At 43.8% G+C, this 288,358-nt stretch overlaps 4 protein-coding genes and 1 long non-coding RNA gene across 9 annotated transcripts; 4 read left to right on the top strand and 1 right to left on the bottom strand.

The window, feature by feature from the left end:
- Positions 1–27,547: 27,547 nt before the first annotated feature.
- IFT74 (intraflagellar transport 74) lies at positions 27,548–149,600 on the bottom strand. Of its 5 annotated transcripts, XM_075931465.2 has the most exons (21): positions 149,152–149,177; positions 144,586–145,514; positions 138,208–138,346; positions 137,078–137,213; positions 130,302–130,350; positions 129,548–129,646; positions 128,481–128,541; positions 121,013–121,072; positions 118,619–118,680; positions 106,371–106,509; positions 105,301–105,363; positions 103,462–103,605; positions 102,571–102,611; positions 90,192–90,271; positions 76,418–76,471; positions 68,990–69,087; positions 63,194–63,320; positions 50,295–50,458; positions 47,954–48,079; positions 38,330–38,390; positions 27,548–28,357 (listed from the first exon to the last, which is right to left on the bottom strand). In XM_075931465.2, the coding sequence occupies exons 2-21, from the start codon at positions 144,600–144,602 to the stop codon at positions 28,242–28,244; spliced, it is 1,836 nt and encodes a 611-aa protein (XP_075787580.2). In that variant the 5' UTR covers positions 144,603–145,514; positions 149,152–149,177; the 3' UTR covers positions 27,548–28,241. The 5 variants fall into 5 exon arrangements, with proteins under 5 accessions (XP_075787580.2, XP_006127308.2, XP_006127307.2 ...); XM_006127246.5 differs by lacking the exons at positions 144,586–145,514; positions 149,152–149,177 and adding an exon at positions 149,475–149,600; XM_006127245.5 differs by lacking the exons at positions 144,586–145,514; positions 149,152–149,177 and adding an exon at positions 149,390–149,484.
- Positions 107,676–117,141, top strand: LRRC19 (leucine rich repeat containing 19). The gene is made up of 5 exons (XM_006127243.5): positions 107,676–107,776; positions 109,040–109,132; positions 112,596–113,103; positions 113,359–113,574; positions 116,587–117,141. The coding sequence occupies exons 1-5, from the start codon at positions 107,726–107,728 to the stop codon at positions 116,913–116,915; spliced, it is 1,197 nt and encodes a 398-aa protein (XP_006127305.1). The 5' UTR covers positions 107,676–107,725; the 3' UTR covers positions 116,916–117,141.
- Positions 149,601–149,691: 91 nt separating the features above from the next.
- Positions 149,692–190,142, top strand: PLAA (phospholipase A2 activating protein). Its single transcript, XM_075931461.2, has 14 exons — positions 149,692–149,877; positions 154,807–155,000; positions 157,263–157,363; positions 157,455–157,575; positions 160,257–160,424; positions 164,326–164,461; positions 164,938–165,107; positions 168,025–168,182; positions 174,913–175,132; positions 180,271–180,339; positions 182,361–182,432; positions 183,904–184,005; positions 186,016–186,180; positions 189,401–190,142. The coding sequence occupies exons 1-14, from the start codon at positions 149,729–149,731 to the stop codon at positions 189,964–189,966; spliced, it is 2,391 nt and encodes a 796-aa protein (XP_075787576.2). The 5' UTR covers positions 149,692–149,728; the 3' UTR covers positions 189,967–190,142.
- A 7,517-nt stretch (positions 190,143–197,659) lies between these two features.
- CAAP1 (caspase activity and apoptosis inhibitor 1) lies at positions 197,660–235,724 on the top strand. The gene is made up of 6 exons (XM_075931466.2): positions 197,660–198,275; positions 200,094–200,294; positions 204,468–204,552; positions 207,923–208,001; positions 226,972–227,045; positions 234,217–235,724. Exons 1-6 carry the CDS (start codon positions 198,144–198,146, stop codon positions 234,552–234,554), a joined length of 909 nt encoding a protein of 302 aa, XP_075787581.2. The 5' UTR covers positions 197,660–198,143; the 3' UTR covers positions 234,555–235,724.
- LOC149524121 (uncharacterized) lies at positions 220,253–223,981 on the top strand. Its single transcript, XR_016349844.1, has 2 exons — positions 220,253–221,513; positions 222,095–223,981. It is a non-coding gene; the product is annotated as an uncharacterized LOC149524121 (long non-coding RNA).
- Positions 235,725–288,358: the final 52,634 nt, after the last annotated feature.

Raw genomic sequence — 288,358 nt, forward strand, 5'->3', positions numbered from 1 at the left:
GAGAGGCAACACTCAGACAAATCAATACAACTGTAAATAGAGGGGATTTCCTACTTATAACTACTTGACAAAAAATAAACCCAAGTATTAGAAAACAGTGTAGTCTTACCGAGATGTTTAACACCCAGAATGACACTTCAGCAAAACACAGAAATCAGATCTTAGTCGCTAATGGAAAGTGGGTTATGGGACTGATTCTGCTTCAATTTGAAGACAATAGGAAAATTCTTGCTGACTTGAATGGGAGTAGGAATAGGTCCCGGTATGGGGTTTCAACAAGGTTCCCGGATGCCTAGAAACATAAACAGTTTGTGTATGTCACAGGGGGTATGTCTAAACTACATCCCTCTGTCGAAAGAGGGACATAAACTAGGCAGATCAAAAGTGCAAATGAAGCAGGGATTTAAATATCCTGCACTTCATTTGCATAATAGCGTCACAGTGTTCTTTCGAAAAAGGGTATTTCAAAAGTGAAACCTCAGTCTTGACGCAGTTCTTTAAAAAAAAAAACCCTTTTTCTAAAGTTCCCATACTCCTCATTTTTTAAGGTGTATAGGATCTTTCGAAAAAGAGGGTTTTTTTTTCGAAAGAACCGCATCTAGACTGCGGTTTCACTTTCGAAATACCTTTTTCGAAAGAATGCTGTGACGTTATTATGCAAATAAAGTGCAGGATATTTAAATCCCTGCTTCATTTGCACTTTTGATTTGCCTAATTGTGACAGACCACAGCCTGCAAACTGCAAAACTCTTAGAGAAGGCAGCCATATAGGGAGGTGGGTTAATGCTTTTTTGTTTCCAAATTAGCCTCACCTGAACACAGCCTAGCAGCCAGAGTAGAAAATAGAGTCCTAATTAGGAGGCAGCTTGCAGCTGGGGTTAATTAAGCACCGGCTGCCAATTAAGGCCTCCAGTGTTCCTATAAAATGATTCCTCCCAGGCAGCAGAGGGGGAGTTTTTTGGAAGGCGCACAGAGCAGAGCAGAGCAAAGCAAAGCAAAGCAAGGAAATACTGAACCCCAAGGACTGGCCTGTGATGAGAATGACTCAGTAAGCGGGGACCCTTGCCTCTAGGGAAATCCCAGGGCAACAAAAGGGGCTCCATGAGTCTCTGAGGTGCTCACGTAACTGCCAAGAAGCATAGAACCCCCAGGGAGCTACCAAGGGACTTTGTCAGAGTGGTGTCAGGAGTGGGATAGTCTTTACTGCGCAGCGGCAAAAAGGAAAAAACCAACCAGCCAAACAATATATATATATATATATATATATATATATATATATATATATATATATATACACACACACACACACAGAAAGAGAGAGAGAGAGAGCACTTGGGTGTGGATCTGGAGATTTGTCTTCACTTCCCTCCCCCCCGTTACCCAGGTAATTCCCTCTCATCACCTCTTGTGTGGGGGGTTTGGAACGAGGGGGTCTCCCAAAATGGAGGATGTTGTGAAGGCATTGGTGCAAGCTATGGCAGCCCAACAGGAAGCCATGTGGGTGCAGCAAGAAACAAACAAACTCATAATGCAGCAGGCTGCTGAAGATCGTGTCCACCTTGCGGAAGTGTTTGACCAGTTGTGGGGGTGGGTAGGTCAAGCGCCCAGCAGTGAGGGTGCGAGAGCCCTGAGGGCATCAACTTGCCTTCCCAAGATGTCACCAAAGGATGACGTAGAGGCTTACCTCCTTGCATTCGAGAGGACCGCGCAGCGGGAGGCCTGGCCTGAGAAACTATGGGCCAGCATCTTTGCCCTGTTCCTTTGTGGAGAAGCTCAGCAAGCCTATTACAACTTACCGATGGAACACGCAAATGTTTACCCCCGACTCAAAGAAGAAATACTTCTTGGTATTTCCATGTGCAATACCATGGCTGCCCGGGCCCAGAAATATTGCACATGAAAATACCAAGAAGGGAGGCCTCCAAGAGCCCAGCTGTTCAAATTAATCCACATTGCTTGGAAGTGGCTGCGCCCCAATGTCTGCAATGCAGAGGATATCATGGAGACCCTGGTTATTGACCAGTTTGTGCAGAAACTGCCACCTGACCTTTGGGCGTGTGTGGTCCAGCATGACACCACCACCTATGAAATAGTTGCACTGGTGGAGCGATGGCTAGTGGCAAGTTTTTCCCCCAACGGAGGAGAGGTCTGGCCGCAGAAGGAGGCTGCCAAACCCCAACCAACAGGGTCAAGAATCTAAGGGCCTGGGGAGCCCCAGAAAGGAAGTAGGGAGGAGAGAAGCTTCATAAGGGTCACAAATTGAAGGGAATGAGCCAGGAAAAATAACCCATGACAGTAGGTCCTTTTTCCCCTGGGGCCTCAGAAAAAACTACCGGTGCTATGGATGTGGTGAGCTGGGCCACATAGCAGCCCAGTGCTCCAACCAAGAGGAACCAATGCAGTGCAATTTCAGGGAATGGGGTGACCTATGCACCCTGCTTAATCTGGTGGGAGTGGTGGTTGCCCCCCACAACTACTCCTGAGCAGTGCATGGAGTGGAGACCCTGGTACTAGTACATTCAGGGTGTGCCATCACCCTAATTTCAAGGAAGCTGGTGAGGCCAAATCAGCTGATACCGGAAAAACGCACAGGGGTTACGTGCGTCCATGGGACAGTGAACATTACCCTCCAGTGTAAGGGTAAGGGTGGAAATCCAAGGGACCAGCACCAAGGTCCTAGTTGGGGTGGTCCCACACCTCCCCTACCCAGTACTCATCAGAAGAGATTTTCCAGGATTTGGAATCCTGCTCCCTCCTGAACAACAGGAACCAGGGAAGCCCCCCGGCCCTAGGGGAACAGATGCCACAGGGTAGCATACTCCACTATTCCTACAGATGGCCCAAGATTTGTTCTCCACCCCCGGGGAGGGCAGAAAGCCAAAGAGGCAGAGGAGGGCAGCTAAGGCATTGGGCACACGGATCCTGATGCAGGCCCAAGGAATTACCTGTGTAACTAGACGTCTCTGGGACTCATGAAGGGAAAGTGGTGGCCTGCAGGATGGAGAGGATCCTGAATCAGTAACAGGAGAGGGACCAGAGACCCTGGGGGAGGCGGAGGCTAGTGCCGGTCACAGCACCATAGGAGTAATGCAGGGGCTGGAGGGAACCCCCTTAGGGTTCGAATTGGCCAGCCCAGAGAGAGCGACCTTTAGGTGGGACCAAGCAGAGGATCCCTGGGATGAGAATGCCAGGAAAGAGGTGGCAGAGGTAGATGGGGGTACCTGTAAAAGGCAAGACCCGTGGGCCTGATCCCTACTTTATTCTCAAGAGGGATCTCCTGTACTGTGTGGTGCATACGCGAGAAGAGGAAATACACCAACTCTTGGCACCCCGAAAACACCAACGGGCCTGTTAGGAGCACACCTAGGAGTAGAAAAGATCCAGGCCCAGATCCTATGCCATTTCTATTGGCCAGGAGTGAATGAGGACATCCGCCAATACTGTGCTTTCTGCCCAGAGTGCCAACTACACAACCCTCACCCTCATCTGAGGGCCCCCCTAGTGCCACTGCCAATCATTGAAGTCCCGTTTGACTGGGTTGCGATGGACTTGGTGGGTCCCCTGGAAAGGACAACCCAAGGACATCAGTATATACAGGTGGTCCTGGATTACGCTATGCGATACCCTGAAGCCATTCCCCTTCGGAATACAGCCTCCAAGAGCATAGCCACGGCCTTGGTGGAACTATATGCCCAAGTGGGCCTTCCAAAGGAGTTTTTAACTGACCAGGGCACCCCATTCATGTCCCAGTTGATGAAGGACCTCTGCACACTACTCCGGGTGCAAACCTTGCGGACCTCGGTCTATCACCCTGAGACTGATGGCCTCATTGAGAGGTTCAGTTGTACCCTCAAGGCTACGATCAAGAAGGTTGTGAGCAGAGACAGAAAGGACTGGGACATGCTGCTGCCTTATCTCATGTTTGCCATCTGGGAGCCCCAGTCATGCATGGGCTTTTCCCCCTTTGAATTGCTGTATGGACGTCACCCTCGAGGCATCCTGGATATAGCCAAAGAAGGCTGGGAGGAAGAGACAAAGGGAGGGAGAAGTATTGTGGAATATGTGACACAGATGAGGGACCAGATAGCCCAGGTTACCCCCATAGTGAGGAAGCACATGAAAGAGGCACAAGAAGACAGCGGGCCTTTTATAATCACCAGGCCAAGATATGGTGATTCCAGCCTGGGGACTGCGTCATGATACTCATGCCCACCAGTGAAAGTAAACTGCTGGCCCAGTGGCAGGGCCCCTACGAAGTCATCAAGCCGGTTGGGGAAGTAAACCATAGGATACGTCAAATGGGGTGTCGAAAGCAAGAGCAGATCTATCATATCAACCTCTTGAAATCTTGGCAGGAGAGGGATGCCTGTGTGGTTACCTCTAGGGAGGAGCTTGATTCCCCGACCAAACCCCCAGTACCAGTCAAAGTGGACCCCGAGTTAACGCTGGCCCAAAGGAAAGAGGTTTCTAACGTGATTACCTAGAACAGGGATGTGTTTTCGGAAAAGCCTGGCTGAACGGCGGCGGCCACCCACCAAATTATTACCAATCTGGGAGCCCGAGTGATGATGAGGCCCTACCGGGTCCCGGCAGCTAAAAGAGAGAAGATAAGCGTGGAGGTACACAAGATGCTAAAGACGGGTATCATCGAAGAATCCCATAGCCAGTGGTCCAGTCCCATAGAACTGGTGCTGAAACCTGATGGCACCACCCGTTTTTGTAACTATTTCTGATGGTTGAATGAGAACTCCCAGTTCGATGCATATCCCATACCACGCATCGATGAGCTGGTAGACTGCCTGGGCTGAGCAAGATACCTGACGACCCTGGACTTAACAAAAGGCTACTGGCAGATCCCATTGGCTGAAGACGCCAAGGAGAAGAAGAAGGAGAAGGCCTTCGCTACCCCAGAGGGACTGTTTCAGTACATAGTCCTCCCGTTCGGCCTCCATGGGGCACCAGCCACTTTTTAGCACCTCATGGACAAGCTGCTGTGGCTTCAAGCCGCCTATGCTGCCGCTTACTTAGATGACATCATCATCCACACAGTGGATTGGGAGACCTACCTGAAGAGAGTACAGGCTGTTTTAGACTCTTTTAGGTGGGCCGGCCTCACGGCAAATCCAGCCAAATTTGCCATGGGGTTCAGGGAGGCTAACTACCTTGGATATGTGGTAGGAAAAGGGGCGGTAAAACCCCAGTTTAATAAATTAGAGGCCATTCAACAGTGGCCCCGGCCTTAACGAAAGAAACAAGTTCGAGCTTTTTTAGGAGTAGTGGACTATTATCAATGATTTATTTTCCATTTTGCAACACGGGCCATACCCCTGACAGAGTTAGTGAAAGCCTGGGGGCCTGATCCGGTTAAATGGTCCAAGGCAGCAGAGAACACATTTGAGAACCTACAGACTGTTCTTTGTAGCAACCTGGTATTGGTATCCCCAGTCTTTTCTAAAGAGTTTATCCTACAAACTGATGCATCAGATGTGGGGTTGGAGGCAGTACTATCACAAACATTGGGGAAGAAGAACACCCAGGCTATGTGTACACTGGCAGCTTCTTGTGCAAGAACAGCCGTTCTTGTGCAAAAATTTGCCTGCTGTCTACACTGCACGCGTGTTCTTGCGCAAGTAAATTTACAGTATAGCGTTGTAAAACAGGGCTTCTTCCAGAAGAGTTATTCCTCTCCGCATGAGGAATAAGCCCTCTTGCACAAGAGCTCTTCCACAAGAGGGCAGTGTAGACAAGCAACATGAATTTCTTGCGCAAGAAGTCCCTATGGTTAAAATGGCCATCAGAGCTTTCTTGAGCAAGAGAGTATCCACACTGCCACGGATGCTCTTGCGCAAAAGCACATGCCAGTGTAGACGCCCTCTTGTGGAAGACATTTTGCGCAAAAACTCTTCCACAAAACAGTTCTTGCACAAGAAGCTGCCAGTATAGACGTGTTGTATCTTAGCAGGAAACTGCTTCCAAGGGATCGCAAGTACGCGGTAGTTGAGAGGTAGTGCCTCGCCATAAAATGGGCCATGGAGGAACTATGTTATTACCTCCTTGGGTGACATTTTGTATTGGTGACGGACCATGCCCCACTGCAGAGGAATAGGGTCACCTGGTGTTTCGTATCCCTACAACCTTTCCAATTTAGGGTGCAGCACAGGGCCAGAACCCAACACAGGAAAGTGGATGGACTATCCCGCATGCACTGTTTGGCATCCCAAGTTGCCCACTCCCTGGTGTTGAGCAGGAGGAGAGGATGTTTGACAGACCACAGCCTGCAAAACTCTTATAGAATGCAGCCATATAGGGAGGTGGGTTAATGCTTTCTTGTTTCCAAATTAGCCTCACCTGAACACAGCCCAGCAGCCAGGGTAGAAAATAGAGGCCTATTTAGGAGGCAGCTTGCAGCTGGAGTTAATTAAGCACCTACCGCCAATTAAGGCCTCCAGGGTTCCTATAAAAGGATTCCTTCCAAACAGCAGGGGGAATTTTTTGGAAGGTGCACAGAGGAGAGTTGGATAGCAGAGTAAGGAAATGCTGAACCCCAAGGACTGGCCTGTGATGAGAATGACTTGGTAAGCGAGGACCCTTGCCTCTAGGGAAATCCCAGGGCAACAAAGGAGGCTCCGTGAGTCTCTGAGGCGTGCCCAAGTAACTGCCAAGAAGCGCAGAACACCCAGGGAGCTACCAAGGAATTTTTTCACATAACTGACATCCCTCTTTTGAAAGAGGGATGTAGTCTAGACATGCCCAGGTTTAGCTTGCACCAGACTGCTCAGAAGTTGTTCTTTATTTATGTTCCCCGTCAAAACAACAAATACAGACATAAGCTGCAATGTCCTGTGTGCACAGACTCAGCACTAGGCTTGTGTACCACTGAAGTCCATCTGTGAGGGGCTTCAGTGCTGCATGTTGGCGGTACGGATTCCCGTGGGCACAGAGGTCATGGTTTCATCCCTTTAATTCACAAACAGGACATGCATCCCTTTTAGTCACATGCAGACTCCAGTTGTTTGTCAGACTTTACACAAGTACCAATGCCTCAATCTTTGAGTTCCTAGCTTGAATATCCCCAATGTAAGGTGGCCCCAAAAGTTATCTTTAATTATTTATTTTCTTTTTCTTTACAATAATAAAAAATGCCCAGGACAGGCACTGAACAACTGTAGGTTATTTAACATTACATTATGCAATAGAATCAGCTCACCTCTTCCATCAAGAAGCAGCGTATACACTAATGCCAACGACTCCATACACTGGCATATACCTTGGTCCCTATTCCACCTCCATGTTTGGCCCACCCTGAAAAAGAGGGTGGTATTAAAATTCATCCTTCTTCATCAGGATAAAATTCCTTATTAAAGAAGGAAAAAATTGCACCAAAACTCAAACTCACCATTTATAATGAACCAAAATCTAAACTCTAAACACCCTCAATCTCAAGGTTTTAGAGTCTGCTTGCAAGTCAAAATGCTGTGTCTTGAACCCATCTCCAGCAGGAACTCTGCCTAATCTATTGTCTTATGGTTTTTTTATATGTCCCTGTCTGTCTGGCATCTATTACCTCTTGGCTTATATTACCTCTTACATTGTAAACCCTTTTTGGTGCACACAATTTTTTGTTCTTGGTATAGCATTTAGAACAGTGGGATCATGGTCCATAAGTATGGCTACTAGGAGCTATGGTAATATGATAATAAATAATCTTTCTTTTCTCTGTCCACTTCAATTTACTTTGTATTTTAACCCATTTCACCTGACTCCTGAAGGAGTTTGCTATTCGTCCGTAGCCAAGATAACCAAATTTCATTCTTCAGGGCAGAAACTGATCACTGCAGAAATCAGGAGAGAATTCCATTCTCTCCCCATTTGTAAGGCACTTAGTAGATATAAAGTACTACATAAGGGCTAAGTAAGATTATAACATAACATGCATAATAGGATAGATCCATTATGAGGGCAATTCACTTTCCTCCAAAGCATTAGGTAGTACCCACTGATCATTCTATCACTGAAATATAACCATCTCTGGGGAGAAGCATGTCAAATACTTAACAGCACACAGCAAAAGTATACAGTAGTTTAGAACTACAAGCGAAGAATCATATATCCAACTGAAACACCAGGGAAGAATGTAATTAGCCAAGTTAGACTCTAACCAGATACTGCTACTAACATTCTGAGCTGTAAATCTAATAGATTTCAGTTTAATTTTTTTAAATTCCAGAATAGCTATTGTGAAATACTTGCAGATATAAGTCATGATTCAGCACAGAACTTATGCATATGCTTGAGTTCATAGTTAAGTTCATCCCTATTCAGAGAAGCTCTTAAACATCCTGTCTGCTGATGTGCTCAAGTTCCACTGAAATCAAAGTTAAGCATGCACTTAAGTGCTTAGCTGAATTGGGGCATTAAAGATATTGCATTATACATGTTTATCGCTATGGATTCATCAAAATAACCATTGTATGTTTTTATCCCCAAATCTCATTTATTACTCACATTAGCTTTCAAAAATGTCTACATAACTAAAAGCATGTCACCTTATCCCTCATTATTAACTGATTTATCAAAGATCGTGCTCTGAGGCCAAGTCCTCACTGGTACTTTACAGTGCTATAACTTTCTGGCTCAGGGGTGTGAAAAAACACCCCTGCCCCCGCAGTGTTCCCTCTAAGCTTTGTGGCAGCACCGCTTCACAGATGATTCATAGAATCATAGGACTGAGAAAGACCTCAGTAGGTCATTGAGTCCAGCCCCCTGCCCAAAGCAGGACCAATCCCAACTAAATCATCCCAAGCAGGGCTTTGTCAAACCAAGACTTAAAAACCTCTATGGATGGAGATTCCACCACCTCCCTAGGTAACTCATTCCAGAGCTTCACCAGCCTCCTAGTGAAACAGTTTTCCTAATATCCAACCTAGACCTCCCCCTCTGTAACTTGAGACCGTTGCTCCTTGTACTGCCATCCGTCACTACTGTGAACAGCCTTTCTCCATCCTCTTTGGAACCTCCCTTTCAGGAAGTTGAAGGCTGCTATCAAATTACAATTCTCTCTTCTCTTCTGCAGATGAAATAAGCACAAATCCTTCAGCCTCTCCTCGTAGGTAAAGTGCTCCAGCCCCCTGATCATTTTGATTGTCCTCCACTGGACCCTCTCCAAAGCCTCTACATCCTTTCTATAGTGAGGAGAGAGGGAAGCCCCAGAACTGGATGAAGTACTCCAGATATGGCCTCACCAGTGCAGAATAAAGGGGAATCATCACTTCTCTAGATCTGCTGGCAATGCTCCTTCTAATGCAACCTAATATGCCATTAGCCTTCTTGGCTACAAAGGCACAGTGTTGACTCATATCCAGCTTCTCATCCACTGTAATCCCCAGGTCATTTTCTGCCAAACTGCTACCTAGCCAGTCAGTCCCCAGCCTATAACAATACTTGGGATTCTTCCATCACAAGTGAAGGACTCTGCACTTGTCCTTGTTGAACCTCATCAGATTTCTTGTGGCCCAATCCTCCAATTTTTCTAAGTCACTCTGGACTGTATCCCTTCCCTCCAGTGTGTCTACCTCTCCCCCAACTTAGTATCATCCCCAAATTTGCTGAGGGTGCAATCCATCCCCTCATCCAGGTCATTAATAAAGATGTTGAACAAAACCGGCCCTAGAACCAATCCTTGGGGCACTCCGTTAGAAACTGACTGCCAATGTGACATCAAGCCATTGATCACTACCCGTTGGGCCTGGCTATCTAGGCAACTTTCTATCCATCTTACAGTCCATTTATCCAATTAATACTCCCTTAACTTGCTAGCAAGAATATTGTGGGAGACTGTATCAAAAGCTTTTCTAAAATCAAGGTATATCACATCCACTGATTTCCCCATGTCCACAGAGCCAGTTACTTTATCATAGAAGCTAATCAGCTTGGTCGGGCATGACTTGCCCTTTGTGAATCCATGTTGACTATGCCTGATCACATTCCCCTCTTCCTCTTCCAAGTGCTTCAAAATGGATTCCTTGAGGATCCCCTCCATGATTTTTCTGGGGACTAAGGTAAGGCTGACTGGTCTGTAGTTCCCTGGATTGTCCTTCTTCCCTTTTTTAAAGATGGGCACTTCATTTGCCTTTTTCCAGTCATCCGGGATCTCTCCCGAGCTCCATAAGCTTTCAAACATAATGGCCAAAGTCTCTGCAATGCAACTCCCTCAGTACCCTGAGATGCATTAAATCCGGACCCATGGATTTGTGTGTGTTTAACTTTTCTAAATAGTTCCTAACCTGTTCTTTCCCTACCGAGGGCTCCCACCTCCTTCCCATACAGCTTGCCTAGTGCAGTAGTCCAGGAGCTGACTTTGTGAAGAGAGATGCAAAAAAAAAAAAAAAAGCATTGATTAATCAGCTCTGCCCCATCAGTCGGAGCTTAGAGGGAACACTGAGCCCCAGCACAGCAAGTTACAAAGCTGCAAGTGCCAGTGCGAACAAGGCTCTAGCACTGGGAGCCATACACCTAGTTCTGTTAGCTACTCCCTTTTCAGAGGTGGTTTACATAGTGTGCTGTGGCCACATTTTCAGTTTAAAGCGTTGCCGCAGCTGCGCTTTCAAGTATTAAATGCAGACAAAGCCTGAGTGGGATGGCCATGTCTTTCCAGTTGAAAGCTGTTTTCAGTAATCAGTCTTCCACCTAAAATCTGAAAGAAATTGCTTTGGTGCCAAGCTGTACTTCCCCCTTTATGCCTGCATATAGAGTCAAGGTAGTTCTGTTTCCCAGTCAAGATGCAGTAAAATCCTGCTCTCCTGTGATGTGACAAGCTATTTGCAACTGAACCCATGTGGTTTGTGTGTGCAGTGGGTGATGCTGTTGATGTGCTGAGGGTGAAGATTGTTTATTGGCAGCCATAGCTCAGCTCTGATTCCTGGCTGTGGCCACTTTCACTTGTGGAATTTTTACATATAAAATTCAGTTAAGTGGGCTAGGGAGAAGACTTTGCTCTTCCTTTTCAGCCTGAAGAAGGAACGTCTTCTTTCAAAATGGGGTTATAACAAATGCTAGCTTGTTTTGAGACTTTACAAAGCTTTCTGCTGCCACAAATTGTCTGCTCCCAAATTTTTTGCAGGAAAAACTATCACCCTAGAAAGGAAAAATTCTGTCTTCTCTATTTGACCCTCAGGGGTGTCCGTTGCCTTGAAATTTGAGTTCAATGTAAAGATGTGATATGTTTCTTTAAAAGAGTGAAAGCCCAACAGTTAAGAACAGATGTAGAGAGGAAGTCATTTGCACTGCACAAGTTTTATTGGCCCTGTGCAACCGAGGAAGTATACTACATATTCTTGAATGTCATCTACTGACACTCTATCTCTTAAGTATTTACATATGTACATGGAGCACTCGCATAACTTCAATCACATAAATAGTGGGTTGGCCACTGAAATGGTCAAATGGTCTAGATACACTTAAACCCTAAACTTGGCCCCTCTAATTTTGAGTCTTTTAGTTTAGTGAACTTTAGGAAAAGGATCAAGTTAGGTCTAATTTGAATGATTTGGGGTCATATTTTCACCCAGCTTTAAAAAACAGTCATTCCCCTTCTCGTAACTGTTGTGCTTTAAGAGGGATTGTTCATGTCAATTTCAATCAGGCATGTGCACATGCATGTACACAGTAGGTGGAAGATTTTCCCAAGAAGCTCCCCGGATAGGTGCCTCCATGGTGCTCAATATAGGGCCTTGCCAACCCGCCCCTTCCTCAGTTCCTTCTTGTGGCTACTCCAAGAGAGGGAAGGGGCACAGGCAGTGGAATGGACATGAACAGCACATCAAGAAGAACAAAAATTATGAGAAGGTGAGTAATTGATTTTTCTTCAAGTGCATGTTCATGTGCATTCCAATCAGGTAACTCAGAAGCCAAAGTTCAGGAGGCAGGGTTGGAGTCTTGCACTGACTGGAGCACTGCATGCCCAATTCCTGCATCATTCCTACCACGATGGGTGACTGTGTAGTGTGCAGCAAAAGTATGGATGGAAGACCAGGTCACTGCTCTCTAGATTTCCTGGATGGGGATATGAGTCACGAACCCTGTGAATGAGACCTGCACCCTGGTGCAAGCGAGCTGTAAGTAGAGTTGGAGGCGCTCCTGCTAGGCTGTAGCATTCACAGATACACATTACTATCCACAATGAAATGTGTTGGGTGGATACCGGCTGACTTTTCATTCTGCCACAAATAACTGTACCGACTTTCTGAATGGTTTTGTCCTCTCAGTGTAAAAACCCAGAGCCCTACACTCATCCAGAGAGTGTAGTCTCTGTTCCTGGGTGCTAGTGTGTGTCTTGGGATAGAACACTGAGAGAATGATATCTTGGTCCATATGGCATTGTGACACCACCTTGGTGGTGGATATATATAGTATCATGAACTTTCATGGGCAAAACCTACATTCTTGGATGAGCAGAGTGAAGAGAAAAGAGGGGACCCTCACAATTTATAACAGAAAAAGAAGGGAGAGAAAAAAGTATTTGTCAATTTTAGTGCTGGTGCTAAAGAAGCTAATTGAGTGGGCTGGAAGTCTACCATACTTATCTTTTGATGTCAACTGGGTGTTGAATATAAGGAAAGCAGGTTTTATAATGCCCCTTCCAGGTCAGGTCTTTGTTCAAACCATGAGAAATATTGTCAAATTTGCATTTGAAGGCCAGTTCTCTCTAGCTGGTTTTTGAAATTCCTTTGTAAAAAAATGGCTACTTTGAGATCTATTAATGAATGCCCAGATAGGTTAAAATGTGCTCCTACAGGTTGTGTGCATCACCATTTCTGATATCTGACTTGTCCATTTATCCTCTGTCATAGAGACTGTCCAATCTGGCAATATATATGGCAGAGGGGCATTGCTGGCATTGATCACATTAAAGGATGTGCAGTTGTATGAGCCTCTGATGTTGTTGCTTATGTAGTTAGGTGCTGTGATGTGTTGCTTGTATAGATGTGTGGACAGAGTTGGAACAGGGTTTATTGCATGGGTAGGCTCCTGGGTGATTTTGTCTGAGGTATGATTTGTGGCTTCTGGAATTAATTTGCTTCATTTTAGGGGACTGACTGTGGACAAAGATTGGACTCTTCCCCAAAGCCTGTGAGAGGGAGGGATCATTTTCCAGGATAGGTTGTAGATTGTCAATGATGTGCTGGAGGGGGCTGTAGGTGATGAAAATCTCTTCCATTTGGTGAGGAAGGTGACTCTCATGGGGAGTTTCCTGCTGCCAAGGAGGACTTATCTAACTTTGTCAGAGCAGGAGCGCTCAAAGGGGTTCAGCCATGGAGTTTCCATAGCATGAGGTGGAGGAAATCGAGGTTTGGCTACTGTAGGTGACTGTGATCTTATATGACCAAGTCTAGGAACAGCAGGACCAAGCTCTCTACTGGTATGTCCAGCAGGAAGGTGGACCAGTGTTGGCTGGACAATGGTGACCATTCATATGACCTCAGCTCAATACCTCCAAATCGTGAGGACGACCTTGTAGATAAGTGTAATGATGGAAAGGTGTATATGAGACAGTCTCTCAATGGGAGAAGAAACGCATTCATGCTGGAATTCATGCCGGGCTGTAGTTTAGGAAGGAGAAAAATTGCTGGCACTTCCTGTTGTGTCATGGGGCAAATAGGTCTATCTGGGGAAGGCTCTGAAAGACTGAATGTGTAACGTCCAGGTGGAGAAACCACTCGGGCATGTTAAAGGAGCTGCAGAGCTGATTCACCATCTTGTTCTGCACTCCTGGGAAGTACAAGGTATGCTGAGTCTGGCTGTGGGTGGGAATAAAGATGCTCATAGCCCTTTCAGGGCACGAAGTATCTGTGCTCATTGTGCTTAGCAATGGGGGTGGGGCAGAGAGGTCAGGATCTGCTAGATGGTCCTTGTCATGTCCAATATCATTGTGATAAGCAGCAGGACAATGTGTGAGAGGCCTGAAGACGACAACATGTTGAACATAGGGTCAACCTCATCAGTCACCTCCTCGGCATTGATGCTCAAACCTTGTGCCATCCTACACAATTGCTGTAGAACTGTAGGGTCTTCTAGGGCTGGGACAGCTGTGGACACTGCTAATACTTCATCATGTGAAGATGAGGATGAGGCCAAGCATAATGGGGGGTTCTTCTCTCCCATCCCCACCGGTTGGGTAATGTGGTTCAGCAATTACTGACAGAGGACATGGTGCTGAAGCATACGTCAGCACCAATCCCCATGGCAGGGCCTGAGGTGACATGTTTTGAGGCAGCTGTGTTGAGGCTGTCTGCACCTGTGTACACACCGGTGTCAGCATTGTGGTAGGTGTTGTAAGATGCTTCAAAGCAGGAGGTGGTGTTGGCGGAATCCAGGAGGTTAAGACTTTGGTTCCTCTTGGCCTTCTTTTACTTTTCTTAGACCCTGCTTCTGCTCCCCTAACCCAGTAGTCCAGCACATTTGCATGGGGGGGGGGGGGGGGGGAGGGAGGGGAGGGGAACAAGACTAAACAACATTTTTGTATTTTTCATAAAATCATAGAATCATAGGGTTGGAAGAGACCACAGGAAAGTCATAGAGTCCAACCTCCTGCCCAAAGCAGGACCAACCCCACTTAAATCATCCCAGCCAGGCCTTTGTCAAGCCAGGACTTAAAAACCTCTAGGGATGGAGATTCCACCACCTCCCTAGGTAACCCATTCCAGTACTTCACCACCCTTATAATGAAATAGTTTTTCCTAACATCCAACCTAGATCTCCCCCACTGTAACTTGAGACCACTGCTCCTTGTTCTGCCATCTGTTACTACTGAGAATAGCCTCTCTCCAGCCTCTTTGGAACCTCCTTTCACATAGTTGAGGGCTGCTATCAAATCCCCCCTTACTCTTCTCTTCTGTAGACTAAATAAGTTCCAAATCTATCAGTCTCTCCTTGTAAGTCAAGTGCTCCAGCCTCCTAATCATTCTGGTTGCCCTCTGCTGGACTTTCTCCAGAGTATCCACATGCTTTCTATAGTGGGGGCCCCCCAGAACTGGAAACAATACTCCAGATGTGGCCTCACCAGTGCCAAATAAAGGGGAATACTCACTTCTCTAGATCTACTGGCAAAGCTCCTCCTAATGCACCCTAATATGCTATAAGCCTTCTTGGCTACAAGGGCACACTGTTGACTCATAACCAGCTTCTTATCCACTCTAATCCCCAGGTCTTTTTCTGCTGAACTGCTGCTTAGGTAGTTGGTCATCAGCCTGTAACAATGCTTGGGATTCTTCCATCCCAAGTGAAGGACTCTGCATTTGTCCTTGTTGAACCTCGTCAGATTTCTTTTGGCCCAAACCTCCAATTTGTTTAGGTCACTCTGGACCCTATCCTTACCCTATCTACTTCCCCCCTAGCTTCTACTAAATATCTACTTCCCCCCTAGCTTAGTGTCATCTGCGGACTTGCTGCTGGTACAATCCATCTCCTCATCCAAGTTATTAATAAAGATGTTGAACAAAACTGGCCCCAAGTACTCAGCTTGATACCGACTGCCAGCCAGACATTGAGCCTTTGATCACGACTCATTGAGCCCGACAAGCTAGCCAGCTTTCTATCTATCTTACAGTTCCTGCATATGTTTTTATGACAAAGAGGAACATCTGTGATTCAAAAACTTTACCGACAATCTAAAACTTGAATATCTAACAAATGTATGACTAACTTTTGTTCCCTTGTAGTTCTGGTGTTTTGATGATGGAGAGAAGTTTGTTTTGAATTCAGATTTAAACCTGAAACTACTGTTTGAGTTTGGAGCACTTTTTATTCGTCTTTTAAAATTTTTTTCCAAACTTCCTTTTCCCTTACTGTAATGCCTAGATTCAATGATAGTTTAGTGATGCAAAGCAGCCATAAATCTATTTAGGTAGATGGATACACTGTTTTATTGAGGCTTTGTGTCACTAGTCTGGCACAAAGCAGCCAGAATGTTTCAGTGAATCTGGTCTTGAATATGCAAACTGGTGGAGGAAATGGAGCCAAACTGGTTAGTGCACTGATCTCTACCATGGCTGTTGCACTTGCTGATAGATTTCAATTGGTCTCAGGACCTGTTAAATTCAAGAGTCAGTAAAATGTAAAATAACTCTATTACATCCTCTTCCATACCTGCTGGGAGAGACTCTTTCCTCTGTCCTCAACAGGGAGCTGCTGCTGTCCCTGAAGGAGAAGTGCCCCTCCCAGGCAGGCAACTCCATGCATGAGTACTGAGCCCCTGGCTGGGTGGGGCTCATTAAGAAGTTGTGGGGTCCTGCTACCATGCAGCTTAGAGGGAACCTTAACTGTAACTAAAGCTGAAACCTAGGGAAGCAATTCTCTGTGGTTTAATCTGTTTTCTTTTCAGTTGCTTAATAGCACCTAGGTACCAAGTAATGCTTTACCACATACATCTTTTTGTTTTGTTAATAAAATCACCTTGTTTTATAAAAAAAAAAACAGCAAGCAAATGGTCTGGTAGCACTTTATAGACTAACAAAACATGTAGATGGTATCATAATTATGGAACATGGACATAGCCTTTAAAGACATTCTATTAATTAAATGTAATTAACTGTTTCATTTTATTTTAACAATTCATTTAATTCTGGAGGAGGTAGAGGAAGTAGACAAATGTGCACAAAATGTTTAATGGTCTTATTCTGAATGCTGTCGCTCTTAATAATATGAATCTAGAAGGTTCAGATAAGTAAGTCATAGTAACCAGGTGAAAACTGGGATGAATGTAGACCTTCCTTTTATAGGACATAGTGGACCTAATTTTCATAGATGCTGAACACTCAAACCTACAGTTGAAGTACCTGCAGGTAGCAAGGCTCATGCTATATCTTGAAGGGAATGCATGTTTGTAAATAACTCTTACACTTTCTTCTCTCTTGTCCATATTGCAGGGACATGGGGCCTGACCAGGCTCATACATTTTAGTAAATAAAAATTTCAGGGATTTAGCACTATGGGTAGTGATCTTGATGTCTAGTTGGTGGTCAGTATCAAACAGAATGCTCCAGGGGATAGTCCTGGAACCAGTTTCATTCAACTCTTCATTAATTATCTGGATGACAGGGTGGTTTGCACTCTCAGCAAGAGTGCAGATGACACAAAACTGGTAGGAAAAGTAGATTGGACAGTAGGGACAGGGTCCAGAGTGACCTAGCTAAGTTGGAGGATTGAACCAAAAAAAATCTGACTAGGTTTTACAAGGACAAGTGCAGCATTCTGCACTTAGGACGGAAGAATCCTAAGCACTGCTACAGCCTGGGGACCTACTGGCTAAGCAGCAGTTTGGTAGAAAAGGATCCGGAGGTTACAGTGGACAAGAAACTGAATTCAGAGAGGTAGCCAAGTTAGTCTGTAACTGGAAAATCTTAAATAACAAATAGTCTAGTAGCACCTTAAAGACTAACAAAACTTGTAGATGGTATCATGAGCTTCCATGGGCAAAAGTCACTTCTTCAGATGACTGGAGTATTAATAGTTCAGATCCAAGAATAAATAAGGGGAGGAGGAGGAAAGGAGAGGGGAAAAAAGACAGTGAATAGATTGGTCAAGTTATAAGAGGCTGATAAGAACAATTAGTCCCTCCATTGGTTGGTTGGTTAAGTCATTAGGATGTGGAAGGTAGTGTGCGAGCCAGCCAATGTCTCTGTTCATTCCATTCTGATAATTTCATTTACAAGTTTAATTCTTAATTTCCAACCTTCCCTGTGTACTTGGCTGGTGGAATTGACCTGAAACAACATGATGACTTGGAAATCCATTAATGAGTGCCCAGGCATGTAAGTGTTCTCCAACAGGTTTCTGTGTGTTGCCTTTTCAGATACCTGATTTGTGTCCTTTAATTCTTTCCCATAGAGACTGTCCAGTTTGGCCAATATACATGTCAGTGGGACATTGCTGGCATTTGATGGCATAGACCACATTAGTGGACGTGCAGTTAAATGAGCCCCTGATGTAATGGCTGATGTTGTTGGGTTCAGTAGTGAAATCACTTGTGTAGATGTGTGGGCAGAGTTGGCACTGGGGCTCAGTGCAGGGGTAGATTCCTGGATGATTATGCTGGAGGTGTGTTGCACGGTTACTGGAAAGAATTTGTTTGAGGTTAGGGGGTTGTCTGTAGGCGAGGATTGGCCTTTCCTACAAGGCCTGTGAGAGTGAGGGGTCATTTTCCTGGGTAGGTTGTAGATTATTGATAATGCGTTCGAGGGGTTTAAGTTGTGGGCTGTAGGTGAATTCTGTACGTGGAATTCTATTTTCTCTTTTTGGCCTGTAGTAGTTCATGTCTATTAGTCAACAGTGTGCCTTTGTGGCCAAAAAGGCCAATGGTATATAGGGCTGCACTAGAAGCATTGTCAGTAGACTGAGGAAAGTGATTATTTCCCTCTATTCAGCACTGGTGAGGCCACTTCTGGAGTATCACATCCAGTTTTTGGCCCCCCATTATAGAAAGGATATGGAGAAACTGGAGATTCCAGCAGAGGGCAATGAAAATGATTAGGGGGCAGGAGCACATGACTTATGAGGTGAGACTGAGGGATTGGATTTATTTAGTCTACAGAAGAGTGAGGGGTGATTTGATAGAAACCGTCAACTAACTGAACAGTGGGGCTCCAAAGAGGATGGAGAGAGGCTGTTCTTAGTAGTGGCAGATGACAGAAGCATCAGCAGTGATCTCAAGTTTCAGAAAAGGTAGATTTAGGTTGGATATAAGGAAAAAAATTTTCAGTAGGCGGGTGGTAAAGCACTGGAATGAGTTACCTAGGGAGGCAGTGGAAGCTCCAACCTTCGAGATTTTTAAGGCTTGACAAAGCCTTGGTTGATACCAGTTAGTTGGGATTGGTCCTGATTTGGGAAGGGGGTTGGACTAACTAGATGATCTCTTCAGGTCACTTCCAACGTTAAACTTTCATGAAAAGGAAATTCAGCTCAAATCTTATTTTTAAATGTGGGATCTTCCTTCATTTCAGATATTTTTCATATTATCTAGCTCATGCCCCTTTACAAAATAACAGACCTCACAATCCAGGCCCTAAGTAAGTGCGAGGAACCTTTTTTTCCTCTTGAATCTATTCCTTCAGGTCCAAGGAATGAAAGATCAAGGTTGGGATTTGAAGTCAGATCCTCTCTCCCAGAGCAGGAGAGAGGTTGGTTTGGGGAAAACCATTTTTAAAAAAAGGTTGGTTTGGGAAAAATTCAGTTCCATTCTGCTGTACCGCAGAGATTTATGGATTTTTTCAGTGTTGTTCTAAATGCAGTTGCCACCTATTGTATGCAGTAATCAGTTAACACACAGTTTTAATGGGTGTACTCAAGTCCATTCTGGTTTGTTGATTTCTGAATCCAACTATTTCTACCCATTGCAACAGTCACACTAGTCCTAACAGCTTACCAGTGAGAAGTAAGCATATTTCCAAGGACTCCACTCATAGCAGATTCTTACAAAGGGATCTCCAATTTTATTTGTGTGGTTTTGTTGTTGTTGCTAGTTTAAGTGACCACCTCATTCTTCTCTTCCACAGATTAAATAAAGCCACTTGTCTTCCCTCCATGAACTAATAAGAAAAAATGGTTACTCACCTTCTCGTAACTATCATAGAATCATAGAATCATAGAATAATAGGACTGGAAGGGACCTCAAGAGGTCATCGAGTCCAGCCCCCCGCCCTCAAGGCAGGACCACGCTCCGTCTACACCATCCCTGACAGATGTCTATCTAACCTGTTCTTAAATATCTCCAGAGAGGGAGATTCCACCACCTCCCTTGGCAATTTATTCCAATATTTGACCACCCTGACAGTTAGGAATTTTTTCCTAATGTCCAATCTAAACCTCCCCTGCTGCACTTTAAGCCCATTACTCCTTGTCCTGTCCTCAGAAACCAAGAGGAACAAATTTTCTCCTTCCTCCTTGTGACACCCTTTTAGATATTTGAAAACCGCTATCATGTCCCCCCTTAATCTTCTTTTTTCCAAACTAAACAAGCCCAGTTCATGAAGCCTGGCTTCATAGGTCATGTTCTCTAAACCTTTAATCATTCTTGTCGCTCTTCTCTGTACCCTTTCCAATTTCTCCACATCTTTCTTGAAATGTGGCGCCCAGAACTGGACACAGTACTCCAGCTGAGGCCTAACTAGTGCAGAGTAGAGCGGCAGAATGACTTCACGAGTTTTGCTTACAACACACCTGTTCTTCGAGCTGTGTTGTTCATGTCCATTCCAATCAGATGTCTCTGTGCACACCTGCGCCTTAGCTGGAAGAATTTTCCCCAAGCAGCTAGGTGTAGGGTCAGCTTGGGCGCCCCCTGCAGATGTGCCCTGCGGGCACCCAACATAGCACTCTGCCGATCCTCCCCCTCAGTTCCTTATTGATGTTTGCAACAACGGAAAGGCAGAAGGGTGGGTTTTGGAATGGTCATGAAGAACCCATCTTGAAGAATAACAGTTATGAGAAGGTGCATAATATGTTTTTCTTTGAGTGTTTGTTCATGTGCATTCCAGTCAGGTGATTCCCAAGTCAGAGGCAGGGTCGGAGACTTGCACTGATTGGATCACTGCTTTCCCAAAGGCCACATCATGGGTGATTGCATAGTGAGTTGTAAAAGTGCAGACTGAGGACCATGTTAATGCTCAGCAGTTTTCTCGAGTGGGAATCTGAGTCAAGAAAGCCACTGATATGGCTTGCATCCTGGTAGTGTGCACCAAGAGTGGTGGTGGCAGGACTCCCCACTAAGCTACAGCACTCTTTGATACAGGATAGTATTCCAGATGACATGTGCTGACATGGTTCAGGCTGTCCCTTCATTCTATCAGCCTCTGCTATGAACAGTTGGGGCGATTTTTTGAATGGTTTAATTCTGTCAATATAGAAGGCTAGTGCCCTGCCGCTGGAAGAGTAGCCGCTGTTCATGGAAGTAGAAAGCAGTTTAGGATAAAAAACAGAAGGAAGATGTCCTGATTCATGTGGAATTGAGAGACCACTTTCGGTAGAAACACTGGATGGAGCTGGAGCTGCACTTTGTCCTTATAGAAAACTGGGGAGGGCGGGGGGGAAGAAACACCAATGTGAGAGCCCTGAGCTTGAACACCCTCCTGGAAGAAGTTATAGTTACCAAGAACACCATCTTAAAGGACAGATACAACACTGAACATGTGACAAGTGGTTTGAATGGTGGCCCCCTGAGTTTATACGGGTCTAGGTTGAAATCCCAGTGAGGGACCACCTTGCTGGACCTGAGGATAAAATCTGTCCTCACCCTTTAAGAAATGGCTGATCAGAGGATTCATGAACATAGAACGGCTTTGTGCCCCAGGGTGGCTAAGCGAACTCTTATAGAGGAGATTGAAAGTCTGTGTTTGAGGTGGAAGATACATTCTAAAATCAAGGGTTTTGAGGCCTCTGTTGGGGGTGAACCGTGGTGAGTGGACCAAATTGAATATTTCTTCCACATGGTAAGGTAGGTGGCTCTCGTGGAGCATTTCCTGCTGCTCAGGAAGACTTGTCAGTCTTGGTCCAAGCAGGTGAGCTAGAAGGATTCAGCCATGAAGCTTCCATGCTGTGAGGTACTTCTGGTGGGGTTGGTAGTTTGAGATGTGGAAGTACGCATCCCTCAGAGGGAATTATGAATGCCCTTGTGGAACTTGAGTTTCTTTAGGAATTTGTTGAGTTCCCACAGGTCCAGAATGGGATGAAGTCCGCCTTTGGCTTTTGGTATTAAATGACGAAAGTAAAACCCCTCTCCTCTGCTTTCAGTGAGTCCTCCTCTACTGCCTCTAGAGATAGGAGTGCCTGTACCTCTTGAATTAGGAGTTGCTCATGAGAAGTCCCTGAAGAGGGACAAGGATTGGGGGCTGGAGGGTGGGATGTGGGGGTAGAAACCTGGATGGAGTATCCCCTCAATATTGTGTGGAGTATGCATCTATCTGACATAATTTGGGACCAAGCACGGCAGAAAGAAGATAGTCAGGACAAGGTGGTAAGGTGGATTGAATCTGGAAGGATGACTGGTACACCATCCTTGACTATACCCTCAAAATGGCTGCTTATGGCCTGTTGAAGATTTGTGTTGGTCTGAGTCTTGCCCTGACAATGGGGGTGGCATCTTCTGTCACTCATGTTTCTCCTTTTAGAGCCGTTGTGGTGGCCCTGAGGTTGGTATGGACAGGAAAAGGTATGAGGCATAAAATGCCTATGCTTTGTGGTAGGGCTGTGGAGTTCTTGTGACATGAAGGTGGCTCTTGAGTCCTTAAGGCGATGTAGCCTCTAGTCAGTCTTCTCCAAGAAGAGAGACATGCCCTCAAAGCAGAGGTCCTGAATGGTCTGTTGGACCTTGTAAGACAGACATGAAACTTGCAGCCAAGCTCCTCTGCACATGGCCATGCCAGTGGCAAAACCCCTGTAGCTGCATTAGCACCATAGAATCATAGAATACTAGGACTGGAAGGGACCTCGAGAGGTAACTGAGTCCAGTCCCTGCCCTCATGGCAGGACTAAATACAGTCCAGACCATCTCTGATAGACATTTATCTAACTAACTTTTAAATATCTCCAGATATGGAGATTCCACAACCTCCCTGGGCAATTTATTCCAGTGTTTGACTACCCTGACAGTTAGGAACTTTTTCCTAATGTCCAACCTAAACCTCCCTTGCTGCAGTTTAAGCCCATTGCTTCTTGTTATATCCTCAGAGGCCAAGATGAACAAGTTTTCTCCCTCCTCCTTATGACACCCTTTTAAATACCTGAAAACGGCTATCATGTCCCCCCTCAATCTTCTCTTTTCTAAAATAAACAAACCCAATTCTTTCAGCCTTCCGTCATAGGTCATGTTTTCTAGACCTTTAATCATTCTTGTTGCTCTTCTCTGGACCCTCTCCAATTTTTCCACATCTTTCTTGAAATGCAGTGCCCAGAACGGGACACAATACTCCAACTGAGGCTCCAACCAGCGCAGGGCAGAGTGGAAGAATGACTTCTCATGTCTTGCTCACAACACACCTGTTAATGCATCCCAGAATCATGTGTGCTTTTTTTTTTTTTTTTTTTTTTTTTTTTTGCAACAGCATCACACTGCTGACTCATATTCAGCTTGTGGTCCACTATAACTCCTAGATCACTTTCTGCCATACTCCTTCCTATACAGTCTCTTCCCATTCTGCATATGTGAAACTGATTGTTCCTTCCTAAGTAGAGCACTTTGCATTTGTCTTTATTAAACTTCATCCTATTTACCTCAGACCATTTCTCCAATTTGTCCAGATCATTTTGAATTATGACCCTATCCTCCAGAGCAGTCGCAACCCCTCTCAGCTTGGTATCATCTGCAAACTTAAGTGTACTTTCTATGCCAATATCTAAATCATTGATGAAGATATTGAACAGAACAGGTCCCAAGACAGACCCCTGTAGAACCCCACTTGTTATACCTTTCCAGCAGGATTGTGAACCATTAATAACTACTCTCTGAGTACAGTTATCCAGTTACAGTTATGCACCCACCCTATAGTAGGTATACATCTAAGTTGTATTTGCCTAGTTTATTGATAAGAATATCATGTGAGACCCGTATTAAACCATCAACGGATGCAGTCTGCAGGGATGCTCTCAAAATAAGTCTGCCCTCCTCTAAGAGGGCAGAAAACTCAGTGCAGGAGTCCTGGCAAAGCAACTTTGTGAATTTTGTCATTGCACTGAGAGTACTGAAATACCTGCTGACCAAAGCCTGCTGGTTAGAGATATGGAGTTGCAGTCCACCCATCGAGTAGACCTTTCTACCATACAGGTCCAATTACTTTGCCTCTCTGTTCTTAGAGGATGGGCCCTGGAACCCAACTGCTCATGCTGGTTGACTGCATCTATCATCAATGAATTGGGTGCAGGATGCGTATAGAGTTGTTCATATCCTCTAGATGGAACAAAGTAAAGTCTCTCAATGCCCTTAGCTGTGGATGGCAATGAGTCAAGGTGTCACACGACCTTGTCCAGGATGGGTGTGTGTCTGTGTCTGCCTTGCCCCTGTCACACCGGCATTTGCCCATTTCTCCTCCAGCCAGTGCCTCCAATCTTGCACGCCCAAGTTGGATTACTCCTGTCCTCCAGCCCCTGGGTCCTAAGCTATAGCTCACCCTTAGCAGCGGGACAGCACAAGTCCATAGTCCTAATATGACCCAATGGTCAAAGTCTGTTTTAAAGGATAATAAATAGGGGAAAGCTTTACATCCCTCGATAGAGGGGGTGCAGGTCCTCCCACTCCACTGGACCCCAGCCCAGGGCCCTGTTAGTAGCTCACTCTAGCCACTGAGTCAGTGGGGAAATTCCTGCCGCAATATGCTGACACTCCAATGGCGGCTCACTCACTCTGTAGCCATTGCCGTTCCTGGGCTGCTTCCAATGTCTCAGTGCACTGGTGGATCTCTTTCCCCCCATCTTCCTCTGGGATCTGGCTACTCTCACCTGCTTTTGAATCCTGCATGATCTCTAGATGCGTCGGGTCTCTGACCTGCGTGGTAGTGTCTTGGCATTTGGACTGTCATTGAGGCTTGCAGGGAGCTGGCCACGCATGTCCTCTACCTTCAGCTGCCAGCCCATACTGAGCAGAGCTGCTCTCTTTTATAACAGTGCAGCCCGAGCATGACCAGTAAGGTAAAGGAGGTGTGGCCTCTTCCGCTCTCACGACAGAGTAAATCCCCTCCTACTCAGTGCGAGGAGAGTACGCCCCATCAGATGGTGTCTGAAATTTTTCTGAAAGGCAAAACAAAATGATCCGGGGTAGAGGAGGAAAGAGTGTCATGACAGGGTCAGAGTCCTCTTCCATCTCTTCTGTTTGGATGCTGAGACCTTGGGCAACCCTCCTGGGGAGCTGTTACAGAACCTTATTATCTTTCAGGCCTGTGATAGGGGTTGTACTTGCCAGTGCCTCATCTCAGTAGATGATGAGGAGGTGCCTACAAGGGGCAGATGCTCCTCAACATCCAGCACCTGAGCCTCTGGCATGGTCCCTGCATTGAGGACATTTTGAGTCCCCCGGACATACACACTTTTGGTACCAAAGAGGAGACTAGGGTTGGTGCCAAAAGTCCAAGCAGTCCAGTGCTGATGCCAGAGTCAAAGTCAACATCAGTGCCGGTGCCAATAGAAGCACTGTGGAGGCAGACTGCTTTGGGACTGAGGAGGTCAAGGAGCAAGTATATCAGTGCAGGTGATTGCTAGCCATCATGGCTGGTTTGCCTCTAGAAGATGCCCTACGTGGGGCCTGTGTCAGTAAGAAGGGTGCCGAGCTCTGCATTAGGGTCCTGGGCTGCTTGAAAAGCCTCAGGGGTTGGGCAAGCAGAGTTTTCTTGGTGGCTCTGGAGAAGAGGCTAGAGTTGGGGTTTGCAGCTTTTGGGCTCGTTCCATAGGCTTAGCCACTGAGGCTGAAGTCCCATGGCCCCATTCTGGTCTCATTCTGGGCTGTCTCTCATTTTACTTGTGGTAGACCTCTCATTCTCTGACCTCTGGTTCTTTCGCAGCACTTGCGATTGTGATCAGTGACTACAGTGCATACCAAGAGAAGAGCCATGAGCCAGTGCCTGAGCACATGGTTCGCAATTGGTGTATTTTTTTCCAGAAAAGAACGCAGTGTAGACAGCCCCAGAGCAAAAGGTATCCAGCATTGACAGACACTGAGGGAAGAGCAAGAACCCATCTAAACAAGCACAGAATAGTTGCCAAGAGGAGGCCTATCAGCTTCATTTCCAAACAGCATCAATCAAGAGGCCAGAATCACAGTTATGGTACCACAATAGTGGCAAAGTCATCAAAGCCTGTTTCCTTTGAGCAGCACATTTTAAAATCTGAGCTCCCCATGCTTCTTCAGAATGCCATAGTCTATCTTTTGGAGAAGCAGAAAAGGTTTAAAATGCCAATTCCCATAACTTTTTATCTGCTGGTACCTCCCATGCTCTCACAGTGAAAGCTTCACATAAAGATACCTTTGAACTTTGTACCAGACAAGTACGGACATACCGGCTGAGATCCCTGTCCTGGTGATATTGCATTTTGATGGTTTAAATGGGATTGCTTGGGTATGCTGTTTGCTCATCTCTTGTACATTTGATATTTTGTCTAAACTCATTTTGGAAAAATAAAAAAACTATGACATCATGACCTGGTGACCTAATGGTTAGTGTTCTGCTCCTGGATACAGGAGCTACAGGTTCAATTCTTTTCCCTTTCAGTCGTTAGGGGTCAGTAATGGAAGTAATGTGCCAAAAATAAGGATGTTGGGGCCTGAAGGATAAGGTATTAAAAGAAGGTATGAAGGGGACATCCTCAGGAGATGACAAGTAATCCCATAATTTTGTTTATGGGAAACAAAATAAGAATATGCTCCCTGAGCCAGTGTTTATTTATGATAGAAGTCATGTGAAGGGCAAAACAAAGGCCAAAATAAACTTTCCTAACCTATTTAACAAAAAACGTATCATGGCATAAGAAGGATCCTCAGGCAGAGAGTGAAAGGGAAATTCAGGCAGCATGTTTACTCAGTTTATGGCTTCTTCCCATTGTTAATTAAAATGTGTTATTGTAGCATGAGAGGAATTCAGTAGGCAGTGTGACTAGCTAAGGAAGATCTGACCTCCCAGGATATTTGACTCCAACTTTATCTCAGCAAATAATGGGCTTATTGGAATAGCTGAAACTCTGAGAGGAAGGAAGAGACATTAGTAGGAATTTCCCCTAGATAACAGAGTCTGGTTTATAGAAATCCTGTTCCATCATGTTGTCTAAATATTAAATATAATAAATAGAGAGAGCAGGAGGATTTACTGAACTGACTTTGGAAATCATGGTCCTTCCAAGAATTTTCAACATGAATTTTTTCCTTTTGTGTAACTTTCCTTCATTTTCAGGATGACATTTTTAGGTCTTTTCCATTTCATAATGTCTCTGAACCTGTGACTAATCAGATCATGCCATGCCCATGGCATATTTCCTAATTCTCTGTCCAGTGTAGCATAATAAGGTGCAATTGATCTTTTACCTCTTCCTTTGGAAGGTTATGTGATAGCACAATAATTAGCAACCTAGCCTCTATTGTTTTGTTTTTGATAAAAGATCAGCGAAATCTGGCCAGGAACACTGTCTACATTTAGCTGTCTGTAGGCTACAGTACCTCCTTTTGGCTGGCCAGGAAGCTACACAACTAACTTAATCTCCCTGGTGGAGGAAAGATAATAGGAAGTAGCTAATTATACTGTAGGTATGAAAGGAAGAAAATAACTATGGCATTTGGTTATTACTTTGAGTCCCTGGAATGCCTTCAGTCCAAACCATAGAGAATATAAAAAAAAAAAAAAAAAAAGTATAAGCAGGATTCAAAAAGTACTGACATTGACATAGCCACATAGAATTTTTACCATTTAGAATTTTTACAAATTCTTCTGATCACATTTGCCCTGCTTGTTTCTGTGACATATGGGAGCATGAAACTTGAGACAGAACGCTACAAGAGGATATCTTCAGAAAAAGAATTATGAATAACTTTCCTTTTAATTTCTTTATTGGTGAAAAACATAAAACTACACAATCAGGATGGAGAAAAACCTTTACGTTTTATTAGAATCTCCTGTTATTATATTGTCCTTTACAAAAAATAAAATACACTGAAAGAACCTTCTTACTGTTAGTCCTACATTTGTTTTCCTGCTCTGAAAGTTTTTATATAAAAAGAGCTTCTGATCAGAAGAGACACTGGACTGTATACTCTGGTGCTATGAGAGAGCTATGCTGATTCACATCAGCTGATGATCTTATCTATCTATTTTAATAAGGTTTAAGATAATTGTTTACCAACAACAAAGGACCAGATGTTCAGTCCTGACTCAGTATTGCCTGAGAGGAATACTGTACTGAGCCCAAATCATTTTTGCTTGAGTAAGAACTGCAGGATTGGGGCCCAAATAGTTAACTATGTAGAGCAAACTATATTTTCATATCCAGAGTGTGTATCCAGTAGGCTCCCTTCGAATATCCCCTCTGGCTTTAAAGCTTTCAGGGATATTCACTATATTTAAAATAAAGACAACTGTGGAAAACTCATCTGTCTGTAACTGGAAGAGGTTTTTTTAAATGCACCTACTGTGCTACTGTTAGCTTTTAGCTCAGCAGTCCAGGTTTCTTCTGTGCTTGTGCACACCTATTGTTGGGCCACTGGAGCAGGAAGGAAGTGCCTGGGTTCAGTTCCTGGTGTTCTGTAAAGACTCTATGAGAGTTTTGTTATATTCTGCAATCTGCTTACTCACATTCTTCATTATTGGCTGGTAGTCACTTTCCTGACTTTTTGTTGCAATGACTAATTAAAAGAGTTAAGGAACTTAGCTGCGAAGAAAAATACTAAATTAGAGATCATAAGGAAATTAGATAAGAGGTCTTCTAAAAAACTTGTCAAGGCTTGCAGATGAAAAAGCACTAATTTTATCTAGCGAGAACTACACCATTTCAACAGGTTTTCCATTGTATCACACTAAAGACTTGTTTATGAGGTGTGTTAGTCATACCAGAGGAGTATAAACTCCAGTGCCTGCTAGTATACTGAGCATTGAGGGTACATTTATGCAACGAGCAGCCTCAAGGCTCTAGTGTTTCAAACATTACTTCATTAAAGCACACTAGAGGACTTTCAGTGTGTGCCAGAATTGGCCACATGAACTAGTTAGGGTGCATTTAACACAGTGAGAGGCAGCAAGTCTTAACGCCCAGGACGACTGACTTGGGCTCACACTGTGGTGCTAACCCAGCTGTGTAGACAACGCAGCTCAAGTTGGAAAGCTCTGAACCCATCTCTCTCCATCCTTTCAGTTCAAGCCTGGATGTCTACATAGCCCTTTGTTCTCTATATCTATTGCTTCTGCAGGTCCACACTGGGAGAAATGAAATCAATCCATTTCAACGTAGTACACTGTTGTGAAAGAGTATGTTCCTGCATGGCAGCATTCTAGAACTAAGGACATAAAAACCCCTATCCTGACAACTGTCCCTTCTTTTTCAGTCAGGCTCAGCAGACATGACACTCAATCCCTCTTTGTTCGGGATCCATGCTTGGACACTTAGTATACTGTCTTAGACATAGTTTATAGCAATAAGGTTATAGTTAGGGATTTGTTGTTTTTTTAAAAAGTGTCTTTGGACTTTTCCTGATAGTGAGATTCTTTCTTCAATGGGAGATCGTTAAAGAGATCAGGGTCTAAAATGTCTTGTCTTGAAAAAATATTCCAGTGGAGGAAAGGATCCCAAACCCAAAACAAAATGCCAGGAGGTTCTTCTGGGTCTTAGCCTAAGAAGTCCCAGGATCTGATCAGAAATGACCCAGCCATATGCTTCTGAGAGGCTCTTCTGGGTCTGAGCCCATCAGCAGGAGTTCTCACTTGCCAGTATAGGAGGTCATAACTTAGATCCTTTGCCCATGAGCAGAGTAGGCACATTGCTTTGAGTTTGGGAGTTTCTTGGTTCTACCCTAAGAATAACAGGAAGCATAGGGACAAACAAAAATAGGTCCCATTATCATGTGGTAGGGCACAATCTCACAGGTGTCTGCAGTGGTAATGTCATCAGTAAGAATGCTTAATTCTTGTATATGAAGGAGAATCAGACTTTATTTGAAAACTAACCCTTTACTGATTGCATGCAAGAACAGAAAACAATCACAGGGTTCACTGAGGTTCATATTTTAATGAATGTCAGGTTTGTTTTCTTTTAATTAGATTTAATGGTAATCACAGTTTTTTCCACATAATTTGGAACTGGTAAGAATTTAAAAAAATATTACAATCAATTTGTGGTATTCAGTGTCCCCAAGAGTAATTGTGATCATCATCTTAGAAGAAATTACATAAAAGGACTAGACACTTAGATTATTAAAGAGAACTGTCACAATAGATAAAAGGGATATAAACTCATGCAATGGGGCATAAGTCAACTATAAAGGGCTGGTCACACTACAAAGTTAGATTGGCCTACCTATGTTCTTCAGGGCTGTGAAAAATGTCATGCCTTGTACAATAGAATTAGATCAGCCTAAGTATAGGCCAACTAGGGTGACAGAAGAACTCTTCCATTAACTTATTTACCACCTCTCAGAGAACTGGATTTATTACAACAATGGAAGAACCCCTTCCATTGCTGTAGTATCAGAAGGTTACACATCTCGAAGAACTTCAGTTACTGCACTAGGTGAGTAACCTCTTCTTCAAGTGCTGTCCCCATGGGTGCTCCATTTCAGGTGAATGTAGACTAGTACCCTCGTGAGGATGGAAGGAACTTCGGAATGGAGTTCTTTGCTGAAGTTAACACAGTGAGGCCTAGTTGTGTATGCAAGCTAGAACCAGTAGTGATTTCATAGTAGTTCTTCAATGTGTATTTAGAGGCCCAGCTGGCCACCCTACAACTGTTGAGAATTGGAACATTGTGTAAAAATGCTATGGAGGTAGTTACAGTTCTTGTTGAGTGGGCTCTGATGCTTGGACGGGGTATCATGTTACAAGTGCATAGCTTGTATGGATACAGCTGGATATCCATTTGAATAATCCTGAAGTCGATATAGCAGAACCTTTTAGTCATTCTGTTGTCAACCCAAAGAGTCTAGAAGATTTACATACATGTTTCGGTCTGTTTAGGACTGAAATCTAATATGTGCAGGATCACTTCTTGAGTATTATTGTGTGGTTTTAGGAGGAATATAGGTGAGAGAGTGAATTGGTTGCAACAGGATGTGTTCTAAGTGTGACTTTATCCTCAAAGGCTGTGTCTACACTGGGTCACTTATTCTGGAAAAGCAGCTGCTTTTCCGGAATAACTTGCCAACTGTCTACATTGGCTGCTTGCTTTTCCGGAAAAGCAATGATGATCTACTGTAAAATTGTCAGAGTTTTTCTGGAAAAACTATGCTGCTCCCGTTCGGGCAAAAGTCCTTTTCCGGAAAAACTGTTCCGGAAAAGGGCCAATGTAGACAGCACAGTAGTCTTTTCCGCAAAAAAGCCCCAATCGTGAAAATGACGATCGGGGCTTTTTTCCGGAAAAGCGCGTCTACATTGGCCACGGACGCTTTTCCGGAAAAAGTGCTTTTCCGGAAAAGCATCCTGCCAATGTAGACGCGCTTTTTCCGGAAATACTTATTATGGAAAACTGTTCCGTTTTAAGCATTTCCGGAAAAGGGTGCCAGTGCAGACGAAGCCAAAGAATATTGTGTATAGGGGGTGAATCATAAGAGCTCATTAACTCTCTGAGCTGATGTAATGGTGACCAGAAATGCCACTTTCATAGATAAGTGAAATAATGAGCATGGGGCTAAGGTTTCGAAAGGGGATCAGGTTAGACTTTTGAGAACCAGATTTATGTCCCACCTGGGTTCTTGGATGTCACATGTATTTGAGTTGACAGAAAGCTGTGCTGGCTTCAAGGTGAACTCTAAGGGCACGTCTACATAGTGTTAACTGACATTATTCCAAAATAACATAGTCTGTTTCTACACTACCAGCAGTTATTTTGACAGTGTCAAAATAATGTTGAGCTGGAGGACTTCTTACTCCGACTCCTGTAACCCTTATTTTATGAGGAGTAAGGGAAGTTGGAGGAAGAGTGCTCTAACTTGGACTTCCTGCTGTGTTGACAGCACCAAAAGCTGAAATAAGGTATTTCGACTTAAGCTACACAATTGACATAGCTCAAGTTGTGTAGCTTATTTCAGCTTTAGCCCTGCTGTGTAGACGTGTAAGAGAGCTCTGTAGCAAGGCCTCAGGTCTTTAGGAATAATAAATATTCTATCATTAGTGGAAATGGTGCTCAACTTGCAACTACAGTAATTCCTCATTTAACACGTGCCCGCTTAACACGTTTTCATGATAGCACGGGTATTTTTGGGAACGTTTTTTGAATTACATGACCATCCCCAGAATAACACGATTTCCCCCGTCGGCCCATTGCCGGCGGCTGCGTGGGGCTTCCCCCGCCTCCCTGCAAAGTGGCCGAGAGTTCGCCACTTGCCGTGCCATTCCCTGGCAACCCCCCCTCACCGGACGCAGTGTGGGTCCCAGCAGACCCATCAAAGGGGCATACTCCCAACCCAATCCTCCTCCCCTTTCCTCCCCTCCCTGCTGTAACCCAGTCCCCTTTCTCCCCGAACCTTGTGTCTCGGTCCCAACAGACACCACTGCTTGAAACGCAACCTCCACCTTTTCCATTATTTTCAATGGGAAAACTGACCCCGCAAAACACGTTTTCACTTAACACCATCATTTTCTGAAACATATCTATAGTGTTAAATGAAAAATTACTTTATCTGTTTGTTTTAACACCACAGGCAGGAGTGGGAGGAAGAGGGCAACTGCACCAAAGCCCAATGATTCAAAAGGGCCCAGGACTGCTGCATTTCAGCAGGGATGGTACCTGAAGCCTTGGGCCCTTTAAATCACAACTTGAGCACTGGGCAGCATACTCTGGGCAGTACCAAGGAGAGGAGGGGGACACTACAGTCCAGGTGGTGCTGAGGTCTGGCTGCCCCCAGCCCTGCCTCTCCCAAGAGTGCAGAGCTGGCCTCCTTCACCTTACCCTAGGGCCTGGCAAGGCTGCTGGCTCCCAGACCATAGGACTCTTTTCCAGTTTTAGAGGTAGATAGGGTCTATGGTGTGTTTCCTGCTGTTTATGAATACGTGTTTTACTTATTCTGAGCATGTTAGTTCATTGGGGTGGAGCCATGAAGGAGCCTGCCTATAGGTGAAGTCTCTCCTGATCCAGATGGAAGAGCTGACTATTGGCCTGAGACAGAAGATTATATAGGCAAGGGAGAGTGAATGGTTTGAGGCGCCTGGCACTATTAATACTATTTTGACTCTGTTCATATTTTGTTTATCATTCTGGAAAGGTGGGAATATATATAGGAGAAAAGCATCCCTCTAGGGATTTTAAAACTGAGTCCTGCTTGTGAGCAAATTTGGGCATTTCTTGTTTACTGATGTCATGAACAAATCTATGTTGGGTGATCCCCACATGTGAAGTATGTGTTGTGCTGCTTCATCATTCAGTTTCCATTTGTTTTCTTGGAAAAACTGTCTGTTTAATGTGTCTACCATCAGGTTCAGTTGGCCTGGGAAGTATGCTGCTGCAATAGAGATGTTGTATATTATGCATCAGTTCCATAGTTTTAAGGCGTCCGGACATAACGAATGGGAACATATCCCACCTGACCAGTTTATATAAAACATACATTCAAAGTTGTCTGTCAGGATCCTTATAGTTTTGCCTCGTATAATAGGAAGAAGATGTAGGTATGAATGGAAGCCTGTGCATAATTTGAGTGGATTGGTGTGTAAGTTATTTCCATCAGGGACCACTTGGCTTGAGTTACGTGTTGGCTTAGGTGAGCTCCCCATCTGATCAGTGAGACATTTGTTGTGATATATATTGATGATGGATCATGCTAAAATGTGATGCCCGAGCACATGTTTATTAGGTTTGTCCACCACTGTAGTGAATGGAGGACCCCCGGGATTGATTTGAGTCTTTTTTTTTCTGGACTGTGCTTTCTTGGAATATATACCCAGTTTAGCTATCCTTGAAAGCAGAGTAGGTGTAGTTAGGCATGTTTTACTATGAAAATGGTGGGGCAAATTTATTTTCTGAGATCTACTACAAGTCTCTAACTTCCGCTGTTATTCTGAGTCAGGAAATAATGTGAGTAAACCCCCTTCCCTCTGTGTGGTGTTGGGATCTTATTCCATGACCCCTAATAACAGGTGGTCTACTTCTTGACTTTATAGGGGCTCATGAGAAGGGTCCATGAAGACGGATGGAGAAAGGAGATGGGTAGGTGGGATGAAGGTAAAGGGGTGGTAAAACCACCTTGAATGAACTCAAAAACCCAGTGATTTGTGGTGATGGTGGCCCATGTATGGTAAAATGGTCGGTGTCATTAACCAAAAACTTGGGTTATTTGTTCAATTGGCCCCAGTGATTGATATTACATGTCCGACAAGGGTATGGATTTCCTTTTTTGACAGCCTCAGCCAAACTCCTTTATGGTGGAGGTGGTGAACCAATGGGCACCATAAATTCACCCTTCAAGATGCTTCAATGTTTGACCAATGCTTCAAAATTGGAACTTATTTGTAGGTGCTAGTGACATTGCAGTTTGATTGGCTAAGGCAGGGCTACTCGACATGTGGCCCGTGGGCAGCCCATGGCCCATTTTTTTTGCAGCCCACAGTGCAATTTGGGTTTACGCAGGACTCAAAACATGGCCCGAGGGTTGGATCCTTTGAATATGACCCTAACTGGGAACAAGCTCCACAATGGTGAGGTGTCTCCCAGGCGGGGTGAGCACTGAAAGATGCAAATGGACTGGATGGCTGGAACAGTTTCTAGCCCCCAGGCAGGAGGTGCCTGGAGCACTGGGGCATTGTGGGAAGTGCTTTGTATTCATGCCCGTTGGTGTGAAAGAAGATATTTGCATATATATTCGCATGTATATGCAACCACACTTAAGCTGATGCCCTTAGCATGTGCTGTGAGTATCATTGTGGCCCCCTGGGCTTCCAAAGTTGAGTAGCCCTGGGCCAAGGCAATGTCTCTGTGGTCTGTGCCTTTGTTTTTGATTATCAAAAGGCTTCTGTTATCACTGTTCAGTTCTCTCTATGGTGTTGGCAAGTTTGGTATTATATGCCTGCTAGGGAGCATATAGATGCCCAGAGTTCAATCTAGAGGTCCTTTGAAATCCCAGGATTGTAGCATCGGGGCCCTCTTCATAACTATCACTGTAGCTGTTGTATGAGTGACTGTGTCTGTCATGTCAAAAGACACTTGTAAAACCATCTTCACCATGAGCTGACCTTCAATTATGGCAGTTTGGAATGGATGTCTTCAATCTTTCTGAAAGTCTGCTACGAATTCACTGAGCTTTTATAATGATTATGGCCGTATTTTGCTAGTACTGCTGTGTAGTTGGCCATGTGGAATTAGAGGACTGTTGATGAGTACTTTTCACCCAAACAAATCCAATTTCTGAGAGTCCTTGTCCTGTGGTGTGGATTTATAATGGGATTGTTTCCCCTGTTGGTTCACCATCTCTACCACCAAGGAGTTTGGCTGAAAGTGTGAAAATAGTAAGTCCATATCCTTGTTGGGCACCTGGCACTTCCTGTCTGCTCTTTTGTATGTCGGAGGTATGGTTGCTTGCGTTTGCCATACTAATTCCATTGGGGCACTATTAATTGGTAGCACAATCTTAGTCGAGGATTCTGAATGTAGTATTTTGAGGAGCTGATGTTAGTTTTCAGTCACCTCTTCTAGCTATATGTTCTAGCTTTGTGCTATCTATCTGACTAACTCTTGAAATTGTTTTGAGCCATCTGCAATAGTGCGAGAAGGGGTAGGATGATTGCTGAAGTGGGAGCTTTTCTGAGGAATGTGCTCCTCTCCGAAGCAGTGGACATGCTGTGATTGTCCATCAGAGATACATATTGTGTCCTTACAAGAAGGGCATCTTTTAAACACAGGCAAGGCTGGCATTTTCAGATTCCAATTTTGGTTTTGGGACAACTAAAGGAAACAATGGGGAAACCACTAGAGGTAGGTGTGTGTGTGTGTGTGTGTGTGTGTGTGTGTGTTTTTTTTTTTTTTTTCAAATTTTAACTGGCAAGAAGAAAAAGAAACAGAAACCTAGCTCCACAAAGACTAACTATTGAGGGCTAGCTTACCTATTTTTCTATGGCTACATCTAAACTACACCCCTCTGTCAGCAGAGGGATGTAAATGAAGCACGTCAAAAATGCAAATGCAGCGGGGATTTAAATATCCTGCGCTTCATTTGCATAATCGTGTCATGGCACTGTTTTGAACAAGCGCCATTTCAAAACTGAAACCACAGTTTAGAAGTTTTTCAACAAGGGGGTGCCTTTTCGAAAGATGGAAAGTACAGGATCTTTTGAAAAGGCACCCTGTTGTCGAAAAAAAAGCGTCTAAACTGCGGTTTCAGTTTCGAAATGGCGCTTGTTCAAAACAGTGCCATGACGCGATTATGCAAATGAAGTGCGGGATATTTAAATCCCCGCTTCATTTGCGCTTTCAAAGTGCTTCATTTACATCCCTCTGCCGACAGAAGGGTGTAGTTTAGACGCACCCTAAGCGATTTTGGGACATGGTCATTGAAGCTCCATCTGCATCTGAAAAGGAACAGAGCAGGTTAGGATGTGCTGAATTAATTGCCAACTGCACCACAAGACTGCTACCCTGAAAGTGTCCCCCAAATAGTTACTGCTACCAAAAATCTCTGAACAGCGTTGCTGAGAAGCACTGACAAGTGAAATGGAGAACCACCAGGGACAGCATGTAGAGAAAAACTACACTACAGTGTTATAGCAGTGCTGCTTGAGCTGTAGCATTTCCAGTGTAGACATACCCTAACTCAGTAGTTCCCAACTGCCAGTCAACAGGCCATAGACCTCTGGCTGCCGGGCTGCAGCAACTCTGGGGGCTGGGGCTGGGATACACCACCCAGCGCCTCCCCTCCCTCTGCAACTGCTTGGAAGGCATGTCCTGCCCTGCCTCTCAGCCAATCAGCGCTGACTGAAACATGGAAGAGAGCTTTGCTGCATGGTGGGAACGCCGTTCAGAGCCCAGCATGGCAGCCTTAGACCAACTGTGATCGGGGCAGCAGTGCTCAGCTGGTGACTGGGAGGCAGCGCAGGGCTAGGTGAGGGGGGTGGGAAAGGCTCTGGGAATGGAACTAGAGACGGGGGGCTCTTGGAGTGGAGGGCTCACACTGAGGGGCACTGGGGAGTCCAGGTTGGGGAGCTGGCACTGGGGGGGGGGGCTCTAGGAATGGGGCTAATATTGGGGACTGGCATTGGGAAAACTCTGGGGCATTGGGCCTCTGGAAACAGGAGGCTGGCACTGGTGGGATCTGGTGGTAGGGGGCTGGCACTGAGGCATTTGGGATGGGGAACTGGCATTGGGGGGCCCTGAGGGCAGGAGGCTGGCACGGGGGGGGTGTTAGGATGCAGGTGACTCTGGGGTCAGTGGCTGGCACTGGGGGGTAGTGGCGGGGTAAGGAGCTCTAGGGATTAGGGCTGGCACTGAGAGGGGCTCAGAGGACCGGGCCTTTTGGTGGGACCAGTAACATTTCTTTGCATATATGAATGTGCAAATATGCAAATAAAATGTTACCGGTCTCCCAAAAGTTTGTGAATGGGTTTGCTGGTCCCTGGTATAATAAAAGGTTGGGAATCCACTGCCCTAACTGATTGTGGGTAAGTTACTACATAATTTTTCATTACAGATCTTTTTGTGCTGTCTCCTGAAAGCACCTTCTGAGACAGGATACTGAAGTAGATAACCATTGGCCTGATCTGGTAATGAAGTTTCTATCTAAGATATTTTTAGCTGTAATGATATAACAGCTTTGCAACGTCTATTAACTGTTAGGTATAGTCTCAGAGGGGTCGCCAAGTTAGTCTGTAACTTTAAAAACAACAACTAGTCCTGTGGCTAGTCACTGTATATTTGATTCTTCAATGCTACTGTTTTTAGGTCATTTTTATAAGAAGAGAGTTTACTTCAGTAACTTTATAGTTCCTGGATAAGAAAATTAATGTGAGATTATGTACTGTTTAGATATCTGCAATAGCCAAGGACATTGGTGCTAGTTAAGAACAAAATGTACTCTCATCTAGAATGTCTATGCTTTTGTTAGTTTGAAAACCTATCTAGAACTATTCTATGACTGCACTTTGCAATGAATGTTCTTTGAAAATGTCATCACTACTAGCTTTTGAAAAGTTTCATTTCAATATGTGGGGGTCCAATTCTGTCCTCACAAACAACTTCCATTGTGTTTAATGAGACAAAAATTTGTTTGCTGTATTTTATATATTGTAAAATATCATGCATAGTAATGGAACTATATGGATTTTTTTAAAAAAATCATTGCCTTTGCTGAAAATCAAAATATAATAACGGAAGAAAATCTACAAGTCAAAAGTATGCCCTAGGATAAACTCAAGAGAACAGGAGAAAGAATGTGCCTTGTGTAGCTTGTTTTTCGGTCATGAAGTCAATACCGGAAGCTTGCAATACTATAAGGAGATGCTTAATACTGGAGGTTGCCTAATGAGCTGCAGTTTCATTGTATATCAAACAAACATTTGTAAGTTCCCATTATCCTTCTTCTCCCACCCTGTAAAAATGTCCTGACTGACTTGGCTTTTGGGAGGAAAAGCCTTCGTTAGTCAACTACTAGCTTGTATTAATTTTCATAATTATCTAAAAAAAAGGATACATTCTTTCATCACAAAGTTATTTTGCTCGTGGTGCTGCCACTTCCTTTCCAAATTTGTAAGCTGAAAACACAAAGAAAATATTATGAACAGCCAATAATGAAAAAAAGATGTATATCCATTTATATGAAAAAGTTCCCCAAGCTGTCTTATCTATATCTTACATTCTATCAAACTGATAAGATCATGGTGACAACACAAGAAAATCAGAAGATAAGCAATTGGAAAGGATTTTTAAAATATCCCATAATATAAATATGTAGGTAAATCTAGCCCTGATCTAGCTGCTGTTCCACTGTTTACACAAAAATGAAAATAATCAATATTACTGGCATGGAGTATGAAAAACTGGATGATTATTTGAGATGAACATAGGAGAAAGATAAGAATTCTTATATTTTCATATCACTGAAAGATATGTTCACAAAAACAGCACTGATACAATATATCCTGACACTGTCTCGGACCCAACAGCAGTACAGAAGAAACTTCCTTATTTCCATAGCTGAGTTTCCTGTCCGATGCCAGAAGCTGTGATAAGAGCAGAGCTGTAGCGAGAAGATTGTAAGACTGTGGGTTATATGTTGGCACTTCTTCAATACTTTCAGCATCAACAGGAAGCTAATGTGGGTATATTATTATTATATCTCTCCATTCAATTTTATATTAAATTGTTTTTCTGATGCTACTGTTCAAGATTTTTAATTTCATGATATACAGACCCTTTTAATGGTATTTTTAAAAATAAAGGTTGAAAAATCATCATTCTTAAACCAAGTGTTAAAAGGAAAGCTACCACTATTGACATGTCTGAAGATCAAAATCAGTTCTTAAGCTTAATGACTGAGAATAGATGCTGTGTTACAGCTTTCCCAATCCAATATCAAAATTATCTTTATAATGAAAAATCTTTCCATATACCACATCCTTTTTATCCCTAGTTCAAAGGATTCATACATAAATTCTGTTTGTGTAAGTTATAAAATAAGATATTTGTGATCGATTACATATTACATCCATGATGGTTGCTGCTAAATGCAATATACCTGATAAAGGGAATTGAATTTAAATATTGTAGAAAAGAGATTGAAAAAAATTATCAGCACTTTTAATATAGCTTCTTGTATACTGCACTCCACATAGTATAACACTTTTAAAGCTACTGTTTCCAATCTTATCAAGGATAAGCTTTCAAGTCATACAAAGCCCGTCTAAACAGGATGTATACTGTACATAAATAGCTTTACAGACTGGCAAAATGGATAATCAGCTACCTTTGGATCTTACTTTCCCTCAAGCCAATTCCTTTTTTGAATATACTAATTATGTTGAAGGAGAAATTCTTATTTATAGAAGAGAACATAAGCACTATTATAAAATGCTGAAATAGAAGAGTTGCAGCTAATCAGACTGCAGGGATGCTGTGTATAGTTATTGACAGCTGCACATTTTTATCTCAACAGCTGTCTGAACTCTGACTGGTTGCAAGTGGGCAAATTACATAATCAGTATGGACAAGATCAGTAGCCTTATTCAACAGCAGCCAGGACTAGTAGTAGTGACGTGGCTCAGTTTTAATATTGCCCAGTGCTCTGACTAGTTGGCAGGGACTAGACAGAATTTGTAGATTTGCATAATAATTGAATAGTTACTTCTATTTAATGTATTCAAATAACTCTATTGTTGGGAAACAATTTAAGTTCTGAGTATACAAATTCATCAGAATAAAGATGATACCTCAGCTTCTTACTCCCTGAAGCTAAAATAGGAAAAAATCCAAAATGTATAAGGAAATGAAAAAGAAAAAACCGAACAACCCGAAAACACAGTAAGAATGTAGCTGGAAAAGAAATCAGTTCCCATCCTCCCCCTCAATTTCCTAAAGCCAATCCATTTTCCTTCTTCCTCTCATCTCTATAATCACTAAGCGCTTGGTGCCAAAATAATAGTAATCTATTTTTATGTATATTGGAAGACTCCAAGTTGGTGGAGAACTTAAAAGCCTCTTCCTTCCTGATTCACTTTTGAAACACTGTAAATAAAAATGAAAGTTATTTTGAGTGAGACAAGCTTTGCTGATCTGTAGGAAGGGAAAGGAAAAATAAAAAAAGAAAGAAAAGAGTTAGGAGAGGAGGGGAAAAAAGGATTTACCAACTGTATTTAAAACCAAAAATATTACCTTTTGCCAGTTTGGTTTCAGTAGTTTTTCGCTTTAATTTAAAAACAATGTTTCACAAATTCTGAATGATTATGCTGATAGTTTAAAACATTCTTCTGAACACAGTAATAACCCTATTTTATTCTACTCAACATTTGAGCTTATTCAGCCTAGTATATAGATAATAATCCTTAAATGAGAATGACCCACAAGTGATAGTTATGCCTGTATTTATTAGGTTTTAAGTCAGAAGGTAAATGCCAGTTATGATACCTATACATACAATATTGCACTGAAACATAAATCAGAAGAATCACAAGACTTAAAAAAAATAACATTGTATGTCTCTAATTTCAGAGTACTCTGCGAAGGCAGGAACACCACACTCCAAAAGAACCAAAAAGACATGAGAACATTTAAGAAATGTAAACTATTTTAATGCACTATCCTTTTCTGTTTATAATACTGGTTTCAAATTTGGCTTTAATTACAGTATTTTTAATACTGTTATTCACTCAGGCAAGACCTAAATAAGAACGATAGGATTTGATCCAATATTTGTGCCAAATAAAAATCTCTATTTGGAATGCCGGAAAGAGAGGGAATCCATTTACAACTGTCTCCTGTATCTGAATTGGCTCTACAAAGCTAGCAGAAGAAAACAGAATAATAAATTGTGAGTAACTACAGGTGAAGAGAATATCTACTGAGTAAAACAGTTCTTTTTTTAGTGATGTTTCTGATCATCATCACATTTTAAATGTTGCCTACCTACAAAACATAGAAGTTACTCCCCATGGGGGAACATCTCAAAGAACCATAGTTATTGCACCAAGCTGAGTAACAACTTCTTCAAGAAGTGTCCCCGTGGGTGCTCCACTGTAGGTAACTCCAGAGCCGTATCCAGCCTTGGTGGAATCATGGTCTGTTCTGGCCTGAAAGAACAGCAGGGGGTACAGAGGAGTCTGTCACAAGGTGCTGTACAATTGCATAGTGCTTCATGAACATAGTGCTGGAAGACCATGTGGCTGCTCGACAAATATCGTGGAGGGGTACTCCTCGTAGGAAGGCAGTAGATGTGGCTATCGCTCTAGTGGAATGAGCCTTTGGTTGGGAAGGTAGTATTTTGTTGTGAATAGAACATCATGTGGTGATACATGAAACTATGTCTAGCAATGCGTTGGGAAGATAGTGCTTGACCTCTAGATTATTCAGCGAGGGAAATTAATAAGCAGTTGGTTTTCCGCCAGCTGCGTGTCCTTTCAATGTAAAAGCCTAATGCTCGACAGACATCGAGGGCGTACAGAGATGCCTCATGGTGTGACTGATGTTGTTTGGGATAGAAAGTTGGAAGGACAATTGGCTTGTTAATATGAAAGTCCGTAGAGACTTTAGGGATAAACGCTGGGTGGGAAGTAACGACACTGATTCTGCGGTGAACCTGTGTACGGTGGTTCAGACATAAGAGCTGCCTGCTCACTGACCCTACGAGCTGAAGTTACGGCTAACAAAAATACCAATTTAAGTGTAAGCCTATCGAGTGGGATGGTAGCCAGAGGCTCAAAAGGGGAACGTGTGAAGGTGTCCAGCACCAAGTCTAAGTTCCAACTTGGAGGTGGAAGCCTGTGAGGGGTATTGAGTTTTGAGAGCCCTTTTAGAAACCTTTTTGTCATTGGATGGGCCAACGCCAATGTGCCATCTATCGAGCTGTGGAAGGCCATAATTGCCGCAAGATGCACCCATAGTGACCCGACCGACAGGCCTGACTGTTTGAGATGGAGATCATAGTCGAGAATATGATGTAGCCTCAACGTGAATGGATCAATATGGTTGCCCGAGCACCAAGTTGAAAATCTGTGCCATTTTTCCATGTAAATAGTTCTGGTAGCTTTTCTCCTACTGTGAATTAGCACCTGCTTCACCTGTTCCGAACATAGATTCTCGGCTTCGTTGAACCAGATAGAAACCAGGCGGTCAGGTGTAACGACTCGGGGTTCAGATGAACGAGAGAGCCATTGTTCTGAGTGAGCAGGCCTGATAGAGACAAAGCGTATGAATGTTGCAGAGACATTCGATGGAGGAAGGGATACCATGAGTGACGTGGCCAGGAAGGGGCTATGAGTATGGCCTTGGCTCCATCAGCCTTGATCTTCTCAAAGACCCTGGTTATTAATATGACTGGGAGGAACATGTAGAATAGAGAGTTCCTCCAGTGGCGGAGAAAGGCATCCCCCCCCAAGGACACTTGACTGATGTCGACCCTGGAACAATAAAGTTGACATTTTGCATTCTTGTGTGTGGCAAAGTGATCTATTGATGGAAACCCCCAATGATGGAAGACCCTGTACAGAGTGTTGCTGCGTATTTCCCACTTGTGGTCATGGGGAAAACGTCTGCTCAACGAATCCGTTATGGTGTTGCTGGTACCAGATAAGTAAGACACTACTAGTATGATGTTGTGGCAGGTGCACCAGTTCCATTTGTGCAGAGTGATCAGGACTGAGCACCACCATGGCAATTCACATAAAACAGTTGCAATATTGTCGGTAAGAATTCTGACGATTGTGTTGGATATGTAGTTCTGAAAGTAGAAGCAAGCATTGCAAACTGCTCTGAGTTCAAGGAGACTTATATGTAGGGCCGCCTCCGAAGTGGACCAGCGGCCTTGCACCGTCATACCGTTTATGTGGGCACCCTAGCCTGTAAGGGAGGCATCTATAGTTATCTGCTTTGATAGTTGAGGTCGGTGGAAGGGTACGCCCAGAAGGAGGTTGTGTGGTTTGGTCCACCATAAAAAGGACATGCAGATGTGGGCCGGAGAGTTCACAAGCTTGTGAATAGTGTGTCTTGTGGGGACATATGCTGTTGCCAGCCAGTGTTGTAGGCAGTGAAAATGCAGTCGTGTGTGGCTGACCACAAGGGTGGTAGCGGCCATATGACCTATTACTTGCGAACAGGAGAGAACCGAAACAGTTGGGGCATGCAGTAGGACGTGCAATAGGTCTTGCATGGTCTAGAACCGTTCCATGGGCAGGTAGGCCCATGCCGAAGCAGAGTCTACACGGGCATCTATAAAGTTCAGAGTTTGAGATGGCCTGATGGTAGACTTCTGTTTGTTTATGATTACTCCAAGTAAGTCAAAAGTCTGTCTCACTATTGTGACCATGTGGCTTGTTTCGATGTATGAATGCCCCCTTTTGAAGCAAAAGACAGGACTATGCAGCACTTTAAAGACTAAAACACGACTACATCTCTATTACTTTCCTTTATGAGGCAGTCATTTAAGTAGGGAAAGATTATAGCTTCCTGCCAACGCAGGTGGGCTGCCACTACCACCAGGATTTTTGAGACTACCCTGGGGGCAGATGCAAGTCCGAAGGGTAGGACTCGATATTGGAAATGCTCATTGGCAACTGTGAAGAGCAGGAAGTGTCTGTGCGCTGGATGAATGGTGATGTGGAAGTAAGCATCCTGCAGGTCGAGGGCCGCAAACCAATCTCCGTTGTCTAAAGAAGGAATTATAGTAGCTAGGGTCACCATCTTGAATCATTTTTTCCGTAGATAAGAGACTGAGCCTGCGAAGGTCGAGTATTGGTTTCCAGCCTCCTGTATTTTTCTCTTTGAGGAAATAGTGAGAATAAAACCCTTTTCCCGTGAACGCTGTCAGTACCCTCTCCACAGTGGCGATATGCAAAAAGCGATGGACCTCCTGTTTCAAGTAAGTCCTCATGAGAAGAGGTCCCTGAAGAAGGACAGGGTGGGTGGGGAGGAAGGAGGAAGAGCTTGGAAAGGGATGGTGAAGCCTTGCGATACAATCTCCAACACCCAATGGTCTGAAGTAATCCCGGCCCATTGGCAATAAAATGGCCACAGGCAGTGATGGAAAATATGAAACCCTTGGTGTTGTGGGTCGACAACGTGTAATGTTTGAGTGCCCTTGATTGAGGAGTCAAATTTGTTGTCTGGGGGCTGCCTGAGTGGATGTATGGGTGGTGTGCTTGCGTCTGCATTGAGGATGCTGTTTCATGCGCAGCTGGTCGAAAGTGCAATGCTGTTGCTGTTGTCGGAAGTACGGTTGATCATACCTTCTTTGAGGGGTATAGCGCCTGTGTCTACATGGGGGCGTGTACATCCCCAATGTTTGCAGTGTGGTCCTGGTATCCTTTCCTGAGTGGAGAACCTCATCTGTCTTTTCTGTGAACAGCATTTGCATTTCTAATGGGAGGTCCTCCACCTTGCCCTGGAGTTCCTTTGGTACCCCAGCAGACGCCAGCCATGAAGATCTCCTCATGGCTACAGCTGTGGCCATGGAACAGGCCGCTGTGTCAGCCACAGAGAGCAATTTGCAGACCTGCTCTTGCTAAGCAATAGCCCTTTTGGCCTCCAATAGGCATTGCATCAACTCAGTCAACTTTGTATAGTTATTGAAGTTGTGGTTTGACAACAGAGTGGCGTAGTTTGAAATCCTGAGGAGCCAGTGGCTGAGGAATATATTTTCCTGCCAAAGATATCCAATTTTTTGCTCTCTTTGTCGGACGGTGTGTTCCTATATCATGGCACCTTAGCCCTCTGTTGTGCTGCATCCACAACTAGGGAATTTGCCTGTAGGTGGTTGAACAAGAATTCTAGTCCCTTGGATGGCACAAAATATTTTTTGTCGGCCCACTTACTGGTTGGTGGGATGGAAGATGGGGTTTGCCAGATTTCTTCTGCAGCCTCCATGATCGATTGGCAGTGCTGCCTTTGACCGATGTTGAGGGTGAAGGTTCTTAAGACGGTACTGCTTGCCCTGAATTTCCTGTAGTTGAACCTCTTGACCATCTGCAACCCGCTTGAACAATTTTTGGAATTGTCTGATATCATCTGGTGGTGTGACATCCCCTGGTATTACTGCATCATCAGGGGATGACAATGAGAGGTTGGTAGGAGACGTGTCAGTCTGGGGATCTTCAGCATCTGTCAGCTGACCCTCTTCGGGTTCTGACTGGTGTGATTGTTGCATCAGGCGGGGGGGGGGGCATAGTTGGAATTTGTTGTTCCCCATGTCATTGTTGGGGGGGGGGGGGGAGAACGATGTCTGCGTGATCGATGACAACACAGGGATCGCCTATGGGAGCAAGACCGGTGGTGATAATAAAATGGTCTGGAATGCCAATAATAATGATCAGATGGTGCTGGTGAGGACCGCCTGGAAGACAAAACACTCCTGCACTGGCTGTAGTGCAACGACCGTGGAGACAGCATAGGAGAATGGAGGTAGCTTAGTGATCATGGTGGCAAAAGGGAGTATCGTCTCCCATATCCTGCCTCATGTCTATGCATTGTTGAATGGTATGGAGAGGGAGACCTCCGTCAGGGAGAATATGAGCATGCTGAAGGATGTTCAAGGTACATACTCGGTACCGGGGAACTCCAGTGGAGGAGACAAGGATGGTGCCGGTGAAAAGGTAAGTGAAGGAGAGGCAGAGAAAGGGTTGCTGTCAGACTTTGCCGCTACTTTTCTCAGTGCTGCTCCCATCCCAGAATGGATCGGTGAGGACAAGGTCGGTGTTGGTTCTGGAGACGTCAGTGCCAGTCGTGTTGGTGCCAGTGTCAGCACGGAGCTATGCCCATCCGATGTCTCCAACGCCATTGATGCAGTTTCTGGTTGGTGGTTTTCTCGTTGGTACCGTGGTTGGCGCCTTTGCTATCAGCGCTGTTTGCTGTGTTGTCACCAGTGTTGGTGCCTTTTTCTGTTTAGTAGCCAGTGCTTTTGTGCTGAGGGCGGTGCTGGATATTCCGGCTTGTCCCTTGTGCTCACCCTGCTAGTAGGAACAGCAGGCAAAGAGCGAGTTGGAGAAGCCCTTATTGTCTTGGTGGGGGCTGGCGCTGTGCCTGGCGATGATGCTCTCCACTTCTGAGGCGCCGCTGATTCTGAGACGGGCGCAGTCGAGGAATCTGACGGTTAGAGCACCTTATGAAACAATCATTCTTAGGCACATTTCCCTATCTCTGCGGGCTCTGGACATGAGCTCTGAGCAATGGACTCACTTTTGTGGATTGTGCGCCTCCGCTAAGCAATGAATACATGATGTATGTCTATCCGAGGCCAACATGGCTTCACGGCAGATACCACACTTTTTAAAACCTGGTGAACCAGGCATTTTGCACTCAGACTCTTCTTCTCCTTGTCTCTCTCCCCTCCCTCCCTCTCTGTTTAAAAAAAAAAAAAAAAAAGTCCAAGAGGGACAACGGAATCCAAGAAGTTTTTTTTTTTTAAATAACAGAGTAACTAACTAGACTAAGATTAAAATTAACTATTTACAAGATAACTATAACAAACTAATCTTATAATTGAATCTCTCTGACAGGATGGGAGAAAGGAAGAGCTCCCTCTGCACCCGAAGACAGTTGAGAGGAACAAGCGGCAGCCGGACTGCGCGACGATCAAAGGGTGAGAACAGCGCAAGACGCTGGACGTGCATGCTTGGTGCGGCTGACTACGGCTCTTGAAAATCTCCAACCTGCGGCACTCGGATGAGCCTGACACCTACAGTAGAGCACCCATGTGGACACTACTTGAAGAAGCAGCCATGTTCTCTGATGCAAAAGCTTACATTCTAATTGGGCAGAATACACAATACTAGGACTATTAAAACTGTTATTTGTTTAATTGCTTATATTCTGGGCTTGTTGCCCAGCCTGCTACCTTGTCCTGCTGCAGCCATGGCTGTCCTGCCTGCAGTCCTGCTGCAACCTCCGGGTCCTGGGGCTGCTCCAGCTCAGCACAGAGATAATTTCTGTTAATCTCAGAGGTGTGACAGGACTACTTGTTTTTAAAGTTACAGACTAATGGCTACTTCTCTGAAACTTTTTATTTTTATTTTTAAAACACAGGAGTAGTTGGTCATAAGAGGGATTTGACTGAAGACACACAAACTGGGGAAGTTTCAACTTAGGTCCAAACACAAACTACATACTCATTACAAAATCAACTTCCTGGAGTCTATTTTTATTAACTAAAAATACTAAATAAACCTGAGTAGGGATGCAAAATCCCAGTTGAGTGCCTCTGGCCTGTCCCCCTCCTTGCCCCACTTTAATTGGTTAACTAGTTAAACAATATGGCAGTCTGACTGGAAAGTCCCGAATCCCCCCAGGCAGGGGTTGCTCTAGCCTGGTCAGAACAGCTCCTACCTGCAGGATGCCCAGGCCCAATGTAGAGAGAGGCTGGTCCTCACGATGCTTGAAACTGTCAACTTTCAATAAACTGATTGGGGGGAGGGAGGAAGGAAATGCTAATATCCAGCAGAAGAAATTAGAGGATTTAGCTATGGAATTGCACTCCACAGCTTTGAGAACTTATTCCAAAGTCTATGCATTCCTCTTAAAAAACCCTAACTGATTCATTCAAATAAAGGTTGACGTATTTGAGAAACTCAAGACCTGGAATAAAACAATGGAAGAGATACCCAATTTTTAACTATACCTGGGAATGTGTTTCATTCTCCTGAAGCTGTGTCTTTAATGTTTCATACTCTGCATTCAGTTGTTCCATTATTTTCTTGAAGGCATCTCTACGTTTTAACAATCTTTCTTTTTCCTCATGAAGTTTCTAGAGAAAGAAGAATAAAATGGTTTAAGGAAAATGCAGGACTATGTAGCACTTTAAAGACTAACAAGATGGTTTATTAGACGATGAGCTTTCGTGGGCCAGACCCACTTCCTCAGATCAAATAGTGGAAGAAAATAGTCACAACCATATATACCAAAGGATACAATTAAAAAAAATGAACACATATGAAAAGGACAAATCACATTTCAGAACTGAAGGGGGATACGGGGGGGGAAGGAAGGTAAATGTCTGTGAGTTAATGATATTAGAGGTGGGGAAAGGGAGATGTCTGTGAGCTAATGGTATTAGAGGTGATAATTGGGGAAGCTATCTTTGTAATGGGTAAGGTAGTTGGGGTCTCTGTTCAATCCCCCCCAGAGAGTGTCGAATTTCAGCATGTCATTCATGCTAAAATTCGACATTCTCCGGAGGGGGGGAATGGACAAAGACACCACCTACCTTACCCATTACAAAGATAGCTTCCCCAATTATCACCTCTAATACCGTTAGCTCACAGACATCTCCCTTTCCCCACCTCTAATATCATTAACTCACAGACATTTACCTTCTCTTCCCCCCCCCCCCCCCCGTATCCCCCTTCTGTTCTGAAATGTGATTTGTCCTTTTCAAGTGTTCATTTTTTTTAATTGTATCCTTTGGTATATATGGTTGTGACTTCCATTATTTGATCTGAGGAAGTGGGTCTGGCCCACGAAAGCTCATCATCTAATAAACCATCTTGTTAGTCTTTAAAGTGCTACATAGTCCTGCATTTTGCTTCAGCTACACCAGACTAACACGGCTACATTTCTATTAAAATGGTTTAAATGCTTTTTAAGGTATTGATCGTCTATTAAAACTGCCAAGTCCTTTGAATCTAAGAATTTCTAATATATTTATCACCAGAGTGTCTATTTCAGGAATTCAATCAAATTTAATGTGGAAAGGTGGCCCAACAAGTGTTCCCTTTAAGCTGCATGCAGCACAGCTTTACAGGTCATTAATCAGCTCTGCCCAGTCTGTACACAGAGGGTATGGCTAGATTGCGAGGACCTATCGGAAAAAGATATGCAAAATGCACCCCGGATTTTGCGTATCTTTTTCCGATACTTTTGTTGGAAGAGGCTTTTCCAAAATTTGGCCCATCTAGACTGGGCCAAATTTCGGAACCCACCCCCTTTGAAAGCCCCCTTCTTCCTCATGGAACAAGGAATACAGGAGCTTCCAAAAGAGTGCATTTGCTCTTCCGCAAAAAAAATGGAAGAACAACCGTGTTCCCTGGACGCGGCGGAGTTTTTTTGGATACTGGAGGTATCCCAACCCCTCGTCCCCGCAGTTTAGCCATACTCACTGGGTGGGGCTGATTAATCACCTGTGAAGCTGTGCTGTTGTGCAGCTTAGAGGGAACACTGGTCCTTACTGTTCAACTGTTTTCAATTTAACCTTCTAAGAGCTATTTTTTTTTTAACTCCCCAGCCAAGAAGGTATACACAAAGAATTCAAAATGTGTCCTACAAATATTTCATAAGCTACATTAACACTTAGCATGAGAAGTTGCATTTAATACCTATGAACAAGATATAGCTATTAAAAATGCACACCTGGTGACGTGAAATGAGGCACAAATGTCCAGGGTCTCCTTCATGTTAATTCTAGAAATGCGGTCATGACAGCATGCAATAGTACAAGGCTGCATTGTATACTGGATAGAGCATTGGCCTGAGGTTGGGCTCTCTCTTCCTGATCCTACCACTGGCCTTCTAAGTGATTTTGAACTAGTCACTTCAACACTGTTTCACTATTTGTCAATTGAGAATAAAGATGCTGACCGCCTTTGCAAAGCAATTTAAGATCTGTTGATGAAAGGAGCTATATAAGAACTAGGTGATATTCTTGTTATTACTGTGTGAAACATAGCAGAGGTAGATTTGATGTCATTTACTTCAAACCTTTAAACAAATTACTTCCCAACATGTTTTTATAAACACATAAAACCAGACTCTGTCTGAACACAGTATGACAAATATAAGTTTCAAAATATTAGTTGCTGAACTCTGAACACAGGCAATGTTTTTATTATTTGTACTGTGGTAGCAACTAACAGCCTCAGTCATGGACCAGAGCTATATGGTTCCTGTACAAAGATGGAACAGAAAGATGTTCTCTTCCCCAAAGAATTTACAATGTAGATAAATCCAAATACAACTGTTGCTACCTTTTTCTTCTCTTCTCCTGATGCTTTCAGAGCTGGCAAATTATTGTACATTTCCAAGTCCTTTGTCATCTGTTCAATTTTTTCTTTGAGAGAAGCCTGTTCATCAACCATCTTACCCTCCAACAATTCCATTTTCTGCAAGTCCATTCGCAGTCTTTGACTGTCTGAAATGAAAGTCGGTGAGACTATTCATGAGAATATAAGCAGCAGGATTTGGCCCAATGTACAAGTGACATTTGTCAAATGATACCATGCAATTATTACAGCTACTGAAGACTAGGAAGTCTAAGTGTCAGGAAAGTCAGTTGTGACCTGAGATACTACAGGATGGTAATTTCATTCTGATTTTGTTAATATTTATTTTATTTTCAATTTTAGGTTTTACTGTGCCAGAACATTAGCACAAAACATTGATTGCAAATTATGGATGTTAGCATATAGACGTTTAAACTATTAACTGATACGCGTGGTTTATTGGTTAATCCTAATGACTGTACCCTCCCCCACCCTCTGTAGCCACTGCAGCTAGGTGGGGAAGGCAGTCCTGGTGCCCTTGGGGAACCAGCTTTTAAGGAAATGTTTATTTTTAAATTATTTCCACTGAATTTTTTAAAAAATAATATAAATATTTCTGTTTTCATTTTTGAAAATCTTGTTTTTATAATACCACATTCAGGGTTAAATTTGCCCTGGTCACTAACTTTACAAATGAGCAACTAGTACCAAACGTTAGCATAATAAGAATTGGTACTAGGGATGTGAAGGTTTAACCAGTTAACAGTAAACTTCACCCCTAATGCATGAGATTTAGGCTACGTCTAAACTACACCCCTCTATCGGCAGAGAGATGTAAATTAGACATTTCAAAAGTGCAAATGAAGTGGGTATTTAAATATCCCGTGCTTCACTTGCATAATTGCATCATGGCGCTGTTTCGAAGAAGCATCATGTCGAAAGTGAAAGAAGAAGTTACTCTCCCTGTGAAGTAACGATTGTTCTTCGAGATGTGCCTGGTGGGTGCTCCACTCCAGGTGTCGGGTCTCATCCCAGTGCTGCGAATCGGAGAGCTATCAGAGCCGTGGTCCACTGGACCACGCATGCGTGGCTGCCAGAGGCAGCGTTCATGCCTTTGATGTGTTGCGTGCGGTCCGGCTTGCTCAATTCCTCTCAGCTGTTCCCTGAAACGAGAAAAATGAAAAATTCCGGAGCGGGGAGAAAGGGCGGGTTGTGGAGCACCCACGGGGCACATCTCGAAGAACAATAGTTACTTCACAGGGTGAGTAACAACTTCTTCTTCGAGTGGCCCCATGGGTGCTCCACTCCAGGTACTTCGGAGCAGTACTCGAACACTTGAGCGCTCCGGAATTAAGGTTTTTGAATATGGGAAAGAACTGCTGTAGCCACTGAGGAATTGGCAGCACATTAGTTTACTACAGCGTAATGCCTCATAAACGTAGAATGAGAGGACCATGTTGCTGCTCGACAAATGTCTCGAAATGGAACACCTCTGAGAAAAGCTGTAGTCGTGGCTACTGCTCTCGTAGAATGGGCCTTAGGAGAACACACAAGAGGTTTGTTACATATGGAGTAACAGGTTGTAATACACGACACTATTAATCTCGCAATCCGTTGGGAAGTGATGGGTTGTCCCTTGGTTCGATCTGCTAACGACACTATTAGGAGATCCGATTTCCTAAAGCGTTGCGTTCTTTCGATATAAAAAGCTAATGCGCTCCTCACATCGAGTGTGTGCAGCACTGCGTCTTCCCTTGAAGCATGAGGCTTGGGATAGAAACAGGGAAGAACTCTCATTCGTGTGGAAATCATTCGTGTGGAAATCCGAACAAACTTTCAGAACAAATGCTGGATGAGATCTCAAAGTCACCGACTCCTTAGTAAAAATCGTGTAAGGAGGTGACGACATGAACGCAGCTATTTCGCTCATGCTGCGGGTCGATGTAATGGCAAGCAGAAAAAGCAGTTTTGTGGTCAGAAGCTATAATGGTATCGTAACTAAGGGTTCAAAAGGGGGCGTGTCAGGGAATCCAGAACGAAGTCCAAATTCCAGGTGGTGGTCGTAGTGGTGGGTTGAGGTTCTTAAGTCCTTTTAGGAACCTCTTTGTGATGGGATGAGCAAATATAGAAAACCCCCATCCTGACCCCGATGAAAAGCACTAATTGCTGCTAAATGCACTCTCAGCGAGGCTATTGCAAGGCCCGTGTCGTGGAGGTGCAAAATATAATCAAGTATCTGAGATATTCTTGCCACGTGAGTGTCCTTGACATCACTGCCACACCACGCTTCAAATCTGGTCCACTTGGCAAGGTAGGTCTTTCGAGAAGAATCCTTTCTGCTATCTACTAATACTTGCTTGACTCTCTGTGAGCATGAGCGTTCGACCGGGTTGAAACAGCAAGCATCCACGCCGTGAGGTGTAAGGTCTTGGGTTTCGGATGACACAGGGAGCTGTTGTCTTGAGTCAAGAGGTTCGGAAGCAGAGAAAGGGTGTACGGTGTCCTGATGGACATCTGGTGGAGTATTGAATACCAAGGCTGCCGTGGCCAAGCTGGGGCTATGAGGATTACTCGAGCCCTTTCCATAGTGATCTTTTCCAGGATTCTGGGAACTAGGACAATCGGGGGAAAGGCGTATAGTAATGACGTTCCCCAATTGCGAAGAAAAGCATCTCCTAAGGAGTGGCGTCTGATCCCTGCCCTGGAGCAATAATTGGGGCACTTGGCGTTGGCTGCCGTAGTGAACAGGTCTATTGAGGGGAACCCCCATTGGATAAAAATACAATGCAGAATGTCCATGTGAAGTTCCCACTCGTGGTCGTGGAAACAGCCTGCTGAGTGAGTCTGCAATAGTATTCTGGACGCCCGGCAAGTAGGTGGCTGTCAGAATGGTATTGATGCGGATACACCATTTCCACAAGCGCATCACTTCTATACAGAGGGATTGGGATTGAGCCCCTCCCTGTCTGTTTACATAGTACATGGTGGCAATATTGTCCGTAATATTTAGTCTGCAGAAGCGAAGAGTGAGGGGGGACTTGATAGCAGCCTTCAACTTCCTGAAGGGAGGTTCCAAAGAGGATGGAGAGAGGCTGTTCTCAGTAGTGACAGATGGCAGAACAAGGAGCAATGGTCTCAAGTTGTGGTGGGAGAGGTCCAGATTGGATATTAGGAAAAACTATTTTACTAGGAGGGTAGTGAAGCATTGGAATGGGTTACCTAGGGAAGTAGTGGAGTCTCCATCCCTAGAGGTGTTTAAGTCTCGGCTTGACAAAGCCCTGGCCGGGTTGATTTAGATGGGATTGGTCCTGCCTAGAGCGGAGGGCTGGACTTGACGACCTTCTGAGGTCTCTTCCAGTTCTATGATTCTATGATAAGGGGATGGTTGGATGAAATAACATGATCTTGGTAACTAATTGACCATTCATTATCAGTTGGAAATAGGTCAATGGAGGGATGATAGGAGTTGCTATAGGGAACTTTCTGGGTGTCTGGCTGGTGAGTCTTGCCCACATGCTCAGGGTTTAGCTGATCACCATATTTGGGGTCAGGAAGGAATTTTCCTCCAGGGTAGATTGGCACAGGCCCTGGAGGTTTTTCGCCTTCCTCTGTAGCATTGGGCACAGATCACAGCTGAAGGACTCTCTGCATGTTGGGGCCTTCAAAGTATTTGAAGGCTTCAATATCTGAGACATAGGTGAGAGGATTATTCTAAGAGGGGTGGGCGAGATTCTGTGGCCTGCACTGTGCAGGGGGTCAGACTAGATGATCATAATGGTCCCTTCTGACCTTAAAGTCTATGAGTCTATGAGTCTATGAGTAAGGAGTCTATGGTCGTATTCCTTATATGGGACTGAAAATGCTGACATGCATGATGCACTGCTCTTAACTCGAGAACGTTGATGTGTAAAAGCATCTCCTGCGTAGACCAGCGACCTTGAACTGTCATATTGTCCATATGCGCTCCCCAGCCAGTAAGGGATGCATCCGTTGTTATTTGCTTCAACAGTTGTGGGCGGTGAAAGGGAATACCCACCGTAAGATTGGTCGGCTTGGTCCACCATTGCAGGGATTGTTGTACATGTGGTGGTATCATCACCACCTTGTGAATGCTGTCCCTTACTGGAGTATATACTGCAGCCAGTGTTGGAGGCAGCGAAAATGTAACCTTGCGTTTTGAACAACAGTTGTTGAGGCAGCCATGTGTCCCAGTAGTTGTAACGACACTGACAGGAATCATCGGGGCATGCGTCAGCGTGTGAACAAGATCTTGAATGGCGGCAAAACATTTGGCAGGTAAGTAAGCGCGCGCTGTTTTCGAGTCAAGCCTCGCCCCTATGAAAATCAGATCTTGTGTAGGTTCTGGCGAGGATTTCTGCATGTTTATGAGAGGCTGTTGTCACCATGTGTTTGGCCTCTGAATACGTTAGGCCTCTTATGAGGCAATCGTCCAAGTATGGGAAAATTGTCATTCCCAGTCTGAACAAGTGGGCAGCCACTAAGGTTTTCGTGAAAACTCTGGGTGCGCATGCCAACCCGAAAGGTAGTACTCTGTACTGGAAATGTTCTTGGCCTAGCTGGAAATGGAGAAAATGCCTGTGTGCCACATGGATTGCTATGTGAAAGTAGGTGTCTTGCAGGTCGAGGACTGCAAACCAGTCCCCCTTGTTCAACGATCGAATGATGGCATTTAGGATCACTATCTTGAAACAGTGTTTCCTGAGATAGCGGTTTAACCTGCGTAGGTCCAAAATGGGTCTCTATCCTCCTGTCTTCTTCGGGGTAAGGAAGTACTGGGAATAAAATCCTTTCCCCCCAAAACTGACTTGGTACCCTCTCTATTGCACTGATATTCAGAAGATGCTGAACTTCTTGCTTCAGCAAATGCTCATGAGAGGGGTCCCTGAAAAGGGACGGAGTAGGAAGAGTGATAGGGGGAAATGGAGAGAAAGGGGATGGAGAGACCAGATTGTACCACTTCCAGTACCCACTTGTCCGCGGTGATAATGGACCAGTGATGATGGTACTGTTTTAAGCGATGGTGAAACAGTGTAAAGAATTTTGTGGTATGCTGAACGTGGGAGTCGCGCTTGCATCTTCGACGGAAAAGTCAAATTTGCTGCTTTGGAGCAGGTTGATTGGATGAACGGTTCAGTTGAGATCTCCTATGTTGAGGACCCTGTCAGAAGCGCTGATTGTCTTGGGTACGCGGTTGATTCTTATGGAACGCATAATCATACCTTCGTTGGTAAGGGTAGGGTTAGGGTTAGGGTTACGCTTATAGGGAGGTGTGTACATTCCCAAGGTACATAAAGTGGTACGGGAGTCTTTGCCAGAATGGAGAACTTCGTCGGTGCTTATCAAAGGGTAGGTCTTCAACTTTATTTTGAAGCTCCCACGGGGTCCTGCAGATGACTTGGTACCAGGAAGACCGTCTCATTGCGACCCCCGTAGCCATGGTCCGTGCAGCCGTGTCGGCAACATCCATGGCCATCTGCAAAGTAGTATTACAGGCTATATATCCCTCTTGGACTATGGCCTTCAGCAAGGGTTTCTTGGCATCAGGGAGATACTGTATTAGCTCTGTAAACTTCGAGTAATTATCAAAATTGTGGTTAGAAAGGTGGGCCATATAGTTTGCGATTCGTAACAATAACGTAGCCAAAGAGTAAACCTTTCTTCCAAAAACATCCAATTTTTGTATTATCCTTGTCTTGGAATGTATTTTTATATTGGGGAGCTTTCGCTCTACGTTGTACCACATCAACAACAAGGGAATTGGGTTGAGGGTGACTGAAAAGGAAATCCAGTCCTTTAGCGGGTACAAAATGCTTCCTATCAATCCTCTTACTAGTTGGGGCAGCCGATGTAGGGGTCTGCCATATTTCGTCTGCCACTTCCATGATGGCTCATCAATAGGAAGGGCGATCTTAGCCCGCTGTTGTTGCCGTAGATTCTTCAAAAGACGATGTTTCTTTACTGCTACGTCTGTTAATTGTATCTCCTGTGTGTTTGCAACTCTCTTGAACAGATCCTGGAACTGCTTCAGGTCATCCAAGGGAGGGGTGTCTTCTGGAATCACTGCCTCATCCGGAGAAGAGGAGGAACAGTCGGCTGGGGGAATGTGTGGTTGAGGATTTTCTGTATCGGACAATTGGCCCTCTTCTGGTTCCGAATGATCCTGATGGATGGTTAAATTTTCCGATGGAGGCGGAGAAAACAATTGCTGTAGATGGTCAGGTAAGTGTTGCACACTGGGTAATGGACGAGTACATGAAGAGCCTCTATAGGATAGGGTAGCATGGCCAGGGGGCGGTCATAATCATCCCTGTGGTAGCGGCCATAGTAGTGGTCTGACTGCGCTGGCGAAGAATATCTGGAAGATCTTGAACTGCGGATGTAGTAGACCTGACATGGCGACCATCTCGGTGATCTGCACCTTGGTGACCTCCTGGGGAAGCGAGAACGCGATAGAGAGCATCTTGATTCTATATAAACTGTGTCCCCCTCGTTAGGGTCTTTTAAGTAGCTGGTAAGAAGGCGAGAGGCAATAGTCCCGGTGCCATTGGTATCTGGGTGGAGAAGGAGACGGTCCCGAGGAGAAGGTAGGCGATGGGGATAATGTGCTGTAGATTTCTTTCCCCACAGCTTTACAAGGCAATGAAGCCTTGTCAATTTCAGCTGTTGGTGGAGAGCTCGGGGCTGAACCCGGCTGCGGTGCCGATGGAGTCCCACATGGGTGCGGTGTTGGCGGTGCCGAGGAGAAGCCCGGTGCCGGCAGATCAGAGTTTGCCTGTGGTGCCGCTTGGGACGTTTGCCGGCTCGGCACCGGGGGGGTTTAAAAGCGCCCCAGCCGGTGCCGCTAGAGCAGCCGTTGGCGGTGTCGGCTTGCGCACTCCCGCTGATGCCGGCTTCTGAGCTATTGCTGGAGCCGGTGCTGCTTGTAGTCCTGGCTCAGGCGATCTCCTCACCCTAGGAGCACGTTGATGCCCTGGGGCAGGTGCCCCTGATGATTTGTCAGGGCATTTGACTTTGGTGGTAGCAGGCAGGGATCGCGGTGGGGACGTCTTAGATTTCTTATTAACGGTTGTCCCAGGAGACGTTGCCTGCCGTTTCTGGGCTGCTATGCCAGAGGCAGGTACGGCATCGGACTCCAGCGCCTTGCCATAAAGGATGAGTTTGAGGCGCAAGTCTTGATCCCTACGAGCCCTCGCCATTAACTTGCTGCAGTGAGTGCACTTCTGGGGGACATGCGTCTCACCCAGGCGCCCTCACACAAGAATCATGTCCGTCCGACAACGGCATAGGCTCCCGGCAGACGGAGCATTTTTTTAAAACCGGGGGATGCTGAATTAGGGAGGAGGGAGAAATGGAGTAATCTCTCCTCTGCTTGTCCCCTTAACTCGTTGTGAGATTCAGTCTGTTCCCCCCCCCCCCTTTTTTTTTTTTTTTACAGATAGTCGCAGTCAGAGGGAAACTTTCCTTTAACTAGAAATCAACAAGAACTAAACTAATCAGGCTCTGAACTATTTACAAATGTGAAGATTTCTTCGAAAAAGTCGTTGCAAAGTGAAACTGACAAGCAGGAGCTCTCGTCCGCGACCAACGGCGGCTGAGAGGAACTGAGCAAGCCAGACCACGCGCAACACATCAAAGGCGTGAACACCACCTCTGGCAGCCACGCACGCGCGTTCCAGTGGACCATGGCTCTGAGAGCTCTCCGATTCACGTCACCGGGACAGGACCCGACACTTGGAGTGGAGCACCCACAGGGCCACTCGAAGAAGAACCGCGATTTAGATGCGTTTTTTTCAACAACGGGGTGCTTTTTCGAAAGATCCTGTGCTCCTCATTTAAATCCCCGCTTCATTTGCAGTTTCAAAACATCTAATTTACAGCCTTCTGCTGACAGAGGGGTGTAGTTTAGAACTAGCCTTACTGGTTAAGGTTAACCAGTGGGGCTGGCACAGCCCTGCATGGGGCCCGTCATGGACAGGGGTTGCTCCAGCATAGCTTCTGTCTGTGGTGGGCACAGGAAGGGGCTGCTCCAGGTGTGACACCAGAGTAGCCCCTGCCTGTAGAGCACCCTGGCCCACTACAGGCAGGGGCTGCTTTGGCTGGAGGAGGAGCATTCCAGCCCAACAGGGTGAGGGGGCCACTCCAGCCCAGCTGCAACAGCTCCCCACTTGCTCCCCTTTAATAAGTTAGCCAGTTAAACATATTGTTTAACCAGTTAGCCAGTTAAACAGGATTTTATATCCCTGATTGGTATATGTCACAGCTGAAAAGATCATAATGCACTGGAATACTGTGGACAATTCTGATTATCTCATGTCAAAAAAGATAAAACAGAATTAGACTGGATTCAAATATGGGTAATCAGAAGGACCAGAGCCATGGAAAAAGTCTCATATGAAGAGAATTGTAAGGGACTATTTACTTTAGAGCAAGATTAAATGATTTAAATCAAGGTGATTTAAAGACTAACAAAACATGTAGACGGTATCATGAGCTTTCGTGGGTACAACCCACTTCTTCAGATGACTACTGTTTTTACAAACCCCGAACTCCCCCCCTGACGCGGGGTATACTCGGGTGTGGGGTATACAACCTTTTTTTTTTTACACACCGCCCAGTTCCTGTGCAGCCTCCAGCCTCCGGGCTGGGGAGTGCTCACCGTCCGGTTCCTCCGCAGGCGTAGGAAGGGAGAGGGGGAGCGCTCATCTGGCTGCACAGGAACCGGGCAGTGAGTGCTCCCCCGCCTGGAGGCTGGCGGCTGTGCAGGAATTGGGCAGAGAGTGGCTTGCTAATCCCTCCCTTTCCCCCACCACCGCACACCATAAATATATCCCTAGCACAGCCTTGTATACCCGTGGGTTATACTCGTGTGCGAGATATACAAGATTTTTTTAACTCAAAAAGAAAAAACTGTGGGGTATATTTGGGGGCAGGGTATATATTTGGGGTACATTCACTAAAAGACAGAACTTTGTTTTTGAGTAAGTCCCATTGGACTCATTGGCATTTCTGTTTTTTGAGAATGCAAGTATAGAATGGGGTTCCCTTGGAAAAGCTGGGTTATGTTGAAGTAAAATGAAGAATAGACTTGTGGCATCACCATTATGGTGTATGGCCATGATGTTCCAAAATAAGGAGAATGTATTATGTAATATAAAATCTAGGTTTCTCTTACTGTAGCCATCTGCGCTGTGTACCTGAGTGAGATACTAAACCTCATTAACTAATTAAACAAACTGTAAGGATTAGCTAAGAAACTTTTTTTTTCCTAGCAACATCCAACATAGCAAACGGCGTGGGAATTTATTTGTTAAATTACACTTATAGTAAAAGGCATAGAGTCTCAAAGAATAATGCATTGGTTTTTTTACACAAAAAAGCTTATGCCCAAATAAATCTGTTAGTTGTTAAGGTGCCACAGAACTTGTTTTAAAAAATTATTTAAGTTACTAACCAGCTGATCCACTCAGCCTATTCACAGCTTCATCTGCATAATTTTCTCCCAATAAGTAGTTTCCTTATGATTCATTCTTGCAACTAGGTGCTGAATCTTCTTGCACTGTTTACACTTGACATGCCCCAAAGAATTCATTTCTTTATAATATTCCCAGATAGGGTGTCTTTTATGCCCAGAAGCCATGATAGTTTTTCAGTGTCAAAATGTGGGGCAATATAGAAAGCTGTGTGCATGCTGAATGTCTTCCCTTTTCCACTCCAGTCTTCCTTACTATGCTGCCTCTGTCCTTTACTATATACTGTGTTTCAGTCTTTAAGACGATGTCTTAACTAACTCCTCTGACATGCTTGGCCAAGGTCCACAAGAACAAAGCATGGAACAAAAACAATCCTATGCAGTTTGTGTCATTTTTGGCACGTTTTTTTTTTAGTCTGCTGAGAAACAGAAATTGAAAGCCCAGAACTTTCAAGAAGCAAGAGCTAATAGTTAGGCTGGACAGACTAGAGTCATTAATTCATTTTTATGATACTAAGTGTGGGTGTAGCATGTTTGTGATAAGATTTACTTGTAACTGTTGTTTGTTAAATGAAAAATTTAGTATTTTATTGATGATTTAAAAAAATAGAAAAACCTTAAAAATGTGAACTGCTTATAATCATTAAATGACAATATCTGTAGAAGTAGTTTGCATTTTCTCAAAATTAAAATGCATACCTAAGATTTTTGGACGCTTCAGGGGGTAGCCGAGTTAGTCTGTACAGGATAAATTACAAAAAAACAACAAATGGTCTGGTAGCATTTTATAGACTAACAAAACATATAGATGATATCATAAGCTTTCGTGGGCACAGCCCATTTCTTCAGATGACTGGAGTCTTTTAAAGATTTTTGCTTTTAATTAAAAATAAGACAGACTAAAGATCAAATAAAATTCACTTTTGGTGGATAAAAGTGATACATTCTAAAAATGTGAGAAAAAGATTCATCTAATGCAATATCATGTAAGATTCATATAATGCAATATCTGTATGCTGATAATGCTGGAGTAGACAGTTAAGGAATATTCCTACCCAAGCAAACTTTTTAGAGAAAAAGGAAGAAGCTGTTTGGAAAAGGTGAAGTTTATCTTAATCCAAAAACAATCAATCAATCGCTCTTGCTCATATATATATATATATATATAAGAAACTAAAAACTTCTCTAGGGGAAAAGACAGGAAGAGGATGCGGCCTAGTTCCTTCTGATATGCCATGAAGTTGCACAGTTTAGCAGGTAGTGTGTATACAGTAGCAAAGTCCGAGACAAAACTGCTTTGACCCAAGCAAACATTTCTGGGAAACTATGCCATCAGTACATTTGTTTACTCTCTGCAACTTCCTATATTTTAAAAGGACTCTGCTGATGGCTGTTATACGTTTGAGGAGGCAAGAAAATCTGGAAAATGACATTTTAATTACAATCAAAGAATTTTTCAGGTGACTGTACTATGAAGGTTTGGGAAGCACTGCAGCTGGGAGTACAATCATTATAATTTAAAAAGTTCTGATAATATTTATTATGGAACCTTTTTATGGTCCCCAATTCTAGGAAATTTCTTTATGAACAGTTAACATTATTAGATTAAATTATTGACTTTTTCAGGAAAAGAACTTTGTTTTTATACAATGTCCCTGTATCTAGCAGCTTTCAGGGTGTTACTGCAATATAAAATAAAAATAACTATAAATATGATTAGCTAAAATGCTGATAGGAAAACATATTTCATATGTTGCTCTATAGTGCAAGGGCTAATTTTTTAAAAATGGATGCCTATTTTGACACTGAAAAATATGTATTTGCAAGTAAATGTGTTTTAAATATCCAGAGACACTTAGCAAACAGATAATTAGCTTCATATTTTGTGCACTGCAATTACTTTTGATATATATATTTTGCAGTCATAACACAGAAGCCTGTTTTGAAAACTGGTTCTTAGTACAGATGTAGCAGCCACTAAACAAAATGTTTTATAATGACTGCAGTTTTCTTTCAGAAATTAAACAAGGAAAACCTTGCTGAATCAGCAATGATAATGGCAAAGTTTTAGATTAGGAGAATAATTCTACTATATAATAGCACAAATAAAAATAATTAAATAGAGAGCTTTCTCACAACTAAAAGAAAAAAAAACCCTCTGCTTTTAGACAACATAGGCCTGATTTCTGCAAACTTTAACTCACATGCCTAATGTTAATGCAGTTGTAACTTCATGCATATGATTAGTCCCATCAAAGTCAACAAGAATATCGATGTTAAGAATGTGCATGTTTTCAGAATTGGGTCCTGAGAATTTGATCATGATAATTTACAAGGCAAGGTTGGGCCATCTACATCATAGCTGCCAGGAATCCTCTTGGGGATATGTTTACACACCAACCTGCAGCTAGCCCGTGCTAACTAACTTGAACTCTCAGGGCTTTGGTTGTGGAGCTGTTTCACAGCTGCATAGATACTGTGCTTGCACTGGAGCCTGGCTCTAGGACTTGCATAGTGGGAGGATCACAGCACTCAGATTCCAGCTTGAAACATCCCCTTAAGCCAAGTCCCATGAACCCAAATCAGCGAGTACAGGCCAGCCATAGGTTTTTCTTTGTGCTTTTCTAAGGCCATGTCTATGCAGCAAACAAAACATTAAGTATCAGTGACATTATGGGGTACATTTTCATGGTTATTTCACTGCACAATGCTCTACTACTTCCTATTACATGTTATTTTAAAAAAGTTATGAAGAGCCTAAATAAATAAAGCAAACTCCTACTAATGCAATGGAAAGTGCTATACATGATATTAAAATGCACTCTTAATATGACCTAAACCAAGTAAGCAAGAAAATCTGATATTACTAATAGAGAAATAGTATCCCTATGATGAATTACAAACTATTTGTGCTAGCACTTATAGCAGTTATATAAAGCTATATATAAAAACCAAGACCAACAACACTGTATGTAAGACCACTAACCCTGTACTCTATAATACAGTCTATGTAGGGATGGAAGCCTCATCCTTAAGGGTGAGGCTTACTGGTCCCAGTTAACTGGTAGGTGCTGAAACAGCTACTCACCCACCCCCATCCAGCCCTGTGGGACCTAACGCAAGCAGGAGCCAGTCCGGCCATCTGGAGCAGCCCCTAACCATGGCAGGACCACCACAGGCTACCCAGGAGTGGGAGGCTTTGCTGTGAGCTCTGCAACATAAAGCTTTATATATAAGCTTTATACTGCAGAGCCCCACAGCACATATGACTGCTAGGATTTTTAGTGGTTACATGGTTACATTTTTAAATGACTTTTTACATCCCTAAGTCTATGACTCTTATTTCATTTTTAAAAAGGAAGGAATTTGCATATTTATACATTATTTGCCTCACCTGTACTTAAATTTTTAGCAGTGCTCTGTGACTTTTGCATTTCATTTGATTTGAAAGTGAGGTCTTCCTGCATAATCTTCAGCTCTTGATTTGTGACAGAGGAGATCTGTTTCATACGATTGACATTCTGTACATTTACGGAAATGGGAACAGGAAATCAGAACATTTTATATCTTTGAAGAAAAAAGCTGTTAATACATCATTTATGACAAACTCTTAACATTCTCTTGGGTAAAATATTTTTAAATAGTTTTAGAGCATTTAAATAGAATGATGTTCCATTTCAGTTCTGCCAACCTGGACTGTCCCCCTTTTATAACTGATGTACTGAAAAAACAATTGAGGATAAAACAGGGATACCTATGTCATTGGCTTAGATACATCACTTGTGGAAGAGTCATTATACATCACTTGTGGAAGAGTCATTATACTAGAAGTAAGGCCCTTCTTCACTTACAATATTGAGAAAATTGTGGCAGATGCAAATTAGGCTTCCCTCACAATTTTGATTTGAATTCACTTACAGTCCATATTTTACATATATTTTGAATGTGCAATTAGTTATGCTCTAACATTAAATTCCTGTAAAATGTAAAAGGCTAAAGTGACTTGATTTCTTTAGCAGTTGTGTTAAGACTTTTATTCTTCTGAATTTTATATTGTAATCAGTCACGTTTTTAAGGGAATGTAATATAGTTCCAGCAAAATGTCTGGTTACCAAAAAATTGGCAGGCATAACATAATACTGTTCCAGCAAATATTTATTAAACAAGTAGCAGTATTCTGGCTTTTCCAAATTATGGCTATTAATAAAGGTCAGTGATTACTTCCATGATTTTCCAGACACAATTATTTGAAGATCATTCCGTGATTCAAGTAGGTCCTTAACTTTGAGGAAAATTTCATACCTCTGTGTCACGGGCCTTGCAACACATCAACTCTTAAGCAACCTTTTGAGTTAAATAATTTGAAGGCATGTGGCATCACATTGAAGAAGAGTTTCAAGGAGCTGTTAAAACACTGTTTATTCAAAACAGACCATTACTGGTGTTGTTCATATCCATTCCAATTCAGGTGTACACATGCCGTGTGCATGAACGTAGGAAACATTTCCCCTAGTAGCTCCCGTAGGGTCAGCCTGTGGAGAACCCTAGAGTGGTGCTGCTATATCAAGACATATATACCACTGCTGACCGTACCCACCCTCGGTTCATTCTTGCCAGCTACTCTGACAGAGGGGAAGGAGGATGGGTATTGGAATGGACAACACATTTCGAAGAACACCAGTTACGAGAACAGGAAACTGTCTTTTCTTCTTAGAGTGATTGTTCATGTCAATTCCAATTCAGGTGACTCCCAAGCTGCTACCCCATTGAGGTGGGATTGAAGTTCGGAATCACAGATTGCAGGACTGCCCTGCCAACTGCTGAGTCCTCCCTGGAGGATTTATCAATAACATAACGGGCCATGAATGTGTGAATCGAAGATCAAGTAGCTGCCCTACAGATTTCTTGTAAGTGGACCTGTGCCCAAAGGCTGCAGGAAAAGCCTAGGCCCTGGTTGACTGGCCTGTAACTGGCAGGGGAGGGACACCAGCTAGGTCATGGCAGGTGCATATGCATCGCACTATGCAGGAAGAGATGCACTGCATGGAGACTGGATCTCCCCTCATCAGTTCTGCTATAGCCACAAACAGCTGTGTGGATTTTCTAAAGGGCCTAGTGCGATCTATGTAGAAAGCTAAGGCCCTCCTTATGTCTAGTGTATGCAATACCCTCTGCCTATCACTAATATGAGGCTTAGGATAAAAAACCGGAAGGAAGACCTCTTGCAACAAATGGAAATTGGACCACTTTTGTCAGGAAAGCAGGGTGTAGTCTAAGCTGTACTTTGTTCTTGTGGAAGATTATGTACGGCGGATCTGAGGATAGGTCCCCTGACTCAGACACTCGTCTTGCTGATGTGATAGCTACTCATAGACGGATTAGGGATATTAAATTTCAATTAATTAACTAATCGAACAGTCAATGGGATTTCCATCGACTATTCGATTAGTAAATAAGAACTTCTGTGTTCCACCTCTGAAATGTACAAGAGCCCCAGCAGAGGCTCTTATGCATTTCAAAGGGAAAGCACCCGCATGGAGCCCAGGGTCAGCGGGACTCCCTGCTGGCCCCGGGCTCCATGTGACATTTCAATTTTGAAATGTACAAGAGTCCCTGTAGGGAACTGGCTTTTAATCTGGCTCACTCCAACACCCCCACCACTTCCCCTCCCTTGCTGCCGCTTTGTGATAGAGGCAGCAAAGGGGTGGAGCAACTAATCGACTAGTGTGTCGACTATCTGATAAGCTCACATCCCTAAGACACATATAGGAAAGAACACTGGGCCATCGGTTCAAAAGGCAGACCCAAAAGTTTATTGAGCACCAGATTTAAGTCCCAAGCAGGTACAGGTGGATGACAATACAGGTACAACCTGTCCAACCCCTTCCTGAATCGCATCACTGTGGGGTGGCCAAGCAAGGAGTGCTGGGAACAACCTGGGCCGCTTCCCTCCTCCCCCTCAGCAGGTACCTGGATGTCTGGCAGGTCACTTGGGGAGTCAAGGGTGGTTGTGTCAAGCTGGGGTTTAGACGGTCCAGGCCAGTCCTCAGCCGCTGGCAGGTCTAGCGGTCTCAGTCGGTGCTCTGGTAACAACTGGAGGAGGCGTTCCGGCTGATCCTCTGGGTCAGGCTGGTCCTTGGGGTCAGGCCTGGCTGGCGGTCCAGGCCAGTCCTTGGGTCCTTGCAGGTCCGGTGGCCCCAAATGGTTGCTGGGTACAGGCTGGTGGCAGGCACTCACACAGGTCCTTCGGGTCAGCCGCGGTTGGAGGTCCGGGCCAGGCCTTGGCCTCCTCCTAGGCAGGGAGCTCTGAGCAGGCCTCTGGTTCCTCTGGAGGCTGGGCCCACACTGAGCTCCCAGGCTGGGCTTTTATAGCCCTGACCATGCCTCCTAGCTTCTGGTCAGGTGACTGGGAGGGGTAGGTTGTGCCTAAAATAGCTGCCGGAGGGATTCCCCTGCCTCTGGGTCAGTGGGCGGCCATTCTGCCCCACTACAATGCCCTGTGGTCCATTGGTGGGGGCCCCAGCATGGAGGTGCCTGCCACTGCTTCGTCCGGGAAGGATGAGGAATAGGCCTGGGCCTGAGTAGTGTCCTCCACTGGTAACTGGGCTCTGTCCTTGGGGTCCACCCTAAGGCCTTTCTCTGGAGGTTGTTCCCTAGCTCCAGGAGGTGGGCTGTGCACTCTAGGGGGACTGAACTCCGCCCTGGACAGTGTCCTGGAGTGGTACCTGTCATGAGTGGATTGAGATGTATGACTCATGGACACCAACGACCGAGGGGCTCTCTGAGACTGATGCAAGGCCAAGGGGATCCAGAAGGGCCATTGCACTGGCAGTGGCCAATGCTGTCGTACTACACTGGCTGGTCTCTTGTACTGTGTTGAGACTGCCTGCACTGAGGCCTGCCTGACACCACATTCGATTCCAATTCCAACTGAGATGACCACGATGGTGCCAATGATGCCGGTGCCAGAGCTGAGTGTTGGGATGATGTCCAGGTCCCCGACTGGTGCCCAGGAGGCCTGGAAAGGAAGCAGTGCCTTGGACTTCTAGCTCATGACCTCAACCTAGAGACTGATCTCTGTGTCAAATCCGATCCCTCAGTCCTGGACTCTCAGTGCTCGAGCCCTCAACCTCTGGTTCCGGAGGCATGTAACTTAACCACTGTGCCACTGGAGGAGCCCCCCAACCTTCAGGGCCATTCTTATCTTTCCAGTGTTCCAATGGGTGCCAGCTCCATCCCTTGGGAAGCTGGACTTTCTTGCTGTGCTGGTAACAAGGAACGTTGTGCGGGCAATGGAAGACCCTCCAAGGAGGAAGACCCATCCCAATATCACGCTGTGGATTGTGGTTGAGGGAGCATAGCTGGCTTTCCCCTTGAGAGGTGTGGTCCCGGTGGTGCTAGTGGTTTACCTTGGCCTCTGAGATTTGTATCAGGTCTCTCGCTGCTGAAAAGGTGCCCGGCATTGAAAGGGAATTTAAGACCTGCCCCAGGCTCATGTCCCTCGGTTGATGGTCATATGCCGGACTCAACGGCACCGGTCTGGGGCCGGAGTCGATGGCAGGTTCTGCATCTCCCGCACCGGGGATTTCCTCCAGACAGGGTCCTGTCTTTGTCTGGGGCCTATGGAGGCACCTATCTCTGTCCTCTCTCTTGCCCCGCAGTGCTGGCGAGGTAGATTTATGTCTCGGCACAGTCATCTATGGTGCCAGGGAACCCCAGCGCCTAGAGTCTTTTGCTGTGCCCGGCTTCTGAACTGTCTCACGGAGGCTGGGGCGCTGCACACCAAACTGACTCCCGGGACTGATTTTTCAGCCTGAGGGGGTTTTAATCCCGCCTCCATCAGGAGCTGTTGAAGCCTGTGCTCCCTGCCTTTTCTGGTGTGGGGCATAAAACTTTGACAGATCTTGCACTTTTCAGTGTGATGTTCTTCACCCAGGCAGCGAAGGCACATATCATGTGGGTCACTGTTGGGCATATGGTATTTGCAAGCTGTGCACGCTTTAAAGTCTGGGGTGTCAGGCATGCCCTGGCGCTCCAGGGGGCTAAAACACTTGGGCACTGGCCCACTGTCCTTTTATTTGCTTGAAGATCTTTATCATGAGCAGGAGCAGCCCGAGGCCAGCTGCAGCAGCTGGTGCCCCAGGCGGGCAGCGCAATTGGCCCCCCCCCACAGCACGGCCATCAATGGCCGTGACGTCAACATTGGGCGCCCGGTCCGGCGGCACTCTAGGCAACTGCCTAGTTCACCTAAACTGACGGGTTGCCCCTGATCATGAGAAACAAAATTGAAGACTAGCGAAAACAAGAGCTACTACTAGGGACTAGGCACTTTCTAAGCAAAAGCTAATTACAGTTTCAACGTCACCATGGATGCTAAGAAGGAACTGAGGAAGGGTAGGATCAGCAGTGGTATATATGCACTGATATCGCGACACAACTATAGGAGTCTCCACAGCCAACCCTACAGGTGCTGCTAGGGGAAAAGTTTCCGATGTTTGTACGCATGGCGCATATATACCTGAATTGTAATCAACATGAACAATCACTCAAAGAAGAAAAATACTTTGCTAAAAGATGACTATAGCAATCCTTTACAGACAGTACAAGGCAAACAAAATCAAAGAAAAGGAAGAGTTGTTTTGGTGAGAATTGGCAAAAAAATTATGATATTGATAATGGGAAACTTCTATCAGGACTCCAGGAACATAGGAACATAGAATGTAGAATCCACATGGAGAGAAACATTGCAAAAATTTGGTAGAAGAAATTTCCCCAGAATAACAAAATTGGAATATGGAAAATAAGGAAAATGATTGAATCCCGCCTTTATTTATGATTTTCAGAGTTGGTTTAGATAAACTAGCAAACAATGAAATTTCTTAGTTTTAGTATTATTTTAATTTAGTATTTATTGTGTGTTTCATAGCTCTGGTCAAAAATAATAGTTCTTTTGTTCTGGTAACAAATATTTTCTGATTTATTCATTGTAAAATTTCCTTCAAAATAGTGACAGAGAATACAATAGTAATTATATAGATTCTACTCTGGTATCAGTATATTATCTGGAAGTTAATTACACCCATAACAGGGCTGACTAGTATTTAATCAAAACAGTTCTATTTAATTTTACTTAATGTCTTTTATGAGGTTATGATGGACTAATTTATCAGCAACCGAGAAAGGCACTTACCCTACTTGAATGCTCTAACAGTGCAACAATGTTGGCCTCTATCTGTGCCTTCCGTTCCAGTTCCTGTGTCTTCATCTCTTCAAAAGTCTCAAGAAAGTCTATGGATCAAAAAACAAGATAAGGGAGGCTGGTATTTACATTAATGTTGTGAGTTGTTCATTATAATTACACTCTGAATTTAACAGCAAATATGCACGTACTTCAATGTAGTTTTTCAGAATTGTATATTATAAAAATAAGATTTAAATATACATACTTTAATTTAAATACAATTTAAATTCTGGAGTCTAAAAAAACTTTGCAGTTTTATTTTTTGAATCTGTATTTTACTATTTAACATTTTGTTAAAATTTTAAAGATGGAAACAAGAGAGAAATAATCACATTTTTAAATAAAATCAATCACAGCTTGCTTGTTTAAGACATTTATTCGCTACATTAAATGGAAGAGATTTTTTTTTTCCAGTTTTCCACTTTCAGTTTTTTAGAATGAAGTTTTTGGCATTTTTTATACTTAAAAAATTATTCACTCAAGATGCATGCTTCTGGCTAACAGTGAATCAGATTAAAGAGGAACAACACAAGGATGACAATGGAAGGACGGAAACTGAGAAAACACAACTAACTTTAGAGCAGGGACAGAGAATCTGCAGTCCATGGGCCAAAAACCCTCCCCCAGGGGTCAGAACGCTGTGCTTCTTGAAAGCCAAATCAGTGAGGGTTTTATTTTGCTTGTTGTGGCCCCGACTGATTTTTCTTTGGTTCTGGGGCTCCTAACTGAAAAAGGGACCCCTCCCCACCGCTATAGAGAATTTCCATTAAGTGTATCAATCCATCTAAAACTATATCTGCAAATCAAACACATTAGCTTTATATTCAACACAGAATCAGAATCATTGTACAAAAGAACAAAAAGGGACCTCGAGAGGTCATCAAGTCCAGTCCCCTTCCCTCATGGCAGAACCAAGCACCATCTAGATCATTCCTGATAGACGTCTATCTAACCTGCTCTTAAACATATTACAAGTCTAGTACTTATACAGTGCAATGAAAGTTCACTGGAAAAACTTTAAGGAAAGAGAGATGCAAAGAGGAAAGGCTTTTAGTACTCTCATTTCCTCAATTGCCATTTAACTTCCCTACAACCATTTCAGAATGCAGCAGCAAAATTCTCCTTTGCCTACTGCTCAGACCATGTTGTACCCCCTCATATCAAGCCCCTCTGTGCCTCTCCTATGCCTTTCCCATCAAATTTAATTTTTTGTTCTCACCACTGTCCCCACTTACATCTCAGTTTTTTTAATTTTCCTAAGGCCATTGCATGAAGCCTGTCTCACCATTCTTTTCCCACTGTAATCTCTGGGCTTATGTCCATACTGCTTCACCATCTACAGCGCCCTCCATAGGCATTCTAGGTGTAGGGACATACATCTACAAATACTTTTTGTAAACTCACTTCTTCTATAAGACCATGCTAACATATAACAAAAATAGAATAATATAGCTATACGATAAAACACATCATTAACAAATGATAACGCCACACTCTGTTATGCAATAATTCCGAAAGAATGCCAATAAATGCTTCCCTGACCTCCCATTGTTCTCCCAACAAGGGAGTTTACAAAGAAGAGTTAAAATAGGCTTACAGCTTGTCAAGTAGGGATAGGGACAGGGGCACTGACATTCTCTTTTTCCTCCTAACGCCATTCAAGTTACAATTCCCAAGGGGTGCTGTTTCAAGATGTACTATGTGGAAGCCTAACATCTAAACTGTGCAAGGTATAGAAGTCCAGCTCAGCAAGTTATATAACTCTTTACAGATGTCAGCAAAAGTTGGAGACAAATAATTGAGTGTATACCAACAATCTGTGATAAAGGGTCTTTGAGATTCCTTGTAAAGTCACTGATAAGACAATAAGCTGAAAAATTGTATAAAAGAGAAATATTTAATATTTAAAACCACTGAAATTGTCTCGACTGGTTAATGATAATGGCCACCCCTTCTTGGACATTATTTACCTGGGGTTTATTCAATGGGAGGAGGGGAATGGATGGCTTGAAAGAAGCAAGCACACCTTCACCATCTTCTGAAACCCTGAAATCTACTTTGATAAAGCCACTTCCACTGGCTTTGGCTAAATTCTGAATACTCCTTGCAATATAAGACACGGGTTCCTGTTTTCACCCAATCCCTCTAGTGTCATTTCTATTCTTCCCTACCTTTCTCCTTTTGCCTACTTTCTAGTAAGAGTCTAGTTGGGCAGGCCACAAAAACACCAAAGCAAGGCTGCAGGTCAAAGTGAAAACCAGAAACAGAAATCCTTTGTTTTTCCTTTGCATGAGGAAATAAGTAAAATAGGATCAGAGTTTAACCACAATTTAAACTATTTAAACTAACCTTTCCTCGTTCCCCCCAAAATGACAGTATTGTATTTTATACCATCAATAAGACTGCTAAACAGGGTTTCCCCAATAAAAATATCTTCAAACTGTAAAATTATGAAAAAGGATATAAAGTGAATTATTACTTAATACTTGACATTTCAAATGCTTGGATTACTTTTTCCTTTTTCTGTGCCTTTAAAGATTTAACTGATTTTTAATGGTGGGTGTGACAATGAAAATTGCCAGAGATAACTTGACAGAAACCCTGAATCATATTAAATCATAGAAACATAGAATAATGGAGCTGGAAGAGACCTCACGAGGTCATCAAGTCCAGCCCCCTGCCCAAGGCAGGACCAATACCAACGAAATCAACCCACCCAGGGCTTTGTCAAGCCAAGACTTAAAAACCTCTAGGGATGGAGATTCCACCACTTCCCTAGGTAACCCATTCCAGTGCTTCACCACCCTCCTAGTGAAATAGTTTTTCCTAATATCCAACCTACACCTCCCCCCCTGTAACTTGAGACCATTGCTCCTTGTTCTGCCATCCATCACTACCGTGAACAGCCTCTCTCCATCCTCATTGCAATCTCCCTTCAGGAAGCTGAAGGCTGCTATCATATACTCCCCTCACTCTTCTCTTCTGCAGACTAAACAAACCCAAATCCCTCAGTCTCTTCTCATAGGTCATGAGCTCCAGCCCCCGAATCATTTTGGTTGCCTTCTGCTGAACCCTCTTCAATGCGTCCACATCCTTTCTATAGTGGGGGGCCCAGAACTGGACATAATACTCCAGATGTGGCCTCACGAGAGACAAATAAAGGGGAATAATCACTTCTCTAGATCTGCTGGCAATGCTCATCCTAATGCAACCTAATATGCCATTAGCCTTCTTGGCTATAAGAGCACACTGTTGACTCATATCCAGCTTCTCATCCACTGTAATCCCCATGTCCTTTTCTGCAGAACTGCTACTTAGCCAGTCAGTCCCCAGCTTGTAACAATGCTTGGGATTCTTCCATCCCAAGTGCAGATCTCTGCACTTGTCCTTGTTGAACCTCATCAGATTTCTTTTGGCCCAATCCTCTAATCTGTCTAGGTCACACTGGACCCTATACCTACCCTCCAGCGTACCTCTTCCCTTAGCTTAGTGTCTTCAGTAAACTTGCTGAGGGTGCAATCCATCCCCTCATCCAGATCATTAATAAAGATGTTGAACAAAACCGGTCCTAGAACAGATCCTTGGGGCACTCTGCTAGAAACTGACTGCCAACCTGACATCGAGCCGTTGATCACAAACCACTGGGCCCGACATTCTAGCCAGCTTTCTATCCATTTTACAGTCCATTTATCCAATCCATACTCCCTTAACTTAATGGCAAGAATATTGTGGGAGATAATATCAAAAGCTTTGCTAAAGTCAAAGTATATCACATCCACTGACTTCCCCATGTCCACAGAGCCAGCTACCTCATCGTAGAAACTAATCAGATTGGTCAGGCACGACTTGCCCTTTGTGAATCCATGTTTACTATTCCTGATCACTTTCCCTTCTTCCAAGAGCTTTAAAATGTATTCTTTGAGGATCCCTTCCATGATTTTTCCAGGGGCTGAGAAAAGGTTGACTGGTCTGTAGTTCCTTGGATTGTCCTTCTTCCCTTTCTTTAAAGATGGGCACTACATTTGCCTTTTTCCAATCATCCGGGATCTCTTCTGATCTCGACAAGTTTTCCAAGATAATGTCCAAAGGGTCAGCAATGACATTTGCCAACTCCTTCAGAACCTTCAGATGCATTCAATTCAGACCCATGGTTTTGTGTATGTTTAGTTTTTCTAAATAGTTCCTAACCTGTTCTTTCCCCACCAAAGGCTGTCCACCTTCTTCCTATACTGCATTGCCTAGTGCATTTGTCTGGGAGATGACCTTGTCTGTGAAGACAGAGGCAAAGAAAGCATTACATACTTCAGCTTTTCCCACATCATTTGTCACTAAGTTACCTCCCTCATACAGTAAGGGCCCCACATCCTCTCTGATCACCCTTTTATTGCTAACATGCCTGTAGAAACCTTTCCTATTATCCTTCACATCCCTTTCTAGCTGCAATTCCCATTGCACTTTCGCCTTCCTGATAACTCCTCTGCATTCTCGAGCAATATATTTATACTCCTCCCTAGTCATCTGTCCAAGCTTCCACTTTTTGTAAGCTTCCTTTTTTCGTTTAAGCTCACCAAGGATTACCCAGGTAAGCCAATCTGGTGGCCAACCGTATTTGCTTTTCTTGCTGAGCATCGGGATGGTTTCTTCCTATGCCTTCAATAAGGCTTCTTTAAAATAATGCCAGCTCTCCCGGACTCCTTTCCCTTTCATGTAAGCATCCGAGGGAATCATGCCCATCAATTCTCTGAGGGAGTCAAAGTCTGCTTTCTGAAGTCCAGGGTGCGTATTTTGCTACACTCCTTTCTTCCTTTGGTCAGGATCCTGAAGTCTACCATCTCATGATCACTGCTTCCCAGATTGTCACTCACCTCTACTTCCCCAACTAGTTCCTCCCTGTTTGTGAGCAGCAGGTCAAGCTGCGCATGGCCCCAGGTCGGTTCCTTCAGCACTTGTACCAAGAAGTTATCCCTAACATTCTTCAAAAACTTCCTGGGTTGTCTGTGTACTGCAGTATTGGTCTGCCATCAGATGTCAGGGTGATCAAAGTCCCCCATGAGAATCAGGGCCTGTGACCTGGAAGCTTTCCTCAGTTATCTGAAGAAAGCGTCATCTACCTCATCCACCTGATCTTGTGGTCTACAGAAGACACCAACCACAACATCACCCCTGTTGCTTCCACCTCTAAGCTTAACCCATAGACTCTCAACAGTCTTTTCTCCCTCTCTATACTGGAGCTCTGAGCAATCATACTGCTCTCTTACATACAATGCAACTGCTCCCCCTTTTCTCCCCCGCCTGTTCTTCCTGAACAGTTTATACCCTTTCATGACAGTGCTCCAGTCATGCAAGTCATCCCACCAAGTCTCCATTATTCCAATCAAATCTTAGTTCTTAGACTGGGCCAGGGCTTCTAATTCTTCCTGTTTGTTTCTGAGGCTTCTTGCATTTGTGTACAAACACCTTAGATAACCAGTTGATTGCCCTACCTTCTTCATTCGAATCAGGGGTCCTCCTTTGTTGCTCATTCCTCCTTGTGTTTCTTCCCTGTATCCGACTTCCCCACTTATCTAAGAGTTTTGGTCACCATCCCCCAAAGAACCTAGTGTAAAACCCTCATCAGGTTTGCAAGCCTGCCTGTGAAGATGCTCTTTCCTCTCTTGGTTAGGTGGATCCCCTCTCTTCCTAACAATCCTTGTTCCTGGAGCAGAGTCCCATGGTGAAAGAATCCAAAGCCCTCTGTTCAACACCACCTGTGCAACCACGCATTTACTTCCTCAATTTGACAACCCCTACCTGGACCTTTTCCTTCAACAGGGTGGATGGATGAGAACACCACTTGTGCTTCAAATTCCTTGATCCTTCTTCCCTGCACTACATAATCTGCAGTGATCCACTCAAGGTCATTCTTGGCTGTATCGTTAGTTCCCACATGGAGAAGCAGGAAGGGGTAGCGATCCGAAGGTTTGATAATTTTTGGAAGAGTCTCGGTCACATCCTGAATGCAAGTTCCTGGTAAGCAGCACACTTCTCGAGATTCCAGGTCTGGACAGCAGATGGATGACTCAGTCCCTTTTAGGAGGGAATCTCTGTCTACCACTACCCGTTGTCTTCTTTTGTTGTTAATGTTTCAACAGCAAACTGGGTTTTGTTAATATTTTAACTACAGGTTGAACCTCTTCAGTCTAGCACTCTCTGGTCCAGCATGATTTTAGTTAGTTGGATATCCACTTATCATGGGTGACACTGAGTGTCCTATGGTCCCGTAAGGTTTGTTTACAGCTGCCAGTCCTGGCTCTCAGTGTTCTGTGCTGTTATTTAGCTCTAATTTATCCCTACATTTTAAATGGGTTACCAGAGAGCATTACAACACAAAGACATATACAGTATACCTTTTCAGTACTAATTCTATAAAGGAAATAAATCTGAGCTATCAATGGATATCCATGTATGTATGGATATATAAAATGTATGTAAAATATTGTATAAATATGTACAATATTTAAAATATTGTCTGTATAAAACATGTAAAATATTTTACAATATTTTGGGGATTTAATAGAGAATTATCACCTCAAACTAAACAGTAATTCACAACTCCACAACTTTGTCAAATAGACAGTGCTTTCTCCTAAAAGTTTTTAAAAAAATCTAACGTGCTATAGAATACTCTTCGTTTACTGTGTGTACCCATCCTGTTCTCCTTCTAAACCTTCCTTAAATATTGTTTTTCTTTCAGCAAAGTTGCTGATTTCACCAATAGTTTCTTCTTTCATCCAAACGATATAGCACATGTCTAAATCTGTTGGTAAGCTCTTGGCAGTGCTTGGTTTGGGTTTTGTAAAGAGCTGTACATATTTAGAATGCTCTATAAACATTCTAACAATAGAATACTGTTTAAAATATGTTTTTATCCCAAACGTTTTACATCCTCACTTAGCCTCTGCTGAAGCTTCTCTGTCATGAGACTTCATTTGTAAGCCAGAAATATTTTGTAGTATTCATCTTAGATAAATAAACAGAAATGTCCTAAAGTCAAAGATTCTGATTCTCAGAGCAACTTTATAATTTTGCTTATTCCAAACACTTATGGGTGCACTCTAACATTTTTATTTAACTTTCACTTAATACATTTAAAAAAATATTTTTATTCCAGCTTTTGTCTCAAAAACGTGTTCCTGAAATTTTAATGCCAGACGATGAGTCAGGAAAGGTGGGAAAGCATCAGTAACCATGTGCTGCGGCATCTCTGAAGTAGGTCACAGACTCGTAAGACAAGTGGTCAGGAGTCAATAGTTTTTGGTTAAATACAGTGTGCTTTGACAATCCCAAAAGCCTTGTGCTTTGGCAGTCTATCAATCTAATCCCTATTAGACAACTTACTGTCCATGCTTTCCTCCCTCTTCTTCAGCTCCTTGTATTTCATATTTTTCTCCCCTATAAGAGATGTAACATTGATTTAATGACAAAAGATCAACTGCTCCAAACTCTACATTTTGTTTTTATAGGCCTTTTTTTAATTAATTCAATCCTATAGCCCTGAGGTAGGCAAAACTTCTATCATCAAAAATGCAAATTCTACATAGGACTGTATATGTTATTTACATGTCTCACTATAATTGCAAATCAAAGCAAATTATACACATTTATAAAAATAATCAGAATAACTATGTCATTGGCGTAATCTTAATAAACGTTTTTTCTAAATATAGTTGGAGAGAGATCACATACCTCAAAAATTTAAAGTGCCCCAAATATATTTTTTAAATTGTATTAGTTGGCAGATATTTTTTTAAATGAAAGGCAAATAAATTTTAGGACATTAGTCTGTTACACTTTCTACTGTTGGAAAATCACATTTGTGCAACTGGGATATGTTGATGACTAGAACACTAAATCATTCCATCATTTTTTTTATGATTTGGGAGTTGATGCCAGTTTCTTTGGCTTTCTGCAGTCTAAATTACTTTGTGATATGCTTTGTGTATTAGGATAGTAATCTTCAATAAAATATGATAAAACAATAAAGAAACATACCATCTATATTACTATGCAGTAGGATGGTCTTAAATAGTTCATGCTTCTGTTTCATCCTTAACTTAGACTTCATTTGCATTAGTCACATGAAAGTAAATGTCTATTCAGTAGAAAGCATACTAGCATTTAGCTTTCTACAGTGTAGCAATTTAGTGGACTTGGTGATGAGGAAAGCTATGTTAAAACAAGACACAGAATTTGAATGCATAAGTCAGGAAATGATCTCTTCCTAACACATTTGTGTACAATAATTAAGCTTTTATTTTAAAAGATATTTAAACTTGTTCTAGACCATATAAATATTTATTCAGAGGGTAAAATTGAATGTGTGCACCTATTATTTACAAGATTTGGACTACATTGTAACTTTTACTATTAACTTGTATAGGACAGCAAGAAAGCACTCCTTGCATTCACTACCCACATCACAAGAAGTCAAACAGGGGAAAAAGCAGCCTTTATCAGGCCAACTTCTCTTGCTCAAGTAGGCTGAGTAAACAAGCAATTTAGTGGAAGCTTTGGCTCCACACTCAATGTGCCAGCCACAATAGCTATGCTGGCAATAATTCAAATAAATAATAACAATAGCAAAGTTTAGGGCTGGTGCAGACTACTCTTTCTTGCTGGATAAAGAGGAAATTGGAGATCAGATTGTGACTCTCAATCACAGACTAGTTGATGGTCTGTTCTTAAAGTAGTTCAGCTACATGTTTCCCTTCATTCAGGGCTTGTGGCAAGACATAATTTAGTCCAGTGTTAACAGGACTAAATACCACAATTAGATACAGTACCACAATTCACTTCAGCATGGGAACAAAAATCTAAAGAAAATTTTGTTTAAAATTATGTTAATATTTAGAATGTTTTTAAACAGTGATGATATCAGTAGATATTCCATAATGTAATTAATTCATGCTACCTTTTGACATAAATACTAAGGTACAAGAAGTCTTCAATTAAGGAGTCTCAGAACTGGGGCAGTCTCTTACTATATATGCTGCATAATTTCAAAAGATGGGGCAAGTTCATCATTTTGTGGCAGCCTTAACTTAATAAGTGCCTGGTTTTACATTCAGTCTTATCACTATTTCAGCATATGTCTGAGAATTTATGAAGTGCAGAAGGAAAGGAAAAGCTGGATATAAATTTAACTGAGCAAGCACATTTTCCCCCAGGGCTTTTACATCTACATCCTCACTGCTTTCCTTTTTATCTAGTGAATATAAACAATAAGCATTATCAGTGTCCTCTGAGAAACAGTGATTTTGCTTGAGTTTCCTTCCAGCTGTGACCTTGTTTCTTGCTGATTCTCCCTTTTCATGATATAGGGTAAATCAGTAGCATAAAGTCCATTCCACTTGCAAGACGACTATGAATGACTCTACATCAGTGGTTCTCAAACTTTTTGGCCTGTGATCCACACCCCATTCAATGCAGACCTTTCCATGGACCATAAGCCAATGACCCTTGATGACAAAAGGAGGATAGGGTACAGGCTCTGGGCATGAGGAGAAGTGGCACTTTTACCTGGCTCCATGCCTCTCACCTGTCCCAGCACCACACCCCATTGGCTATGATTCTGGCCAATGGGAGCAGCAAAATCCTCCAGACGAGTGACTTACTGCACTGCCATTCCCACAGCTAGGGGAAGGGAAAACAGCAGCACATGGAGCCACTTCCTCATCCCGAAAGCTGGATCTGACCAGCGAGGCTCATCCCCCCCACTCTGCAGCAGGAAGTTGGCACTGGTGTTCCAATCTCATGAGGGGGAGAAGGAGCCCCGAGCTCATGGCCCACCTGCAGTAGTGGTCCATGGATCACACTTCGAAAACCACTGCTTTACATGGTTAGATGTTAAGGATCCCTGTAAACAACCTAATGAAGCTTAAAACATTATAGCACAAGTTTTAAAATGCCTATAGTGTATTAATAAGTTTAGCTCAAATATTTCAATTATTTTAGCAATAACATACTTTAAACTACATTTGTAGACTACATTCCATAGGTCTGATTTATCAGGGGTTTGTGAAAGGTGCCTTGAATGTCACTGCTAACTTAAAAGTCATGTATAGTAAGTGGACTTACTTTAGATTATTAAAAGATAATTTTTTAAAAATCCCAATTACTTGCTTCTCTGCTTAAACAATAAAAATCAATGCAGGCAGTTTTCCTTCAACGTTTTAGTAATAAAATACTGGGATTTCAAATGCTGTAAAGGAATTTTTAGTTGCATTTAAAAACTGTTTCTCCTTGACATTTTAATTTTTGAAATATTTCTATTGAACTGCAGCTTTATAAAAAACTTATTTACATAACATTTAAATTTGGGGCCAAATATAAGTTAATGTAGTTCCAGTTGCAATGATTGTGTACTGAGCACCAATAACAGAAGTACATTGAAAAAAAGTACATCTTAGACTTCTTCCTATTGTGTATGAATCAGTCTGAGAAGTGTTCTAATTCACTACAGGTTGCACCTCTAAAAATCCGAGATTCTCTGATCTGGCAACATCCGAGGTCTGGCATGAGCATGGATGTTCCAGGATCAAAAAGTCCTGGCACTATAGGGGGTTAGAGGCCTGGGAGCTGGGGTGTGGCTCAGTTGCTCTGTGAGTCGGGGCCGGGAGCCAGTGTGCAGCTCAGTTGAGCTAGGAGGTGGGGAACAGGAGCCAGCATGTGGCTCATCTAGGCTGAGGGGAGTTGGGTGAGAGGCGGCATGAGGCGCAGCTGGGCTGTGGGGGGGAGCCATGAAGCCCGTTGGAGGAGGAGAGTGAGTGACTGAGTGAGAGTGAGTGTGTGTGTCTGTCTGTCTGTCTCTCTGGCAGGAGGGGGTCTGAATTGACCTCCCTTGCTCTGGAAAAATCCCTCATCAAGGACCAATCAGGTCCTCAGGAATCCAGACCAGGGAGGTCGAACCTGTTTTGATCAACTCTCCCACACACGTCATCTACCTCTGGAAAGCACTGATTCACTGTTTAAATCCATTCTAGGTCCCATTAAAAGCCTCTAATAAGCAGCTTTTACATTCACACAAGAGATGGACAGGAGAAGCCAGAAGTGGTCCAGAGCACAATGAGAGAGAATGATTATTTCAGCTACTGTTTGGGAAATCCCTGATGCACCAAAGAATTTAAGCACACACAAGTTCATGATTATTAAGCAAAGCACATATGCATGTGCGTAACTTCAAATAGTATAAGCCTAGTTTATCTTGTAAAAGTGTGGGTGACAAAAGGTTCAAATGAGTATAACTTACGGGCAAGAACCAGGACAGATTGTGAGGACAAGTTATGCAATCACTACTTTTCCAGTTAAAAATACAGTAGTCATGAACTGATGTTTTGCACAGATAAAAGACTGATAAAGGAAAAATATGGTAAATAAATTTCATGAGGCAGATTCTCAGCTGGTGTAAATGGTCAGATCTCCATGAAGCAATGATAATTTAGACCAGGGGGCTCTGCTCTCACAGTGCATGAACATGGTCAGTGCCCAATGCATTCCTGATTCAACATAGATTATAGGAAACATTATAGACCATCGGATAAATATACAAGGTAGTCTCATGTTGAAAGAGACTGACCACTCCAGATATTAGGGTACCAGCAGTTCTACTAACTGTACTTCTCATACTACATTAAACATAATTTGGAAAACATGATGACAACATAGCAAGTTCAAGGGAGGACTAGCAGCAAAAGGACTGGTTGCTATGCAGCTGTTGCTAAACTATAAACTAAGAAGCAACACACTTCTTACCTTCTGCACTCATCCAAGGATACAAAGATAACAGTATTGAAAACAAAATAAAAGATAAACAAAAGAAAAACAGTAAAGCTCTTACTGCTATCTAGAAAAAGGAAATAAATCATAAATAGTTTCAACCACCAGCTATTTCTCTGGGTCACAATGAAAATGCTACATTTCTGTAATAAAAAGTGAAATGTCATATAAAAGATACAAAAAAGAAACAGCAAATATGCAATTGTTTAAGCTCAGTATCAGAGTAGTTACTGCCATTTTGAAGCAGCCAGAGGTCAGATTGTTTGCCAAGCCCTCTCAAAGGAGAAAATACTCAGGAGAGTTAAAAATATTATATTCACATTCACATTCACACACACACACTTACTTTAAGGTAAAGGTTTCAGAGGAATGAAAATAACTTGTTATGGAGATTCCCACACAAGCATCCTTGCACCTCCCAATCAAAATAAGAGCCACTGGAATTGCAACAAGCCTTTGACTGGCCTGAGTTTCCAGGATTAAAAGAAATTAGGGGTGTTATAGGCATCTGTATACACTAAGACTATATCTACACTGGCATGAATTTCCAAAAATGCTTTTAACGGAAAAGTTTTCCGTTAAAAGCATTTTCGGAAAAGCACGTCTAGATTGGCAGGATGCTTTTCTGCAAAAGCACTTTTTGCAGAAAAGCGTCCGTGGCCAATCTAGACGCGGTTTTCCACAAAAAAGCCCCAATCGCCTTTTTCGCGATGTGGCTTTTTTGCGGAAAACAGTACTATGCTATCTACAATGGCCCTTTTGTGCAAAAGTCTTTCGGAAAAAGACTTTTGCCCAAACGGGAGCAGCATATTTTTTCCGGAAAAGCACTGATGATTTTACATGAGATCGTCAGTGCTCTTCTGGAAATTCAAGCGGCCAGTGTAGACAGCTGGCAAGTTTTTCCGCAAAAGCAGATGATTTTGCGGAAAAACTTGCCAGTCTATACACAGCCTAAGGTTCCACAGCTGGAATAAGAAACAGAAAGCTACTGCTTGGGTTAGACTGCCAGGCTAAACTAAATCTCTCATAATCGTAACAGAACTCTGACAAAGCCAGGTTCTCAGGCCAATTTCAGTCCTATGTCAAGTCTTCCAAAGCTAGAACGGGTGTCTGACAAAATCAGGCTAGGCATACATTTAAATTGCGGTCAGCTTTATATCTCCTTAAGTGTACTACCACTCAGTTCCAGTCACAGAATTATAGAATCATAAAAGATTAGGGTTGAAAGAGATCTCAGGAGGTCATTGAGTCCAGCCCCCTGCTAAAAGCAGGACCAATCCCAACTAAATCATTCTAGACAGGGCTTTGAACCTCTAGGGATGGATATTCCACCACCTCTGTAGGTAACCTGTTCCAGTGTTTCACCACCCTCCTTGCAACATAGTTTTTCCTAATATCTAAACTAGACCTCCACACTGCAACTGGAGACTATTGCTCCTCATTCTTTCATCTTTCACCACTGAGTACAGCCTCTTTCAAGCCTCTTTGGAACCTCTCCTTATGGCAACTGAAGGCTGCTATCAAATTCCCCCTCACTCTTCTCTTCTGTAGACTAAATAAGATCAATTTCCTCAGCTTCTCCTCAAAGTCATGTGCTTCAGCCCCCTAATGATTTTTGCTGCCCTCCACTGGACTTTCTCCAATGCGACCACATCCTTTCTGTAGTGGTGGTGGTGGTGGGAGGGACATTGGATGCAATAATCCAATGCTGTGCTGAATAGAAAACAATAATCACTTCTGTAGGTCTGCCTACAATGCTCCTACTAATGCTCCCCAATATGCCATTAGAATTCTTGGCTACAAAGGCACACTACTGACTCATATCCAACTTTTCATTCGCTGTAAGCCCCGGAACCATTTCTACAGAACTGCTGCTTAGCCAGTACTTTTGGTCAAATCCTCCAATTGGTTTAAGTCACTCCAGTGTATCTACCTTCCCCCCTAGCTTAGTGTCATCTGCGAACTTGCTGAAAGTGCAATTCATGCCCTCATCTAGGTCATTAATAAAGATGTTGAAGCAAACTGTCCCCAGATCTGACCCTTGGGGTACTCTACTTGGTACCAACCACGAACCGGACATTGAGCCATTGATCACTACCCATTCAGCTCAACAATCTAGCCAGCTCTCTGTCTACCTTACAGCCCATGTATCCAATCCATACTTACCTTGCTGGCTAGAATACTGTGGGAGACTGTATCAAAAGCTTTGCTAAAATCAAGGAATATCACATCCACCACCTTTCCCATATCCACAGAGCCAGTTACCTTGTCATAGAAGGCAATCAGGTTGGTCAGGCATGAATTGCTTTTGGTGAATCCATGTTGACTATTCCTGATCACTTTCCTCTCTTCCAAGTGTTTCAAAATGGATTCCTTGAGGATCCCCTCCATGATTTTTCAGGGGGTTGAGTAGAAACTGACCAGACTGTGGTTTCCAAGATTGATCTTCTTCCCCTTTTTAAAGATGGACATATTTGCCTTTTTCCAGTTGTTCAGGACCACCCCCGATCACCACACGTTTTCAAAGATAACAGACAATGGCTCTGCAATCACATCAGTCAACTCCCTCAGCACCCTTGGATGCATTAGATCTGGCCACATGGATTTGTATATGTTCAGCTTTTCTCAATACTTCTTAATCTGTTTTCTCTCCTCTGAGGGCTGCCCACCTCCCCCCCCCCCCATACTGTGCTGTCCGATGCAAGTCTGAGAGCTGACCTTGTCTGTGAAGACAGGCAAAAGCATTGAATATTTCAGCTTTTTCTACATCATCTATCACTAAGGGCTATGTCTAGACTGCAGGCTTCTTTCGAAAGAGGCTCTTTCGAAAGCATCTTTCGAAAGAACCTCTTTCAAAAGATCGCGTCTAGACTGCAGGCGGATCTTTCGAAAGAGAAATCCGCTTTTTCGAAAGAGAGCACCCAGTGAGTCTGGATGCTCTCTTTCGAAGACGGCCTCTTTACATTGAAGAACGCCTTCTTTCGAAAGAGGAACTTTCGAAAGAAGGCGTTCTTCCTCATGAAATGAGGTTTACCGCCATCGAAAGAAAAGCCGCGTTCTTTCGAAATAATTTCAAAAGAACGCGGCTTGAGTCTGGACGCAGGGGAAGTTTTTTCGGGAAAAGGCTACTTTTCCCGAAAAAAACCCTGAGTCTAGACACGGCCTAGGTTACCTCCCCCATTCAATAAGGGTCTCTCACCTTCCCTGACTACCTTCTTATTGCTAACGTGCCTGTAGAAACCTTTCATTGAATCATAAGGCTGGAAGAAACCTCAGGAGGTCATCGAGTCCAGCCCCCTGCCCAAAGCAGGACCAACTCCAACTAAATTATCCCAGCCAAGGCTTTGTCAAGCCAAGACTTAAAAAGCTCTAGGGATGGAGATTCCACCACCTCCCTAGGTAACCCATTCCAGTACTTTCTTGTTACCTTTCACATCCCTTGCTAGCTGCAGTTCCAATTGTGCTTTGGCCTTCCTGATTTCACTCCTGCATGCGCGAGCAATGTGTTTATACTCCTCCCTAGTAGTTTGTCCAAGCTTCCACTTCTTGTAAGCTTCCTTTTTGTCTTTAAGCCCACCAAAGATTTCACTGTTAAGCTAAGCTGGTTGCCTACCATATTTGCTTTTCTTACTGTACATTGTGATGGTTTGTTCCCGTGGCTTCAATAAGACTTTTTAAAAATACAGCCAGCTCTACTGGCCTCCAAAAAAGCCTTAGAGACAAGTGCCATTGGAGTATTGTCTCTAGGCATGGTCCTTTCTGAAAACCACTGTCCTGGAAACCTGTGGTGAAACCCTGGGATACACCAAGTGAAGGAACCAGGATTGGTTTGATACTAATGGTAAGGAGATCCAGGACCTTACTGATGTTAAACACAGAGCATTTGAAGCCTGGAATAGCAACTCCTTGTCTCAGCAGAAGAAACACGATAAGATTGCCAAGGCCAAAGTCCAACGAAGAATTAGAGTCCTTAAAAACAACTGGTGGAGAGACAAAGCAAAGGAAATACAGGCCTATGCTGACTTCAACAATAGTCATGAGTTCTTCAATGTTGTTAGAGCAATTTATTGACTGTCAAAACAGGGTGTCAGTTTTTTGTGATCAGCAGATGGGACATTGCTTATTAAGACCAAAGATGGCATCAACTGCTGGTGGCTGGAACACTTCAGCCACCTGTTCAACCGTGACACAACTGTCGATGACAGCATTTTCAATGTGATCACCAGTCTAGCTGTCCGTGTCAATATGGATTGTGAACCTTTCATCTGTGAGATCCAAGCAGCCACTCAAAAAAATTAGAGACAACAAGACAACAGGCACCGATGGAATTCCCGCTGAGATATTCAAGGAGGGAGGATCATCCCTGTTATCATGCCTATACTCCCTCATTCTGATGATCTGGAGAGAGGAAACCATACCAAGTGAGCTCAAGGATGCCATCATAGTGACCATCTTTAAGAACAGTGACAGGATGGTCTGCAAAAGCTACCGAGGGATCTCTTTGCTCTCAACTGCAGATAAAATTCTTGCCTGAGTCCTTCTGAACCAACTTCTTCCTCTGGCTGAATAAGTCTTTCCGGAATCACAATGCGGCTTCCGGCCAGGGCAAGGAGAAAGCCAATGGGTGTGGAAGAGCACATGGCCCGGACAGAGACATCTCTTAGAGGAAGGTCTATTAATAGAGATGCTCTATGTTCTAGTCAGGAGGAGAGGATGGAAGTATGGGTCAGATCAGGTGAGACACAATCAAATGAAAAAGAATCTAACACATCAGGAAATAGCAGACAGATACTGACAAATTTTTAAAGTGCTTATACAAAATGCTAGAAGTCTAAATGATAAGATGGGTGAACTAGAGTGCCTAGTTTTAAAGGAGGATATTGATATAATAGGTATCACAAAAACTTGGTGGAATGAGGACAATCAGTGGGACACAGTCATACCAGGATATAAAGTATATTAGAAGTACAGAACAGTTAGTTCTGGTGGGTGAATTACATGATATGTGAAAGAAAATGAAGAATCAAATGAAATAAAAATCATAAATGAATCAAACTGTTCTATAGAATCGTTATGGACAGTAATTCCATGCTGTAATATGAAGATAGCAGTATGGATATATTACCGCCCACTTGGTCAGGATAGCGATAGTGACTGTGAAATACTAAGGGAGATTAGCAAGGCTATACAAATTTTAAAAAAAATCAATAATAATAGTGAGATTTCGGCTTCCCACATTCTGACTGGGTACACGTCACTTCAGGACGGGATGCAAAGATAAAGTTTTTTGACACTGCTTCTTGGAGCAGCTGATTCCAGAACCCACAAGAGGAGAGGCAATACTTGATTTAGTCCAAAGCGGAGTGAAGGTCTGGTCCAAGAGGTGAAGATAGCTGAACCACTTGGAAATAGTGACCATAAGGGATATAAAATCTAATTTAATTGGTTAAACTTAGTGCTAACACCATGATTAACTGATTAAAGGGAAAGTGTGAGGGAGGGGCAAATCCAGTGGAGGCAGGAGTGGCTCCTTCATCCACTAGGGTCAGGTTAGAGAAGCTCCTGCCACCGGCAGAGGCTGCTCCATGATTTTCCCGGCTACTGCATGGTAGCTGCCCCAGCCAGCCCCCGTATGGACTGGGAGCCAGCAGAAAACATGAGGGGCCTGGCAGAGTTGGAGTAGCCCTCTGCCTACGGCTGGGCCATGGGCGGTGATGGGAGAGGTACTACTTCTGGCTACTGGTTAATTGTTACGTGGCAAGCATTACCCATTAACGTTGATGCTTACCTGGTAACTTTTTAACCTATTACCTGTTAACATCCCTAGTAACCATACTATAATCATATGTAACTTCCCTGTGGTCGGAAAAACAGCATAGCAGCCCAATACTATGGCATTTAATGTCAGAAACGTGAACTACACAAATATGAGGTTAAACAGAAATTTAAAAAGGAACACTGCCAAAAGTAAAAGCTTTCCACTGGGTGTGGTCCTGCTTATACGGTTTGTTGGAGGAGGCTTTAGAGGCTCAGAAAGACCATTAAAGGGGGACCCAGAAAAAGGTGGTCTCTGGTATTTTCAGCACCTCAGTTGGTAAGCCAGAGGGTCCCAAGTTGTCACAAACACACAAAAGACCAAATTTCAAGGGGGGAGATCAGAATTCATAGTCCATGACTTATTTGTTATAGCTGTGAATTTGGTAAGGCCCTATGAATCTGACATTCTTAATCAAAGCGTTGGTCAATCAAGTTATTCTGCTAATTAGCAGGGTCTACAACATCTGATTTTTCAAAGGAATAATTCAGCTTCATTTTGTGTTTCACTGTCTCATTATTGATTACAAGTAATATAGATATAGATAAATACATACATACATAAATACTCTCTTTGCTTCAGTTTTCATGGCTGAGGATTTTAGGGAGATTTCCAAATCTGAGCCATTATTTTTAGGTGACAAATCTAAAGAATTGTCCCAGATTAAGGTGTCGTTAAAGGAAGTTTTGGAACAAATTGATAAACTTCATAGTAACAAGTCACCAGGGACCAAAGGGCATTTACCCAAGAGTTCTGAAAGAACTCAACTGTGAAATTGCGGAACTATTAACTGTGGTTTGTAACCTATCCTTTAAATCATCTCCTGTACCTAATGACTGGAAGACAGCTAATGTTCCACCAGTATTTAAAAGGTGATCCTGGCAATTATAGACCAGTAAGTCTAACATTACCAGGCAAATTAGTTGAAATTATAGTAAAGAATAGACTTGTCAGACACATAGATGAACATATTTTGTTGGGGAAAAGTCAACATGGTTTCTGTAAAGGGAAGTCATGTCTTAATAATTTACTAGAGTTCTTTGAGGGGGTCAACAAGCATGTGGACAAGGATGGATAACGTGTACTTAGATTTCCAGAAAGCCTCTGACAAGGTCCCTCACCAAAGGCTCTTAAGTAGAGTAAGTTGTCATTGGATGAGAGGAAAGGTCTTCTCATGGACTGACAACCAGTTAAAAGACAGGAAACAAAAGGTAGGAATAAATGGTCAGTTTTCAGAATGGAGAGAGGTAACTAGTGGTGTCCCCCAAGGGTTCATATTGGGACCAATACTATTCAACATATTTATAAATGATCTGGAGAAAGAGGTAAACAGTAAGGTGGCAAAATCTGCAGATGATCCTAAACTGCTCAAGATAGTTAAGACCAAAGAAGAGCATGAAGACCTTCAAAAGGATCTCACAAAACTAGGTGGTTGGGCAACAAAATGGCAAATTAATTTTAATGTTGACAAATACAAAGTAATGCACATTGGAAAAAATAATCCCAACTATACATACAAAATGATGGGGACCAATTTAGCTATAACCACTCAAGAAAGAGATCTTGGAGTCACTGTGGATAGTTCTCTGAAAACATCTACTCAATGTGCAGTGGCAGTCAAAAAAGCAAACAAAATGTTAGGAATCATTAAAAAAGGATAGGGAATAAGACAGAGAATGTCTTATTGTAGAAGTACAAATCCATGGTATAGCCACATCTTGAACACTGTGTACAGATGTGGTTGTCTCATCCCAAAAAAGATATATCGGCATTGGAAAAAGTTCAGAAAAGGGCAACAAAAATTATTACGGGTTTGGAACAGGTCCCATATGAAGAGAGATTAAAAAGACTGAGACTTTCATCTTAGAAAAGAGGAGACAAAGGGAGGATATGATAGAGGTCTATAAAATCATGCATGGTGTAGAAAAAGTGAATAAGGAAAAGTTATTTACTTATTCCCATTACTTAAGAACTAGGGGTTACAAAATGAAATTAATAGATAGCAAGTTTAAAACAAACAAAAAGGAAGATTTTCTTCATGAAGCACAGAGTCAACCTATGGAACTTCTTGCCAGAGGATGTTGTGAAGACCAGGACTTTAACAGGTTTCAAAAAATAATTAGACAAATTCATGGAGGTTAGGTCTATCAGTACTTATCAGGTAGGATGTATAGGAATGGTGTTCCTAGCTGAGCTAGGTGGACCATTAGTTTGAACCAGTGTGGCTGTTCTTATGTTCTTAAGATTCAAATTAACTGACAATATTTTGTTAGAAAAAAAACTGTCCCCCCGGTACAAAAGTTTGGCCAGGCCGCTCTTGCTATTGTGGGCTGCAGTACTCCTTGGGAGAAACCAGCTGCACCCTTCCTGCATACCATTGCCTTTAGAAAAAGGGAAGGTGTGAAAAGTGGAAAATAGCCTTAGACTCTCCCACCCATCACCTTGGCATGAGAACTGTGGGGCTTACCTGGTCGCATAAACCTGCACAGTTTCGGCCCAACCCCTGGGACACAGACCCCCACTTGGTGACCGTTGGGCCATATGTGGTAATATGCAAACGCAGGAAAGCAATGTGCAGACCTCGAGGAGGTCTTCGCAACACACGTACCACTGTGCGTGTGCCTTCCTATATACTTCAAAGCACTGACGGCCTGATCAACTGACCAGACACCTCCCCCGATTCTCGGGCGTAACCAAGGCCTTCGCAACCGAACCGATGTCTTTGACATGTTCCGTGTGCTGTGTAAGTTGGTATGTATAATTTGATTTTATTTGTTGTAAATGCTTGGTGTTGTAGTTGTTTTTGGTAGTACATAGAGTTTGTTATCACTTATTTAATTAGTGTAGCTGGATATCTTTAGAATAGAGACTATTCCCCTTGCCATTCCCATCCTTATATTTCTGACACATTTAACTAGAAATCGTAGAATAAATATAATAAATACTGTAAATTCATTATTAACATGGTCTATTAAAAATGTTAGAATAAATACTATAAATTCATCACTGTCATAAATAAATATCTTTTATTTGCTAAAACGGTCCACCTGGTTCTGTCCTTCCCCCCTTGGGTATGCATCATCGGACCTGTGGTTCTCACAACATATTTCAGACACCAAAGACAAAAAATACAGTATTTTGTTTTTCTGGTGATTTACACTTTTTACAGTGGTGCCAATAAAAAAGGCTTTTTTTTCCTTCCTCAACAAGCCACGAAGACATAATTGAAACAACACAGAAAAAGAAAAGATAGGCATCCTATTTTTTATACAGTCATTTTACTGATCAGAAACACACTTCCAGCCTGAAGCAAGTTTAAAGAACTCACAATTTTGGATATCTAAAAATTGGAATTTGTGCATATCCTGATCAGGGTTTACAAAAGTTATTTGCAGATGCAAATCACAGAATTTTGCATATCCCAAATGGCAAACCGCAAAAACATGCCAACTTCATACAAACTTAAATACAGATTTTATAAATATAGCTCTTTATATTCTGTGGTGAATTTGGTGATATTACCTTGCTGTTCCTCCAGATCCATGTCAAGTCGTCGAATAACCTCATTAAAATGATTGATTTTTTCTTTTATTTCTGTCAGCCTAATGATAAATAATAAAATTTGGAGTTAAAAATGAGCTATTAAATAGGTTAAATATTAAACAGGTTTTAAGAAACACTATGAAGAAAAGGATCAGAATACAGGCAGTCCCCGGGTTACGTACAAGATAGGGACTGTAGGTTTGTTCTTAAGCTGAATTTGTATGTAAGTTGGAACTGGTACATATTGTAGGGGAAACTCTAGCCAAACATTTCTCCAGAGCTCAGTTTTATTCTCCCACACCTCACTTCCTTCAGTCCTTTATTCTCAAGCTGAGGTGTCTGCTGAGAAAAGCTGCTCCACATCTCCCTGGTCTGCTGGGGAGGGGGCGCTAGCTTCGCATCTCCCTGGTCTGCTGGGGGGAAGCAGCTAGTGTGGGGTTGCCTCACCCCGTTTGTAAGTAGGGATCCGATGTAAGTCGGATCCATGTAACCCGGGGACTGCCTGTACAAATAAACAATGTATTACTAACAAAAATAATATAATAATGTTATTGTCATTTTAACACTAATTTGTATGGCATCTCTCAGTGTACAAAATGCATTGTTTCCGACTTGTTTTGAATTAATTTTTTGTCTCTTTGTGAGAAATATAATCACTACATTGAAACCTAATCAGTGTTGTGTTACTATAAGGTTCCCTCTACTGGTTGTTATACAGCTTTAGAGATACAATGTAAATGGCATAATGTATTTTTATTTAAATAAAATTCTCTGTATAGTAATAATGAAGACACAGAAAACATGGTAAAGTGTGTCAGAATAAGAAATTAAATTACATTCAGAAGTTCTTCTGTAATTCTCAATTACAATTTTTTTAGCTACCAAGAATTCTATTTAAGCAACTTATCAATGTTTAAAAATAAACCCACAAAAAGCATGTCACTGTGAACCGTATAAAAAATTGTACACCATAGTTTCCATAAGATTTAAAGAGTAAAACATTTTCTAATCTTTCATACCTATTGTTTGTTGAGATGTGTTGCACATGTCTGTTCCACTTTTGGTGTGCACATATACGATGCAGTCTCCAGAATTGTTTTCCCTTTGGTGTTACCTGTCAGTGTTGCTCGACTGCCCTCTGCTGCTAGACCCAACCAACCCTAAGTACTCTGTTCTTTCCTTCCAGAAACTCTGATGCATAGTGGTAAAAGGGTAGGTCATGGAAAGGATATGTGCAACACATCTCTAAGAATAACAGTTACTAAAGGTTAGTATCATTTTTTTCAAGTGATTGCATATGTGCATTCTACGCTTGTTTATTTCCAAGCTATTAAATAGGCAAAGGGACCAGAATTCACCTAGGCATAGGCTGTAGTACAGAGCGACCAAATTTGGGTGATGATGTAAGGAGACAAGAAAATTTGCACTGATCACCAGATTGGTACTATGCAAATGTCCAGGATAACAATGTGCACCAGGAATGTCATTGAAGAGATCTTAGTTTAGGGTACAATCTTTCCAGGCCTTTAAGGAATTTGTCATATCACTAAAAAAAACCAGAAGTGTTATCCATCTGAGGGAGGAATGAAGATATTGCTGCCAGGTGAACCTTGCTAAGGAAATCACTAAGCCTTCCTGTTCCTGATTCTGGTGTAGTTAAGTGTTTGTTGGATAGATGAATAAATCAATGAGACTCCAGTTTAACATGCCAAGAGAGAGAAATAGAGAAATTAGTCACTCTGTGCAGTACGGATTGTTCTTCAAGATGTGTGTCCCCATGGGTGCTTCACTGTTGGTGTTGGGCTCATCCCAGCACCATGGATCGGAGATTTTTACAGCAGTGTCCAGTTGGGCTGTGCATGCGCAAGAGGCACTTGGAGTTCCCACCTTTGAAGTTAGCGCACGCAGACCAACTCCCCTCTGTTTCTTCTTTGATGCCCTCCTTGCAATTTATTAATGGTCAAAGAAGCAGGGAAGAGGGTGGGTAGTGGAGCACCCCAGGGGATACACATCTTGAAGAACCTTACAGCACAAAGTGAGTAACTTCTCTTTCTTCTTGGAATGGTGTCCATGTTGTTGCTCCACAGTTGATGACTGTGGAGCAATTCCCATTTAGATGGTAGGTGGGCTATGACTAGTTATTGTGGGCTGTGGAGAGCCGCAGTAGCCACTGTGGGCATCCATTGTTGAGCATGGTGGAAATGTGTAGTGCTTCATAAAGGTGTGATTAGATGACCATGTGGCTGCTTGACGTATTTCCTGGAGTGGGACTCTGCTGAGGAAGGCAGTTGATGTTGCCATCACTCTGGTGGAATGAGCTTTGGGAGTTGTCAGTAATGCTCTATTCTGGAGTGAGTAGCAAGTGGTAATACAGGATGTTATCAGTTTTGATATAGGTTGGGAAGAAAGTGGATTTCCTTTGGACCTTTCAGCTAGGGATACAAGCAATCTCTGTGATAGTGAAAAAGGATTGAGTCCTGTGCCCGTCTCACATCAAGGGTACGTCTAGACTACAGGCTTCTGTCGACAAAGCGCGTCCAGACTACATTGAGTTCTGTCGACAAAGCAAGCTGCTTTTGTCGACATGGTAGTCTGGACACAAAGGACAGTTTCCATTCAATAACACCTTCTGTCGACAGAAACTCTGTCGACAGAAGGTGTTATTCCTCGTAAAATGAGGTTTACATACGTTGACAAAACTGCTGAGTTCTGTCGACGTTATGTCGACAGAACTCAGCGGTAGTGTGGACGCAGGTATAGTTTTGTCGACAAAAGTCCACTTTTGTCGACAAAACTCTGTAGTCTAGACACACCCCAACAGTCTGCAATATGGCCTTGGTCTAGGAGTGATGTGGTTTCGGATAGAAGATGGAAAGGACTATTGGGTCTCTGATATGAAATTCGGAACCAACTTTGGGTAAGGAGGAGTGGTGAGGTCCTAGAATGACTTTATGTTTGCAGAAAGTGGTGTATGGAGGCGAGGCCATGAGAAATGCCAGTTTGCTAATCCGCCTTGAAGATGTGATTCCAACAGGAAGAGCTTTTTAATGGTGAGAAAGTTAAGTGATGAAGTTGCCATTGGCTCGAAGGGTGGTTTTGTGAGTTCAAGTTCTAAATCCCATGTGAGAGGTATGGGTGTCCACAATGGGTGAAAGTTCTATAGGCCCTTCCAAAACCTCTTGGAGTTGGGGTGGGCAAATATGAAGAATCCATCTACAGGGGAGTGAAAGGCCATGATCACGGCCAGACAAAGTCGGAGTGATGACAGAGATAAATGCTGATGTTTCAGGTGCATGATGTATTCCAGGATCAAATGGAGCGGAGCCATAGCTGGTTGAACTCCTTTCTGGGTACACCACTATGTGAACTGTTGCCATTTGCGAGGGTGGTTTGTATTTCGTGCAGCAGCACAATTCTTACTTATTGCAAGCACTGTTGCTCTGATTCCAAAAACCAGGTAGATACCATGCTGTCAGGTGAAATGCTTGCAGCTGGGGATGAAGTATTTGCTCTGGGAGAGGAGGTCTGGGCAGGACAGAAGTGGGCAGAGAAGTCATAGAAAAAGTTGATAAAGACATGGAAACCATGTCTGCCAAGGCCAAGCTGCAGCTATTAGAATTACATGGGCCCCATTGTCTATCTTTTCTGAGAACTCTGGGAATCAGAGGGATAGGAGGGAAGGAATTTAACTGGTGAGTATTCCATGGAAAGAGCATTGCGTCCCCCATGGAGTTGTGCCCTGTGCCCACTCTGGAACAGTACTAGGGGAATTTGGAATTGTGGCTGGTTGCAGAGGTCTGTTTGTGGTCAACCCCAGAATTGGAATAAATCATGGAGACCTGATTGTGCAGCTCCCATTTGTGCTCTGTGACAAAGTGGAGGCTGAGGATATCCGTCATGGTATTCTTTTCCCCAGGTAAGTATTCTGCCATGATGGTTATATTGTGTTGGATACACCAATTCTAGAGCTGAATCGCCTCTCCACATAGAGAATGGCATCTGGTGCCCCCCTGGTGGCTGACGTAGAACATCATGGTCATATTGTCAGTGAGGATACGCACCGAAGAGCCCTGAATATGTGAGAGGAAATATTTGCACACGCTGTGAACTGCTCGAAGCTCGAGCAGGTTAATGTGGAGCCCAGACATATTGTTGGTCCATTTTCCTTGTGTATACTATTGTTGGAAGTGGGCATCCGAACCTAGAAGTGAGGCATTTGTGGTGATTTGTTTGGATGGTTGCTCTTAGTGGAAGGGCACCCCAGTGTAGAGGTTCTGTGCCTGGATCTACCATAGCAAGGAAGTAAGAACTTTCGGCGGAGGCAAAACGTATCTGTGGATGTGGTGCTTGGTTGGTGTATACACTATGGCATCCAGTGTTGGAACCATCGAAAGAGCAGTCTGGTATGTCAGATGACATATGTAGTGACTGCCATATGCCCCATGAGTTTGAGACGGGTTAGAATGGGAATGGTTGGGCTGGTGGTCATGAATGTCACCAGGCTTTTTATATTGTTGAAACATTAATTGGGGAGACAGGCTTGTGCTGTCGTAGAATCTATGTGAGCCCCTATGAACTATAGGGATTATGAGGGGGCGTAGAGTGGAAATTGGTCATTGATAATGAACCCTCTAGACTAAAGGAAAGTCTTTGTGAATCTGATCATGTCCCTTGTGATCTGTTTGGAGGGATGTTGGATGAGGCAATCATCCAAATAAGGGAAGATTGTGATGCCTTTTCAACAGAGATGCGCCACTGCAACTGCGAGGGTCTTGGTGAAGACTCTGTGGGCAGAGTGGAGTCTGAATGGGAGGACTCTATATTGAAAATGGTCAGATGCTACTGTAAATTACAGAAAACTTCTGTGTGTAGGGGGTATTGTGATATAGAAGTATGCATCTTAGAGGTCGAGGGCTGCAAACCAGTCTCCCTTGTCCAGTGCGGAAATAATCATAGTGAATGTGACCATTTTGAAATGCTGCTTGCGAAGGTGTGTGTTTAGTTGATGGAGGTCTAAGAGAGGTCTCCAACACCCCTTCTCTTTCCGGTGAGAAAGTAAAATAAGTTTGAATAAAAACCTCTCCCTTGCTATTGTTTGGGGACTCGTTCTACGGCTCCTATGTTGAGATGGTGTTGGACTTCTTGGCGGAGCAATTTGTCTTTATCAAATGGCAGGTCTTCTTCCTTAGCCTGGAAGTCCTTATAAACTCCAGCTGTTTGAAGCCAGGATGAGTGTGTCATTACTATGGAAGGCCCTTGCTGTGGTGTCAGCAGCATCAAGGGCCATCTGTAGAGCTGTTCGAGATATAGTATACCCCTCTTTAATGACGGCTTTGAGGATAGGTCTCCTATCTGCTGGGAGATGTTGCAGGAATTCTATTAGTTTTGCATAGTTGTCAAAGTCGTGATTCACAAGTAGGCCTATGTAGTTAGCTATGTAGTTTAAGGGTTAAGGAGCAGTACATTTTCCTCCCAAACACATCAAAGCATTTGTAGTCTTTGTCTTGTAGTATATTTGTTTTATATTGAGGATTTTTAGACCTTTGATTTGTAGCATCTAGCACTAAAGAATTGGGTTGAGGGTGTAAGACTAAAAAGTCAATGCCTTTGGGTGGAACAAAGTATTTCCTATCAGCCATTTTGTTGGGTAGGGGGACTGTGGCTGGCATTTGCTATACTTCATCTACTGGTTCAAGTATCACCTTGTCTAGAGGCAGCGCAATTTTGGTTTTTGTAAAGGGATGGAGGTTCTTTAAAAGCTTGTGCTGCTTTTCCTGCACTTCGATAACACAACCTCCTGATTGGCGGCCACCCTTTTGAATAAATCTTGAAATTGTTTCAGATCGTCACTAGGTGAGGGATCGTCTGGGATAACTGTTTCATCAGGTACAAAAGACAAATTATCGTTTGGTGGCATCTCTGATAGTTGGATGGCCAGATCATCCTCAATCTGCCTTTCCTTGAGGTCTCTGCTCTTTGATGGAGAGTGTGATGGATCAGAGTGTTTAGACAGCAGTGATCTCTGAATGGGTGTGGAAGGGGCAGTGGAGCTGTGCCATAGTGCCCAATAACCAGGGCTCACCGAGCCGCGGCCAGCCCCACTCACCAGCCGTGCGGTTCAGCGCGCTGCACATGCGCTGATCATGCTGCGGCACCGTGCCAGGCTATAATCTACTCACCTATGGCAGGGCTCGACAATTAAGGTCGACAATTAAGGTATAGGGGGACTATCCGCTATGATGCCGAGGGTAGTACTGCCAATTGGGGTGCCATGGGGGTATTGGTAGTGCCATAGCCTGTGTGCCCCGTATGATGCATGCGTTTCTGTCTGTGTTGTGAAGAGAAAACACTCCTTGTATCACACTGACTGAAGTGCGATAATATAGATGAGCATGGCGAGGGCAGAGAGCCTCTGCTTGATAAGGGGCAGTGAGAATGGTGCTGTGCTGAAGACTTGGTTCCTGTTTTTCTGTCATTCATTGGCAGAGTGTGTGTTTTGCATGGTAGGGTTGCTGGTTTATGTTGTGGTGTGGAGTCCACTGGTAAAGACATCAATGCTGTTGGAACCCCGGGAGATGTGGGATTACTGTGAATTGTGAAAGGGCACGGGAGACAGCGCTGGTGTCGTCGGCGCCACGGGTGCTGGCAGTGCTGGGGGTGCCTGTGTTGTTTCGGGGCCCGTGGTAGATGCCCTTTTAGATGGCTGAGGAGCCAGTTTTGCAGCCTATTAGTGAAGAGACTCAAGATTTTTCAATGCCTGACATGCCTGGTTCATCTCCCTTACTTATTCATGACGGGAGGGAGAGGGCTGGTATGGGCTTTGATTTTGAACATACTTTCTGCAGTGAAGGGCTTGAGAAGTTCTTCTGAGGGGATGTCGTCCCCGAGCCCTTCTACAGATGGGGGTGTAGGGCTTTATCTGTGGATAGCATATGTATTCTGAGTTCTCTATCCTTGTGAGCTCTGGCTGTCAGACTGCGACAATGGATGCATTTTTGTGAAACACGCCTCTCTCTCAAAGTGTATGCATACACAATGGCCATCAGAGGCTGGCATGGAGTCCTGGCATTTCTCGCATGTTTAGAAGCCGGGAGAGGCCGGCATGTCATCTGGTGGCAGACTATGCACTTGTAGCTGAGAGTGTTATTTATGAGTAAAGCTGCCTCTCTTTATATAATTAATTATTAATTATTATTATTATTTGTGGTTTATAGTTTTCTGTGGCTTGTTGCTGTGTGGCGGTAAACTGTTGTTCTGACTAACTATATGCAAGCTGAAGTAAAAAAAACCGTGGCTTTTGTTCTTTGTTTTTTTGTAATTATTAACTAACAGAAAAAGATAGATCAGGAACAGGTACGTCTATACTATCTAGCTAAAAAAATTGTTTTTCTCCCGCAGAGACTGTCCAGTTTGTCCAATATATATAGCAGTGGGGAATCACTGGCATAGATCAAATTACTGGATGTGCAGTCAAATGACCTTTTGATTTGGTAGCTTATGTTTTTGGCTTCAGTGATGAATTTGCTTGTATAGATATGTGGGCAGTGTTGGCATTGCGTTTGGTTGCAGGGTTGGGTTTCTGGTTATGATGTGGTCATGTGGCATGGTTACCGGAGAGAATTTGTTTCAGGTTGTCTGTAAGCGAGAATAGGCTTTTCTCCCAAGGTTTCGGAAAGTGAGGGATCATTTTCCAAGATGGGTTGTAGACTGTGTATAATGCACTGGAGGGGTCTGCCTATAATCCACAACTCAGACTTCTCCAGTGAATTATGCAGAAAAATTTATAGTCTCTTAATTCATTGCACAGTAACTGCATGCATCATTCTGGGTTACTATTTCATCCAGCATTTCCTAAATTTTAGGGTATATCCACAAAGGAGTGCAGAACAAAAAGAGCTAGGTAAGGGGGCATGGACAGGTGTCACAGTTATTTTCAAGAAGCTTAGCTTTCACTTTTTAAAAAATTAATCTCTAGCTGTTATGGCTAGGTGAAAACCCAAGAAACTCTTTCAAAATGTGACCCAAGTGCAAAGGATACAGCGATGTCTGCCTGAGTTTGCACAGAACTCAAAACAATTGTTCTGAGATGTCCACCGCCCCCATTCTTTTCAGTGAGTGCTAAATCAAATGCCAATGATGATACTTATAGGCCAACTTTGTTAAATTCACTACCCATGAAAACATGTAAGAAAGGAGAAACAGTATAATATGAAGATCTAAAGAATCTAATCTGAGTGACCATTCTTATGGAGGCCTATAACATGGGAAGGTTAAACAAGGTGGCATTACTGTTTTCATTTTCCTACATTGGGGGCTCAGCTTTCAAATGTTTGGGAAATGTTAATATAATCCCATACCAAAAAAATACATGAAGAGAATTTAGATAAGCATGCTCACCTTTAGCTCTGACTTTGTGTGTATTCTTTAGGATATGCTGCTTGGTTGTATGATCACATAGAATTTCTCAAATATAATAAAACAGATTTTTAAAATATCCTTTAGCCTCATGTTACAGCCAAGATCTGCTCCATTCGTTTACACATGCACACATTGTGGCTTTTTGTTACAGTAAATCAGAAACTGCTGGACTAAAGTAGCATAACAGTCTCCCTTAAAATCTACAAATAAAATCTACAAATTTTTAAAAATCTACAAGTGAAATAAACCTCAAGGCTATAATATTGTTCCTAATTTATTTTCTTGTCTCTTAATTGTCCTCTTACACTGCTCTACAGCCAAAATGCTTCTGAAATAAATGTAGTCAAACTTTACTAACTCTGGGTCACTGAGAACGAAAATGATGCTTAAAATTGTTGATTGGCTCTAGTTTTCAAGATATGCTATTGGGTCAGTATATACGACCCTTGACTTGCGAATGGCGGAGGATAAGTGAGTTATAAAGGGAGGGGATCTCAATTTAAACCAGAAATGACTAAAATACATCTTTGACTGGATCTATGAATAAATCTATGACTAGGTTTGGACAGTACTTGCTTTTTAGGCAAAACAATGAATGATGCAATCTGAAGCTGGTATTGCGTCATACATGATATGAATTGCATCGTGTTATTCCTAGAAGTCATGGATGATGCAATCATAACGAAGCTTACATCGCTCTGCTGAACAAATTGCCCTATATCAGCTCTAGAAATCATACAGTGTCGTGCTCTCTTATTTGTCAGTGTTTGATTTTGCAAAGGGACACATTTCTGTTTAGCCAAAGTGAGCAGAGTTGCCTCGTACTTGTGTCAACAGTGCAAATAACTTCTGCTATGTTTGTGGTGAAGTGACTTTTGCATCACAAAAGCGCAGTATAACCACTATGGTTAAGAAAGCCTATCACCTTTATTTTGGCTGCAAAATTGGAGATCAGGACAAGAGGTGGGCCCCACACATATGCTGCAACACCTGTGCAACAAATCTTCTCCAGTGGTTGAACAGGAAAAGGAAATCTATGCCTTTTGCAGTGCCAATGATTTGAGAGAGCCAACAGATCATACCAGCAATTGTTACTTCTGCATGGTGCCTCCAGTTGGGAAAGGTGTGTCAAAGAAGAAAAAGTGGACTGTGCATTATCCAAACATTCCATCAGCTATACGCCCAGTACCCCACGGAGAAGGACTGCCGGTTCCTGATGCACCAGAAGCATTCTCACTTGAGTCAGACGAGGAAGAGGAAGAGGATGAAACTTCTGGTCCTGAACCATCAATGTCACAGGACCCACATTTTCTCCCATCCTCCTCCTTTGAACCACACCTCATAACACAAGGTGAACTGAATGACTTTGTCAGGGATTTGGAACTACCCAAGAGTAAGGCAGAGCTGTTGGGCTCCAGACTACAGCAGTGGAATCTCCTGGCAGGTGATGTTAGGGTTTCCATGTTCCGTGACCGTCAAAAGGATCTTGTCCCATTCTTCTTCATGGAAAGTGATCTTGTAGCCTGCAACAACATCGACGGTGTGATGGCAGCCCTCAACATCCTTCACGATCCAGATGAGTGGAGACTGTTCATTGATTCGTCGAAGACGAGTCTTAAAGCTGTTTTGCTGCATAATGGCAATGTTTTGCCATCAATTCCAGTTGGTCATGCAGTCCATATGAAGGAAACCTATGACAACATGAAACAACTTTTGAGGTACATAAACTATGACCAACATCAGTGGCTGCTTTGTGGCGATTTGAAGGTTGTTGCTCTCTTGCTTGGTCTGCAGACTGGATACACAAAGTACTGCTGTTTTTTCTGCGAATGGGATAGTCGTGCAAGAGATTCCCACTACATCAAGATAGATTGGCTACTCCGACAGTCACTGGAGCCTGGGAGGAAAAGTGTTCAGCATCCATCACTTGTTGAATCAAGGAAGATTTTGTTACCACCCTTACACATCAAGCTGGGTCTGAGAAAGAACTTTGTCAAGGCCATGGACAAAACACAAGCAGCTTTCAAGTACCTCCGTGGAAAATTTCCAAGGTTAAGTGAAGCTAAGATAAAGGAAGGTGTCTTTGTTGGTCCTCAGATTTGTGAACCTCTTCGAGATGATGCATTTGACCATGCACTTCGTGGCAAGGAAAAGACGGCATGGAAAGCCTTCCAGTTAGTAGTAATAAATTTTCTCAGAAACAACAAGGCAGACAACTACAGGTTGTTGGTGGAAAACCTTCTCAAGGCATACAAAAGCCTTGGTTGCAACATGTCACTAAAGATACATTTTTTTGCACTCTCATCTAGATTTTTTTCCACCAAACTCCATTGCAACAATGGAGAAATGCTATCAGGGCAAATGGAGCTCATCAGTGCTTGCAGACTATTGCTGGACAGTGACAAAAGATGCTCCATTTAATGAATACAAGAGACAAGCCAAGAAGCGCCAAGTAGACACTGAATAGGACTAAACTATGTACATAATAGTTTTTTGCCTTTTGCTTCATAATAAATTTTATTTATATAACCCTCTTGCTGATTTTTAAAGTGTTACATAAACAGGATAGGTGAAATATTATCATGTAAAGCAACCATAAACACATGAAAAGACCTAGGTTTACAATTTATGATTAAAACTCTATCATCTACACAATATACATAGACGTAAAATGTAAAAACTTAAATATCTTGGAAGCAGTAGCCAATCAGTTGTTTTAATTGTCATATTTGAATTCAGCACATCAAAATACATAATAAATAGCACATTTTATCTCTGAAGCAGACAACTTGTAAAAAATTGTAGACCAGTGTTATCTGTGTCTAGATATTACACCATGGCATGACTATCCTAATGCTATAATGTACATTGCAATATCTATCCACGGATAAAAGTTCACTGTTATCTTTAAACAGTTTACTATTACATAAATATGTATTAGACAATATTTAACTTGTAATGTAGTAACAGGGCTGAACTGTATCCATAAATACTTGTATTAAAATAAGTTGTGTTAATTTTAATGAAGGATGCATATATTTTTATTGATTTATGACTCATGGGTATTTTATTTACACAGCACTTAACACAGCAGTGAGCCAGTCAAATTTTTTAAGCTTTAGAAAACCTTTTCTCTCTCTCTACATATAAAAAAACATTTCCGGTGAGACAACAGAGTGATGTCATCACATCATTCTGCATCCCACAGCCCCTCCCTCCACCGTCAATCACCTTGCTTCCTCCCTCCCTCCCCAGTGGCCTGGCAGGCCGGAGCCAGGCAGCCTCACCCTTCTCTCCTTGCCGCACCAGCAGCCCCATCACACTCCCCCTTGGCCAAGACTCTGCACCCCCAGTGCCTTCACAGTGTGGTGAGTGGAGACCTTTCACCCCCAGCCTGCTCCTGCCCCCTCCCTCCTGGCCAGACACCTACCCGCAGCTGGCTCCTGCAACCTCCCCTGCTCTTCCACCCTCCCCCCGCCCCGGCCACACATCTACCCCAAGAGAGGGGCGGGGGTTGGCGAGTGTAGCGAGCAGGAGGTGCAGCCCCCTCCTAAAAATAACAAATTTTAAAAGGTCTCCAGGTTGAGAATGCTAGCTAAACATATTACACTCAGATTACAAAAAAAAAAAAAAAAAAAAAAAAAAGGCAGCACGCAGCTGAGTTTTTAAAGTTAACAGCAAGAGACTCTCAAATACAGTAGCTTTTGTGATAATAAGCACAGTACATATAAAGAATGTTACAAGCAACACATCTATTTCTTTATATATATTAACTAATTCTCACAACAGGATAACAGAGGACAAATGACTTGCTCAACCTCACAGAGAATGTTGGTGTGAGATCAAAAAGCAATGCTTGACACCTAATCCTATGCTCAGACACGTCTCTTATAATGTGCCAGAACAGGGCCAATAAGAACAATATAACAGAAATACTCACTGTCTTTCCATACTTGCTATTTCCTGGTTATCTTCTTTAACCTATACAAACGAATATCAAATGTTTCAAAGGCAAAAAAGAGATACAATCGAAAAGATACACAAAACCAAATGATTAATTCATTCATTCTAGGAATTAAGTGTCAGCCTGCAAAAGAGCTGGTTGTAAATAATTCTTCTACAGCCATTGCTTTGCTGAATAAAAGATGGAATATCATCATTTAGTGGTGTCACCTTTACAGCTACCTCCCAATGGTACCCCTCTCTTTTCTTTCTCCAATATTTTCAACTTTAATGCAATATTTTACAGTCTAGTCCTGCAACACTTACTCTCATGAATACAATCATGCAAACAGCTTCATTTAAAGTAATCAGATTACTTACGTTAGTAGGAATTACTTACACCAGAAAAAGTTTGCAGGACTGGGTCCTTAATTAACCAGATGACTCATCTTTCCCAAACATTTTAGACTTGAGCTAGAAAGATGTTCAATAAAATGAATCCAATTTTCCCACCCCCAAATGCTCCCTTCCTACACTGAGCGTGAAAGTGATTAGAACAGGAGCTATTTCAGTCAGTTTTATATTCGCTGAAAACTCCACCCCCTCCCGGTAATTTTAATTGGATAGATTCCAGCCCCTTTGTGTTGCTAAAAGGAAAAAGGGCCAGAACCAAGACAGAGAATCTAACTCCATGTTTTTACATTGTCATTTAAAAAAACCCACAGCATTAAAAAATGTAAATAAAAGACGTAATAAAATATTTTTTCCTGCCTCTTTCAGTAATCTCTCTCTTTCTTCCTGTGGAGATCCCATACTCGTGTCATTTAAAAAAACCCACAGCATTAAAAAATGTAAATAAAAGATGTAATAAATTATTTTTTTTCCCTGCCTGTTTCAGTAATCTCTCTCTTTCTTCCTGTGGAGATCCCATACTCTTGTCCTCAGCAATCATTTGATCTCGATGTTCCTCAAGGCCATGAAGTTTTTCATACAGCTGCACAGCCTCTTGTTTTACCTGGGAGTGCGCTATTTCCTGAGTAGAACAAGTAAACACTGGTTAGATTTCCAGTGGACAATACATTGTTGAAATGCTTGTGTTTTTATTTAGCAAAAGTTTATGTATATAATAAAACTAGTTTATTTGCAATTTACAGTGAAGTCTGTACAAAAGATTGGCATATAATCTAGCTGTCTAGGTTCTAAGCATTTCAGTGCTATCTGAGTACTTTATTAGGCAGTGTCTTGCTTTTACAGTCTAACCTAATGGAACTCCAAAGATAAGGTCTAATAAGGAAGCTATACAGAAGAGGAGGCAGAAAGTTGTTGCATGCTCAAGACATTTTCACTGTGATATCAAGCCCCATACATACATCAAAATGTCTAAAATGTGAAGGAGTTGTCAAAATAGCAATGCCACTAAACTGAAAGTAAGACAAGATCACTGTAACTGTTGTTTTCTGAAGACATACATCATGTTCACACTCTAGGGTACATATTCCTCTGAGAGACCAATGCAGGCAATCTTTAGTTTCAGTGGTTATACCCCTGGAGGGGAGGGGGAGGGGGGGGGGGGGGAAAGGGAGAGAGAGGGGGAGAGAGAGAGAGAGAGAGTGTGTGTGTGTGTGTGTGTGACAACTCCTGCTACAGAATTTAGACCTGTTCTTCCAAAGTGGGAGGTGAAGGCACTCACACATATATACTAAAGACGACTGAGTCATAAGGAGAAATTGCAAATCTCTCAACTCTTTGGGGAGAAGAATTTGTGAGTGATCTGCTTTACGTATTCAGAGAACATTTTACATGTAATTTTCTGATTTCTAATGTTCCAAAAGAATACATCTGACAATGTTAAGGGAAAATGAAAAATAGAGTTTAGAAAGGAACCCTCATCAGACCTATACAAGTCCTCTATACTGAATGCTAGAGTTCTAGTGATACATTATGTTCTGATTTCTTTCTGAGGAGTGAATCGAAGGCAGTGGAAAACTTGGGGAAAGCCACAGGCCCATGAGAGCACAGTAAAATTTAGCTCAGGCTAGGGAGTACAAGCAAGCCCCTTCATGTTATTTAAGCACTATATTGCCTCTGCAGGGATGGGAGAAATTAACATGCAGAATGACCTTCAATGAAGCATCCATACTGCATCAAGATACTGACACTGATTTGGGCTCATACACCTATGTACAATAAAAAGGAGCCCTTGTATTATGGTTTGGAAGGACTGCATTTGCTATTCCAGCATATAGGCTAGAAAAGTGGCCACAGGTCAATGTTACAGTCCTGATCTTGTTTGTTGACGGAATTCAATTTTCCCAGACATTTATTTAGATCCATAGACAAAATAGTTTACTCTATTAGAATAAAAAGAGTGATTTTCTTAACAATTTCAAAAGTGATAATTTACATCTATCATGTAATCACTGAGCTATAGTTCACATGTATGACATACCAGCTGTAAAATACCTGATTACTTGACATCTAGCAAAAATAAATTATGAAACATAATTGGTGGGTTTGACCCTATCCGATAAAAATAAAATTACAGTATATGCATTAATGGCCTGAGGCTGTACCACTGAAATGGATGGGAGCTTTGCCCTGATCTTTAAGAGTGCATGTTTATGCTATTAAAGAGTTACAGAAAAACTACACTGTGGTACTTTGCTGATGTACAAATTCTTTTTGCATTTACAATATAAATAGATCAGTTATTTATCTTCATACATACAGCTCTTAGAGTGTCTTCCTTTACATTCAATGCATCCAACTCCTGCTGCTGAGCATCTAATTCCTAGAGGAAATGAACATGAATAGTTTAGGTAAAAATTACCATTGGAGGAGGACTTTCTTCCCTATTCTGCACATTTGATTCCAGCAAATGCCATAGAACATTCAGTCCTTCTTGTTAAGTGTATTTGTGAATAGGATAAGACCCCTTCCTCCAATCTGTGCCTGGCAGAGCTTTGCTAGCTTTGCAGGATTGCAGTTTTGTGATTAAGCTTCATATTACTGTTACTTATATCTTGGCTGTAATTATGAACCATTATACCCTTTCACCAACTTTTTCTTTGAAGGGAAGATGTTCATTGAAAAAATAATATTTTTAAAAATTATTTTCATCTCTTTTGTTAATCTTTAAATAACTGAAACAAAGAACTTCAAATACATCGATGTTTAATTTTCTTATGTAAATGGCAGGCAATTATTGTAGTGGATAAGGAATCAGAAATCTTGGGTTCTGCTCTCTGCTCTGTCACTGATTTACGAACATAAGAACAGCCATATCGGGTCAGACCAAAGGTCCATCTAGCCCAGTATCCTGTCTGCTGACAGTAGCTAATACCAGATGACCCAGAGAGAGGGAATACAACTTGAAGTGTGACCTTTTACAGGTTATTCAGATCTAGAACCTGCAAAGTTTATACATGTATTTTTTACGCATGCATTTACTGCTAAGCATCTGAGCATTTGCAGGATTCATTCAAGGCCTTAATTTCCACACCTTAATATCCCCATCTGTAAAATAACAGTAATGATGGAGGAGAATGAAAATAATTTATTTATTTTAAACCATGTTGAGATCTACAGATAGAAAATGCTTGGTATTATTTTGTTTCTAATCAATTTCATTTCCTGGTTTTCATGCACTAGCACAAAGTTGAAATGTTGGGGATAATGCTATCTGAAAGTTTCCCTTTAATTTAATAAGATTAAATTCTTTAGTATTCCAAACTATATTGTGGAATTCATGGAACTAATTTTACATATATCTTAGACTAACAATATGAGAAATCCCACCTGTAACAGTTTTTCATTGGTATCCTTCATCTCCACATATTTAGCTTGATTCTCCTGAGACATATTTTTTATTATGTCATCAGCTACTTGTTTTTCACGTTCAATATCTTCTTCCACTGCTTGAATTAACTTTTCTTTGCTGTAATAACAGAGGAAAGTGAAAGTAATGTTATAACTCACTATACTGTTTATTTATAAAAACAAAGAGATGCTCATTCCTGGTTTTAACCACCTAAAACAATCTAATATCACAAATATAATACATAACCAACCACCTTCCTCAGAATGAAATATAGTCCATCTGATAAAATAAGTGCATCATTACTATAGATTTTTTGCTTGAAATATATATGAAACACTTTGTATAATTGTGGACCTGATTCTTCTGTCTTAACATTTAACTCACTGAAGTCAACTGCAATTTTGAACACAAAACAACTATAGCAGCCGTGGCCAACCTGCGGCTCACGAGCAGCAAGCGGCCCTTCCCCCCCCAGGGTGCAGCTTGTGAAGCCTCCCCACCATGGCTCAAAGTCACTCCCACACCCCTGAAACCGCCCTTTCCTCCCGGCTCCCTGGGCTCACTGGGGCAGGGGAGCTGTCCAGTGCGGCCATTAAATATGGAGCATGAAAGATGGCATCGGCTGGCGGGAGCCTGATGTGGCCAAAAAGCTTCTGAATGCATTTTCTTAATGACTTTTTTTGTTTTGTTTTACTCGACAACTTTGCCCCGGTTCTTCGCACTGGATCCACGGATATCTTGGCTCTTTGCCTGGAATGGGTTGGCCACCCCTGAACTATAGGATCAGACCTATCAAAGTAACTTTTTGAACACTGATATACCATGCAATGGTTCCTCCTAAATAAAGATGGATTATGTGTCAGATTTAAGATACTACTAAAGATAAGTGCTTGAATTATATCACCTTTACAATACAACAAACTAAAAAAATGTGAGGCTTGCAAACCATGAATTTTCATTTAAAATTTTCCACATATGTAAAGATCTGCAGATTTTAATTCTGATTACTAGCCTCACTTATAAAATAAGCCTTTTCTCTTAAACATTCTTCAGTTAACCACAACTCATCCTTTGTGTAAGCTCCTGCGATGTTTTAACTTGATTTTTCCTATGTGATCTGAAATTAAGAGGCCTAAGCATATTACCACCAGACTTCCTTAGTGACTATAGATCCAAATAACTAAGATGACTATAAGAAATTGCTCAACCTAGTCAATCTTTTGCTAAGGAAGTTCTAGCCTTTTATTTATTTATTTTTAGCTACCTGCCTGGTCACAGAGTACAAAGGTTAAAAACAAAGTAAAATGCTGTGGCAACATCTTTCCTCTTTTTAATGCACAGGAAACACACAACTATACATATTCTCTCTTTAAAAATAAAAAAGGTAAGATACTTTATAGATTTTTTTTTCAAAGCCAGCTTAATAGTCTTAAATGTGTGGGAAAATAATTTTGTTTATATAATTTGATTGTCAGACTGGAAATAGATCTCATATTAAAGACACCCTGGGCTCCTCAATCAATATGAGCTCTTCACGAGCCAAACTACTGCATTATACTTTGTTAAAAGATTAGAAAGCAGCCCGAGTCTTTTGGAAAGGAAAATGTTTCTGATTTTACAAGCTACACTTCTTCCTAATTTACTCTTGAAAATTGCATTTTGTATTTGTTTTTTAACTAATGTAGGAATTGTAGAGGACATCACTATGAAATGAAAACTCCTAAGAAGCCATTTTTGAAACATATTCAAAGAAAGCATGTATGGGCTCAGATCATGGGAGAATGTTAAGATATTAATGATGTCTGTCTGCCTGATTTTTTTTCCAAATGACTAATTTTTTAAAAAACATCTATTTTAATAGATCATTCTTCAATAGTATGCCTTGATTATTTTATAATAATTTAAAATCATGAACATATTTTGGCTTGTATGCTGATGGGTCTTTTCACAGTGAAAGAAACTGACTGATTTACATAAGAAAAAATGTAGACAGAATTGTTTTTTTTTTTAAACAGTTTCACCATTTAACAACTTGTAAAGATTTGTTTCCCTTATACAAATTGCAATAATATTCAACAGAGGGATATAAATTAGACACTTTGAAATTGCAAATGAAGACGGGATTTGAATTTCCCACTCTTCATTTGCATAATCACATTATGGTGCTCTTTCGAAAAAGCACTATTTCGAAAGTGAAATCGCAATCTAGATGCAGTTCTTTCGAAAATGGAAGCCTCGGATTACAGGATCTTTTGGAAAAGGCTTCTATTTTCAAAAGAACCATGTCTAGATTGTGGTTTCACTTTTGAAATAGCACTTTTTCAAAAGAGCACTATGATGCGATTATGCAAACAAAGCGCAGGAAATTCAAATCCTGGCTTCATTTGCAATTTTGAAGTGTCTAATTTATATTCCTCTTTCGAAAGAGGGACATAGTCTAGACACACCTTTGACAGAGGGATGTAGTCTTATTTAGGTTCTTAGCAATATTTACATAACACAAAAACACAAGAAGTTATGATGAATCATTTCTTTCAACTATAAATCAACTTTTGTTTACATGACTAAAACCAGGAGCATGCCTTTAAACTAATAATAAAGCAATATAAATGTTGGTCCTAACATACAAAAATATTCTCTTTTCTAGACTTTGAAGATGAAAATCACTTGGCTAATGATCTGGATTGGAGCAGTATTTTCAAATCCAGTCACGGGTGAATGCACTATTACTTCTCAATCTGTAAGTTTTAAACCAAACTGTTTTAATTTTTTATCATTTTCTTAGATACTCCACAGAGAGGTGATTCCTTTACATTACGGCTACTCAACACATGGCCCGTGGGCCGCATGCAGCCTATGACCTATTTGTTTGAGGCCCACGGTGCAGTTTGGGTTTACACAGGGCTCAACATGCAGCCCGTGGTAGGAGCCAAAACAAAACAAACAAAAAAATCAATAATGGTCCTTTGTTGATATGTGTTTTAGTAGTTAAATTCCTGGATTGTCATTGCTCATTAAAAGTGCTGTCATATGGGTGGAAATCAGGTAAATATTCATCATCATCATCATCAACCATGGACTCAACACCCATTGGTGTTTGATGCCGCCCTCACTATTTCCTTCCATCTTTCCCTGTCCAGTTCAGAGAGGCTTAGTTTCTGTAGACTAGTTCCACACCAATCTGCTATATCATCTACATATTCTCTGTAGGGTCTGCCTCTCCTATTCGGACCATCCATTATGCCGAATACCAGGGTCTTTACTTTTTGCTCGTCGTTCGTTCTGCAGATATGCCCGAATAGCTGTAACTTCCATTGTATAATCTTCTTCTGCTCTTTCAGCTGTATCTTCCTATATAATTCCTCATTGGTGACCTTCTGCACCCATGCTATTCTCAGGATCTTTCTATAACAACTTCTCTCGATTGCATTTTATTAATATCAGCAGAACTGACTTAACTGGGGCCTATGCATTGTGTAGTCTTGCCTTAATCTTTATATTCACGCTCATTAGTGTGAAAAAGATGTTTGCATCTATTTGCTTATATATTTGCATGTATATGCAACCACACTTAAGTTGTGAACCTCGGCATGTGCTGAGAATATCACTGTGACTCCTGGGGCTTTCAAAGTCAAATAGCCCTGTTTTAGATCAAAGACTTGTATTTTAACAATAGCCTCATCTTCAGCCTCCTCAATATATTACAGTATACCTATAGCTAGATAGATATCCATCAACCTAATGGTAGAAGACCATGTAGAAAAGGAACAAAAATGACTCTCTCTTACTTGGACAATGCAAATAATTATGACAAAGCTCCATTTTGTATTTTATTGAATTGAAAAAAATCTATTTGATATGGTTACATTCTCAGATTTCAATCCAAATTCCACTGAAGTCAACTGTCTTTCGCCCTGACTCCAATTAGTTTTGGAACAGACTCAAAAAACTAAGAGACTGAGCACTTTCAAATACCACTAAAGACAAGAGAGTTGATGGGGTTCAGCTATTCACAGTCAGCCTCACAGCTTTTGAAAATAATAACAATAATATGAATCACATGAAGCAAAATGCAGGACAATGTAGCACTTTAAAGACTAACAAGATGGTTTATTAGATGATGAGCTTTCGTGGGCCAGACCCACTTCCTCAGATCAAATAGTGGAAGAAAGTAGTCACAACCATATATACCAAAGGATACAATTTAAAAAAATGAACAAATATGAAAAGGACAAATCACATTGCAGAACAGAAGGGGAATGCGGGGGGGTGGGAAGGGGGAGGAAGGAAGGTAAGTGTCTGTGAATTGCTGATACCTTCCCTTGCAACAAACCCCGTTGCCAGCTTTGTCCACATATTCATTCTGCTGATACCATTATTGGACCTAACCAAGTGAGTTATAAGATCAAGAACACATATTCCTGCGCATCCAGAAATATAATCTACGCTATCATGTGCCGAAAGTGTCCGTCTGCTATGTACATTGGACAAACATCTCAGACACTTCGCCAAAGGATTAATGCCCACAAAACAGATATCAGACAAGATCACAAAGAGAAAACAGTTTCTTGCCACTTTAACCAGAAAGGACACTCTCTAAATGACTTAGCCACCTGCATTCTGCTACAAAGACCTTTTACATCTGCACTTGAAAGGGAATCCTCTGAACTGTCATTCATGTTAAAATTCGACACTTACCAACAAGGACTTAACAAGTCTTTGAACTTTCTCACCCATTACCAAGACAGTTTCCCCAATTATCACCTGTAATACCATTAACTCACAAACATCCCACTCTCCCTACCTTTAATATCAGCAATTCACAGACACTTACCTTCCTTCCTCCCCCTTCCCACCCCCCCGCATCCCCCTTCTGTTCTGCAATGTGATTTGTCCTTTTCATATTTGTTCATTTTTTTAAATTGTATCCTTTGGTATATATGGTTGTGACTACTTTCTTCCACTATTTGATCTGAGGAAGTGGGTCTGGCCCACGAAAGCTCATCATCTAATAAACCATCTTGTTAGTCTTTAAAGTGCTACATTGTCCTGCATTTTGCTTCAACTACCCCAGACTAACACGGCTACATTTCTATCACTATGAATCACATGGGTAGCCATGTTAGCCTCTTACATCTGATGAAGTGCGTTTTTGCCCATGAAAGCTTATGCCCAAATAAATCCATTAGTTTTTGAAGTGCCACAGGACTCCTTATTGTTTTTAAGTAATGAGATAATAGAATTTCATTTTTCACCTCACTCTTTCCAAAGAGAATTTTAGTTTAATCGGTCCCTCCTTCTTGTACTTATAGTTTGGGTGTCACGATTCACAACTGGGTAACTAAACTGCTGTTATATTGATTACACTGCTTACATTAAGGTAGTAACTTGCTGCCCACTTGTCTAAAACTAACTTTACTATTTATCTTTGCACTAACTTGTCAAAGAGCAAACTGCACACACACTAAAAGAGAAATCCACCCTTTTGTAAAAATAAAACAGGTTTCAGTGTACTCATTGGCATGAAGAATAAAATCAGAGTAGACAATAGACTCTCAAAGTAGAGATGACTGCAGGTAGGTTAGTTTCAACCCAGAAAACCAAATTAGTTTAAGTACTTTGGTTGCAATAAAAAATTAATTTTTAGTGAACTCAATCCTTCTCCACAAATGAAAATCTTATTAAAACTAGCATCTTTAGAGATGAAACAAAAAATAAAGAAAAAACAAAAATTAGTTCTCTCTCCAACTCTTGCCCACTTCCTTTCATTCAGGCATAGCTTATCTTCAGGGATCTCCCTGTTATGTAGGAAGATACTTCTTTTTATACTAAGCCCCTCTTCCTAGTAGGCCTGGCCAAACCTTCACATTACATTTCTAATTGCCTTGGGCCATTAACTCCCAGGTTAATCCCCTCACAAGGGATGGAGCTGGTGGTGCTTTGTCACCTTTCCTTCCTGTTGGAATTCCAAAATTGCTTCCATTAGATGATATTCACCACCCCAGTGACCATGAACCTTATCCCACAAGTATATTTTAAAGAAAATCAGAACAGAATAGTATGGGTCCAGGGCTTTCTCTCTGGATCTCAAAGAGATGGCATGCTTGGTTACAAGGGGTTTTTGCACTGCAAGAGCCCACATCAATCCTTTCTATTAGAAAATATTTTGTAATTTATATTGTTTTTCTCTCTCCCTTCAACAGGTCATTTGTGAGGAATCTGCAAAGAATTACTCTTCTATTCCTACCTTAAGTAAAAATGTTACTAAATTGTATCTAAGTAACAACAGCATTCTTTTAAACAGAACTGACAAAAAGGTTCTTCAGCTATTTATTAACTTGACTGAATTGTATCTCAATGAAAATGCCATTACTGTGCTATATAATAATACCTTCTACAAGCTGTCAAAACTCACAATTCTAGATATAAGTCATAATTGTATCAATACAATTGAACAGGCTGCATTTGCAGGTCTAAATCAACTATCCACATTGTATCTAAATCATAATAAAATATTCCAGATGGATTCTTACATATTTACAATGCTGAAAAACCTGATGGTTTTGAGTCTACAGGGCAATTTGTTGGAGCACTTGGATATAAAAGCACCATTTAAACCATTTAGAATTAACTTAAAAAGAAATCCATGGAATTGTTCCTGTGGCCTGCTCCATTTACAGAAATGGTTGAATCTCTCATATGTGAAGCTAGGTAAGTTTTGACAACAGCAGCAATGAGTCCATTACAATACTTACAAAAGTAACGCCTCTACAGTATTTATTCCTCTCCAATCAACCATCATTATCCTGATCTTACATGAGTTAAGCCTCATCAGGCTTGTCATCAAGAATGAAATACAATTTAATATTGTAAATTAATAAGAAAACTCACTTATATACTATAATTTCTCACACTGCAGAACAGATCCTATCATCTCTCATGACCCTTTATTATTCATACTTTCAGAACATGAAAATGACACTTTGTGTGAATATCCAAATGCCTGGAACAAATTTTCCATCAAGACGGCACCTATCCAAAAATCTGATTGTGACTCAGGAAGAGGCTCTCTCACAAAGGCTGCACTTTCTAAATCTACCATTAGTCCTAAAACCATTGTCATTTTAACATCTTCTCTCGACTCTTCAAACAACAGTATTAGGAGCAATGCATCACATCCAGGTGATATACTGATGTTTCATTTCACTACTTCATAATAGCACTGTCCAGTACTACTTCTATGGGGCGCATCTCAAAAATAAGCCAGTGATATGGGAAATGCCATGCACTTAGGCACAGAAATATTGTGTTCACATTATGTGGAATTTATGTCATGCTTAACTTTATCAAGAGCTCAAAACTGACCTGAATTACAATTCCATTATGGAATATTATAAAATAATATACATAAACTAATGATGTGAGGAGATCTGAGGTTCAAATAATGAGCTAAGTGTTTGTATTCTAAACCAGTGTTTCTCAACCAGTGGTACGAGTACCCTTGGGGTACTCGAGAGAAGTCTGAGGAGTACGTCGACACAACTTGAAAAATTTATATAGAAAGGCGGGGTAGAAATATTTAAATAATAAATAAATAATTAAATAACTGAAATTTGGAGAAAATTGAATTTTTGTTTTAAGTTTTATAGCGCTTTATTATTTTTGTACTTTTTACAACCAAAAATTTCATCACCTGCCCGGCTACAATTAAATTGTCTAAACAAATGTGTAGGAAAAAAAAATTGTGTGTGTGAAAATTTTAGGTACTGGGAGTACTTATAATTTTCTTTTAAATGGGTACTTTTTTGGGGAGGGGGGAGAAAGGGGACTTATTAAAAAAAAGTTTTAGAATCACTGTTCTAAATGAACTACAATTCAGTCACCCAGTTATACTGCTCACAATCTTCTATCTGTGAAAGGCTCCTTTCCATTTTTAGTTTTGTTCTTGGCATGCAAACACGGTCTATTGATTTACACATCCCTGATCACTGGTGTTCATTTTGGACTTCCCCTCCCCTTTGATATCTTACCTCCCCATTTTTCTAGGGATGTTAAAAATCATTTATTATGGTAACCCTGTAACTGCTAAAAATCTTAGCAGTTACAGACGCTTAGCTTTATACTGCAGAGCCCGCAGCAAAGCCTCCCCATGAGTGGAATGGGCATTTCTTGCCCACTCAGCTCCCGGGGAGGTGACCTCCTCCCTGGGAGAATGGGCAACCCTAGTCCGCTGGACTCCAGAGGAGAAGGCTTCTCTGTGGCAGTGCCACTTCCGTGGGAGTGAAGCGGCATTCCTTCCCATTCAGTTCCCGGGGAGGAGGCTTTGCTGCCCTGCCACAGTGAAGCCACTTCCCCAGGAGTTGGTTGAATTTAACTGATACCATTAACTGATCAGCGTGAGCGTAACAGTTAAATGGTTAATAGGTTAAACTCTAACATCCCTACTTTTTACCCACAATTAATTCTCTCTCTCATCCACCTCTCAGAGTACCAGCTTCACAGCCTTCTCCTGAGCCCATGTCACCATTGCATAGAGAGACCAATAGAACAAAAGTGAAAGAAGTGGGAAGAAGGGACACTAATTTCTGGATAGATTTATACCTATGAGGCTATCACAACCTCAAAATCCTTTAGGATGCATTAGCTGCCATAATTCATCGGGCACTGTGAACACACATGGTAGATTTGCGAGTAGATATTTTTGGCAGTTATGGTCTCTTGGGATTTTCAACATAAAGAAAATGAATCTGGTGGGGGGAGGGGAACGTACAAAATGAATGAAAGTTAAAAAGTGACTGATGTAGATGTTCTAGACTGCAATCACGTTCAGCTTGAAATTTGAAAATGAAAATCAATTTCATGTTCTATTGTCCTATCCTAGAAATGAACCTAAAGTTCACTTCAGATCTGAATAATGATTCATGGACTGTGCCCAGAACATTTAATCAGACCTTCAGTTCTGAAAGAAAGTTACTTAGTTAAACTTGGCCACACAGAACATTCTGAGTATCCTGAGGGTGAAAATATGGACGTAGGCACCCATATGTAGAAAAAGTGTCCCCAGTGCAGATTTTGGTTGCTCAAACATGGTATACAGGCAGTCCCCGCCTTACACGGATCCGACTTATGTCGGATCCGCACTTACGAACGGGGCTTTTCTCGCCCCGGAGCTTACGGGCGGCGGGTCACCACTCGTGTCCTCCGGGGCGAGAAAAGCTTCTCCCGGTCTCCCTGGTCTGCTGGGGCGGTCCAGCAAAGCCGCTGAACCTCCCCAGCAGACCAGGAACACCTGAGCAAAGCCGCCGCCTGGGCGGCTTTGCTCATTTGCCCGGGAGCAAAGCTGCCCAGGAGCAAAGCCGCCCAGGCAGCGGGACCCCCGCCGCCTGGGCAGCTTTGCTCCTGTCCCCCTGGTCTGCTGGGGGGGGTCCAGCAAAGCCGCTGGGGGGGTCCAGGCGGCGGCTTTGCTCGGGTGTCCCTGGTCTGCTGGGGGGGTCCAGCAGCTTTGCTGGACCCCCCCAGCAGACCAGGGAGACAGGAGCAAAGCCACACAGGCGGCATCCCGCCGCCTGTGCGGCTTTGCTCAGGGGCAAAGGAGCAAAGCCGCATGGGCAGCGGGGTCCCTCCGCCTGTGCGGCTTTGCTCGGGTCTCCCTGGTCTGCTGGGGGGGAGGGGGCGCAGCTAGTGCGCCCCCCCCCCCCAGCAGACCAGGCTTTTGTTGCAGGACGCCTCGGGTAGAGCAGCTGGGGTGCTGCTGGGTTGGTCCTGTGGGAACCTACCGGGCAGCGCCCCAGCTGTTCTGTCCCAGGCTCCAGATTCAGCAGCTGTTGAAACTGATCAGGCTGATTCCAGGAAACTGGGCGCAGAGCAACTCTGCCTCCGGCTTCCTGTAGTCAGCCCCTGGTCAGTTTCAGTGGCAGCAGCTGAATCTGGAGCCAGTTCCGACTTACATACAAATTCAACTTAAGAACAAACCTATAGTCCCTATCTTGTACGTAACCCGGGGACTGCCTGTACTATTAATAAAATACGAAAGAGTCAAGAATTCCTCTAGTAGTTTGTTTCCAAAAGTCCCTTATCTGTCCATAAAGCAATTAGTATTACAGGGTTTTTTTGGGTATTATGCAAGGAGAGTTGGTTGTTTTGGTTTAAGATATTTTATTTAATGTGATTTTACTTTCCTTTGTATTCTTAAAGGTTCTCCACCTCTTGGCAAAACTTGGGCCTTTCTGCTGGGTGTTGTGGTTTTTGTCCTAAGCACTTCATTACTGATTCTTATTGCCATAAAATTCCCAATGTGGTACCGCTACTTGATCAGCTACAATCACCATCGTCTGGAAGAGCAGGAACCAGAAATGTTTGAAAAGGAGTTTACAACTGATCTGGGCACTCCTCCATCAGTATTAAACATCAGTGAGCAATATCCCACTGTAATATTTGAACAAACTCATATATTCACACTTGATGAGGATGGTTTTATTGAGGACAAATATATAGATGACCCTGGATTAACTGAAAAGGTTTAAATTCGTATATAATGGATGATATTTTGACTTTTCAAGAGCTGATTATATAGGATCAATACATTCAAAATATTTTAAATAAATATTTCTAGTATATATTATAGATTGAAAACAAAGCTTTTGGACAAATGTGTGCTACATATTGTATTAAATGAATAGGTAAGAAATTTGGTGATGTGCATGCATTACCACAGTAACAAATATTTTAAAATATATAAGCATAGTCCGACACTAAAAATCTCACTGTGTAATTATAATAGGGAAAAATTACACCAAGTTCTTATATATTATTTTTTCATCAGTAGATTTCAAAACACTTTACAATGATAGCATCATTACTTCTGTTTTACAGCCAGGAACTGAGACAAAGTGTGGTGAAATGACATGTCCCAGCAGGCCACTGGCAGCAGTAACACTTGATCCCAGGTCTTCCGAGTCCCAATTCAATCTCTAGCCATTAGGCAAAACTAAGAACATTGAATAGAGCAACTAGGATTTTCTAGCTAAGCCACATTCAGTTTTATTTATTCATAAACAAAAAATAGTTGTTTGAGTAAGCAAAACAAAAGGCTGTTTCACCATGTCCCCCACATCACTTACATCCATCCATGAACAAAATACCATTATCACATACTGAATACTTTTTTATTTTATTCCACTGTTGACTGATGTCTTTTTAATGTTATGAAAACTGCCAATGTAGAACATATTTTTAACCATGTAAAGAAAAGATTGAGGCATTTCAGTTTTTAAACTGCAAATAGATGAATCTCCTCAAGATTTTCAAATATTCTTAAAATCAAGTTGTTGAGATATAGGGAAACATTTCATTTAAGGAATAATGTATAGTAAATGAGAAAATGGACAGTTTTTAATATTAAAAGAAAATATATTTCTTATTATTTCACAAAAGGGTTCATAAAATACAATGGATAGCAATGTCCTTACCATTTCACTGTTTTTTTATTGAAGTCATAAAATCTTTAGATTGTGTAAAAAAACAAGACTGGAAACATTAATGGCCCAAATCTACCTTCAAACAGACCCACTGGAATATATGCTATTGTTTCAGGAATTTATGGGGGTAGAACTGGCGCCAATTGTAAAAGCAAATTATAGAAAATTATATAAAACAGTTGGCAGGGATGTGACCATTTTTAGAATAATCAGAAATCACAAAACAACTCATTTTAATTATGTTATGATGGCTATGACAATATTTACTTGTTTCAGTCAGGAAATCAAACTTTAAAACAATCTTGATGAGAGACTAAATGCTGTCAAAGAACAAATTGTTTTTTTTAAAGGTGACACTGATTCTTACATAATTTTTTTATATAGCTTCATTTACTTGATGAACATAAATGCTGTAGTGACAGTACACCTTGTATGATTGACCTGATAAATTCTGATTGACTTATGAGAACAAATCCATTATATATTTTAAGTTATTTAGAAATCAATTTCTTTATTAAAATGTATTGAAAATATTTTAAATATACTTTAAACACTAAGTTGACTGAGGGACTGAAGTTTTAATCCTTACGAACCTTATTCAGTGACACTTGTAGAGAATACAACCAACTCTTAGGGAATATTTTTTGAGTTAAAAATTGTCTGACCAGTTAAATCATTTCTTCATCCTGACTCATTTTAATAAGCTATTTTATACTAAAATTCAATTTTCTGATATCTGATGTACTTACGCTTGTCTCTCTGTAAAAATTATATCAATACTTTGAGCTTCTCGGTCATTTTGAGTTTTTAGCTGTTAAAAAATGAATAATTAGTGAGTTACATTTCTGCATGAAAAGATCTTTGCCACTAATGAAAATATAAACACTAAAAATTCATAGAAAGTTATACATGCATTTGAATGAACAAGCGGAATGGAAGACCAAAATGGAAGTGGGAAGGAATAGCAGTGGCCTCTTAATCCAAAAGCATATCTGATCCTGCATATATGTATTCTGTAACTGTAATTCCCACTGAAAGCCGGCATTTGAATGGGTACTATAATCACAGAAACTGCACATCAATGTTTTTATTAATCATCAAGTTGGATTACTTGGGGTAAAAGCTATCCTCACTGGCTTCTCAGGCTACTTTACAAAGAAAAGTTCTTCCCAGCTATGAACAAAGTGAGCACTGGCACAGTCTTGGTGCTTGGAATAGTGATAGAAATGTAGCCGGGTTAGTCTGGTGTAGCTGAAGCAAAAAACAGGACTATGTAGCACTTTAAAGACTAACAAGATGGTTTATTAGGTGATGAGCTTTCGTGGGCCAGATCCACTTCCTCAGATCAAATAGTGGAAGAAAATTGGCGCAACCATATATACCAAAGGATACAATCAAAAAAATGAACACATATGCCAATTTTCCTCCACTATTTGATCTGAGGAAGTGGGTCTGGCCCACGAAAGCTCATCACCTAATAAACCATCTTGTTAGTCTTTAAAGTGCTACATAGTCCTGTTTTTTAGTGCTTGGAGGAACCCTTCGGTAGACTTATGAAATCAAGAAAGAACTTCTAGGGAAAGCACAGGTGATACGTATTTACTTCTGAACACACCATAGACCCATTATTGCAATGGAATCTCTTGAAGAACAGAGTATGGAGGAGAATGAAGAACAAGTAAAAAGTATGTGGAATTTTACAAGGAAGACTGGTGCCTCGGATAGCCTCTCAAATGGATTAGTTTTCTGTGCCTTCCATCAAAATAATGTGCGATATGTGTATGTACTTGAACATAAGCCCATTCGTTCATAAGCCAACCCTCCAAACTTACAGAAAAAAAATGTTAAAAGTCAATGACCTGTTTATAACCCAACATAGTCCCAGCTCCTCAGCGTCAGCGTGGGCTGAGGGACATGGTAGCTATAGGCGGACCCTTTCAGCTCCCATTAGATGCTGTTTGCTGTTCCCAGCCAGTGGAAGCTGAGAGACTCCATGCCTATAGCCAGCACATCCCTCAGCCTACACTGCTTCCTGTGGCTCCCACTGGCTAATGAGTCCCTGCCCACTGGTCTTCTATCTTGGCTGCATGTAGATCAGCCATACGGCCCGCCTTGCCCACCTGCCACTGCAACCCTAGTGGTGGCTGCAGGTACAGAGCCTATCAGCTCCCAAGGCTCAGGAAGCAGCATGGTCTGAGGGATATGTTGGCTACAGCACGAAGCTTCTCAGCTCCCAGCCAATAGGTTCTTTAGGTCACATTGCTTCCATCGGTTTGGGAAGTACTCTCATTCATAAGCCAACCCCTGCTCTTTACAGCAGGATTTTTTTTCCAAAAAAAGTTAGTTTATGAACGAGTATATATAGTATGTGAATACTGGTATTTTGGATGGGGAGACATCTTATCTTATGTCTCTTATCTTATAGAAACATCACAGGGTTTGAGTGTGATTCTAAGAGCAATTGAGTCACTGGCCAATATAGATATCCCAGCATTAGGATCAGAACAGCTGGATGAAAAGGTTTAAGTCAATCTTTTCAAAAGCTTTCAATAACTGTGGCTCAAAAGATGTTGGCTTAGGATGTCAACCACAGTATTTTAACAAAATGGATCTGGGATGCCAGGATACTACATTTAATATGCAGCATTTTCAGGGGATAGTCAAGATCTAAGTTTTATAAATGTACTTCCTTGGAAAGCAAGAAATAGGACTGGATTCACTGAAAACATATAAGAAACTCGAGATATTTCTTACATCAGAAACTTTTAATGTATTTATTTTTTTAAAAACTATGAATCCTATTTATGGAAAACAATTATAAAGTGTTTGCTAAACTTTGAGACAACACAGAGTTTTTTTTGCTTTCATAAATCTATAACTAAGGCCTCAGTCCTCTAAACATTTATGTGCATGCTTAACATGCAGAAGCTGCTCCACTGACATTGTATGGGTCATAAACCTGCAAACTCTAGCATTACTCTAACATTACTCACGTGAACAACCCCATTACAGTAAAGAGGACTGTTTAGGTCAACAAAATCATGCGCATGTATAAATATTTGAAGGACTGAAACTGTTTTTTTTATATATATATTAGTTTTGACTGTGTGTTTTATTAACATGGCAAATACTTATACTCTTACCATATTATAATCACTTATCACTTCTTCCATATCTGTATTGGTATTAAGTTTATCCACTAGCTGAAAAAATAAAAAAGCTCAGTTAATGCTCTGTTCTTTTTAATAACATTAAAGAGACATTATACAGAAATTTAGAAAACTCGTGGTTCACTCTTTGATAATGTTATAAAAGAGATGACTGATATTGTACTGAAAACAAAAATACCAGAAATGTTAATATACTACATGTAAACTTCATATTTAATAATTCTTACCTGTTTTGTATAACTGCAGAAAATAAACAATGTTAATATTACAGAATTGATACTGATTTCTCACATCCAAAATATATTTTCTTTTTTTTAATATTCTCTTTGGTTGTCCTCTCCTTTTAATAAAATTCTAAATATTGTGTTTCTAATGATTTTGTCATTTACTATGACAGAGAAAGAAATGCTAATTTTCAACTCCACTTCAAATTTGAAACAAAAAGTATCAGTCCAGTTAGCTTAATAATTTAACTATGACTATGAACACACTTCAGAATAATGCTTGTTAGTCAGTCAACTACTACTGCACAGCCAATATAAATGCTGTTTTTATGATTCTATGCAAACATAGGTTATTATTTGGGACATTTAAAAACAGTAAACTGGAGTATTAAATATAAAATTTGTCAAAACACATACTCTTTGCCCCACACAGAACAGCTATAAGGATTGCGACCTTAAAATATAAAAGGCATTGTAAATCCCATTGGAAAGATTTTCAAGTAACTAACATTTAAGATATGGGCAACTTGACATACTCCTTTTAAAGTTAAAATATTGTGATGCACATGTACAATAAACCTATAGATATATAAATGTACTGAAAGATAAAAAAATAACTTTTTCAGTTGGAAATATCAGTGTAGAGGTGATCAGATGTACAGAAGCAGAGTGCTGGCATGTAAACTTGAACAGGTTTAGAGGGGTTTGTTTTTGTTTTTTGGATAAAGGCTAGGGGAAAGCTGACAGGTACAGAGGAACACACAGTTTGGATAAAGACATCCCTTAAGGATGAATTCATTGAAAGTAGAACTCTACATCCAAGTAAACAGGATAGGAAAGAAGTTGATAAAGTATAGGTGGAATCTAGTCAGGAACAGTAAAATGTAAGAGTCTTCCATTTAAATACAACACTTAAAAGTAAGCAACTCAATACAGGCAGTCCCCGGGTTACGCGGATCCAACTTACGTCGGATCTCTACTTAAGAACGGGGCTTTTCTCGCCGCGGAGGACGCAGGTGGTGGGACTGCCAAGATATGCCGCGGTCCCGCCGCCCGCGTCCTCCGCGTCGAGAGAAACCGCTCCGCGTCGGATGCGGGCGGCGGGACCGCGACGCGTATCGGCGGTCCCGCCACCCGCGTCTCCCTGGTCTGCTGGGGGGGGGGAGCGCATCTAGTGTACCCCCCCAGCAGACAAGGCTTTTCTCGCCGCGGAGGATGCGGGCGGCGGGACTGCCGAGACCCACCGCGGTCCCACCGCCCCTGTCCTCCGCGGCCAGAAAAGCCTGGTCTGCTGGGGGGGGGACCACAGCTAGTGCGCTCCCCACCCCAGGAGACCAGGCTTTTCTCGCCGCTGGTCAGTTTCAGCAGCGGCTGAATCAGGGCGCCTGGGGTAGAGCAGCTGGGGGGCTGCCGAGTTGGTCCTACCACGCCAAGGGACGGCGCTACCAGACCAACCCAGCAGCACTCCCGCTGCTCTGCCCCAGGCGTGTCCGATTCAGCCACTGCTGGTCAGTTTCAACAGCGGCTGAATCTGGACGCCTGGGACAGAGCAGCTGGGGCGCTGCCGGGTTGGTCCCTGCAGCGCCGCACCTCGGCGCCGCCGGGACCAACTTGGCAGCACCCAAGCTGTTCTACCCCAGGTGTCCCCAAGTCAGCTGCTGCTGAAACTGATCAGCGGCTGATTTCAGGAAGCCCGGGGCAAAGCAGCTCTGCCTCAGGCTTCCTGTAGTCAGCCGCTGGTCAGTTTCAGCAGCGGCTGAATCAGGGACACCTGGGGTACAATATGTACCAGTTCCGACTTACATACAAATTCAACTTAAGAACAAACCTCCAGTCCCTATCTTGTACGTAACCCGGGGACTGCCTGTACTGACAAAGTGCAAGTACTTATACACAAATGTGAGATGTCTAAATACTAAGATGGGTAAAGAAGAGTGCCTGGCATTAAATGAGGCAAATGATATAATAAACATCACAGGAATTTGGTGGAATGAACAGAACACAGTAAGACCAGGGTACAAAAGGTATAGAAATGACAGAGCAAGTATTGGGGAATGGTGCTACAGGTGAAAAAGCCAGAGCCATAAATAACAAAAACCTTAAATTACCCAAAAACTTTAAAATACCCAAATTCTTATTGGGCAGTTGAGTCGGAACTTGACTAGTCACGTCTCTGCTTGCTGCCCCTATCAGAGTGAGGCAACAAGTGGTGGTTTGGGGGAAGCAGGCGCGAGCAGGTGCTGGGAGAGAGCCAGCTTTTAAGCCAGCTCACCCCAACACTGTCTCCCCGGGCACAGGGAAGGCAGAGGGCAGCAGGGAAACGGCACAAGCAAGGATTGAAACAGTCCCGCTTGCACCGGTCCAACTGCTGTTCCTCTCCCATTGAAATGTACAAGAGCTGCCTGCGGCTCTTGTACATTTCAAAAGAAGAGAGGCAGAGGGAACCCACTGGCCTCTCCCTTTGAAACATACAGGAGCTGCCTGTGGCTCATGTATAACATGAACCCACCTTATCAACTAATTGAGTAGTTGATGGAGATTCCATCGACTACTCAATTATCTGATTAATCAAAATTTAATATCACTGCCTTAAATGAATCAAACTATACCACGGAACCTTGAAGGATAGAAAATCCATGCTTGAATTATAAGGGTATAGCAGTAGGAACATATTACCAGCTATGTGGCCAGGACAGTGATAGGGACTGTAAAATGCTCAGGGACATCAGAGAGGCTACCAAGGCAGAAAACAACAACGGGGGATTTTGACTATCTCCATAATAACTGGGAACATGTCACCTCAGGGATGCAGAGATTTCTAGAGATTATAAATGACTGTTTCTCAGAGCAGCATGGCCTGGATCTCATAAGACAAGAAGCAATTTGTGATTTAGACTTCAAAGTGACTGTGACGGGGAAGAAATCTCCCCGCATCCTTGACCCGCCGATCGCCGCCTGGTTGGCGGCGCCGGGGGTGGAATACCGGTGTTGTGGCGGTTGCTCCTTCGCTGCTGCGCAGGCTCACCTCAGGGCGTGCCCCGACAGCCGGAGCTGATCGTGGGTGGGGCGACATGTGGCTGGGGCAGGCTCCGGCGGCCCGGACATGAGCACGCCAAAAAGGGGCGGAGCCCCAGGAGGACGACGCCGGCGGGGGGATTTAAACCTGGCACTGGCAGAGAGGAGGGGGGAGAAGGGCTCTCCCCAGGGAGAGAGTTGCGGATGTGTCCCGGCGAGGGTAGGTGAGAGAGGGGGTCATCTCGTGAGGCAGAGCCCCAGCGGGTACGCCTGCTGCGGGGAGAGGAATTAGCCCAGGGAGGGCAAAGAGAGCCCATGGGCTGGCGCGTTACAGCAGGACGCCCGCCAGCTGGACCGGATCACAACTGAATCTGTGTCTCTAGGGCCCTGGGCTGGGGCCTGTGAGAGGGGGTGGGCCCAGACCCTCCTTTCCCCGCAGGACAAACTGGCAGCCGCATTACCCTACGTGAATAACGCCGTCGCGAGGCGTTCTGTAGGCAGAAGTCCGATGAGAGAGAGAGAGAGAGAGAGGACTCAGGGTGTGGTGGAGGGCACGGGAGTGCGGTGTAGAGAGGGACGTCTGAGGCGCCACGCCTGTTAGATGTTTACAGTGACGTACAGTATCTGGTGCAACAGTGGGAATATTGTTGCACTGTTTGATAAAAGCAACCATAATGTAATGAAATTTAACATCCTTGTTTGGCATAAAAGCCAAAGAAACCTACCTAAGTAGCACATACCTTCAAAAAGAGGAACTATACAAAAATGAAGGAAATTAAAACAAACACACACAAAGGTGAATGCCTGCAAATTGCAGATCCTATTTTAAAACACAATAATAGAAGCTCAAACTCAATATATATGCCAATTTTTTTAAAAAAAAAAAGCACCAAAAAGAGCAGCATAAAAAAGGTGTGTAGAGGCATATAGGACAATAAATGCTGCAAGTCAAGTGTATAAAAGTACATGTTAGACCAAGAAAGAATGTGATGAGAAACTCAAAAAATAACAGCAATTTAAAAACAGATCACTAGAAGCAGGAAGGTTGCCAAACAATCAGTGGGGTCTCTGGATGAATAAAGTACAGAAGAAAAACTCAAGGAAAAAAGCATGGTCATGCAGAGAGGCTAAATGAATTCTTTCCATCAGTCTTCATTGCAGAGGAGAGTCCCATAACTGAGCTATTCAAATGACAAATATGAGGAACTATCTATTGACTGAGGTGCCAAAAAAGGGCATTTTAGAACAAACTGATAAATTAAACAGTAAAAAGTCATGAAACTCAGCTGGAATTCACCCAAGAATTTGAGTTCCTAAGGAACTCAAATATACAACTGCAGAATTACTAACAGTATGTAATCTCTCTCAGAAATTAGACTCTGAACCAGATGACTGGAGAGTAGCTAATCATGCCAATTTTTAAAGAAGGCTCCAGAGATGATCCTGACAATTACAGGTTAGCAAGCCTATCTTCTGTACCAGGTAAACTACACTGAAGATCAGAATCATCACACACAAAAATAAGCATGCTGTGGAAGAACCGTCATGGCTCTTGTAAAGGAAATCATGCCTCAGAAATCTAATAGAAGTTCTATGGACCTCAATGAGAATGTGGACAAAGATTTAATTAGACTTTCAAAAAGCCTGTAAAAAAGTCCCTCACCAAAGTCTTTTTTACTAAAATAAGCAAGCATGGGAGAAGAGCATTGGTTCTCTCATGGACCAATACATAATTAAAAGACAGGAAACAAAGGGTCAAATAAATGGTTAATTATCACAATAGAAAGAGGTAAACACCAGTGTCCACAAATGATGTGTTGAACACCAGTACTGTTCAACATATTCATAAATAATCTGGAAAATGGGGTGAACAGTGAGATGGAACGATATACAGATGATTTCTTGCTGGTCTGGCACCACTGGGACCTGACTGGTCCCAAACGAGGGGATTTGCCAGACCAGGGAAGGTCCCTCCCTTTGTGGCTATGCTACTACCGGGCTAGGGCTCCAGCCGGTCCCCGCTGCTGCTGGGGCTCTCCCTGGTACTCTGGGGCTGGAGCGTCACAGCCAGAATTCTGTGGCAGGAGCGGAGGGATGGGGCTGGAGGTCCATGGCTTAGACCAGAGCTCTTTGGCTGCCACTAGAGTTCCCTGGCTAGTAGAACCAAAATGTGGCTGGAGTTCCGCAGCCAGGGACAGAACCAGAGCTGGGGCTTGAATTCCATGGCCATGGCAAGTCTAGAGCTCCGCACCATACCCCCCAACCTCCTTCCACCCACACACTCTGGGCTTCTGGCTGAGCTGCTGGTGCTCGTTACAGCGGTCCTGCTTCACTGCCAGTCCTCCTTCTACCTGGGCTCTGTGGTCCAGGAACATCCATGGTTCATGCTGGACCATGGATATTACCGTATCAGGAAGCCCCAATTAAGGGAAGTACAACCTGTACAAAATTACTCAAGACAATTAAGTCCAAATTAGATTGTGAAGAGTTACAAAGGGATCTCACAAAACTGAGTGACTGTGCAACAAAATGGCAGTTGAAATTTAATCTTGAAAAATGCTAAGTGCTAGACATTGGAAAACACAAAACAAAACTATACATACAAAATGAAGGGCTCCAAAGTAGCCGTTACCACTCAAGAAAGATTGTGGGTCATCAAGAACAGTTCTATGGAAATATTTGCTTAATGTGAAGCTGTAGCCAGAAAAAGCTAACAGAATGTTAGGAACCATTAGGAAAGAGATAGATAACATGTAAAATATCATAATGCCACTGTATAAATCCACGGTACTCCTGCACATTAAATACTGTTTGTAGTCCTGGTCACTCCATCTCAAAAAAGGTATACAGGCAGTCCCCGGGTTACGTACAAGATAGGGACTGTAGGTTTGTTCTTAAGTTGAATTTGTATGTAAGTCGGAACTGGTACATATTTTGGGGGGACGGGGAACTGGAGTTAGGTGGAAAAGACCCTGATTCTCATACAACTTCCTTATTCTAAGAAAAACACGTACTGTTTTGATATGAAGGTTTTTTTGGTTGATATTTTAATTAAAAATTGATCATATGTTTCAGTGTTTCATGCTATATCCAAATCTTCCTTTTGGGGTACCTGAAAGATCCCAGTTATTCATTTAATAGTCAGAATCTTTGTTTTTTATAACTAAAAAAAGTTTATTCAATGCATATTACTGTTCCAAATAGAATTTGCTACAGATGGTTCAGTGAAATGGGTATTAAGTGTAATCAATAGTCATTGGAGAGTACAGTGAAATATTGATACAATCAAAGCTGTTGTTGTATTCTGCTGAGCAGAAAATGGAAATCCCTTCCTGTGAAGTGTGTGTGTGAATTTATCCACAGGATTAATTTTAAAGAAAAATTCTGTGTTGGGAACAGGAGTTTAGCCACAGGTGGGTCCTCATTGTCCACTCACCCACTTTGCAACCAGACCCATCCCCTCAGGGCTTACCCTGCTCCGCTCCAGCCAGGGTGTGGGGTTGGGGCTTATCCCCTCTTCCCTTCTGTCCTGCTCCTCCCCATTCTTGCCCAGAGGCGGCGACAGTGGGGGAAGCACCCTGCACTAGCTGTGCTCCCCCCCCCGTTTGTAACTAGGGATCCAACGTAAGTCGGATTGATGTAACCCGGGGACTGCCTGTATTGGAATTAGAAAAGGTACAAAGCAGCCAAACAAAAATGATGAGAGGCACTGAAAAGCTGCCATATGAGGAGAGATTAAAAAGAATGGAACTATTAAACTTAGAAAACGGATGATTAAGGGGAGATTTGATAGAGGTCTATAAAATAATGAATACTCTGGAGAAAATGAATAGGGAAATATTATTCACCCCTTCACGAAACACAAGAAGTAAGGGTCACCCAATGAAATGAATCTGCAGCAGATTTAAAACAAACAAAAGGAAGTATTTCTTTAAACAGTCAACTTGTGAAACTTGTTACCAGGCAACATTGTGAAAACTAAAATTGTAACTGGGTTAAAAACATGCAAGTTAATGGAAGTTAGGCACATCAATGGCTATTAGCCAAGATAGAAACAACTAGCCAAGCATTTGTATTCACTTAAATAAGTGGATTAAAGCAATTTTAAACGGTAAATCTTTTAAATGGAGAAATGTCATTAAAATATACTGCAAGTATGTCCGCCATGCAAAAGAAATGGGGGAAAGCCAAGAATAGCATACCATATTGTAGTCTGCTAGTTGACCTTGAAATTCTTTGATTTCACCAGCTAAAATCTCTGCCCTATGTAAAAACAAAAATTCAAATTTATGAGATCGTTATACATAAAGCAAAATCAGAACAAGTATCCATTTTTAGTGTTCTGTAGGTTGCACAGTATTGACAGTCTAATATGATGTCTTGACAAGATATTTGGCTATGCCAGGGTTACTCAACACATAGCCACATGTGGCCTGCAGCCCATTTATTTGCGGCCCACGGTGTCGTTTGGGTTTACGTGGGACTCAACATGCGGCTCGCGGGTGGGATCCTTTGAACATGGCCTCCACAGGGAATACGCTCCACAACAGTGAGGCATCTCCCAGGCAGGGTGAGCACTGAAAGACACAAGTGGATGGGCTGGCTGGAACAGACAGATACAGGCTGTCAGTGTCTCTAGCTCCTAGGGAGGAGGTGCGGGAGCACCGGGGCATTGTGGGAAGTGCTGGCTGCTTAACCTCGTGGGCAGAACCTGGAGTGGTGCTGACTGGCTGACACTGGCCATGTTTGGGTCTGGCACTGAGGCCGGCCAGCCCCACCTCCATCCCGTACGGAGCAATGGACTCCCATGTGAGGATGTCAGCCCTGCTGGGAATCCAGACACCTGTCTTTTTTTGCCTCTTGCATCTGGCCTGACTAGCCCAGCTCCTGGCCTGCCGCAGGTTGGAGTGCTCTGGCTTGGAAACTTTTCTTTTTACAGTAAAATCACTCCAGGAAACACACACCCTGAAGCTTCAAGCTGGTATGCAATTTTCTTTTTAATAAGAAGCATTAAAAATGGCAACAAAGACGACATGCTTGTTGGATAAACACAGGGTTTTCAACCTTGTTTGGGAGATGGAATTCGCTTTTGCAGAGATAAATGGAAATGGAGATAAGTGTGAAAGACACTATTTGCATATATATTTGCACATATATGCAACCACACTTAAGCTGTGGCCCTCGGCATGTGCTGAGAGTATCATTGTGGCCCCTGAAGTTGAGGAGCCCTGGGCTATGCTAACATTGCATTAACTGCAATATGACTCACCTCTTTTCATATGAAAGATAGACAGAATTCTCCTGGTTATACATTTCTATTTCTTTTTGAAGCTTATTTATTTCTGTTGTGAGTTCACTTATTTTGCTTCTACAGAAAAGAAAATTAAAAAGTTACTTGTATGTTTAAAATTTACTAAAATACTGTAGGATACAGTTTATACTATATCATAAATGTGTATGTATTCAAGGTATCTCTCGTATTACAGGATGTCTCAAAAAACTCTAACAGCAGCTGAAGCAATAAAAATGGGGTTCTTTAAAAAAACCTCTTAAAAAGTTATAAAGCATTGTACTAGGATAGCGTAACTTTTTTTATTTCAATTTTCTCCCCTTTTATGTAACTGCAAAGTAGAGTTGTTCCAACAGAACAATCCTACTTCATAACATGGGCTCACTCAATATGTAAGAGGATAGGATTTAGAAGTGTCCAACCAACACAGAAATTGGACTAAACATGACAAAGTGTTATATAAGATACATAGGGGAATAGTGAAAAATAATGTTAATTTAGCAAATTTATTCCTGGAAATATAGTTGAAAGATACACCAGGACAGAGTATCCAGAGGCGACCCTGTACAGCTTTATAATGGGGAGAATTTCTCATAAGTGAACAGCCAACCTAATCCACACTAATGAACATGGCTACTCCTAGATTTATGCTGTTATATTTTATCACTTGGTATGGGTGTAGGGAGGGAGAAAACAACCATGCTACAATTGAAAAGTGCTGTCGTTTACATACCTAAGAAGTCCAAGATAATAGGATTTATCCATAATCTGTCTCTGAGGACCTAACAAAGGACAAGTAACATTTTATCATAAGAGAATGTTTTAATGAGACAAACTAAGTTCACAAAAGGACCAGCTGAAGTAATACTCCAAAAACAGAACCAACACCCTCAGAATGTCCTCATAGAGCTTTTATACAATAAATACAACTGAAAGCGGAGATGTATTTTACTTTTGGTGGAGATTTAGATTACCTAAGCAATGGACAGTTTCTGAGATTAACGTTCATAAAGGGTGAAATCATCCAAAAATGAGACAGGATTCAGAAATCTAGCCTTTAGATTTGGTTCCTCAGTGCTGCTCCAGCCTCCCAAGCTCTGACTGACTTTCCCAGCAAGTTTATATTGGCCCAGCCACGTCATCAGGTTGAATGAGTCCTTCAGAAACGAAAACCAAACAACTCCCCACCCCACAGAATATCCCCGCCCTGAGCTGCATCTCTTTTCACTCTTTGTATGAAGCTGAAAGTCACCATGAGATGCATCACATTCATTCTCCCAGTTCTACTGGATAAACATCATAGCACATAAAGAAACAGATTCGCTGCACAGCCTAAACAAGAGATTGCATATGAATTAGCAGGATCTCTGTCAAACAATTTACTGTAAGACTAGATTCTATTTACCTTCTCTTTCTTTTACACCTGTGCCATGATGATTCTAGGATAGGGGTGGGCAATAATTTTTGATGGGGGGCCACTCCAAGAATTTGGAAAGTGGTCAAGGGCTGCACTCTTTCATATTAATGGAGAAGGTAAACGATCTGGCATGGAGATTGGGTGCAGAAAGGAGCTGGGGGGTAAAGAATTGGGGTGCAGGAGGGAGTCTGGTAGGGAGTTTGGGTACACAGATTTGGGTACTGACATACAGCGGGAAGGAGTTGTGATCTGGAGGAGAGTATTGAGTGCAGAGTCTGGGAGGCGGTATGGGTGCAGGAGGAGGGCAGAGGTTTGGTTTATGTGGGGTAGGAGAGCAGGAGTGGGGGGGCAAAGGGTTGGTGGGAGGGAGGAGCTGGGGTGTCACAGGCACAGGCTCTGGTCTGGAGACTTACCTGGGTGACTCTGCCAGCAGCCCAGCCCAGCCCAGCCCAGCCCAGCCTGCAGGGGCCATGTGTTTCTCTGAATAGCTATGAGCCTGAAGGGAGAAGTGATAATTCGATGGCTGCTGTGCTTCAAACAAGCAGCTCCCATTGGCCAGCAACTGGCCAGTGGGATTTTGCTGGGGGCAGAAGCACAATTTGATTACAATTATATAAACATTTCTTGTAAAGTATTTAAATGGTGTTCTACAGTGCTAGAAAGAGGCTCAATCTATGTTTTCTTTTAACATTAATTTTTCAAATTTCTCCCAAGATCGTGAACACTATAAGGAATTCTTTAGTGAGATCAGGGGAGAGAAGCTTGTAGAAACTGGTGTTAGTGAGTTGCCTTCTGTTCATAATCTGTTCTTTCATGATGACTACAGTGCCCCCTTTGTCAGTCTTTTTGATTGTTAGAATTGTTTTTGAGACTGCAAATAGCATTACGTTCTGCATGACTGAGGTTATATTCTATTGTTAGCCCATGCACGTTTGCAGAAGCAATCAATGTAGAAGTCAAGACTCTTGTTGCGACCATTAGTAGGGGTCCACATAGAAGACTTTCTCTTGTGGGATTGGCGGGAGGAGGAAGGAAGGGAGAGGAGGTATAGAATCATAGAGCTGGAAGGAGGTCATCAAGAATCATAAAGCTGGAAAGAGGTCAGAAGGTCATCAAGTCCAGCCTCCTGCCCAAGGCTAGACCAATCCCAACTAAATCAACCCATCCAGGGCTTTGTCAAGCCAAGACTTAAAAAGCTCTAGGGATGGAGATTCCACCACCTCCCTAGGTAACCCATTCCAATGCTTCACCACCCTCCTAGTGAAATAGCCTTTCCTAATATCCAACCTAGACTTCTTCCACTGTAACTTGAGACCATTGCTCCTTGTTCTGCCATCTGTCACTATTGTGAACAGCCTTTCTCCATCCTTTCTGGATACTCCCTTCAGGAAGCTGAAGGCTGCTATCAAATCCCCCCTCATTCTTCTCTTCTGCAGACTAAACAAACCCAAATCCACCAGTCTCTCCTCATAGGTCATATGCTCCAGCACCCTAATCATTTTGGTCGCCCTCCGCTGGACCCTCTCCAATGCATCCACATGCTTCCTGTAATTGGGGGCCCAGAACTGGACACAATACTCCAGATGTGGCCTCACCAGAGTCGAGTAAAGAGGAATAATCACATCTCTGGATCGACTAGCAATGCTCCTCTTAATGCAACCGAGTATGCCATTAGCCTTGCTGGCGACAAGGGCACACTGTTAACTCATGTCCAGCTTCTCATCTCCTGTAACCTCCAGATCCTGTTCTGCTGAACTCCTACTTAGCCATTCGGTCCCCAGCCTGTAACAGTGCTTGGGATTCTTCCGTCCCAAGTGCAGGACTCTACACTTGTCCTTGTTGAACCTCATCAGATTTCTTGTGGCCCAATCTTCTAATCTGTCCAGGTCACTCTGGACCCTATCCCTGCCCTCCACTGTATCTACCTTTCCCCCTAGCTTAGTGTCATCTGCAAACTTGCTGAGGGTGCAATCCATCCTCTCATCCAGGTTATTAATAAAGATGCTGAACAAAACCAGTCCAAGAACAGATCCTTGGGGCACTCTACTAGAAACCAACCGCTGACATGACATCGAGCCGTTGATCACTACCCGTTGGGTCCAATAGTCTAGCCAGGTTTCTATCCATCTTACGGTACATTTATCCCGTCCATATTCCCTTAACTTGCTGGCAAGAATATCGTAGGAGATCGTATCAAAAGCTTTTCTAAACTCAAGGTATATCACATCCACTGACTTTCCCATACTTACAGAGCCAGTTACCTCATCATAGAAGCTAATCAGATTGGTCAGGCACGACTTCCCTTGGTGAATCCATATTGACTATTCTGGATCACTTTCCCCTCTTCCAAGTGCTTCAAAATGGATTCCTTGAGGATGCCCTCCATGATTTTTCTGGGGACTGAGGTAAGGCTGACTGGTCTGTAGTTCCCTGGATTGTCCTCCTTTCCTTTTTTAAAGATGGGGACTACATTTGCCTTTTCCCAATCATCTAGGATCGCTCCCAATCTCCATGAGTTTTCCAAGATAATGGCTAAAGGTTCCGCAATGATATTTGCAAACTCCCTCAGTACCCTCGGATGCATTAAATCCGGGCCCATGGATTTGTGTATGTTTAGTTTTTCTAAATAATTCCCAACTTGTTCTTTTCCCACCAAGGGCTATCTACTTCATTTGTCTGGGAGCTGACCTTGTCCATGAAGTCAGAGGCAAAGAAAGCATTGAGTAATTCAGCGTTTCCCACATCATCTGTCACTAGGTCACCTCCGTCATCCAGTAAGGGCCCCACACCCTCTCCGATGACCCTTTTATTGCTAATATGCCCGTAGAAATCTTTCTTGTTATTCTTCACATCCCTTTGCAAGCTGCAATTCCAATTGTGCTTTTGCCTTCCTGATAACTCCCCTGCATTCTCGAGCAGTATATTTATACTCCTCCCTAGTCATCTGTCCCAGTTTCCACTTCTTGTAAGCTTCCTTTTTGTGTTTAAGCTCACCAAGGATATCCCCAGGCTACCATCTTTCTAACTGTACAAGCCCAAACACCCTTGCCCTGCCTCCTGCCCTTAACCGTTACCTGAGGCTCTGCCCCTTTACCTTTTCTAAGCCCCACCACAGCTCACGCTATCTCCTCTCCCTCCATTGCTCACTCTCCCCAAACCTCATTCACTTTCAGCAGTCTGGTCATTGGGCTGGGATGGGGGAAGGGCTGAAGACTCCATTTGGGAGCGTGTGCTCTAGCATGGGTCCAAAGAACAGAGGTTTCGATTCAGGAGGGGGCTACAGGCTGGAGCTGAGGGGTCTAGAGTGCAGAAGGAGGCTCAGAGCTGGGGCAGGAGTCTGAAGTGTAGGGAGTTGAAAGGTGTGGGCTCCAGCCAGGTGGTACTTATTTTGAGCAGTTCTCAGAAGCATCTGGCATGTCTGATTCCTAGGATCAAGGGTAGCCAGGTAGCTCTGAAGGTTGCTCCTGCCTGCAGACAATGTCCCCACAGCTTCTGCTGACGACAGTCCCAGCCAATGGCAGTAGTGTAATCAGTGCTCAGGGTGGGGGCAGCACATGGAAAGCGCCCCCCATCCCTACTGGAACATTGCTGGCTGTTCCCCTTCATCATGGAGTGAGGGGAAAGGGAACAGTTTACTGTATTCCTCACTCTGGCTGGGGAGTGCAGGAAGCAAATAAACCTGATCCTGCTCCAGCTAGGGGACATGTACTTCTCCCCTGGATGTGCCTGCTAGAGCTGCAGTGGCCATGGACAGATGCTTCTCACCTGGCCCCAAGCTGCTATCATGACAGAGGGCTGGGGTTGTCCTCTATCCCCAGGCAGCCTGCATACTGAACCCCTTATCCCACCCCAGAACAATGACTTAAATAGAAACAAAACTTATTTGAGCTAAGATCCCCAAGCAATATCAGTTAAATCTTCTAGTAAGGAAGTCTAAGATACAATATATATATTTTCTAAGTCCTCATATCATGTCCTTAATTGTTATGTGGTATTCATCCTGTAGCTGATGGACAAAACTTATCAATTACAGCAGTGTAAATTCAGAGTGCATAAAGAACAGCCATACTGGGTCAGACCAAAGGTCCATCTAGCCCAGTGTCCTGTCTGCTGACAGTGGCCAATACCAGATGCACCAGAGGAAAGGAATACAATAGGTAATCTTCATTTGATGCCCCTCCTGTCACCCATTTACAGATAAACAGAAGCTAGGGACACCATTCCTACTCATCTTGGCTAACTGATGGACCTATGTAGCTCTTTTCTGAACCCTCTTAAAGTCCCTGTCTTCAATGTATCCTATAGCAAGGAGTTCTAGAGGTTGACTGTGTGCTGAGCAAAGAAAAAGCTTCTTTTGTTTGTTTTAAACTTGCTGCCTATTAATTTCATTTGAGGACCTCTCATTCTTATATTGTGGGACTAAGTAAATAACTTTTCTTTATTCACTTTTTCCACACCAGTCATGATTTTATAGACTTCTACCATATTCCCCCTTAGTCTCCTCTTTTCTAAGCTAAAAAGTCCAAGTCTTTTAAACCTCTTTTCATATGGGACCCGTTCCAAACCCCCAATAATTTTTGTTGCCCCTTCCTGAACTTTTTCCAATGCTAATATATCTTTTTTGAGATGAGGTGACCACATTTGTACGCAGTATTCAAAATGTCAGCATGCCATTATTTTATATAGAGGCAATAAGATATTCTCTGTCTTATTCTCTATCCCTTTTTAAATTATTCTTAACATTCTATTTGCTTTTTTGACTGCTGCTGCACACTGAGTGGATGTTTTCAGAGAACCATCCACGGTGATTCCAAGATCTCTCTCTCGAGTAGTTATAGCTAAATTAGTCCCCATCATATTGTATATACAGTTGGGATTATTTTTTCCAATGGGCATTACTTTACATTTATCAACATTAAATTTGATTTGCCATTTTGTAGGCCAATCACTTAGTTTGGTGAGATCTTTTTGAAGCTCTTCAAAGTCTGCTTTGGTCTTAACTACCTTGAATAGTTTGGTATCATCTGCAAATTTTGCCACCTCACTGTTTACCTCTTTCTCTAGATCCATAAGCCTAACTGATTCACTTTGAAATTTCACCAAGTTAACTGAAAAAAGAATTTGTCTAAAAGGAGTGATGAAAGCACATGGCAACTCATTAATTCACTATGTAATCCTGTCTCATTTAATACAGAAAACCAAAGTGGCTGGCTGACATGATTGCTGGGCCTTTGGACAATGTGGGGGGTGCGGCTCTTGCTCCTGGATAAGATGGTGACTTTGGGGGGGGGGGAAGAGGTGGAGGAGAAATAGCCAGTCCCTAGTGCGGCTCCCTCCACCGGCCCGCTGAACTGCTCAGAGTGCACAGCCTGGGACTTTGGAGTGCACTGTGTAGTGCTCCCATGGCAATTTAAAGGGACCTGAGCTCCAACCACCGCTGCTGCCACAGTAACAGTGGCTGGCAGCGTCGGGTCCTTCAGAATCACCAGGATCCAGGGCAATTGCCACCTTTGCCCTCCCCTGTCGGTGGGCTTGCACAAAACACACACTCGCATAATCAGAATGTATCAAAGCACTAGCACAAGAAGCAGATTTTCAAATGCTTCACTTTGCAACCTAAATTTTCTCTCTCAAAACCACAGACATTCTACCCAGAAATTGGGCTGAGGAAAAAAATGATAAAACAGGAGGCTGGTTCATTTGCACCTTTGTCCCATTCAATATGCATATTAGTAGATCATATAAAATAAAATTCCAAATTCCACATGAACATCAAACTTTCTATAGAAACAGGCAAGGCACATCCATCCAGACAGAAAATTCCTTTCAACTAATTCACTTATGCTTGCCTGACGTGGAAAGAACAGTTAGACTGTTATTCAAATATATGCACAACAAACCATATTTTTAACCCCCCGTACATTCTGCCAGAACTTCCCAAGGGCCTCTAAAAGCATGCCTGGCCCAGTGACTCTCTCAGTGCCATATTTCAAGTTTCTGTCCCAGACTAGAGGCACTAAAACCCCTCGGTCATCCACTTTCCCCATATTGTATTGACAGCGGTTAGGATACTTCTTCATATATTAAAATACCTTTCACTCCAGTTTTCATTCCGCTTAATCCTTGTTGTGTCACTGGACGGTCTGCAACTTTAATCTGAGATGACAACACCCCTCCAGTACCTATTAGACCACCACGAGTACCAGGTCGTGATGTACCAGGGATCATCTAGACAAGGACAACAGAATAATAAATCACTCGTTATGCAGCTGTTAGGAATATTTTTCATGAAGCATTAGATCTTTAGCAATAGTTTTCTTGTAGATAAGGTATACCAAAAAATTTAGAAGTAAATATAAATACTGTATTATCAAAACTAAACCTAAATTATATAATACAGACATCTTTTTAGATTTGTTTTTGAGATGCAAGACTATTTTATGTATATTCTTGACATTGTTTTTCTCCCTGACCTTTGTACTCTCCCCAAATAGTACTATAAATCTCAGGTTTCTATTTATAAAGTGAGACTTATGTTTTTCTCCAATCTCATGCCTCACATATAACACTTGCATTTACAGAAATTGCCTACCCTTTATTAGAATCTAATTTCAACCTAGGTATAGGCTAAAACTAGCCTACTGGCTACTGAAAAATACATACATTAAGGAAAGTAATTTTTTGCTCCTCCAATGTTACTAGTTTGGTTTGAGAGGAGAGATTGTTAGGGAAGAGCCAAGTCTTTCTAACCATGGGTTGTACTGAGAAAGTCCAAGCCTGTTTGATCAGTCCCAAAGCGTATCAGCAGATGCTTTGTGACTTCAGCAAAATGGATTTTGCTCCTTTGAGGGTACCCAGATGCTGGCAGCATTAAGCTTATATATCTAGTGATCTTTAAAATACTATGGGTCTTGGCCTTTGCCTGCCATACCAGAATAAGACCACCAGAGGCAATGGGAAGACAATGTAAACTACTCCCTAGACATGAAGAAAATCATATGGAAAGCAACTGACAGAGTAACTTGACACCTCTGCAATATACCATAGTTTGAAAACCCATGCAGTAGACAAATATTCTTGGAATAAAGAAAGAAATAGGAAGCACCAAAAATTATACAAACTGCTGTGCAGTTAGAATTATTGTGGTCACCAGATGCTTCATGATAAAAAAAAAATCAGGATAAAATCTAAACATTCAAAACATTAAATCATTTTAACACACCCCTGTTCCCACTCTGGCAGCTGATGGAGTCCGTAACAAGGATGAAGAAGGCCTGGTTGTCAGCCCCACACCTCTTGAAGCAGGACGGGCTGTAGGTGGCTTGTGATTGCTAGCCATTTTCTTTATTTTAAACTTCTCCCTGGAAAGAAACATATTAAGTTAACGTCCTGTAATTATAACTGATCCTTCATTAGTACAGATCCATTACATTACTAAAGGAGCCTGTTATGTGTTGGGGAAGAACCAGAAGGAATTGGAAAGTTGAGGAGTGTGAGGAACATGTTGCAGATATAAGGTGGTACAGTGGAATATAGGAACTATAAATGATGGGCAATGCTGGAGGGAGTAATGGGTATATATGGAGCACCGTGGAAACACTAAAAATACGTAGGTAGGTGGGGAGTATAAGGAGTAGCACAGGGGATGAGGGAGAAATGCACAGAGTGGCAGGAAGTACAAGGGATAATACTGTAGCCCATATGGATATAGTTAGATTACTAGGAAGATGGGTGGGTAGTTGGGAGTAGCACAGGGAGGATGGGGATATTGGATGCTTGGGTTGTGAGGGGGTTAACTGGTGTGTGTGGGAGATTGGAGAGTGGATGAGTTATGGGAACTGTTAACTGTACTGGGGTGTCACTGGGGAAGATGAGGTACTTAGGCTGAGAAGGGAATATAGGATGACACTGGGGAATGTGAGGGAATACAAGGTGGCCTCGGGGATACCATGAAGATGCCAGAGATTTTAGAGGTTGCTGGGAGGCACTAAGAGCTGAGGGGCCTGTTAAGGAATATTAGAAGTGACACAGGGACTATTGGGGTAGGAGATGTGGCTAGGATAGAGACTGTTAGGAAGTACTAGAGGAAGAACTGGGGAACTGTGGGAGAATACTGTGATGGTATACTAGAATGGGACTGGAATACTAGAGTGGGACAGGGAACAGGAGCTATAACAGGCAGTTCTAGGGATTTTAGGAATGGAGCTGATGGGTGGAAGACACTACAGGGGTGGCTGGGAGTTTGAAACAGCATTGCAGAGGCACTGGATGACTATAGAGGGACACTGAGGCCTGGTCTACACTAGGAGTTTAGATCGAATTTAGTCGCATAAGGACCATTTTCTAAACAATAAGTCCACACTACCAAGCCTGTTCTGTCGACTTTAAGGGCTGCTAAAATCGATTTCAGTACGCCTGCTTTTCACAAGGAGTAATGCTAAATTTAACCTTACACAGTCCACTTTACGGTAGTGTAGATGCAGGGATGTGAAAGTCGCTGTTCTTGGCATCTGGGAGGCATCCCACAATGCCCCACTGTGACCACGCTGGTCAGGACTTGCAACTCTATTGTTCTACATGTGAACATGAAAAGCCCCAAGAAACTTTGAATTTCACTTCCTGATGGATAGCGTGGTGAGCACACCTCAGAGTAAGCACCAAAATAGAGCAGCACACCTTGTCATGAGTTCAAGTTCCATAACCTCCAGTTCCTATGGATGCAAATGAGCAGCAGCATGGAGTGTGAAGGAGACCTTGGAGCTCATTGATGCATGAAGAGAGGAATCTATACTCACAGAGCTCTGAACCAGAAAATTAAATCATAGAATACTAGGAATGGAAGGGACCTCGAGAGGTCATCGAGTCCAGACCCCTGCCCTCATGTCAGGACCCAGTACTTTCTAGACCATCCCAGATAGACATTTATCTAACCTACTGTTAAATATCTCCAGAGATGGAGATTCCACAACCTCCCTAGGCAATTTATTCCAGTGTTTAACCATTCTGACAGTTAGGAAGTTTTTCCTAATGTCCAACGTAAACCAACCTTGCTGAAGTTTAAGCCCATTGCTTCTTGTTCTATCCTCAGAGGCAGAAAGAACAATTTTTCTCCCTCCTCCTTGTGACACCCTTTTAGATACCTGAAAACCGCTATCACGTCCCCTCTCAATCGTCTCTTTTCCAAACTAAGCAAGCCCAAGTCTTTCAGCCTTCCTTCAAAGGTGATGTTCTCTAGCCGTTTAATCATTATTGTTGCTCTTCTCTGGACCGTCTCCAATTTCTCCACATCTTTCTTGAAATGTGGTGCCAAGAACTGGACACAATACTCCAACTGAGGCCTAATCAGCACAGAATAGAGTGGAAGAATGACTTTTCGTGTCTTACTTACAACACACCTGTTAATGCATCCTAAAATCATGTCTGCTTTTTTTTACAACAGCGTCACACTGTTGAGTCATATTTAGCTTGTGGTTCACTATGACCCCTAGAATCCTTTCTGAAGTACTCCTTCCTAGGCAGTCGCTTCCCATTCTGTATGAGCGAGACTGATTGTTCCTAAGTGAAGCACTTAGCCTTTGTCCTTATTAAACTTCATCCTGTTTACCTCAGATCATTTCCCCAATTTGTTCAGATCATTATGAATTATGACCCTATCCACTAAAGCAGTTGCAACCCCTCCCAGCTTCATATCATCTGCAAACTTAATAAGTTAATCATTGATGAAGATATTGAACAGAACCGGTCCCAAAACAGACTCCATGAGGAACCCCACTTATTATACCTTTCCAGCAGCATTGTGAATCATAACTACTCTCTGAGAACAGTTATCCAGCCAGTTCACAGAATCATAGAACTGGAAGAGACCTTAGATGGCCATCAAGTCCAACCCCCTGCCAAACGCAGGACCAATCCCAATTAAATCAACCCAGCCAGGGCTTTGTCAAGCCAAGGTTTAAACACCTCTAGGGATGGAGACCCCACTACTTCCCTAGATAACCCATTCCAGTGCTTCACCACACTCCTACTGAAATAGTTTTTCCTAATATCCAACCTAGATCTCTCCCACTGTAACTTGAGACCATCGTTCCTTGTTCTGCCATCCATTACTACTGTGAACAGCCTCTCTCCAGCCTCTTTCGAACCTCCCTTCAGGAAGCTGAAGGCTGCTATCAAATCCCCCCTTATTCTTCTCTTCTGCAGACTAAACAAACCCAAATCCACCAGTCTCTCCTCATAGGTCATATGCTCCAGCACCCTAATCATTTTGGTCGCCCTCCGCTGGACCCTCTCCAATGCATCCACATGCTTCCTGTAATTGGGGGCCCAGAACTGGACACAATACTCTAGATGTGGCCTCACCAGAGTCGAGTAAAGAGGAATAATCACATCTCTGGATCGACTGGAAATGCTCCTCTTAATGCAACCGAGTATGCCATTAGCCTTGCTGGCGACAAGGGCACACTGTTAACTCATGTCCAGCTTCTCATCCACTGTAACCTCCAGATCCTGTTCTGCTGAACTCCTACTTAGCCATTCGGTCCCCAGCCTGTAACAGTGCTTGGGATTCTTCCGTCCCAAGTGCAGGACTCTACACTTGTCCTTGTTGAACCTCATCAGATTTCTTGTGGCCCAATCCTCCAATTTGTCTAAGTCACTCTGGACTCTATCCCTTCCCTCCAGTGTATCTACCTCTCCCCCTAGCTTAGTGTCATCTGCAAACTTGCTAAGGGTGCAATCCATCCCCTCATCCAGGTCATTAATAAAGATGTTGAACAAAACCGGTCCCAGAACCGAACGTTGGGGCAGTCCACTAGAAATTGACTGCCATCCTGACATCGAGTCATTGATCACTACCTGTTGGGCTCGCCCTTCCAGCCAGCTTTCTATCCATCTTACTGTCCATTTATCCAATCCACATCCCCTTAACTTTCCGGCAAGAACGTTGTTGGAGACTGTATGAAAAGCCTTGCTAAAGTCAAGGTATATAACATCCACTGACTTCCCCATATCCAGAGAGCCAGTTACCTCATCATAGAAGCTAATCAGATTGGTCAGGCACGACTTGCCCTTCCTGAATCCATGCTGATTATTCTTGATCACCTTCCCCATTTCCAAGTGCTTCCAAATGGATTCCTTGAGGATCCCCTTTATGATTTTTCAAGGAATGAGGTAAGACTGACTGGTCTATAGTTCCCTGGATCATCCTTCTTCCCTTTCTTAAAGATGGGGACTACATTTGCCTTTTTCCAAATCATCCGGGATCTCTCCCAATTTCCATGAGTTTTCCAAGATAATGGCCAAAGGCTCCTCAATGATGTTTGCCAACTCCTTCAGTACCCTCAGATGTATTAAGTCTGGACCCATGGATTTATGTACGTTTAGCTTTTCTAAATAGTTCCTAACCTGTTCTTTTCCCACCAAGGGCTATCCACCTCCTTCCCATACTGCGTTGCCTAGTGCATTTGTCTGGGAGCTGACCTTGTCCGTGAAGACAGAGGCAAAGAAAGCATTAAGTACTTCAGCTTTCCCCACATCATCTGTCACTAGGTTACTGCCCTCATTGAGTAGAGGCCCCTCACCCTCTCTGATCACCTTCTTCTTGCTAACATGCCTGTAGAAACCTTTGTTGTTATCCTTCACATCCCTTGCAAGTTGCAATTACAATTGCGCGTTCACCTTCCTGATAATTCCCCTGTATTCTCGAGCTATACATTTATACCCCTCCATAGTCATCTCTCCAAGTTTCCACCTTTTGTAAACTCCCTTTTTGTGCTTAAATTCTCCAGGGATTTCCAAGGTGAGCCAATCCGGTCTCCTACCATATTTGCTTCTTTTGCTATCCATTGGAATGGTTTCTTTCTGTGCTTTCAATACAGCTTCTTTAAAATACTGCCAGCTTTCCTGGGCTCCTTTCCCCTTCATGTTATCATCCCAGGGGATTCTGCCCATCAGGTCTCTGAGGGAGTCGAAGTCTTTTTTTCTGAAGTTCAAGGTATGTATTTTACTACTCTCTTTTCTTCCTTTCGTCAGGATCCTGAAATCTACCATCTCGTGATCCCTGCTTCCCAGGTTGTCACCCACCTCCACTTCCCCTATTAGCTCCTCCCTGTTTGTGAGCAGTAGGTCAAGCTGCGCACAGCCTCTGGTCGGATCCTGCAGCACTTGTACCAAGAAGTTACCCCAACATTCTTCAAAAACTTCCTGGATTGTCTGTGTACTGCAGTATTGGTCTGCCAACAGATATCAGGGTGATTAAAGTCCCCCATGAAAACCAGAGCCTGTGATCTGGAAACTTCTCTCAGTTGCCCACAGAAAGCCTCATCTACCTCATCCACCTGATTCGGTGGTCTGTAGCAGATACCAACCACATCACTGCTGTTGCTTACACCTCTAAACTTGACCGATAGACTCTCAACAGGCTTTTCTCCCTCTATATACCGGAGTTCTGTGTAATCATAGTGCTCTCTTACATACAGTGCAACTCCTCCTCCTTTTCTCCCCTGCCTGTTCTTCCTGAACAGTTTATATCCTTCCATGACAGTGCCCCAATCATGTGCGTCATCCCACCAAGTGTCCATTATCCCAATCAAATCGTAGTTCTTGGACTGGGCAGAGCCTCCAATTCTTCCTGTTTGTTACCCAGGCTTCTCGCATTGGTGTACAAACACCTTAGATAACCAGTTGATCGCCCTACCCTCTGCATTCAAATCATGGGTCCTCCTTTGTTGCTCATTCCTCTTTGCATTTCTTCCTGGTATCCGACTTCCCTACTCCCCTCGGGGTTTTGGTCACCATCCCCCCAATGAGCCTAGGTTAAAGCCCTCCTCACCAGGTTTGGAAGCCTGCCCGTGAAGATGCTCCTTCCTCTCTTTGTTAGGTGGATCCCATCTCTTCCTAACAATCCTTGTGCATGAAACAGAGTACCATGGTCGAAGAAACCAAAGCCATCTATGTGACATCACTTGCGCAACCACACATTTACTTCCTCAATTCGACGATCCCTACCCAGTCCTTTCCCTTCAACAGGGAGGATGGATGAGAACAGTTCTGCACCCACCTTACAGTAGCCCCATCTAAGTTGTATTTGCCTAGTTTATTGATAAGAATATCATGAGAGACCATATCAAATGCCTTACTAAAGTCTAGGTATACCACATCCATCACTTCTCCCTTATCCACAAGACTCGCTATCCTATCAAAGAAAGCTATCAGATTGGTTTGACATGATTTGTTCTTTACAAATCCATGCTGGCTGTTCCCTATCACCTTATTATCTTCCAAGTGTATGCAGATGATTTCCTTAATTACTTGCTCCATTATCTTTCTTGGTACAGAAGTTAAACTGACTGGTCTGTAGTTTCCTGGGTTGTTCTTATTTCCCTTTTTATAGATGGGCACTATATTTGCCCTTTTTCAGTCTGCTGGAATCTGTCCTGTCTTCCATGATTTTCCAAAGATGACAGCTAAAGGCTCAGATACCTCCTCTACCAGCTCCTTGAGTATTCTAGTATTCAAGTAATCAGGCCCTGGTGACCTGCAGACATCTTACTTTTCTAAGTGATTTTAACTTGTTCTTTTTTATTTTATCTTCTAAACCTACCTCCTTCCTCCTAGCATTCACTATTTTAGGCATTCCTTTATCAGACTTCTTGGTGAAGACCGAAACAAAGAAGTTATTAAGCATCTCTGCCATTTCCAAGTTTCCTGTTACTGTTTCTTCCTCCTCACTGAGCAGTGGGCCAACCCTGTCCTTGGTCTTCCTCTTGCTTCTAATATATTTATAGAATGTCGTCTTGTTTCCGTTTATGTTTGTAGCTAGTTTGAGTGGAGAAAGGATACGCCAGAGACACCTAGCTGTGCTGTGTTAAAAGAAAGGACCTAAGGCAGGCCTATCACAAGGGAAATGGAATGTCTGGAGCATAGATACAAACATGCTGCTTCCACAACAGCTGCATTTGATCCTAGGAGGGGAACCCAACCAGCTTCCCAAACCAAACTGTAGAATCCTCCCAAGACACTCATCAGGGCTGCAGCATCGAAGAGGAGAAGAATGGCCAGCATGTGAATGCCAAGAGCTTTTTATAACCCTGGAGACAATCCACTTCCTCTCAGGACGTTTCACAGTCGAGCACTGATCTCAGGAAGGGAACTTCTAGTGAGTTCAATTTTTTTTTCTTGCTACAAGCAGGTTAAGGTAACTGGGTGGATGCCTGATACACACTCTGTGCCTACACAGAACGCGGGGCCCAGAACAGTTTGTTAACGTGTCTGGCGATGGAGTGGAAATCCTCCCTTCACATCTCCATGAAGCTCTCATAGAGGAACTCTTTGATCCTTCTGACAAGGTTCTGCCATATTCCATTCTCCACAGTAAGACACATTCTCATGCCAAGCCAGCAGTAAGTGGTCTGGAGTAATTAAAGCACAAAGCACTGCAGGATAAGGTTCAAGTTTCTGGCCACATTCGGTCAGCATCGGCTCGCTATCACTCTGTGTGATTCAGAGAAGGCTCATCTCTCACATGGTAACCTGGATGAAGGAGGGGAAGCTATTATCTGCTGCCAACCTCCATTTGTCTATCCCCAGGGAAGCATGGCTTCAGCCTCTGGCATCTCCTTCCTTCCTTCCATCCATCCACCCTCCCGCCTACAGGCTCCTGCGGAATGGGAAAGTAGTACTCCCCCAGGAAGTGGGGTGTGCTGGACACAAACAGAAGCCATGCTGAGTGTCCGTCCTGCTCCACGCCAGCAAAACTGGACCCTATCTTCCTCCTGCCCACAGGTTCGTTGCCTGGCAGGACCCTTAACCATGCCTGCCTCCAAACTGTATGAGTCGAGATGTTCCATTGAGATTAGGCTTGTAAACAAGTAGTTGCCTAGATGATTAACCGATAAACCTAGGCTTATTGGTTAATCTTGTCAACTACTCGCATTCCTGCTCCTTGCTGCCTTTGATCAGGTGCCAGTGCTGGGGGAAGCTAGCTGCCCCCCTCCCCGCAGTGCTTCTATTAGAGGCAGCAGAGGAGAGGCAAGGCTGCTGCAAAAGCAGCTCCTCTTAGCGTGGGGTCCGAACTCTCCACAGGCAGTGACTATTCCACATCTCCTGAAGCAGCCTCTGTCCATGGCAAGCTTGGGCCCGCCCCAGACAGAGGCTGCTTTGTGGTAGCAGCTCCTCATTAAGGGGGAGTTTGAGCTCCCCATAGGGGCTCCTGCCACCCCACACTGCTGCCTCTGTATCAGTAAGGGGAGTTGCATTTTTAAACTGGCTCCCCTTGTGGGCCAGCTGCCCCTGCCACCCTGTGCTGCTGCCTCTGATACACAGGCAGCAATGCGGGGTGGCAGAGGATTCACTGGGAGTGGGGCTGGGATCGTGGCTGGGAGCACACTAGCTGCCACCCCTGCCCCAGGGACTATTAAATAGTCGCATTACCGCAAAGATTTCATACAGTTACGTAACTATTCAATTACCCAATAGCTAACATCCCTGTTGAGAACTCTATTGCATGTGTGCTGTACAGTCCCCAGCTGACCCCAGGCTCCACAGCACCTGTCCTTTTGAAATGCCGCCTCCCCATAGCAGCAGAACCCGAGGTCAGCTGGGGAGTCCCCAACTGACCCCGGGCTCCACTGCTGCCCCCTTTGAAACGTGGAGGTAGCGTTTTAAAGAGGCAGTGGCTATCCCTTTGAAATGCCACCTTGGGGCTGCCACTTTGAAGTACCCCTTCCTCCTCGCCTTTGCTGCCTCTATCTCAGGGGCAGCAAGGGGGGGGGGGAAAGAGTCAAATCAACTAGTTGACTAGTTTTTAACAACCCTAGTGGGGGCACTAGGGTGGCCCTAGGGATGGAGTTGGGGATGGAGATGGGGGCACTAGGGACGGAGTTGGGGGCACCAGGGATGGAGCTGGGGATGGAGTTGGGGGTGGAGTTGGGGACACTAGGGCTGGGGGCATCAGGGATGGAGTTGGGGGGCACCAGGGATGGAGCTGGGGGCAGTAGGGATGGAGCTGCAGGTGGAGCTGGGGCCCTAGGGATGGAGCTGGGGGTGTAGTTGGGGCACTAGGGGTGGAGCTGGGGATGGAGCAGGGGGCACTAGGGGTGGAGCTGGGGGTGGCGTTGGGGGCACTAGGGGTGGAGCTGGGGGTGGAGCTGGGGGCACTAGGGGTGGAGCTGGGGGCACTAGGGGTGGAGCTGGGGGTGTAGTTGGGGCACTAGGGGTGGAGCTGGGGGTGGAGTTGGGGCACTAGGGGTGGAGCTGGGGATGGAGTAGGGGGCACTAGGGGTGGAGCTGGGGGTGGCGTTGGGGGCACTAGGGGTGGAGCTGGGGGTGGCGTTGGGGGCACTAGGGGTGGAGCTGGGGTGGCGTTGAGGGCACTAGGGGTGGAGCTGGGGGTGGCGTTGGGGGCACTAGGGGTGGAGCTGGGGGTGGAGTTGGGGCACTAGGGGTGGAGCTGGGGGTGGCGTTGGGGGCACTAGGGGTGGAGCTGGGGGTGTAGTTGGGGCACTAGGGGTGGAGCTGGGGGTGGAGCTGGGGGCACTAGGGGTGGAGCTGGGGGTGGCGTTGGGGGCACTAGGGGTGGAGCTGGGGGTGGAGTTGGGGCACTAGGGGTGGAGCTGGGGGTGGAGTTGGGGGCACTAGGGGTGGAGCTGGGGGTGGAGTTGGGGCACTAGGGGTGGAGCTGGGGGTGGCGTTGGGGGCACTAGGGGTGGAGCTGGGGGTGGAGTTGGGGGCACTAGGGGTGGAGCTGGGGGTGGAGTTGGGGGCACTAGGGGTGGAGCTGGGGGTGGAGTTGGGGCACTAGGGGTGGAGCTGGGGGTGTAGTTGGGGCACTAGGGGTGGAGCTGGGGGTGGAGTTGGGGGCACTAGGGGTGGAGCTGGGGGTGGAGTTGGGGGCACTAGGGGTGGAGCTGGGGGTGGCGTTGGGGGCACTAGGGGTGGAGCTGGGGGTGTAGTTGGGGCACTAGGGGTGGAGCTGGGGGTGGCGTTGGGGCACTAGGGGTGGAGCTGGGGGTGGCGTTGGGGCACTAGGGGTGGAGCTGGGGGTGTAGTTGGGGCACTAGGGGTGGAGCTGGGGGCACTAGGGGTGGAGCTGGGGGTGGCGTTGGGGCACTAGGGGTGGAGCTGGGGGTGGCGTTGGGGCACTAGGGGTGGAGCTGGGGATGGAGTAGGGGGCACTAGGGGTGGAGCTGGGGGTGGCGTTGGGGCACTAGGGGTGGAGCTGGGGATGGAGTAGGGGGCACTAGGGGTGGAGCTGGGGATGGAGTAGGGGGCACTAGGGGTGGAGCTGGGGGTGGAGTTGGGGCACTAGGGGTGGAGCTGGGGGTGGCGTTGGGGGCACTAGGGGTGGAGCTGGGGTGGAGTTGGGGCACTAGGGGTGGAGCTGGGGTGGAGTTGGGGGCACTAGGGGTGGAGCTGGGGGTGGCGTTGGGGGCACTAGGGGTGGAGCTGGGGTGGAGTTGGGGCACTAGGGGTGGAGCTGGGGTGGAGTTGGGGGCACTAGGGGTGGAGCTGGGGATGGAGTAGGGGGCACTAGGGGTGGAGCTGGGGGTGGAGTTGGGGCACTAGGGGTGGAGCTGGGGGCACTAGGGGTGGAGCTGGGGATGGAGTTGGGGCACTAGGGGTGGAGCTGGGGGTGTAGTTGGGGGCACTAGGGGTGGAGCTGGGGGTGGAGTTGGGGGCACTAGGGGTGGAGCTGGGGTGGAGTTGGGGCACTAGGGGTGGAGCTGGGGGAGGCGTTGGGGGCACTAGGGATGGAGCTGGGGGTGGCGTTGGGGCACTAGGGGTGGAGCTGGGGGAGGCGTTGGGGGCACTAGGGATGGAGCTGGGGGTGGCGTTGGGGCACTAGGGGTGGAGCTGGGGGTGGCGTTGGGGGCACTAGGGGTGGAGCTGGGGATGGAGCAGGGGGCACTAGGGGTGGAGCTGGGGGTGGAGTTGGGGCACTAGGGGTGGCGTTGGGGGCACTAGGGGTGGAGCTGGGGGTGGCGTTGGGGGCACTAGGGGTGGAGCTGGGGGTGGCGTTGGGGGCACTAGGGGTGGAGCTGGGGGTGGCGTTGGGGCACTAGGGGTGGGGCGGGGCCAGACTGGAGCGAGCGAGCCCCTGCGCGGTCCCCTCCAGGGACGCCGTACCCCGGCGCCGGGCAGCGGTCGGAATCCCGCCCCGCGGTCTCACCCGAGTCGGCCGCTCCGCGGTCTGACTGAAACCTGTCCCCACCCGACGCCAGTATCACAGCAACCGACGAACCCCGCCTGTCCCAGTAGCCAATCATCAGCCGCGCTCCCGCTACTCTCGCGAGATTCTGAAATCCCGCTTTCAGCAATCGCTAAGCGAGAGACCGAGAGCTCTGCCCCTGCGGACATTACAGTTTGCCTCAATAGCGGAAGCGGATCACGGGAACCTCAGCACATACGGGCACTGGAAAAACCCATTGCAAGTCCCGGTGTGTTGCAAAGCTCTCTGCACTGGTTGTCTACCGCTCCCAGCATGCAACGCACCTGCCCTAACGTCCGTTGTTTACTAAGACTACAACTCCCAGCACGCAACGCGCCACTTCCGAGCGGGCCGTTCCTCTCTCGGTGGCGCTCCGCAGGCCGGGATAGGCGGTCTCCAGTCGCTCTGGGGCGGAGGTCGGGCACTTGTTGATGACGCTTTCCGGCCGAGGGGAGCGGTGCGGTTGCTGTGTCAGGGTGTCGCCTCCGCTGCCCGGCGCCGGCTTTCCCGGGCTGAGGCGAGAGTTCCAGCCGCGGCCATGGCGAGCGCGGGCGGCACTTACCGGCTCAGCTGCTCGCTCGTGGGACACGAGCTGGACGTGCGGGGCCTGACTCGCGCTCTGTTCCCGCCGGGAGGCTTCGTGTCTGTGTCCCGGGACCGGACCGCCCGGCTTTGGGCCCCCGACAGGTGAGTGGGGGCCCCTCTTGTTCGCCTCCTCCGACCTCCCTGCAGCCGCGTGAGCTCTCTGGGGCCCGCGCCCCACAGGCCTCTGCTGCGGCTGCCCCGATAGTGGGCCAGCGGGAAGAGGAATATGAGGGTCTACGTGCGCCAGCCTTCCCCTGTAACAAGGCCCAGGTCTGCTCGCTCATTTCCTTCCTGGCCCTGGGGACTAAACACTTCCCTGGCTTGATACTTTGGGGGCTGTATGTGTCTATTTAAAAATGGGTTGCAGACGGATTTGCTTACACTTGTGCTTTTCCTAATCACCCCAACTCTCTCAATTCAGTAAAATAGTGATAGAAATGTAGCCGTGTTAGTCTGGGGTAGTTGAAGCAAAATGCAGGACAATGTAGCACTTTAAAGACTAACAAGATGGTTTATTAGATGATGAGCTTTCGTGGGCCAGACCCACTTCCTCAGATCAAATAGTGGAAGAAAGTAGTCACAACCATATATACCAAAGGATACAATTAAAAAAATGAACAAATATGAAAAGGACAAATCACATTGCAGAACAGAAGGGGGATGCGGGGGGGGGGGGGAAGTAAGGAAGGTAAGTGTCTGTGAATTGATGATATTAGAGGTAGGGAGAGTGGGATGTTTGTGAGTTAATGGTATTAGAGGTGATAATTGGGTAAACTGTCTTGGTTATGGGTGAGATAGTTCAAATGTTTGTTAAGTCCTTGTTGGAAAGTGTTGAATTTTAACATGAATGACAGTTCAGAGGATTCCCTTTCAAGTGCAGATGTAAAAGGTCTTTGTAGCAGAATGCAGGTGGTTAAGTTGTTGAGACAGTGTCCTTCTGGTTGAAATGGCAAGAAACAGTTTTTTCTTTGTGATCTTGTCTGATATCTGTTTTGTGGGCATTAATCCTTTGGCAAAGTGTCTGAGATGTTTGTCCAATGTACATAGCAGACGGACACTTTCGGCACATGATAGCATAGATTATATTTCTGGATGCGCAGGAATATGTGTTCTTGATCTTATAACTCACTTGGTTAGGTCCATTAATGGTATCAGCAGAATGAATATGTGGACAAAGCTGGCAACGGGGTTTGTTGCAAGGGAAGGTACCAGGGTTGGTATTAGTGTGGTATGTCCTGTGGTGGTTGGTAAGAATCATCTTGAGGTCAGGTGGTTGTCTATAGGAGACTATGGGTCTGTCTCCCAGAGCCTCTTTGAGTTATGGTATCCTGTTCCAATATAGGCTGTAGTTTATTGATAATGTGTTGGACAGGTTTAAGTTGGGGGTTGTAGGTGATGACAAGTGGTGTTCTATTGTTGGTTTTCTTGGGTCTGTCTTGAAGTAGATGGTTTCTAGGTATTCGTCTGGCTCTTTCAATTTGCTTTTTTATTTCTCTGGGTGGGTAGTTGAGATTTATAAATGCTTGGTAGAGATCCTGAAGCTTCTGGTCTCTGTCAGTGGGATTAGAGCAGATGCGGTTGTATTGAAGGGCTTGGCTATAGACGATGGATCGTGTGGTGTGTTCTGGATGGGAGCTGGATGCATGTAGGTAACTGTATGAGTCGGTGGGTTTTCTGTAGAGAGTGGTGTCTAATTTTCCATTGTTGATTTGTACGGTGGTGTCCAGGAAGTGGATCTCTCGTGTAGAATGGTCCAGGCTGAGGTTGATGGTGGGGTGTAGGTTGTTGAAATCTCTGTGGAATATCTCCAGTGTTTCTTGGCCATGCGTCCAGATCATAAAGATGTCATCGATGTACCGTAGGTAGAGGAAGGGTGAAAGGGGACGGGAGTTGAGGAAACATTGTTCTAGGTCAGCCATAAAGATGTTAGCATACTGTGGGGCCATGCGTGTACCCATGGCTGTGCCACTGATCTGGAGGTATAAGTTGTTCTCAAACTGGAAATAATTGTGGGTGAGAACAAAGTTACATAGGTCTGCGATCAGGTTGCTTGTAATCCGTCTTCATGTGGGATGTTGGTATATAGAGCTTCTACATCCATGGTGGCAAGGATGGTATTATTGGGGAGGTTATCGATGTTTTGTAGTTTCCTTAGGAAGTCAGTAGTGTCTCGGAGATAGCTGGGGGTATTGGTTACGAAGGGTTTGAGAAGAGTGTCTACATAGCTGGATAGACCAGTAGTGAGCGTGCCAATACCAGAGATGATGGGACGTCCGGGGTGCCCAGGTTTATGACTACTTTCTTCCACTATTTGATCTGAGGAAGTGGGTCTGGCCCACGAAAGCTCATCATCTAATAAACCATCTTGTTAGTCTTTAAAGTGCTACATTGTCCTGCATTTTGCTTCAATTCAGTAAGGCACTGAGCTCCCTGGAGTGGGCAGACGTGTTATCGTTCTTGTGCGCTGTCTGTTATAACTTAACTGCTAGTTGCTCTGTGAGTGATGATAAAGTGTGTGGCGCTCGAGTCTCCATTCTGGGGTATTCAGGGAATGATGCTGAGATTAGAGTGCTTCCCAGATGCTGTTTTCTCCATTACGCTCATAAATGTGCGTATTCTCTTTAATCTGTTATTGTTTCAGTAGGCCCATCAATAAAGTGATATAGTAAACTTAGTTTTAATAATACAGTACGTTCAAATTTTTAATAGTGTGTTCTGATTTTTTGAAAATGGTTTTCATGGGTCTTTTAAAAGGGTATGTACGCTTCAGTTAATGTTCACAATGATCTCTTCAGCAAAGTAGAAACTAAAAATAGCGACACTACCCGTATACAAAATACAGTCTACTGCACAAAACAAAAAGAAACTTTTTTTTTTGTGTTGACTGCTCTCAGTTGTAAACATCTTAGGTGTTTAAAAACAACTGCACAACTTTGTCTCTGTAGACTTGCCAGGTTCACACAGTGAGTCATTGAATCAAAACTAAAAGTGACTCAGGAATTGAAACTTAAAATTGACTTCCAATGCTTTGTTGTAATCAGTGGGCGTATACTTGCTGTAGCAGCAAAACATGTCTCCTACTTTGTGCACAGTTTAAAAATATGAACTGTATCCCTGATATATTTGGCATACACTTTTTTTCTTAGCAGAGAGTAGAAAGAAATGTGACTGACAAGTTTGTCTGAATATTTTGCCAGGAGGCTGTCATGTAAATAAAATTGTGATTTGGATGAGGGAACCAGTAAAGCGGGGTAGGAAACTAAGTTTCCTAACATTTATCACAAAAGAAGGTTTTTATCCTCTTTCAAATTAAAGTGACAGCTCTTTCTAGTTCACCTCCACTATGTTAATGGTCACAGTGTTACAATGTGTACACTGTAGGAAATTACAAGAAGATGTACATGGCATTGCTTTAGTCCTTAACTCTATTTAAATGAAGCATGTGCATTTTTTTTTTTTTGGTTAAATGTCTGAGGTGGGGCTGGGGATGAGGGGTTCAGTATGCAGGCTGCCCCAAGGAGAGAGGACAACCCCAATCCTCTCTCATTGCAGTAGCTTGGAGCCAGGGGAGAAGTGCCTCTCCATGGCCACTGCAGCTCCAGCAGGCACAGCTAGTGGAAGGGGTGCATGTCTACTTGACTGGAGCAGGTCCTGGTTCATCTGCACCACCAATCAGAGTGAGGAAAGCAGCAAACTGTGCACCTTTCCCAGACTTCCTTACAAAAGGGAACATCCAGAAATGTTCCTGTACAAATTGAGGGCAAGGGACGGGAAACTTCAGCTCTCTCTAAGGTGCACCTGGGAATAGAAGACTTGGAGCTGGGGAAGTCCTACACATGGGGAAGAGAAGGGACACACCCCCAGCTAGCTCATTTCATCTTTTATGTATGGTTTTATGGAAAGTAAACCCATTCCAGGCACATCCCATTTTTCTGACACAACCAAGCCCTTTACCTTGCTTGAAGTCATGATAAGAGAAAACTGTATTCTTAATTTGTTTATCTTAGGTCTTATTATTTAGGAGTCTTTAGACAAGCTCTCTCAAATACATAATAGATTATTTTCTTTTTAAAAAATTCTTAAATTGAAAACCGAAAACTATTAATGCAACTTCAAAGTTGTGTGGTTCATTGCTCAAATTAAGGTCTGTTGCCCCTCTGTGTACATACATTACAGACATCTTGACTTGTAATCACCAGGTACCTTAGATGTCAGATTAAAATATATTTGATAGATTATATTATCACATCAAAGATTTGCTGTTCTTAGGCTTGTCTAAGCAAACCTATGTTATTGTTAAACCTAACCAGGTGGTTTATGGAAACCATTTCAGTGCATCAGTTTCCCACATTATACTAAAAATATGGGGAGAAATTATCTTTTTAATATTTATTTGGTAACTTTATGTGTAGGGAAGGAAACATAAATTAATGGAAAGTAGTAATAACCTAGTTGCAACATGCCTGAAAGTATGAAATAGTAGTAAAAGAAGCAAAGAAACAGAATGGAAGCAGAAATCTGTTGATTTTTGGGGGGAACATAAATGTTTGTTAGTGCTAAGTGTCAATCAGTAAGATTTTAAGAAATATGATTATCAAGATAACTTTATTTCAGAATTTAGTATTATTCCTCTCAATTGCTATATCTATTTAACTTAGCTTTTTCATTTCCTGCTTGTGCAGACACTTGTTTCAAATTTTTTAAAATGTTTGTTAGATTCAGTAAAATATTTTTTACCAGAAAAATCCTTCGATCTTAGGTGTAGTAATATAGGGCTTTACTTCTTGATTACTTAAGGTTATTAGTAAATAAATGTTTGTGTTTAAATATTGATTGTCATTTTGCAAAAGTTGAAAACTATTTTTAAGGCTTCTTTTCTTTTTTTCTTTTTTCCTCTTTCAACCTATTGTTTATCTAGTTATTTTTGAAAAACATCAGTCCAAGAGTTTAAATATAAAGTTCATATTAATGTAGACCTGTTTTCTCTTATGATTCTGTAATGTGAGTTAATTGGCCTATGTATCTGTTTAGTCTCAATAGGGGATTCACCGAAATGCACTGTATGAGTGGCCACTCCAATTTTGTATCTTGTGTATGTGTCATACCTTCAAATGACAACTATCCTCATGGGCTAATTGCCACAGGTGGTAATGACCATAATATTTGTATCTTCACACTGGACAACACAACTCCACTCTATGTCCTTAAAGGTCACAAAAACACTGGTGAGTATAGGTCTTGTTTTGTAATTCCCCTTGTGAAAGCTGGAACTAATGCAACTTGTTTTTAATTTGGTTAAAATAAAATCTTGTTTTTCTAAGACTTAGAATTCTTTACTATTTTGTCATGGTGAATTATTTCTAAATCTAGCTATTATCAGGTTTTATATAATCCAGTAACTCTTTTTGTTTTCAGCAGAGCAAGGCATAACTATCATAATGTATAATTGTATATGTGTGTTAATACAAGTTGAACCTCGGAAATCTAGGGCTCTGGACTGCAAGCCCCGTCACTTGGGAGCCTTGGCTGAGTGGGGCATCAGCAAAGTAGCCAGTGGCAAAAACGGGACAGCCAGCAAGCCCCATACCCAGGGATACCCGAGCAGGCGGGGAGAAACCAGGCATGGTGGCTGGGGACCTCCATCCCTAGGAAACCCCAGTGGGTTGAGTCAAGTGTAAGCCCTGCAAGCTGGAGCCCAGTGGCAGTGGGGCTAGAGCAGAGCCAGCCGTAGGGAGGGGGAGCATCCTCGGAGACAAGTGGCAGGAGACCTCCCCGAACCAGCAAATTCCCTTATTCGCAACGGGTCAGGTCCCGAGTGTGCTAGACAAGGAAGGTCCTCCCCACACAGGAGCCTCAATACTGAATTAGGGCCCCATTTGGGACTTTACAAGCAGTTGCTAAATAAAACATGCTCTCTGCTCCAAATTTGACAGTCCGGGGGACAAACAAAGTTGGCCCTTGTATTGTGGAAAATTTTTGACAATCTCAGAGCATTAGTCAAATTGGGCTAGGTCTACATTGCAGTGCAACATATCTTGATCCCTGAGTCCAAGCCCTGGCTTGGTGTGATTTGTGGAAGGGCAGTTGGATTTTTGACACTCAGTTCAAACCCTGGACATATTTTGCAGTGTAGACAGAGGCCATCCACAGGCATGAGGGAGTGTCAACTAATTCAGTTTCCTGTGTTTCAGCTGGGGAGCTATACAATTTAATCACAGACTTTTCGGAGACCACTGCCTTGCAATGCCAGCTAGGCCTGGTTTGCTGCCATGTAGATCTACACTGTGAGCCTTCATTATCTCCCATGCCTGTAATGGGGGAGAGACTTGCTTGTGCTTAATTGGCTATCAGCTTCCTGAAACCTCCAGCGCATTGGCTACCCAGTCAGTCTCTGGGCTATAACAATCCTTATGTTGCCTTGGAGGTTTGGATGGTATAACCAAGATCCTTTGGAGTGTTGTGTTCAGCTCCTTATCCACGCATGGTAATAGCAGGTATGCTGTTTCCAAAGGTACAGTAGACACATCAGCTTGAATCTAGTTATGTTGAAAAGTCATTTATTTATTATAAAAAATCAATATTTAAGATACAGAGCAGAATCTCAGAGTTATGAACTGACAAGTTAACTACACTCCTCATTTGGGATCAGAACTACACAATGAGGCAGCAACAGAGACCCATTCTCCACCCCTCCTCCCCACCCCCGAAAAAACCACCTATAGTACTGTATTAAATGTAAACTGATATGCCAAAGTGCTGCTTACAAGGGATGTTAAATATCGGTTAATTGAATAGTCGAGTAACCTCATGAATTCTTATCATTTAGTCGACTATTCTGTAGTTCTTGGGGGCAGGACCAACAGCAGCTCGTGGTGCCAGGCGGGAGCTAGCCTGCAGGGGGAGCCAATTTAAAAACTTTCATTGTCCTGGCACAACCAAACCCTGAACTTTTCTGTAAGTTATGAGAGGAAACAGTATACCACATTTGGGGGGTTCTAGTTCTCTCTGTTGTATTCTTAAATAAATGGAATCATGGACTGACAACAAACGGATGCACAAACTCTCTCAGATATATAGTAGATGACATTAATGATCAGCGTGATGCTTGCTTTCATTTACGCTCTTACATGACTACATGTATGGATAAATACCATAAAATTGTGTATTAGATATAGTCAATCAAACCTGCTGGAATTGCTGTTACACAACAGTGAACTGTTTGCCAGCTGTTTCCAGTGGTGCTAGGTGTCAGATATCCCTTGAAGAATTTAATTCTAATTAGCATTGTGACTGCAGCGATGTTAAACTCCCTTTCCAAAGCAGAAAAGGAAAGGACCAAAAGTTTGCTCTGGAAACAACTTTAAAAAAAATTACTTTCCTTCAATGTGTGCCGCTAATTTGAGAAAAATCTCTTTCCGTATGTTACTGGAATAAGAAAGGGGCAGTGATTGGGAATGTGTCAATGCTGATTTGAATGTTTGTTCCAGTTTGCAGCCTTTCATCTGGGAAATTTGGCACGTTGCTTAGTGGCTCATGGGACACTACAGCTAAAGTCTGGTTGAATGACAAATGCATGATGACATTACAGGTATGGTAGTTATTCATGAGTATATCAAATAATGAATAATTGAATAGCATTGTAAATTCTCTACCTAGTCTAATTCTGTTCCTGTTCACAGGGTCACACAGCCGCAGTATGGGCAGTAAAAATATTGCCTGAACAGGGATTAATGTTGACTGGTTCAGCTGACAAAACTATTAAACTATGGAAAGCAGGAAGATGCGAGAGAACGTTCACTGGTAAATATCTGGGTAAAATGGAGAGTATTTTCTAACCTGACATCTCATTTACATGCTGCTTAAAAGTCAACTTCCTGTTTGTGAAAATTTCATGGATGCGAGTAACTTGAATATGTAGACAAAGATTTTCAAAGGGGTGGCTAGTGATTTTTATTTTTATTTTTTTTTTAGGTAGCCCACTTGGGACACCTTAGAGGCCTGATTTTTTTCAGAATATGCTAAGTAAAGGAGGTGTGTTTTTTAAAGCTAGATCTTTAGTGAACACCAATTTCTAGAATAAAGATGACAGTTGAATCACAGGGGTCCCCTTGAGACTGTCACCTAACATGCTGATCAAGCCATTGAGCTTGCCAGCCTGCCGTTTGGGATGCACCACCATCCTGTCCCGCTGGGCCAGAAGCTCTGGCTTCCTGTAGTCAAGGCACAGAGTTGGGGTAACTGTCCCCCAGCAGAGCCACACAGACACTGAACCAGTTCAGCTCTGGGAGGGCTCAGCTTTAAGGCTGTCGATGGCACCCAGGAATACAGTGCCAAAAAGGACCAAAACTCCAAATAAATCCATCTTGCTCTATAAATATTTTACCCAGAGATCTGGTCTGCAGAGGCTGTCTAGCCCACCCCAACCTCATCCTGGAAACAGGTCTCTTCAGTCTAACAAGGAGAGACTGGTCTAGAACCAGCAGAAGCAGTCAGGGGCAGTTGAACACCTGCGGCTAATTGATCAGTCCTGCAGAGTCAGGCAAGTCTGGGCTGATGATGCTTGGGGTTAATTAGGGAGACCAGTTGAGACTGGCTATAAAAGGAGCTTGCCTGCAGTTGTTGGATGGAGTGCGGGGAAGGAGTGTAGCTTGGAGGATGGTGGAAAGCGCTGCTGAGAGTAGGAGGAAAATAGACAGCAAGTGGACTTGAAGGATGAACTGGAGAAAAAGGAAGGTGTGGGGAACTAGCTCAGGGTCTTGGAGCAGGTCTTGGGGACTCACATAGGCGGCTGTTATTACAGGGCCCTAGGCTGCAACCTGGAATAAAGGGTGGGCCTGGGTTTCCTTCAACACCCACTTCTGCATTTCCACTCAGAGAAAAGACTGTCAAGTTTATCCCTCCCTTTTATATCATATGCTGGCCAATGATGAAAAGATCCCAACAAACAGTGAACTCACGCCTCAGGTGAGGGGTGCTGTCAGCTGCTGAGGCAAGCAAACCTGCCTGAAAGCACAGGACCCACCAAGTTTGTGAGACACAGCTCCTACACAATCTACTATATATTTGAAAGAGTTTATCAGTGAGTGATCGAATCCATTTGTCCATCCTTCTGTTTGTTCAAGAACTTCTCGTAAACAATAAGGCTATGTCTACACTGGCAGCTTCTTGCACAAGAACTGTTCTAAGGAAGAGTTCTTGCGCAAAGTCTTCCACAAGAACTCATCTACACTGGCCATTTGCGCAAGAGCATCCATGGCATAGGGGCTTCTTGCACAAGAAATTCATGTTGCCTGTCTACACTGCCCTCTTGTGGAAGAGCTCTTGTGCAAGAGGGCTTATTCCTCGTGGGGAGAGGAATAACTCTTCCAGAAGAAACCCTATTTTACAATGCTATACTGTAAATTTACTTGCGCAAGAATGCAAGTGCGGTGTAGACAGCAGGCAAAAACGGCTGTTTTTGTGCAAGAAGCTGCCAGTGTAGACATAGCCTAAGAGGTAGGCCCACCAAATTTGGTATGCAGCTTCCTTGCTTTAGAGGTTTGGTTGTTCCAGGACAGTAAGATGTGCCTGGAATGGGATTGCTTCTTATAATATACAGAAAAGAGAGAATCACCAGGCAGGTGAAAGAGGCTGCCTAGGGGCATCCTTCCTTCCCCCAGTCCATGACTGTCCCATCACCAAGCCTCCTCTTCCTATGGTGCCCCTTAGGGAATGCACCTTAGCTGAAGCTTCCTTGTGCCCCTGATTTGTACAGTGGATGTTGCTGGCTTTTTCCCTTTGTCAGGGAGCCAGGGGAAAGTGTAGAGTTTGCTTTTTTTCCCTCACTCTGGTGGGGAAGCACAGGGGGGCAGATGAACCTGGACATGCATCTCTCCCCGAGCTGTGCCTGCTCGAGCTGCAGAGGCCTTGGAGAAACGCTTCTCACCTGGCCCCAAGCTGCTGCAGTGAGAGAGGGCTGGGGTAGTCATCTCTCTCCAGGGCAGCCTGCATACTAAGGATGTGAATGGGTACCCGGGAACAGCCTGTGCTGTGGGGGCCACTCCAGCCCAACTGTGGTGGCAGGGTTCCCCCCACCTTGCCTTCATTTAATCACTTAATTGTTTAAACTTAACATTTAACTGATTAACTAATTAAAGGGGATTTTACATCCTTGCTGCATACTAAACCTCTCATTTTCAGCCCCACCCCAGAGCAATGATTTAAATTAGTTTTCATTTTGCTTAATTTTTTTTAAAGTTAAGGACCCAAGCAATGCTGGGTAAATCTTCTAGTATAATTTACGAATTCAACAGATAGTAACTTTAAAAATGTTAAATGACACATTTTGCCTAAAGCCTCCTTTATGCATATTTATGAGTCAATTTTCTTAAAGCATTGGGGGGCTCTTGACAAAGTAATGAGATTGCAAAATAAGATATTGACATGTTAAGCTGCTGCTGGAAACAATATTTGATTGTTTGTAAACCATTTCTTTTATAAAGGACACGAAGATTGTGTGAGAGGTTTAGCGATTTTAAGTGACTCAGAATTCCTTTCCTGTGCCAATGATGCCAGTATTCGAAGGTGGCAGATCTTGGGCGAGTGTCTTCAGATTTATTATGGACATACAAATTATATATACAGCATATCTGTTTTCCCTCATGATAAAGGTAAGACTATTTTCAGAGTAAAATTAGCAAAGGAGCTTTTCAAAATGAATGGCAGTTCTGGTATCATTATATAATCTGAATTCTTTCACCGGCATTCTCTTTTCTATACTTTTCTGATAATTTGAACAGTGAACATGTCACTGCAGGAGAAATGTTCTTTAATATCTGGGTCCAGAATTCTCAGAAATTCTTCCTCGAGAGATGTCCCCATGGATGCTCCATCTTTGGTTTTGGTGCTGTCCTGGCACCTAGATCGGAAATTTTGAAGCAGTCCCTGCGCTGTCCAAGCCCTCCAGTTCCTTCTCAACCACCCTCAGCCTGAGATGGAGCTCTGCAGTTGTCTGCTTTCTTCACACTTCTGAAATAGTTTTACATAGTTTCTTAGTTCTTGTTGTTAGTTGATAGTTGTTGAGAGAGTGTGGGGTTTGGTTGGTTGGTTTTTTTAATCATGCCTGGGTTCTCTAGTCTTTGAACTACAGAGAGGCAATGCTGATTTCTGATTGTCATTGACAATGTGTCAAATGTATGGGAGAGCATTGTTCACCTCAGGACTGCCCTCACTGTGCCAGACTTAAGGGCCAGGGCTTGCAAGGACAGGGATCTCTGGTTAATGCTAATTCTGCTTAAGAAAAATACGCACCCTGCCTCGGACACGGGATCACAACCTAGGGAGATACAATCTCCCCCAGGTTCCCATCAAGGCAAAAAGGTGCCAAAGGGGAAAAGTTCCTCAGTGCTTCATTGGGAACCCTTGTCTAAGAAACAGTCCCCCACCAGACTGTAAGCACAGAGGTCACACATCGGTACATATGATCACGCACTGCAGCACCATCGGCTGCTGCCGGTATTGACCCCAAAGAGTCCAAACAACGTCCTAAAGCGGCACCGGTAATCGCCGGTAGTGGTAGTACCAACTACTGCATCAGTGCTGTTGTCCACACCATTGGTACCAACTAGCTCAGTGGCACTGAAATCCACAGCATCGCCACTACCATCAGCAGTGTCAATGTGTCTGATGGCACCCACCTGCTCTTTGGCACCGACGTATATCCTAGACCCACGACGACTCAGGTAGTGCCCCCAGTACCATCGCAGTTCTGCAGTGATGGAGAGAGGCTTACCGGCTTCGTCCCGACACCATAGTCCTCCAGTGCAGTACTACAAGCCACTGCCAGTACTACTCCACCAGTGCCACATCCTCACAATGCCTTTACTGGAGCCTGTGGGGTTCCCATAGTAAAGTCACAGTTTGCAGTCTAGTCCCTACAAACAAACTAGTTTTTTATTATACACTGCACACAGCTTCATCTGTGCATCAGCCTCGCAATCTCATCACTCTGGATCGGACAACAGAAACCTACCCAGGCCTATTCAAACTGTATCTAATAGCATGTCTCCCTTGTGGCTCTCCTATTCCAAACTAGGGCTTTAGGAGCAAGTTGAGCAATCTTCATCCACAGCTGTAAGAATTCCACATGCGCCTCCTACACATATAAGTGGAAGCGCTTCTTAGAAAGGTGCACCTCGAAAGGGCAAGAGCCGATATCAGTGCTGCTATCTTTTATCCTGTACTACCTCCTCACTCTCTTAAGCAATCATCATTTTCGTTCAGTTCCATCAAGGTACACCTAGAGGCTATTACAGCCTTCCACCAGAAAATTGAGGGATGGTCTGTTTATATGTACCCTACAATCAAGAGGTTCCTTAAAGGTCTGCACCTCCCCCATCTGGATATAACACACCCAGTACCTTTGTGGGACCTCGATTTGGTGCTGCGAGCCTTAACCAGACCACCTTTCCAGTCCTTCGCTTCTTGTTCTTTTTCATACCTCTCCATGAAAGTTGCATTGCTGGTCACCATCACGTCTGCTCACCACATAGGTTCTCACCACATAGCTGCTCACCACACCGCTGTCGTTTGGTTCGATTTATTTTAGATCCAAAGGAAACCAGGACACTCCACGGATACTTAACTACTTTCTTATTTATTGTAAGCTCGAAGCAGTTAATACAGTTACTATATACAATTTAAACCTTAAATACTATAAATTCTAAAGCAATTAATACAATGCAAAAGATCTACTATAATACAGTAATAAAGCGTAATTCATTTACACTTCACCCGTATGCTACCTACAATACCAGGCAGGAGGTCATGGTTCCTATTCTTCCCACGCAGTGGAACACCATGCACTAGGTTGCTGGTATGAAGGGCCTATTTACTTTTAGTTAGGTGGAACAGGAACCGTGGGTCAATCCTGCCCATTCTCTCCCATCGATTGCTATAAAATGGGCCAAGCAAGACTTGGTCATTCTAATAATATTTACCAATTGATTACATATTGTGTAGGACAGGCATGTCAAATTTGAAGCCTACTGAGGGCACAAACAAAAATTGATAGCTTTCAGGGCCACCTAGATGGTGTGACCAAAAAAATTTGTCAAGGGTGGGGGAGAAGGGAGAAAGCAGCATTTTAGGTGTCAGGACGAAGGCATCAATACCAGACACCTGGCAACCCTAGTGCCACCAAAGTACTTTGACAGAAAGTTGTAGTTGTTATAAAATAGCTAAAACATAATGCATAATATTGTAATAATTTGATATTAAATACTTTTAAAATTAATCTTAGATCATTTTTAATTTAAATATAAATTTAAGGTACTTTTTAAATTTTGTATATGATACATAACTTGTTTGGTTGAAATAAAAACAAGTATAGACCATGGTTAATCGAATAACAGGCTTCTGTGAAAATTTCAGATACTTATAAGTTTGAGATTTTGCATAAAGATATAATTATTCATGCAATTGCAAAAAATTGACATATTTATTGATATAAAATTAATATACATTTTACGACTTTATTTGGAAGTAAGTGTGTGTGTGTGTGTGTGTGTGTGTGTGTATATATATATATATATAGGTTGTAGTAATAGAGTGAAATCCTGGCCAGTGAAGTCAATGGCAGAGCCCAGGATTTCAATTCAGGTTGCTATTTGCATATCCATGCTAGAGCACAGTGTAAAAATGATACTTATAGCCAGTGCTTTTTTGTGTTTAAAAAAAAAAAAACAAAGAAAACACCCTTATCTACAAGGCTTGTTACTCCAGGGGAAAAGTTGAGTTCTGTCTGGAGGTGCCGGTACTGAGTGGCAGTGCCGTCACACAAAAAAAGCACAGCTTATAGCAACAGTCTTCGAAACAGTATTTAATGTTTTGATATTAATATTCCGATATGCTTTCAGATTCTTCTGTAGAAGTTGCCTCAAATGTTAACGATGTAATCTTTATGCTATATCTGAAAGTTAGATGTAAAAACAGGCTTGGGACTGTGATTTGCCCAAGGTCACAGAAGAAATTGATTCTCTGGTTGATGTACAGAATATGTTTGTACTCTTGGTGAGAAGTAAAGCTCCAAAAGCACTGTAACAGATCATTGCCCTCGGGGGTGCATGTATATGTCTCAGTGCACTTGTTACAGTTTTAAAGGGTACAAGGACTATAATAGCAAGTCACGTGTTTTTCCTAGTTATGTGCTCAAAAATGCATAGCCTATGAGGTCTTCTGCCTCTTCGGTAGACCTGGGGAAGATAGTGTCCTGATAGTGGTGAGATGGTTTTGATTTTTTTAAGCTTGGTTAATACAGCCCTGTGAAGGAAACTGGTACTGTGCTGTTTGGAACGTAATCCTTTTCTGCCTAGTAAAGCTGGCCACTAATTTAAACACTTGAGCACTTTTTTAAGGAAAAAAAGATGAGTAGTGACTATTTCACCCTTCTTTCCCTGTAAACCTCTTTAAGGAGATATAAGAAGTATTTCATTGTAAAGTATTTAGCAGCAGGAAGCTACTTTGTGCCTTTGTTGGGTTTTATGTTAGTTTTCTATATGTTTCTCTCTCCAGATTTTGTTACCACTGGAGAAGACAGAACACTTAGGATCTGGAAACAAGGGGAATGTGCTCAGATAATCAGACTTCCAGCTCAGTCGGTTTGGAGTTGCTGTGTGTTAAACAATGGTGATATCGTGGTTGGTGCAAGGTATCCCGACTTTACGTATATAATCAACTATATTTGCAAAACACATTGTCAAGCCAATTAAATGCATCGTTGAGTGTGAGAGAAGTGCCTGGCTCTGGAGTATAGAGAGAACAAGTAACATTTCTCATTTTGGAGGAGGTTTTATGTTTCCTTCATATTACTAATTTTTTTTTTACTATTCTGAGGACTTCAGAAGAGATGGTGCCTTGGAAATGTGAACAGTTTTCAAAGTTCAGTATTAGGAATAGATTAGCAGTTGTTCTGTACCAAAGTCATTTTATAGGAGTATTCTCCCTCGTTGTCACCTCTAGTCTTTGTATCCTTCTTTCTTTGTAATAGAATGCCAACGTGAACTGAATGTTTTGTATAGCTGATACAGGGTTTTAGCCCATTAAAAATTAACTTTATTCCATACCAGGAATTGTAATGTGATGGAGTTTGAATCTTTAAATATGTTGCATTTCTTCTGTATTCAGTGATGGGATTATCAGAGTATTTACAGAATCTTTGGAACGCACAGCAAGTGCAGAGGAAATTCAAGCTTTTGAAAATGAACTTTCCCAAGCAACTATTGACCCAAAAACTAGTGATTTGGGAGACATTAATGTTGATGATCTTCCTGGAAGAGAACATCTGAAAGAACCTGGTAAATTCATTTTCTATTGCATTAAAAGCAAACAATAATAAACATCGCTTGTTTGGTTTTTTTATAGCATTAGGAGCTTCATCTCTCTGGGGAATGGAAAACCTTTTGTTGATTACTTAAATTGTGTTAAATCATAGAATAATAGTATTTGAAGGAATTTCAAGAGGTCATCAAATCTAGTCTCCTTCACTCATGGCACAACTAAACACCATCTAAGCTATCCCTCACAGGTGTTTGTCTAACCTGCTCTTAAAAATCTCCAGTGATACAGATTCCACAACCTCCTTATGCAATTTATTCCAATGTTTATCCATCTTTTCAGGAGTTGTTCCAATATGAACCTACTTTGCTGCAATTTAAGACCATTGCTTCTTGCCCAGTTTTCAGATGTTAAGTAGAATAATTTTTCTCCTTCCTTCTTATTAACAGCCCTTTACGTACTTGAAAGCTGCTCTCATGTCCCCTCTTGGTCTTCTCTTTTGCAGATGAAACAAACCCAGTTCTTTCAATATTTCCTCCCAGGTCATGTTTTCCAGACCTTTAATCGTTGTTGCTCTTCTCTGGACCTTCTCCAATTTGTCCACATTTTTCCTGAAATGTGACGTCCAGAATTAGACACGGTGTTCTAATTGAGGCCTAATCAGTGCAGAGTAGAGCAGAAGAATTACTACTTGCTTGCTTAATATATCCCAGAATGTTTGCTTTTTTGCGACAGTGCTAGACTGTTGAATTATATTCATCTTGTGATCCACTATGACACCTAGATCCCTTTTCACAGTACTCCTTCCTAGGCAGTCGTTTCCCATTTTGTACATGTGCAGCTAATTGTTTCTTCCTAAGTGGAGTACTTTGTATTTGTCTTGATTGAATATAATTCTTTTTATATAAGACCATATAGCCAGTTTGTCTAGATAAATCTGATTTATAATCTTTTTCTCAAAAGCACTTACCATCCCTCCCAGCTTGGCTTCATCTGCAAAATTTATAAGAGTATTCTCTGTCATGGTCTGAATAATTAAGATATTGAACAGAACCAGACCCAGAATTGATCCTGAGGAATCCAACTCATTATGCCCTTTCAGCATGACTTTGAACCATGTTGATACCTATTCCCTGGGAATGGTTATCCAACCGGCTATGCATCTACCTTATAGTAGCCCAATCTAGGTTGTATTCTCCTAGCTTGTTAATGAGAAGATCATACAAGACTGAATCAAAAGCCTTATTAAAATCTAAATATACTACATCTACTGCTTCCCTTTATCTACAAGGCTTGTTAGATATATCTCCATATATTATATCTCATAGAGCTAGAAGGGACCCTCAGAGGTCATCATGTCCAGTCTCCTGCCCTCATGGCGGGACCAAGTACCATCCCTGACAGATTTTTGCCCCAGATCCCTAAATGGCCCTGCTCAAGGATTGAACTCACAACTCTGGGTTTAGCAGGCCAATGCTCAAACCACTGAGCTATCCCTCCCCCAGGTTGCTCTGACATAATTTGTCCTTTACAAATTCATGCTGATGGTTACCTAGCACCTTATTATCTTCCAGATGTTTGGAGATGGACTCTTTTAAATTATTTGCTCCATTATCTTTCCTGGCACAGAAGTTAAGATGGCTGGTCTGTAATTCCCGGGATTGTCCTTATTTTTTTTTTATTTTTTTATTTATTGACTGGCACTATATTTGCCCCTTTTCCAGTCTTCTGGAACCTTTCCTCTGTAGTCCATGACTTTTCAAAGATAATAGCTAATGGCTTAGAAATCTCTTGAAAACATCTAACATGACTGTCTAATTTTTAACTTTGTTCTTTCCTTATTTTAGCTTCTGAACCTACCTGATTTTCACTGGCATTCATTATTGTAGGTGTGCAGTCACCACCAACCTTCTTGGTGAAAATCGAAACACAATCATGAAGCACCTCTGCCATTTCCATACTTCATTATTTTTTCCCTTCCCATTGAGTAATGGGCCTCCTCTTGCTTCTAATATATTAGTAGAATGTGTTTTAACCTTTATATCTCTAGCTACTTTGATCACATTTTGTACCGTAACCTTTCTAATATTGCCCCTCCATACTTGTTTCATTTGTTTATATTCATCCTTTGTAATTAAATCGAGTTCACTTTTTGTGGGACTCCTTTTAGTTTTTTGGGTTTTTTTGTTTGTTTGTTTATGATCATTGAAGATGTCCTGGTTAAGATAGGGTGGCTTTTGACTTACTTCTATTTTTCTTATGCAGTAGAATAGTTTTGCTTTTGTGCCCTTTATAGTGTCTGGAAAAACTGCCAGCAGTCTTCAGTTTTTTCATCTGAGACTTGTTCCCCTTTGATCTTACCTACTCCCTCTCACCCACAGCTGAGTTTGTGTTATGTAGCAATACAATTAATTTTTTATCTATGTCCATGGTATTATGGAGGCATTCCTATGCCTCTAATAAACTTTTTGTTTCTGAGGATTTAGTTCATGTATCATTCATGGAAATGGAATACGTTACATTTATGATGAGCCTGCTTTATAATAGTGCAGTAGTTAAGCATTGTGATTCAGTAAGGGACTACATTATATGATTTTGTTTTCCTTAAAGAAAAAAATAGCTTCATAACAAACTTAACGTTTTCAAACTATGAATGTTGAAATAGAACTGATGTCTTAATTGCATTACATTTATTCTTTAATGTATTTAATTCAAAATGAGGATCCTTATATGAAAAGAATAGTACCTAGTGAAATAAAATTATGCAGTGATAAAAGCTATCCAGATTAAGCAGAAAAAGATTTTTTTTTTCCAGTCAGGAGGCAAAAATCTGAGCCAAATTCATAGGCTTAGTTACTTGGTCGTGGTTTTTATTTCTCATTCGAAGCTGCTTTACTACCTTATTTCTCTCTAGCTATGCAATTTTTTTATTTCTAGGAACAAGAGAGGGACAGACACGACTAATTAAAGATGACAGGAATGTTGAAGCCTATCAGTGGAGTGTTAGTGAAGAGAGATGGATCAAGATTGGTGAAGTGGTTGGCTCATCTGGAGCTACACAGCAAACATCTGGAAGGGTTTTATATGAAGGAAAGGTATGTAAAGTGTTCTTCAGTCATCATATTCATGTCTCAAATGATAATGTGGGGCTTTTTGTATGAAATACAGGAGGCCTTAGTGATTTTCAGATTTGCTATTCATGGTTCTCTGTATTGATGGGGGAGAGGAGGGCGGTCTCCTGTAGGGAAGGGGACACTGTGGCTCCTCGTATTTGTGAATTTTGCCATTTAGGATAGTACCAAGAATGCTTCCACCGCAAATGGTGAGGGTTGCCTGTAAACTTTTTAATTAATTAGGTACTTTCATTGCTTCATTATCAATCTCAGGCCTATCTCTTATTCAGAAGCAGAAATGTTAGATTCTGTCCTGACCTACTATATTACTGTAATATTTCTGAAACGCATTTCCTGGGGCCAACTAGCTGATGTGAAAAATTGTGTAACTCTAGACAGTCGGTTTAATTTATTCAAGATTGAGTTTATTATTAATTATTGCTTATTGCTAATGTTTTATAAGATTTTGATTATCCTATGGCCTGCTTTTCAGTACAGCCAGTTCCCAGGTTACGTACAAGATAGGGACTGTAGGTTTGTTCTTAAGTTGAATTTGTATGTAAGTCGGAACTGGCGTCCAGATTCAGCCGCTGTTGAAACTGACCAGCGGCTGACTACAGGAAGCCCGAGGCAGAGCTGCTCTGCCCCGGCTTCCTGGAATCAGCCGCTGATCAGTTTCAACAGCGGCTGAATCTGGACGCCTGGGACAGAGCAGCTGGAGCGCTGCTGGGTAGGTCCCCGCAGCGCCGCACCTCAGCACTGCGGGGACCAACCCGACAGCACCCCATCTGCTCTGCCCCAGGCGTCCCCAAGTCAGCCGCTGCTGAAACTGACCAGCGGCTGACTACAGGAAGCCCGAGGCAGAGCAGGTGGGGTGCTGCCGGGTTGGTCCCCGCAGTGCTGAGGTGCGGCGCTGCGGGGACCAACCCGGCAGCGCTCCAGCTGCTCTACCCCAGGCGTCGGCAAGAAAAGCCTGGTCTGCTGTGTGTGTGTGGGGTGGGGGGGGTGAGGGGGCGCACTAGCTGCGCTCCCCCACCCCCCCCGGCAGACCAGGAAGATGCGTGCGGCGGGACCACCGAGGGAGATGCGTGCGGCGGGACCACCGAGACACGCCGTGGTCCCGCCGCCCGCGTCCTCCGCGGCTTTGCTCCGCATCTCGGCGGTCCCGCCGCCCACGTCTGTCTGGTCTGCTGGGGCGCCCCCCCAGTAGACCAGGGAGACACGGAGCAGCTTTTCTCGCCGCGGAGGACGCGGGCAGCGGGACCGCGGCGCGTCTGGGCGGTCCCGCCGACCACGTCCTCCGTGGCGAGAAAAGCCCCGTTCGTATGTAGGGATCCGACATAAGTTGGATCCACGTAACTCGGAGATTGCCTGTACTTGTAACTTCTGTTGACTTCATTGGGAGCTGATGTATGTCTAAAATGGTCACTGGTTTGTCATGCTACATACATGCAACACCACATTTTCATAGAATCCTAGGGCTGGAAGAGACCTCAGGAGGTAATCGAGTCCAACCCCCTGCCCCAAAGCAGGACCAACCCCAACTAAATCATCCCATCCAGGGCTTTGTCAAGCCAAGACTCAATCTCTAGAGATTTTTAGGTTCTACCACTTCCCTTAGTAAGCCATTCCAGTGCTTCAACACCCTCGTAGTGAAATACTTTTTGCTAACATCCAACCTACATCTCCCCCACTGCAACCTGAGACCATTGCTCCTCGTCTGTCATCTGTCGTTACTGAGAACAGCCTCCCTCAATCCTCTTTGGAACCTCCCTTCATGTAGCTAAAGCCTACTATCAAACCCCCTCACTCTTCTACAGACTAAACAAACCCAAATCCCTAAACCTCTCCTCATAGGTCATGTGCTTTAGCCTCCTAATAATTGTGGTTACTCTCCATTCGACCCCCTCCAATGGACCTTTCTATAGTGGGGTGGGGGAGAACTGGATGCAGTGCTCTAGGTGTGTTCTCATCAGTGCTGAATAAAGGGGAATAATAATTTCTCTAGATCTGCTGGAAATGTACCTTCTAATGCTCCCTAATATACCATTAGCCTTCTTGGCTACAACGGCACATTGTTGACTCCTGTCCAGCTTCGCATCCACTGTAATCCCCAAGTCCTTTTCTGCTGAACTACTCCTTAGCCAGTCAGTCCCCAGCCTGTAACAGTGCTTGGGATTCTTCTGTCCCAAGGGCAGGACTCTGCACTTGTCCTTGTTGAATCTTATCAGATTTCTTTTGGCACAATCCTCCCATTTGTCTAGGTCACTCTGGACCTTATTCCCTACTCTCTAACATATCTACCTTTCCCCCTAGCTTAGTGTCATCCACAAACTTGCTGAGGGTACAGTCCAAGCCATTAATAAAGGTGTTGAACAAAACCGGCCCTAGAACCGATACTTGGTCAGCTTCAAGCACAGAGTCCCACCAACCAGAAATTGAGCCATTGATCACTACCTGTTGAGTCTGATAACCTAGGCAGCTTTCTATCCACCTTATAGTCCATTTATCTAATGCATACTTCCTTAAATTTCTGGAAAGAATAATGTGGGAGATCACAGAAAAGCTTTGTTCAAGTCAAGGTATATCATATCCACTGACTTCCCCATGTCCACAGAGCCAGGTACCTTGTCATAGATGGCAATCACGTTGGTCACGCATGACTTGCCCTTGGTAAGTCCATTTTGACTATTCCTGATCACTTTCTTTTCTTAGGCTATGTCTAGACTGCAAGTTTCTTTCGGAGCTTATTTTGAAAAAGAGCATCCAGATGTCAGAAGCACAACGAAAAACTATGTGCTTTTTTTGAAAGAGAGCCTCCAGTGTGGACACTATATCTCGCATTTAAGGCCACCCGAAACCAGTTCAAGCAGGGTATTGGGTCAGCAATTGCTTCCAGGTGCTGTTGCCTAAGGCTAGCTGAGACGTGCTTAAAGGGACCCTCCCGGACAGCTGTTTCTCAGCTTTTGCTGCTTGCTTACCTGCCTTGCCGAGGGACAGCAAAGCTTTTGCAGTGCGTACTCTGGTTGCCCAGCTTTTGGATACCACAGCATACTCCTTGCCATGGAGCCAGAGCTGCCTCGGGGCATGCGATGACCCCACACAGCCATGATGCAGTTTCTGCAGACCGCCTTCATGGTCCTGCAGGAGCTCAACACTGAGCTCATCTTTGAGACCTTCATCCTGTGTGCAGGAGTGAGACCCTTCCAACTGCACCTCATAGTGGAGAGAAGGTTCTGGAGGCTGGACACCAGTTCTGACTGGTGAGACCTGCTGGTCATGGAGCGGTGGGATGACAAGCAGTGGCTCCAAAACTTCCAGATGAGGAAGACCACATTTATGGAGCTGTGTGCCTGGCTCACCCCTGCTCTCCATCAACGGAACACCCAGATGCTACCCGCCATCCCTCTGGAGAAGCGGGTCACCATTGCCATCTGAAAGCTTGCCTCCCCAGACAGTTACCAGTCTGTAGGCAACCAGTTTGGCATGGGAAAGTCCACCCTTGAGGCCCTCCTCATGGAGGCAAGGCACTCTCAGCCTGCAGTCCCTGCAGGGAGGGGGACTGGAAAGGGGGGAACCCTAGGAAAAAGGAGATGGGGATGGGAGATCTAGACCCCATCGTGGCTGGATTTGCCGCCCATGTCTTCCCCAACTGTGGGAGAGCCATAGATGGAACCCATATTCCCATAGCACCACACTATTGGGCCACCCAATACATCATCCGTAAGGCTATTTCTTTATGGTGCTGCAGGCCCTGGTTGACCACTCTGGACAGTTCATGTATATTTTCATCGGGTGGTCAGGAAGGGTGCATGACGCCTAAGTTTTCAGAAATTCCAGCCTCTGCCACAAGCTGGTGGCTAGCACATTCTTCCCCCAACGTGATTTTCGGGTTGGGAAAGTGCAGATGCATCGTGGGGCGATACGGCCTATCCCTTCATGCTGTGGCTGATGAAGATGTACACCGGCCACCTGGACCATAGCTGGGACCAATTCAATGCCTGCCTAAGCAGGGCCTGTATCCAGGTACAATGCTTCTTCGGGCTCCAGGGCACGGTTCAGGTGCCTACTAACAGACCTTGATGCGGGGGAGCACAACATTCCCAAGGTGATCTCAGCCTGTTCTGGTCCCCAGCCTATAACAATGCTTGGGATTCTTCTGTCCCAAGTGCAAGACTCTGCACTTATCCTTGTTGAACCTAATCAGATTTCTTGTGGCCCAATCCTCCAATTTGTCTAAGTCACTCTGGACCTTATCTCTGCCCTCAGGCGTGTCTACTTCTCCCCCTAGCTTAGTGTCATCTGCAAACTTGCTGAGGGTACAATCCATCCCCTCATCCAGGTCATTAATAAAGATATTGAACAAAACCAGTCCTAGAACCAAAAGTTGGGGCACTCCGCTAGAAACCGATCGCCATCCTGACATTGAGCCATTGATCACTACCCACTGGGCCCAGCCTTCTAGCCAGCTTTCTATCCATCTTACTGTCCATTTATCCAATCCACATTCCCTTAACTTGCTGGCAAGAATATTGTGGGAGACCGTATGAAAAGCCTTGCTAAAGTCAAGATATATCACATCCACTGACTTTCTCATGTCCACAGAGCCAGTTACCTCATCATAGAAGCTAATCAGATTGGTCAGGCATGACTTTCCCTTTGTGAATCCATGCTGACTATTCCTAATCACTTTCCTCTCCTTCAAGTGCCTCAAAATAGATTCCGTAAGGATTCCTTTCATGATTTTTCCAGGAACCGAGATAAGACTGATCGGCCTATAGTTCCCTGGATCGTCCTTCTTCCCTTTTTTTTGACGATGTGCACTACACTTGCCTTTTTCCAATCATCCGGGATCTCTCCTGATCTCCATGATTTTTCAAAGATAATGGCCAAAGGCACCTAAATGACATTTGCCAACTCCCTCAATACCTTCGGATGCTTTAAGTCCGGACCCATGGATTTGTGTACGTTTAGCTTTTCTAAATAGTTCCTAATCATGATGGTGCACGCTTCTTCTGGCCCTTGGCTGGATCTTGGGAGCCCTGATCATGCTCCCTGTGAGGGCCAGGAGGGTCTTGTGGTTGCGCCATGGATCCCAGTTTGTGTGACTGGGGGAGCTGTGCAGTGAAGTGCAACTCCCAGGGCTGGCTTCCTGACACAAGGTTTGTCCTAGATGCCTGCAGCTTTTAGAGCTGGCTGGAGACGGGAACTATAGAGTTCTGATTAGTTTGGACGGCGTGACCACTAGGGCACCTGTGTTATTTCCTTGAGGCCTCTTTTTTTTCCGACAGAACTCCCTCTTCTGCATCCACACACATCTTTTTCCAAAAAAAAAAAGCTTTTTGGAAAAAGGCTTCTTCCTCATAGAAAGATGTTTACTGCCATCAGAAAAACCCCTCTGTTCTTTTGGCTTCTTGTTGAAAGAACACAACAACAGTGTGGACGCAAATATTGTTTTTCTGGAATAACGGCCGTTATTCTGGAAAAACGCTGCAGTGTAGACATACACTTCCAAGTGCTTCAGAATGGATTCCTTGAGGATCCCCTCTGATTTTTCCAGAGACTGAGGTGAGGCTGACTAGTCAGTAGTTCCCTAGAGTGTCCTTTTTCCCTTTTTTAAAGATGGACACTACATTTGCCTTTTTTTCCCAATTGGCTGGGACCTCCCCTGACCTCCAAGAGTTTTTAAAGATAATGGCCAATGGCTCTGCAATGACCTCTGCCAACTCCCTCAGTATCCTTGAATGCATTAGCTCTGGTCCCATGGATTTTATGTCCAAGTTTTCTAAATGGTTCTTAAACTGTTCTTTTTCCACCAAGGGCTGTTCACCTCCTCCCCATAGTGCATTGCCTAGTCCAGTAGTCTGGGAGCTGACCTTGAGACAAAAAAAAGCTTCGAGCACTTCAGCTTTTCCCACATCATCCGTCACTAAAGTTACTTGCTTCATCCAGTAAGGGTCCCGCACCTTCCCTGACCACCCTTTTATTTCTAATATGCCTGTAGAAACCTTTCTTGTTACCCTTCACATCCCTTCCTGATTACACCCCTGGATGCTCGAGCAATATGTTTATACTCCTCCCTAGTCATCTGTCCAAGTTTCCACTTCTTGTAAGCTTCCTTTTTGTGTTTAACTCGCTAAGGATTTCACTGCTAAGCAAAGCTGGTCGCCTACCATATTTGCTTTTCTTATTGTGCATCGAGATGGTTTGTTCCTGTGCCATCAATGAGGCTTCTTTAAAATATTACAGGATCTTTCGAAAAGGCACCCCATTGTCGAAAAAACTGCGTCTAAACTGCGGTTTCAGTTTCAAAATTGCGCTTGTTTGAAACAGCGCCATGACATGATTATGCAAATGAAGCACGGGATATTTAAATCCCCGCTTCATTTGCACTTTAGAACTGCTTAATTTACATTCCTCTGGTGACAGAAGGGTGTAGTTTAGATGTAGCCTACAGGAAACCATAGCTTCCGTTCACAGTAAAAGAATAGTATTTCCTCATCTAGCCCATATTCTTTTAACTGTTTCCAGTATTTTTTAAAATTGTTTAAATATTCTAACAGCTAACATGGTAGAATACGATATTTTACAAAGTTATCAAAACCAGAAACCTTAGTCTAGTGTCACTTTCCATACTGTTTGATGTATTTGTGGATCGAAAGTTGTGATCGCATTTTTTATTTATTTCCATTTTTTTTATTTTCACTTGAAGGAATATGATTATGTTTTCACTATTGATGTGAATGAAAATGGGCCTTCCTACAAATTGCCATATAACATCAATGATGATCCATGGCTGACTGCATACAATTTCCTGCAGAAGAATGATCTAAATCCCATGTTTCTGGATCAGGTGGCCAAGTTTATTATAGACAACACCAAAGGACAAATGCTAGGGAATACAGGCACTGAATTGTCAGATCCCTTTACAGGTAAAGGAAAAAATTATCACTGGTATGCACTTTTAATTCAGAAAGCTAACATATGAGATCTTAATGTGCTTAACTATAAGGTGTGTGTACTTTTCTGTCTGTGGCATACAACACATTTGTGATCATTCTATCTGTACAAATATGTACAGTTTAGCAGAATGCTGGAAAAGCATACACTATATAACAGTGCAAATATTAGCCCATTAAGCCTGTAAATTCAATATCCAGAACTTGCATAGTAAGATACTGATTTGCCTTTTCTAGCATCTGTTCTTGAATTAACTTCCACTACATTTGTTTAACTGCTGTGTTGAGTTCACATATTTTTGTTAAACTGAATCTTCAACAAAAAATTAGTCAAACTTGCTCTTCAGTTTTCTGTTTATAATCCATAAACCCTTCTATCGAGCCCCAAAGTTTCCAGCCTTCCCTCCGTCCACCCTGTCCTGCAGCCTCCGCTCACCATGCTGCCAGCCCCAATGCTCTGGGTGGCATGGTTGCAGCTCTGACTAGGTGGTACGGTGAGGAGCAAAGAGGTTGGGGGCGGAGGGAGTTAGATGAGGTGGTAGGGTCCTGGTGGTGGAGGTCAAAGCTTTCCAGTGATGCGATTCTAGAGGTGGGGGAGGTGGAACATGTGGAGCTGCCTCCCCATCCCACCAGCAAGGACTGGCCCCAGCCTGCAACTCCTGAAGCCCCTTTTTTAATCCTGTCCTGCTGCTATGACCAGAGAAACAGGTCTCTTCCCCTTCTGTGGCACCTTCCTGCAGGGACCAGAGGAGTGTGACTCTACTCCAAACCCTGCAGGGCTGCTACAGCTAGGGTTGCCAGCTGTCTGGTATTCAGCCGGACAGTCTGTTTTTTGGACCCTCTGACTGGTTTAAAAAAAAAATCAGAAAATACTGGACATGTGCAGTGTCCGGTATTTTCCGGTTTTCCAGCTGGGTGCCTGACGGAAGCCTGGGGGGAGTGGCTGGGAGGTGGGACACGATCAGTGCTGGGAGCCTCTGGTTGTGTCTGACGTAGGAGTGGGGGGGTGGGGGGGGGGCGGAGGAGAAGCCCTGTCCGTGCTCCTGAGCGCTGTTCAAGCACATTGTGGAGCCGTAGCCGGACTCGCTCATGCTTCGCTGGGACAGTGTGCGGGACAGGCAGCGCCCTGGGATCTACATGTGCCTGGGTCAGTCCCGCTCCCCACCAGCCTATTCTCTTCCCCCTCCCGGCCAGCCCTGCTTCCTGCCAGCCGGTTCTCCTCCTCCTGATCTCCCCCGGCCAGCCCCACTTCCCCCCGACATTCCCCCCTCCCCCCCGAACCAGCCCTGCTTCCCATCCCCCCGCCAACCCTGCTCCCATCCTGGCAAGTCCGTTCTCCCCCCATCCCCCATCAAGTGTGTCCAGTATTGTTTCTGAAGCTACATGGTAATCCTAGCTACTGCTGGGACAAAGGCACATTCCTCTGGCCCCAGCAGGGAGCTGCCAGCAGAGAGGGGTCTCTCCCCGAGCCATGGTAGCTTTGTGCACTGCAGCCCTGGTTTATTAGCCAACTGCATGGCCACACAGCTCCGAGAATACTCTGGAAGTGAGGAGTGGGAAGGGAGGGTTGGATAGGAGGTAGCCCTCTACCTAGACCTCGATACAGTTTTTTTTAATCTTGATGTGAATCACAGGCCAAAAAGTTCAGCCACCTCTGCTCTAACTATCTGTCACCAACAGAAATTAGTCTAATAAAAGACATTACTTCACCCAGTTTGTCTTTGTACAATCTGGAAAGTGCTCAGGTGGTAATGAACAAGGTGCATTACCAAATTGGATAGACTAGTACAGTAAACTTCTGATAATCCGGCACCTTTAGGACCCAGGGGGTGCCGGATTATCCGATATGCCGGACTATTAGAAGGGGGGGGGATCTATGACGGGGGTGGGGTGGGGGGAATGCCACCACAGACCCATCATAGCCCTCCCTTCCGATAGTCCGGCTCTGCCCCAGGAGTTCCTGATTCAGCCGCTGCTGGTCAGTTACAGCAGCGGCTGAATCAGGGACGCCTGCAGCAGAGCAGCTGGAGTGCTGCCAGGTTGGTCCGGTAGGGCCGACCCTTGGCAGTGTGAGACCAACCTGGCAGCACCCCAGCAGCACCAGCTGCTCTTCCCCGGGCTTCCTGGAGTCAGCCGTTGGTCAGTTTCAACAGCAGCTGAATCGGGACGCCTGGGACAGAGCAACTGGGGCGCTGCGGGGTTGGTCCAGTAGCACTGCTCCTCGGCGCTGCGGGGACCAATCCAGCAGCACCCTAGCTGCTCTGTTCCAGGTGTCCCCAAGTCAGCTGGTGCTGATACTGACGAGCGGCTGACTCCAGGACACCTGAGGCAGAGCTGCTCTGCCCCGGGCTTCCTGGAGTCAGCCGCTGGTCAGTTTCAGCAGCAGCTGAATTGGGGACAGCTTGGGTGCTGCCAGGTTGGTCCCACAGCCCCGAGGGGCAGCGCTATGGGACCTACCCAGCGGCACTCCAGCGGCTCTGCCCCCAGCTTCCCCGATTCAGCTGCTGGTCAATTTTAGCAGCGGCTGAATCGGGGAAGTTGGGGGCAGAGCAGCTCCAATGGTCCGGCTGCCCAGAGCACTTCTGGGTTCCAGATGGTGCCGGACCATCAGGAGTGCCGGACCATCAGATGCCGGACCAATGGAGTTTTACTGTATTTGCATCGTCCAATCCGATTAAAGAACAAAAAGTAAATTGTGTGTATTTGGAAAGTGGAAAGCAAACTCCTTTTTTTAATTATTTTTTTTAAATAAGGTGGTAGTTGCAAGAAAACTTTTTTAAAATTATTATTTTGAAAATAAAATTTTAATCTTTGTCTTATTTCAAATGTGTGTCAGTGACTTCTTGAAGATAGTCGAAGCTCAGTGAACAGACATTATTTTGCATGCAAGATTTAAATGTATCTTCCTTTTTGGAGGTACCAGATTTGCAATGTAAATCTCAGTCTACATTGAATCATTTTAACCCAAGAGTGCCTTAATTTTGCAACATAGATGGTTGATTTGGCAGGTTGCTAGAAGTCTGAGGATCGCAACAAACATGTAGGAATATATACTACTTTTAAGTGGGGGTGGGTAGGCGGGAAACCTAGGTCTGTGGTCACCAACCCGTCGATTGCGATCAACTGATCGATCCTGGGGGCCCGACAAGTCGATTGCTAGGCTTTCGGGGGGCCCCCCTCACTGCCCCTCACCTTCAAGATGAACGTCGTGATGATGCTACCTCCAAGGACAATGGAGGTAGCGTGGGTTTCCAGGGGGTGGGGAGTTCTGAACCAGGTCCTGGAAGTGTGTGGACTGCTCTTCCTCTCCCCCCACTGCATTCTTCACCCAACAACTGGCGCGGTACCTAAAATGCTGGACTGTTGCATGCTGGGGGCTTTGTTCCCCTGCTGACTTCCTGTGCCCTGGGAAGGGGGTGGGGGTCCAGGACTGTGCCAGCTCCACCTGCTCCGGCAGTGCATGCTGCCATGGGGAGTGGAGGAGCAAAGCATGCGCTGCCCAAGCAGTTGAGGCTGGCGCGGTCTGGGACTCCTCCCCTCCGCCCCATGCGGAAAGGCAGCAGGCACATGATGAACCAGCGTTTAAGTTACCACGCAGCTGTTTGAGGGACGGGGGAGCAGCCCACGCATTTCCTGGGCCTTGGCGTGCAGCTGCAGGATCCCCAGATACCAGTCCTTGTCCCCTCTCCCCGCCCAGACCCCCACAAGTACCCTGCCCCAGCATCCTGTCCTCTGCCCCAGACCGCTGCCCCGGCACCCATTGGCACCCTGTCTGCCCCAGCACCCACAAGAACTCTGTCCCATGCCCCAGCACAGTTGGGGCCACATTAGTGAGGCTTGAGGGGTTGTGTTTTTGTATCTCATTTGTGTGGCCCAGACGGACTTTTCTGTGGGTCAGCGATCCCCTGACTCAAAACATGTTCTCCTCCCCTCTCATAAAGACAATGCTGAAATCTTTTGTGCTTGAAGTAATATTTTATTTAAAAATGAAGCCTGGCCAACAAGCCCCCAATTGGGGCCAAGCCCTCATCCAGTCACAACATTCCTGTACCCCCCCCACCCGGACCCCAAATCTGAACCTACCATATAGTGGAACCCCTTGTCTTGAGCCTCTCACATCCCCAAACTCCTGCACCACATCCTCAGTCTTCTGCCACAACAGACTTGCACCATTCATACACTGCAAATCTGTGTCCTGAGCCCATCATACTCCCCACCTCCCTGCCCTGAGCCCCTCACACAACCCAACCCAAACTCCTGCACCCTCACATCCACAAGCCTGTGGTGTGCTCAGCACCCCCACCCTCCACCTGAGCCCAACACTCCCCAGCCTGGACCCCCCTCTCTGAGCCAGCATCTCCTTCTCCACATCCTCCTGCATCCACATTCCCTCCCAGAGCTTGCACCTCACCCCTTCCCACACCTAAATCCCTCATTCCCATCCCAGATCCTGCACCTCCTGTCTGAACACAGTGAGGCTTGACTGAAGGAGTATTTCTGGCAAACACGCTCTTTTGGCAGCCCCTGTATTCCTTGTTCCACAAGGAATGAGGGGGCTTCCAAAAGAAGGAGGTTTTCCGACATTTGGCCCAGTCTAGACCGGCGAAATGTGGGGACAAAATTCTTCCAACAGAAGGATTGAATAAAAACAGCAGTGTAGCTGTACCCTGAGAGTGAATAAGGGCCGGGGATAGCAAGTGAAGGAGCAAAGGGGAACAAAGAGGGCTGGGTCTTAAGGAAGGGGTGGGGTCTTGGGGAAGGGATGGAGTAGATCTTGGCTTGTCCTGACATTTTAAAAGTGATCTTGGGTGTAAAAAGGTTGGAGATCACTGCCCTAGGTGCTCAGCTGGCTTGGCTAGGTGACTAGAAAGTGTGCGTGTGTGCACATTTGGGTGAGTATAAATATAGATTTTTCTGAGTTCATCAGAAACAAAAACAGAACCATCCTGGCAGACATGTTTTATCTCCCTCCAGTTAAAGGTTATTAAGGCACATACTGCAGTCAGCTTTATTTTGAACCACTTTTGCTATTTGAAGAGTGACCAGTGGACAGACTAATAGGTTTCAACATAAGAGAATAAACTGACTTTTGTTTTCTTACTACTTCATAGGCAGTGGTCGTTACGTTCCTGGCTCTTCATCTGAGTCTAATGCTGTACTTGCACCAGATCCATTTACAGGTATTACGTAACTTAATTTTTGGTGCGATTCCTCTGACAGGCATCAAAAGGTGGGTTTTATCATTTTCTAGCCCAAACAGTAGCCAACAGAGAGCACTAAATTTCCACCCATCTCTTCATTTTGGGGACCACAGTGTTGATCAGATTGACTTGTCTTGACTCAGAATGACCAGACTGAATCCTTTGCTTTGATAATCCACTGAGAGAAGTGATGAAGTTCCCTTCTCCATCTCTCAAACAGTGAGCTTGTCCTCTACAGTGTATTTCCATTCCAGTTGCAGAGGAAACAATGTGATTAACCCTCATACTTGCTAAACTTTTTTGCTAAGCCACTTAGCTGGAGAAAGGATAAGTTTTTTTTCAATGAAATTTAACAAGATAGTCTATTCTTACTATTGTTTTATTTGAACAAAAACTCTTAAATGTAAGAGTAACACTCAAATTAGCAGGATTGTGACCACAACTGTTGGTGAGGGAATAAGACAATCGCTTGGCACTTGAGAGAGGTTAGTTTGGCTTGTATTTTTTAACTTGTTTTGTTCTAGAAGAAATGGGACATAGCCAGCGTATCATAGTGTAGCACAAGGGTCAGCAATCTATGACACTTATGGCATGTGAACAGATTTTCAGCGGCACGTGGGAGGTAGTTCAGCCCCAGTTCTCCTCCCCCATGCAACCACTGGAGAGCCCTCTCCCCTCCTTGTAGCAGGATAGGCTGTGGTGGGAGGAGGCAGCGCTGGGGATGAGGCTCCTCAGCAGTGCCTCAGATGACCCCACGTGGTCAGGGGCCAGCCCCAGAGCCTGGAGGTGCCATTGCCCCGGCAGTTGCTGCAAGGGTATACGAAGGCAGGTAAGTGTCCCCTCTCGTGCCCAGACCCCAACACCCAAATCCCCCTCACTTTCCTCCCTCCCACCAAGACCCCGCACTCTCAGCTTGCTCTGACACCCTCCCTTGTTCCTGCATTTTCCCTTTTGGCCAGACACCCTACCCCCATCCTGTTCCTACACCCTCCCCCTCTGGTCTGGCCAGACAAACGTACCCCCACGCTACTCCTGCATCCATTATTGCTCCTGCACCCTCTTTCCTGGCCACCCACTGCACCCTTCTTTGCTCCTGCTCCCTCCAACTGGCCCAGACACCCTGCTTCTGCACCCTACTTCCCACCCAGACCTCATAACTTCTCCCTTTTCTGTACACCACCTCCTTCCCAGATCCTGCACCGCCTCACTATCCTGCATGCTGGCAGCCCTTTCTCACACACTGACCCCCTCATTTTTGTCCCTTCCCCAGAGCCTAAAGGGTCCATAAAATCCATTAACCCTGGCACCCCAGAAAAGTAAATCTGGCCTATGGAAAATCCTGAACCGCAGTCCTCTGTCCCTTCCCCTCACTCTGTGAGGCTAGAGCACCAGAGGGGTGAGGTGTCTCAATTGGGGCCACACAAGTGAGGGTTGGGATTTTTTGAAGTTTTTTTGCTTTTCACTTGTGTGGTCCCCAACTGATTTTATTTTTTTTCTGTGGGTCATTGACCCTCACCCATAAAAAGTTCCCCACCCATGCCATAAATAAACATTTGAAATCTTTTGTGTTGGACATATTTTACTTTATTTAAAATGAAATTTGATAAATTAACATGAGAGAGTTAAAATGCTTAATCTGTTAAATCATTTAAAATAAACTGTTCTCCCTAGTTGCAGCTGGTTCTGAGAAAATGGTAACCATACCCAGCCTGCCCCTACCCTGCTCCTCGTTTTGCCATCACACACTGATTTGTGAATAACTTAAACCTTGGCATGCCACTTCTGAAAGGTTGCTGACCCCTGGTGTAGCATAACCCTCAGACTGGGTGTAATGCTGAGGAAAAATTGTCTCATTTAAAAATAACATTTTAACTTTGAGGGCTATATAGATATTGTGATTGTTGTGATACACTTTCATCAATACCAAAAAACCCTAGTTATCTTTTTACTTGATTTGCTGCAGTACAAATTAATTCAATCCCTCAATTGTTGTGTTTTAGGCGCTGGTCGCTATGTCCCTGGTTCTGCATCAAATGTGGTAGCTCCTTTAAGTGGAATTGATCCATTTACTGGTAAGGGCTTCATCTCACAAATAAACATTAATTAATCTTTCTTTTCAGTTTCTGTTTTAATTCTGGAAGAGTCTAATTGTGATGAGATTTTTATGTTAAGTTCAATTATTTTCAAAGCTGTAGTAAAAGAAAGTTTCCTGTTCACTGGCTGTGCTCTGGTGGGAATTGTACAGTAAAATATAAAAATATGTAGTGTTAATCTGTCCCTTAACCTCACATTCCTTTGATTCTAATGGTATGTTAAATAGTTTTCAGCTCAGACAAATGGTATCGGTGGTTCAAGCCAGAGAAATGAGTATAGCCCAATTTAAATAGCTAAGTGAATTCTGCTAATATAATTTTAGCAAATCAAAGATAATAGATAAAATCTGATAATTCATTGCTAAAGTAGAGGAAATTGAGAGATTTCTTTGGAGAGACAAACTTTCATTCCATATAATGTAGGTGTTTAAGGATAGCCACTAGAAATTTTAATGTGTACCTGAGTACATGGTTAACCGATGAGCCTGGGCTCATTGGTTAATATTCTTGGTTACATGCAGTCTCTCCCCTCTCCCCTGCACTGCTTCCATAGCAGAGATAGCGAGGGGAGAGGTGGAGATAGGTGCTGGTGCACATGGGGAACTGGTTTTTAAGTAGACTCACTGAGCTGCCTGCACCCTCTTCTCTCTTCCCCCTGTACTGCCGCCTCCCACAGAAGCAGCAGCGCAGGGCGGGGTGGGTGGGCAGGCAGGTGGGAGGTAGTGCTCATAGGCGTGCCTGGCCCTGCACTGCTGCCTCTGATATTGAGCCATTGGGGGAAGAGGGAGCGTTGCTGGCAGGGAGCTGGCACTGACTCAGCTTTTCCCCTCTCTCCCCTCCCCCTCCGACGTGTACACTGTGTAATCACTGAAAAATTCAGCAGTTACACAAATACACACATTTTAATATCCCTAATAGCCACTGATACATGCAGACCGCCTAATCATTTGCATATTTATTGTGAAAATGACACAATGAAGATAAAGGTTTTTTTGTGGATTAAAATTTGTAATGGCCATACTTGTCTCACATGTGATATCTGCTCTCCAGAAAAAACATCTTCAATTCTAATATTATTTTGGGGAAGGTCTGTGACTTTTCTTACATAGGAAGTTGAACTAGATGGTCACAATAGTCCCTTGGAATCTTTAAATCTATGAAACAATTGTGAACTGAATAATATGTGTGTGGATTGTACTGAAATCTTAGTTATGTACTTGCTACTGTGTAGGAAAGGATTTTCTAAAAATTAATTATGAATGACTTATTTGTAATTATGCTTTTTGGGTTTGCAACTATTGTAAGCACTAATGGTATAATTAGTGGCAAATTGCAGGAGCAACAGGAATAGAAAATATATAGCCAGTGATTTTCATTTTCTGAAAGGAAGTTACTATTTGTTATCAAACACTATTCTCTGTTGAATTTCTAATACCTCTACCTTGTGTAGGAAGAAGTGCTTATCAATCAAACAATGCTAAAGCTGAAAATATTTATTTTCCAAAGAAGGAAGCTGTCACTTTTGACCAGGCTAACCCCTCGCAAATATTGGGTGAGTTGTTTGTTTTAATTCCTGAACCTAATTTTGGAAAATGTAGTTAACCACACCCTCAATGCGTCCAAGAAGCTACATTAGTTTTATCGTCTCTCCAACCATCTAGTCCTGCACAAATTATATTTTTCAATCCCAACTCCAGGGAGATTTACAATATAGAAGGGTATTTTTCACAATCCAAGTCGTTGGGGATTGGTAGTGCAGACTATTTCAAAATGAATTAATTTTTCTTTATATAAAACTAGAAGACATACCTGTTGTTGCTCAGATCCTTCAGGAGTGGGGGTATAGAAGTCAAGGCAAGGGCTTGGGGATATAGGAGCTCAGGGCAGGGGGCTGAGGGTGTGTGTGGGGGAGGTTGCAGATGTCAGAGTTTGGGTTAAGGAGGGGCTCATGGCAGGGGATTGGGGTGCAGGAGTCCGGACAGGGGGGCTTAAGTAGCTTCATATGATCATAAAGAACTTATGAAAATATATGATCACTCCAAGCCCAGTCTGTTGCTAGAGAATAGAGAAAACATTCTGTAATTCTCTAAGCTGCTGGTTGCTTGAGGATAGTGGTGGTCTCTGCTATTCACATGCCTTTATTTGTGGGAAGTTTTCATCAGTAAATAGCTTTAGTCCTGCCTTTGCTGTTACCCCTAAATTCTCCCTGTATGATGGAGAACAAAATTGGCTAATTTTTACTGGCTTAATTGCTAACTATAGGATTTCCAGTAGCTGTGCAAACTGAAATTTGCAAACAACGGGGCTAGAATTTTTTTTAAATGAAAGCATAGATCTGCAAACATTGATGTCGCCAAGTAAAGTTTTTCCTACTAGCCCTATGTGAGTGAAATGTTCAAATGGTAAGTTAGTGGAACTTGGGGGCTAGAGCTTCCAGCTACAAATATAATTTAGGGTTTTTTTTCAAGATAGATGCTGAGCCAGTCCTTCTAGGACTTCTGTTGGTTATCCGGTACAAATTGGACAGAGGGTAGCAGTATTTGAAGTGTTACTCTTGTGCCTTTCTATAGAACTGGAATTTGTGGAAGGCATATGTGCCTGACCTTACCCTGGATCAACTTTGTGGCAAGTTGTAAAATTTTGGAATACATTATAAATACTTTGCCCTTTAAATTAGCGTTGTTGAAACTCGTTTCAAAGACTTTTTGAATCACAAGGTACATGTGTCATGGCACTTAACAAGTAAGTATGCTTATTAAGATTTCAGTAATTTCAGAGTATGTCTTGACTCAGTTTAATTTTGAATTATCCAGCCTTCCCATACCTAAGCTACCCTGATAATCAAAAGGTAAGGGGGAAGGGGGAAGAATACAGCTATGTAAATTGTGATGGGGTACAGCCATAGAAGACATTTTGGGATTGTTCCCCTATGTGCTGATCATTCCACTGACAGCGCATTCTTTTTGCGCTCTGAAGCTCCCCATCACCCTGTCCTGCTGGGCCAGATCCTCTTATCTTCCTGAGTCAGGGAACAGAGTTGAGGTTTCCCACCTCTGAAGAGCAATGCAGACACTGAGCCACTTCAGTTCTGGAAGGATGCATTTCTAGAGCACAGCACCCAGGAAACTAACTCGCAGAAGGGATCAAAACACCAAATAAATCCGTCTTTCTCTATGTAAAAGTTTTGCACAGGGAAAGCTCATGAGGATGTTCACTCTCTTTATGAATGAAAGAGAGAGAGAGAAGCACACTGGCTGTCCCTCCCCCTCTCCTCTCAGGTAACAGTGTAAATAAGTAAATGTTTTGTGTTAAGTAGGATTTAAGTGGTTACAAGTGAAAACAAGCATATCAAAATAAGTTACTAAATTAAAAGAGTAAGCATAGCTAGTTCTAATTCACTAAAAAACATATTGTAAGCAGATTCTTACCCTAAAGAGCTGTTTTTATTTTGGGCATAAATCTTTAGGTCAGACACTCTTTTACCATAACACCCGTAGCAGAAAATATCTTTAAGTATTTTAGGTGATGAAAATCTACTGGTACTTTTTTTTTGGTTGCACAGGTAAACTAAAGGAACTTAATGGAGATGCACCTGAAGAGCAAAAGCTAACTGAGGATGATTTTATAATCCTAGAGAAGATACTCTTCATAACCTGTAATACCACTGTAGAAACACCTACAGCACAACAACTTCTAACTTTGTGGAAAGCAATTAACTGGCCAGAAGGTATGAAATAAACACATTATATGAATGGGCAGGAGATATTTGGGAAGCTTTTTTTATCTCTTCCTTTGAGTTGTACCTCAACAATTTATCTTTTTCCCCTATCATCCATAACTTAAGTTGAGAAAGGGAAGTAATTGATTTGGCATTGTAGTGCCTTACTTTCTTCATAGTTATTTCACTTATAAAAGCATATCATTCTGCCATTTCTTAAACCAAGATGTTCAAAAGCTATTCTGTAAACCTCCAAAGCTGCATGGAATGCAGCTTCTCAGGAGCTCATTGGACTAAGCTGAAATAGTGGCCCAAATGAAAGTGTTAGGTGTACCAGTATTTGAGTTTTGAAGTATTGCAATTGTATTTTGTCTGCAGTTGAGAAATGTGGCTCTGTAGGCAGGTTGAGATTTATAGCCTGTGGGAGTCATTGAGTGCACAGTGTTTAGTACACTCAGAAGAAACTGAATTTAAAATTAACCATATATCAAGCTGCAGTTTTATGTAGAAAACTAATTTTAAACAAAACACATTTAAGAAATTTTAATATGAATGTTTTACCTAATGTAAAAAAGTCTAATATTTCTGAAACGTAGCAGTTAACCAAACAATGGCCTACAGAGAGATGTGAGAAATCAGTACTTTTATATTCCAAAGAGCCTGGATGCCATAAAAACCACTGCCTGTGAGGAGGAGGACAAGTCCAGCTGAAAAGTTCTGCTGCTAATAAGGAAAAGAACAGCATCTATTAATGGAAATACTGTCCAGGGAAAGATGGAAGTGGGCAGCAAGGTGCTAAGAAGTCTAGGTAGCTAGACATCTTGTTCAGGAGAGTGTGGATGCAGGAAAGTGTCTGAGGGAAAGGAGATTTGAGAACAGGGAGATTTCTACATGAGAAACAAAGGAACAGAATAGATAGACTGAGGATATTTACTATGGAGATCCATAGCTGACATCACAGTTAAATGAACTGTGCCAACCTAAGTCATATTTCTGCCTGAAATCTTTCACCAACTGTTGAAGCATTGCAAGTAACACTAAAGATTACCCTAACAGCATACGAGGGGAGAAAATCTCTTGCATGTTTGCCCGTGATTTATGTAATGTCTTTTTCCTTTGTATGTCTTCTGAGTTTAAGTGGTTCTATAGCAGGGATGGGTAATAATTTTTGAAGGGGGGGGGCACTTCTGGAATTTCAGAAGTGGTTGCGGGATGCCTCAGAAGAAGTGTGTTCTCAGGCAGAAGGGTGGGGCCTTGGGTGGAAGGTCCAGGAGACCCTGATTGGCTGGGGGTGTAGAAACATGTGAAGTCTTTGCCCTTGTCCTGCCAGGGACACACCTGGCACTCTAGATGCTGCACGCCCCTGGTGATATGAGGAGACGTCCCATGTTCCCTCAGCCCCTAGGCCTATCAGGGGGTGCACTTCCCCTGCCAAGAAAGAAAGAGGAAAAAGTGCAGCATTGGGAGAGGGACTGAAGGGAGGCTATCCCCTTAGTTTGGGAGGCACCTCACCTCCTGTCCCCATGCTGCTCCTCCCAGCCACTGGGAAGGGGTGGGGGAGCGTACATAGTCTCTGGCTCCCCTGCCCTGGGTGCACAGTTCTCTCTGGTGCCACACGCCCCTGGTGGGGGGAGGAAACTTGGCGCATTCCCCCCGCCCACAGGCCAATCAGGACCTGGGGGCAGAGGAGCGCACAAAATCTCTCGCTCCCCGCCTTGCCCTGCCAGGGGCATGCAGTTTCCCTCCTAGCAGGATGAGTAGCGAGAGACTTTGTGTGCTCCCCCAACCCCAGGCCTTGATTGTCCTGGTGGCAGAGGGTGCATGCAAAGTTTCCCCCACCTCACTAGGGGCGTGCAGTTTCCTCTCCTGCCATGTGTCCCTGGTGGAGTGAGGGATACTGCACACTTCCCAGTCCCCAGAACTTGATTGGCCTGGGGATGGGGGAGTGGTAGGGCAGGAGATCCGGCCCACGGAGGCCCCTGTTCAGTAGGCACAAATTGTGTGAGCTAGGAGGCAGGTGTAGTACCTTAAACTATTCATATTTTAGCTTGTCTTAAAAATACAGACTGGGTTTTAAGCTGATGGCATGCTATCCAATTTGGAAAAAAATTGGAAAGGATAAGATACATCATAATGTGGGCAGCCAAATACACACTAAATTAAGTGAAAGCTTTGTTGTCCAGCCCTTGGGAAATGGGGTTTCTGGTAAATTGAATGTCGGATATTCAAGCTTATTGCTCAGCTTCCACCCATACTGTGGCAACCAACACCTGCCCCTTTGGGAAGGCCAGGTCATTCAGTATATTCAGAATGTTTGTTCTGAGAGCCAAGGGTTAGGTTGTCTTTGATTATGCCAGTTAGGGAAGTACTATGTGCCAGAAAGAAAGAAATAACAAAGCCTGGAGAAATGAGGAAACAGAACACTCCTCTCCAACACACCACTTTCATTCACTTAGTATATTTTTGTTGTGTCTGCCTGTTGCTTAGGAGGACAAGTGGGCCAGCTGGCTGGGAGCCCTTCAGTAGATCTGGCTCCTGGCAGCTTCAGGCAGGCTGAGGGGAAAGAGGCACCTGATGATATCAGGCAGTGCTCACTTTTAGAAGCCCTGCAACGGTTGGAGGTTGCTGGAGGCATCAAGCCATCTGACACAGCGGTGTTGTCGCTGGGGGCAAGGCAAGTTATCCGGCACCTTGGTTAACCAGAAAAATTGGTTAACAAAGTGCTGGATAACAAAGCTTTCACTGTATTTTCCTTTTACGTGTAAACAGTGGTGTTAGTCGTCACAGACTGAGATCTCAAATGGGAGGTTCCCTTTTAGATTTGGGCTGTGTCGAAAAAAGTTGACAACACCTGTGAAACAGCTGTTTTGTATGTGAAGTATTTGCCCTACTCCGTGTTGTCAGACTGAATTCTTTGGACATGAACATTTAGGAGTATCTTCGAAACCTGTATTTTAAATCTGTACTCATAGCAGCAAAGTTTCTCTGGTAGTCCTCTGTAACTACTGTACAATTGAGCTTGTGTACATAATTTTAGTTGATACACATTTCTGAGTATTTGAGTACTTGTGGCTTAGGTAGTTATGTATCTGAATCATAATTGTTCTTTTTATAGCACTCATTTCAAAAGCAGGAATACAGATCTTCACCTCTAAAGAAAACTCTCTAGAGTTCTCATAAACAATGTAGTATCTGAGTAATGCATTAAAATATTTTTCTTGTCTCTTAGATATTGTCTTTCCAGCATTAGACATTCTTCGATTGTGTATCAAGCATCCCAGCGTGAATGAAAATTTCTGCAGTGAAAAGGATAGCATACAATTCAGCGGTCATCTCTTAAAATTTCTGAGCCCTAATGGAAAGCAAGCAAACCAATTACTGGCACTTAGAACTCTTTGCAATTGTTTTGTCAGCCAGGCAGGCCAGAGGCTCATGATGGAACAGAGGGACACATTAATGTCACATGCAATAGAAGTGAAATTGTGTGGCAATAAGAACATTCACATCGCATTGGCCACATTGACATTGAACTATGCTGTTTGTTTACATAAAGTTAATAATATTGAGGGCAAAGCTCAATGTTTGTCTGTAATCAGCACAGTCATGGAAGTTGTTCAAGACCTTGAAGCCATTTTTAGATTACTTGTGGCTCTTGGGACACTAATCAGTGATGATACAAATGCTGTGCAATTAGCCAAGTCTCTGGGAGTTGATTCTCAAATTAAAAAATATGCCTCTGTATCAGAACCAGCTAAAGTAAGTGAATGCTGTAGGTTTGTCCTTAATCTTCTGTAACTTTTTTAGCATTTGAACACCTAGGATGACATAGAGAAATAATGCTTTCCCTCTCTCCCCCATATTTTACATGATTGAATATAAGTGAAAATATGCTGTGGGTGAATTGCAAACTTGATGAAGATCTAATCTGTCATGAGTGGAACAACCCAATAAACTTTTGCACTGATTGTAAATTATGTTTTACTGTCTGGGATACATAAGATGCTGGTATGAACTATACTGGCTTAAGCACTGAACTCATTAAATCTGTCAAGGTAAACAGGATTAAACCAGGTCAGTACTTGGAAGGAAAAAAAGGGAAATAAAGGAAATTGTTGATGCATATTAGTTTTAGAATCAGCACTGAAAATTGGTATTTCAGCATGATGCTGCAAAACACTGTACCTGTTGAATGTGCTGTTTGCCAGCAGATACAAAACTTAAGATTCTGATCAAATGTGACTGTTATAGGTACTTGTAAAAGTTGATGTTAGACATGTAATTATTCAACTGAATCTCAGGATTCTGGCCAAGTTCTATTTAAATTTCCATTTTAATTTTCTTCACTTTCTGCAACTGTGGATGATGGTATTGTCTATTACAGCATGTCAGTGCTAGGATGCTCTTGACGCGGGAAATGTCTTTTGCCCTGGTCCGTACTACGAAGTTATTTTGAAATAACTAGCAGAGCATCCACACTGCCAAGTCCATTATTTCGATATCTGTACTCCTGCTTTCCAGGAGGAATAGTGCTTATTTTGAAATAGCATGAGCGTGAACACTCAGCTGCTGCTATTTTGAAATAATTAGCCTCCAGAGGCCTCTGTCAGCTACACTTGTGGCTACTCTAGCCATATGTGCCATTTCCACTGCTCCCCTTCTCCTGCAGAGTCTTTATAGAAACAGGCTGCAAGCATATGGCATATGCAGACTTTTGCCAGCCCCATGCAACATTGCGGCAGTACAGGACCATGGCTGACCTCAGTGCTCCTTCTGAGCCCCCCACGGCTCCCAGCACTCTCAACTGCCCCAGGCAGAGATCCTGGATCTCATTGAGGTCTATGGCGAAGAAACAACCAATCTCCATGATCTCTGCACCAGAAGGCAAAACACCGATGTCTATGGCTGGATGGCTGCCACCCTGGCCAAAAAGGGACACACGCAGACCCTCAATCAGGTCTGCATGAAAATCAAGGCACTCAGGCAGGCCTACAGTAGCCCAGGGAACAGAGCAGACAGTGTGGGGTGACAACGCATCTGTGCCACTATTGGGACCAGTTCGATGCTATCCTGGGAGGGGGGCCAGTCACACACATGCCCTCTTGTCATCAAGACCACCCAGGACATGCCCAGTATCAACCTCCACAAGAGGGGGGTTGTGGAGGAGGAGGAACAGGCCAATCAGTCAACCATGCCTGCAAGCAAGGAACTGCTCCTCAGCCTGGAGATGGTCCCGGTTCTCCCAAAATGTCTTTTGGATGTCTGATGAACTCATGGAAGGCACTTAAGGTGAGTTACATAATTTTTCACACACACGGCAGATGGCCAGCTGCATGCTCCTTGCGTGGCCGGGGGGGGGGGAGGGGTTACACAACAGCCTGGGCTTGTGGGTGTACATGGAATGCCAGTCCAGAGCACTTGGCCCCATGATGCTTTCATACAGGAACACCTCAGTCCTTCTCATAAGGTTCCTGGACAGACATGCCTTACTCTAGCCTTTGGGGTGGGGCACCTTATGACAAGCCACCGCTAAGGAGGATGGGGTCATGGAAACACACAGCAGTGCTGCACATGCCCGCAATCAGGCAGCATCTACTACTGGTCAAGTGCAGCAATGTGGAGGGGACTGATCCACTGCATGGGAACATGCCAGGGGGAGAAAGAAGAGGGGACCCAGCAGCACTCTCTCAGGCAAGCGCCCTCTGCTGCTCTCTCTCACCTCCCCCACCACCCACTCCTCTCCTCGAGGAGGCAGTGCTAGACCCTGTGTGTGCAGGAGACGGAGCCGCCCTGCCCCTCCTCCCCTTCCTGCCCAGAGGCTCCTGGCTGGCCCCTTCCCATGCCTGCTTGAACCTGGGATGTGGGTGTAGCGATACTCCCTGGGACATCCATGCCCCTGCAAGAAAGTGCCCGTTGTCTAAGCAACAGATGGCCTTGTTTGAAGCACATCTTCATTGTCTGAACCAAGACCTCTGGTTTCAGCTCAGGTTAGAGATAGACTTCATGCACAGGGTCTCCTAGGCTGACTGCCCTTGTTACTTTTATTCACAGCTGAGCCAGCTGCAAGCATGGTGTATCCAGCATCTCTGATGCTATTTTTCCGATTCTGCGGGGTCCACCGGAGGAAGAGAACCCACAAACACTTGCTTTGGGAGCAGGTGACCTGCCTCTAGGCTCTTGTCCAGGGGCTCCACAACGAGCACCAGGAGCAGGCTGCTGACCAGGAGGAGGGCCGGGCTGACCAGGAGCAGTGGACAGCTGCCTGGAACCAGTTGTCAAGCAGCATGAGGCTCGGTGATGGAGTGTGTGGCCTCATCCATAAAGTGGGCCACTAGTCCCTGCCCCCTGCTTCTCTTAGCTGCGTGCTGGAACCCCCAAATATGCGGCAGTGGGACCTTGAGGGCAGCCAGAGCCTCCCAACCACCTGTAGGCACTGCCAATCTCAGCCCTATTCCTAAGCCCCCCTCCCCAACTCTCCGCTCCCAGTTTCTCCCATTTTATATCCCCCAAATAAAACGTTTAACTTTTTGTGGGAAGAGGGGGGGTTACTTACCCTGGAGGGTAGGGGAAGGGAGTGGTGTGGGAGGAAAGGCACACTGGACCTCCTTATGGAGAGGCCTGGGGGAGTCTCACAGGTGGCCTTGGCTGAAACCCCTCTCCCAGCCTCCTAGATGTGCACAGCTCCCTAATATATTCTCCTGATTGCACTGATGTCTGGCTGATCATAAGCCCTGGTCACATGTTCAGCCTCTGCTCTCCATCCTTGCAGGAAAGTCTCCTTGCTCTTGCAAAGGCTGTGTTGCTCACACAACAGGCTGCCACCACAAAGGGGATGTTTCGCTCGTTGAGGTCCAGTGAGGTGAGAAGACTCCTGAACCTCCCTTTCAAGCAGCTGTATGCCCACTCCACCACCATGTGGCACCTACTCAGCCTCAGATTGAAGGTCTACTTGGTGTGGTTCAGGCTGCTTGTGTAGGGCTTCATGAGCCAGGGCAGCAAGGGATAGGCTACATTGCCATGTCCCTGACCTTCACAGTGAGGTCAGGGAAAAAAATGCCAGCATGCATCTTCTGGAACAGGCAGGAGCTCCTGAAGATGCAAGCATTGTGTGACTTTCCCAACCAGCCAACGATGTACACGTACCAGTTCTTGTGGTCCAGAATGGCCTGCAGCCCCATTGAAAAGTACCCCTTCCTGTTTACGTAGTCCAAATCACAGTGGTTGGGGCCCAGGATGGGGATACGAGTGCTATCTACAGCTCTCCCCTGCAGTTGCAGAAGCACATGGTGTTAAAGCTTTTGACAATGTTGTTCATGTTGCCCAGAGGGATGAGGAGGGATGTAAGCAACTAGACAACTATCCAATGAGCATAAGCTTAATGGATAGTCAACAAGTGATGTGACTACACACACACACTCTCCCCACCTTGCTGCCTCTATCAGAGAGGTAGCAAGAGAGGGGGGAAGCAGGAGCTGGTGCTGAGGGGAGCCAGCTTAAAAGCAGGTTCTCCCCTGCACTGTCTCCCTTGGGGGCAGGGGAGGTAGAGGCATAGGCTCTGTGGGTGGCAAAAATATGCTAATGAGGAACTCATTTGCATTAGTCAATTTCATTTGCATATTTTGTGCCAATCTGTTTTTGCACTAGGGATTTTTGCACCAAAACAAGTAATGTGGACATTTTCTTTTTGCACAAAACCCCCTTTTCCCACAAGATCCTTATGCTCCCAAACAGAGGTATACCGATCTTGCAGAAAAAGGGTTTTATGAAAAAAGAAAATGTCCACACGGCTTGTTTTGGTGCAAAAACGGATCGGCACAAAATAAGCAAATGAGATCGTGACTCATGCAAATGAGTCCCTCAATATATCTTTTGCCACAAAAACTTGTTGTGTAGATGTAGCCTGAGTCTCTTAAATCCTAGTCCAATCCCATAACCATCTGGCCTCTCTTCCTCTCCAGATGCTATGCTGGCAAGAGATTTGGGTCTAGCAGTAGTGAGTTGCTAGTTGACTTCATGTGAGTCCTGATAGTGGCTTATCCCCAGATTCTCAGGTGTGTAGGTGCATAGCTCACATTGATCTTCATAAGAGTTAAATGTCTATATATCTTTGGTATCTGAGTCCTAACAGCTATCTCACTTTCTCTGTATGGTGGCAAATCTTTTTGGATTGTCTGGGAGTCTACCAAAATTAGCCTCCATCACCTATTGAAAAGCAATCCAGGAGATTGAAAAGCAATTGCCTATTGAAAGCAATCCAGGAGATTTTAATAGGCTCAAAGGCTGGTCTGTGGTGCAGAAGGGCTAAGACAGGTGCCCTACCTGCTCTGGAATCAAGACTCCCAGAAACAGCTGGCATGTCTGGCTCTTAGGTGCAGGGATGGCCAAGGGGGTGGGTCTCTCTTGAAATTGCCCCCACACCTCACCCTGAACATTGTGTCTGCAGCTCCCATTGCCCAGGAATTGCAGCCAACCAGAGCTGTGGGGGTGGTGCCTGCAGAGACAGGAAGGGCATAGAGCCACCTGGCTGCCTCTGAGTCTAGGAGCTGGATATGCTGATTGCTTCTGGGAGCTGTCCAGGGTAAGTGCTGCCTGGAGCTTGCATCCCTCACCACCTCCCATACCCCGACTCTTTGCTCCTGCCCTGATTCCTCTCCTGGAACCTGCACCCCCTCCATCCCAGTGCAAGTAAATGAGGATGGGAGAGAATGAGCCCAAAAATCCTTGGAGAAGGTTGGGGCAGAGGCATGGTCTTGGGAAAAGGGCAGGGAAAAAGCATTTGGATGCTGGGAATAGTCAGTAGACAACCCTAATAGAAAATAGGAATAATGGTGTCCTCCTGAGATTTTAAAAATGAAAAGGACTTGTGTAGTGCTAAGTGTTGAGATATTTACCTCTAATCTATGCCAGTCTTTACCACATGCTTGATAAAACATTCAGGCATGCTATTTAAGGTTGGAAGACTGGAAAAGCCTGAGACACAAACCTGGAAGGTAGCCTAGTACAAGTGCTATCTCTTTTATAAAACATAATTTAAGACAATCTGTAAAGCTCTCTGTAAATATTTTGAGAACGCTACTGCATATTGGCTCCAAAACTGCATTGAGCTGCACTAAATATAAGTCATTGAGCTTCTCTCTCTATTTAATGTCATCTCATCAGTTTACAGATGCTGGCGCAATCAATCCAGTTTCATCCTGTGCATTTCTGCATACTATGAGTAAGGAAACATTTAGTGGTGGATTCAGTGACTTTACCCCACCTCCGTGACTACTTCAGCTCCAGCTGTCAGTACCTGTCCTGCAGCTGGACTTTGAGCTGGGGCTGTGTGCCCCTGCCCTATGGCTGTAGCTAGAACTGGCCATACACCTACCTCCAGCACCCCAGTGGGTGTGGCAAGAACTGTGCACCTGGGGCTAGGCTTGGAATTGGGACTATGTGCCCCTGCCCTGCACTCAGCTCCAAAGCCTGGGCCACACTCCCCATTGTGGTGGGGTTTGGCCTATCACTTTCCCTCTATGGGACTCTACCTGTCCTTCCTCCCCCTGCTTAACCCTGCCCCCGGTTATTTTTAATGTTAGTATTTCATATTTTTATTTCCACTTCCACACTCAGCATGAACCACTCTAATGAGGTCCACCTCCTGCAGGTTACAGTGTAAATAAGTGATGGTTACATAAACACCAGAATCCTCCTGACTGCTATACTTACCTATGTGCCTGTAGCTTCCATCCAGAACACATCACATGATCCATGGTCTGCAGCAGTGTTTCTTACACTTTTTAAGACTGAAGAACGCCAAACTATTTTTTTTATGAGGAACACCAAGGATTTTTGGTGGGGGGGGGGGAAAGGTTGGGGGGAAGGATCATGTGGGAGGGAGTGTAGTTATTGAGCAAAAAAAAAAAGTTGCCTGCCCCTTTAAAGGTAGCCATTTTGAATTCTGTTGTTCTCCCCGGCACATCTCCAACTGCCTCACGGCACACCAGTGTGCCACAGAACAGTTTAAGAAATACTCATCTACAGCCAAGCCTTCAGATACAACTCCATTTGCTTCAATCCCTCAGCTAGATACAAACACTGGATTTCTATCAAACATTACCCACCAGGGGAAATGAAAAAACATTGACAGAGCCAGGCATGTACCCAGAAGTCACCTTCTAAAGAACAGACCCACCAAAGAAAGCAACAGAATACTATTGGCCATTACCTAAAACCCCCAGCTAAAACCTCTCCAAGACATTATCAAGGATTTACAAGGAGTGGGCAATAATCTTTGCAGGAGAGCCACTTCATGAATCGTGAGTAGTGGTTGCAGGCTGGCTTTGCCCCTGGAAGGGGGCAGGGTCTCAGGTGGAAGAAGCAGTTCAATCTAGGCACCGCATGCCCCTGGCAGGGGAGACTTCATGCACTCCTCTATCCCCAGGTCAAATTGGGACCTAGGGGAGCATGTGAAGTCTCTTGGCCAAACCTCCCCCGCTAGAGGCATACAACACCTAGCAGGAAACCGCCAGCCATTTTGAACAGCTGGTGGCTCCCTCTAGGCACTGCATGCCCATGACAGGGGGAGGGTGCTGCCAGGTGCTTTGACTAGCAGATGACTTTGGGCACTGCCCTGCTCCCAGGTCTCAATTGCCCCAGTGGCAGGAGTGTGGCAAGGTGATCATGGTCCAGATCAAATGGCTTGGCAGACCGGATTCAGGCCATATCTTGCCTATCCCTGATCTACAACCTATCCTAGATAACCAGCCTTTGTTCTCACAGAGTTTGGAAAGCAAGCCAGTCCTTGCTTAGAGACAGTCCTGCAACCTGAAACACATACCACCAACAACATACCCCGCAACACAAATACTAAACCAGGAACCAATACCTGCAGTAAACCCTGTTTGCCAACTTAATCCACACACCTAGCCTACTGACACCATCATAGGACATAGCCACATCAGCCAGACCATCAAAGTCTAGTTCACCCTCACATCTACTAATGTGCCAGCGATGCCCCTTTGCCATGTACACTGGACAAAATGAACTGTTTCTACGCTACAGAATAAATCAACACACGTCAAACACCAAGAATGATCATGTAAAAAAACTATAGGAGAATGTTTTAACCTCCCAAAACACAGTTACAGACTTGAAAGTGGCCCTCCTCAATAGACACTACAAGCCTGGAGCACACAAAATCTACTGGCCTGCCCTCCCCCCCCCCCCCAATCCTTCTGTGAGGAGAATATGGGGGTGGCTTTCTCCTCAGTCAGGGGTCGTATCAGTGAGGATGGGGTTGGGTTTTTTTTTTTTTTTATTCTCACTTGTGGGCAGCCCCCCCGACTGATTTTTCTGTGGGTCAGCAACCTCCAACCCAAAAAAGGTTCCCCAGCTCTGCCATAGGGATGCTGGCTTCTACCCTGACCTTTGGCCTGCCAGGGCTTCCACAGAAGCTCATTAGCCCCACTTCGTACTGAATTACAGAGGCGCGTGTTTTCTTGTCCTTTATTTTAATGGGCTTTCCTACCTAACGTACTACACTCCCTGACGCCGCCTGCGCCCGAGGACACGTTGCCCTGGACGGCGCGGATGCTGCGGGCCCCTAGGAAAACGAGCGTGGGCCTAGCCCTGAAAGGCCGGCCGGAGCCCCAGGAAGCGGCAGGCTTTGGGGAAACGCTGGGCAGCCTGGGCCAGACGCCCTGGCCGGGGAGCCGCAGACACGCTCAGCTGAGCGACAGGAAAGGAGCCTCAGGCATCCCGCACCGGAAGCGGCTGTCGCGGAAATCACCCCACCCCTAGGCGCCGGAAGTCCAACTGCCCCGGCTCTGACGTTACCACGGGCCAGTAGGTTTGCTCCGTTGCGGTGGTGACGGGACTAGCCGCCGTGGCGCGCGGGCCGTGAACAATGTTCCGTCTGTGACTGCCAGGGGCTGGCATGTGACCGTTGGTGGGGGCGGAGCGCGGCTCCAACCGCCGCGAGCGAGGCCGGGCCCATGCCGGGCCGCAAGTCCTCCAAGGAGAAGAAGCGGCGCCGCTCTCGGTCCAGCGGCCTGGAGGGGGGCTCGGGCGCGGGCGGCACTGAGGGGAAGCGGCGAAGCACGGAATCTAGTCACAGCCTCTTGGAGGTAGCTGGCCAGGCGGGGGCGCTGCTGGAGCGGGTGCCTGGCGGCGGGGGGCAGAGCGGCGTGGAGCCGGGGTGGCCGGGGATGCTTGGCGGCGAGGGGCCTCGGCTAGGCCAGTCGGTTCCCGGAGCCCGAGGCCGGACTTACCCAGTGAGATAATTTTTCAAGGGGAGGGGGGTGAACTTCAGAAATTTCCCAGGAGCTCGTGTGTTGCCCCAGAAGGGGCGGGGCCTTTACATAGAAGCGGGCGGAAGGGCTCGTGCTTCCCTGGCAGTTCCCAGGCGATGCCTTGGGGGGGGGGGCTGTGCGCCCTTTCTCTTGCTTCTATGGAAAGGGCTCCCGCCTTGGGGGGAGGGGGAGAGGCAGAGATTCAGTGCAGGACCCTGCTGCACCTCTGCCTCTTAAATGTGGTAAGAGCTGGGTGGCTCTTCCAGCATTGAAAACGCACAGCTCTGCTGGGGCTCTTGTATATGTCAAAGGAGGAATGTGGCAATCCCTACGGACTAGTAGATGGAATTTCCATTGACTACTTGATTAGTAAATTATTCAACATTTAACATCCGTAATATGGACGCACTATCTCAGTGGTCCCCAATGTTTTGGGGCTGCCTGGGGGCAGGGCCATTCGCATGCCGCGCGTCCGGGGGCAGGGCCAAGCATGCACCACGTGCCCGGGGCCAGCACCAGCATGTGCTGTGACCCCAGGCAGGGACTGCCCGGGCGCCCAGGGCCGTCACCAGCATGTGCTGCGCACCCGGGGCCAGGGCTGCACCGGCATGTGCCGCGACCCCGGGGCAGGGGCCGCCCATGGCTGGCACCTGCCGCACGCCCGGGGGCGGGGCCAGCCCAGATTGCTCCGTGGGCGCACATAAATGGCCCGGCGAGCGCCATGGCGCCCGCAGGCACCGCGTTGGGGACCACTGCACTGTCTTGATTTAGAGCCCCAGGAGGCACCCAGGAGGAATAACTTTAGAATGGACCTGGTGAGGCGCTATTTTGACATAGCAGCAGTAGAGAGGCCACACACACCCTCTTATGAAAAAGCTTTTTGGGAAGAGGCCTTATTCCTTGTGGAATGAGGTTTATCAACATGGGAAAAAGTCCTCTGTTATTTCAGTTTTCTTTCAAAATAATGCAATTGCAGTATTTTTCTGGAATAATGGCGCAGTGTAGATGCCTGTTTGTATCCATCCTCCTGTCCTATACACATTCTTGTTATAACATTTACCCCACCCTTTCTTAAAAAATCTTAGCCCTCAGAATTATGAACACACACTGTTTTTCAGCAAGTCATTTGTCATTAGCAATCATCTAACAAAGGCTAATTGCAATTAACTATGCCAGACATACCCAAGGAACAAGTTTTATGTGCTGCCAGACATCTTTCCCCTTGTTTTCCGTTATTTCAGGGAATACACCAGCCCATTTATATAGCAAAGTTGGTAGAGTTTTGTTTTTGGTTTTTTTTCCCCAAAATATATTTTCAGATTATGTGGAGAAATAGGTCTTTGCTTTCTGGTATTTCAGAGTGCAAGGATAAGCAAAATAGTTCAAGAGGGATATTAATTTTTGGCCTATGAATTCGGAGAGCATTTGGTCTATGCTTTTGCTTTCACAGTTACAATATAAATCACTCAAAGGTTCAGAACTTTCCAATAATACAAGAATTTCATTTGCAATATTCTTTTAAACGTTTTAGAGTAAGAACTGCATTGCTGAAGCAGACACAGTTGTAAGATCTTTCCTCCTTTCTTGACTTCTTAAAGAGATAATGCCCATTAATTTTATTTTTTCAAGCCTTTTAATATCTTTTAATTTTAGGAAATAAAATGTACTGTGCCATCTGCAGAAAAAGAGGAATTAGATGAAGAGCACAGCGACATAGAAGAAGGCGGACTCGACCTCAGTGTGTCACTAAAGCCAGTTAGTTTCTACATTGCAGACAAAAAAGAAATGCTTCATCAGTGCTTCTGTGTCATAGGGGAAAAGAAACTGCAGAAAATGCTGCCTGATGTTTTGAAGGTATTGAAATATACTTAACTCTTTAGTACTTGAAGGGCAGAACTGTTTGCTTCAGGTCAGTCCAGTGAATTTCCAGATGTATGTATGTTACAGCAGCCTGCATACCTCTTGAGCAATAGATATATGAAATTTTAAATATACTAACTTTCCACTATGGTATAGTCCTCTTTAATTTTTTTTATCCCTATTCAGTCTTCACAAAGATGAGGTGTGAAACTTGTCATTTAAAGATCCTATGGCAACATTTTTAAGAATAGACATGTTAATCCCAATAAATGAGTCACATTCACTAGTTTTATTTTGTTCAGATAAATTCATCCTAGAATTCCAGGTGGATGTTGTATTCACTTCATGCAGAGCATGCGTATTGTACAACTGGCAGCCTGTGTTGAGCTACCCCTACCCCCCACACACACTCATTGCTCCATCCTGCAGTCAACCTGCTCTCTGGACCCTCCTGCTAAGGTATGCAGAGAGGAGAGGCGTACTGAAGTCTGGGTGTCTCCCTGCTCCTGTATGCATCTCTTCAGAGCAGGGATTGTGGGGAGAGGAGCATACCTAACAGAATTGCTGCTGTCTGAAATATGGATGATGAATGAGTGAGATTAGTGCCTGTCTTAAGAGGCATGCACTGTTTCTAGGATTTCTTCAGAAACCATCTTGTTCTCTCTCTTACACACACAAACACAACCCCCTGCACCATCAATCCCATCTATGCAGAGCATGGAGGGGGAGACTACAGAGCAGGACAGCTTTACCCTGTCTTAAAGAGACAGCACATGGCATTTCTCAGAAACTTACCCAGCAGCACTAGCACACACATAATCTGTCACACAGTCTCTGTGTTGCATACCCAGTCTGTGCCACACCCTGTCTCTGTGCATACACACACAGACACCCAGTCGCTGTCTCTCTTGCTCCTGCACGCGCGCACAGACACACACACACACAAGCATACACACACTCATGATATCTGCCTTACACACAATCTGTGTCACAAAGTCTCTGTCTCTCACACATACACACACTCTCTCTCTAGTCTCCAGCCCCATCCCTTTCAGGATCCTGGAGCCAGCCTTGAACAACTTATCCCCTGCAAAAATTACTGCCCACCCCTGCCCTAAAATGTTGCATAGTATTGCTATGCATGTTAAGAAGTCACTATACTTTGTTACGATACCATGCTTATCGCTGTGGTATATAGAGATGACAACATTTCATAGTTGTGTTGAAGAGTTTCTTCTTGTATAGACTTATTACAGTAGAGCTAATTAATAATGAGGCTTGATTTCTATATTTGTAAAGCTGTTTAAATGTTTTCTATGTAATTCAATATTAAAATTCTATGGTAAACAGTAATAGAGCATAATTTTGTCATACCAAAGTTGCTACAGTAAGACATGACTCTCTTTAATTTATTATTAGAACATTCTGTAGAATGAGTGACTGGTTTATGTTGTCTGCTTGAGGTCTGGCATCTAGGTCACAAGTGAACATTAACTTGGAATGTTCACACTGTAGGGAACATTTAGTTCCTTTTTAAACTAACGAAACAAGGAACATACAATTTGATAAGATTAGTAGTCTCTTCTGAAGAAAAAACTAAAATTGTTCAATTGGTTTCTAAAATTGAAGTGTTTGTTGTCATTTAGGGTTAGTGGCGAGGAGTCCTGTGGCACCTTATAGACTAACTGAAGTGTTGGAGCATAAGCTTTCATGGGCAAAGACCCACTTCGTCAGATGCATGTAGTGGAAATTTCCAGTGGCAGGTATAAATATGCAAGCCAGAGTCAGGCTGGAGATGACGCGGTGGATCCAATCAGAGAGGATAAGGCCCACTTCTAGTAGCTGATCTGGAGGTGTGAATTTCAGGAGAGGAGAAGCTGCTTTTGTAGTTAGCTAGCCATTCACAGTCTTTGTTTAATCCTGAGTTGATAGTGTCAAACTTGAAGATGAACTGTAGCTCAGCAGTTTCTCTTTGAAGTCTGATCCTGAAGTTTTTTTGCTGCAGGATGGCTACCTTTAGATCTGCAATTGTGTGTCCAGGAAGATTGAAGTGTTCCCCTACAGGTTTTTGTATGTTGCCATTCCTAATATCAGATTTGTGTCCATTGATTCTTTTACATAGGGACTGTCCAGTTTGGCCGATGTATATAGCAGTGGGGCATTGTTGGCACATGATGGCATATATTACGTTAGTAGATGTGCAGGAGAATGAACCAGTGACAGTATGGTTGATCTGGTTAGGTCCTGTGATGGTGTTGCTGGTGTATATATGTGGGCAGAGTTGGCACCGAGGTTTGTTGCATGGATTGGTTCCTGAGTTAGAGTTATTATGGTGCGGTATGTAGTTGCTGGTGAGAATATGCTTCAGGTTGTCTGTGGGCAAGGACTGGCCTGCCTCCCAAGGCCTGTGAAAGTGAGGAATCATTGTCCAGGATGATTTATAGATCACTAATGATGCGTTGGAGAGGTTTTAGCTGAGGACTCCTTGCCACTTTTGCAGATTCAGACTAACACGGGTTCCCCCTCTGATATTTAGGATTCCCCCTCTGATATTTCCTTTTAAAAAAACAGTATTCTGGAAATGTACATCTTGTAATGTGACCTACAAAGGTTAAAGGAATGGCTTTTAAGTCTGAGACATTGAGTAAAATGAATGTAATGCAGTTCAAAACAAAAGGATAGACACAAAAAAGTCATCCTTGCAGTGCTGTTTGATGCCACAAGGTTTTAAATATAGGGTTGCCAGATGGTTTAACAAAAAATAGCAAACAACCTCTCCCCTGCAACCCCCCCTCCAAAAAAAAATCTCCTGGAAAAAATTCTGTTGAGGAGAAAAAAAGGGGAGGGGGAGACCAAAGTTGTTGAGCAAAAAAAAAAAAGGTGCTGCACCTTTAAGTGGCCCTGCCAGACATGGCAGAGGAAAATTGTCCCCGCCAGGTTTCCGTCCAAGGGAAACAGGAAATGTTGGACATTTCATATGTATGGTATTTTCTGGGTTTTTTTTAACCAGATGGGGGACCCAAATAACTGGGCGAAAACCGGACATCTGGCAACCCCATTGAAATATAGTAATGAATTATAGGTAAGGCTGTGCTGTGCCTGGCAGTTTTAATAATCTGTGATTTAGAATAATCTTTATTATTTTCAAGGGACTTTATCCTTGCCAGGAAATATAGTAGCTAATCTTTTCTACAAAAGCTAGAAATTCCATGCACTTTGCTAATATAGGCTTAATTCTTCATATAGCTATCCATTAAGAGTGTTAAGTATATGTTACATATGTTCTCTTCTCTTAAAATCACTTTTCAGATCCTTGCCATCCTGTTTGTCTTACATGCCTTGATGCCCCTGCATGGGTCACTGGCAACAGGAATTGAATCCAGAACCTATGGTTCCAAAAGTATAAGACTTTACTGCCTGAGCTAGAAGGTGCAGCTCTATTGGCTTAAAGTCTTTGCAAATTTAAGCTGCTTTGTTATTCAGCTGCAAGTTGGGGACAAAACAAGGTACATGTTACCAGCTTCTGCTCCATAGTACTAGCTTGCATTTTGTTGAGATGTCACAACCATCCCAGAATCTACAGGAAGATTAGTTAATGGACACTTTAATATTGTATCATTTTTTCAGAAATTGTATCTTTAAATTTTGTCAGTTTTTATTTTTTATTGTTAACTACTAACTTTGAAAATCTCTCCCAATATCTATCTACTGTGCAAATTGACTTATCGCTCCTTTGTAGTTATCTGATGTCTGTGATATCTCTGCAAGGTGTATCCTAGCAAAAAAGGAGCTGAACTTTACAAGACCTGAAATCTAGGTGATGTATCCCTCCTAGTTTTGTTAATGAAAACATGCAGCAGGTAGAGCTGAAATGGCTGGAATGTTCATGTTACATTTGTAGTTGGGATCAGAGAGGATAGAGATCATCAGGTCTTCAGCAAGAATTCAGAAGACTTCTGCAGTGGGATGAAAAGAGAGTATTATTTTTTCAGATTTTATTAATCTGCAACTCCCAAAATGATTTCAGATTCTTTCTTTTACTTTAAAGAAAACAATTGTTTAATTTTTGTATGAAAGTAGGGTTTGTAGTTGCTTGCATATATTCCTCTCCTTGGGTATGTGGATTAAGAATGCACGTTTTTTTGTTTTAATGCTTTACTCTTCTAGAATTGTTCCATGGAAGAAATCAAAAGGCTTTGCCTGGATCAGTTAGAACTTCTATCCGAGAAAAAACTTCTGAAAATCCTTGAAGGTAAGAACTAACTTTTCATTTTTTATTCTGGTTAGTTCTACAGATTTAGATCTTTAATTATACAACAGTGCCCAGTTAATGGATCAACCTTAAAGATAGATTTTTTTTTCTGCATATCAAATCATCCTCAGAAATCTCTTAAAATGAATTGCCTGAAAGGGAATAAATTTCTAGTGCTCTGAAATATTAATTATCTGGTTAAATATATATATATTTACTAAACTCTATGTAATAAGATGATAGAGAGCTCTTCAGTTAATTCCAGTTGATGGATAACCACATTTTTCTAAGGTCATCTGGTGTGATATATCTAGGTTTGTTCAAAAAAAAAATTTTCTATCTATTATTGACAGAATAGACTTTCATGAAAAGTGTATTCTGTGTGAGACTTTGCTTCTTGCCAAATAACTCCTAAAAGTATAAAGTTTTGACATTTTCAAATTGGCTTATTTCCTTTTTTGTTAATTTGACATTGAACTGCTGCTCTCTGAATCCCTGTGGTTGTCCTCTATCAACACAGTTTAAAGTTGAACTTATCCAACGCAATAGAGTTAATTTTGATTTTTCTGAATGGAAGTTTTTCAGTGTTCAGCCTAAAGTTTTCAGTTATCAGACTTTCAACAAGAACTATAAATTTTCCATTGAAATCTTCTAAGAAAAACAGATTTTTCATTTTCATCTAAATTTTCTGCAAGGAAACAATTAGTTTTTCTGACAAGCTCTAAGTTGTTTGCTCAAGCAAAATTCGTGGTGGTTGTTAGGGATTCAAGAGGTTAACCGATTACCCACTAAGCAGTAGGCCTATCAGTCTGCTTACCCAATAACTGGTTATCTGGCTGGGCCAGAGCTGGCCACAGTAGACCCAGCCAGAGCTGCACTATGGCGGGATAGTTAACTAGTTAAACAATATTATTTTAATCATTTAACTGATTAACCCCCTGCCTAGGGATTTTTACATCCCTAGTTGTATGAAGTCATTGGGCTAGAATGAGAATCTTCTCACTACCCTTTGCTATGGACTGAATGTAGTTGTGTTGACCCAGGGCGAGAGCAGGAAGAGAATCCTTGGATCTTCACTTGCTACAGAAGAATTTAATTGGCTTTTATATGAGTAGCCCAATACATCCCCTGCTGTGCCAGCTGAGCTGTGCTGGAGTTCCACCTAGTCCTCCACCCAATGCATGAAGGTTTATTGTAATCCTGTATAGGCTTTCTGTCTCTTGCTGTGAGGCATGCTTATGTGGCCTGTACTGGGGAGTAATGGGGTGTCATAATTTTCTTGTTCAAGCACTTGGGACAAGCTACAGTTTAGTGTGTTGTAATTGAGTTTTATGTGGCTGTGCTGTGTAACAGTCCCCAGAGTTACACAGAATAGTTTCTATGTAGCTGCATTCATACCCATGAGCTGGAATAGTGTCTGCAGCCTCTTTTGCACTCCTTTTTGGGGACTCTCAGCTATTACATCCGTGTAGTCACAGATGGTACCACTGTGTCTGACCTAGGTATTTTCCTTGGTCTGTGTGCTAAATTCCTTCAACATTGGCTTGTTTATTGCTAACTTTTTTGTGCCAATGTTGAACTCCCCTTTGGATGCAGGTGATGCCAAGGTCCTCTGAATGAGTGTTCCACCTATAGCCCTTCTTAGGAAGCCCACAGAGAACCTTATGTAATGCAGAGAGTTTTGAAATGATTATTTGCTTTTCATTGCCCTTACTCTTAATACAGAAAAAAATCTGGAATTTCCCTTAACTAACTGAATTTTCATTTAAGTTAATGGATAATCAAAAGATTGTTCAAATTAGACTGAGTTTGTGGGCAGCAGCTGTTTCAGAAATTGTTCTTTTGGGTAAATTTTAATTTTTTGAGTGATTGCTCATGTGCATTCCAGTAGGCGTGTGCATGTCACATGCACAATCAGCAGCAGACTTTTTTCCCCCGGAGGTATCTGTCAGGCCAACTGAGGAGCCCCCTAGCATGGCGCCTGCATGGCATGGTATATATTGGCCCACAATTCCTTCTTACCTCCATTGGTCATTGGAGTGCTTGGTCTTTTTTTCTGTAAGAAAACCCTAGCTGGTTTTTTTTTTTTTTTTTCCCTCTTACCTGTTCTTCATTTATAATTAATTAGTTAGGGGGGGTTGTTAGTTAATAGTTACTTTTTTGTTTCTTGCTCCAGTTGTCCCTGGGGGTATGCAGTGGGAGTTTAAGAACTGTCGCTTGTGGCAAGTCTATGCTTGGAGGGGATCCACGTATGCTTGCCTCAAGTGTTTAGGTGAAGGGCACTTTCAGATAAGTGCAGTATCTGCAGGAGTTTCAATCCTTGAACTAAGAGAGAGTGAGATTAGTGTAAGTTGTTTTAAGCATCAGCTGCCCTATGTTTTCCCCAGAGTCTGCATGGGCAGGACTACTCCTGTAGATGTGACAGAAATAGTGGTCGCTGGCAGCCTTCCTATTTGTCTTCCAACCAGGGCCACTCCAAACTGCTTCTTAGCCCTAAGACCAACTTTGGAGGGTGCACACAAGAACAGAGCACCAGTGCAGTTCCCGGATCTCCCTCACTCTCCCCCTTCCAATTTAGCAATTGTCTATCCCACGTCTACTATTCTGGGCCAGTATTACCTCAGACCATTAGATCCTCAGCATGGTAGAGGTGTGGGATATACCATCCAGTTCTCTGCCCTCTTTCCCCCACCCCCAGCCTTCTCCTAAGCAACTCAGTCAGGTGGTTCAGTCCCTCCTGGCATTAGAGGTGATAGAACAGGTTCTTCAGGAATTCAGGGGGAGGGGTTTCTATTCCCAGTATTTCCTTATCCCCAAGGCCAAGCGCAGGCTCAGGCCCATTATGAATCTTTGAAATCCGAACTTGATCATCAAAACGTTCAAGTGCTGTATGATTTTCCTGGCCTCTATTACCCCTTTCCTAGATTCAGCAAATCATTACACTGTGGGCCAGCAATCACTCAAAGAAAAATAAGTTACTTACTTTATGTAACTGTTCTTCAAGATGTGTTGCTCATGTCCATTCCAAATCCCACCAACTTCCCCTCTGTCAGAAAGACAGGAAAAAGAACTGAGGGGATGGAGGGCTGACTGAGTTTATACCATGCCGTGCATGCACTACTCTAGGGGACTCCACTGCCGACTTGAAAGATACCACTAGTGGAAAAAAGCCTTCCAAATGGGCATAAACAGCACATTTCATAGAACAACAGTTACAAAAGGTAAGTAACTTGTTTTCTTAGAACATCTTCTTCGATTGGAAAAATGACACGGTTGACTTTGGAGTTATTTGCAAAAATTAATTTTGTCCAAGCAAGTAGGAAGGCACCACTTTGCTATATTCTTATAAGCTGAAATTTTATGTGTCAAGGTGAGAATGATGCTGATTCTGATACTGATGAAGAGGCAGACCGTGGTGGAGATAAGACCGGAGTTGAATCAGTCAGTCAGTGAGTATTAAAAAAACACTTTATTAAAAGCTACTTAAAAAACTAAAAAATCAACAATTTGAAAGCCGTTTTGCTTTCCTATACTTATGTCATGAGTTCACAGAAGCACAAAGGAGCCCAATACCCCCTTAGGTCTTTACTCTAATGGCTAAATTGGTTGACGCCAGTATGAGTGGTATTGTTAGGGTGCAATTTTGCAAACCTATACTAACACTTTTAATACTGAAGACAAAGTTGTATTGTAAATGTCTGGAAGACACCCCTTCACAGTTGTTAGCCTCTTCATTTTCTATTAAATAATTTCCTTTATACCTACCACAAATCAGTTGTATCAAAACTAAGCCATTGTGATATTCTGTTAATAAAAAGAAAGTTTAAGTTGATACTAAAATGATATACACCCTTCTGGATGATGAGCATCCAGAAGGTTCTATTTAATTGCCAGTTAAATGAGAAATTAACTATGTAGAGATCTTGCAAGGGAATTGCATTTGCCTTTAAGCCCTGATTCTGCAAACTCAACCACACAGATGGCTTCTTGAGCCCATGCAGTCCTAGTGAAGTCCTTGTGACACTGCCCAGACATCGAAGTCTGGCTGCACTGATCTGATTGCAGAATCAGGACTAAAGAGAATAGATTAAAATAGAAACAACTTTGATCATTTTTGCCAAAGTTGTATGAGATCCTTATCAGACTACATGTTTGTTTTAAGAGCTTAAGTTTGTGTGTGTGTGTGTATTTGTGATTTGTGTTTTTAAGGTGCCATTATAAAAAATTCTGATTTAGAGGAATATTTTCATCTATACATGTGTTGCAATTGATATTAATACTTATATTTTCCAGGCTTTATTTTTGTACACATACCACTTTTATCTTACACGAATCTTGAAGCCCTTTATAAACTATGACCCTGATCCTATGCTGAGTGCCTACTATTTTTGTGGGAGTCAGTGACCTAAATGCTTTGTAACATCATGTTCTAGACATGTAAAGGAGTCTCATCATCTCTTCATCCACTACTGGAAATATAGCTATTTCATGGGTTTTGGAGGTAACAGTTAGTTAAATGTTCACTAGAGTGAGGAGAGGACCCTATTGGCCAAAGATACTGAGGGATTGTCCTACATTTATATAAAGTGCTATGAAATTTTTAATGGTAGAGGGGAGAGGAAACCCCTGTTTTTAAGTTTGAGCCAATGACCCTAAATAATTGAGTTCTGTACATTTCACCATTAGGAGGATAAGGGCTGAATTAGTTCAGTCAAGATACTGGATTGTAGTTCTATAGCATATAGATGTTTCAAAACTAGTGTTTCAAATCAGGTAGTCATGACTTCCAGCCAAAATCAGCTGACTAAAAATGTCTATATGCAAATAAAATAATTAATGACTTTAAGGGGGAAAAAACTTAGATAAATTTGTTCTGTTCAGTGAATAAAACAGTAAAAATTTGAAGGGAAAAATGTTTATCGCTTTTAACTTGTATATGTATAAAGGGAATGCAAATCTATTTACCTGTTGAACATAGGAAGCTTTTTACACAGCGGGTAGTGATCAATGGTTCGATGTCAGGATGGTGGTCGGTTTCTAGCGGAGTGCCCCAAGGTTTGGTTCTGGGACCGATTTTGTTCAACCTCTTTATTAATGACCTGGGTGAGGGGATGTATTGCACCCTCAGTAAGTTTGCAGATGACACTAAGCTAGGGGGAGAGGTAGACGTGCTGGAAGGCAGGGATAGAGTCCAGCGTGACTTAGACAAGTTGGAAGATTGGGCCACAAGAAATCTGATGAGGTTCAACAAGGACAAGTGTAGAGTCCTGCACTTGGGACAGAAGAATCCCAAGCATTGTTACAGGCTAGGACCGACTGGCTAAGAAACAGTTCTGTAGAAAAGGACCTGGGGATTACAATGGATGAGAGGCTGGACATGAGTCAACGGTGTGCCCTTGTAGCCATGAAGGCTAATGGCATACTCGGTTGCATTAAGAGGAGCATTGCCAGTCGATCCAGAGATGTGATTATTCCTCTTTACTCGGCTCTGGTGAGGCCACATCTGGAGTATTGTGTCCAGTTCTGGGCCCCCAATTACAGGAAGGATGTGGATGCGTTGGAGAGGGTCCAGCGGAGGGCAACCAAAATTATTAGGGGGCTGGAGCATATGACCTATGAGGAGAGGCTGAGGGAGTTGGGTCTGTTTAGTCTGCAGAAGAGAAGAGTCGGGGGATTTGATAGCAGCCTTCAACTTCCTGAAGGGAAGTTCCAAAGAGGCTGGAGAAAGTCTGTTCACAGTAATGATGGATGGCAGAACAAGGAACAATAGTCTTAAATTGCAGTGGGAGAGGTCCAGGTTGGATATTAGGGGAAAACTATTTCACTAGGAGAGTGGTGAAGCACTGGAATGGGTTATCTAGGGAAGTAGTGGAGTCTCCACCCTTAGAGTTGTTTAAGTCCCGGCTTGACAAAGCCCTGGCTGGGTTGATTTAATTGGGATTGGTCCTGCCTTCGGCAGAGGGCTGGACTTGATGGCCTTCTAAGGTCTCTTCCAGCTCTATGATTCTATGATTCTCAGGGGGAATACTATTAACCTCAGCAGAATCTAAACTTTCGATTTAAATGAGGGATTCTTCGGCTCTTATGGTAGGGAAGATAATCTTTCAGGCATGAGCTAAAGATAAACTACAGTGCAGTCTTCCAAAGACTGAAGACTCTGGCCGGTTTTCATTTTACTGTAGTTTCACAAAACTATGAGACAGAGCAAGAATATTTGAGCAGAGTCTTGTCAGTTTTCACTGTGGCTACCAGAATCAGTGAAACTAACAAGAATCTTGTTAGCTTTGTCAGCTGCAGAATTGAAACTGAATAGCAGCAGCAGTACTGAAGTAAGTTTCTGAGAAAGGGGGTCAAAAACAGAATCTGGGCATGCAGTGTCGAGAGGTAGATATCTTTGGCTTCTGTAAAGGTAGAAGGTCAAGGGAGGTATAGAATAATGAAGAAACCCACACTTCTTGCAGCAGCTAGTATACCCAGGAATGCATAGGGTAAGAAAGGGGAAACAGACAGGGATTCCTTTTCTCCCTTCTATTAAGTAAAAAGAATTCTGGGGAGTTTGAAAACTCAGAACTACATTAAAAACCACAGGTTTCTGCAAAGAATGAAGTCCTTGAATGAAGTGCAGGCAGGAGATATGGTCACAATATATTTCACCTAAGTAGGATTAATTTTTGGTCCAGTAGGCGTTTATATAATTTTTTTCAAGCCATGTATAAATGTCTATACATTGAAGTTGGAAGCCATTAAAAGCTTTTAGAAAACAGTCTTTCAGTCACAACTGCACCATACTAGGAACTAGACCACTTGAATATGGCACTCTTTCAGAAATAACAGAAATGCTGATGTTAAAGTAAATATATATTGTTTATAATTATTGGAAAATTTTTGAAGTTGTGTAAGATCAAAAACAGTTCAAATAGGGGAATTTATCTTTGTTTTTGAAAGACAGTCTTTTCAGAAAAAGACTCACCAAATGATTTGCCAGATAATTTAGTACAGCTTTTTCATGTAAGCTGTTATAATTCAGGAATATAGAAAATATATTAATGACATGACAATAAGTTCTTTAAAAAAAGTCTTATTTGTCTCTTCTGGCTTCGTAGACATATAGATGTGAAAAACATGTCTCTGTGTGCAATAAGATTTTATTCATACTTTGAATTACCATTGATCAGTTAGATTGCCTCTTCAGTCCTGCTGATTTTTTTTCAACATTTTTGTTAACTTCTAAAATTTCTGTGGATAGCTGGGTTTTACTGAAGGTATAATTTTTATCATATGTCAAAGGATATCAAAATACTAGTAATTAGATGTGAGAAAATAAAAAGAAAGCTGCCTGGCAGATGAGGAGAGGAACGGAGGTGAAGAGAATCTTAGGTTCTAATTTCTATGTAGCCATTAACTATGTAGCCATTAATTTTCAGCAAGCGTAATAGTGCCTCAAATCCAACACCTAGCAAGTTGGATGTAAATCAGAAGTGGTCTAAAAGCATGATTTCATGACCATTGGAAGACTATTTTGCTCATTCTATATGTTTGCCTTAAAAATACGAAAGCTCTTGCTTCTGTCTCCAAGCCTGTCTAAAAGCTACATCCCTTTTCTTGAAAAAGGGATGTAAATTGGACACTTCGAAATTGCGAATGAAGCCGGGATTTAAATTTCCTGTGCTTCATTTGCATAATGGTGGCCGTGGTTTTTTTCCAAAAAGGGGCTTTTCAAAAGAAAAACGACTGTTTAGATGGGGATCATTTGAAAATAAAACCCTTTTGTGAAAAATCTTTTACTTATTTTTTTGAGAAGTACAGGATCTTTTGTAAAAGGGTTTTATTTTTGAACGATCCCCATCTAAACAGCCGTTTTTCTTTTGAAAAGCCCCTTTTCGGAGGGAAAAAACGCAGCTGCCATTATACAAATGAAGCATGGGAAATTTAAATCTCAGCTTCATTTGCAATTTTGAAGTGTCTAATTTACATCCCTTTTTCGAGAAGAAGGATGTAGTTTAGAGACAGCCCAAAAGTCTTACTCCAGTTTTGTCTACGTTTCAATCTCGCTGTCCACAAGTATACAGTGAGAGAGATTCAAGTTGCAAAGTTTAGTTCTGGACTTCTTCCAAGTCCATTCCAAATTTGAATCTGTCATTATAGTTTATCATTGGTTCTAGTTTAATAAGATCTTTGTCTTATTAATAGATGAATATAAATCCTGCCCCTACCCATGAAATGAAATAGTGACTCTTTCATCCAGATCAAAATGTAAAAGATTAATAAAAACTCTAGTAGACTCCATTAATATGTAGAAAGCTCTTTACAAATGTAAGATATTGTTATCCTATCATCTACCTTTTTCAGGTTGGAAATCATGTAGAAATCTTGCAGTCAGTATAAGTTGTGCAAACTGAAGGATTACAGGATCAGAGCCAATGTTTGCTAGGATTGCAAATTGGTACCCTAATACATGGGTTTTTCTTTGAGAGATGTCCATGTGGATGTTCCGCTCTAGGTGTTAGTGCACCCCTGGACCTTTGAGAGATTTTTAGAACAGTGTCCTTGAAGCCTGTGCGGGCATGGTGCGTGACTCTCATGCCTTAGTGTTGACATTGTATGTGCGTGGCCTCCTCCCCCCCCCCCCCCCAGTTCCTTCTCTACCATCCTTGGCCTGAGACAGAGCTCTATAATGTTCCTCAAATTGAAAACTTGTTCTTCGTTACCTATGTCATGATCATGAGGGTTAGCCAGCAGGCTGGGGACTAAGGGGTTAACTATACCTAACCCAGGTAGAGTTGGCCAGTAGGAATGTAGGTAGGAATTTCAAAATGGGACAAAGGAATTTTTGGTTTTTCCCTCCTTTGTCTCTGGGGCAGTTTCGCTCCAGCTACTGAGGGGGACAGACAGAATGTCTCTCTCTAAGAATAGACTCAGCACCACTGCAGATGCACTGAGCAGCTCTTTCCCCCAGTAACACAAACGGGAATCATCACCCATACAGAAGTCATCACCCAATCTTCAAGGTTGCGGGTTACCCCAGAATCAATCTATTGCAACTTCATACAACAAAAAGTGCCTGAACTTCTGTTACAAAGCAGGACTGGGCAAACATTCTAGGGGAGATGTGTTCCTGATATGAGGGGAATGTGCTCTTCTTTTTGCCTTCCCACCAATAACCAGGGATGTTAAAATGCATTTCATGAAGTAATCCTGTAATTGCTGAAAAATTCAGTGGTTACAGGTGGGGAGCAGGTGCTCCCCAGAGCTGGTGCAAGCTGGGAGCTGGCTTTTAAGCCATCTCCTTGCACGTACCAGCTCCCGCCTTCCTCTCCCCCGCCCTCCCGGCATGTTAAGCCAGACTCATCTGTTAAGGTTACACTTTCACATCCATACCAATAACATTACTCAACAGAGTGATACAGGAAATTGAATGTACAAAGTTACTGTAATACTTATAGTTCCATCCTGGCACAGTTAACTATGGAACCCCTTCCCCACCAGGATGTCTTACTTTCCTCCAGTCACTCTACCACTAACACCTATCAGCCTGCAACACAGACACAGCACCCTAACCTTCACATGTTGCCCCTCAAAGTGTGGTACCTCTATGGTTCTCAGGAGTAAGAGTGCTTGGGAACTGGTCCAAAGATGCAAAAACCTACTTCCACAAATGGACACTCTTCTCCCACTGCTGCTGCAGCAAATACATCCCTCCTATCTCAGCACCTCTTACTGGACTATCTTCTCTACCTTAGGAAATCTGGTCTCTCCCTCAGCTCCATTAAGGTACACCTGGCAGTCATCACAATGTTTCATCTTAAAATAGATGACAGTTCCATATTTGCACACCTGGTGACAAAGATTCCTTAAGGGTCTCCATGCCATCTATCCAGACATTAAACCACGTACTGAACTATAGGACCTCTACATGGTCTTCCACTCTGTAACACGTCAACCATTCAAACCAGTGGCAACCTGTTTCTTCCTACACTTATCTATGAAGACAGCATTCTTAGTAGCCATCATAACTAGGAGAAATTGCAGCATTCATGGCAGAACTACCATATACCATATTCTTTAAGGATAACATTTCCCTCTGGGCACATCTAAAGTTCCTACCAAAAGTTCATTCTTCCTTCCATAATAATCAAACTGTTCACTTTTACACTTTCTTCCCTAAGCCACATGCCAACACTTTTGAACCATTGTGCACACTTTTGACCTACACAAAGCATTATCCTTTTATCTCAACAGGACAAAGCCCTTCAGATTCTCACCCAAACTTTTCATATCCATAGCAGACCACAAATAAAGGCAAAACTTTCTTCTCAGAGACTCTCATACTATATATCCAACTGTATCCTATTATGATATCAATGGAACAAAATGAACACTCCTACTTCTCTTCAAGCACACTCCGCCAGAGTGGTTTCTACTTCTATAGCCTATCTATGGAAGGTTCCAATTGCAGACATTTGTAGAGCTGCCACATAGGCCTCTGAACATACCTTCATAATACACTATTAGTTCTCCCGAGACCTGCTGTTTGACATTGCTGTGGTGAAAGAATGCTGACTTTAGTTTTCTGCCCAATCTGAAGTCCCTAATCTCCTTAATAAATGCTGCTTTACAGTCACCTACAGTGGACCACCCATAGGGACATCTCTCTTTCGAAGAGAAAGTTACTCACCTGTGCAGTAACTGATGTCCTTCAAGATGAGTGTCTCTGTGGATGCTCACTACCCACTTGCCTCCCCACTATTAAAGAGTCTTTGGTGTGGTCTTGGTTATAGAGAAGGAACTGAGGAGAGGGGGGGCATACACACGAGATGTCAAGGCATGGAAGCCAGACTCACTGACACCCACAGTGGAGCACCCTTAGGGACACTCCTCTTGAAGAATGAGTAACGTCCTTATTTCACAAAACTAATTTAGTGGCCTCAGAATGTGACCACCAACTCTTGCTAGTGTCCACTTTGATAATCAGTAGCCTCCCCAGGAATTGAAATTAGGGGCAGTGTTCGAATTTACAGTGGGGAGTGTCCGAGCCGATGAGGGGTGAGACCGTGAGGGTGAAGGTGGTCTGTATGGCGCCATAGTTCACAAAACGGGGGGGGGGGGGGGGGAGTTGGGGAAATCCAGGGGGGTATATACCCTCATAGAGGGGATGTAGGGAAATCCCTGCTGATAATTAATCCTATTTAGGAAAATGAAAGCACACACACATACATGCCCAAATCTTTGTAATTTATTTGTGTGTGTGTGTGTGTTTTGGTAGACTTGATAATAAAAAAGTAATGTACAAGTCTCTATTATTTACTGGACCTAAACACAATAGAAACATAAATAAGGTGCTTTGCATTTTTTTCTTTTGGGGTAAAAGGATATCTTTACAACAATTTTATCCAGACTTTGCTCCTATTCTTGAGCTCAGAGCATGAACCCTCGCTCTTTTGGGAGTTTCCAAGCTTTGCAACAGCCATTGAGTTGCTGGGGTAGTTACAGCAACTGTACATAGTGAGTCTGATCCCAGGCGAGGGAAACACTGATCTCTGCCTTCCATAGCCTTTCAGTGACAGCCCACACTGAGACTGGTAAATTGGGAGTTCACTGGCTACCTGCAGAGTCCCAAGTTCCCTAGCCCTGGCCAGGAGGGAGAGGGTAAATTTCCCAGGGGCACACCTAGGTGACTGAATGCTCTAGCTGCTGTACACAGCAGCACCTTGTGTTTCCGGAGTTGCTGCCCAGAGCTCTGAGGAAGCTGCATAGTACAAGGTGCTGATCCATGCTGGCAGCTCCAACACAAGCATTAGGGTGGTGCATTTTGCTGCCTTGGTAACAGTTACTCAAGAGCAACATGTGGACACTGCAGGGAGAATCTTGCTATTTTGTCCTCCCAATCTCTGCCCATGCTTTGGAGGTCACCAAAAAAAAATAAAAAATCTGTTAGTGGCAGCATTTGACACACACTACCCTATTAGGTTTGTTCCATAGCTTCAGAGCTGTGTAAATTTTTTTTTTTAATGTGCAGTTTTAAAATCTTTGGTATACTATTACAACTTTGCTTGCTTCTGTGCTACAGTACAATACCATTAAACCAAAGGAATTGAGACATTTCAAGTGTTTGCAAAATGATGGTATAGTTAATTGAGGGAGCCAATCAACCAGTATTCATCTACAAGGCTGACTAACTGCTTTTTCCCTGTACTCTGAGGTTGGAAAGTGAATTCTTCAGCTGCTTGTCACTCCTCCTCCCCACACTTTACTTTCCTATTTCTTTCAGTTGAATTTAATATTGTAATACGTTGTGGGGGATTGTAAGATTTTTTTTTTTCTTTCCTGGGCATCATGGACGGGGGGGCACAGCGGCTGCAGAGGACACAGGTGTTTCCACAACATCTTTTAGAAGCCTGGAGGCCTTCCAAACAATGATGTTCTGGAAATGTGTTCTCTGAGGGTATGTCTACACAGCACCGTTATTTTGGAATAACTGACACTTCCCTTAATAACAGTGCAGATCTACACTTCAAGCCTTTATTTTGAAATAATGTTGAGCTGGAGGACTTCTCACTCCGATTCATGGTAACCCTAATTTCACAAGTAGTAAAGGAAATTGAAGGAAGCTATTCCTTGTTGTGTGTCACTACGTATGTTGGTAGATGGGGGCAAATATACTGAATACCTCTAACTAGTAATCACATATATTGGATATAGGTAATGCAGTCTAGTTATCTGATGTGAGAACTGAAGTGTGAGGTTTTTTCATTGAGGTGTGGAAATTCTGTAGTTGCTTATACGTCTTTGGTCACCTTATTCTCCTGGATGCAGTTTTCCTTTGGTTTTGTTTAGGAAGCTTAACAGTTTGAAGGTTTATTTTGTTTTAATATGTTTTGCTTCCAGATAGAGGACTTCACCCCGATGTACAGTCCTCACCGGGTGTTTACCTTCCTTCCCACTTTAGGATAGTATGGTGAACTATATCACTTGCGGCGAGGAGTCCTGTGGCAGCTTATAGACTAACAGATTTATTGGAGCATAAGCTTTCCTGGGCAAAGACCCACTTCATCAGATGCATCTGATGAAGTGGGTCTTTGCCCAGGAAAGCTTATGCTCCAATAAATCTGTTAGTCTGTAAGCTGCCACAGGACTCCTTATCGCTTTTGCAGATTCAGACTAACACGGCTACCCATCTGGTACTATATCACTTGGGACACTGGTACTGTTAGTCACATCAGACATGAACAACACTGTTAATACCAGGTATTTGTTCACTGGTATTCTATTTAGGTTCTTATACTTTACCCATAATCATGACATCAGAGTACCTTCCTCCGATACATTAAGCAGTGTGCCTTGCAGAAGCGCCACTTGCTGCTGCAGCCCAGCACGTGGGTGGGAGGGAGGCAGTTTGGGGGCTGGACTTGGGTCTCACTGGAGCGGTAGTGGTTAGAAAGGAAACTTTTAACAGGCTTTACCAGGCCATCACCCTTATGCCCGCAGCCAGGAGTGTCAATATGAGTCCAACTCCCAGACTTCTGCTCTTCCTCTCCCCCCTCCCCCTGCAAACTGCAAGGGCAAGCCTGTGCAGATGGAAGGGCATTTACATGCTGTCTGGTGAAGCGAGCCCAAACACTGCCCCAGGTGAGAGCACACGGGAGCAAGAGGCAGGGACCATCAACAAGTGGCTCCAGTGCAGATGCCATCAAAACAACTTGCTGGTGAAACGCAGTACAAAAAGTCACATGACATCAGTAAAAAGAAAAATTAAAGGTAGGAGAGATCTCCTGCCACCTCGCCCACCTTTCCTCAGGTGCAGCAGCCCAGAGAGCTTCTGCCCAGCCCAAGGGTACACGTGGTCCCAGGTAGACCGCCAGCCGCTGTGGGATGTGCTGCTGGACAGCAGTGCTTTCCCTTGGTACTAAGGCTTTATCCGGGCTCCAGTGCATGGAGCTGGCAGTAGCAGGGGTGTAGTGAGATGCTCAGGTTGAGGCAGTGGCTCCTTCCCATGTGTGGTACTTAGGGACGGGACAGTGGCTTCAGGAGCTTTCTCCTTGCCTTGAAGCAAGGCTGGGTGCCTGGGCAGTGGGTGTCACAGACTGGGGGAGGCACCTCCCCCACTCTGCCACCCAAGCCACTCCTGCATCTGGCCACACCTGGGGTTGGAGCCATGCTGGAGGGGAGGGGAGGGAAGGGACAGGCGGGGCTGCACAGGGAAGATGGGGGGAGGCCGCAGGGCCTGCTGGGGGATGGGGAGGCCACGTGGCTGAGGGAGAGATACTGGGATTCAGAATGATGCATGACATCATACTGTTATCCTGCAGAAAAAGATTTTATATATAGAGAGAGAGATTATTGTAAGTAAGGTTGCCAAAACAGAAATCTTGTCAAATAGAAGCCAAATGTTACTGATGTAGTATGGTCTTCCGCAGTTTGCCTAAAATAACACGAAATGGGTTTTACCCACAAAAGCTCATGATTCTATATATTTTTGTTTGTCTGTAAGGTGCCAAAGGACTACTTATTGCTTTTAAAGTTATGGACTAATACAACTGCCCCCTGAGACTTAATGGGTTGCTGAATTAATGATAGCATTTTAGAGCCAGTATTTCAAATATTTTGCAGTTGCTCTCCTAGCTTGCATAGTTTCTACATTTATGCAAGCTAGGTAACAATTACAAAATATTTGAACACTTGGCTCTAAAATGCTATCATTAATTGAACAAAAACACATTGACATCAAACTTTATGTAATATTTTTAAAAGCTTGTCTCTAGTATAGTGCATTAAATTAACTTTTAATTCCAAGACAAGTTATTAACTAGAAAGTATTATAATTTGATAAGCTATTCAAGAATTTTAAGAAGCGCCAAAGGCTGTTTGCAGTGTAGCATCATTTGTTTCTTTTTCCTTTATAATATATAGAACACCAAGAAAACAAGGCTTCTGATACATCAGGCTGACATTCAAAGCTCCTTTTGCATTTGTCCAACTTTACTGACACACATTCTGTCATTCCATTTAATCTTATGCCCTTTCTAATGTAAAATGTAATAAAGTGTCTTGGACTTTCCATAAAAGAAAATGTCAACCACAGATACTTTGGTAAATTTATTAAAATTAGTTCCTTCATCTGGTTCAGAAATAGCTGCATGATGCTATTTTTAAAAATGAAAATTGCATCTTATGCAAGTTTCTCTTGCTTGAGCAAAATGTGTAAATTTTGCTTGCAGTGTTTAATACTGTATCTAATACTGTATGTAATGAACTATAGGTTTTGTTTATGACTTTGTAATACCAGTTGCCCTCCATGAATTTTTGATTATCTAAATTTTGGACTGGATCCTACAGATAATCCTGAGCATAGTATGTAATGCTGGGTTATTGGTATTTTTAGTACTGATTCTTAATATATTTTTTTATTAATATTATTTTATTATTACCACAGTGGTTTGTTTTGTGAATTACTAAAGAAAACTTGTTCACTCCAATTGAGTTTCGTATTCAAGAAAATAATATAGTTACTTAAAACTTAGGCCCTGGTTTTTTTTAAGGGCCTCACCTGATTTTTGGTTTTATATTCACAAACGACATGCACAACTGCACCCCAAAATTATGCTCTGACTTCTTTTCAGTGCATATCAAGAAGAATCTATTACAGTGGTTTTCATCCTTTCTGGACTCAAAAACCTTGGCCTGTTGCAACCCAGTAAGTAGCTTTAGTACAAAAAAATCTATCTTATTAAATATTTCTTACCCACAATAGTTAGTATACACTAATGTAATAAATATTAAATACATACACCATGTGTATCTTAGTGGTGGCTCCTGTCTTGCATGGGTATTGTGACCTCCAGCATTGCAGTGCTACTCAGGTTTGACCTAGTTTACCTAGCCCCCAACGACAACAAGGGGGGGACGTAGGCCTAATTTGTGCAAGTAGCTTACAACCTGGCCTGTGCCAGAGTGGCACGGCACTGAGAGATCACAAATTGCAAGCAGCTAAGCCCAACCAGAACTGCATGAGCCACTGTTGTGGGGGTGAGTGCGGGGTAATCTCTGCATGCACACACACATACCTGGGGTTCCGTCCATACCTGCAAGGGCCGGACCTGAGTCCTTCCCCTGCCGCATGCCTCCCATGTGCTGCTGACATATTTTGAAGGCTGAATTTTGGATCATGAGTTGAACAACTTTGGCCTAGTAAATCAGATCTGCCTGGAGTCCAATTCTGTAACATAACAAATGCTGATTCTTTATTTCATCTGTCATCATTGTTGTAGAGAAAAAAAAAATTCCTTCCCTGATGAGCATCTAAGCTTCTGTGTATGTATTAATTAATGTAAAACTTGATTCTCTTATGTGAAATGGAGAAGGAAATCTGGAAAGATTGATGTGGGTAGCCTTTTTATTGTCTTGGAAGGAAGCCTGTAAAGTGAAACTAACTCTTGTAAGTTTCATTTCCTTATTCACTTCAGATGCCTACAAAATTCTAATAAATGTGTGGATCAATTTGTTAATCTTAGACATAGACTGCAAACTCCCAGTGAAAACCACTGAATTAGGTAAACTTCACTTTGCAACTCTGTCAGTGGCAAGCAGCAGAAGATGGAAGATGTTATCATTTCAGGAAAGAGGTTTTTCCAATGTCTGTTTTTAAAAAAAAATGTGTAAGATGGATTAGAACGCCACAAAAACAAGCGAGAATGGCAAGGAGACCCAAAGGAAAAAAAAGAAGTAGAGGGGCTAATTTATCAAAATTGGAAAAGTGAGGGAAGGGAATCAGATGAAAAAGGAGGGTAGGTTGAATTTTAAGAGTAGCACTGACTTCTTCACAGAACAAATTTTCTTGATTCTAACTGCTGTCTTTCTAACAGCCAGGAGGCATAGTGAGCTCCAAACCTTAGCAGCTACTTATTAGATAAGCTTATATGAAAAATGAGGATATGTGGCCTGCAGCCTCAAAGACAATGCAGTAGGTCAGTGGTCCCCAACCATTAGAGGCTGCCGGGTACCAGGGGGCGTGGCCGTTGGCCTGCCGGGCGCCAGGGGGCGGGCGCCCCCCCCCCCCCATAGCCGTGTGCTGGGGGGAGGGGCCCCCCGCAAGCGCCGCGCTGCTGGGGCTGGCCCTCCCCCCGCAAGTGCCACGCTCCCGGGGCCGGCCCCCGCCTGCAAGCGCCGCGCTCCGGGGGCCGGCGGCCCCTCCTCCCCCAAGTGCTGCGTGCACGGGCCGGCGCTCCTCCTAAGCGCCGCGCGCCCGGGGTCGGCGCGCTCCCCCCCCCCAAGCGCCGCGCGCCCGGGGTCAGCGCACCCGGGGGGGGCCTCGCCCTCCAAGCGCCACGCGCCCAGGGCTGGCGCTCCCCCCCTTGCCCTCCAAGCGCCGCGTGCCCGGGGCACGAGCGGCCAATTCGCAGCGCTCCCGGGGCCGGCGCTTACCATGCGCCAGGGCCGGCTCCGGCACAGTGCATGCTCCATGTGCCCAGGGCCAGGCCAGCCCCAAGCACTTGGCGGGCGCACAAAAATGGCCCCGCGGGCGCCGTGTTGGGGACCACTGCAGTAGGTCTTGTCTATACTTACCTGAAAGGTCAAAGTAAGATATGTAACTCCAGCTATGCTAATTGCGTAGTGGAGTTGATGTACCTTAATTCAACCTTTGGCAGTCATCACGGTGGGAGGTCAACATGAGCAAACGCTCCTGTCGACTTCCCTTACTACTTGTGAATTGAGAGGAGTGTTGGCATCGATGGGGTCGCTCTCAGCATTCGATTTAGCAAGTCTAGACCCACTAAATTGAACTCCGGAAGATCATCCACTGCAACATTGATCTTCCCAGTAGTGAAGATATGGCCTTAGTTTTAAATCTAGCATTTCCCCTTCTCTCCAAACCTGGAGGATATGCTAAGGTTTTCCCCAGATTTGTAGCAGCTTTTGACTGTTTGTCTCTTGTTTTACATTGGTGTAAATTAAGGATGACTGAATTTGGCCCACTGTCTTTGTATAGGAAACTTGTATTAATATTATGAAAATAAACCAAATATGAATTGACCTGCCACTACTTGGCCACAAGATGGTGTATAACACCTACTTATTAAAATCCAGCTGGTGAAGTTTCATGAGCAATCCTGTCAACCCAACCTACTTGGATCAAATACAATGTGATGTAAAAGATTGCCTGTGGGACCCCACATTTTTTGACAGCAGGTGATCTTTGTTGCAGGTATGCAACATGGGTTTTTTTGTTTTTTGGGGTTTTTTTTTTTTAACTAAAACAGTTAATATTATTTAGACTACTTCAGCTGTTTTAGTACCAGTGTATAAAATATAAGCCGGGGCACATTCTGCAGCACGTTTTGCTACATGATTTCCAATTTACAGAAAAAGGTTTATTTGTTTGGTTTTTGGTTAGGTAAAAAGTAATGTAGTGATTTTCCACTCCTTGTACTTAAAGCAAACTGTATGGTTAAAAATAAGGGCTGCTGCCAAAGGCTTGATTCTGATTTCTGAATGAAATTCGGTTTTAAGATTCAGAGCAGCAGGAACTTTATTACTTCACAGGTGGCATCTTTCCTCTTGGAAACTATTTGATTGTGTCAGAGCTGACCCTGCTGTTTGCCAAGGAGCAACACTGCTGTCAGCAATGGAAATTGACAGTCAGTTACTCTCGTTGGCAAGAGGGAAGAGTGCAAGATTTTGGGTTTTATTTCTGAGGCTGGGGTAGGAAGGATGGAAAGTCTGAGAACCTGCTTACAATGTTTAAAAGATCACATTAAAGCAAAATTAATTTTCTCTTAGAATTTCTGGTTTTAGATTTAGCACCTAAGAGATAATCCAGCCTGAACGGTCTTCCAGAGATGAGCAAAAGTAATTCTGTGGGGAAACATTTGGGTGGTTCTTAAAACAAGAAAGACTCATGTAAACAAGCTTCCTGTTCAACATAACTCTTTCCCCTAGAATCATAGAATCCTAGGGCTGAAAGAGACATCAGGAGGTCATCGAGTCCAACCCCCTGCCCAAAGCAGGGCCAACTGCAACTAAATCATACCAGCCAGGGCTTTGTCAAGTCGGGACATAAAAACTTCCAGGGATGGAAATTCCACCATCTCCCTAGGTAACCCATTCCAGTGCTTCACTACGCTCCTAGTGAAATATTTGTTCCTAATATCCAACCTAGATCTCCCCCACTGCATCTTGAGATCATTGCTCCTTGTTCTGCCATCCATCACTACTGAGAACAGCCTCTCTTTGTCCCCTTGGGTATCTCCCTTCAGGAAGTTGAAGGCAGCTATCAGATCCCCCCCTGACTCTTCTCTTCTGAAGACTAATTAAGCCCAAATCCCTCAGCTTCTCCTCGTATGTCATGTGCTCTAGCCCCCTAATCATTTTTATTGTCCTCCGCTGCACCCTCTCCAATGTGTCCACATCCTTTCTATAATGGGGGCCCCAGATCTAGAGACCTTTTGGGCTCTTTTTCTTCTTATCTTTGCCATGTCTACCACCCAACTGCTGGAAATGGAGAGCCCAATAGAATTAATACTTTGAGATCTGGAATAACATTTTAGACCAAATACAGGAGTGTAGAGAAGCAGATTTTGGGGGGAAAAAACATCCCAGATAGTGGAAGGAAGCATGTGATCCTCACCTTGTGTCCCTCTAGATACAAATTAAGTCAAGGTGAATGTGCCAGACTTGCAGTTTTTTGCATAACAATTGCAACTGTGTGTGCAAATGTCCAGTCACTTTCCTAAGCATTTGTTTGTACAATTGTGGTAACTATATGGATATCTTTATGTGCAAACTTGTGGAAGAAATGGAAGGCCAATCAGAATTGATTACTGTGTCTAGTACTACAAGGAGAAGCAGCAGTCAAAATGGGTGTATCTTCTTAAATGTGGAAGCAAATTTGGGTTAAACACATCATAGTTATTTAATAGAAAAACAGGTCTGTGGCCAACTTAAGAAAAAAACTTGTTTAAGGCAATAGTTTAAAAACAACTAAATGAGTTTTGAAACTGTGAAATTAGGATATGATAAAATCCCTGATTTAATATCTACAAGCAGGTTGGATGCTTTGATTACATGTTCATGTAATACATACTACACAAATTTTAGACTTAAAGAAAATAGTTGAGGTATGAAATTGGGTAGATGAATATAAAATAATTCTACTGTCAAAATTCTTATTAAACTTAACAATTGGCTCCTCTCATGATTTCAGGATCTTGCTGTGAGCAGTGTCTGCCCTTTTCAGGCGCATCTTACAATCTCTCATTTATACTTCCCTGTTTTTTATAAATAATGTAATTTGAAAATTGTAGGTAGATAGCAGGCCAAATACATGTATTTCCATGGCGCTCAGTCTATTTTTTATGTTTGCTGTTGTGCAACATAAAGTAATTCCAGGCTTGAAACCGTAGAGGAGGAGGATATAGGTATCTTAGAATTAAAAAAGGTTAATATTTTAAAGTAGGGAAAATAGATACCGTATATTCCGGCGTACAAGACGACCTCTGAAGTTAAAAAACATCCCCCAAAAATCGGGGGTCGTCTTGTACGCCGGATGCCCCGCCGCCGGAGCCCCTCCGCGGCTTTGAAAGCCTCGGGGGAAGCCGGCGGGGGGGCATCCCAGGCGCGCATGGGCTGCCCCCCCGCCGGCTTCCCCCGAGGCTTTCAAAGCCACGGAGGGGCTCCGGCGGGGGGGCAGCCCATGCGCGCCTGGGATGCCCCCCCGCCGGCTTCCCCCGAGGCTTTCAAAGCCGCGGAGGGGCTCCGGCGGGGGGGCAGCCCATGCGCGCCTGGGATGCCCCCCCGCCGGCTTCCCCCGAGGCTTTCAAAGCCGCGGAGGGGCTCCGGCGGGGGGGCAGCCCATGCGCGCCTGGGATGCCCCGCCGCCGGCTTCCCCCGAGGCTTTCAAAGCCGCGGAGGGGCTCCGGCGGGGGGGCAGCCCATGCGCGCCTGGGATGCCCCCCCGCCGGCTTCCCCCGAGGCTTTCAAAGCCGCGGAGGGGCTCCGGCGGGGAGGGGGGGGCAGCCCAGGCGCTCCTGGCGGCTTTGCTCCCGGTGCCTCTGGTCTGCTGGGGACCATCTCCAGCAGACCAGGGACACCGGGAGCAAAGGAGGCGGAGGGGCGCTGGGGTATAAGATGAAACCCTATCTTTTAATTAAAAAGATAGGGGGTCGTCTTATACGCCCAGTCGCCCTATATGCCGGAAAATACGGTATTAAGAATAGGTTAGTAGTCTGCTTGAATTTGCTTTTAAAAAGCATTACTCCAGTGGTAATATTAGTTTCTGGTTAAAGTAAAAGTAGCTACTTAATTCCAAAAGTAAATAGCCCTTGAATGTATCAGAGGGGTAGCTGTGTTAGTCTGGATCTGCAGAAATCTGCAGAAAATGACAAGGAATCCTGTGGCACCTTATAGACTAACAGTTGTATTAGAGCAGGCATGTCCAAAGTCCGGCCCGCGGGCCAATTGCGGCCCGTGTTCCGGTTTAATACGGCCCCACAGGTAATTTGGCAATATCTATTTTTTAAGGCCCCCAACGAATCCATATGTATTGAGATGAATACATTGTAAAATCTCAGTTAATGTCAGTTGGTCTAAATCAGTTATAAATATATTTGGACACAACATGTATACTTGGTGTTATGTTCCTGTTCATATTTTTTTAACTTAAAAGTTGACAGACAACCTTTATTACCAATAATATGTAATGTACTTTACAATGTTCCTGACATATATTTCAGCTTCCTGGATTTTTTTTTCATCTGGCCTTCAGATATGAAAGGCAGAGTGATTTAACACCTGTTTAGATTTGTCATCCATGTGACGAAATGAAAAGTACGCCGTTTGCAATAAACTTTGCATAAAATAGTTAATTTGCATTTAATTTTAATGGTTCAAAGAATGTCAGGCAAAATGGTCGGCCCTCACGCATGTTCACTTCATCAAATCTGGCCCTCTTTGAAAAAAGTTTGGACACCCCTGTATTAGAGCATGCATCTGACAGTGGGTCTTTGGCCACGAAAGCTTATGCTCCAATACATCTGTTAGTCTATAAGGTACCACAGGACTCCTTGTCGTTTTAGCCCTTGAATGCAACTGAAACTGTAGATTTTCTAAATTCCTGCCTGTATGACAATTTATTCTTCATTTTGAAAATATTGGGAAGATGCTACAGTTATTATTCATTTGTAGAACCAGTGCAATGAAGATAATTAACTTTGATTTTGTAAATCACTGAGGAAAGCAGAAAAATACCATAGTATTTAAAGTGCTTAAAATAGTTATAAAAGTATGTGTAATCTCAAATTGGTAGTTTCAATACAAAACCAGTTTTCCACAGATACTATGCACTAATATAAAGGAAATGTTTCTTTAAAAGAGGCTTCTTTATTATGTAAAGTGTACAAATTAAAATGTGTTCTGGTTTGTTTCCAGACAAGACAACAATGTAGACTCTACTTCTTCTCTGAGAGAAGACAGCAAACTGGAAAGTCTTGAGTCAAAACAAGGTATGTTTTAGAGAAAACTGAAGTCTTGTGTTGTTGGTTGTGATCAGTTTGACACAATCAATCAGTCACCTGAATTGTCACCTGAATCAGTCAGCCAGTGATTGTTACCTGAATACTTTAACTGGTAATAATAATCATAGTGATGCATCCTCAATTAAATCAAATGCTCCAGGATATCTGTGTAATCTAGATCATATAGAAATGAAGCAATATTAATCACTTTTTTTAAAGACCAAAATAAAAAACAAAATCCAAAACATAGACTTAATTTTCAGGAGTGCTGAGCAATCAAAGTTCCCATTGACGCTCTAGTAGGAGCAGAGAGTGTTCTTTGGAATGACATGGGAGCATTTGTTACTTTTTATGCTGAAATATTAAGATTAAAAATATCCTTCATTTTTGCACCCATTGTGATAGGAAGTGGCAGAATAGAGGTTGGTGGGTATTTTATATAATTAGACCCTATTAATACTGGGTCAGTAGACCAGGATCATCTTGAGATCCTTCTTGCTGCTTCCTTGGGCTCCATAGGAAAAATAAATTAAAAGATTTTGGGGGAATGTTTTTTTATCATTAAGTTCATGATGTCTTTTCTCTTTGCCAGTCAGATACGTTCAGTATGATGACCATTTGCAGCAGCAAGAGATTAGGTAACTCTGTTATATAAGCAACTTGCTTTTCCTAATTCCTCCAGAACATCAAGTCCTAATAACATAATAGTAGCTATACTGAAGTAGACTATAAGTCCAGTGATAATTAGTTTAGTGAACTGACAAAGTTAGTCAGTAGGCAGTTGTCAGTACAAGCAAGTCTTCAGTACCTTAAATGAAAAACAAGTAGCTATAACAATAATAAAAAAACCCTTTAAAAACAAACCCCAAAACTGCCTGAGCCTAGGGTACATGCAGTTCTCAGTACCTGAATGTGGAGCCCTGTCTTCCTCTAGGCATTTTTCTCCTTGCTCCCCTACAGATATTGTTAAAGCCTCTTCCCCGAACCTATGCCTGCTGGAAAGAGAAAGGATTTTACTTTCAAAATAAGCAACTCAGAGGATCAGCAACCCTGTGTCCTATCCCTCTCCTGCCTCTCTGAGTTCTGCAAGACTGGACCTCCTTTGTAGCTAGGTGAGCACTACTGTTCTGTAGGAGGACAGTTTAATAACTCAGTTGAGGGAGTAGGGAGTGCAGTAGAGGGGAACCAAGACTGCAGACCCTCCTGCTTTCCTGCTTTTACAGCAAAATGGGAACTTTTATCATCTCCCTCTCTGTTTGAATGTAAATCATTTTAAATGCTGATCACCATCTTTAGATTCTTTCAGACTCCTTTTTCTTGATGCTGATGTGACCATAGTACTTTTTGTTGGCATTCTATCACTTGATGTATTTCCTTTATAACTTGCTGCCAAAGAACTGTTCATAATTTAATATTTCCAGTCAGTTCTTATACATGTTTCATTTGCCTCATTGCTGAAGGAGTTGAGCTTCTCCATAATAATGCTAATCTAGCTCTGTTTAATTCAGTTTAATTCACTTATAGTCAGTATTGCCCAAAGTGCTGCTTGCTTGCAGATTTAAATTACATGTAGGAAAGGTCTGCATTGTACATATCTCTTGAAAGGCAGAGATTTGTAGTCTTATCTAAAAGCAAGATATTTCTGTACACCAAGTGCAAACTGAGAAATACTCTTGATGTTCCAAATTTTAAGAGTAGATTTACAAACAAATAGGCCAGGATGTGGCATGATCACACCAATATTGAAGCTTTTGGTGATCAAATGGGAACAGGTGAGCCTTTTTTTTATTTGTCTACTGGAAAGGGACAGAAACAGCTTTTTATTCTGGCAGTTCTAGTGTCTCTTTTTTTAAAAAACAGAACTGTACCAGTTTAAGCATTCATGTACTGATGTGATAGGCACTGTGTGCTTTTGATTCCGTGGTATATGTTGGCAGCTGCTTTTAACTGGCATCAGCTCCCGTTTTAGTTCAGTTATTTCACAAACATTTTGTAACGACTGCCAGTATTATTTTATATATGTGACACTAGAATTATCACTGCATCTATCTCAGCCTGTTTGTTTTATTCAGACTCACTACATATAGTAATGTTAGAAATAACTTTTTCAATCAGTAAATGCATCAGAGTCTCATAAACTGTGTTCCTCTTATGAGGAGCCAATATTATTTGCTTCCTGCAACTTTTATTTCACAATACCGAGTCCTATATTAACAGCTTTTGCAAATGATTTATTTATTTGAAATAGCCATTGAGAGGAATTAAATGGAAAGAGAACGTAGTGTAAAAAAAAGCTGCAAAATTGTTTAGAGCAGGATGCCATGACTTTGTGAGAAACACTTTAAACATTGCTTATTGCATTGTATAGAGTGACCTCGGAATTGACAGATTTCCTGCAGACTTCTTCCACTCTTTCTGTGCTATCTCAGGGAATTGATGACTGCTGCAGGTGATTGCTTCATTGTCCTTTTTTTATGACTTTATCAACCACGGTATCATGATGGCTTTGGGCAATGACAGCAGTTGCTTCTCAAGATGTTAGCTTTAAAGAGCTTTTGAGAATATGGGCATAAATTGTAAAATATAACTTAGTAATAATTCTTTCATACTGAATCCTGTGATGCTACAGGAAAGAGAAAAGGTAGGAAACAAAGGGGACTAAGTAGAAGTGAGTAAAATATGGTTAAAAAGGAATTGTGTGCTAAAATGAATTTCACAACTGTAGCTGAAGGAATAAGTACAAGTTATCAAAATGAAAAAGATAACGAGAAAAATGCCATCTGAGACTTTTATGACTGTGTAAAATTACAGCTGCAAAGGAGGAAAATGAAGCTCATTGGCTAATTAAACAACATTTGTAGGCCAATGGGGTTATGTGATTATTGTGCATTGTGCTGCCATGGAAACTCCTAATTCTGGATAGAATCCAGGGTGGCCTATACCTTTTGAACACTGCGCAGGTCCCTATACTGTACAGATAATGCAACAGGAATGAACGACTGAGTTTATCAATAGGTCCCCTCACCCCTTTTGATCAGTTTCAAAGCAAAGTTAGTTTCTCTTTGGCAGTAACGATGAGCACTTCTGCATTTTGAATGAGGCTCCTCAAATACAGTTTGTTTTCTTGCCCCATGGAAGTGTACTGTCCTTTTGAACAGGGTTTTAAGTAAATATTAGCTGGTTCCTTGTAGCAAGAGAGAAGAATTTCCATTCCTTAATCTTAATTATGCGCATTTCTTATGGCCTTTTTGGGACATTAAAGTTGGTAAAATTTTGTTTAGCATCCACTCATCCCTTTCTGTAAGCAGGGAGACAAGGAGAGAAACTTTCATCTGAATCAGTGCCAGTTTTTAGTGTGAAGGCATTTAGACACAGGGCAAAGTACCCTAAACACATCACTTCTTCAGTGTTGGAGACTTCAGTAGAGGACTGAAGGGCCTTGTATATCTGAGCTTACTGCAGATTCCTCCATGTGATGTTGAGGATTAGACTAAGAAGTTTCACAGACAAAAATCTTGAATATCAACGTGATCAATTATGCTAACTAACCTCCAGAAACAAAAGTTTATGGCGATTTAAACAATTTTCCCATATCTGACTAAATTTATGATTATCTTTATCTTGGAAATGTGTGACTGTGTACACTTTACACATCATATGCCCTTTAACCTGTCTGTTAGCTGATGTTACAAATCAAGGATTGCACAGGTGGAGTACCTGTCAGTTCAGGAAAGCATCCCTATTTTGGACAGCATTTAAGTTCTGAGTAGGGACTTTTGTGCTCTCTTAAATATCGGCCTAAGATCCAGAATTGAGGATGTGTATATTTCTTACAAACTATTTATCAACACGTCTCCACTCAGGTACATTTTCATTATGGAAGTCTTATCTTCCAGTGTTTGATTTAGTGTATCTATACTAGACCCTCTAAATTAAATGCTGAGGGTGCCCTATCAGTGCTGTTACTCCTACTCCTTGCAAGGAGTAAAGGAAGACACAAGGAGCGTTTTGCTCATTTTAAGGCAAGAGTGGGGAACCTCAGATCTGGGGGCTGGTTAGGCCCCGAGGCTCAGCCCCCCTCCCCAGTATTTGGGAGCCCATGCTGGTATTTCACCTCTGTCTCCCTCCCTCCTTTCCTCCTGCTGCCACCTGTGGGCTGGAACCCCACATAGACTATGGGTGGGCCCCCATAGACTATGGTGCAAGAGGAATGTGGGGAGTGTATTTCTCCTCAGTTGCGGGGTACAGTGAGGGTTTTTTTCCCTGCTTCTCATGTGTGTGCAGCCCCTGAGTGACTTTTCTGTGGGTCTCTGGCCCCTGATCCAAAAAGAGTTCCTCACCCCTGCAAGCTATATTGATTATAGCTATGTTTTTTACATAACTGGAATTGCGTACCTTTAAGCTGATTGTCCCCTGAAGCATGGACCTGGCCTCAGGGTTAAGTTTTTATTTAGAGTAAATAAAACCCAGCTGGCTATCTTAAAAATGCCTCCAGTGGTTATAAAACAACTTACAGAAAATTTTTTGTTGACCAGATAGTTGGATGAAACGGCATTCCTCCTTTTTAAAGCAAGAAAAGTGAATTTATTATGTGTCTTTCTTAGTGTTCCACATTGATTTTTTTACCCCCTCAGGATAAGTTTTGTCGTAAAAGTCAAGAAAAGTATGAAGAAAAAGATTTTCCTTCTTTGCTCATAAGCAAACATGCACACACGCCAAAAGGCATTCTTCTAAGAGTTTCATAGAAGAGGTAGAGTTTTCTGAAGCATTTGATTTTTCTTTTTAAGTGAAGATCTCTGGCAAAATTTCTTGCTTAAACTTACTTTGGAACCAGAATATTTTAATTTCAGCTTTCCATATCCTACCTACTAATCTTCACCCAGAATTTCCATAAATGAAAGAAATTCTGTGCAAAGCTCAAGGGGGGAATATGGTCCATTATGGGTATGGAGAAGTTTTTCCATTCTCCCTTTTGTTTTCCAGAAATGTACGTCAATCATATAGTTGCATTCTTGTGATATGCTGTACAATCAAAGGCACTGAAATATGAACAAGCACATCTAAAGGCAGACTTCTAAAATTCCTTTTAGAAGATGCTTACTGTGCTGTTACTCAGAGGGACTGAGAATGGTTCACTAAAACACATGCTCTTAAGGGATTTGTCATTAGTAGTTAGAATGATTAGCAAAATCCTTTCTGTAGGTTTTGCAACAATAATAAAGCAGGAAGTCAGGGTTTGATGCCTTTAACTAACTGTACTTGTATCTGGGATTTTCCTCAAGATGCTCACATTTAATATTTTAGACTACATTATAAATGTATTCTTTATAATCTGAACTTTAGTAAAACTCAGATTGACTGATGTCCAAGAACAATTCACAGAGGAAGTACTGCCTTGGTTTCCAGTGTATCAGTGGCTTTGTTGTTGATGAGCAACACTGGCAGATCAATAATGTTTCCAGGCCTTGGAGATTTTGAGATTCAGGTGTTAAAGGAACAGATGGAGAAAATTAGTAATTCTTAGTAGGAATATTGAAAGGAAATTTTTTTAAAGCAGTTGCCACAAAAGTTAATTAAAAAAGGGTGTGTGTTTTTTTTTTTTTTTTTTTTTTTTTAAGGAAAATCACTAAGCATTATTAACGTCTCAGAGAGGTAGCCGTGTTAATCTGGAACTTTAAAAAAACTTTAAAAAATGAGTGATACTGTAACACCTTACAGACTAACAAAAAAAAATGTATATAGTATCATGAGTTTTAGTGGGAACAACCCACTTTTTCAGATGATTGGAGCAAGAGGCACAGGTTTTCTGTGCCCCTCTCTCTGCCTCTTGCTCCACTAATCTGAAGTAGTGGGTTGTGCCCATGAAAGCTCATGATACAAAGCAAAAGGTATATATAGTATCTTCAGTGCACAGTGGAAAGTTATTCAAATACATTTCTTTAAATCTGTAATTTCATTGTTAAGATTATTTATGAATTATCAGGTGACACAGTCTTATCTATTGCGGTGTTTTTCAATCAGTGGTACGAGTACCTTTGGGGTACTTGAGAGAAGTCTGGGGAGTACATCAACACAACTGAAATTTGGAGAAAACTGAGTTTTTGTTTTCAGTTTTACAACGCTTTATTATTTTTGTACTTTTTACACCCAAAAATTTCATCACCTGCCTGGCTACAATTAATTTGTTTAAACAAATGTGTTGCAATGGTAGAAAAAAATGTGTGTGTCTAAAAACTGTAGGTACTGGGGGTACTTATATCTTTTAAGGGGTACTTAAAAAAAAAAAAAGGTTGAGAAACACTAGGCACCATTATAAACCCTTGGAATCAGTAATTTTGCTGCAATAAATTACTATATTTATTTCAAGCAATAAGTAATATTATCCAAGTGTATCCAAAGATTTAAAAAATAATGCCCAAGCATCAAGTAATTGTGGAGCCAAAGTGTCAAGAGGAACGGTATTTCTTTCTTTACAGAGAAGTTGCAAGTATTGGTAATGGAGCTTTTTGCCAGTTTTACTTTCTGTCCTTTTTCCAATTAAACTCTTCCAAGAAACCTCTGCTTTTAATGAAAAAAAATCACCAGCATTTCTCTTGTAACTTTACTGAGCTGACACAAATCCATCTCAAATACTTCACTAAAAGATGTAGATAATTAATGTATGACTTTTTTGCATGTTCATAGATTATCATATTTTCCTTTGTTGTAAATTATAAAATAATCAAAGTATTTTTAAACTGCACTATGAGAATTTCTAAAATAGTAAACTGTAATCAATCTCAGAAATTCCCCACATAAGTTTTCATTTTGTAATGCAGGAGCTTCATTGTGATATAAAACCTTATGACATTTTTAATTAGGAAAATAGATCATGTAACTCCATATGATGGAATAAATTTTTCAGGCACTGCTGCTTTGGTATATTACATGTTTTTTTTTTCTAAATTGGAATAAAAATGTGTTAAAACTTGTCTAAATTAGATCTGTCTTAAAAGTTGGGGGAGGGAAAAGAAAAAGGAATACTTAAGTTATAATGTTTTTTGCCATATTCTGAATCTGTGAAGAGAAACATTTATATGCAGAGGCAGTTTTTAAGAGGAAAGGGAAATTTTTGTTCAGCTCCCTGCACTACCCTGATTATTTGTTGTCTGTGTTACAGGCAAAGGAGAAGATAGCGATGTCCTCAGCATAAATGCAGATGCATATGATAGCGACATAGAAGGTCCGTGCAATGAAGAGGAGAGTTCAGATGTGCCAGAAAATGCTGTCAAAAGTGGAACTGGTCAGATAGATGACCTTCAGAAGGATATTGAGAAAAGCGTGAATGAGATACTGGGGTTGGCAGAATCCAGCCCAAAGCAGTCTAAAGAAGAAACTTTGGCGGTTCCTCCATCAGAAGATGTTCAGCCATCAGCACAGCAGCTGGAGCTCCTAGAGCTTGAGATGAGAGCCAGGGCTATTAAGGCCTTGATGAAGGCTGGTGATGTAAAAAAATAGCCCTGAGGCTGCTTAGTTTTATTTTTTATATATATTTTGAAGGGTCTGGTGTCAGTTTTCTTCTGTACTAAAATGTATTTGGATTGGGCATGACATTCCTCATTCAAACCCTTTTGCGTATTGTGACCTGTGGCTTAAATTGTTGATAGCTGGTTTTCAGTGCCTTTTGGCATGCTGCTTCTGTGACTTACACAAATGGATTGGTTTGACACTGCACTAGATCAATGTCTCTTTATGCTGGGTTATCACTTGACATGAATCGGGAAGAAGTCATAGATTGTGTAGATCCTTGCACCTTTAACAAAGGTTGAACAAACACTGTAGGGTCTTCATAATTCCTGTAGTTAGTAGTTAAAATGCTAAACTTGTTTGGGTTTTTTTTCCCTCCAGAACTTAACCAATTTAAGTAACTTGATTTGCATGTGCTTTAAAAGGTACTATTTTGAAGAGGTCTTCTGTGGCATGACAGTGCTCATATCTGCTTGCAACACTGTGATATGATTTGAGATGTTTATTTCTCATTGGGGAACAGCTTTTAGGAATATAAATGAACTAGTTAAAATTGAATGACAATGTATATTGGGAGATTAAAAGCATGCTTAATTTTTAGAGAGTTAAAATTGCTAAAGAGAATTTTTTTCTGTAAGCAATCTAAGTCAATTATTGTTAGAGAAAGTAATTCCAGTGGCAAACTATGCTAGTAAGTGTTTTTATACTGCTGGTCATTTTATTTTGCTAGTCTCCTTCCATGATTATTTTATCATGTACATCTCAGCTGAAAACAGGAAAATGAATGCTTTGTTTTCTCGCTGAGATTTTTTTGTTAATTTAGCATATCATCTTGTGAGATTGAATAATGCAGCAAATCAGAAACAGTTTAAAAAATTTGATTTAGAGCTCAAGTTTTTTATATTTAACTGATTTAATCTTTTCAGATTCCCCTGTAAATAGCTTTGTAGAAAGACAGTCTAATTTATTTTTATGCATTTTTGTAAGGATTCAAAAATCATAAACTCATTCTTCATTTTAAGGATGTTACTTTATAAATTGCTTTTATACAACTTCTTTTGCTATTGTTTGGTAACTGCAACAAAATAATTTTGACTGTTTAGAAGTGGTGCTATTTTTATAATTGGAAGTATATATTAAAAACCTTTTGATTTTGTTACATTTCAGGCGTGAGTCTAATTCTTGTTAAATAAAAGGTTCATTACATGTTACTGTATTGAATTTTCTGTTTTTCTTTTGCAAATAAGCAAATGATTTATTAAATAGTAAGAAAATAAACTAGTATCTCCCATATCCTGTATTTTAAACATTTTTCATTATTTACATTTGCAGGCCTTGTTTTAGCAATACACAATACCCAAAATGCTCTTAAGAGATTTGAAAGAGCTTCCTGAAGTTGGTAAATGTGTGGCCATTGCCTTTGGTAGCAGGTTCTTTTTGTGTCATCTTTTTGTGGCCAATGCCAGATGGCTAGAGAGGGAGAACAGAACAGACAATCATCAAGTTATTCATCTCCTGTCACCCACTTCCAACCTCTGACAAATAGAGGCTAAGGGTATAATTCCTACTCAGCTTGGCTAATAGCATTAATGGACCCATTCTCCATGAATTTACTTAGTTCTTTTTTGACCCCTGTTAAAAGTTCTGGTCTTCACATCTGGCAAAGAGGTTGACTGTGCTCTGTGTGAAGAAATACTTCCTTTTGTTTGTTTTAAACCTGCTGCCTATTAATTTCATTTGGCAATCCCTAGTTCTTGTGTTATGCGAACAAGTAAACAACTTTTCCTTATTTACTTTCTCCAAACCAGTCATGATTTTATAGACTTCTATCATATTCCCCCTTAGTCTCTGCTTTTCTAAGCTGAAAAGTCCCTGTCTTTTTAATCTCTTCATTAGCACCTGTTCCAAACCCCTAATAATTTTTGTTGCCTTTTTCTGAACTTTTTCCAGCGCTGAGAGGGTTTTTTTGGGGGGGCGGGGAGGAGGGAGGGTTGAGATGAGGTGACCACATCTGCAAATTTGGCCACCTCACTGTTTATCCCGTTCTCCAGATCATTTATAAATATGTTGAATAGGATTGGTCTCAGTATGGACCCGTGAGGGGACACCACTAGTTACCTCTCTCCATTCTGAAAACTGACCCTTTGTTTCCTAATCTTTGTTTCCAGTCTTTTAACCCATTATCAATACATGAGAGGACATGTCTTATCCCATAACAACTTACTTAAGAGCCTTTGGTAAGTGACCTTGTCAAACGTTTTCTGGAAATCTAAGTACACTATATCCACTGGATCCCCCTTATCCACATGCTTGTTGACCCTCCTCAAAAAACTCTAGTAGATTAGGAAGACATGATTCCATTTTACAAACACTATCCTGACTTTTCTCCCAATAAACTATGTTCATCTATGTGTCTGAAAATTCTATTCTTTACTGTAGCTTCTACTAATTTGTCCAGTACTGAAATTAGATTTACTAGTCTGTAATTGCCAAGATCACCTCTAGAACCCTTTGTAAATATTGCATCACATTAGCTATCTTCCTGTTATTAGGTACAGAAGATGATTTAAAGCAGTGGTCCCCAACCTTTAGAGGTTCCCGGGCGCCCAGGGGTGGGGCCACTCACATGCCGGGCGCCCGGGGGGCGGGGCCACTCACGCGCCGGGCGCCCAGGGGCGGCGCCGCGTGTTCTGGGGCACGCCAGGGGCGGGGATGCCATTGCACCCGGCGCCGGCATGTGCCCCAGTGCCGGGGCTGAGGCCACCCGAGCGCCTTGTGCCGTAGGGCCGGTGCCGGTGCCGCTGCCCGAGCCGCACGCCTGGGGCCGTCACTGGGGCCATCACCAGCGCCGCGCGCCCGCATGTGCCCCAGGGCTGGGGCCGCCCGTGCACCAGGCGCCGGTGCGTGTCGCGCGCCTGGGGCCGGCGCCTCCAGTGTGCTGCGCTCTGGGGGCGGGGCCAGCCCAGGTTGTCGGTGGGCGCACACAAATGCCCCGGCGGGCGCCATGGCGCCTGCGGGCACCGCGTTGGGGACCACTGATTTAAAGGATAGGTTACAAACCACAGTTAATAGTTCCGCAGTTTCCCATTTGAGTTCTTTCAGAACTCTTGAGTGAATGCCATCTGGTCTTGGTGACTTGTTACTGTTTAGTTTATCAATTGATTACAAAACTACCTCTAATGACACCTCAATCTGAGACAATTCCTCAGATTTGTCACCTAAAATGAATGGCTCAGTTTTGGGAATCTCCCTAACATCCTCAGCTGTGAAGCAAAGAACTTTAGTTTCTCCAAAATGATTTTGTCTTATTAATGCTCTTTTAGCATCTAGATCAGGGGTCAGCAACCTTTTGAAACCAGAGCCAAACTACATCCAAATTCAGAACAAGTCGTCAACAAAGAGATGTATAAGAATGCCTATTTGCATGACTGAAAATATACAATGTAATATTATTGATAATTGGCAATGATTAATAATAGCATGAATGAAATATTGTACTCACAGACTATTTAATGGGACTTCTGCTGCTGCATCTTTTCGCAAAGTTCTTTGAAGTTTACATCATAACTGGTAAAATCCAGCTTCATGCACCCATTGATACTCTTCTGTCAATCTTATAGCAGGGGCTGGAGATGTGGGGGTGCAGGAGTCTGGGTAGGATGTATGAGGGACTCGGGGCAGGGAGTTTGTGTGTATGATGGGCTCAGAGCATAGGCTGAGGTGTGTGGATGATGCAGGAGTATTATGGCAAGGGACTGGGGATGTGGAAGTGCAGGAGTCTGGGTTGGGAGTATGAGGGGCTCAGGGCAGAGGGTTCTGGTGTATGATAGCCTCAGGGATGGGGTGTGTGGGAGGTGCAGGAGTGTTAAGATATTGCGATCAGATGGGGGCTGGGCTGCAGTTGGGGACTTGTTGGCCAGGCTTCATTTTTAAATAAAGTAAAGTATTATGTCCAACACAAAAGGTTTCAATGTTGTCTATTTTTGGCAGAGGTGGAGAACCTTTTTTGGGTCCAGGACCATTGTCCCACAGAAAAATCAGTCGGGGATCATACAAGTGAGAAGCAAAAAAGCAGCCCCTCCAAAAACCTTCAACCCTCAGTGATGTGATCCCCAAGGCACCTCTCTCTCCTGGTACTCCAGCCTTATGGGGGGAGGGGGGAAAAGCGGGAAGGACTGAAGTTCAATGCCTCAGGCCAGATTAACTCTTCTGGGATTCCAGGGTTAGTGGATTTTGTGCTACCCCCTCCCTCCAAGCTCTGGGGTTGGGCCAGAAATGAAGGATCCAGTGTGTGGGACAGAGTGGGTGGGATAGGGATGGTGGTGCAGAATCTGGGTGGAAGGTAGGGTGCTGGAGCAAGCTGGGTATCTGGCCGGGGGGAGGGGGCAGGAGCAGGGTGTGGGTGGATGTCTGGCCAGGGGGCAGAAGTGTTCTGGTGGATGTCTCCCATAACACAAGAACTAAGGGTCACCAAATGAAATTAATAGGTAGCAGATTTAAAACAAATGGAAGTATTTCTTCACTTAATGCACCATCAACCTGTGGAAGTCCTTGCCAGAGAATGCTGGAAAGACCAGGACTTTAATAGGGTTCAAAACAGAACTAGATAAATCCATGGAGGATAGGTCCATCAATGGCTATGAGCCGGCATGGGTAGGAATGGTGGCCCTAGCCTATTTGTCAGTAGCTGGGAATGGGTGACAGGGAAGGGATCACTTGATGTTACCTTTTCTGTTCATTCCCTCTGGGGCACCTGGCATTGGCATCTGTTGGAAGATAGGATACTGGGCTAGATGGATGTTTGGTCTGACCTAGTATGGCCCTTCTTATGTAAAATCTGTTTTCCTAATGCACTGAATGCCTCATTTATGCCAGCTTTGCATGGCAGTTCAACTTCTCACCTTTCCTCTTAAATTATACTAGTGCCTTGTAGTATTAAACAGGACAACTGACAGGTGAATTTGATCCTTTGTGTTTGCTTCTGTTGCCCTTCCCTTTCTTGTTTGCATTTGCCACCTAGTCTTCATAGCATTAACAATGATTGTAAATGCCCAGAAAATATAAGCATCTTATTCTTAAAACTGGAGAAAAAATGAATTCAGATTAACAGATGGTTAATCTCTTGTGGTCCCTATTGACCATGTGACCATTCTGTTGATGAAATTGATAGCTGCCCCTCATTAGCTTGGGAACTGAAAATTGTTGCTGGCATGCCTCAACCACATCCTCCTTCCATGGCTCAACTCCCATAGCTCTTATATATGTCTGCCAGGCTATCGAGCTGAAAGAGCTTATTTCATACAGCAACATGTATGCTGAATGTAGCCGGTTATGATCTGACTGGTGAGGGCATTCAATCCACCATGTACAACTTTATGCAGTTTTCCCATACACAGCTCATAGTTTCTGTGATGATTTTGGGTTAACAAATACTGCCAGGAATAGTCCCAAGGATGATCCTTTTTCAATGGTAAATACAAACTTTAGGGCATGTGTACAATAGGCCATTATTTCAAAATAATAATTTTGAAATAGTGCATCCATACAAGGTCATGGGCCTTGTGCTGCACCTTATGGTGCAGCTGATCCACACTGCCCATGTGCTGCCTCAGGACCACAACAAGCAGCCCCAACTGGGGGACCTTTTCACCCATGCCTGGCGCTCCTGAAGCAGCAAATGATCCTCAATCCCCTGCACACTGTAACGCAGCTTCTGGAGAAGGAGGCCAGTTGTGACTAGTGGAACGACATCGTCATGCAGTGATGGGACTACCAGCAATGGCTCCAGAACTTCCACATGCAGAAGGCCACCTTCTTGGAGCTCTGCAAATGGCTTGCCCCTGACATTGTGACAGGACACCTAGATGAGACCCTCCATCTCCCTGCAGAACTGTGTCACCATTGCCCTGTGCAAGCTTGCAATGCCAGACCACTCCGTGGGGAACCAGTTTGGCATGGGGAAATCCATGGTCAGGGCTGTGCTCATGCAGGCAGTCAAGGCCATCAACACCATCCTGCTGCAAAGGATCATCACCCTGGGGAACGTCGACCCCATTGGTGCTGGTTTTGCTGCCATCAGCTTCCCCAACTGTGGGGGGCTATAGACGGCACCCACATCCCCATCCTAGATCCCAACCACCGTGCCTTCTACTCTATCAACAGGAAGGGATACTTTTTGATGGTGCTTGAAGACTCTGGTGAGCCACAAGGGATGGTTCATAGACATTTACGATGGGTGATCAGGGAAGGCACATGCCCACATATTCATAGAATCGTAGGTCTGGAAGAGACCTCGTGAGGTGATTGAGACCAGCCACCTGCAGAACCAACCCCAACTAAATCATCCCAGCCACATCCCCCTCCCTCTTTCAGCAGGCAGGGATAGAAGTTCTCTCTCTGTGGGATACCACCAGTGCCAGACCCAGCATGTGCAGGACATAGAAGGAAGCCAAGCTGCCCCATTCCCACCTCCCGCCTGCAGGCTCCTGGCCTGGTTGGCACCTTACCATGCCTGCTTGTCCCCAGGATTTGGGGATAGTGAGTTTCCCCTGGGACATCCATGCCCCTGCAGGAAAGTGCCTGCTGTCTAGGCAACAGATGGTCTTGCTCAAAGCACACTCCAGTGTCAGCTCAGTGATTAGAACTAGGCTTCATGCATATCATCCACTGGGATGACCACCCTTGTCACTTTTCTTCACAGTTGGCCCAGCTGTGAGTGTGGTGCATCCACTGCCTCTGAAGCCATCTTCCTGACATTGTGAGATCCGCCGGAGGAAGTGCACCAGGGACCTGCTGTGGAGCCAGATGGCCTGCCTCCAGTCCCTCATCTGGAGCTTCAATGAGAAGTTCCAGGAGCGGGTCACTGACCATGAGGAAATGCCAGGCTGACCGGGAACAGAGGACGACCATGTGGGAGCAGCTGATGCACCAGCATGAGGCCTTATGTTCCTTAATAACATGTCAGGGAGTGCATGGCTCTGTATATGGAGTGGGCCACCAGCCACGTCCCGCCTAACTCCATGTCCCCTCTCCACAACTCCCCACCCTTGCATCCTAGCTCCCCCAGGGGCTGCTGAGGCCCCTGAACACATGGAGATGGGACCTCCTGGGCATCCGAAGCCCCAGCCCTGAACATCCCTCTCTTTTCTCTGCATCCCCTTTTCTTATTCCAGGTCCTTTCCCCAGTCCCTCTCCTGTTGTATATCCCCCAAATAAAAAATCAGAGTTGTTTGTTCAAACAAAGGCTTTTTTATCTGGTCTGCAGGGAAAAGGTCCAAAGAAGAGCAACAAGAATGATGAAAGGTCTAGAGAACATGACCTATGAGGGAAGACTGAAGGAATTGGGCTTGTTTAATTTGGAAAGGAGAAGACTGAGACGGAACATGATAGCAGTTTTCAGGTACCTAAATGGGTATCACAGGGAAGGAGGTGGGGGTGGAACTGTTCTCCTTAGCCTCTAAGGATAGGACAAGAAACAAAGAGCTTACACTGCAGCAAGGGAGGTTTTTGTTGGACATTTAGGAAAAACTTCCTAACTGTCAGGGTGGTTAACCACTGGACTAAGTTGCCTAGGGAGGTTGTGGAATCCCCTTCTCTGGAGATATTTAAGACCAGATTAGAAGACATCTATCAGGGATGGTCTAGATCAGGGGTGGGCAAAAGGGCCTCCACAGCCGGATCCAGCCTGAGAGGACTCTGCTGCTCCCCTGCCCCCAGACCCTAATTGGCCTGGCTTCAAAGCAATGCACGCTGCTCACAGGGCGGGGGCAGAGTGGAGAAGGCTTCACGCAATCTCCTGCCCCCAAGCTTGCCAGGAGCACATGGTGCTTTGAAGCCCTGCCTCAAGGGTGGGGGGTGGGGGAGAGTGGAAGAGGCTTCTCGCACTCTACTGCCCCCAGGCCAATCAGGACGTTGGGGCGGGAGAGCTGCATGAAGCTTCCTTTGCCCTGCCCTGGCCCTGCGAGGAGCCCACGGCACTTCAAAGTGCCACATGTTCCTCACAGGGCGGGAGAAGGCCTCCCGTGCTCCCCTGCCCCCAGACCCTGATTGGCCTGGGAGTGGGGGAGCAAGCCAAGCCTCTTCCAGGGCATGGATGCCTACTGGGAACGGGGGAGCAAAGGGGCTCCTCCAACCCCAGACCAATCATGGTCTGGGGGTAGCCCCACCCCTTCCTGTTTAGTCCTCACCCCTTCCTGTTTAGGCCCCATGGCTATTTCAAAAATGTTTTAAGTGGCCCCTGTGCAAAAATTATTGCCCACCCCTGATCTAGATGGTACTGAGTCTTGCCATGAGGGCAGGGGACAGGACTCAATGACCTCTTAAGGTCTCTTTCAGTCCTAGTGTTCTATGATTCTCTGATTCCAGCATGGAATCCAGAGTAAAGCAGGCCTGTTCAGAAACCTCGTGAGGGATTCCTGTGTGAGAGCGTTATGAGGCCGAGTGGTCTGGACTGGTGCTCCATGTACACCCATGTGCACAGGCTGTTGTGTGACTCCCAGGCCAAGAAGGCAGAGAGAGGAACATGCAGCCCCTCACAGCCTGTTGTCTGCCACCATGTGTATATAGGGAAAGTGATGGAATTCACCTGAAGTGCCTTCGCCAAGATTGTCCGAGCCCTGGGAGACATCCTGGGAGTGGGGCACTGGCTCCAGGCTAGCCTGCTCCTCCTCACTGTTGTCATCCTCCTTCACAAACCTGCACTTGTGGAGGCTGATGCTAGGCATGTCCTCGCGAGAGTCAAAGACAACAGTGGGAAGGTGACTGGTCCTTCTCCCAGGATGGCATCCAGCTGCTCATAGTAGCTGCAGGTGTAAGGTGCCACCTGCGCAGGAACTTTGCTCCCTGGCCTTGGTTTAGGCCTGCTAGAGTTCTTTAATTTTCATCCAGGCCTGGTCCAGGGTCCTGGTGTGCCCCTTCTCTGCCAGGGTGGTGGCCATCTAGCTGTATACCTCAGCATTGTGCCTCTTGCTGTGGATATCCAGGATGTTGGTCTCCTCCCCCCAGAACTCAGTAAGACCCAGGATCTTCGCATCAGTCCAGGCCAGTATCCTCTTTTTTCTCTGGCTGGGGGCATCAGAGGGTGCTGCAGGCATCCGGACACCTAACGGGGGTGCAGAGGGAGAGCTGGGGTCACTCATGACACCCCTCAAGGATGCTGTGTGTCACAGGACTAGCAGGGTTCTCCTGGCACCCCAAGCCTTTCCTCTTCTGCCTGCAGTTTTAAAGTCTGCAGGAGAAGGGGAGCAATGGTGTGTCAGGGGTGTGTACAGAGTGGTCGCAAGTGCAGATGGAGGCCAATTATTTCGAAATAGCAGCAGCTGAGCATCCTCACTATCGCTATTTCAAAATAACAGTTTCAAAATAAGCATTATTCCTCATAACAAGCAGGAGTTATTATTTCAAAATAACCAGCCCACTATTTCAAAATAACGGGGTTGGTAGTGTGGACACTCCACTTTTTATTTCAAAATAAGGGGAGTTATTTCTAAATAACTCCCTAGTATAGACCAGGGCTTACTGATTTGCTCAGTTCTCCCACTGTCTGGTTAGTGAAGACATTTAAGCATTACATTCTGAGTTCAATTGCATTTTCATATTGGCTTTTCATGTCACCTTTAAGGCTTCAGTTTGTGGTGTATTGATATTTTAATTTCAAAGGGGTTATTTCAAGGTCTAAAGGAAGAATCCCATATTGTGAACTTTTTAAATGTGGTATAATAGAGAAAAAGGCAGATTACTATGTGTGTGATAAACAAGGTAAATAATTGAACTTGAAATAAAAGAGAAGAGGAAAGGTTCCAGGAAAATTAAACAAGATGTTTACAAAGAAATAATTGTCTGATTGTTTTTGTGTATTATAAAAGAGACCACAAGTGATTGATTACTCAAGGCCTAATTTATTTTTTGTATACTGAGCTATTGCTTCTATAGTTTAGGGATATATCAGCTGCATTACTCAGGCTTCTGCATTGATTCATCCTCTGTTTATTCACAGTGCAATTAAACTATTCTGTGCATTTTAAATGCTTACTAGACCATCATTTATTTCCCTTCTAAATGTCTCCCTCTGTTTTTCTCTTTTAAAAATGATTTTCGTATTTCACATTACGGGGAGTGGTTATTTGTACGGAAAATAGTTCTGAATTATTTATGGAATACACCTAAAATAACTTCACACTGGTTTTTTATTAGAAAGTTGGAAGCATTAGCTGATTCAAGATAAAAACAACAACAACTCATAGCTTAGTTAGATGCAAGCCTGTACATTGGTTAGCATTAAGGGAAAGACTCTATCTTAACTTCCTGGGAACCAAACGCATGGTTTATTTAAATGAATCTTTGATGCCCTAAGAGTTACTATTTTCTCTCTGTTGGCAAGACTGTATTAGTATTATATAAATAAAAAGGTGCAACTCCCCAGAGTGTCAAAAGTACCAATTATTCCTGGTGAGAGGCTTTAATGTGTTTTTATGGTGACTTGATAGAAGGAACAATAATTAGACCTGACCATGTCATTTTAACAGAAATTATAGGCATTTCCACTGAACAATTCAGATTTATTTCAAGCTTTCTTTTTATTATAGTATTTTTCTTGCAGGAAAATGTGTTGCTAAAAGTGTTGGAAAACCACAGTGTTCAATAACTTGTTTTAAAACATCTGTGCCAAGGTATTTTCTCTTTCACTATTTAAAATAATTATAATTAGTAATCCCAATGTGTTAAAGCCTTGATGACAATCAGTTTGCTTCATAGGATTTAGAAAAGCAGCACTCTCACAAAAAAGACTCTGTTAAAAAGCTTCTATTCTAATGTGATGGTTTTTAAACACCATATTAAGCACTGTGCTCCAGATCACACCAAGGTGGTTATTCAGGGTGTTATTTCTATAGGGGGAGGCCCCTTTGACTGTGAGCACCCTGTCTGGCAGCTCAAGGGAGTACAACTCCCATGAACAGCAGCAGCAATGGAAATCTGCCATTCTTTGCTGCTGTGCCAGGGCAGCACATCATTCAGCTAACCGGGTCTGAGATCATTCAGGACTGTAAAGCGCATTTATGTCTATTAATGCTAGCCAAAGATCAAACTACAAAGGCTCTCATTGGAACTAATTTTTATATCATGCTTGCACCACAGGGATAAGAATATTAAGATTTTTTTTAAAAGCAGTTTCTTCTTTTAAAGTAGCTTTTGTACATAGAACCTGATAGCAAATATGATATTTTATAAGCACTACTTCTTAGATTTACAATTGCTTTATAAAAATCACTGAAATAGGTAAGCATTATGCCCCATTTTATGGATGTAAAATAACTGTAGCTGAGAGTTATGCAACAGACAGGAAGAAGAGATTAACTTGTTAAGTCACAGCAAACCGGTTATTCAGGGTGCAACTGGTGATGCAGAAATGTGAAGAAAAGGAATATGAGTTTAGGAGCACAGATGCCAAATTAAAAACTGATTATGAAGTCCTGTAATTTAGTTATGGTAATATAAACCTTCATGTTTATTGCCAAGTCAGTCTACAATATGCAGAGAAAAAAAAGTTTATTATGGTTACCTTATTTACAGCCAAATTTAAATGTTAAAATACTGCATTTTTTTTGTCAAGTCTCATGTTTTATGGTCCTTTCTTGCTATTCATATTAAAATATGTAAACAAGATACATAAAAGGTGAAGAAAAATCAGAAACCTGTAAAAAGATTTTTGTTACATACCAGTTAATCAAGCTGATTCTGTAGTCAAAGGGGGAAAGAACCAAAGCACATAACTGTAAATATTGCATGGTTATTAAACTGTAGAGGACAAGTAATCATCTCTGTTAAAAATGCATGTTCATATGGTAGACTATATCTTTTTGAAATGCATGGTAAAATTTTTATCCTTTTCCATGGAATCTGCCTTGGCTGTTGACAAAAATTTGAAGTTGAATTTTTGCTTTTTGCATCTGGTAGCCATGCCAAGTTGCTCTTGGTAAATATTTTAGATTGTAAAAAGTTTCTGTTTCTATAACATTGCAGTTCCCTCCCTCATTTTATGGCTTCATCCAGCCTTGTTTTATTCATGACGTGTGGGTGAATTAGAGATGTCAGAAGAAAGCACTAGTAAATAAAGCTTAATTTTGTGCTGTTAAAATGATGTAAATCACCCACCTTCATATAATTACTCTGAATATAAACTGATTTTAATCGAGAGCAAAATTTGCCCCTTTGTGGGTTTAATGCTTTAACTACTGGAGTCCAGAGTCCCTTCTTTATTTGTATTACAGTTCGATTACCAGTTGAGATCAAGGTCCATTGTTGTACTATGCACTGTACAGATATGGTAAAGCTTGGCCTTCAGTTTTTTAACCAAATTTAACTATGTAGGTGACAGAGATGTTTTTAAACAAACAGAATAGTTACATTGGCACTACTCCCATTACATTATTATAAAGATTCCTTGTACCGACAGAGCGTCCCAGTGCCTCTGCATCCACTCTGAGAAACCTGCTAACTGGTTGCTCTGGTTTGTTTATTTACTGGCTTCACAACCATGGAGCCTAGCGGCTCCCATTGGCTCAGGTTTGCTATTTGTAGCCCAGGGGAGCAGCAGGAAGCAGCATGGGCTGGGTTGTTGCTTCTTGCAGCTTCCCTTGGCTGCAAGTGGTGAACCAGAACTAATGGGAGCCACTAGGCTCTGTGGCTGTGGAGCCAGTACATAAACAAACCAGAGCAGCCAGTTAACAGGTTTCTCGGAGCGGATCCGGGGACCACTTTGAGAAACACTGGCTTATTTACAGGAATAATGTACACTGGCAGGAGCACTTTTATAGCACTAGGGGGCGGTATTGCTTTAATTATACCAAACAACTATAGTTAAAGCAATATGAAAGTTGCATAAAGCGACCCTAAAACTATCTCTGCCTAAAATAACTTCTAGATAGACAAAAGGTGAGACAGGAAATAGTATTATATCCTTCTAACAGAGAACTGAGGTGCAGAGAGCTTAAGTGACTTGCCAAGATTTCATACACAATGTGTGTCACATCTGGGACTAGAACCTTGATCTCTTATGGCCCATGGCTGACCCTAAGATGATACTTGTAGTTTCAGTATAGTTGGGTTTTGTTATTATTAAATGGGAATTCTTAATCTCTCTTTTCATTACAGAGATAAAGCAGCGAGTATAGGCTAGATCATTTGACAAAATGTTATCTGTGCTTTGAGGCTGTATCTATGAAGAAATGCATTGAATCTGGAATGGACATAGCAACAGAAAAATTTATTGAAGGACACTTCCGGCCATAGCTGAGGCACGGAATAGATAAGTATGCGTTCCAGATTCAGTTTCTGTATAACCTTTTTAAATGTTCCAAGGACCTAACCAGTTCTATTTAAGGATCAACTTTCTGCCTACTATCTTGTACAACAGGCTTAGCTATTATTCCTTCTAAAGGATCTGATTTGTTAAAGGACTCAATCTTTTTTCCAAACTGAAATACAGTAGAACTGTTTCATGCTGTAAATGACAAGATAGAATGTTCAGCTTTAGGTACTTGGGGGCTTAAGCATGTGTGGTTTTTTTTGCTTCCATTCAAAGTACAGCTGAACTTCACTTGTTCCTTCTTTGGCTACTCTGCAAATTTGAGAATTCTTTCAACAAAGCAGCAGCCTCTGACTACTACTTAGGAGAAAGTGAATAAGTATTACAGAGCAGTCTCATTTCTAAGAATATACAACTGTGCATTTTCTGACATGCTGTCATATCAATAACAAAGTTGTCAAAATAAGTTAACAAAGCACATATGATGCAGTGGCTATGGCTTTTCTTCTCTTACTTTCTAATTTGAAATCCTGGGGCTGGACATGCCGTACGATCCAAATGGACTGACACTAAATTCAGTGTGGTTGTGCAAGGGTACAAGGATCCACTTGCAAGGATCAGACTGCAGTGGTTCCTGTCCTTGGTGCTGATTAGCCAGAACATACACCAGTATATTTAAAATAACTGTGCATCTTACCAGTTCATTTTAGAATTCAGTAAACAATGGAGTCCTCAGCACTTTTTCAGTACACCAATTTGAAATTGCACTTCCTCCATGCTATAGCCATAGATTAGCACTATTTAAATCCTGATGGTAATCCAGCCCAGAAAAACTAAGGAGGAGAGTGGTGAACTACCTGGCCACTAGCTCCACTTCTCATCCCATTTGCTGCAGAGGAAGATAACGTTGTTATTACTGATCATTAAATATCAATAGGCCAAAGGAAATGAACTTAGTGAAGTGAGATCTGAGGTGGATGAAGAACTGCAGGCCTCATAAAGCTGTTTGGGGTATAATATATGCATACTCTTGGAAGCAATATTCAGTCCGAAGCATCAGTGGGCAGCATTTGACACGTTGGAGGTGTAAACCAGATCAGAAATGGAATTTTGAATCCCTTGTATGTAAGGGATGGCACTGGGTCTGGGGGGAGAGAATGAAGGAGAATCACTTTAATCCCATCTATGATAATCAGACAGATTCTCTAAATACCAACTTTTCTCAAGATGATTTCTCAAGATGATCATCTCAAGATGATTCTTACCAACAACCACAGGACATACCACACTAATACCAACCCTGGTACTTTCCCTTGCAACAAACCCCGTTGCCAGCTTTGTCCACATATTCACTCTGCTGACACCATTATTGGGCCTAACCAAGTGAGTTATAAAATCAAGAATACATATTCCTGCGCATCCAGAAATATAATCTATGCTATCATGTGCCGAAAGTGTCCGTCTGCTATGTACATTGGACAAACATCTCAGACACTTCACCAAAGAATCAATACCCACAAAACAAACATTAGACAGGATCACAAAGAAAAAACAGTTTCTTGCCATTTCAACCAGAAAGGACACTGTCTCAATAACCTAATCGCATGCATCCTACTTCAGAAGACTTTCAAATCTGCACTTGAAAGGGAATCCTCTGAACTGGCATTCATGCTAAAATTCAACACTCTCCGCAGGGGGCTGAACAAAGACCCCAACTACCTTACCCATTACAAAGATAGCTTCCCCAATGATCACCTCTAATACCATTAACTCACAGACATCTACCCTTCCCCACCTCTAATATCATTAACTCACAGGCATTTACCTTCTCCCCCCCCCCCCCCGCATCCCTCCTCTGTTCTGAAATGTGATTTGTCCTTTTCATATGTGTTCATTTTTTTTAATTGTATCCTTTGGTATATATGGTTGTGACTATTTTCTTCCACTATTTGATCTGAGGAAGTGGGTCTGGCCCACGAAAGCTCATCATCTAATAAACCATCTTGTTAGTCTTTAAAGTGCTACATAGTCCTGTATTTTGTTTCAACTTTTCTATGGGCTTCTTAGGTTTACATTTGGTATGAAGAAGCTTTTTTCTGGTTAATCATGCAAGTAAGGCAAATGGTGAATCCCTTCTTTGGGAACAAAAATTCTAAGATCTGCTGTTGTCATGTTTAAACAAATGTGACACATGCAAAAAATAAATGAAGTAATGAAACACATACCTGTTTGGGTATGTATGATATATTGATATAGCTAGAGAGAGAGAGAGAGAGAGATTGATAGGTAGATAGAGATAGAGAGAGAGAATCAAGACAAGCTTACTTCTCTCCCTCATTTTATATGTGTAACTCACACTCTTGTAAAAGTGAGGGGTTTTTACTCCCCATGCCACTATACAGAAAAAAGAAGAGATGTTTTAGTAGAACAGTTTGGTCTTTGTAACTTCCTGTATTTGTATTGATAAAGTGTTGCAATCAACACTTTATCTCGCTGCCTCATTTTAATTTTTTTTCTGTCAGTGAATCTCAGGGGACTATTCTAAACTGTATTTTTATAAATGTTCTCTTTCCCTGCAAACTTTTATCTTTAGCTAGTGAAAAAGATTAATAATCCCCTTACCTTTCTTGCAAAAGGTTTAATAAACAATGTTTAATTAAAACAAGAGAAGCACAATAAACCCAGAGGGTTCCGCTTTAGCAGTGCAGATTCATGTCATTTTTCTTGTTTGTTGTGTGTTTTTAAAAATGGGGCTGGGGGAAGGGCTTGAAGAGAACTTCAGGTTTTTATATTTAATTGAACTAACAGCATGTGCTGACAAGTAATAAATAACAGTGGCACAGAGTGACTAAATAAATTGGTTTCCTCAAGCAATGATTCATTCTCTGTCTTTCATTGCCATCAGGTTAAGAGACAGCTTCTTTTTGTCACCCTATAGGAGACATATTTGATAGTGTAACCATCCTCTTTCCATTCCAGCCCAGGCAGCCCCTTAAATGCATTGAATTAATATAAATAAATAAATAAAAATAGAGCAGTTAAAACTTGGTTTGCTAATTGACTTATGAGAAATCCCTACAGATCAATTGCCAAGAAAGCATCTTGCAGTCTTTAACTTAGTTTATAGGAGGAAAATGCTGCTGAAATGCACGATGCTTTGACTTTTGAAGCAGCAGCCAAGGTAGAATTGAATAATGGAAAATGTCCTTTATTTTTATAGATTCCTGTAAAGTGCACATTTAAGAACAATATAGACGGGCCCTGATCCTGCAAATGCTTTATAGGGATAGACACATATCCACTTATGGCTCTACAGAAAAAATCTTGCAGGGTCAGTTCCATACTGGAACATCATTCTGAATGTAATGAATGTTGTCAGGTGTAGATATTTTTTGTAGATGTAGTTGTGTATGATATGTATATATCATATATGTGTGATCCTAAATGAGGCATTAATGCTACTGAGCTTGGCAAATTTGGAAATATTTTAATTTTAAAAATATCGATAATTATCTCCTCCGTATAAATAAAATAACATGATGACTGAGTCACTTGGAAGGAAGAGAGCTAAGAAGAACTTTCCTTTGAGTTTGTGATTTCCAGTTGAACATAAACTGACCACATCACTGGGTGTGTATTAGATGGTCTGCTTATCAATACATTGCAAGGTAAGGCATGCTAACAAGGTTGTAAGATTGCCCATCTTTTTCAGCACAGCCTGTTTCCTCTGTATATTTAAATATAAGGTGGCTCACTCACCTGATACTTACCCTAGCTTTTGTAACAGGACTACTCAATGCAACAAAAATAAGTCTGTTCACTAGACTGCACCTGGGAACTTAAGCACAAAACCACAAATGTACTTAGATTCTTAACTTCCCTGGAAGTTAGGCACCTAAACATATTTGTGGATCTGAGCCTTATTGATTTATACAACTGCATCCCTGAGGGGAGAGGGCAGAGAGGCACTCTGCTGATTAAACAGGGGTAAAGCATGTGTTGGTCCCATAATACCTCTGCGATGCAGCTAACCTTATCATAAAGGAATGGGCTTAAATTGCCATAAGAACAATTTACACTGGACGTTAGGACAGGCTTTCTACTCTCAGAGTGGTTAGGCCTTGGAATAAATTGCCTCTAGTGAGGTTGTAGAATCCTCATCACTGAAATTTTTAAGCAGAGGTTAGACAAACTCCTGTAAGGGATGGTCTGTGCCTGCCATGAATGGAGACTAGAAGACCTTTCAAGTCCTTTCCTCTCATGCAATTTTATGATTACTTTACAGGCCTGGTCACATGAAAATCCAGTTTACGCCTCTTCAAGTCTGGGCAGAGAAAAAGCCAATTATTTTATTACAGAATTCAAACCTAATTCAACCTAATTCAAATGAGTGAGGGAGTGAATGATGCCTGTGCAATGCAGCTACTATAAATTAGACAAGATAGTGGCTGACTCAAGCTTATGTTTGTGTCTATCAAAACTACATACAATAGTTACATTCTGAATCATGCTGTTTATTTCTTTATTTTTTTTTACTAGAAAGAAGCCTCTGTAGTCCTATGGGTCTAATCTGTAAGGGTGCATCTACACGGCACCCTTATCTTGAAATAAGCGATGCGATTTGTGCTATGCAAATTGCGTAGCTTATTTCGAGGTAATTTCAAAATAGCTTGTTTAAAAATAGACAATGCCAAATTTTGAAATAAAATGCTGTTCCAAAGTGTCTCTTAATCCTCATGGAGCAAGGGTTACTGGGATGCTAGAATAGCACACCCATTATTTTGCAATCTATTTTGAAATAACAGGCTGCTTTAAAGATGTGGAATATCTATTTTGGGATACTTCTGGTACCCTGAAATAGCTCTGCAGTGCAGTCATAGCCTAAAAGTGTAAAGGCTGAAAATGGCAGAGAACTTTAAAAACTAGACAGTAGCAGGCCACAAAGCCCAGTGATGATCAAATTTGGGGATATTACAAACAAAATGAGCTTGTGAATCTACTTTTTTCTTTCTTCTCATTGCTTTAACTGTCTCAACAGACATTCTAGGCTTCGGAGTGCCCACCCTGGAATCTGTTCTATATATTACAGATTCCTTTGGGGGGGTCCCCACAACTCCTTGTGTCATGTACCTGTAACTATCCTACTATGCCCTCTTTGCTTTTGTTGTACTACTTTAAGAGTAAATATTAAACATATCAGGGCTATTATCTGCTATATCACCAAGTCTGTGAGATTGCAATTCTACTCTGGAAAGTGCCTGTTTAAAACATGGCACCTCATTACTCCACAGAGCTGTTCTCTGTGTGTTTTGTAAGTTAGATATACTGACTGGTCTATGCATACACACTGTATTGATTTACTGATGCAAGGGCTACATCTACACTAGAAGTGTTGTGTGGGTGTATGATTATCAGTACAATATATCAGCAAAATGCTCCTAATGTGGATGCAGAGCATCCAGCAAAGCTAGACTTTGTCCTTTTGGGGTCTGGGAGGTGGCGTGACCACAGCACCATGGAGGATTCTCCAACTGATGTCCCCGGTGGGCTGTGGAACCAAAGTGAATAGAGACTGGCCCACCGGGGCTCTCCACCCACTATTGGTGGTAGGAGGTCCCGCCACTTGGTGTCTGGGCGGGACACAAGGGTGGGGAAGTGGAGCAAGTGAAGCAGATGACTCTTTAGCGCGGTTTGGAAGGGGACCGGTTGCAACGCGTGCAGCCAGCTTGGGTGATGAGGGAGAGGCGGCCGGGGGCTGATGGAGAGATCAGGGGAGCCAGGGGTGAGGGGCGGGCAGGGTGCACCCTCTTGCAGGACCCTGTTGAAATAAACCTGAGCAGTGGGCAGAAAAGTGTCCTTCACCTCCTGAAGTATGTACCAGGTAGTACGTAGAGTGGAGAGTGGCGCTGGGCAAGCACGAGAGGATCCACCCAGTCTTCCTGGTCATAGTCCAGGAGGTCTCCAATCCTGCTGATTTCTGCCAGGACCAACCTCTGGTGTACTGAGGGGGACTCCGCCGCTTGCACACTTCGATGGGGATTATGTAGCAGAGACTCCATGAGGAGGTTTGCCCCCACAATGACTCCCAAGGACCTGGTCGCTAAAAGCAACTTCCAGATCCAGAGGAGGTCCTGGTAGAATGCTGGCAGCTTGGAGAGGTCTCACAGAAGACCTCTCAAATAAAGGAGCTGCCTGTCACATTGGAGCCCTCGGAAGTGGCGAAGAAAAGCATGTGCCAGCGTGCTCCATGCCGGATTATCTGCATCATGTAGGAGCCTCTGCAGGGCCTGGAGGCAGAGGACATGGACCTGCGTGCACAAACACGTCAAGGTCTGCCCTCCCTTCTCCAGAGGAAGATGGAGAATCCCTGCAGAGACCCAATGCAGTGCTGGCCAGAAGAACCACAGTATCAGCTGCTGGATCTGAGCCAGGAAACCCAGGGTTGGGACCAGGGTGTTGAGATGGTGCCAGAACATGGACAGGACCAGTTGGTGAAGTACCAGTGCCCTCCCACACAGGGAGAGGCACCGGAGCTGTCCTGTCCATCTCCACAACTGATGGATGCATGGCAGAGAGAAAAACGCCCAGATAGAGCAGCGGACCTGCGCTCCACCTGATGGCCTGATGCGCAGGCCAGAGCTCTTGACCCAAAAGCTATGCTTTGTACTGGGATAGCAAAACCATCCCCATAGGTGAGAGTGGTAATATCAGTACAAGCTCAATTTTGCCGATGTGTTGTTGCTAAGGTCTTCTGTTAGCACAGCCATATCATCAGGGATTTTGTTCCTGACCAATGTAGCTATGCTGACAGAAGTCCCTACTGTAGACATTGCCAGGTGTTGTATAAGTCCTCCCTCTTTTGTACCTTTTTAGATCATTTGGTTTTTCTTCTCTTGCTGTTCCCGGGGAGGTGGATCTTTCAGTGTATATATGTCTCAGTTTGCTTGCTGCAGCTGCTCTGTTTTTGGCTCGCAGCCTAATTTCTCTGCAGAAACTTCTCCTAATGTTGTTTAATTGTTCCCTTGAGCTGCCTGCCCTCAGTCCTTGTCATTGTACTTAGCTGCTCTCTCTGGGCACTGGCAGCACAGCCAGTCCTAGGGACTGTTCTAGTGCTTGTGGGGGTATACAACCCCTCCCACAACTGCACGGCAGTTCTCCTTATTCTCTGCCTTTCTTCCCCCTCTCGCTACAGGAGGATACAGCCAGTTCAAATGCTCTGGGCCTGCTATTCCCCGTTAACAGCTGATCCATAACAGGCTGCCTCCGCTGTTACTTTAACATAATGGAGAATCAGGCTCATGGATATGGCTATATTGCAATTGGGCTGGCTAGCTAGGGCAGTTTAATTGTGGTCTAGATGTTTGGGCTTGCATTGTAGCCTGAGCTTTGGGACCCTTCACTCTTGCATAGTGCTAGAGCCTGTACTCCAGGTGGAGCCTGAATGTACGTAATGTGGAGAAACAACCTACGTCCTGCAAGTCCATTAGCTAGCAAGGGTCAGCCACGAGTTCTTAATAGCTGTGTAGACATACCCCATGTTTTACAGGGGAGCAGACAGCAACAAGGACAACAAAGAGGCTTCTGTAGTTACAAATATGAGAAATGCTGTACAGACTGCCCCCGACTTGCGAAGTGATCAGCTCTGGGGATAGCAGGCAAGGACATTGTAATTCGAGCCTGCATTTATGACAGGCATCATATGCTGTTGTAAGTGCGGGGCCAAGAATGCAAGTTGGGGGATTTCGGCCCCTTCTGCACTTATGGAAAAGGTCGTAAGTGCAGGGGGTCCTAAATCGGGCTGTCGTAAAGTGGGGGCCTCCTGTACTGGTAACAATTACAGTTCGACAACTTTTATTGTTCAAAACCAATTTATTTTTAAAATAAAAATCTTTAAGGACAATGAGTTCTTGGAGCATATATGCTCGTTGGGTGGCGATGGGTGTAGCCGATCAGTTCCCAGGAGAAGACAATTGTGTCTAATTGTGTTTTGCTTTTGATTGTATAATATTCTTTAACGCAGCCCTGCCAAGTTCAGCTCAGCTTCAAATGTAAGTTTTTAATGTAGAAGAACACACTTAGAACATGTTTCAGGAGAGGGAGGGTAACTTCCAGTGAAGACATTTGCCTTGAAACTAACTTCCCTTGCTGTGGTTGAAACCTACAAAAGGCAGCACCCAGACCCTAAAAGTGAAACAGACCATTAACAAACCTTTCCTTCATTGTGTAGAGGAGAGAGAAACTGACAGTAAAGAGCACTGGAACAAGGAGGCTGGAGAGCTGGGGCTAAGCCAACCTGATTACAGAATGAGCCTCACAGGGGCGGGGAAGAGAAGAGAATCAGGCCATACCTTATAAAGAGAAGAATGTGGCTGCAGGAGGGTGAGGAAAAGCCTGGCTTAAATGGTGATAAAGACCAGCTGGGGAAAGAGCCGGTGTGAGAGCTAGATAGACAGCTGAGCATGGGAAGGCATGCTCTCCAGGTCGGTCCGTCGGTCGGTCAGTCAGGGAAAGACCCTCACTGAAGTGGGAAAGATGGAAAGTGCCCAAGGAAAACTGCAGTACAGGAGCTAACCTTGCTGTTCAACAGAGGGCTCTGGGCCAGACCTCAGAGTTGAAGTAGGGGGCCCAGGTTCCCCTATTGGCTCTAAGGAAAGGGCTGTGTATGCCCAAGCTGAGAGTTATTGAGCCCAACATGGGGCTGAGCTGCAGATGGGTTGAGGAAGAGCCCCCAGACAGGGGGGAAGGGTTATTATTTGTGCTGGATTTCAAGTGGTGAGCTGGCTAGAGGGCTGAGTTATGAGAAGAGGAAGCATCCCAGCAGCTATCTGGCTAACGGATGTGGCTGTATTGCACCTGGACATTCTGGAGAGCCCAAGGTTTGTGGACTCTGTTATGAGAATAAATGATATTCAAAAATGTCCTGCTTTTGTAATGACTTACAAACACCATGCTAAGCTGTTAGTGTCCTCATGCTCTGCATGTTTCCTATAAAGCTATTTCCAGTATGCCACTGGGCATGCATCCTTCTGTGCCTGGATAGCTCTATTTTCCTTTTTAATCAGGACTAAGTATTCTTGCCTTGAGAAAAGGAGAGGCGAGGAGAGTATATTCCAACGGTCCTGTTGCAGAATGCAAACCTCGGCACTCCCAGTTGAGGCCCGCCCTGTGGTCCTTGCTGAGGCAGAGCTCCCAGTGGAGCCAGTGGGAGTTGGGCTCTGTATGAGAGCTCACTGCTGGGGCTTTTCCAAGGGTGTTGGAGCACAATCTATTGGATAATTTCTGTGAAATCCCTAAGGAGAGTAGCAACTAAAGCATAGGCACCTGAACCCCCAAGCCTTGTGAACATTAGTGTCTCAAATGTATTTTCAAGTCAGTTTATAAAAGGCAGACTTTCTTCCTAGCTCTTTGAGTCTTACAGTGCATGGAAAGAAATTTGTTCACTTCAGACCACAGGGCTGTGTCTACACTGGCAAGTTTTTCCGCAAAATCAACTACTTTTGCGGAAAAACTTGCCAGCTGTTTACATTGGCCGCTTGAATTTCCACAAAAGCACTGACGATCTCCTGTAAGATTGTCAGTGCTTTTACGGAAATACTATGTTTCTCCCATTCGGGCAAAAGTCTTTTTTCGAAAAACTTTTGCGCAAAAGGGCCAGTGTAGACAGCAGAGATTTGTTTTCCGCAAAAAAGCCCCCATCGCGAAAATAGCAATCAGGGCTTTTTTGCGGAAAAGCATCCTGCCAATCTAGATGTGCTTTTCCGAAAATGCTTTTCACGGAAAACTTTTCCGTGAAAAGCATTTCTGGAAAATCATGCCAGTGTAGACATAGCCCAGGAGTATGTGGGGTTGTAGCCTGAGTTCTGGGACCCTGTACTCTCACATCATTCTAGAGCCTGCACTACTGGTTCTTTGTATTTTATATGTGATATGGAGCTAGATAGTGGCCTGCAAGAATAAATGGGGCTGTCACTAGCTATAACTGAATACTCAAAAGCGACTACTTGAAAATGTGGTTTTTGTTGACATGGCAAGGAGGCTTATATATATCTCCTAATATAATGGGCCAGATCCACAAAACAGTTATGTCTATTTATGCCAGCTGAGGATCTGGCCACCTGTTGCCTTGAAAAATATCCATCAAATTATTGTTATTGAAACTCTTTGTAGCTACCTTTGCTAAGGGGTAAATCACTCTGGTATAAGGGGACAATTTGCAGCAGCCATCTGCCCTTTCAGGGAAACATAGCAGCCTTCTCAACTTATTCATGAGCGCTACCTGAGCAGGACAACTGGGGGTATGTCTACACTACCCTGCTAGTTCGAACTAGCGGGGTAATGTATGCATACCGAACTTGCAAATGAAGCCCGGGATTTGAATTTCCCGGGCTTCATTAGCATAAAGCCGGCGCCACCATTTTTAAAAGCCGGCTAGTGCGAACCCCGTGCCGCGCGGCTACACGTGGCACGGGCTAGATAGTTCGAACTACGTGAAACGAGGAGTACAGATAGTTCGGAATGGCTACGTAGTTCGAACTAGCTAGCCCGTGCCGCGTGTAGCCGCGCGGCACGGGGTTCGCACTAGTCGGCTTTTAAAAATGGCGGCGCCGGCTTTATGCTAATGAAGCCCGGGAAATTCAAATCCCGGGCTTCATTAGCAAGTTCGGTATGCATACATTACCCCGCTAGTTAGAACTAGCGGGGTAGTGTAGACATACCCTGGGTGGTTAGCCTACAACAAAACCTGGCTGGTTGTGGTGGGGACTAAGTGAAACTTTGGGATATTCATACCATCTAGCACCCCACCTAAGAAATGCAACGAAGATACTGGCTTACTAGAAAGGTTGTACATGTCCCTGGAGGTATCCCCACTACCACAGGGTGATACTCGCTCTCTAACCAAAAACAAGGCCAGTGTATCTGTGCCTCATTAGCTGCCTATCAACTTAGCTTAAAGAGAGAACCCTAATGAGTGAGGGTTTCCTGATCTCAGACTGAGTCAGTCAGGAAAAGGGCAGATGAGAGTTGCCAGAGACCAGGAAGACTGGAAGGTCCAGATGGAAGCAAAGTCTCTCTTGGGGAGAAGGCACAAGGCAGGAGAGCAGCAATAGGGGTTTGTTGGCTGTCCTTCTCAAGCCAGAGGGCTAATTCTAGAGACATTTGAAGGCCTGAAAGAGGTCAGCAGAAGATCACGTCTGCCACTAAGCCACAGCCAAGGACTAGTGCTGGCTGAAGGCAGGGAAGCAAGGAAGGAGCTTATCCAATGACAGCTCCATGAGGCAGTGCTAGACCCAGAGGACCTATGAGAGGGCTAGGGAGAGTAAGGGATGCTCCCTTAGTGGGGGTGATGTACCCACAAGCTCTGGGTGCTTCTGGGGGGGGGGGGGGGAAGAACAGCTTTAAATTCCATCTGGAAAGGCTGGAGTGACTGTCCTGGCCAGGAGTGGCCCATGGCTGGCCAAGGTGAAAAATGCCATGCCCAGATGCCTATTTTTTTTTTTAAAGCTGAGCAGCACAGCAATTTGGCACCTTTAGAAGATAGTGATTACCTTGCTCACCCACCCCCAGAACTGGCACAACCTGGCTCTGGTAGAGGGACAGAAAAGGACTCCATCTGGGTATGGCAGAAGATGCTGGAAGATGGTAGCTGTTATGTTAATAGACAAGATGCCTTAGATTAAGGACTACTTGTAGAATTATATGGTTTGATGAGACCTCAGTAGGTCATTGAGACCAGCCCCCTGCCCAAAGAAGGACCAACCCCAGATAAATCATCCCAGCCAGGGCTTTGTCAAACTGGGATTTAAACCTCTAGGAATGGAGATTCCGCCAACTCCCTAGGTAACCCATTCCAGTGCTTCACCACCCTCCTAGTGAAATAGTTTTTTCTAAGATCCAACCTAGATCTCTCCCCACTGTAACTTGAGACCATTGCTCCTCGTTCTGCCATCCGTCACTACTGAGAACAGCCTTACTCCATCCTCTTTGGAACCTCCCTTCAGATGACAAATGGATTAATTGCCCAAATAATAAACAAGCCCCAGGAAGGAGTATTTTTGAGGGCAGAGAACCTGATGTGGTACTACTGGGGCCTCTGAAAGGGCAAACTGAGGCATAGGGTTGTCATGCTGTGGCCTACAGCAGGAGAATGATCCATGCAGGGCCACCATTCTACTCTAAACCTAATAACTGAAGGTGAATGAAGACATCAACCTGATTCCACTTACTTCCCCCAAAGAAGAATGAAAATATCCAACTGCTGTGTCCTGTGCTGAGAAGAAACTGCTCTCAGCCATTTTCGGCCTGTATAATGGCCAGGGCATAGCAAGTAAGGAAGGGGCTGATGCCAAGTTGTCTAAACTCCCGAAGTGATTTTATTTATCAGTGCACACAGTTCACTTCAGGCTTCAAACCGAATACCTCTATATCTGTTCTGCTGCTAACCAGGGAAGAAAAATATAATGAGACATGCATGTGATCTGTTTGCATTTCATTATACTTTACTTGTCTAAAATGGATCAGAAAATAGCCTAATGCTGGAACTGAAACAGTGTGAAACAGCACAAGTACAATTAAATATGCTGGGTTTTGGGACTGCTTGCCCACAAGCTATCAAGAGTATGGCCATCCCTTTCTTGCTACAGCATGAGGGATAGGGAGGATGGTACTTTACCATTTATGAAGTAATTTATGGGAATCTTATGTACATTAGGGATGAATTTCACCCCTTGTGCAGAGAGTCAATGGGAGGCTAAGCACTGCTGACTACTTCCGCATAGAGGTGAATTTCATCCTGTGAGCAGCGAACATGAGTAGTAATTGATTGCTATGCTCTGTAGGCATTAGTAAATGTACACATGCCCTCTGAAGAGCGTGTGAAAATGCATGCATCCTGGACCAAAAGGCTTAGCCGAAGGGCTGCTCTGTGCATTTGACTTCACTAGGAATATTGCACAGGTTGAACATACCGGGGGGGCTGGAAAGCAGGACAAATGCAGTGCACAAACGTGCAAGGAGTTGGGAAAGAAGGGGATGCTGGGTTCTGTCCTTCTATTCTGAGATGATTGCAGCTTTAATAACCAGCTTTTTTTCTAATGTGAGGGGTTTATTTTTACAAGGTTAAGACGGCAATGAAATTAATTTACAGAAACTTAATTTGGAGATGGCTTCAATGAAATTTTTTCTTACCTTGCTTGAGATTCCCTGTTACTAGTACATACTTTCACAGGCTGAGAAGGACTTGAGTTGCTAATTTATGGGGTAAAATGTCCAAAATTGACTAAGTTGCCTTGAAAATAATGCGGAGCAGAGCTCCTAAGTCACTAGAGCCTTTTGAAAATTACCAACGGTTTGTAGGCTAGTCTGGCCAATGTTGAAGAGGGAGTATTTGGACTCTGAGAATTGGTTTGAGCCTGTCCCTCAGAAGAGCCAGAACTAGATTGATTTAGAAGAAGAAATGTAGCCGCATTTAGGGGAGAAATGTGGCGAAAAACAGGCAGTCACTGGCAGCAGTATTAGTACTTCCCTACAGTCTTAATGTGTGACTGCATGGCACCCTTATCTCAAAATAAACTATGCAATTTGCACTATGCAAATTGCATAGCTTATTTCAAGGTAATTTAGAAATAAAAAGCTATTTTGAAATGTCCCTTAACCATCATGGAACAAGGGTTACAGGGGCACAAGAATAACGCACCCGCTACTTTGAAATCTATTTTGAATTAAGGGCCATGCTCAAAAGACATGGAATAGCTATTTTGAGATATTTCTGGTATCCCAAAATAGCGCTGCCGTGTAGACATAGCCTTTAGTGAGGTCATGTGAGTTGGTGCCTAGATGCCGTGGTGTTGAGTACATTATAAAACACATTCCAGCTGAGGTTATTTTGTTTTAGAGCAGGGATGGGGAACCTAAGGTCCAAGGGCCATATATGGCCCCTAGACCCTCATATAGCTTGGACCCAGCCCCTGAGGCTCACATCAGCGAGGGCCTTGATTACTCCTCACTTGTGTGCGCCTTTCCCCCACCACTAATTTTTCTGTGGGTCAGCAGCCGTCAACCAAAAAATTTTCCCTACCCCTGTTTATAAACGTTATTATAAATGTTCCATCTAACCAAAGAGCTGCATGCTATAGTAAGAAGCTCTTAGGAGTACCTGGAGTGACCACTGGGATCCAGAAGGCCAGGCTCCTACCTGTTGTTTTGGTTTTTTAGCCTAGGAATTCCAGTCATAGACAGGGTCCTCTTGTGCCAGGCGCTGTGCAAAGACAGTGTCTTCCCCAAAGAGCTTGCAGTCTAAATATAAGCCTAGCAGATGGATACAAAGACTAGAGTACAACGAGACAATGTCTATGTAGGCAAGGCAGACTGTGGGGGAGGAGGGGAAGAGGTAGACTATGAGTGGAATGAGCAATATGACAGTGGTGAACACCATGTTATTGTCATGATTTTTGGGGGCTGGAGGGAGAGGAGAGAGGGGAATGAGGTGAGTGGTACCTGGCAGGGGTAGAGGAGGAGTAGATGTGGAGTGGAGCTGAAGCGAGCAAAAGCTTTGGCTTTGGCTGCTTCAGGTTCTACTAGGTGGATTCTCTCTGGCTTCTATGCACATAGTGGGAGGGAAGAGAAATGCAGGTTAGGTCCTAGTGACTCCAGACTGGGGAAATGTGCATTTGTGTCCCCTGCATAATTTCAGGCCCACGAGGGTGTCCCCTGGCTGGGGTCATTTTCCATCCTGCACCAAGTGCATTTGAACTAAAAGCAATTGGCATTATATGGTCTATGACATAGTCAAGCAGTTCCAGTTCTCTCCTGTAGAGAGCAGTAGACACACTAATCAATTGCCACACAACACACTCATACTAGAAAACTTTCAGTAATATTGTAAAGCGATACAAGGCCATAATAATATAGGCACTGTGTGACTTTGAGTTCTATTAATGGAGATGTCACTTAAACATTAACAATGAAAACAGAACACTGTTTATAGCAAGCATATTACAAAATTAGCATATAAATGGACACTAGAGAAAACAGTGTGAAGATATTTTGTTGCTAAGGTAATTTTGTCAATTCTCCTGAATTACTGACCAAAGGGTTATTGCTGTGAGTACAGGGGAATGTTTTATTTTCCCGTATCTGTAAATTCCAGTCAGGTTATAAAACACGTGGCACTGGGAGATCCCTTGAGGTCTGTAGTCAGTAGCAGAACTTCATTGACAGAAGGGGGTGAATCTATTGTGTACTTATACAATGGGGAAATGATACATTGGTCAGAGCACATCATCATTTTTAGAGAAGCCAATATATTGACAGGAGCAAAGGTCTGATATAAAGCCCACTGAAGTATCTGGTGTACTAGTATCGGCTTCACTTCTCCTGGGAGCGTGATGAAAGTATTCAGCTGGGATTTGGGAGACTCAGACTCAAGGCCCCTTCTGCCTGATTCAGTGAAGGGATGGGAAGTGAAGTGCCCTAACCACTCGGCTACAGGGTACTCTGCTGTTGAAGCTGTTCCACTTTGTAAAAAATACATAAATAATGGGTATGGGGAGAGAGGATGACTCCATGCCTGGTGGTTAGGACACTTGCCCAGGAGAGGAGACACCTGAGTTCTCATCCCTGCTACAATGACTAATTAAAAGAAGGGAACAGCTTCCAAGTGGCATTAGGTGAGGTACAAACACAACAAAAAGACAGTCTCTGCCTTACAGAGCTTATGATCTAAGTTTTAAAAAAATCAATCTCATAATTTTCACTGTCACCAGCTGAATACTCTGTAATTTTGAACATGGGGGTCCTGCAGCACCACAAGACTGAGCATTAACTTCCACTCACTTGTTTTGCTGCCCCTCTGTTTTCCCTGCAAGCTGTAAACTAACCTAGAATAGGCTTGGCTGCTTCCCCATCTCTAGGGCTTTATTTTCTTTAACCTCAAGCTCTCTGAGCAAGCCCCCCTTGTGGTTTTTAAATTGGCTTTTTTTTTGCATTTTTTTCCAGAGAAGCTCTAGTCTGCTGTGCTTTAATTACAGATTCTCTTAGGATTTCCCTCAGCTGCCTTTTCACACACAGCCTTTTCCTCCCTCTATACTTTCTGTTCTTTACATAATCATCCTCTTGGTGTAATAGTCCATGGCGGCCTGTGTGCAGACACCACGCTCATATGCCTTGCATCACACAGTAATTGAAGCACTTAGCTAAGAGCCTGTGACCTTTGACTACAGCTAATGATGAACTAAAAGGGAGAGCTGCTCACTTGGCTGGTGGAGGGAGCAGATCTCCAGGTGGAGAAATCATGTGGTCTATTCAATAGTGGGCAGTAACACAGATTGCCTGAGAGTCAGAACTCTTCTAATTCCTTACTCAGTGCTTCTCTGGCCCCTTGTGCTCCACAAGGTGGTTCCCCTGTGGTCCACCTTTGGGATATAATCTAGGGAAAGCAGCTTTAGTTCCTAATTGGGGCTGCACAGGAACCCTGCAGCAGTGGCTGCATAAGGGATGCATTGCATCTGTTGGTTGGCTGGGTCTTGCCGTCTGCTTTTGGGGTGCTGTTAACCCTCTTAGAGATCCTCCCTCACAAACATATTCACATTACAATGCCTCTGCAATCATCATTGGGGTTAGTATTACCCAGTGTAACCTGGAAAAAGCTTAACTACCCGGCAGCGTGAGAATGATCAATGTGCATCACTGCAGACTGGATTAGAGTAGGGGAGATGACAGCGTGAGGGTTAACAAAGGAGAGGAATAAGACTTCAGTGAATCCTCCCAGGAGGACAGATCTTTTCATTGGTTGGACTCAAAACTTCCCATTGAAATGGGCAGGGAATTCTACTCACAAACCAATGGGCTGTGTCTAGATTGCACCCCTTTTCCCTAAAAGGGATGCAAATTAGACACAGCGCAATTGCAAATGAAGCGGGGATTTAAATCTTCCCCGCTTCATTTTCATAAACATGGCTGCTGCTTTTTTCCGGTTCGGGGCTTTGCCGGCAAAAAGCGCCAGTCTAGACGGGGATCTTTCGGAAAATAAAGCCTTTTCCGAAAGATCCCTTATTCCTCTTAAAATCAGGAATAAGGGATCTTTCGGAAAAGGCTTTATTTTCCAAAAGATCCCCGTCTAGACTGGCGCTTTTTGCCGGCAAAGCCCCGAGCCGGAAAAAAGCGGCAGCCATGTTTATGCAAATGAAGCGGGGAAGATTTAAATCCCCGCTTCATTTGCAATTGTGCTGTCTAATTTGCATCCCTTTTACGGAAAAGGGGTGCAATCTAGACACAGCCATGGTGTACTCAGGCCGAAGGCATGGCTTCCCTTCTATGTGAATCTCCCCAACATCTTAACAGCCTTTCAGCTTCACCTCAGAGGTAAGACATATCATCCCAGGAAACCTTGAATCCTCTTATCTCCAGCAGAGCCTTGTTTGGGGGGGAACAGGAGAGTATTTAGAGTCTCTGTGTAAATGTGTGTCTCTGCATTGCATCCTTTAGAAATCTCCTGCTAACTCACACTTGTGTTTGGTGGGCTGGAGATTCTAGTTTCTATGCAATCCCTCTATTGATAACATTCCATTGGGTGGTACCTCCAAGAGATACTTAATGAACTTTAAAAAGTTTTGAATATAAAGGTGATATTAACAACCAGTCGTTTGAAAGAACTAAATAGGATTATTAAGATTATCCTTCTTTTAACAATGCCTTAAATTTTTATCTCCTTATCCTTTCCACATTGCTTTTTCTCTCAAGACATTATGGTTTATTGTGTCTCCACGAGGTACCTTGCATGTGATTTACACACTGAATGGCTCTGCTTTCAGAGCAAGTTAATGATATAATATCCCCATTTATATTCAGAGCAGTCAACACTTTCTAGCTCTCAGAATAATAAAACCACCTGCATTTAATATACATGGAAAAATGAGAAGGCAAATAGCAGATATGGCACAATCAGATAAGTGTAATCAGATAAAATATCACAATATTATAGCAGATCAGCGTCTGGTAATGACTTGAATTTTAAAAAACTGACAAACAGCATGGCCTAAAGCAATCAGGCATACCTCATTCGGAGCTACTTATCCCAGATTTGATTGCTCTTCTCATATGTTTCTGGCAGATTAAACATTCAGGGTTTCTTAGTTTAACTCTTCTAGCACTGTGTCTCTGTAGTGGAAAAACACCAGCTTTTTACCTTTTTCCTCCACTGGCAGAAAACAATAATAAACAGCGAAATGAAGAAATGATCCCAGCTCCCATCAACTTTTAGTGAATTGAGCCAAGCTGCTAGCAATTTCTGGCAATGTGTACACAGCTGTGGAACACTCTGTCTGTATACTCACTACCATGGGTATCCAGCTTTGTGGCGGGTTATTCTCACAAGCTACGTCTAGACTGGCATGATTAACGGAAAAGCTTTTCCGTTAAAAGTATTTCCGCAAAAGAGCATCTAGATTGGTCCTGGAGTTATCATAACAACGATGCGCTTTTGCGCAAAAGCATGTCTACATTGGCGAGACGCTTTTGCGCAAAAGCAGAAGCCCGGAACCATTTTGAAGAGGGCAAATGGGCACCAGCCCTTTCCGGGGGCGGGGGCTGGAGCTCCTTTGAGACACGTGCTTAAAGGGATCTCCCTGGACAGCCGTTTCTCTCCTGCTGTGAGCTTTAGGACCTCTTGCAGGGACTGACAGCCGTAGCAGTTTTTGTGGTTGCCCTCTGCCTTTTTGGACACCACTGCCTTTTGTCACTTAGTGCCTTTGCCTGTTCTTTTTCATCTTGCTTGTTTTTTGTGCCATGGAACCGGGGTGGCCATGTGCCTGCTCTGGCCCCTTCCAGCCATTTTGGAGTGTCTGCAGCTGGTGCTCCAGGCTGGTGCCCTCCTGTTCCAGGACATGGAGGCGCAGGTTGCTTTGGACTCCCTCACCACAGAGGCCATGGAGAGGCCACTGTGGAGACTGGACACCAGTACGGATGGGACTGGCTGGTCCTGGGGCAATGGGACGACCAGCAAAGGCTCCAGAACTTCCGCATGCGAAAGCAGACATTCCTGGAGCTGCGTGCCTGGCTCGCCCCTGCGCTCCAGAGAGCCACCACCCGGCTGCGGGCACCCATCCCCGTCAACAAGATGGTCGCCATCGCAGTCTGGAAGCTGGCCACCCCGTACAGCTACCGATTGGTGGCACACCAGTTCGGGGTGGGCAGATCCACCGTTGGTATCGTCGTGATGGAGGTAAGTCCCAGGGGGAGTGGGGTGGAGGGAGGGTGCTCCACTCCATGCCCAGGGGCAGCCAAGACTCCAGGTTGGGTCACCCAGGGATTTGGGCCGTCCTTCCCTTGCATAGGCCTGCTGGGGGGGAGGGGGCATAAGGTAAGGGGGCCCTGGTGTGTGTGTGTGTGTGTGAGAGCACAGAGGACATCACGGGGGGAAGACTAAAGGGAGCGCACACTCACCCTGCCTTATGTGATGTGTTCCCCTGTGTTTCTCTGCACCCTTCTGCAGGTCATCCACACCATCAACGACATCCTGCTCCCGAGAGTCATCCGCCTCCACGATGTGGACACTACAGTGGCCGGTTTCACTGCCCTTGGGTCCCCAACTGCAGGGGAGCCCTGGATGCAACCCACATCCCCGTCCGGGCCCTGGAGCATCGAGTGGCCCATTTTATGAACAGGAAGGGGTACTGCTCAATCGTATTCCAGGCCCTCGTGGACCACCGTGGCCGCTTCCTGGACATTTATGCGGGCTGGTCCAGCAGGGCACGACTCCCTCATCCTCCGGAACTCCGGCCTGTTTCACAGGCTGGAGGCGGGCACTTACTTCCCCTGGCAGGAGTTTACTGTCGGGGATGTGCCTATGCCCATCTGTGTCGTGGGGGACGCGGCCTACCCTCTGCTGCCCTGGCTAATGCGGCCCTACACGGGGCGGCCAGACCAGAACCAGGCCCGGTTCAACGACCACTTCAACCGGGCCTGGAACCAAGTGGAGTGCGCCTTCGGCCACTTGAAAGCCCACTTCCGGTGTTTGCTCACCCATCTCGAGATGGGTGAGCGGAATGTCACAGAAGTAGTGGCCACGTGCTGCATGCTCCACAATTTGTGGAGCGGAGGGGGGAGGCCTTCCTCCCCACATGGATGGCAGGCGAGGGCCAGGCCTACGAACAGCCTGGCACAGCTGCCATCCGCCAGGCGCACCAGGTTGGGGTGTGCATCCGGGAGGCCCTGACAGACATGTTCTCCCAGGCCCCATAGTAGGATCACCTCAGTCTCCCTTTACAACTTCCTCCCATCCCCTGCCCTTCCCCCTCCCCTCCCCTCTCCTCCTCTTACCTCCCAATAAACCACAAACACAGTTTTTTCTTGAACACAAAAACTTGTAAATTTTTATTTACAATGGGTAGAGGGGAGATCTAGGATGGGAGGGGGAGGAGCTACTCCTGGGAGGGGTGGCCCCTGCGACTGCTTCTGTGGGGGCGGACCTGCACATGGGGGGCAGGCCGCGTCGGGGCAGGCGGCATGGGGAAGTGGGCAGGAGGGGGAGGAGCAGGAGGGGCAGGGACAGGAGGGGCCATTGCAGGAGGGGGCAGGAGCAGTGCTAGGGGAGGGATGGTGGGGGAATGGGGCAAGGCCATGCCATAATGGATGGCATGGCCAATGTGTGCAGTGAGGGTGGCCTCCTGGTGCCACTGCAGGTCCGCCTCCACACGCCAAGTGATGGCTGCCTCGATGCGCTCGACGGCCTGCACGTGGCACTGAAGGAGCTGGTCCCAGTGGCGGAGCTGCCGCCGTGGTGGTTGGGCGGCTGGGGGTGCTGTTACTGCTGCTGCTGCAGGGCTAGAGGGTCCCCGGCTTCTGCTTGGTCCCGCTGCAGGGAACAGAAGAAAGGACGGGTCAGTCAGGCAGCCCGGCCACTGTCCCCACACCTCATGCCCTCCACCCCTGAGCCCAGGTGACCCCACAGTAGTGTGGGGTTACCCACCTCAGGTCCTCCTACATGTATTGGAACCACTGGCCTGTGTCCTGGCCCCTTGGAGGGTGGGAGGACGCTTGTGTTGTGTTAACCTGTGGGACTCCTTGCCAGTGGAGGCTGTGAGGCTTTGGGCTAATCAATGGTGTTTGACAGGGAGCGAGATGAATCCCCACACAGTGCCTGGGAGCACTTCTAGCAGACGTGGTCTGGGCTCTCAGATCCCCATCACGTGGGATGTTTCCTGGACAGAACCAGGAGAGTGACTGGGGAGTTCCCATCCTTGCAGCAAAACTCAGGCGGCCCCCCTCTCCCTCCCGCTAGCCCTCACACACATAGCCCAGGGACATGTGTGGCCACAGTGGGGACTTCCCTTGGGGGGCCAGCCAAGGCACCGGGAGCAGGCGAGGGGCTCAGTGGGGGCCACGCTCACAGGGCTGTGACGTTGTGGTTTTCCCAGGAGCAGCTGGCTGTGCCTCACAGCCAGGCATGGGACAGTGTGTCGTTCTGTGTGCTGCACCCTTGTCGGCTCCTGCTCTTTGGCCCTCGCTGGCCCACACATAGCCCAGGTGCAGTTCTTTCACTTTAGCCCGGACTTGCTCCAGGGTCCTGGCTGGATGTCCCTGCTGGGCAAGCACCTGGGCCATGCGGTGAAATATGTCCGCGTTCCGGCGCCGGGAGCAGGTGCTGTGAAGGTCCTCCTCCTCCTGCCAGAGGTCCAGCAGTGGCTCCAGCTCCCCCGAGGACCAGGATGGAGCCCTTCTTTTTCAGCCACTTGGGGCCTCCTGTGCTAGGGGTGTGGATTCTTGATCCCCCCCTGGAGCTGCTATGGTGGTCTGGGTGGCGTTGGGGACAGCAGAAGCTGCCTGGCAGAGCTGTGGCCCGAGGTCCCAGAAGGGCTTCTGCCTCGTGGCCTCAGCAGTCTGGTCTGCCTTTAAGGGGTCTCAGGTTACCAGGAAGTCAGGAGCAGACTTGCAGCTACAGCGCGTCCGAACGGCCACTAGGGCTTTTTTCCATTTAGCCTGCTTTTCTGAAAAACATCTTAGCTGCCTGTCTACACTGGCCCTCTTAAGCAAAATCATTTCCACAAGAGGGCTTTTTCCTGAATGGGAGCGTCACAATATTTGCGCAAGAAGCACTAATTTCGGACACTAGAACGTAAGTGTTCTTGTGCAAAATCAAGTGGCCAGTGTAGACAGCTGGCAAGTTTTTGCGCAAAAACAATTGCTTTTGCGCAAAATCTTGCCAGTCTAGATGCACCCAGTATGTCTAAAAACTTACACATTTATTTCAGTTGCACTGAGCTTGGTTCACTGTGGCAGGGACAGGACTGTGTATTCCTGGGGCCCTGATCCTAACTGAGGTCTCCTAGCTGCTGCTATCTACTTATCAACAACGCTTGTTGTGTAACAACAACACTATGAGCACGTACTCTAACATTGCCTCTAGGCTTGACAAATTTCTAACGGCACAAAACCAAAAATCTTTGTCTTGCCCCCTGGACAGGAGGTTGAGATGTGGGTAGGGAAGTGGGCTCGGGGAGGGAGTTTGGGGTTGACATGCAGTCTCTGGGGTTGGGCCAGGGTTGTTGTGGGCTGGGAGAGAGGTTGCTCAGAGTATGGGCATTGGGTTAGGACATGGGGGAAGGGGTGGGTTCAGGGAGTGCTTACCTAAAGTGGCTCACAGGAAATAACCAGCTCTATTTGCTGCTTCTGTCAGCAGGCACCACCCCAACAATTCCCATTGGTTGTGGTTCCCAGCCAATAGGAGCTGCAGAGCCAGTTCTTGGGGTGGGGGCAGTGTGCAGAGCCTTACTAGTCTCCCATATGTCTAGGAGCCACAGGGATCTGCTGGCTGCTTCCCGGGAGCTGCATGAGGCCAGTGCAGGTAAGGAGCTTGCCTTGGCCCCTCTGTGCCACCAACCAGACTTCTAATAGCCAGATTGGTGACACTAATCGGAACCACCAAAGTCCCTTTTCAGTTAGGTGTTCTGGTTGTAAACCGGATGACTGCCCATCCTAATTGCCTCTGGCTTAATTATTTCTGGTTTTAGCAGCAGCAACAAGCCTCCCATTTTAATCCCCCTACTGAACTAACACTGTAGAAACCATTTAGAAAATGGCTTTCCCCCTCTTACTGGAATGAGATGCTAGTTCTACTAGGAACTAAAGAAGCATTGGTTGCTGAGTATGTACAATGGAGTATTACTGCGAGCTCCCTGATAATCAAATTGGGTAATGCAAGCATCAGTGGTGTGTAGCTGCTCTAATCACCTCTCCTTTCGCTTTGGCTTCCAAGTGATGCTACTCCCAGAAAGCATATCCCTTACCTAACATCTCAGGATGCAGGAGTTGATTCACTCCTAATTACTATGCTTGCAATTGGACTTTGCATGCTGCAAATTGAAATACTGTGTCTCCTGAGTACATCAGGATCTACATGCTCCCTTTTGAACTGAATTTGTTATGAATGTCTTTTTTTTTAATTTCACAATACCTCTGTGAGCATTCACCTTGTGTTGTACTGTAGCATCAGGCAAGTGCTTCATATAGTTAAAGACGAACACACCAAAGTAGCATCCGAAGGAGGGAGAGAATGTACATTAGGCATTGTGGATGGCTTATTTGCTTCAAGAGATCTTGCTACAGAAAATGGAACCTCGCTAGGTTTTTTCTGAGGGGAGTAGATTTTGTTTCCTCCTAAAGTAAAATACAAGCCAAAGTTGAGAGAGAATCACCTGTACAACTGTGTGAAGCTCACACCAAAAAAAGGAGCAAAGGAAATGGAAAGGGAGCATTAAAAACAGATGCAGGATTTGGTGGTTGCCTGAGAATGAAGTCCGGACTTAGCTAGTCAAAGTGGAGAGTAGGCTCCTAAGGTGCATTGATCATTAAATATTAATATTTTGAATACTTTGCATATATAGAGAGCCTACATCTGAGGATCTTGACCCACTTTATCAGTGTAAACTCCCTAGATGGAGCCTTGAAACACCATCCCCCACTCAGTATGGTAAGAAGGCAGGTAGCTCCACCACCTCAGGAAGGAATTGTGCTGCAGGGATGATGGAATGGCTCCTTGCACCCACTCCCCGTGCTTGTGTACTTGCTCAGACCTGTATACAGTCTGGGTCTTACCTTTTTTATGTCCCTCTAGGGCCTTGAAAGGTGCCAGCCTCTCACTGACAGACCACAGAGCTGGTACGCGATAGAGGGTGGCAACGCAAATTTCTGCCCTGACCTGTGTCTCGACCCTGACTTGGAAGCGTGAGGTGATCATTCCCATTCTCTGCCCACTCAGTCTGCTGATACAGTCAAGGAAGGTGAGTTTTTGTTTTAAACAGGACACCCTGTTGTGGTGGGATCAGAACCACTTTGGATAGTTGGCAGAGATCTTCTGATCAGTGGCAATTGGGCTATTTGAGCAGGCCACCTAGAGGTAAAAGGCTTCTATCCCATTACTAATTCCTGGAGCCATGCAGCTCTCCAGTGAAATCTGACTCACTGGCCATCCAGACTCTGGGTCTGCCCTTTCCCACTTTGGGAGTGCCTCTGCACCCTCCCACACCATCCTCCAACGCATCTCTAATACTCAAGGACAGAAGCAGCTGGGGCACATAGTGTTTGCAGTACTGGGTTTTACACCAACTAAGGCTTTCCCCATACTGGCCAGGGGAGGAGGTGGGGAGGAAGAACTGTTTGGGTGCCAGTTGGAAGCATCTGTGTCTCTTTTGCACTAGTAGAGCAGCACAAAAGGGAGTTTTTAAAACAGGACTGAGACTCTTCTTTCCTTCTGGCATGCAAGATACTATAGCGTGGGTTTTTCATGGTGTATTCCAGTGTTTCTCAACCTTTTTTTTTATAAAGTACCCCTTTTAAAAAAATAAGTACCTCACACACACACACATTTTTTTCTACCATAGCAACACATTTGTTTAAACAACTTAATCATAGCTGGGTGGGTGATAAAATTTTGGGTGTAAAAAATACAAAAATAATAAAATGCTGTAAAACTTAAAACCAAAATTCAGTTTTCTCCAAATTTCAGTTGTTGATGTACCCCTCTAGACTTCTCTCAAGTACCCCTAAGGGTACTTGTACCACTGGTTGAGAAACACTGGTGTATTAGACCCTTATCTGCCTGTACATTCCCTGGTTTTCTTTCTGGAAGTAGACACATGGAAATAGCTCTGTGAAGATAGCTCTTATGAGGGTCCCACGCTGATTGAAACCAGTCTTGAAAATCTGGCAAGATCATCAGTCTGGGGCCCAGATGAAAATAACTTTAAGTAGCAATGATAAACTACAGGTCATTTCTGGATGCTCTAATAGTTCAAGAATCACCTCTTAGTTTTAATCTTTTCTTCTAGATGCTATGTATTTTATTATTTTTATCAGTATTAGGTCTATTGGGAATGTTATGAAGTGTCACTAATAGTCTTAACTCTAGATTGGTTGTCATGTTAATCTATTTGGATTTGACATTTGTTTTTTTTAGCTAAAAAAAATCCTAAGCCAGCCTGATCTTTTTTTGGATGTGATGAGCATCCACAGCTCCCAATAAATTTAATAGGAGCAGTAGGTGCTCGAGGCCTCTGAAAATGAAACCATAAATCGAGACTTTCTTAGGAGACTAAAGTGAAATTGCTGGGGATTTGAGTGCCTAATTCACTTATACAGTAAAACTCCAATGGTCCGGCATCCAATAGTCCGGCATCAAAATGGCAAGAGCCTAGTGAGTGAGCTTCGGCAAAAAATGAGTCACAAGGTAACAGCGGCAGCAGCTGAACTGAGCAAAAAGGGTAAAAAAGGCTTAAAAAAACTAAAACATTACAGTATACTGTATACAGTATGTACAATAAAAAGGGTTAAGAACCCTTTATATACAGTATATAATGTATACAGTATATATATAACCATCTTATAGTACCTCCTGATAGTCTGGCATATCTGATAATCCGGCACCACCTAGGTCCCATAGGTTCCGGATTATCGGAAGTCTACTATACTTTGAAATACCAGCCTTGGTGCTTACATGGAAAGCAAGGCCTAGGTTAGTGATAATCATTCCCTGTAAGGAACAAGTCTCAATAATAAAACTTTTCCCTTTTGATATTCTGCACCCATACCATTACCCCTGTCTTGTTTTACACTTTTGGTTTCTGATCTGGAACATTGTGCACACCAATAGGTGTGAAATTGAAATGTTTCTGACTAAAGCTAGAAAATTTGATTTATCTACATCTATTGGCTAAACTGTTACTCCCAGAATCAGAAAGAAGGGTAAGGAAGGGAGAATTCCTGGGGAGAAAACAAAGGAATAATGAAAATAGGGTGATTGTTGCTCCCCTTAAAGAGGGAGCAAGTGGTGCAAATTATCAGAGTTTCTCCCACCCTTTAACCCTCCTTGTTCTCAATTCAGCATAAGGGAGATATTTCCTGATTTATTGCTTGAAAGGCTACTATATCTCTTCATCATTTGGAGGGGAACTTCTTTAATTTGGGTAGATAAGATCTCAGGCAGCCTGAAAGATACTTCAGCTTAAGAATGAAATATCAGAATGGGAAACCTGACATCTGAATGTCACAAAAGCAATCTTTCTGCATGCCGCCAAAAAAAAAAAAAAAAAAAGCTAAAATGAAGCCTGGCCTTTCAGTATTCTGCTGTGCTTCCAAAGACAGAACTAGGAAAGCAATGCATAAAATAACAGTAGATATGCTTCCTTTATACACATATATTCTGTATGACACAATCAGATTGCAAAATGAGTTTAGAGTCCCAATGCTGCAAAAGCATGCCTTCCATTAAGGGACATTACATATGCTTTTTGAGGGTGGGGAAAATATTCTCCTATACTATTTAGTTCTGAGCTACTGTATGTATTTTGTTCCAGCGGTGTGCAGAATCAGTTTCAAGAAATCTGATACTTTATGTTGATGGGGGGCCAGAATAGTGAGCTAGACAGATAATGGGTAGTTTGTACTTTTGCTTGAATGCAGAAAACTGGTATTCATTAGGAGTACCTGTTGGAGATACAGCGCTCTAAAATATACATGAATCCCGATTTCTGAGTAACTCTGCAAAAAATCCACATGAAACCTATTTTTCAGTTAATGGAGAAACCCAGACATTTCAAAGTTCAGAGTGTGTTGGGAAGGGGGACTCTAAAAAATCTCTCATGACTTATACATAGAAAATATCTTTGGAAACTATATAGAATGAATAATAAGAGCTACAATTAACATATTTTACAAATACATCAATATTATGCCTCAGCATGTTCTTGTTTCTGTTCAAAATTAGTAATGACAGACACTAGGACTCTATTAATATCTTAATAGGCTGATAGGCACAGACAAGCACATAGAAAAGAATAGTATAAATGCGTAGCTAGGTTTATAAACCTCAATGGGGTAATTCTGGGGAGAATGAGACACATATAGAAAAATATATGGGTCCAAGTCAAAGACCTAGACCATAATTTTTTCACTAAAACTTCAGAGATACAAGAGTTCTGTTCTAAAACATGCATCTGGCTTCTCTCTCTAAAACGCATAGAAGCAAAGCCCTGGATCCAAATACTCCTGAATTCAATTGCATAGGAAAAGTTTGAAATCCATGTCCTGTTTGCTATCCTCTCTTTACCTGTGACATTGGGAGATACTAGAAAGGGGGCTGGAACAATTTGTATAGTGAGGATTCTGAGACCCATTGAGCAAAACTGTATATATGATGGAAAGCACTTCAAGCCAGCACCTACTTTCAGCACCTATGGATGCTAGTGCACTGAAAGTTCACTTGCTCTTCAGTATCTACATGCTCATATTCTAGATGTGGAGAGCTGGAGAAATACTACAAAAATTTATAAAAATGTTCATTCCAATCTTAAACATATTTACTTTAACTGTGATTGTCCTTGTTGTATTCACCTTATGGAAAAGACTCTAGAAAACCCAAAATGTTCATAGAAATGGAGATGTTCAAGTGAATTTTGGAAAGTATTTGCAGAAAGCAAACTTTGAGATCATTAATGCGAGTGTGACAAAACCCTAATTCAGAGAGTTCACAAGCCTTAGGGTATGTCTTCACTACAGAGTTTTGTCGGAAAAATGGCCGTTTTTCTGACAAAACTTGAGGAATGTCCACACTGCCATTGTGTTCTTCCACAAGAAAATTGAAAGAACAGAGGGTTTTTTCCAGCATTGTTAATCCTCATTCTATGAGGAAGAAGCCTTTTTATGTGAAAGAGCTGATGGTGCCCTTGTGGCCATTCCATCCATAGCAATCACAGCTTACATGAGAGAGAGCATCCATTCAGTCTGGACGCTCTCGTTCAAAAAAGCAGATCACTTTTTCGATGTACATTTGCAGTATGGACGCTCTCTTTCGGAAGAAGTTTTTTTGGAAGATCTCTTCCAAAAAAAGCTTCTTCCAAAAGAAGCCTGTAGTCTAGATGTAGCCTTATTGAATAAGCATAAACATGCAAAGGGATCTACAAGTCAATACAAAATGCTCATGATCTGCTGCATGTGAAGGATGTAATAGTTCGAAGTAGTGCGTTCCCAGTATGGTGGCTGCCATCAACTTAGCTACCCACAGTGCATTGGTCTCTATCCCACAGTGCCTGCATCCCTTTGCTTTCTGGGCTATGCTCCCAGTGGTTCTGGGTGCATGTCATCAACGGCCCATAATACACTCATTTTCCTCACTCCCGTCCTTCAATGGCAAACTGTCATTCTCACCCTTTTTTCTCTTGCTGGCTATCTGTGCAGATATCATAATAGTGTGAGCAGGACCCCATTGTTGAGCATCAAAATTTTATGTTGATGTTGGTGCACCTAATGCTGGAGTATGTCCAGAATGTATCAAGGATCCACTGAAACAAGGAAGAATCTCAAGAAGCTATGAACATACCCTTCTGCAAAGCACTTGAGTTGAGCAAATTGCAAATTCCACCAGCTTTCGATCCTCTGGACACAGTGGAATGTCAGTTCTGGTGCCAGCAGACAAGCACAGATTGGCAGGAGGTGATCAAATATGGTCACCCAAAACTACAGGATGATTTTGAGAATTTCGCCTCCTAGGTTTTTCACTTAGCCAGCTGTTACAAAAGACCATGACAGTGATGTAGAATTGCAAGTCTACAGAATGGGCTGATGTAACCCATACGGGCACTTAACTTTCAGGAGTGGGTTGCCTTAGTTATCATTTTATTTTTTTGTATCCAAATAGTGGATCAGGACAGAGCAGATTAAGCAGCCATAAAATCTCAGACCTCTAAAAATCAAACAAACAAAAAAGCAGTATATGGTGTTGAGGGCAGGAGCTTTCCATTAATTTGCATTGTGATGTGACCAAAACTGGTGATAACTGCCACTTAGCTTCTCTGCTGAGACTGATAACATATGGGCTAAGGATCAGGGAGACTGAACTGCTCCTTTTCTCTTAGGCTATGTCTCCACTACACTGTTCTTCCAAAAAAAGAAGCAGAAAAACTATGCAAATTGCAGTGTGCAATTTGCGTAGCTTTTTCCAGAAGAGGCTTTCCTGACGTTTTGCCCGTCTACATGAGGCCAAATATTGGAACATTTCGGAACATCCCCAGCATTCCCTGGATGCGGTAGAATTGGTATCCCAAGAAAAACTCTGTAGTGTGGACATAGTGTAAGGACCACTCTAAGGCTGTCTGGGGAACCTTGCACTGCCATTGCTTGTTCATAAAGAAAGGTCTTGGTGGGTGGAGAGGTACAGCCCTATAAGGGATTGAACTCCTGCTGAGAGGTTTAGAACATCCTTCACAGCCATGGTCTCTAAATATACCCCAAACCTCAGAAGTCTAGCCCCTGAGAGCACAGAGGCCCAGTCCTGTTCTCAATCTAGTCTGTTTTCAGTGGTGTTACTGCTAATTGAGAAAATAAAGCCAAGAGTTTTTTCCACTGAGACAGAATTACCGAAACTCAGCTCTCCTTTAGACACTCAAATAAATGACCTAATATTTTTAAAGGGCTCAGGATGGTGACTGCTGAGCCCGTTCAAAACTTTAGTCATAAATGTCATACTGGGGGCTGCAGCAAGCTGATCATTCTGCCCTTGATCTATCTAGAAAAATCCAGCTCTAGCATTATAGGCCCTTTTTAAAAATTATTTTTGAAAGCTCTTCCTTTCAAAACTCCAGCCATTTTAACTTTCAGATTCAGCATCTGAAACATGGAGGAGAAGAGGAAAAAAAGCTTTTTTCATAGGGGAAAAAAATATGAATGCTGAATCAAATATATCCAATATACTAATCTATTACTTGCATATAACAATAACAACATCACTGAATCTTAAGAGATTCCACACAGCTAGAAAAAAAAATTAAGACACTTAATATTAAAAATGCTTTTGGACCTGATATGTAATCTCTTAATCGAAGAAAAAGAGATGTGCATTTTTCTTCCTTAAAAATTTCAAGATAAATGGAGATCACGCAAGCATTCAGATAAATCACAGCCCTGAATGGTTTTCCAAATAAGCTCTACTATTAATCAAAGGCAAGGGAGTTGGTTTTTTTGTATCTAATAGAGTTGGAAGGGGGAAGCTGAGCTTAAAGAGGAGGCTACCACTTGTTCTACTTTTTTGAACAACTACAAATGGACTTTTCATAAGGAAAAATGTGGTCATTATTTAGCATTAGCAGACTGATCTGTTACTGTGAGGGGGCTGACGTGGTGAGTTTTGTCTTTGAAAAAATGAATACAAGCTAAGAAGTTCAACTCAGGGCCTGGTCTGGATTTCATTGAAATCTGTTTTGAATCAAGCCTAAGATCTGGGTTTCTTCTCTTGGGATCAAATTGATTCCAATGAAGTTAACTATCTTCATTCTAATCTGTAACAATGGGCACTTCCTGGCCTGGTACTCCACAACAATGTGCTAAGGCCTACTTGCCTTATTCTACGTATGAGTACTCCCCATTGACTCCATCAATCTGGGTACGTCTAGACTGCAAGCTTCTTTCAAAGAGCGCTTCCACACCTTAAAAGTGGATCGAAAAAGTGATCCACTTTTTTGAAAGGCAGTGTCCACACTACAAGGATGCTCTCTCACAAAAAAGGGCACCCAGAACCACTTCTGGCAGGGCAGTTACTTCCAGGTGCTGCTGCAGGTGGCTAGCTGAGACGCGTGCTTAAAGGGACCCCCCTGGACAGCCGTTTTTCTGCTTCTGCTGCTTGGTTGCTACCTCAGTGAGGGACAGCAAAGCTTCTGCAGTGCATGCTCGGGTTGTCCAGGTTTCTTGGATGCCACAGCAGGTTTTTTTCGGTTTTGCCATGGAACCGGAGCTGACCCGGGCAGGCGATGGCCCCATACTGCCATGCTGCAGTTTCTGCAGCACTTTCATCAGACGGTCATGATGGTCCTGCCCCAGCTCAACTCAGAGCTCGACATTGAGATCCTCGCCCTGGATGCAGGAGCAATGCCTCTGCCCCCAAACCTCCTGTTAGAGAGGTGATTTTGGAGGCTGGATACCAGTTTTGACTGGTGAGACCGCCTCATCCTGGAGTGATGGGATGACCAGCAGTGGCTTCAAAACTTCTGCATGTGGAAGGCCACCTTCCTGGAGCTGTGTGCCTGGCTCGCCCCTGCCCTTTGATGACAGGTCACCCAATTAGGGCTCACCACCCCCCTGGAGAAGCTCAGGACTGGGGGTGTCACATGGAGCGCAAGCAACTGCTGCCTCAGCTCTGGGGACCTCAGCGGACTTGGGGTTGGGTGGGACTTGGGACAACAGGGGGCTAGGCAGGAGGGGGTTGCAGCTGGATCAGGGATGGCAGGGGGGAAGGAGGTGCAGCGGGGGCAGGAGTAGAGGGAGCTGCAACGGGGACAGGATCCAGATAGGCCATGACCTCCCCGATCATGGCACATGTATTATTGCCCTGCTGCACCAGCTCGCTCCAAAGGCACTCGTGCCACTCAGCCTCCAGACGGAACTTGTCGGTGAAGGTTTGCTGGAGGTCTTGAAGTACCCCAATGTGCTTGGACATCAGATTGTGGTGTATGCACCAGTGCCTGCGGCTCCCACGGCTTCAATTGGTTGGCTGGGCTGGTGTAGCTCGCCCCTCATTGATGGCTGGCCTGGCTGTGGAGAACAAGAGGGAGAGGCGATGAGTCATCCGTGCACACACTTGTTCCTGAGGGCATGCCCTCCTCTGTGAGCAGTGAGCAACTGTCTTTGGAACAGGGGACACTGATGTCCCGACAACAACACCACATGTGACCTTCCCAGCAGCCCCGGCCTCACAGGGGCCCCGATGTGCCCAGGGGACCATCCTACCCACGCGCACCCCAGGGAAGGGTCTGGCCACTGTTGGTTTCCAGGTGTGGGAGAGTGGCCTGATCCTCCCTGGGGTGTGCATGAGCACACTCTTCTCCCCCGCACCTGGCTGTCTGAGGGAGCAGGTGGTGCCGTGTGCTATGTGCGACACTCGTCGGTCTGTGTGGGGTCATGTGTGTGCCCTTGTGCCCAGCCTGCTTCCAGCAGCACTTGGCTGGGGGAGCAAAGCCCTCCCTGGGGTTGGACATGTCTAGGGCCTCCCCACAGGCTGTGAGCAGCAGCCCGTGTGTGCTCCAGGATTGGCTTCTGGGACCACGTGTCACACACTGCCACTGAACGTGCTTGCACATGCTCGGCCAATTTCACAGCACTCACCTGATGTTCCTTCCCTAGCATCAGAGGATGGTGGTGTCCTGGGCCTGGGGGACAGGCGCCGGGCTGAGGGTGATGCTGCTGCCGGTGTTGTCTTCCTCCTTCAGCTGCTGGCCATTGTCCTTCTCCTCCTGGAGCTTCAGCCGGGTCACCACAGGTGTCTCCAACCCCGACTCCACGAGGACACGTGACGTCAGAGCTTGTCTAGCCCCCAGGATCTGATGGAGCTCCTGGAAGTAGAGGCAGTAGTGCAGGTCTGCCCCGGAGTGGGAGCTGCGATCATGGGCTCAAGCATAATCCTCTGCAGCTCCTTGACTTTGCAGCAGAGTTGGTCAAGGGTGAGGGGGTGGTAGCCTCTCTGGGCCAGAGCTCGATTATGCAGCCGTAGGTGTCTGCATTTCGGCAGCATGACTGCAGGGCCTGGAGGGACTCTTCCTTGGTCCAGAGCTCCAGGAGGGCCTGGATCTCAGCCCCCAACCAGGATCAGGCCCGGTGTTTGGTGCCCCTTGGTAGGTCCTGGGACGGCTCTCTGGAAGGGCCAGAGGGACCTTGGGGGCCTTGTGGCTCTGCGATGGCTGCTGACTTGTGTGGCAGGGAGAGCCACGTGGTCAGGGTGTTGCTCTGAGGCTGGCATCCTGCCACAATGCCAGGTGTCTGCAGTTTTAAGCTGTGGCTGGAGACAGGAACTATAGAGCTGTGATTAGTGTAGCTGGAGTGTCCACCAGGGCACCTCTGCTTTTTCCTGGAGGCCTCTTTTTTCGAAAGAACTGCCTCCCCAACGTGCACAGATGCCTTTTTTTTGCAAGAGCTCTTTCTAAAAAGGCGTTATTCCTAGTAATTTGAGGGTTACTAATTTTGAAATAAGCCCTGCATTCTTTTGATTTAATTTTGAAAGAACGAGATTGCAGTGTGGATGCAGGTGACTTTTTTTTAGAAAAAAGGGCAGTTTTTTTTAAAACAATGTAGTCTAAACATACCCTCAATGTTCCCTCAAATTTTTATCATTCATGGGCAGAATAAATGTTTTGTCCGCCGAGGCATGTGCCTGTGAACACCACCGATAGAAACACATGCTCACAGCTGCGGGTGCTCTGCCAATCAGCCGGGTGGCACCAGAAACTCTTCTGGGCAGTTGCCCAAGTGCTTAGCTTACAGGAAACACTGCCATCAGTGTTGTCTTAATACTTAGCCAAGCTGTGCCCATTCATGTCTTTATCGCTGGAAGTTGAAACTAGATAAATTCAGACTGGAAATAGCCATGCTTTTTTACCAGTGATTAACCGTTGGAATAATTTACCAAGGATTGTAATAGGTTTTTTTATTCCTGACAAATCTAAGATTAATCACTGGGGGTATGTCTACACTACAAAGTTAGTTCGAACTAACGGACGTTAGTTTGAACTAACTTTCATAGGCGCTACACTAGCGCTCTGTTAGTTCGAATTTAATTCGAACTAACGGAGCGCTTAGTTCGAATTAGGTAATCCTCATTCCACGAGGATTAAGCCTAGTTCGAATAAAGGGGTGTGTAGCCCCTTAATTCAAACTAGCGGGAGGCTAGCCCTCCCCAGGTTTCCCTGGTGGCCACTCTGGCCAACACCAGGGAAACTCGTCTGCCCCCCTCCCGGTCCCGGACCCCTTAAAGGGCCACGGGCTGGCTACAGTGCCCGTGCCAGGTGCAAGCCTGCCAGCACCCAGCCAGCAGACCCTGCACCTGGCATGGATCAAGCCACCCACCCGATGCCCCCCAGCCCTCCCCCTCTTTCCGGGACCAGGCTGGTGGCTCCCGGGAGCTTGCCCGGGACCGCAAGAGGCGGGCACCCGCCTGGGCTAGTGCGGACATCGTGGACCTCGTCCACGATCTCCACACTAGGCACAGGAAAGTGGCTGGCTAGGGCAGGAGAGCTGCCAGCCTGGCCACCCAGGAGCAGGTGTGCAAGAGAATCAAGGGGGTCCACTGAGACCCCCGACCCTGAGCCCTGAGCTTACAATGGCCGTCCTGGGTCAGACCAAAGGTCCATCTAGCCCAGTAGCCTGTCTGCCGACAGCGGCCAACCCTAGGGACCCTGGAGGGGATGGACCGAAGACAGTGACCAAGCCATTTGTCTCGTGCCATCCCTCTCCAGCCTTCCACAAACCTTGGGCAGGGACACCACTCCTACCTCCTGGCTAATACCATTCCATGGACCCAACCTCCATGACTTGATCTCACTTCCCTTTAAACTCTGTTCCAGTTCTAGCCTTCACAGCCTCCTGCAGCAAGGAGTTCCACAGGTTGACTCTTTGCTTTGTGAAGAACAACTTTCTGTTACTAGTTTGAAGCCTGCTACCCATTCCTTTCCTTTGGTGCCCTCTAGTCCTTCTTTATGGGAACTAATGAAAAACTTTTCTGTATGCACCCTCTCCACCCAACTCCTGCTTTTAGAGACCTCTATCCTGTCCCCCCTCTGTCTCCTCTTTTCTAAGCTGAAAAGTCCCCGTCTCTTTAGCCTCTCTTCATATGGGACCTGTTCCCAACCCCTGATCATTGTAGTTGCCCTCCCCTCTCCCAGCCTCTCTCTTCCCCTCTCCCACCTCCTTTTCCCAGTCTCCCTCAGTTTTGTTCAATAAAGACAGATTCCATTTTGGAAGACACGTTATCTTTATTTTGTACATCAAGAAGAGGGACTAGGGAATGGTAAGTGGAAGGAGGTGAGGGAGGAATGGGGCACGAGCCCCCAATGGGGAGGACTGGGCTGGCTCTGCGGGCTTCTGGTGGTGGAAGCTCTCCTGCAGCCCCCCAATTGCCCCCTCTCCCCAGATGGCAGCCTGCGGCAAGTGCAGCCGGTCTGATGGCCGAGTGCTGTGATGTGCCCAGTGTGGGTAGTCCGGGCACTCCAAGCCAGGACTGCTGTGCACACGGGGCACCCCTGAGAACTGTCTGTCCGGGGTGGGGGTCAGGACCCTTTAAGCACAGCCCTCGGCTAGCCTGAGACAGCATCTCCACGCTCTAAGTCCTCCTCTGCTGCCCTGCCGGCACTGCTTCCAACCATTCTTAACCCCGGTTCAGGGTCCACTTAATGTGGACATGCTAGTTCGAATTAGCTAAATGCTAATTCGAACTAGTTTTTTAGTCTGGATCCGTTAGTTCGAATTAGCTTAGTTCGAATTAACTAATTTGAATTAAGTTAGTTCGAATTAACTTTGTAGTGTAGACGCACCCTGGATTTTTTTTTATTATCTTGCAGAAATGTTATAGCTTGTTATACAGATGGTCAGATTAGATGATCATAGTTAACTGCTAAATGGGGTGCCCCTTCATGCCCCCTCCCTCTTCTTCTGGATGGCCCATCCTCCATCCCTTTCCCTGCAGGCACTAGTGGCCTGTGATCATAGTGGTGCCTTCTGGCATTGGAACCAATGAACACAAACATTCTCTGATAGCATTTTTCTAGGTTTTTTTTTCAGAATAGTTCACATTTGAGTTAAGAACTAGCCTGAGAAACTTCCATCTTGTGTCTGAGCATGAAAAGTGATTAGAACCCGGAAACCATGTCTGAGGGTGAACTGGTCTCCAACTGTAAAAATAGTGCTGCAGTTCTAATGCTATCTGTCCTTTATAACTTCACCCTCCTCTCGAACGTTGCCAGCAAGCTTAACATAGTCTCTTTTTTTTACTTGGCTTCTGGGGATGAAATGCTTGTGTGAAAATCTGAATCTGGTAAGGAATGAAGAAAATAAAAAGGTGTGTCTCTCCGTTTTTAGTAGTTTGCTCTGATTTTATTATGTTATCACTTTGTGGGAAAAAATTCAATGACTTCATGTCCTCTGCTATTGTTGATAGACTGTGGGGTGTCAAAATCTGCTGTTATCAATGTAAATTGGGAGTAATCTCATTGACACAGTGGAATTACTCCCATTTTATCTTGGTACAACTGAGAGCAGAATCTAACGTTGTGTCTTTAAGGCAAGATGAGGAAAATCAATTTCATACTTATAAGAAGCATGTGGAGAAGGTCACTGAACTCTGGCACTGGAATCTTAATGAATGATCCAAACAAGAAGAGGGTCATGGAAACTTACTTGCACACATGAGTTTGCACAGTGCTGAAAGTCCTCAGTCCAGTTGCTAGAGGAGGCCTATATTTTTGCAGATGGAATTACTCAGCCACAGTTCAAAGCAGAAGTGAATATCAGATCCTGTTCCCTTTTACCCCTTCTCTACTTACGCTACATTGATGACATCTTTATGATCTGGGCCCACGACCAAGAAACACTGGATGCATTCCACAGAGACTTTAACAACCTACACCCTACCATCAATCTCAGCCTGGACCATTCTACACGAGAGATCCATTTCCTGGACACCACAGTACAAATCACCAATGGTAAATTAGACACCACTCTCTACAGAAAACCCACTGACTCATACATGCCTCCAGCTCCCATCCATGATACACCATACACTCCATCGTCTATAGCCAAGCCCTTAGATACAATTGCATCTGCTCTAATCCCACTGACAGAGACCAGAAACTTCAGGATCTCTACCAAGCATTTATAAACCTCAATTACCCACCTGGAGAAATAAAAAAAAACAAATTGAAAGAGCCAGATGAATACCCAGAAACCATCTAGTTCAAGACAGACCCAAGAAAAAACCAACAATAGAACACCACTTGTCATCACCTATAGCCCCCAACTTAAACCCGTCCAATGCATAATCAATAAAGTACAAACTATACTGGAAGAGGATACTACCCTCCGAGAGGCTCTGGGAGACAGACCCATAGTATCCTATAGACAACCGCCTAACCTCAGGATGATTCTTACCAACAACCACAGGACATACCACACTGGAACTTTCCCTTGGAACAAACTTGCAGCTTTGTCCACATATTTATTCTGCTGACACCATTATTGGACCTAGCCATGCCAGTTTCAAGATCAAGAACACATAAACCGGGCGCCGCCATTTTTAAATCCCGGCTCGTTCGAACCCCGTGCCACGCGGCTACACGTGGCACGGACTAGGTAGTTCGTGGAATGAGGAGTAACGGCAGTTCAGACTAGGAAGCCTAGTCCGAACTACCTAGTCCGTGCCGCATGGCACGGGGTTCGAATGAGCCGGGATTTAAAAATGGCGGCGCCCGGTTTATGCAAATGAAGCCCAGGAAATTCAAATCCCGGGCTTCATTTGCAAGTGCGGTATGCCTACGTTACCCTCCTAGTTCGAACTAGGAGCGTAGTGTAGACATACCCATAGAGAGTAGTGCCATGTACTCGATGTGCTATTCTGTGTGGTGTCGCTCTGTGACACCTAGCAACAAAGTAATGTTTCATCAAATGTGTTTTCTTTGTTTTGATCATAAAAATCATCTTTTTAAGACCATGATCTGATTCCTGTGTCCCATCTAACTACATGCCAGGCTACGATGCATAGGAGAGGAAAAGAACTCATGGGTGGTGCCACTGCATTTGGGACTGTTCACATGACTAGCTGCTCACCATTGTAACTAGGAATTCACAATCTGTATCAGGGCGGTGTTAATGCTCCATGCGCCTGTGTCTCTAGCCTAGCTTTTTATAACCAATCATCGTGCTAACTGGTCTCTGATTTGATACTTGCTCCAGATCTATCCTTTCAATTTGATTTATTAAGAGTGGGACTTTGCAGGTGGATAATACCTTACTTCCTGAATAGCTCTATTGTTTGAAATGGGGTTGTTCACATAGTGAGATACTAATAATAATGGGAGCAGAATCCGGCCCTGAAAAAATATCTATTTTGGATTTTTTTCCCCCATAGTTGTGTTGTGTATTTCTCCAAGTTGTGTAATTGTCATTTTTTGTCTAATAGGCTAAATACTGAGGTGTCTGCTTCTAAATATAAACCAAAATCCAATGTCATTAGACATCACTCACGCAGAATGGTACCTTACTCCAGTAATTATCCCATTAAAATCAATGGGACCACTTGTAGAGCAAAGTAGTGTGTGTGCGCCCGCGCGCCCGCGCGTGTATAGCGGTGAAATGCAGAATTAAATCTGTTAATAAACACTAAATGCTATAGAACATCTCTATGGGGATGACTTTCTTTTGCATAGATGGGCCACCTCCTCACTTGGTGTAAAGTGGTGTAGTTGAATTGACTTTAATGGAGTTGTGCCTTTCTACATTTGCCGAGGTGCTGGTCCATTGTTTCTAGAAGTTTTCTGCATCTAATGAAGTTGATGATTGACAGTCTGTTTGAGTGTATAAAGCCGTAGCGAAACATCATGGTATTCAGACTGCCTGCTATGGAGCTCTCCTTGGGCATTTAGTTGTTTAAATGCCGTCACTCTGACCCTGTTGTGACCTTTATTTATGTCTTTTCATTCCACGTGACAGAATCATTTTTTAAAAGTACATGCCAATGTGAGCTGGTTGAGGGAAGAACAGTGAAAGACCTTAATAAATTATGGGTGGATTTATGGCTTCTGCTCAGGGCCACGGTAGCAGGGATGAATTGAAGGAACAAGTGCAATTCCCCTCCAGACAGGAGAGTTCCATTGGTTTATATGTAAAGGGAGACAAGTGGTGGGGGGACGTATGAAGGAAAAACAGTCAAGAATCGAGTCCATTTCCATTGCAGTCCAATTTCAAGGTGATAGCCCTATACTTGCATTATAGTTTGCTCCCCTCTGTTACCATGAAGGCTTGTAACAAAAGTGAAGTGTTTGTGTATGGGTATGTATATATGTGTGTGTCCTGATCTATCAGTCTCAGAGAAGAGTACATTTTATACGTTTCAGAAAATGTCATACTTGTACTACTGGTGCACGAATAGTTGGCATCCTGACCCTATTGCTCCTCCTGCCCCTGCAATGGATCAAATATGGAGAGACAGCAAAATTATTAATTGTTAGTGCAATGGATGATACAAGTGAATATATAGAGGTGTGGTTATGCTACCTAAGCACTAGAACACCAGTGTTTTCATAGGGATGGTGGGTGCGGAGGCGGGAAGAGAGCTGCAACACATGAACACAGTGACACTAGCAGTCAACACTAGCTTTAAGCCTTGATGTATCTGTTGGATACACCCCCTGGCTGCGTCTAAATTGGCATGATTTTGCGCAAAAACAGGTGCTTTTGCGCAAAAACATGATGCCTGTCTACACTGGCAGGGAGTTCTTGCACAAGAACACTGACGTTCTAATGTGTGAAATCAGTGCTTCTTGCGCAAGAACTAAGATGCTCCTGCTCAGGAATAAGCCCTCTTGTGCAACTGTTCTTGCGCAAGAGGCCAGTGGAGACAGGCAACATGAATTTCTTGCGCAAGAAAGCCCAATGGCTAAAATGGCCATCGGAGCTTTCTTGCGCAAGAGAGCATCTACACTGGCCCGGATGCTTTTGCACAAAAGCACATCTCTTGCACAAAAGCACATGCCAGTGTAGACGCTCTCTTGCGCAAATACTTTAATGCAAAAACTCTTGCGTTAAAAGTATTTGCGCAAAATCTTGCCAATGTAGACATAGCCCGAGTTGTGTAACAGCAGCAATGCTGTTCAGCACCAGTCCTACAGCTCATCTGTGGTCTGAAAATGTAGGCAAAATGATTCTGGCCAGGACATGGAACCTAAAAGATGTCTCTTCCCACATCATAGTGCTTGCTTACTCCACGCTAGTGCTTTGGCTCAGTGCTGATTCTGACTGGGTAAGTCCCTCTGTAAGCCAAAGAAGTGAATAAAGACACCACAGTGTTAGCCACTTCCACCTGTAAGGAGGCCTTAGTCTTTCTATGCTATCAAAATAATATTCTGGCTTCAGTGGGGACTTCTGACATTTAAAGAAAACCTTAGCATGCTCTAGCTCTGCTGCCTCGTAAGATGGAGGA

This window comes from Pelodiscus sinensis, chromosome 6 (genome assembly GCF_052426305.1).
Source record: "Pelodiscus sinensis isolate ZL-2025 chromosome 6, ASM5242630v1, whole genome shotgun sequence".
In the NCBI taxonomy this organism is placed as follows: domain Eukaryota; kingdom Metazoa; phylum Chordata; order Testudines; family Trionychidae; genus Pelodiscus; species Pelodiscus sinensis.

What these genes read in the sequence shown, in the direction of transcription:
- PLAA (XM_075931461.2), top strand. Translation starts at nt 149,729, where the DNA reads ATGGCGAGCGCGGGCGGCACTTACCGGCTCAGCTGCTCGCTCGTGGGA. An exon ending in TAAAGGTCACAAAAACACTG is followed by an intron (nt 155,001 to 157,262) that starts GTGAGTATAGGT and finishes TGTTTGTTCCAG; the next exon opens with TTTGCAGCCTTTCATCTGGG. An exon ending in TAACCCCTCGCAAATATTGG is followed by an intron (nt 184,006 to 186,015) that starts GTGAGTTGTTTG and finishes TTGGTTGCACAG; the next exon opens with GTAAACTAAAGGAACTTAAT.
- LRRC19 (XM_006127243.5), top strand. Translation starts at nt 107,726, where the DNA reads ATGCACAGGAAACACACAACTATACATATTCTCTCTTTAAAAATAAAA. An exon ending in GCACTATTACTTCTCAATCT is followed by an intron (nt 109,133 to 112,595) that starts GTAAGTTTTAAA and finishes TCCCTTCAACAG; the next exon opens with GTCATTTGTGAGGAATCTGC. An exon ending in TCTCTCATATGTGAAGCTAG is followed by an intron (nt 113,104 to 113,358) that starts GTAAGTTTTGAC and finishes TCATACTTTCAG; the next exon opens with AACATGAAAATGACACTTTG.
- CAAP1 (XM_075931466.2), top strand. Translation starts at nt 198,144, where the DNA reads ATGCCGGGCCGCAAGTCCTCCAAGGAGAAGAAGCGGCGCCGCTCTCGG. An exon ending in ACTTCTGAAAATCCTTGAAG is followed by an intron (nt 204,553 to 207,922) that starts GTAAGAACTAAC and finishes TTATGTGTCAAG; the next exon opens with GTGAGAATGATGCTGATTCT. An exon ending in GGAGTTGAATCAGTCAGTCA is followed by an intron (nt 208,002 to 226,971) that starts GTGAGTATTAAA and finishes GTTTGTTTCCAG; the next exon opens with ACAAGACAACAATGTAGACT.
- IFT74 (XM_075931462.2), bottom strand. Translation starts at nt 149,339, where the DNA reads ATGTCCGCAGGGGCAGAGCTCTCGGTCTCTCGCTTAGCGATTGCTGAA. An exon ending in ATTTTTACAGAGAGACAAGC is followed by an intron (nt 106,510 to 118,618) that starts GTAAGTACATCA and finishes CTGTTATTACAG; the next exon opens with CAAAGAAAAGTTAATTCAAG. An exon ending in CAGGAGAAGAGAAGAAAAAG is followed by an intron (nt 48,080 to 50,294) that starts GTAGCAACAGTT and finishes TTCTTTCTCTAG; the next exon opens with AAACTTCATGAGGAAAAAGA.